Below are 288,358 nucleotides of genomic sequence, written 5' to 3'. Positions count from 1 at the left end.
ATAAACAAAGGCAAGCTTGCAGCGAATTATATAGAGCCTTGTAAATTTATACATGTGAGTGCTGGCGTATATAAGTAACCGAGGTCCACCTCGCTAAGTGATTGGATCGGTCCATTATCTTGTATCAGCTGATTTCTTCAGAGCACTCCAACTCTTTTGATTCACTCTAAGCAATGAATGTAAATGTGGCGGTATTTATCTATTTTATCTATAGGAAGAGTATAAAGGCTATCGCACAATATAGTCAGCAGTTATAATGAAATTGTTCTCTTATCTGTTGTTGGTATGGGTATATTGAAGACGATGGTATGCCCTCGTTGGATTATATTAAGTTGTTCTTCAATAACATCTTGTAGTTTATGTAGAGATCTTTTAATGTTTTCTTCGTTGAAGGCAAGAGAATATATTTATATCGTGGTTTTAGTAGACATTGTCAAGTCACTACTTACTATATGTAGTTACCTATGCGAGATGAGGACAGGAGGAATTTAACCTGACATTTCCTTTTGCGCAAGTGGTGTAATTTTCTGCATTGCACTCATAAAAACAATAAAAGCCATGAAACTCCTTTATTTACCTCCACATTAACTGCTTAGGATGCTTAAATAATCAATAAATCGACTGCCAATATCAGTAAACAAAGATTTCTAGCGAACACAAATATCGTGTTCTTAGTTCAATAGTTAATTTATGTGCATACATATTTATTGGTTACGTAAGTACCTAGAAATATTGTAAGGAGAAGCGAGAGAGTTACGAGGTAGACTTATGGCTTCCATTCAGTGGAGGAGAGATAATGCTTGCAGGCAATCACATAAGTGGATCAAATAGCTGTAGTCCATTTGGATAATGAACTAGCGACTGTGTTGCCTCGCTCACTTCTTTTTATTATGCACTCCTTCATATAACTAATATTAAGTATTTATTCTTTATGTTAAGATCGGGTTCAATGTTTGTAAATTATTGATTAAACTTATTTATGGTAGCTTGCTAATTTTATTTCGGGCTATTTATGAAATTGAGCGGATTAAATAAACCAATACTGATCACATTGAAAGGACGTGTTATGTGTTGTTACAATAAGAAGCACTTTAAAAGTGGCTATAAAAATATTTTCCCAAGATACGTAAATCAGTTGTTATTTTTATTTAAAATTCCATAAAAAATTCTTGTTATGCACAACCACAGCAGGATGTAATTTAAATCTGGTTTACAATTTCTCGTTTAAATAATAAGGCCATTAAATAATATGAAATGTATTAAATCTGTTCGCAACAATATACACGTGTAAGAGCCTTGCCATTTATAGCATTTTATGTTGTCATGAGCGACATAATTAAAATTACCCAAAAGTTTTTTTTTTATTGTCCTTAATAAGTGGTTAAGGTTATTTAAGGTATCCGTAACATACACGGTTTCGTTTAAGTAGATTGTTTTTATCCAATTATCCATTAAAGTGCATTTATATAGGTAGTAAAAGGGTGATTAAAGCACAGTAAATAAGGGCAAGAAAATATGTTTACGTTCGGATGAAGGATAATAATTTACTTAATTGATTGCAAAATTGATACGTAATTGCAACTAGTATTTTAAGAGCTCGTGAAGGTCTATTTTAATGAATCATTTATGAATCATTGACTATATTTTCGTTATGAACCAATTCTCCAAATAGTTAAGAAAGGGTGCAACCTAGGTTTAACTTACAATTACACAGCAAAAAATTCTAAACTTCAAAACAACAACGTACCATTCAGTCCTGTAGCTACTGAGACTAAACAAATACCTAAACAAAATAACTCTACATATATAGTGTATTGAAAGTGGTATCTGATCAATCCATTATCGTGGCTGGTATTCTGTCCAGGGGCTGTTAGGCCCAAGTTGGTAACACACATTTTCCATTTCCCCCTTGTCCCTGCAACGGCCCAGTTCTGCGTCTTCCATAATTCAATCCATACTGAATCCATTGTGAGAATTTGTGCGACGATACTACTCGATAACGTACCTTGCGACGTTTTATGTGATGATTTACGGAAAATGTTTGCTTAACCATGGCTTGAACCAATACTGTGAAGAAGTCTGTAGGTTTGTATGTTATCATATCAAAATAAGTAGATGCTACATATTATGTAGGTAAGTATGTGAGACTCTTAAGTGTATTCAATATAGGTACTTAGCCAGTGTCTTCGGTAGAAGTTTTGCACAAAGTCAATTAAACTTTTTGACATTATAAATTAATTGACACGCAAGTATTATCCAAGCCAACAGACAGAGTGTTTTTAATATAATATTAACGAAGTATTTTTAAAGATTCGCCTTATTACGATGAGTCTAGAGATAGTACAATTCGTTGTTTAATTAATTAACTTTATATACCTTAGCTTTAATAAACGTAAAACTGTAGGCGTAAGAATTAATTAATTATCTCATTTACCGTCCAAAAAGTATATTAAAAATAACTCGCCAGGTTTGGCTTTGCGTTAATTATAACAAACTAACGAACATCGTGTTAATTGTTTAAATAAAAGACTTTTATTGAGAATGTTGTTCTTTAATTATTTTGAAATGTTAAAAAGAGGCATCATTATAATAAACGGTCATTGATATCGATGTCTACGGAGATCTGATCTATGGAGAAAAAAATGTGGTGCAACAGGTTAATAGGAGCCCTGTGCCATTTTATTTTTACTGACCTTTCTATGACCAGATGTTGACTTTCACCTATATGAAGCTGAATAGCTCTCTTATATAGATAAATCAATTTTCTTAAAATAGGTACTTCAGCGTTAGTCACTTGCTAACTGAGTTTTTGTAATGTAAGCAGTTAATTGTATTAATACAAGAACTCTAAAATTATCATACTTAAATAAATTCAAACATGTTTCACAATTTACCTATACAATTTGAAAGTCGAGTACTTATCGTGACTGGATTATTTAGACACTAAACTTATCCCAGCCATTTATTAAATTAATATTTCGTTAGTCTTATGCAAATATTTTACTAAGAATATTCAACAGCGTCCAGTAATCTATTTTAAGATCGAATGTCCACTCGCTACATAGATATGCACTTTGCTTTGAGTGCTGTTCCACGGTGACATTTCTACGCCCGTGTCTGCGCTGAAACGGAAGGTAGAATAGATACGCCGTACTCCTCATAGGTACGTTAAATTGTTAAATTCGAATTCAGCACTGAAATAGAGTAAAAGCATGTATTTTAGATTATTAAATTCAGCATTGTTCAAATAACTCTTCAAATAACTACTTTGAAGAGTTTTATTTATTAAAACTGAATGTTTCAGTATTTAGGCATGTGTTGTCACTAAAAACTTGGATATTTCATGTGTCGTGCTTTTGTTGATTTTACTCATCGACTGTTTATTTAGTTTCCCGCATCCATCAGATTGTTATTGCAGCAGCGAGGTCGCAGCGTGCACTAACGCACTAGCAGTGTTTCCTTGATCCAGTCTATTTCGGCGGGATCCATTACCTCGAGAGTAGCGGCAAGAAGCAATCTCATTGAATGACCGTCTTTACCCCCCACCCCCACGTACCCACACCCACTGATCCACGCCAATCGGTAAATATGCGTGTTAAATATGTATGCGCTGTAAGACGCTCGTAAGTGTATTAGATTTTGCTTGCTTTTTCATTCTGTCAAGTTACTAAGTACACACACACTAGTCAATGCGCACATAAACATATCCGCTCAATTTGCTTACGCATTCAACGCACGCACCGATTTATTTCCACGCGAAAACTTGGGTTACCTAAAAGTATTAGTAGCCATTTCTAATGTATCATTTCTCCTCAAGAGCCTCGAAAGGTTGATTTCCATCGTGGACGTGGGTAAAAGATGTTTGTTTACCTTGGAAAAAATTTAAGAGAGTCCTTTTTAATATTGCAGGATTATGTGAAATCCATTAGTCATTGAGAGTACCCATTTGTCAGTCTATTTATCTATAGCAACACACTTATTTGAATCTATAAGCCGTTGGCTGCACAAGACTAAGTAATAATGTCTATCTGACAAAAGCGAAAACTTGGAATGCACTTCGCACGAAGTGACTAGACTTTTCCATTAGGGGCAATTATCAGGCACAACAGAGGATCCCGTGCTTTCACCAGCGAGGCAACCCCATCCCGGCGACGGAACCTGTTAGAGATAACGTCATAAAGTCGCCGATGCAGAGCCGGACTAACGTCTTTGCTGTTGCGACGCCCTCACCTCGGGATAATGGACCGCACTCCCTGTGTACCACCCTGCCTCCTATTTTGAAACGCGAATTTGCAATATTTATGACTCAAGATGTTGAGTGAACATTAGTGTTGACAAATATTTTCAAATAAATCTTTTCTTTTCCTGGACGTTGGATTTTTCTGTTTTATTGAGTTTATGAATTTAATTACTCATATCGACGTATTAAATTACACTTTAACGAATCTTTTCATGCCGATATTCGCAGATATTCACTGTTATACTGATTTCCCGAGAGAACCTTAAATTTTCCCACGCTATTACAAGCAGTTTAATTTTTCCGAATGGTTCTAGGTAATATTTTTTATATTTTAGGTACAAAATTTGTTTTTTATTTTTTATCTCTAAACATTAGACCAGAAAATTGGGACTAAACAAAATAACACGAAAATGTCTGACTATAACTCAAGACGTTAGCAACGCTCTTAAAAACAGGTCCATCTTGTAATATTGATGTACAACATGATATTTTGCTCGGCACTTACGTAAATAATAATTAGCACTGACATTATCCATTAGCTTTTAGAGATGTCCATGTATAGTGATGTTAAATAATCGGTTGATGACAAGCGTAGGTCTGGTAATGAACTAATGGCGTATCAAACATGGCATGGTCCCCCGGCTCTCGGCCGCTCTCGGGTAATGGAGCAATGATGGTCCGTCACTCTACATTTGACTAGGCGGCTCTCACAGCGCCGCTCGCCACTTATCTAATGCTAGCGGACTTGCACACTGTACTAACGTGTCGCTACGATATGTACATTATTTTACAGCCATTAAATGGCGTTGTTTATCACTCTTTAGCTCGAATTATCCTGGCATAGTTGGTTGAACTTGAGTTTAAATCTTGTACCCTTTACTGTTTTTTTTTCATGCGAGTTTTTTCATTACATTTTGGGTTAGCTACGCATGTTGGTATCTTGAACATTTATTTTATTATAATATCATAATTTCCAAAAATGTAGCTAAAATTACTACATTCACGTATGTCAAGTTCAGTTCAGCTAGTTTATTTTTGCAAAAATATTTCCAAACAGACAAAACGTAATAACATTTTCTTATTGCCGAACATTTCTTTTCGTACATCCGAAAGAATCTCAAATAGTAAAATCTTTTTAGGCTTATGTCCAGCGTTGAGTGGGTCCACAAATGTCGCTAAAAGGCTGGACGTCATTGTTTATCCGGGCAACATTAGGCGGGTAACCGGACACGCGCGCCCTGAGTGCGCTACAAGTATCCGCTTTCAACTCATTACGGCTCGGACGTGGTGCGTGGGCTGCCAACCCCTCCCCTCACACCCCCCGCCCATCTTTGTCCTTCAATCCCTCTTACAATCTTCGATCCAATTTCGAATACCCATACATCCGTCTAATGTTGGATTCCACGTTTGATTAGATGACGTTGGATGGAGCAGGGTTTCACTGCAAATATTAGAACACTAAATAAAATTCACATTGACAGTATTGTTTTATGCACATGTGTTTAGTGTTCTTGTGTCGTTTATTTGTGGTTTTGAGTTCTATTGTTTTTACTTATCGTACAAAGATGTTTAGTATGTTTACTCGCAATTACAGAATTTAATAATGTTGCAAGTAGATAGGTACAAAGACAAAAACATTTCTATTAAAGTAACACTAAAACAAAACTTAATCAAGCAGATTTATTCCAAATTAACAATAAAGAAGATTGCGACCTCATGTCAGATGTAATCGCAGAATAAAGTGACACAAGTATCTTAATCAAGTGTCCATTCCCGGGAGTTAGGGCCGCTGGAGCTGTCCGTTATGGGCGATTCCATATAAAACTGGACTGGCGCGGGTTCTACGTCCGCGCAATAACAGTTTCGACAAATTGAGTCCGCTGACATTGAAGCCGGCTACGACATTGTAAGCGCCCATTAATATACTTACACGTGAGCTCAATTAGCTGCATGCAAATCTTTACATTGTTTACAGAGAAATCTTATAATTAACATTGATTTGATAACTGTTTAATTGACTTATAAAACCTCAGTCTTTATAAAATCTCACTAAAAGTAAATAGAATTAACTAAACATTTTATGTAAGTTATTTCACGGTAAAAATCATGTAGCGAGTTGCGGTCGCAGCGAGCTTACCGACCGCAATAACATAACCGTTTGGACAAATTGTGGCCCGCTCGGGCCCGGATTAGCGGCTTTATGGTACAATTCGCGTATACAATACCATCTCTAGCTTCCTGATAATTGATATCAATGCGCAACGTCCAGCAGAGAAAGGAATTAAGCGCTCATTTATCTGTGTTTCTTTTTATTACATCGCCGCTTGACTCCACAAGGCTAATTGAAGGAGGAATTGGACAGATTGCGCGAATGACTAATCAAATGAAAGGTCGCAAACTGTTTACTTTTATTACGGTAGAGTTTTCGTCGAGGCGATTGTGAGGTTAAAAATACCTACATTGTTTTAAGATTATTTTCACGCGCACAGTTTTAATTGAATATTGATATTTTAAATTTTCAATGCATCTTTATATAGTTACTAATTAGGAACATTGATTGCTTAAACCGCAATCAAACTAATGTTATTTTATGTTTAGTAAACTTTCGCCGTTTTGTAATCAGCTAATTACATTTAAATCTCAAATCAGATAATACGTACACCCAAACAGCGGGCTAAATTAGTTTTTTTCTTAACACAAGCCATTCTGAATAGTAAACAAAATGAATGGCCCACCCTAAGCAAAGTTTAATCCGTTTTTATTACGAAGAAAAGAAGTAATTACTCTACCCTTAACGCTATAGAGGGTTGGAACCCGAGGTAAAAATTTCCATAGATTTATCATAAGCAAATTAAGTTTATAATTAAAAACAGGAGTTTTGTATAGAAGTAATTTGAATATGTAAATAATATTCAGCATGTTGCTTATTACAAAAATCTGTCGGCGTCGTCGTCTTAGACAATGGCAGCGCGGGTCGAGATGGAAACTCTATGCGTCTATAATTCAGTAAAGCGTTATTAATTAGTACTATGACTAAGTAATTAGCCATTATGATCAGAAATGTATCGATTTATAGGAAATGTATTGGAGGACGCGTGGACCTGTGGAGGCTGCGGAGGAGGCACGCGCCGCCCTCGCAATTATCCCCACACCCAGCGCCCTAATTATTCCATTAGCTGAGCAAATAATGATAAATCAACTGATTAATAGTTTGCTCAATCAATAATACACCCAGCAAACTCGCGAATTCCATTCAAATGTGTTGTTTCGTGTAGATACGACGCTAAATACTGACGTTTTAAAAACATTATTGAAATGCGGTACTTCGGAAAATTCCCATAAAATAAATGTGATTTTGTTTATCTAAGCAATTCGGGCGTCACCACATTCACGAGTTTTTCAATTAGATTGTTAAAAGAATTCAATTGCTGTTTTAGGGCTGTCCGTAGCAAGTATTTAATAGGAGAAAAAGTTTCATTGTAGTCGTTTTGATGTGTCACCGACGACGTTCAGCAGTTACAAGTGGTCAGATGTGAGATCTGGAACTGCATAGAGTCATTCGGTAGGCTCATTCGTCGATTGTCAACATTCTTACCCGAAGTGACGGTTTTATCACTTCATCAAGATACCGACGAAATCAATTTAAAGCCCGTAAGGCCGAGCGGACTCACCTAAGAGTCCCTAAAAGTCCCGAAGGCGGGCGTCCCTGCCGCCCGTCTCGTTCGCTCGTGCCCGTTTATAAACGGTTTTATTGCTTTCGGAGCAACCGAACATTATTAAACTTTTCCAATTTCGATTTATCACGTAGCTGTCGGAATTTAATACCGCCCTACCTTCGGCGGAGGCGATCGCCCGCCGCGTGATTACAATACACGTCGTTAATAATACGAGTTGAGTGCGGCGCGACTCAGCTGACTGCCGGAGTGCCGCTATGACGTGCCGCGACCGCGCGACCACCCTCCCAACGTACCCCTACCGCTCATTCTCATCTGATACTATAGAGTTCACTTCAAGTTTCAAACATTCTATTGGCTCAGTTCCATTCATTTCAAATTAAGAGCCATTTTTTAACTGAGGATAATCAGCCCTGCAATTCTGTAGTCAGGAATTGGTTGTTATCTACAAGGGCCGGTTGCTGGTGTACATCATATTCCTTTAAGTCTTTTCTCCCGATTCTATCTTTCGCTATTCTTTGGGCATATCTATTTGTTACAAACCACATTTGTGTCAGCGAATGGGCAACTTGATATGTTTTCTTCGTAGCATTGTTTAAGACATTTCTGGACTTCAAATGCCCAACACCAAAACTGGTGCAAGCGATTCCATAATGTGATTTAATTCCACCGCACTTGAATGACCTTATGGGGTCCTTCCATAATAGGCTATGGCTATAAAATAATACAAAACGAAAAGCATATGAAAAGCTACAAGATTATTTAATCATGTAAACCGTACCTGCTTTCCATATCTGCAAATATCATAACAAAATAAAGTCTCTTATATCGGCCGGGGTTAAAATTATGAAGCTAAAACTGTAGGTTATTGAAAACGTGACTTACATTTACATGGGTTTGCATAGCATCTACAAGATTTCGTACAAAGATATACAAAGGTGTATGCTTGTATCTTAAAATATTAAATTAGCTGGTGATTTTATAAGTTTCTTAGTGATAATATTTTTATTATTGGTTCAATTTACTTAAATAAAATTGCATATAGGAATGTATGAATTGTATCTCAGGTAAATAACAAGAATGAATGAATGGAAAAAAATAAATGACGAATAAAAAACTAATTTTCAGAGCTAAAATTGAGCTTATATATCAGTAACAAACTGACTAGGAAATAAAAAAAAGTGTGAAATAAATAAAATAATATAAAATAGGGAGTGTGGTGGCGAGAGGAAGCATCGGCGATCGCGGACGGCCGCGGTGCAATCTACTCACATTCATAGGGCCAATCAAGCACCGACCCACTGCCATCCGCACCCCTTACCGACACCCCGGAGAGGTGCGTATTCTGACTTGCTTTTATTTTATTTTCACTATCACAATATCAACAATATCCTTTTTTCCCAGAAGACCGTTAATAATCAAGTTTTTTTTTACTGAACAATAAGGAAAGTCCAAGCCTTGAGAAGAGATTTATAAGGCCAGCTTATTGTGTTGACTGGTTTAATTAATGCACTGGACGAGATTGTGATGATTAAAAAGAAGGTAAGTAGGTGCAAAATAATTCTATGAATTTTTAGTAATTGCTTTTAGAGTTGCGAATAATAAGGATACATTATTTAAATTTTGAAAGGTGACTTTAAGACACTAATGGTGGAATTAACTCGGTTTATATGAATTGCATATTTCAATACCTAGTCACTGGCTCATGCAGGTCCCGTAGAGAGGAATTAACTACGCATGCAGCGTAGCAACTTATTTCATTTGCACGTAGCTACAATAAAATTAGTAAAACTTCGTAGCTAATGTGCGTAGCATGGACGTGCTACGCAGCATAGAATGACGCTTTTACTCGGCCTCAGTAATTGAAGCTCCAGCTACTGTAATCAATGTGTTTTGATTTAAAGACTAACAAGTAACAAGCAAAGTTGAAGGCGTCTCGTTAGATCCGACCGATGTTAATGAGGCTGTCACTCCTATTAAAACTCCTTAGACTCATTTTATGTAGTTAACTGTTCTCAAGAATAAAGTTCCTTATACGCAAGTGATATTGTAAATTGACGGGAGCTCTTGGTTTTATACTACATTAATGAGATATTTTTAGATGTTGTCGTTGTTTATGTACTGATTATGAGTATATAATTTTTATGTTTAATTTACGTCCATTAAAAACAATTATTTTCTTTTCACTATATTTTAATGGGAACAAATATAATGACCACCATAAAATGCTTTGATACCCTAACTTTTGTAACCAGAAATATCTACTGAACACCAGAAAAATAAAGTCTAAAAATGTAATAGTACCAGCTATTTTAGTCACGACTTCACTTTAAATTGTATTCGACCACCAAATTTAGTAAATGATCACCAACTCTTGACGACCAAATTAATGTATTATTTTTGCCTAAATAAGTCACTGTAATTGTCATAAAATGTAGACTTATTACCAAATAAAGTATTATGATGCCATATTAAGTTATGTGTCCGGCTTGCAATGCATGCGTGAGTGTCAGTATGACGAGTGACAGGGGAAAATGGAAGAAAATGACATATTGCGCCGACCCCAAGTAAAATTGGGAACAGGGCAGGAGAAAGAAGAAGAAGAATGTGTTTCTCAATACGTTACAATACGTACTCCCTCGAAAACACACTCTTATCGCACTGTTTAGAGGCATGCAATAGACAATTTTCCACCCTAGTGCAGGAAAAGGGTCCCCATAATGTTATTACATTTATTGTATCAGGCCGAACTTATTTTTTTGGAGTCAGTTTACTTAAACAGGGTAGCAAGATGTAAAAACTTTGATTATCATTTTATATTAAAACGCTGGTATAATTTTGATAACAACTAAAGCTAGGAAAGACAAAACGCTTATCCACTACCTGCTTGCAGCGAATAGTACGGTATTTCGGCCACGTTGCTCGCAGAGACACTAACAACTTGGAACGCCTGATGGTAACAGGAAAAATTGAAGGCAAAAGACCTAGAGGTAGAAGTCCCAAACGGTGGTCAGACCAGATATCGGAGGAACTGGAGATATCTGTCAGCACTGCACTACACCAAGCAACGGAACGTAACCGATGGAGACAACTGGTTGACGAAATAAAAAGGAGTCACGATCCTCAGCATTGAGGGAACGATCGAGGAGGAGGATAATTTTGATGATCATTTACTACTTTTGGTGATCATTTACTACTTTTGGGATAACAATGATTTATTTGGACTCATTTTGCTTAAATAGGATAGCAGAATTTAAAAACTTTGGTTGTAATCGTTCTTTAAAATGGTGGTTTAATTTTGGTGATCGTTTACTATTTTTGGCTTACGCATGATTTATTTTGGAGTAATTTCACTTAAATAGGATAGCAAAGTGTTAAAACTTTGGTGATAGTTTTACATTAAAATGCGAGTTTCATTTTGGTGATCATTTACTATTTTTGTCTGCTATTTGTTACTATATCTGGTGATCAGTTAAACATAAGCCTATTTTAATTTGGATGAGCAAACCTGAATTAGGAAGTAGATCAGTCAGCCATCTCATTGAACAGATTGTGGAGTTCATCATCACGGTTGATACATTCTATCTCAGCAATACAATCGGATTCTCTCTGTACACTTCTCTTTGGACAAAACCAAAACTATATAACAAGTAACGTTCTAGTTTCAGTATACCGAATACGGCCCTGTGTACAGAGCTCACGTACGACCGCTCGTAAGTTCAATGGAGGTGTTGATTAAAAATATTTCCCATGTGCGGCGTATAAGGCCCAATTGGGCAAGCAATCAAGCGCCCCCGCCTCCGCCGCTAATCATGCGCGCTACTTGCCCGGCTTATTGCAAGCCTTTCCTACGTACATGTGTACTTTTTATGTCTTCATACACATTACAGGTGTAGACAAAGGAACGTGAAATTGATTGGACAAGGGATTAGGTTCGTTTTGTTCAGGCGTAGTATTGTTGGGTAGATGTTATGGTGAGTCAGAAGAGGAATCAATTTTTTTAAGTAGTTTTTAAAAGTAATTTTTCATTTGTAGACCCTCTGCGGTCATGAAGCACTGCAAAACAGAGTCAGATCAAACAACAATAACGTTATTAGGGCTCAAAATACTTTAAAACAAAAATGTATCTAATCAATGGCCGTGTTCAAAGCAGCCGAATGTTTGCCATTGCCAGAAACGTTCGGCATCGACAAAGCGCGTCTGGCCCGGCAAAAACAACCACTTTCCATTCTTGGAGTGCGTTTAATTGGTGCGCTATCTCGAGTGCGTTAGTCTGCCAGCCCATTAAAAGTATATAGACAGAATAATAAATAGCCACCTGATTTATATTAGAACATCTTCCATTTCTTCAGATTAGATTAGTTGGTTCATCTCTAACAACAGGTCAGGCAGTTTAAAGAGTGGTCAGCTTTTGGATAGATGAGTCAACCTTTTTTGCTTTCGTACACTTTTCTATCAGTGTTACTAAGAGTATTATTTTGCTTAACGATACATAACAAACGTCACAAAGTAATATCATGAAAGGCTTGGATGCCTGAAGCTTCTTGGAACATGAAATAGATTGCATTTTTTACCTGATCTGCTTACTCAGTTACTTATAAGAAACCGAGACCAGCAGTGTGAAGAAACGATTGATTTAATTACATCTAAATGATTTTTTACCAAGTCATTCCTTTGCGCGAGTAATCTGGAACTGCAATTCCCAATGCCATATCCAGATCGCCTAACTACCAACAATAGTTTCTTACAAGAATGATGACAGCGTCGTCTGAGACTAAGCAGGATGGCTTTCTTCGTTTTTTCCCATTGATCTAAATTCAAGAGAGCGCGCGCGCACGTTCGCGGCGGACGCATGCGCACCAATGTCGCGCGCGGTGCGGATTCCGAGCTTTTTGCGCGCCATACTGTCTAACAAGATTGAAATAACTGCTTGCCTTTGAACAGGGGATTTGATTACTTCAAAGAATGAAACAAGATCAAGAATAAAAGATGAATTGCGTTAATTGCTAGTTATTTTTGTAGACCTTGTTTGTGAGTCTACGTCAGGCGCTTCAGAAAGCTTTATTGTTTGCTTCTTTGATTTAATGAGCCATTAAATTAATAATCGCTTTTTCAAAGTATGTCATTGTAATTTTAAAACAAAATATAGGTATAATCTCATCGTTTATACGCCAGCTATTGGTCGAGGCATGATTGGATAAAAAATACTTTTAGCCGATAAAAGTAAAAGTAATTTAAGTTTTAGGATCTTAACTAACTCTATATAGTAGGTACCTACCTGAAATCCTTTTAAAAACATTATATAATTGGTAAAAAAGTCAGTTGTAAAGATGAGATAAAAAGTTTACAGACTTATCATTACGGCCAACATTTTTTGCCCATTTAACTAAAACTATATTATGTACCTAAGTAGCTCGTTTAGTCTCAGTTCTTTCCTACTTTAATAAATCAAACATATGGCGAAAATAAGAACTAACGCAAAACAAATAATTATTAATTTGACTGACCATACCTTATTTCATTATTACATTATTTATCAAAAGTCAACCTTGATGACTTTTGATTTTTGTAATCACAATAAATGTTAATAAAGAAATCGACTCCATAGTTTTCTTGCACAGCCGGTAGCAGCCGTTATGAGATCGGTAGGTAGGTATACCTGTTGCGGGCACAGTTGTCGCAGCCCTACGTGATTAGGAACCGTTTATTTTATTGAAGCACCCACTTATTGTTGATGCCGACGGTTTTTGCCTCTCCATTCCCATCTCGAGTGCGTTTGCGCAGTGCCACGTTTTATCACGGCATTCAGAGCACTAACGTCGGATTTAATTAGAAACTCCTGCATTTTGACTCCAATGCAGTTTTTATAGGTTGCGTTGTTTAAGTGGAAACTGAACTTTAGAGTTCCACATATCTCGTTTAGAGTGATTCATTTCTTCTCGTTTGATTTCATTTACAGAATACGTTAGGGTTTATTATCGAGAGCAGTCCTCCTATTACACTCAAGGAGGAATTCACTAATGAACTTTAGGAAACGACGTTACTGTTACAGCATAGTCAGATTAATAAACTAACGCTGGATGTCATGAAGTTGCGAGTCAACACACAGACTTGTGTTAACAGGGAAATTACAGCCGGCATTAATATGCGGTCCACGTTCATAAACTTAAAAGCGACCATGGTATGTGTGTCTACTTTGCAATGTTATTAGAGAGAATATATGTTATCTTATTCCGGCTGCATTATGAGCTCGTGTGGATTCCTGGGGGCTCTCATAAGGCTGCCTACACGCCGTGGCGCCAATAAGCGCGGTGCAATACTGCAGCGGTCAGCATCGCGCTAATTAAATCCGATTAGGTATTAAACTTAATATAGAACTCTCTGCAAATGTGATTCTCATGTAAGGTTGCACTTTAAGTGCTATATAATAAGCGTGATTTAAATTCCTGTAGGATTACGATTTCAATGTTACCTAAGTGGAGAACATCGTGTTTTTACTGTTGGGATAAGTATAAGGTCCTTTGAAAGATACTATCGGAAATAATACATAGTACCTTTCATTATTTCATAATGCTTTAGGCATTATTTAAATTAAGAAATTTTATAGAACTTACTTTCACTAGGTATTCGTAGATGCCTACATGTACGTGAATTAATTTAATGGCCTTCAAGTTAATTTACGCAGTGTTTACAAATGTAGCTCGAACTGTTAAAAAATTTGTATGCATGCAGTCAAACGAAGGTTGCGTCCACTTTATTCGCCACCCACGTAGATGTCAAGTGAAAACGTATTTTCGGAATATATCCAACAAAACCGCGAAACGGCTTCGCAAAGATAAAATAAAACTAGTATATTTACTTAATACGTCCGAGTACGGTGATTCTAAAATGAGTCCAATCATACCATTAAAAATACATATAAAGCAAGGATATTTATTTTTACGACTAATAAATTTTGGCATAAAATAAAAAGATATGGAGGACATTTTCTGAGCTCGTTCTTTCGTTTTATCGATTTCACTTCTGGATCCATAATGCGAGTGATTTAATTAACAATAAAAGCAAAAATAATGGAATGTTTTATGAGGAAAAAAGTAATGCAGTGTAATGAAAAATTCATAATTGGAAATTAGATATTCATGTGTTTGAGTTACGTTAAGTGAGTGGGGTCAAATCTTGGCTGGGTGAAGAGTGTCGGTCAACGCGCTCACTCGGTTCCTTTATAGCGCTCACTCTCTTACGGAAGTGCTTTGAGACGATAGAATAGAAAGGATCTGGCAAAAACAAGATTTCATAACAATAATATTACGCTGTTGTCTTGCTAGAAATGGGATTAAATTCAAGTGGTTAAAGTTTTAGCATTAGTCCTATTTGGAAATAGAACGAACTCAGATGTTATCTTTTTATAATAAAACTTGTTAAAAAAACTGTGTTGTGACTTGTGACATTGTAGCTGGATGTATCCAAAATAAAAAGCAAAACTCGACTTTACTTATCTAAGTAAATATTCAAAATGAAATCGTTCCAAAAAGAGTTTTAGCGTCTTTAAGTTATTAATCATGCATTCTTAATATCGTAAAAAATACATAGTTGCAGAAGGCGTATCCATACAATTCCAAATTATCGCAGCAATACTTTTAATGGATCTTGTGAGTTTTTGCCTTTATTTATACGTTACGATGTGCGCATAATGGATCAGCAGACGAACACTTAGTAGATATGTGATACTTGTATATATTATTGGCATTCTACTCGATTCCCGACATAAAAACGTAATCGATACATCGTTTCAGGGGCTACGCATGGTGTAAAGCTAAAGCGTTTTAGCAATTTAAAGTGGAATGGCCAACTCGTCATGATACGGTAAGGTTACTTCTAAGTATTCCATCGCACACAATACCGGCGCTGTAAAAACAATTAAACTTGCACAATGAAAGCGCTACACATAGTGCTAAGCGCCAACCCATTGTGTTGCTACGAGTATTAATCGAATAAGTCGGCCGGCTTAGGGTGAACTGTGCAAATGCTGTGCCACTCAGTACGTTCATTTCTCAACGGTTTATGACCGCTATTTTCTGATTAATCGAATGAAAATGTAGAACTTTTACGTTCATAAATGAACTACTATTTAAGTAGCTTTCTGAAACTGCTTCGACTTTCGTTTAATTAACAAGAAAAAACGGATTACTTTGAGTTTGTGTTTTTACAGTTTAGGTCGTTTGCAGGCTTACTTAGTGCATTTTGCCAAAAATGCATGTAGAGGACGAGAATAAACACATAACGTTAGTAGTGTTGGGTGTAGTGTCGGATACACAGCGCGCCGCTAGTCGGATAGGTCGGCCCAAGTGAGTTAATTAACTGGGAGCGTGTAAGGCGACGCTCACGGCCGCTCTAATTGCGCGATTATTCCTCCGCGACGCCTAACTGCTGGATGAAATTTAATTAAAGTTTGTTGTTCAAATAGATTTAATTAAAGTAATGTTGTAGCGAGCGGCGCGCCGACGCCGTCGCCGAGCCGCGCGGCTCAATCGGCGTGAGTGCTGCGCAACTTTTCTAATTCATTACTTCTGAAAGCGTTCCCGTGATGCCGAGCACTCTTAATAATTTGTATTGTGTAGTTATAGTCGGTCCGCTCTCAGGACCGGCGAGCCGCGGCGCTCCGCCGGACGACACTTTGATATCTCGACCGTCTCATGAGTAGCCGCCCAATTACACTAATGGATATGTTCGATCCCGACATTACCCAAATTAAATCAAACTCCGTGATCTAACCATTGTGCCAGTGAAACAGAGCGCACGTATCGATTGAATTATTCATTAATTTTAAAATTAAACAACTAGTCGATATTTATCCATTAGCGAGGCGGTAGTGCCGTTGAAATTACACCGAAATGGTCTCTGGAATACAAATGTATCGTTAAAAGCCACATTAAGATAAAAGCTGTACGCCATAACTCTTATTAATTATTAATAGTATTGTCAATTAAGATGGAATAGCGTTCGGAAGACCTGAAAATAGGGAATGTTTATCTATCCAAAAATAACAATCGTTGCGACGATTCGCGGCCGTAAGCGAGGAACGATGTTCGCGTCAATTACGGCTAATGGAAAACTTAAATTATGATAAAAGCTAAAGAGCTCGCGGCGGATGCTGCGTGTCCGTCCGCATCTCTTCGACCCGTTAATGATGAGCCTGTCTCTTCCTTCTTAGCAGCCTTATTCACCTCCACGTTATTATATAAGTTAGTGTACACGCAAGCCTAATTGACGACATCGTTCCATAAAGTTAAGACGCATATCTTGATAATGATCTGAATTAATTATACTTTTTCGAAAAGCCATCACGTTTGCAATTAACTTTGCATGATACGATAATAACTCAGCTTTGGGAATATTAATTCACGTTTGAACTTAAACTTCTTCCGCTAGCAAGTTGTTTGGAGTGTTGCCAGAGTTTGCTTCGCTTAATAAAATGCTCGTGGTCATTTAGAAACGCGTGACCAGTTTCGTTAGCGATTTTTCTTGGTATAACTGTAACATTCCAGTGTATGCTATAGCCAATTATGAATCATTATGGAACACCCACAAAGAAAATAAGCCTCAGTTTTATCGACAAACATCTTGGAATCTGGTTGCACCAAAAATTATTTTCTTGAGCTTTCTTTTAATTTATTTTCTTCGCAAACAATTTAGCCTCAGAGCAACAAAAAGTTAAATTCGAAGCGAGTCGAGGGTATTTTGTGCGCTAGTAGGAGCGCAAGTGCAGGTCTACGGTCGGCGCTGTCCCGGCCGGGCGACCCACAAAAGCTCTGTCGGGCAGCTTTCAGCCGATTACCCGCGACGCGGACCCTAATTTGATTGCCACCCGCCATCAATTACCTCACGACCGCCACAGCTTTTTATTTACCGACCCGTTTTCGCGTCATCTCCTACGACTTTTTGATTACTTATACAACAAACACATAGATTTATTAGTTTGTTGTTATTGCATACTTTGTTGGCGTGTATCGTTCGTGATTGATCTCTGAAGCTTTGAAAAGGCGAAGGTTAAAAATAGCTGGCTTGGATATTGGATAGTTTTGTTAGAATTTTAGGAAGCGAATGCTGACTCTAAAGCTTTTAAAGGTTGCAAAATTTTGCTTCAATCAGTTGTTAGTAATTTGCTCCTACTTATTCCTTGAGCAATAAATAATTAATTAATTGGGTACTTAGTATGCAAAAAGATTACGTCGATGTACCTATTTATTTCTGACATAAATCTTAGTGACGATGAATTTCAATGCAGTTTTAGTTACGAAGCAAATGGTAAACTTATAAAATCAATCGACACTTTCTAATTTAATTCACACTTTTTAAAGCAGCCAATCTATTATGTTGCAGCGATTTATTAAAATATTCAATAAAACTTGTTTTGCGTCGGACGTGATGTTGTCACTCGTTTTGGAGCACGCGAAGCAATCGTTGTACGGCGAGCGTGATGTAAATAAAGAGTGGATTGCGTTCGTTGTCTGCCAGTCAATTTCCTTGATGAACTCACAATTACGGAAATTGGAAGCGCCGCCGCCGTCCGACGCCGCCGAACTCCCCGACATGTCCATACCGCCAAACTTTCATTTCAGATTTACCTACATGAAATTATTTTAAGCCCCCATGGCTCAAGCAACAAAAAAACCCATGAAGCATGTAGCATGTATGCCTAAAAATTAATTAAACGCCACAGCCAAAACAGTCGGTTGACTCGATGTCAATTAAATTCTTACGACAAGGAGTCCATTTCAAAAGCTTTACTAATGAGAAGCATATGGGCTCACGTCTCGGAACCAGTATTTGTCGTGCACTTTTTGTGGTGGCATAGTCGCGCACAGTCGCGACTGGCACCTATCCTCATTGAAATCTTTCCTGGCCTCATTGTTCTATTCTCAATTTGGGCGTCCTTGCAAGTTTACGCATCTCTTTCACGAGTAAATTGCTCTGCTCCGTCGGAGGAGTCATAAAGAAAATTGCTATACAGTTGATAAATAATTTATTTGAAAGCCCGCCCCAGTCACCGAAACGCGCCCGGGGTAGCACTGCGTCTACTTCTACCTAATATTACTTTCCTTTTGTACAATTTTGCAACAGGGCCGTTCGCACGTTCCCTTGCTTTTATGGGCAATAAGTGGAACGCAATTATATTTATGGAGGAAGAATGGTTAGAAAACTAATTTTACCGAGTATTATTTTATGTAACCTATGTTAATCTACTAAATGAGCCGATGTTTATTAACTTTAGATCCATTAACATTATTGAACGAAAAAGTTTAAAATTACTTTTCGTGAGAAATTTTATCTAACAAGTTAATAACGTAATTCAATGAGACTTTACCGAACCGTACCTAATATTAATCAAGCTTAAGGATTTTTCCATTGTAATTGGAATTAACGCGATGACGTAGTTGCTAATTGGGAAAGTTAGGTATTCAGTTTCTGGAGCAGTAGTGCCTAATTAGTGTGCGCAGCGGCCTCTCATTACGTCGCTCGGTTTTAATTACCCGCACGAACAAACTTAATATGGCGTTTGATTCACAGTATCGTCAGTTCTCTGAGAGTGTTTTCATGTTGTCTATAAACGGATTTTACACTGTTAAAACTAGCGGAAAACAAAACATTGTGAAGCTTGAGTTTGCGTAGAATTGTTGGGAACTTTGCAAGTCCAGTAGCAAAACATTACCTTATAATTTGCAAAGATATTAAAGGTAAATAATAATAGTTTGTGATACTGTACTGCTATATGCTATAGCAATTGAGAATAAATAGGCTAAACCATCCTAAACTTTAAAAATGTCATGGCAACTTCAAAACCATGATACCACACAACTAGTTAACACGAACGCAATACGGCAACATAATAAAGGTCTATTACACGGAATTGTTAATCCCCATCCCGCGTGCTGGCGGTTGTTTATTCAGCTGTATTAATTAACAGTCAGGTGGATTACAGGGCAGACGAAACGTGGCCTAATTAGAGAGATGCCTGTCTCGCTCGGCGGACATGGCCCCACTACCGGATACAACCGCCGGTTCATATGAAACGACCTTTATATGGCTATGTATTATTAAATTATCTAATCTGTTCGTACTAGTTGGTGGGATATCTTTGGAGCTATAAATGCTTGATTGGCACTCGTGGTTTTTACGGAAATAGACGATACAGTTTTGAAACTTAGAGAGATCTATGAATTAGAATATCTTTCGACTATTGAAATAGATCTGGTAAAATTATGGGTTGCTCAAGCAAAACAGCAAGTTGTTCTTAATAATTCGGAAACTATCAATCTTGAAAACTAAACTTTATAATGAACGCCTGGATTGATAGTTTCCTAAAGTAATTATTTTAACAGTTTACCTATTAATGTGAATAAATGAATCTGAAATTTAATCTAAATTCCAATGAATATGCAAATCACTTTAATTTATAAATACAGTTTATTTATTGATGTCGCTTCTGAAAGTAAAACTATCAATAGTCCATTTACTTTGTTAAATGTAGATAAGTAAGTAGTTTTAAATATTCCAAATGAATTAACATAATATCTTTATTCAGTGCTTGCATTGTTACTTGAATTGAATCGATTCCACTAAATATCAAAGCACCAAAGATCAATTAATACAGTTTTAAATAGACGACCTGATTGTTGATTAAATAATTAATTGTGCCTATTGTTAGAAAATTCTGATTTAATCACAAACAAGACCATATTTAAATAATTGTTAGAACATTTTGCTGTGTCATGTAGCTAACAGAGTTTCATTCTAATCTGATATTTGCTGTTTAAAATGTGTATACCTACGTAGTGAGGAGTTGTTCCCCGGTACCATGTGGACGTATCCGTAGCCGAGTGCATTAATAGTCAATAAACAGCAGTCTCCGGTGTCGAGTCTATAACATGTCAGCTGACGTCGGCGCAGCGAAATCAATTAGGTTCGTTTGCGAACTGCTCCAATAAATACTGCTATCGTTAATTAGAATCAATCGTGGGATTGCGTTGGGGACTATTCTGAAATCAGTTTGCGTCGCGTGGGCGGACCGCTCCACGGTGACAGCAATTGGCTTATTAAGAAGCTAACAAAACGCAATAGCCTCCAGCTTGCTGGGATTAATTTATTTTGCTTGTATCTCTTTGTATTTGTAAATGATCGATCTTCACGTTTCGCAAACTGTTTAATCAGCTATATATGTTTGTTATTGATTGTCTGGACTTTCTATGGATTAAATCGTGGGCGCTTTAGATAGTTGCTGTTATGTAGGGCCTCGTCTTTTTCATTTGTTTTGAAATTATGAATCGAAACAATAAAACCGTATCCGCATGCCAATAGTTTATCTTTATAGATTTATAGTTCGTCTTCATAGTACCGATACGTCCACTTTATAGAGGTACTTTTTGTATCTCTTAAGATACCTATTGAATTATACTTCACGCGTTTTCTTGTCAAGAAATCAAGAGAGCTGCAAGTGGCAAGAAAACATAGATGCAATTATAAATAATGTATTGAGTTTTGATAGAGTGCTATTACATCCTGCACTTGATGCAATTATTTCACATAAGTACTGCTTTTATTTCCGCGGCAATAAAATGCTAACACAATGTACATACAAATGGATTCCGAACCAAAACCGAATGATAATAGAACTGAATCATTAATCAGGCAATTTCATAACATCACATTGTTCACAAGGGTTAGGTAAAGGCTAACCTGTAGAGTGTAGAGCGACCACTTTTTGGGGTTGTGTGTCCAAAGCTTCAAGTCCGAAAAAAGAAAGTCCGTCCGTTGCCTTCAATCCGACATTTTTTTACGAATGAATGCCAATTTAAATCACAAAATATGATCAGATCTAGGACCTCGTAGATAAGAAATAGGATAATCCGTAGCTATAACTCAAAAACATTTAAGAAAACCCACAAAAAGTGAGATTATACTAACAAATATCATGTAATTACTACCTTACCCGCGGTCGACGCGGCGGTGGTGCAAACGACGATTAATCTTTCCATTTGCATCGATTTGAATACTGATTGGAATTATACGAGTAGTACAGTCGAGTGCAATCGGCTAGTCACGCCCGCGGCGTGTTTACTACAACACGTTCGACCCGACAGCTTTACAACTTCACCGTCCCGATTTAATATTTAATTTACTAATTAATACGACTGTTATAAAATACTAATAAACATTCCTTAATTATAAATTAGATGTTGGATATTTGTACCTGTTATCGAAATTGCATCAACGTCATTTGAATATTATCTCGTTAAGCTTTGTGGGACATCTGATACGTTGTTTTTTTAACTAAAAATAGTGTTAATTAGATAGATTGGGACATCTGTATAAAAAGATATAAACATCGATATCAAAATGTGATGTTGAAATTCTTGAATCAATTATAGCCTTTATCTACATATGTATAAATTATATTTTTATTAGCTATATTTACAAAGCCTTTTGTTTTTAATAACAAGCACTTTATAGCGATTACCCTCTTCACTTATTCCTATTCACGCAGACCTCGATTGTTTTTACGACGATTAGATGAATATTGCATGGCAAACTCAAAACAAACAACATATTCATACGTTATTAAAGTACGTAGAATGTTTTATAACCTTGGCGCACACAGGAACATGGTACGTTGGAGCGAGCAATCGCCGACAAGTAAACGAGATGAGACGGGATGGTAAAGCCTTCAGCGTTATCTGTAATTAGGATCGAGTGCCGGAAGTGTTCGCCGAGACACTGGGAATATCCGGCCCGTTGGCGAACGGAGCCTGATACCTAATTACTCATATATACACGAGGTAGATGGAGATAACTGCGTCATTATTAATTAGATTGATTGGGTATTATCTTGTCTAACGTTGAACGGATATTTCGGTCAATGTTATACGGGTATTTATGAGTAACTTTTTAACCACGTTTACCACCATGTGAAGAACATATAGATAAAGTACTCTAAAAAATCACATTTTTAATACCATAGAAGATTATTTTGAAAGCCGTAAGCCCAATTAGCTTTAAGGTTGAGCACGGACGTCAACTGTTACAAGAAATTCAACCAGAATATGCTAATATTGATTGCCACATAATAAAATTACGGTATTGTAGGTACATTATAAATATTATAATATCTCCATATCAAATTGTGTTTGAATCATGTATATCTTACTTTGTATTAATCAGGAAACTAATAATTAAGAACATGTAGATGATAATGTCGTTAGAATCTATACGGTTATAAAACTAGTTTCAAGCTTAGTGCAGGATGTGATTAGACCTTTAAAGACATTTTCTGGGATTAAGATGGGTAAATGTCTTTAGATCAAGTAAAGTAGTCTAGTACACTTAATGATATCCACAATTTTTCCACTGCAGTTCCTGCTAAATCTAATGAAACTAACAGAAAAACTGGCACGGCTCGTAATGAGAGCGGGTTTTTTTCTCGTCCATCACGTGACAGGTTGTACAATGATTGGTGTGCGTAAATCTGAGACAGATGCTCGTGCACATGTCATTATTAAGAGCGACCGAGCCGATCCGCGCTTAATCCGGACTTGACCGACAACTTTGTAAATTAAATTGGCTCCGCGCTACGTCGACTCCGTGAATTGCACTTCTTATGGCCCCCGTAATCACCAGCTCTGTATAAATGCTCCATTAAAAGTGGCGTCAATTACATTAATTCCTTATATGTATCAAGTTAAATATATAATGTAACTGGAAACGTTCTCTAATTAAATGTCATGTGCATAGCATTTTCCGTATAAACAATCTTGTAGAATGCGAGCAACAGTTACGCGAAGGTAAAGACGATAGAGAAACAGAAAAACTGTACCTACCGAGGTACCTAATGGTCGTTGACATGGAAATGTAGCAGTCTGTAATGAGGTGTGCAGCACCTCGCCTGCTTGTGGCTAAAATATGCCAGATTTTTTCTTTCTTTCAAAGCTTGTCTATCGTCTCAAAGTAATGGTATGCAAGGTTGCTGTGACGTTATGTTTAAGGAGGAGTCGTTATTTAACTAGATTAGTAACATCCTTTTATCCACAGGCCCTAATAGGGCAGTGAACATACCTAAGCTCTTATTAATGGTAATCGGTAACAATATAAAATCTAATGGCATCGTTAGAGACTGCCTGTAGCATAACGGGTAAAAATTATAATTGCGATAGCACATAACTGATAAAATATAAATAAAGTTGTCCGATAAAATTTGCCTTAATTAAGGGAATACTAAATTCTATCTTCCTGCTATTATGAAGAAGGCCCACGGACTTCATCGTCTACAAGGAATGTTTCTAAGAAAATGCGTCTTTACTACAAGCAAGAAGTTCATTAAGTAAAACATGAATCTTGATGAAAATTGCTTAATGGTAAGTTGTAAGATTGGCGCCAACGGCGGAACGTAGTAGCGGGCGTGGAGGGTTCGCTCGGGAGCCGGCCCCGCGCCGCGTCCGTCTCGTCCGCTCAAAGAGCCCCCAAGTGGCAAAACGTGCCCAGTAATAAGGACCAAGTTATTCATTAGTGTTTTGAGAAAAAGTTATTAGTGCCGACAAGTCATGCGAGGCGGCGGTGCGCATGCGTTTGCATTTTTCTCCGCAATTTTCTGGATCAAAATGCAGATGCAATGAATTTGCATTTAGTTCACAAGGCCCTCGTTACTGACCAATACAAAATGATGATTGAAACGTGATGACCAAATTAATTCGTATTAAATTAAACGAACTTGTTTAACCTGTAGGCTGGTAAAGAATGTCTATTGTTTAATTCTGGTTGAAATTTTTACATTGTAAATTAAAATGAGATGTTTCTTGAAGGTATTATAATGAAGAATAGCCTTTTAAAAATGTAAAGAAACAATTTTTAACGAAGAACTTGACCGTTTCATTAATTGACAACATGGTTGTGCAGCGTTAATTAACGAGAGAAATTGCTCGTTCTGTAATGAGAGTTTTATGGCCAGCGGGATACTGGCGGGGAAGCTGCAAGACTCATAGCGCAATTTGCCGTCCGTGTTGAGCTAGCTCCTAATTAATTAATACCTACATCCTACATACAAATAATTACACGGGCCTTTTGTTCTTTTTAATGGAATTATTCAAGCTTTATATTCACGCCTCCTTCCTTGGAAATTAAGCATGATTTGTTTTTGTTCTCGACTTAATTTGCTTTGTATTTTTTTAAATTTTTAGACGTATTTTTTTTTTTAATTTTTAGACGTGTTTGGTTCTATTCTTTCTTAAGTTATACAACATTTTTGCTAAATTACTAAGGTTTCGTAGTAATTATCAAAAAAATAATTCAAATATTGTATTAAAATTAGTCTCTATGGAAGAAAAACGACATTAAGTAAGAAGTAATAACAATATTATGGGCATTAGCTATTTAGGTAATGACATACCAAAGTCATTAAGTATACCAATTGAAAGGGGAAATACTTCAAACGCGGAAAACAAACCTTGGCAATTAAATTAATTAATAAAATAGGTTTATTCGTTTATAAATGAAAGCAATCATTCAGTTAAATATAGAGTATTCCCGTAGTGCGTTTAATTGCCTACGGTTAGAATTAGTCGACTATACACAGGCTCGAATAAAGCAATAACCATTAAATCAAAGTGGATAACAATAATTGTAGAGTTTATTTAGTTACAATAAATTAAAACAAAAATGAGCACGGAGACACGAGCCGAACAAGTCGCCTTACGCAATCAGAGAGGAATATTTAATGTTCGATTAGTGAACTGACAAAATAAATGGCCACTTCACACCTGTAGCTGTAGATAATTAACACGCAGGCACATTCGCCGCGAAATCAGTCACAAATACATGGCGACACGGGAGCCGCCGGAGCCACCCGATCCTATTATTCGGCTAACGAAGCCAAGGGTATCCCTTGATTATTAAAACGAACTTGGAGCCACCCACGGCGGCGCCTCCCGAGTGTTAATTGGGCCCCCGTAGACAATACTAATAAGGCCCGTCCGCGCCTCTATCTGTCTAATTAAACGCGAAACTTGAGAGTAGCACCCTCGGCGACGAGGGCCTGTTTGCCGAGCCTCCTGAATACACTGTAATAATACCGGCTAAGCGTGTTTGAGTGGCTCTTTTTCGGATCTCTGTAAACCCCCGTTTAATTAGCAGTATTATGCGTCTGAGTGTCGACTACCGGCTTGTTTAATTAAGCTAAGTCAGTAACAACAATCCATTCTTGTTACTGATGTTTTATATGCCGTTGGTCTAGCTGTCGCAAGTGCGGCTGCTGAGCACGAGGTCTCGGGTTCGATTCCCGGGTCGGGCCGAAATCGCTTTGTGGGTTTTAGAAGACTTTCACAAAGCAGCCCGGAGCCTGGAAATTGGTGATTGATACACCCGTGCATCGGAGAGCACGTAAATGTCGGTCCTGCGCCTGATCTCTCTCCGGTCGTGTCGGATTGCCGTCCCATCGGGTTATGAGAGTGAAGGAATAGGGAGTGCACCTGTGTCTGCGCAAATGCTTGTGCACTATAATATGTCCTGCGCAATTGGCTGATCTCCTTAAATGAGAACAGCCGCCGTAGCCGATAATCGGCTAGGAGGACATCATCATCATCATCATATGCCGTTCATGCAATTGTTTATTAAGTTTTTATGTAATGCCCCAGTTACAGTGTATTGCAAACCCGCGTTTATATTGATAAAATGTTTTAACTTCAAAGAAATTACTTTTTTAGTGTAGCGGTATACTTATAAGATTTTCAGTAAAATATAATTGATGCAGACCATAAAAGAGTGCTGATATGAAGCATCTACATAAAATGGAAGGAGTGCGTGAGCGCATTACACATTTAACGACAAGCAAAAAGCCGTAATCCGATTAAGGAGAACGTTTTTAATGTAATGTTTTGAACATTTATTAAGTCTGTCGTCTTTAATGGGTATTATTATCTCGTTGAACATAATAAAAATACTTATTTTTGTAAGAACAATCTCCGTGCGATGTTAAACTAAAGTCATACTGAGGTTTTGAATTCTGTGGTAGCAGCGATTGTTTAAAAAATCAAGAGGAATGTCACCTTTTTTTTGTTGCTGCTGTGTCATTAAGTTTTACCTCAAAAAATAATCAGTGTTTGTAACCATTAGCACCGCTAACCCTAAACTCAAAATATCTCTCACTAATTGGGTCACAGACGGTTGTTGTTGCGGATAAAATGACAGATTGACGCAAAGCCACATTTTTTTAAACATTGAAATAGATATTTTAATGTCAATGTACCTAACGGACCAGAATAAAAAATATTGAAAAGGATAGCTTTTGAATTTAGATTTTTATAAATAAGTAATTTTGAATTTGAATACATTCTCTTGAATCGATAAATAATCGTTTCACCAACTCAAAAGTCATACAAAAATAAACCAAAAAATAACGTAGAAGTCGACTAATATTTTTAAAATTTTAAATATGGAATCATGCCATTCCGACTATTTATTTCACACCAGTATCAAACAGTGTGCAAGAAACTACAGAGTATTGTTCATGTAGGTACGTATATGTGGTAAAACATGGTACTGACAGCAAAAGTATGCATGAAACTGCTAGGTAAGTTAATAACATAAGTTGGAGGCGTATATAAATTCTGGCCGACACTGTCACCAGCCTTGTAATTACACCAGATAGTGTTATGCGCTTAAAACTACGCAATAATACAGACACTACTTAAGTTTTCCAATAAACGCGAATGGGATATTTAATAGAATTCCTTTTACTGGATTGTTGTAAAATGGACCTATGTGGAATAATTTTACATGTAATGTTTTGAAGAGATACTTAAGGAAAACGTTGAGCAAACCCTGTTTTGATAGTACGCTTAACAAACTCAATTTTTTATAATAGCCCCATACATACTTACGCCTTGTAAATAGTCTTGATTAGAATAGGTAACAACTGTTATCAAATAAAAAGATTTTCTGATAACTTAAAATAAGTAAATATGTTTACACGTCTCTTCTTTATATTCCTTAAATAACCATCAGTTATTATTGTGCTACGTAAGTTTCTTTTGGCCATTTTTCATATTTAAGTATTTGATTAATTTATAACGAATAAAACAGAATATATAAAGAACTACGAAATTTATCAACTGATATACTCCAATATTTGATACAAGGAACCATAAACAGCTAAGAACTTAACACTAAGCACCGCTTAATCCTGAAAACAGCATTTGGCTGAACTTATGAAATCTTGCTAATGGATCAGACGAGGCGCGATGGTTTAAAAATATCCATCTAATCCGCGAGTCGATTTAACTAAAACATTTTGGTTCAGTGTCCGACTCCCAGTGCTCACAGGAAATGGATGTGCCGCCCTGTTATGACTACCCTACATTTGCTAATAACGTTGCATTGTCGTTCGACGAAAGAGCGTTTTGAATTAACAACAGACTGACATGTATATTGTTTATTAACATGTTCCACCGTAAACATGTTCATTTCCAGAATGCTTAATCGGTTTTGCATGTCGGCTCTTAATCTATACCTACAAGCAGTGAGGTTAATTACGTTTCAACATTGAAAACAAGTCTTTAAGACCCGTAAGTTAAATAAAAGTGTCCATGTGTGGCATTCAGACTTTTGCAATTATAACGGTATTCTTGTAAACAAAACTCTTGAATACATTTTCGCTAAAAGTTCGTAAGATACAGGAGAAAAATAAGGAACGTTTTAAACACTCAAGCTCACACTAATATAGACACAATATCAAACTATTCGAAGAAACTGAGCTTAAGTGCTCCAAAAAGACCACTTACTCGAAGCTTTGTTGTGTGAATCTTTGGCTGTGTTGACGGCTCTGAATGGGGAGGTGGATGGTATTTATTCAGCATTAGAAAGCATCCACTCTCCGTTGATGCGTCACTGACATATCCGTTAATGCTTTTTCCATTTCCCCGTCACCACCTCCCACCCTCTCACATTTCGTATAATAGTTTGACCGAAAGCTTCATATGATTTCAGCATGACATGTTGAAATTGAGTTCCTAAATATAAATGAAGTTTATTCATATTTTTGTTTTTGCACCGTTTAGCACCTGGCGGCACTCGGGTGGTAATAACGCAAATGAAAAGTAGTAGTTGTGTAGCAAAGCAATCAAAACTGTAATTCGCAAAAAGAGACAAAGGGAATGAAGGGGCGAGGGGTGTACCTCCCTGGTTGCATAGCCCTCCAGTGGTTGCCCGCTGCCCTTTTGATTGCGCATTATTCGCGTGTTTATACAGTTAGATCGCTTTCTAGATTGTTGCTATTGTGATACCGTTTTTTGTTGGCGCGGTTTTGAAGGGGGTTTTAATTAAAAATGTTTGTCGAGAGAGCCTCAATGGTTTCTTTCGTTTGTGGTTGTTTATGTACAATTAGACGTATTTTACTATCGTATTATTATATTGTGTACAAAAGCTAGCAAGCTGCGCTAACGAGTTCCAAGTAATCATTTATGATACAGTTAAGCCCCAATTAAGGAAAGTGTTTTCAGCGCCATAAATGCTTATTAGAATGTTTGCTGGTTTTAAAATATGTTCTAAGAAAGTTGCAAATTGTAACGTCTTGTTGCGAATTATTGTATAAAAGTTGGTTAATCCAAAAATTGAGGAGGCCCGCCTATCTCGTCCGGGCCACCCACGGCGGCGTCCATTCATCTCCCCAGCGCATTTATACATTACTCTCGGCTCAAGTATCCGATTATATAACACGCAAAATTTCAATTACAACTTGTAATTAGTTTTTCGAGAGTTTTTCTTTCAGGAAGGGGGATGTGGAGGCGCGTGCGAGCGGGACGCGTGCATGTCTGCATCCCTGTCTGGCGAGGTGCAACGCTTTGAGTAATGTCCATGCCACTTATTTGATTATTTTTATGCAATCTGCGCGGGAAAATGAAGGATTTATTTCCCGCATGCGTTCGCTGCTAATTAATTTTACAAAGTCTGGAATGTTTTGTACCCAGTTTATTAGCTTCTACAGTTTTTTTCATGAAGTTGCTATTCGTTATAAAAGTACCTACCAACAACTTTAATAATTTACATATAATTAAAAATAGTGGACCGGAATAAAGTTACATAATTATTATAAAGTATACGCGACTTGCTTAAAAAATCTTGTTGCATGTATCTAAAAAAACATCCATTATAATACAAATTCAAAAACAAATAGACACTTAAAACAAAACTACAGCTCAAGTGAAGAAATCCAAGTGAAGTTGTTTTCAGGAACGAAGTTGCACAACAGAACGCGTTGACGTTGTACTGAAATGACCCTTTTCGTGGATTGGCAGCGTCGTCGCTGGCCGCTAATGCACGGAAGCCGGGCCATGCGAATTAATGGCAAGAATAATGGCGATCCCATTATGGATTGCCGCCAACATACTTTAGCCATGAAAAGAACCGAAAGTTACATTTGCGATACTCTGAATACTGAGCGCTCTTGGACGCCCCCCTCCGCCTCGCTCCACCCCCGGGTGGCACAACGATTCAAGTGGAGTGGTATTAATAAACCCAGATATTGTTTGGATTATTGTACAAATTAAATAAACGTTCCTTATAGCTTTGTGTACTTTAGCAATGCCTTACCATTTGGCTTAGGTCAGTATCTTTTGTTGTAAATTGTTATAATAGAGAAACAAAGCATCAAGGAAATATATTCATTCAAGCCTTTTATCGTTCATGACTATAAAACTCTATAGAAACATGACTATTTCTTTAATATTGCTATGCATTCGATAGTTTGATATTCATCGTCTCTATCTACATCATTGTTCTTTTGTCATCGTCTTTCATGTGAAAGTTTTAGAACGGAAAAGTCTTTTAAAACTGCTTTCAAGGAAATTAAAGCATTAATGGTCGTTATATTTAAGAGCTATCGTAGTGCGATGTGAACAGAGTGACGTGATTCGTGCACGCAACGAGAACGGAGCGACAACCAAGTACGAAGGAACGTAATACAATAACTACATTTTTTCAAATCACATTATATTGTTTTTCTACATATCCGTAGCACGTAGTAGCCTCGTAGCAGTTTCGTAACCAGCTCGTAGCCGCGTCGTAGGCGTTACGTACAAACACGTAGCGCTGTTTCGAGCGGTCGCCGCGGTGCCGCTGCGATCACGTGTCGCCGTCGTCGCCGCCTCGTCCCGCGCCTCGAGGCCCGCACCAGCGCGCCACGGCGCCACTAATTGGCAATTTGTTCGATCCTTAGATCTGACATAATGATGCGAGTTCGTTTATTTAAATGATTCGACGGAAACTTCTTGCGCCTCACAATACACTTGTACCTAGTTGTTTCTTAAATAAATCAAGGGTTAATGGCCCATTCACGACTCATGTATAGAGGTTGAAAGTCGAATAGTGTTACTTGTTAATTTAATTTTTGTAATTGATTTTACTTCAAAGTAGTTTCTGTATTTGAGGCCAAGACATTTTAATTAATATAGTCGAACGGATATTGAGAGATCATAAAAAGAGTAAAATAAACATCATTCTCAATTTACTCCACAAGTGTACCAATTAATTGGTTGCTGGAACGTTCTGCTTGCACATATTTATTATTGATCGATCGTACACATCACACCGTGTAAAAGCAATGCATCCATAAATAGAATCAATTTATCAAGCGTCGACTCGACTATCTTATATGTTTTAGATCTCCAAGTGTTAAGTGCACATTCAACGTACTTTTTGCCGGTATGATAAGTGACATTTATAGCTCAAAACTTGTTTCAGTGTCATAATTAACCCAGTGAATAAATAAATAGGCGTGGATCTCAAAATTAATTCTTGGTTAGTAAAGAAGTGAACATAAGGACACCATTTATAAAACATGGAAGATTGTACCTTCACGTTCTTAATTAGTCTGACATTTTCAGTACGAAATCTAATCTTTTATGGATTACCTATTTATTATGTTGGAAATGCCATACAGTTAGCTAGAGCAATAAATATTCTCACAGGATCTATGTTTAAGTTTGTAGCTATCACGATCCTTTATTTAATATGTGTTTAAGGAAATGTTTTAATGACTTGGCTAATGTTTAGTTAATTATATGGGGGCAGGCAACGTTCGTGGCATGAACTTTATAATAATCCATCGGTCGGCTTAATGACCAGCCGTGGCGCGGCGTTTTCGTTAATTAAACGCAAACAAAGACGGCTGACTTCACTTAGTTATGATCAAACACATTAGCGGGGATTTGCTCGCACTTATAGCTACTATATTTCCTCGAACCAGATCTTGCTTGAATTCATTGCTTTTATAATGTATTTACTCAGACGGGACCTAGTTTTAATCCATTATGTGGAGTTCTCAAAGCTTTTTCTTGCAACATACGTACTTGTGTTGACCCAAATTGTGCCCAGCGTGTGTAAATACATATACAAAGTAAACTCACGTTCATTGAACACATTAGAGTTTGGGATCGTCGCTGTCACCGCGTCACAGTGCACCGCTCCGTAAAAGTCGATTACGATGGTCATTAGTCTTCAGTGCGCGGACTAATTAATACAACGTTTTGAGTAAAGCTTCGGGATAAGATTCCTTACGGCGTCGACGAGAAAAATCCAAAATTTAATTAAAAAAGTTTAAGTGAGTTTTCACGAGCGAGCGTTCGCCCGCAGCTCTCAATAATTTAGGCAAATTCTATTCTTTCTGCACCCAAATTCTTTTGGGGTTGCCTATGAACTGTAATTAACCTTTTATCCCCCCTAATACGGTGCTTGTGACAATATCCTAATTGAAATACTTTACCATTTAAGAACCAGGATGTGTAAAAAAGATATTATGTGTCGGCTTATACAGCGCAACACAACGCTGACATTAAATCCTTAAAACTTCTTGGAGATGCGTGCATAAAGATACTTAAAATATTTTTTCAATAAACTATACGTGTAATAAAGTATGATAATCCTCTTAAATGTTGAGATAAGCGTGTGCGACAAGACGAGCGCGGCGTCAGTCATTACTGCGCCTGCGCCGGTGCGACGTCCGTGAATACTCGGACCCCGCACACATTTTTGTGAGCTCATTAAAATTACATTACAGCTCTTATTTAAACAGCAAACAACTAAACGACGCTCGTTAATGCGTCTCGTCGTTGAGAATTTTATGGACAATCCCACCCCGCGCAAACACTAAAACATTCAGCTTGTTATACACTCGATTAATAATTGTCGGGAGAAAGTTTATTATGAACTTAATGGGTGCCCATAATTTGTTATTGCAATTATTTTTTTAAACAAAAAAATAATGTAAAGAAATAATTGATTGTTATTTGAAGTAAATATTTTTTCTGTAATGACTAAGTACATTTCTTTTGCTACAGTTAAGTTAATTTAGGCCTAGAAGTACCTACCTATTTAGCTTTTATCGGCATTTATGACCACTTTTAGATAGTTAGTTATAATGCTTTGGTAAACTGAATTCTCTTGAATTGAGTAATTAGCGTGGTAAACAACATGTGTGTTCAGTAACCACGAAGTATATAATTTACCATTCAACAGTAGACTCAGCTTTGACTAAAAGAAACAGAGTCATTATCCAGAGCTCAATAAAAACTTTTTACAGTAATTACTGTACATTGATGTCTAGAATACACAACAAGACTTTGTAATAATCGCTTCGTCAAAGAGAATTAAAATGGCGTGTCCATACGTTTCCACGGAACGCGTTTATTGTTAGTTTTTATTTGACAGCGTAATGTATTTTTAAACGAATTTAAAAAGATGTTTGTTTCGGTGTAAAGGCCTCTGGCCAATTAGCACAGAGTAGCACCCTCGGAGTACCTGTGGAGTGGTCGAACGCCTCAGCACTGCGCATGAGAATCGTTTTAAGTGCTTTTCACGAACGGGGCTGTAATATTTGATCGGCAATCAACTTAAAAGCTTTTGTAATATAATAATGTACACTGACTTTTTTCGAAGTCAGCATACATGTGGGGTTTGTGTAATATTTGTTGTGATTATTGACTCATTAAAATTGGGAAAGCTTTCGCAGAAAATAAATATCTTCTTAATCTTTTACAGCTTTATGCTCCAACATTGATTACTTGATGGAAGAATAGTATGTGGTTTTTAGTATTTGCCGATTTTGCAAATACGAATAAGTGTAACCAAGAACATACACATTTGCGAGAGTTAAACAAAACTAAATATCCGGGAACCTTATATAATTGACCTGAGTATACAGGAAGTTAGTAAAACAACAATTTTAATCATTAAATAAATATATTTATTTACACGTTAACGGCAAATTGAAATAATATTCTGTCGATGTTTATGAAGTTGAAAATATTATTAAATCGGTTTTATGGTAAGTAGTATTAAAAATTCATGGAACATTTTACATTAGCCAATAGTAGGTACTAAGTAACGACAGTTCAATTTTTTTACATAAATACATATTTATCGTAGAAATCTTTATTTTACATTAGGTATTCTATCTTAGAAAATTTTAGCATTTATCTACATAGAGGTTTCAACTTGTTTTATTATTAAACAAAATAAAGTTTTAGCATAATCATCTGTATTTCAAGATTGTTACAATTTAATGCGCGATCAACATTCACTGAAGCTCTGTGGCGGAAAGGAAAACATACCATCTTATTGATAAACGTACTCGCTCAATAACTGCTCGCGGAGAGCGCAGGCTGTCTCTCAAAAATAAGTGACTCTTATTACAAACAATCACCTCAAGAATCGCTTATAAATAAGATGGCTGCTCACAAAAATGTTAAACAGTTAAACGTTAATATTCATACAGAGGTACCTAACTAACCATTGCACCACTTCAGAGTACCAAATATATCACTATACATCTACAATCTTAGCTCATTTTTGTAGACTCTCTTATTTAGAAAACCCTTCTACGGAAACTTATCTTTGGTAAAAAATAACATTAATATACATAACCAATCAAAAGTAAATAAAAGTAAGAAATTACGATCAATAAAACTTCATACCTTGTATGATAACAATATTTATGTTTAGTACATGTACATACATACAATCCATAACAATGAGATCGATTTTATCAATTAATATTTTAGTGTCTGGACCTGAATCGTTGTATCACGATAAAAAGTACAATCGATAAACAATCCGCTCGTTCCGCAGCGAGGGTGAACCAGCCGCTACATCGAACGGAATATATTACTGATAATACTCTATTCCCTAAGTTAAATTCAAAATAATGTATTCAAATAAAGACCTAAGGTTGTGGGCACGTAATGAGCATTTTTTCCACTGTCTTATTTATTGGTACGGGGCATGTCTAAATTGGCTAAGCGCAAGATGTGGTACAGAAGGTACAATAAAGTAGAAGCGAGAGCGCGCGCCCTACCCACGCGACGCTGCTATCTTAACATGTAAACAAGTGCTCAAATCGTATACATAATGGAAATATCGTGTTCTAACAACGTTATCGCGACTCATCCCGGACACTTTGTAAAGTGGCCACATATCCACGAGCCGAGTCGTCGGCCGCCGCCCGCGCCTCGCGCCCTCCAGTCTAATGTACTCGCGCGCACCGCTCACTAATATATTCCCGACATCTGCCTGTAGATCTGCACTTAGTCGGCTTACAACATTGAATACCTGGCCACCTCACTGTTTATTATTACCTTAATATCAAGAACAATTCGAGATTTCATTACAGATTTCAGGTTCACAAGACTTCATTATGAACTAAATATAAAAATAAAGCATTACAGACTACTCTATTTTCTATGTAAGGTAGTTTTGTAGGGTGATGGCTAGTTTGTATGTGGGGTGAAGGAACGGAACGTCACGCTAGTGTCTATAACTGTGTGGTTAGAAAGACGTTCGTCAATGCCGAAGATGCTCGCCCTAACGCCCAGGGCTCGCAGGCAGCCTGCGCGCCTCGCCAACACTCAATGAGGCTTTACCTGCACAAATAACAATATTTTAGCTTCAAGAAAACATACAACAAAAGCGAGAGGCCTACTACTTGTCTACAATCGAAATAATAAAGTGTTGTTGAGATCAGTGGGTGTATCTTAGTGTGTTGGGAGTAACATTGGTTTTATATTAAGCTTATAAGTAGATTGCAAATATCACTGATTCCATACCTGGCTGTACAAGAGTACATAAACCAAGTAATCGGAATGTTGAATACATATTTATTTGATGTCATGCGAAGTTTATTTTTACTGGACTAAATCAGACACACATCAGAAATATAAGCAGCTTACCGAGGCGAGATGTCGGCGCTGCAGGGTCGGTCATCGCGCGGCGTCACACACGTCGGGGTCGGGCGGGCTGCCGTAGCCGCTGGACGCGTCATCCGCGCCCGCGCAGCCACCGCCGTCCTTGTCGACCATCGCTCCACCGGCCGCGGCACCGCCGCCGCAACCCGCCACTCCGGCCACGTATCCACCACTTGTGGGTGACTGCACAAAAAATACAATTCATTAATATCATAAAAGATAATCCTACTAAGTTGTCCCCCATGTGGGTTACAGGTTAGAAATCTATCAAGTATGCTATCACAAAGAACCTATTAATTATAAGTCCGAGCAAATTAAAATGCCCCAAGGAAGACTCAAATACTACATTGCCATCCTCAGAAACACATTCAAGGCCTAAATGTTCAGTAATCGCCCTTGCAGTTGCTCGATTTGTAACCCAGGTGCAAGTCAGAGATCGTAATACTTGGTAATACTCATAGCCAGAGCAGTAAAATAACCAATAGTGGAACCATGATTACTTACAAAGTGACGCACAAACTTAAATATCGTAAGACTGGTTATAATCAGTTTTATAATTCACTTACACTTCCAACAGTAGACTGTGCACGCAATCAAAAAGTCGATTAGAAATGTCGCGCGGCTGAATGGGTTCCTCCACTCGCGCGACTCATAAAATGAAATAGATTCCCCCACATTCGCATTCCGACAAGCGTTCGTACGAGAAAGATTAATGATCACAAAAGAAACATAATAAAGTGGAGATAGAATCTCCCACTAACAGTGTCCTTGTGGGAGTTATTTACTCCGCCGAGTCGACTTTTTCACGTGCCCTTTATTCCGAATGGAGACGTTTGAAAAAAATATTCGTTTGGCTAAAGTACAATGCAAACATTTGTTATGCTCACTACAATCAGGGTTTAAAGGTCTGTATTAAATATCTTGTCAAGCATTATGTATGATGGGATTTTATGCAAGTTCTTACATAGGCACGTACAGCACGGATAGTGATAAATATTTATCACTTTATAACTCTGCGATAAAACTGCATCTAATGACGATTTACGTGCTAGTTTGTGGCCATTAAGTGAGTAATATTTTAATAGTTGAGAAGCAAGTGGCGGTTCAGGCGTGTGGTCCCACACTCCGCATTGGTCCACGTCAGCTGTCCCGGCCCGACGTGCAACGTAGCGAACTCGAGCTGAGCCACGTAAACCACCTCCGGTGGGAACTGACAATGCGGCCGATTTAGATAATTATACACTCGGAACATGACATGCCTGTCCAGTTTATTTGAGACACGAGAACGACTACACTTGGAATACGTGAGTGCCGTACTCACAAACAGCTAAATGGAGCTATTGACTTCAATGAATGGGGTCAATCAATAAGCATACGTTGTTGTAGATAAATCCGTTCATAATGAAAGCAGTCTAGACGTTGCTGAAATAGTCGTTCCGTAAATATTCACCTGTAGTCCGCTGACTTGGCGGCGAATGTGTGCTAGCCCGCTGGGATTGGCGGCCATGCTGGCGAACACCAGCCTCTCTTCGTAGTCGTACTCGCACAGAATCTTGTTGTCGCACAAGTAGAATCTGTCGCCAACGCAAAACCTGCAACAAACGGTCATCTAAAGACTTTGTACACTTTTTGTCTATTAACAGTTTCAAAATATTCTTCCTATCACAGATTCTTAATTTTCTTGATATTTGCAATCTTTTAGAATTTTGTCTAATTTTTAAATCAATTGTTCGCCGATTTTATTCTTACCTGTGATTGCACTGTTGACAAGCAAAGCATTCTAAGTGGTAAACGAAACTCTTTGCTCGCATGACCATTTCGAAGGCGGGAATGACTTTGTTGCAGGCCACACAGTTGCCTGTGGCACCAAATAACCTGTTAAAAATAATCAAGCCATAAATATAAAGTAATTACCGCTAATAAAATACTGAAAGCTCTCCACATTAAAATCATTTATGTGCAATAATTTTATGTCGATATAAGTTATGTAAGGTCAATTACCTAAGGTAGTCTCTTTTGCAGAGCATAAGGTCTGCCTTGTAGTATAGTTTGGAGCCAACTTCTCCTAGACGGCAGTCACAGCAGCCGCACTTGAGGCAGTCTTCGTGCCAAAACCTCTCCATCGCTTTGAGGAGGAACCTCTCGGTAATGACTTTCCCGCACTGAGCGCATAGTCTCGCGCCGCCCGTGCTGCCGGTGACCGTGCTGTTAACTGTGAGCCCGTATTTATTGTCATCCTGTTGACCTGTTAACAAAGCATAAGAACTATCATTAAACATGCTACACGGAAAGTCAATACCTATGTTATGCAGGTATGCATATTAGACAGAAATGGAAAAAGTAATGGTTTGATTTAATGATTCGCTACGGTGCTGGTACACGCCAGTAATTGCTCGTAATACGCCTCGTTATGGCATTAAGCTAGCTCGATTGTTTTCTACTTTGTAATTGCGTCAATTAATTCGAGCAAAGGCGCGCCGCGTGACATGCAGTCGTTGCTCGCTGACGTCATTAAGATGCGCATACGCATTTTTCTCACACCATAAAAAAATGCAACATTGTAACATGCGGACTCATTATGTGCATTAACAGCACCCAATAAAACTTTATGAAGCATTCGAGCTATACAAGGCTAAGCTACAATTTTTATTTCCTTTTAAACCAATAAGTAGTTACGTGAACATATTTTACGCACTTTATCGCATTTTATAATTGTCATCATATTACAAATAAATAAAGGTTTAGACATTTAGCAGACAATCAATTCCAATTTATCGGCATACGGTCCACATAATAATAGTGCGTACGTCAAACCAATCAAGGATCCAATTGAAGGGGTAACTAGGTGGACATAACTCATCGCAATCGATCACTTGCGCATCGTCGCCGTTGCCGCCGATACGTCTCGTTTATTGGAGCCGACGTCGCGACAATAAACTTAATTGGGGTATATTAATGACGGCTCTTTACTAATAAAATAATAAAGATGACGTGCGGCCTCCGGGCGTCGTTATTCACAATTAACTGTACGGTATGACGCCGCAAGGGGTAGTCGTAGAGCAACGCAGGCGCCCGAAGGGGCGAGATGTTGTCTAATTACTCTACAAGTAAATAGGTTGAGCTCATTATACCCTGGTAAAAAAATATTAAAAGTCCTTTTCAAAAGGCGACTTTGTGGTAATGGGCGGTAAAAGGATTATAGGTGATTTCCACTACCATTACCGAAACGCGCTCACGCGAAACGTTAAAAGCTAATCAATTCAATGTGGTTCCTTTAATATTCTCAGAAGGTATGTACGAGTGCGGTTAGTTTTCTTCACGGTAAAAACATTTAGCATGTAATGTTGGTTTTACCGGGAGCGATTCAAAAATCTCGGTATTTTTCTTTGGAATGGTGCGTGGAGGCGACAGCCGGGCGTGCGGTTACTGGCGTGTTTTGACCATTCCAGGTTGTATGCATGTTGTTAGTGCCGTAATTACGTGCACCGCACATCGTTCTAATAGCTGGATCGATTTATACCATTTACTTTGGTAATGGTATGTCCATCTGTAGCACATGGTTTTTACCTCGTTTATCATACCTCAATTACTTATGGTTAGTGTTGTACTTATAAATTAATCGGATTTCAATTAGAGTGATTTAAAAAAGCTGTATCTGCATTATAGAAAAAAAAAATGGAAAACATGTAATATCAATAATAAAAAATCGTGGGGCTGTACCAAGTCATGTCTATTAGCTTACAAATACAGTGGTGTCGAAGTTACTACCATCAAGAAACAATAAAAGGCGCGTTAGTAACATGGACTGTACATAAATATCCGCTGGTGGGAAGGCGTTTCGTATTATTTTCGTTTTATTACCTTCGGCTCGAGAATTTGATAGAGACTTGGCTACCGTACTGGGCCGGCAGTATAATTTCGCCGACACAGCCGGTTGGCCGCCGCCAACGTATTAAGGCGCCGAAATGAAAAGAAACCCGGAAATGGATGAAAAGTAATTTATTTTAGCGCGAGTAGGGTGACAATGGTGCACAAGCTGATACTAAGATTAATAGGGTACGGAGTAATCTTCAAATTAAGTTTTGTGTACCTGCGCCTACCAGGTTGATTTGAGACTTTTCAAAAGAACAAAAACATAATAAAAGACCTGATATTTACAATGCTTCTTTTTAGTTCTGGCTCCTCACTAGTAAGACTAGGTCCACAAGTTCCGTCTGCCGACCCAGCCCCTGTGTCAGTCGCGCCTTCCTCCGGTACCACAATATTAATTTTGTAATTTCACCACGAAATTACATCTAAACATGGGATCTAATTGGAATCCGTGATGGACTTTCGTTCAGAAAATCCTTTCTTAGCGACGAAACTCATTTCCGTTTGTTTTGGAAGCGCGAGCAGAATCCGAACAGTAAGTTATTACCTGTTTGTACTTAACATGAATTTCAGTTATTATACATGTCACTATATGTATGTATTGCCAACTGAATTGCAGACAAAGAAAACGGGGACATAACTTTTAACTCCAGTTCTTTATTGGTTAGATCGAGCTCTATTGAAGCATACAACTAGTTTAAGCACTGCTTGCGTATCGGAAAAACTACCTTCTACACTTTTAAATCGATAATGTAATGTTAGCTTTAAACTAAAATCTTGTTAAAAACTTCGATTCTAATCAAAAGCAAATCTAACTTTTCAGTCTGCAGACTAGTTTTTTAGTGGAACAAAAATGCAAGTCTACAAAATTGTTATTTACAGCCATATTTTCAAAATGCTTGTTCTTAGCAATGCTCCATAAAACACATTCCTCGGAATTAATTAATGCCAGGTTATTATTGTAATTAGTAAGAATCACGAGCACACCGACATTCCGCGTAATTTACAATCGTTCATTACATTTTGCAATTAGTTGGCCATCCCTATATGCTAACGTAACATGCCTACATTGACTATGCATCATTCTTGGAACAAGATTTCTACAAGGTTTTGTGGTAAATGATCGGAATACGTTTCTACTTCAATAAAGTGGTTTCTGCATGAAATCATAAAATGTTGCTAATGTATCACAACAGCTTACTGTTACAATTAACTTCGATGCCAGTAATAGGCACGTATAGCCGCAATAAAGTTCCGGCTTTAGCATTTTCTAAGAAATAAACCATCGAAATTGTATGCAATCTACATTTAGGAATATACTGTCGGACTTATTAGCATGTTGACATTGCACAGAAGAGTTGCACTCGCGTTGTTAACTATGGTAGTACTATAAGATGCCAAATTGCATCGTTACGAAGGCTTTGTGCGATGTGTTTTGTGCATACTGACACATTAGGACATTATAACAAAATATACGAGAGCTGAAGACTTGCTATAGTGCTGAAAGAGCTACAGCTTTTCTCAATTAAACTTTCTTTAAATATTTAATAGAAAGTTTTAAACTCAGGTAGCTGACCTACTGTGTTTACTAATAGGCGCACGACACACGAAAACTTTTTTTCCTTAGTGACTTGGCAACGTTCCGTAAAACCGAAAAAAACAAAACGAACTTTGAAGACACTAACAATTACCGACCATAATGTATTCAATTAATAAAATAAACAAACATAATTAATTAAAATTTCATCTAACACAAAGGATAGCTTTAGCAGAAACCGCTTATTCAATTTAATTACGAAAACAAATACATAATCATATGGTATAATCTAAAGTACGATACTAATGGATTTGTATAATGATTGTGGTTGCAGCTATTCTAAATGGTCGTTCAGTTTATTTAGTTTTAGTCGCCGGTCACTCATTAAACAATGGAGTTGATTGCGTTGTTGCGATATCCATTATGCGGGCTGTAATTAGATTTAACCAAATGCGGGTTTTGCATTAATAGCGATTAAAATGTAAAAAATAACTAGCAGGATGTTCGCCCTGAATAACGTTACACACGTAACGGCGATAGCATCTATTGCATTAGGTTTTTACAGTAATTTACTTGTATATTCGATCGTCTTACATGAGTATTGCGACACTTTTTAATAGATATGCATTAGAATCGAGTGATAAACCTAGTTTATTCAGACTATGGTCCTATGGTCCTATTGTCTACACTAACTCCTAAGGTATGAAAATAGCAAACGACCAAGCTAAATATCAAATCTAATCTCCAAGCAATATATTAAACACCCCGAACTTTATCATAACCTTAATCGTAATCGAACTCGTTATGGAAATTAGCCGAGAATAATGTTCCAAGTAAATCTCCCGAGTTGCCCGTAAAGCGGCAAATAACGAGGTGCAAAGGTGAAGGTGCAGGCGCCTTATTAAAATTCCAACTGACCTATGGCAACGCACCCTGCAACACGCCCCACCCTCCCCTATTGCCGCCATCGTTAACATTTCCGTTATTAAAAAAGTACGAGACTTTGTCATCACAGAAGTTAGTTTTTTTTTTAATTAAAATTATGAAATTGATATTGCTTTTACGCCGGTGCTCGCTTCCCAGCTCAACCTTGTGAAAGTTTAAATTAATTTTTGAATTAAGCCTAATGGCAGTGGTAAACGATTTCTAAGGAAAGAGTTTTCAGCAATTAAAATTTCAATTATTTGATGGCAGAAAACCGTATCTTAATTGCTTTTCATTACTGGTATAAAAAGAGACCGGCTTAACAATTTGCAAAGATTAATCAGCTTCAATTTGAACAGGAAATTGTTGTCTAAACAAATATATTTAATTATGGAAATAAATGAATATGAGGGTGCATAGTTTCCATTAATGATTTATGCATCCGACCACAAAGAGTGCGTATTTGTTATCTAACATAAAAACACGGTAACGCATGAGGAATTGTGTTTTCTTTTCTAATAATTTCCCCTTGTTAACAGATCTTCAATCTACATTTTAAATGAACGAGTAATAATGTTTTAATCTCGTACCCACGGCAGAAGTGGCAAGGGACACCTCCTCAGATTTCGATTAGTTTCAAGAAAACTAAAGAAAGAATTCCCTTAACATCGAAAGCGATATGAAGAGGCATTTAATTATTGTTGCGTAATAACATACAGTTATAATAACTTCTTGTTTATATTCAGCACTCATTCTCTACTTCTGCTACCACTCGTAGTGTTGGGTGGGCCTAAGGAAAGACATCGATAAGGGAATAAAATAAATACTTTGTGCTAGTAATTTTGCTAGTAATCGTTCGCTATATTGTCTAAATATTAGCATCTACATACTTAATATGCAGTTTGATAAGTATAAATATAAGATAAGCTATGAAGTTTTTTTATGGGCTATTTATTACAACTCAGCTACATCTGTGTGTGTTTGGGTTTTTCAAAAACATTATGTGCACATTTATTTAATTTTCAGCAACTTTTTTGCAATTTACTTGATTTAAAATCCTAAAGTATGTCGGCATGAAAAAGAAAGTTTGTGATGCACATCACTAGATGATACATCGTATCCCAAAACGACAATCAAACGTATACAAAGTCGAGACAATCTACGTCATAAATTATTTTCTCAGAGAAAGGCTCCGGGCGAAACTTAAGCCTGACATAAGTGGGCAATAAACTTCAGCCAATTTGGAGATTCGCATCTGGAGGCTCTTATTAAAGCCCGAAAGTTAGTCCTTTTCATCCATCACTCGTAATACGTGTGTGAGTTATTGTATGAAAAATTGAAGAATAAATTGAGTCGCTGCAGCAGCGGCGAGACATAAATCCCAACTGAGCCCTCAATATTGTTTTAAAGGGGAAGTGGCCATAAATTTTATCAGGGCCGCCCAGAGCAGCCGCGGGCGCCGCTGCCGCCACGCTACGCCACGCTGCCGCGCCGCCTCGCACCCGCACTGTCTCCGCAATTTTCCGCCCGTGCTCGTGCTGCATTTGATGCTCATGTGAATTTGTTTTGTTCTCTCTGAAGAAATTGAAATCTTCCTCATGGATAACTACGTTATCGTGAAATATGAGGTAATAACCAAGTGTACGAAATTGGCCAATGCGCCAGTCTCCTCTCCAGCACAGGCGCTAGTAAATCGACGAGCCGTGACTACGTTCACACTATTTAGGTAGAATTACATTTAATACTGGGGCTTGAAACAAGTGGAAACTTTAAGTGTTTACTATCTGATAAAATTTTAAGTAACCTTCTTAGCTTTAATAAAAGCTGAACGTCTAATATCTCTTTAAAATTAGTTTTCTCTTTGAACTTCTCTATCGCGTCTACTGAATAATTTTCAATCTGAAATATTTTCTGTAAATCTTACAGCTCCATTTGCCTACGGATACAAGATTTCGTTTACGGACGTCATATCAAAAAATCTTTACCATTTTATATCAGCCATCAGCCGTTCAAGAATACAGACTACAATCAGCAATACCGTAGAAAAACATACTCCGTACAAGTTTGTGGGGCACAATAAAAAATCGCTTATTTTTATCAATACGATCTGGGTGTCGGACATTTCGCATAAATGTGATATTGCAATATCGTTCGTCCCCTTTTTAATATCGCGACGGACGGTACTGGGCGGTTTATGGCACAACCCTTCCCGCGTTTTATTCGCGACCTGTTTGTCCTAATATTATGAAAAAATTGACGTCGGCAAAACGAAAACGTCCCTGCTTATATTTTTTGTTCCTTGATTTACTTTCTGTTTGCTTACTAGTGCATATTGTTTATTTAACGTATCTACCTAAGTATAATTCCATTCCGCCTTAAATATTCATATCGTGTGTTCAATGTTTACAAGACCGTCAACAGCTCGTAAACACTCGTCTTTAAATTAAAAATCGTATTGTATGTTAATAAATATATACTCGATAATTACAACGCTATTTATGCATGCATTGTTTTAACAAATGAATCCTTTACGTAAACATGACAGGTTATCAAGTTTGCATCGGTCGCAAATTGTATTAAAATAGGTTTTAATTACGAAAGAGATCTTAGCTCTTGACCTTTCCAGTGTACGTTCACCTTAAAGGTGGGCGAATATAAATTATCAAGAACATTGTAAGGGTTTGTTTACACGGAATTAAGGCCATCCGGCTACATGTTTTTTTGTCACGGACATACATATATTACACCTCTCTTGAGTTAGCTGTATTAATAGTTTAGCATCCAGTATTATAAAAAATAGCTTCCCGGATAAAAAGTAGCCTACACGTTATTTTGATATTTAAGCTATATTTCTGCAATTTTTCATCAAAATCCATTCAGTAGTTTTTGCATTAAATAGGAACAAACAACAATGCATACAAACTTTCGCGTTTATGATCTGTAGGATTTCTAGTTGGTCAATAGTACTCACTGTTGGCACTGTCGGGCTTATGCATGGCCGGGGGATCTCGAATCATGGCGAGGTCGTTACTCGCGCATCACACAACAAATCTTCGATCCTGAAACAATAGTAAGTTATTGTCAATAACACATGAAATATTTGACAAACTAAATGCTCTTCATCATACATAATGTTCCAGTTTTGAGCTTGTTTAAAATAACTGGGGTATCTTTAGGAAGTATTTACTAAGAAACATTTTATGCAGTATCATATTAATAGTTTAAAACATTATGTTCTTCAGTATTTTCGAATATTTAAGATATTCGAAAATACTGAAGAACACATTAACTATTCGTATATAAAAAAATATATTGATGATTTTAGTAGGTACGCATATTTATTGTAATGTAGAGTTACTTCTAACAATAATTATACTTATTGCGCTGTTTTGAGAATTAGATAACGCTTTGGGCTCCTTATTTTAAAGGCCAATAAAAATAATACAGCTACTTTTTTATCATCAAAGACGAATATAAAATTCACAACGCCATCAGAGACCGAAAATCAAATTCACAAAGTCAGAATGCAAAGCACTTAAATCCAAATTGTATACGTATACCTCTACATCGATGTTGTATGCGAAAGATGTCCTTATTTACAAAGAATTCCACCCAGTGCTGGAAGGAAGGTAATACGCTGAGAGCGAACCCCAGCAGCACGCGTCTAGCTACGAAACCTCATTAGAATAAACGATATCCTCTCCTTGCGTCCACTCCGCGAGACCTTATTACTCCGACAAACTGCCGTCAAACGGTACCAGCCAGGGCGATCATCCTACATGAAATGTACTTTATAAACTACACACTACGGTCTCCTTTTCAATATCCAAACACAACTGGAGCTTCACATAATTTTCTGTCTTAGAAATACGCTTTAGAGTCCAATTTCAAATGTAACATGAATAACAAACGCACTATCTGGTAGTATTATTCCGTGAAGGTTGAGACGTCCAAGCAAAGCTGTAAATTGAAACTTGGGGAGGCACTAATATCTCTTGCGGCTTGTCTCGTGTGCATATTGGATGTCATCAATTTTCTTACGCCATAAATGGTTGGGACACGATATTTTTTTTCATATATTACACTTGCATTGAGATAATTGATTGTCTACTCAATGATAAAAATAACAAAGCTGTCTTGCGTTGAGAGTGTTTCAATTTGAAATTGAGCAAGATAGTAAATCGATTCAAAGGTTCATTTCAAACTCATATCTAAAATAACATTGACCAGAAGTACCACGATTTTAGAGATATTACAAAAAATGAAACCATGAATAACTTCTCCGTGTTTGCGACCATAGACTTCTATTTGAATCATCCTGCCTAGAGACTACAAAGCGCCCACCAAAGGAGAATCATCTCGTAAATAAACTAAATGAACTAAGAATGCTCTCAACGTCGGAAGACCCTTCTTTATCATCTGGGCCACTGGTTGCAATGAAGCGATCCATCTTTGGAATAGTTTGAAACGATTTATAGGCTTCCGGCGCCGGCGCGGGCGCAACTTACGACTATCTTTGGTCTATTTAATGTACGATACTGATCTATCTACTATAAACATACGTAGCAGATATTTTACGCCATGTTCGTAATCCAGAAACAAGCCAGATAGAGTAGAGTTTGAAATGTACTCAAATTAAAAAAAAATGCACACTTCGATGATTTCAACGACATACTTATATGGAATTTTATAGTAGTGTACCTTCTTCTTGAGCTACACAGTATTATATTTGTTTTTATCTCTGATTTAATAACATTACTCTGACAGTTCAAAAATTGGTTTGTTTGTGATTTGTAAAATACATTCAGAAACAATTGGGAGGCACTGCACATAAATTTTACAAATTGTAGTAAATTGAAACAAGTTAAATAAGGGCTTTTAAAATACCGAAACACTGTAAATAAAATCATATGTGAAGAATAACATCAAGTACAAGTATAAAATAAAACAGAATATGCTATCAAACTTGAGTGGAATGAAAAAATTTTATAACCGCATCGAAATTCCCATCAGCACCTGTTACAAAGGCGGCTATCAAATTACCCGCGACATATCCGCGGAGCGCGCCGGAGCGAGCACGCCTCCATCCATAAATACGGTATTCGTTATGCATTTCTCATATTCATGAATCCGTTTTATTGGCCCCAATAAAATATGAACATCTCAGAATGGATATGAGAGAGCGGGCAAATCTAATATGGATTGCTGTGCGCCGGATTCGGTCCGATCGGCGGGTGGGGACGGACAGCTGCGCCGCGCTCGGGCCTCGCCAATCAGTAATGCTCCGTATATCTTTTTAACAATACCTTGAGTTTAAGCACCCACGTAAAAGCCCTTCTTTATTACATCGCAAACAATCGCGTCTTGTCGACTTACGTGACAACAATCACACAAAGAATGTAGCGTCCCCCGCGGTAATCTGTCGCTACTTGTAGTGTGAGACTGACAAACGATCTTCGCAGCGGAGCCGCACACATAATGCGAATTTAAAGGACTTTGCCCCACTAAACCACCTGAAGAAAAGGGCAGTACTCCGTCGACGTGTCAAAAATTCAACAGAGTGCCGGGATAAGTGGAATGGATGACGGGCGTCGCAGTACCGGATAAAATATTCTACGTCAAATCGTACGTCACTGGCTCTCGACTTGTTCTCGCCGAGAGTACTTCGCGGAAGTCGATTATTTATTCGCTTTTACGTCAGCTATAATACGGCTCTTTTGTGCCCTTTCCGATTTATATGCGCCAATCGGAGTGTTTTATAATACGAGAGAAAGCTACACCACACCTTAAAGTAGCTAACTTTATTCGGCCATTTGTCAGATCAACGACAGGCGGATGTTGAAAAATGTACGCCATTATACAATAAATAACAATGCTTATTGCACTTTTGTCATTAAATCATCACAAAAAAAATGAGAGAGTTTCAAGATATACTGAAGGAGGATAAAAGTTATTACTGAAGGGGTAACCTATAAAACGAACTCCTGATGTGCATTATACAAAGTAAAATGGCGCCAAGCAAGTACTTGACTACAATCTGGTAGGTCCATTATGATTATGTTATCAACACGATCAATTAAGCAGCATTACGTTAAAATTCACCCCTGCCATCAATTACGTGGCAGCCGGCCGGCGCGTCGTCAAACACCGCGCGAGGCGCAACGTGGACCTACCCGCCGCTGCATTTAGTAGGCTGTACTACATTCTAATACTGCTCTAGAAGTATACAACAAATAAGCTATCAAAGGAAAGAAAATCGTTTTGATACATTAGCATCAATGTAATCTGTTTGACACTCCCTCTGACTCCGCTGATCGAATTCATTATTCACCGGAGGAGAGCAATTAAAGCTCCACTAATCAATCTCAAACTTCAGGCTGAGCTGAACTCTAATCAAGAAAACTCCTATTCTGTGAAAGCTTTTCGAACAAAATTTAACTTAATTAAAAATGTAAATTAAATTCCTAGTCGCTTCCACAAGCATGACGTCGCCGGGCCGCCGCGCGCCCCGCACACAGCGCTCGGGGCTTTTGATTGCAGCTAAAAGGTTTGGGATTAGTGCGCGAAAGAGCTTTCAGTGCATTTGTAGAGCTTTTAAGTGGGAAGCTTTCGCTTAAGACACTTACATACAATGTAAATTTTATGTAGATAGCTACCTTGTGTGAGTATCTTAAGCAACTTTAAAAAAAGTACTTTTGTTTAATGTTCTAATACGGAGTGAAATTTCAATCAGGACTTAGACAAAGTGGTGCTATCGCTAATTTTGTTTGTTTTAGAAGTGTGTATCTGCAGACAAACAGCGCTAAGCGAAGGGGTTGTGGGGTGTCTGGGGAGGCGGCCGGAGGGAGCGGCTCTGACCAAGGAAGTTCGGTGTCCGGAAATAAACCGCCCGTAAAATTGTCAATTCCGAGGGAGCGCCGGCGCCTGGGCTCGACAATTTTGAAGCGTGCGGTTCAACCGGCCCGCTGAGCTCCGGCCCGTTTCAATGTTTAAAAGGCATCTCATGTCAGCATTTTATTTTGACTCCATTACATCTTTATTATTTAAGTAGCTAGTTTACAAACGGGCAAGTAGCCCATCCATCTCTTCTTTTGAGATTGGAATTAAAAAGATTCAAGTAAATAAATGTAGAGTACGTACGAGTATTGCAGCTCACGCTCTACACGTCAGCAAAATGCGCATTGCCATCTGGGTGTGCGCCAAAACAATCACTGTTATTCAGTGTACTTAGCTGTACGATACAGTAAATTACACAACATTGTTTCACAGTCATTAATTCAGCGATTTCGCGATTAAAATTTAATTACATCCAACTGTCGGTACACAGAGCCATCAGATAGAACGTAGATTGAAAAATGGTTAAAAGCGTTAGGGAGTGATGTAAAAGAAAATTGGGCGAGATATATCATGAGTAGCACACGCAGATAACACACGCATAACCCATCCAATCACAAGGAGCAGCGAGCAGAAAGCTTATTATCGAGACGCGGCGTTGCGTCACCCGGGTAATGAGGAGAGCGAGACGCGCTCCTCCCGGGCGGACACGGGACGCCCGGCCGGCCAGCGGACTGCACGCGTGCACCCATCCAGCGCCGCTACCCTCGCGCTTTTTGAACTGAGATCATCGCGACGCTCATCCGTGAAATTGATTCTCGAGAAAAGGAAAGACTAAAAGATAAATAAAAAGGAAATAGGAAAACACAAGCTAAGATTTGGCGTGAAATTGTTTTTCAGCACCCGGCCGCCCGCGCCGACGCGGCTACGGCGGCGACCCGGCTCGGGAATTTCCCAATTACTGGGTGTGAATGTATCTACTTGATTACGTAATGGATACTTTAAACACCTAACTTGGAACTCTCAAGTATTATAGTGTTGTACCAACTTGTTAATTGCACAATGTTCTTGACGACTGACTATATGCTCTATAACTAATTTGAAACGAACCCACCAAAGTAAGCAGAGTGACTTGGAGTGACTTGAAAACATGTACCTATCTATTTCGTTGAAATCAAGTTAAGCTATTAGATCTACCTAGCGTATCCTATTATGGAGATTTTGTCAAAGCAGATTGTTAGCGTTATACATATAAGTAGGGGGTATAACTATCCAACAGATCGGTCGAATTGGGATCTTAAAACACTGTGACATCTCATCCACTACGTGATCCATTTGCCGAAGTAAGAAGCAATCTCATTCAATACCCGGCCGCCCCACCCCCGGCCCCTGTGCGCCTAGGGTTGCTAACAATGCGATACTTTGTGCGCGCCCGCGCCCGTATCACGGAACGCAATAAAACTTTACATTCCTCTTTAACTACTTTCCTGTAGTTATCAGCGTGTGATACGAAATGGGGCATAAATACAGAATTGTTTGTTGTTTGAATTTGTTCTAGCCAACTTAATAGGGGCTGAACGTAATTCGATTAACTTAAACAAGCCATTACATAGTTTGTTTCTCTTTCCATTATTACTTAACTATCCCTTTATAAAGCCAAACGGGATACGTTTTATCGACCCGCTTGAGATTATGTAGATAAACATACAAAGAAATCTCACAACGAAAACTTTTTCAATAACCTTTCAGAATATTCGGAATAATATACAATATGATTCTCAGAAACGGCGAACATCGTCAACCCTAACATAGTAGCGAGTATCGCTTTCCCCGATTGTATTAGATTCAGCTGCCCTTTTCATCTACATGTCGTTCTCTCTTTACCTCTCAAGAGGGTCGCGCGAATAGTGGATATGCCGCGGACAGACCAACATTTCTTACAAAGTTCGCTATTTCTTTATATCAACATTATATTTTTAGAACATTAATAAATAAAAAAATAAGACTTGGTTTTACAAAATTGGTATGTACCTTGTTATCAAGTAAAACTATACTGGTAATAAAAAATTTAGTTATTATATCCAACTAGCAAAATTCTCCTATAGCAATTGACTAATAAGATTACACGCCTTATAGAAATCTAGTAGACGCATTAACTTAGGCCACTGATCCTGCTAAAGCATCTTTTAAGATGATTTGCACTACAAGTACTTTCGACCGTATAGTTTAGTTTTATAAATGTCAATAGGATTATTTTACACGACTCTTACTAGAGCAGTCAGTCAGGATCAGTCTTATAAATGCAAGTTATAAAAGTTATTAGCAAAGTGTGACTTTTGATCCGATAATCGCATTTAGTAAGATTGTTTTATCTTGTTAACGTCTTGTTTCATTCTTCTATAAGACATGCACTTCCTATAAATGCCACAGATAAAGCTGCTAGAGGTAAAGATATTATAGAACAATTTTATCTTAGTCGTGACCCTTAACGGATTCTTAGCAGCAAGCTAGCATAGCCTCTGATTTTTATAAGTAAGGAACCTTGAAACTTAAATATGGTGGCGTAGGTATGTCATGTAAGCGTCTTAACTTAGATTAAAAAGTCATATAAAGGTTCTGATAAATGCAATGTAATGGCGCCCTATGTAGGACAGGTATTTATTAATTTATTACTGAATTAACAAATAATGAAAATGTAAAATTTTGAAGGCGTATGAAGATATGTTTATTATCGTCTAACATTTAATCAATAAAATTATTTTCGCAAGTTGTGTAGGCACTCTTTACGAAACAGGCACACGACAAATGTTACATAATGACAAACCTTATTATAATGTGACTTTACTTATATTTTGAAAATAAAAGAGGATTCAATGTCATGCACAAGCACAGTACAATGAATTAACGAAAAAAGAACGAATGATCGACTGAATGAATCTACTAATGATATTACGCTGATCACTGTAGGACCAATTACTCTAGTAGCGGCACGCGCCAGATCATAAAGGACCAATCGCTCTTTTTGGATGCATTTACCGGATTTTTATAGGTCAAATATGTTTTGTTAAAGCACTTGATAAGGTAATTATAAAATCAAATAGCACTTTACCGGATTATAACAAAGCGACTATAGGGCGAAATAGTCCAATAAACTGCGCCCAAATGCGGCTATATTATCGTTTACAGGATTTCTATAGGATTAAAAAATACGTGCTCCTAGGATAATTACAGGGCTACATTTTGCTACTTGGGTGCATAATGCGGACGTTAACTTCCTCACTGAAGCTCTAATAGCCAGGTATTGATTGTCGATTTTATTATAAATGATTTGTCTGCAAATTCGATCAGGAATCGCGTTTGTACGGCATAGCTGTCGCCTGTAGGCCCGTGATGGAATTTAGATCACTATCGGGGGTCACCATCGGCGCACAAAAACTATTTTCATCTAAAAACTCATCTATATTTTGTCGAAAAACTATGAATATGATTATCCACACCATTCCAAAGGCTATCATCCAATAAACCTGGTAGGTACCAAAGGTATCAAATCTTTTTCGTCCGTAGTGAAATTGAATATTTATCCGGGTAGTATCTCTATTCCGGAACAATTTTTATGTAGGGGGAATACAATCTCAAGATATTTGGGAGGGCCACTCCACGAGGATATTGGCAAATACCTTGCCTACATTACCTTTATTGCCTCGCGACGTTGCGTGCCCGATTTGATCGTATCTACGATTATTTGCGTATTATTCAATGTTTCTAAATGTTATTCGACTTGAACTCTAATTCGTTATTCATGAAGCCGATAGCAAAGAGTAAGGTTTTAATGCAATATTCATCATTGTCTGTTGTGCACTGTTCATGTTTATTGTGCCTTATTTACATCGTCTATGTCTAATTAAAAGTGCTTCAATGAAAAAAATATGAACAGACATTTCTAGTTGACCTAGTTACTTATTTGCTATTGTTATTTTTATGCGCATTTATTAGGTCGTTCTTGGCATTATTCGTAATGTGTATGTCCATAATGAAAACAGTTTTGATTGTTCAACGAAATATTAAAATGCAACATTTCAACGTTTCTATTTTACTTATTTAGACCCTGCAATATTGTAAGCGATTTCTTGTACACCACATCGTTCATGAGCTTCAATTAGTATAAATAGCTACACAGAGGTGTATCAAATCGAAGCTCCTTTAATCTACCCACGAGGCGGGCGAGGCGCGAAACCGCCGGTTGAAATGTAATTTGCGCAAATTAAGCCAGACAGTCTGCATAATTTAGCACATAAAACTCGCCGCCATAAGCCGTGCTCTTATAATTAAGTGTACCGGACGTTATGTATGGTGTTTCACGCCATCAATTCACTCATGACATGACACACAACTTGTGTAGATGTCGCCATTGATGCCTTTGAAATTCGTGTTTTTGTATAATTTTAGAATGTTTTATTTTCTTAACCCTTTACGAATTTAGTTTTTGTTATATTTTTTCCTCGCTTGTGCGCCGCAAAAAATTGGTAATATAGGTATTGTAAATAGTTGTGAAGGGAGTTGCAATATTTTTCCGCTTCCGCGATGCTAACTCGTACACTTTTCGTCGAAATACTTTTGCAACTTTTTTACTTCAACACTTTTCTACATGGAATACCTACCTTGCGTCAACTAGACATCACGCTTAGCGATTGTGACCACTAGTATTAAAAAAGAACGACTCACGTAAAGGGTGTTCAGTTACGCTGTCAATAAGTACAGGGGACAGGATCCAGTTGCTTACTAATTAACCTGCATGAATAACTAAATACATACGTATCGTTTCCAATAATTTCTGACTGGAACTACGCGCATATCTTACAAAAACTCTGATATTTAAAAAAAATATAACTGCATTATTGATAATTAAATTAATTGGTTGATTTCCTAGAACTTGTTTAATGAATATATTGTTGTTTAAGTAGATATGTAGGCAGGGCACTGTTGAAGCAAACTTGATTATTCATGTAATTATTTAAAATGACTCAGGCATTGAGAAACCATTCAATCAAAAGTAATGTAATTATGTCCGTAATAATGGACACATTTTAAAAGGGTAGTGCTTAATTAATGTTGCTTGTATCCGTAATCTTTACATATCAACAGCACATGTCTGAAGTGGCTGTCAACTTAATGTTCATTACTATAGCAAGCAATATAAGCATGATTGTCTGATATTTCTGTTAAAAGCTCTAACCAAGTCAATTAAACGCTTACACTGGATATGCAACCAATAGCAAAGTAAAAATGTTACACAGGTATTAGGTGCTACGGCCCTCACTCTCTTCCCATTTAAACACTACACAATAGGCAAGTTACGAGTAGTGAATACACACACAGCTAAGCGTAGCTATATATCGATTGCGGTACAGTTCCCCCACATAATTGTCATTGTAACACGTCGCTGTAGATTCAGCGATAATGTAGCTAATTAACGCTCAGACGAGCGAGGCTGATTGTGGCGCTGCAGCGCTGTTACGTTGACTTAAGCTACAATAACTTAGCTCGAGTGCAGTAAATAAGTGTTCGTGATCGTCGTCCACTAGGTATTTTAATGAGATTTAATAGCGGCGGTCTGTCAGCCGCCAGCAAGCCCGCCAGCGGCTAAGCCAGCTCACAAGCAACGCACTCGGCTTTTAAGGCCTTAATTGGTTCCGTACATGTTTAATCCGCTTAATGGTTGTTTTGTCGGACAACACACAATAACAAAAATCCGGTTTCTACGCAGATAATTCTGATTGATGTGAAACTTTATACACTTGTCACTAGACATTCCAGTCATTAGGCAAATAGGCTATTAAACGGAACGAGAGACTGACATTTTACCTTCACCGAGCATTGAGCGATGCGAAGCAGTATCATTTACATCACGGCGTTAGCGCTAAATACAAGCTACCTTCACTGAAATCTCTGAAATAACTGAATAATTTAATGGCTTCATTAGAGGGGCGGCGTTGGATGCTAATCGTTATTTATAGACAATAAATTGTTATATTCATAGTGGTCGGAGCGGAAGGCGCATAAATTCGACGAGCGAGTGTCGGGTTGACACCTGTGATTGCATTTACAATGCTAATTCACGGCACAATATCACGTCATCTGCCGCCGCGCTTCACGTTTCACAATCGCGCTGACACACACCCAGCGCCGTAGCATGCGCCGCCGAGCCGCCGCTGCCGCACCCAGATATCCAACTAATGTCACCACGACATTTTACTATCCACTACTTTTTTGCAATATCCAACTTAATTACATTAATGGCAAAGCACCAAGCGCGTGCAAATGGCCCGCAACGACGCCCAACAACATAATATCCGATATTGACACAACCCGTGGAAATGATTGATGATTTAAATTCATTATTAAAAAGATAAAACGGGGAGTGGGTCGTTACACGTCGAGATAAGCCGGCGGATAAGCGGCCGCAATCCATTATCGAGCAGTTAATTGATAATTACTTTCTTCCATTACGCCGAACGAAAAACGTGGTGATTAACTCAGAATCGCTTTAACGAGCACAATGGGTCGACGTTCAATTAAAAACCCTTGTCGAATGTCGACGGCTTCGCAGAAAAGAGGAATCGACGCTGACTCAATCTCGTATACATGGAATAAGGAATTACTCGCGTGCGGAAAGTTTTTAATTAAATATTCACCCGTTTTGTAATTAAGACGCGATTCAATTGAGTACAATGGAGTTTCGTGCGGCGCTTTCCAAAGAAATCGGAGACAGCTTTAACGTTTTAATTTAATGCTTGCTCACAAACTGATACATATATGAATGTTTTACTTACCGCTTTCGTGTTGGCCAATTAATACTTACTTACTTTAAAAAATCTTAAAATTGTTGAACAGAAATAAATGTCTCATCGCTACATTCAGTTGGTTCTCCAAGGAGCTTAGAGGCTCTGAATTCATAATTGTTTAATGAATGTTTCAGTCGTTCGTGTAAGTGATCTGGTCTTAGTCGTACAAAATCTTTTCACGTGTCAGTGTAACTCCTGTGCGCCATCTCATATGCCGCATTTGAGCGTAATTTAAATGCATGCACATTACTCGCGAACGACGCTCTACACAATACCTTAATTTATTATAAATAGCTTTATTACATGACCGAACTCGTCAGGGGTTTTTTGAGGGAATTCGTGTTTTGTAACGAGCGTGTTAATTTAGGTTTCTAACACAGGCCACCTTTATAAAACAGGGCTAATTTAAGTTTTTTTTTTCAGTTACTGCACTTATATTTTATACCATTTATGAGTATACTACTTACTTCAACCAGACTGAAGCAAATAATACAGAATTTCCAGTTAGATTATTAAACTAAATCCCAACTTCAGCAAACTCCCAACTGCCTTTCGAAACGATTGTAAATTATATTTCCTATTAAATGATCTGAGAGAACTGATAAGATATAAATTTAATAAAAGTTTCTCAAAGTAGTTCAATAAACGTCTTAGTTATCTCTGTGTAATCCCCAAACGACCCAACTGGTAATCTCCTAGACGTTTAATTTCGCCATTTTAAATGAATCGCAGATCTCATATCCCGAAATCCTTACTGCGATTGGTTCGTCCGACCGCGCGTATAAATTCTTAAGGAAAATCATCTGCAGAATTCCAATAGCTGGTTGCTGATGTCCAAAATCGTGATATATCGTGGCTCAGGCCGTTTCCGAGCGCCTGTTTATGAGATATTTCATAACGTGCACACTTCTTCGATCATTTATCATCACTGATTTTATATTGAGGGCTCTACTCCTTGAGGGAAGACTGCATAGTAAGTAAGATTTTCGCAAACTAAGGGGCTAATAGTGTAGTGCCGTAGAGAATTATGTTTTTAGAAAGAACGAACCGCACAAGAATTACGCGTAATATAAACGTAACCACGCACGTCTGTATAAGTTTCTCAAAATATCACCTGACGCTATTAACACGGACAAGAAAATATTTCCTAACCATGTGCTAATGGTCCATACAAAGCGTTGTGATGTCGCTAATGAAACAGTTTCGGCAAAAAGTATGAACACGCCGCGCCACCGGCTTTTGACAGCCATGTGAAAATTGTTAGAGTGCTACCAACAGCACACAAACAGCTGTTATTAAGTAAATAATTGGTTGATTGTCTGGTCCCACAGAGAGCGATATGCCGCTCCAGGGTTCGATATAATTGCAAATGTAGTGTGTGTCGCCACGTGATCGGTCGCCAGTCGGAGCCTCGCACGGGAGCTCACTTGCTCCATAAACAGGTTTCCGTATTTTTCAATCAGAGAGCTGTCAAAGCGTTCTGACACCCTCATCCCGTCGGCTCGCACTCGCCGAGCACCGAAATTGGTTTTCTACATTCAATCCATACAAAGTTTAATGTTATTCGTTCGCGATATCACCGGGATGCTGCCGATGTTTACCGACGCGCCAAATCATATTGGATTTGCAAACTTTTGTTTGCGGACTTTATTTCATTTTACTGTTAGTTCAGGCCGAGAGAATGTAATTTTAGATATTGTCCTCGTCTATGTTTTGAATAAGTCTCTTGTATATTTGTTTTCTACGAAGTTGAAGATTTTATTAAAAATGCCCAAGTCGACTTCGATTTTGAATAAACGCAGTACTCTTTGCAAAAAGTACTAGTTACAAATTAACCGATCCGGATATATCCGCTAGAAAAGAGTAGAGCGCCAATAGAGGCGGCTAAAGGCTGGAGTGTGCCCGCAAGCGTTTATAAATTGAAGGGCTGGTACCTGCGGCTTAATACACCGCCGTTTCCGGTTCATTTCCGGGCGGCGCGCGCGGTGCCGGATATTGCTTTTAAGGTTGCGCCGCACGCCATCGCTCGCATTCACACGCGCGCATTATACGCCACGCTCTCCGCTCCGCTACGCGCTACCCACCGCTGCCGCCCAGCATCACACCAACGCTTTAATTAAACCATGACTAACTTTGTGACTAAATTCTGTATGTCATCTGTAAGACCTCTATTTTTGGAACAAAGTTTCCCCAAAATTAATATCAAAAAGCTGTTGTAAGCCGCCATGAAATTGGAATTTATTTAATACGTACAAATGAACGATCGGAAGCTTTACAAGAGCTGCATTAAGAGCGTCGGCATCATTACAAATAAAAATACGAGAAACATAATCCCTTGGAGCCGCTCCGGAAATTAAATTTTCCCTTAAGCTTAAAGTTTAATTAAGCAATATCACGCGAGTGCATAGTGGCCAGTTCAGTTGCGGAAAGCGTAGGGCGAGTGCTTCGGATCCCATTCCCGACAGCCGCGTCCCGGAGGATATGCGATTTGATGGACAGTCAATTTAAGAGCGATGCCGAACCGGCGACCGTGTGCGCTTTCATTTACACGAGAACCGACCGAGAGCGTATAAACACGCGTGTTACCGTTGCAATGGGAAAATACGTGGTAATTATTGAAATGCAGTGTTTAAAGCCAATTTATTTTTTATACAACTCTTAAATATTTACGAATATTACATCTTTTACGTAAATGGCATTCATTAATTTAACCTCAATGTCGTTCTTAAACTTCACGTGTAAATACTTAAATGTCAACAGAAACGACAATGACATTTTAAACATAACATTAGCACAATCGAAAAGTAGGAATTGTATTAGAAGCTGAGCTATAATCCTAACTAATTGGAACTGTGCGAGGTGCTGGCCACATTTGTTCAATAACGGAAACTACTATTTTTATTTATTTATTTATTTATTATTGCTTACAAGGTACATAATATATTTTGAAAGGTACAAAATGTCCAACAAAACTGTATACAACAGTTTGTCTGTTGGATCAGACTTTTAAAACTATTGACTTAGGTACATTGGTATTTACTATAGCTATTAAGTTTAAAATTAATTACATGTAGTATTAGTTCTATGTTGATAATTTTATTTATTATTTCTAAATATAATATATTTGTAGGTATTATATAATGTTATGTATATAAGTAGTATTAGAAGGTTATAATATTAAGTACGTAAGTATGAAAGTCGAAAATTATATAGTAAAATTAGTATAGATATAGCTTAAGTAAGAAAAGTAGTCGGTAGGTGCAGTAGTAGTAGTAGTTAGTAGGATATTTAATACAATAAAACGTTAAGGCAGTGTACTCAGTAGGTATTTTTTTAGATTATGCTTAAATTTATTTTTCTTTTTTTCGTCCCTGATGTCGTCTGGTAAGCTATTGAGTACGTATGGGACACGCTTTTCTAGCGTTCGGTCACCATAAACGTTATTGACTCTGAGTACTACATATGGGTCATAAACAAAACAGGCAAAAAAAATGTGCGTTTGATAAAAAATGGTTAAAACATACTTTGTACATTAATATTTTTATTTAATAAATTAACGATTTCAATGTTGTACCAATGTACGTTAAAATATTTTAATTTTATTTGATATTTTTTATAACATTAAAAAAAAAGTTACGCTTATGTACCCTTCCGTGGACCGTGTAAACCTAGGTTTGAAAGTTTGCTTAAAGAAAAAAAATACTTCAAATTAAAAGTTTCAATGTTTTTTTCTTTTTATTAGTTACTAACATCTTATAGTTGACATTTTACATTATTATGAAAAATCAGCACGCAATATAAATAAATTATTACACATAAACATGATGTTACCAATTTTGCAACCCCTTCCGTGGTCAACCTAAATTTTATATTCAATATTTGCTACGTGGAACGCGGCACTAGTTTATTTATTTTGGTTGGCAACATTGTCGACCTGTCAGTTGAGTAAAGCTATTTGGTAGAACACACTTGCGCTCCGTTAAAAAATTGTTGAAATATTCTTAAATAAGTGTTTGTTTTACTTTTGTGTTAAAGATCGTTGCAACTTTTCAGTTCCATCTATATTTTGGTAAGTACAGGCGTAAAAAATACATGTTTTGATTATCTTGGTGCAATATGAGAGGCCATTGGCAAAAACCAGATGCGCCATATTGTAACCTCAAAATTTCATGTTTTGAATGGCTATTTTAGTTTTTTTATCCCTTCCGTGGACAAACTTCTCGGTGGACACAATGTCCACGGAATAGATCAGGTCCACGGAAGTGATCTTTTTTCTAACCTATATTTTTTATGACACAATTAACATTAGAAAGCATGTATTTCTAGGTTTGTTTTGGCACTTGGCATCGCCCGCACTCCTGACATAACGCCTAATAGTACCTCCAATTAGTTTGACAATTTTTTTTTTGGCATTTTGGTTTCTAAATGTAATATGTAGTTAATGCTCGTTTTTGCTTGAAGTGGTGTGTACATGTGGGTTATGGTTTCTATTTCAGCTAATAATGCCAAGAGCCAGTAATCTTAAGCATCTCACTGATGAAGAAAAGAAGATTCGACGTCGTGAACAAAAAAAAATAAGCATGCGGCGAGCACGTACAAAACTGAACGATGCTGCTATTGAAGAGATACGCAAGAAAGACAGAGAGAGGTATCATAAGAAGAAAGAGACAGGTAAAATCAAGACTATTGAACAATATACTCCTAGACAACAGCGTCAAATTAGGAAAATGTGGAGAGAAAAATAAAAAAAACGACGTGAATTAATAAAAATGCGGAAAGCCACCGCTGTTTTATTAGAAGAAAATACTCCGCCATCAAGTCCTTCTTCGTCACATTCGCGCGCTGAAGTTGGAAGGGCAGTAGCTGCTCGTAATAAAAGAAAATTAAAATTAGAAAATGAGGCTTTACATTTAAGGGTCTTAGCAATGGGCAAACAAATAAAAAAATATAAGATGCGTATAAAAAGACTAAAAGAAAAGAAACAAAGCAATGGGAGCATGGTAGGTTCTAAAAAAAAAGTATTAAGGAAGGATATGAGACAAATTGTGCATGATTTTTTATTACAAGATGAGTGCAGTAGATTAACTGCTGGTAAAAATGAGACCATCACTCGAAATAAGATCAAACGTCAAATTCGTTTACTAAATGACACTCTTTTAAATTTACATGTATCTTTTCAAAACAAAACAGGAATTAAAATTTCTTATCAGACCTTTAGAAGATACCGTCCATTTTGGGTGTTGTTTCCGAAAGCTTCTGCAAGAGATACATGTTTGTGTTCGTTACACGAAAACAGTGATCATATAGTCCGATCACTTCATAAGGCAAAAATTATATCGTATGGATCTGCATCACATGTGGCTAAAGTACTTTGCTGTAATGACACACTTAATCCGAAATGCCTAGAGCGAACGTGTGAGGGATGCCATAATAAAAAACTCACCTTTCATGAATATGATCACAACGATCATATAACTTACGAGAGATGGACTGTTAAAAATGTTGAAGTAGTTATTAAGGGTAAGCCAAAAATATGTAAAAAATGTGTAAAAGAAACAGTGAAAACTACAAAGGGTGTCTCGTAAAATTATTAAATACTAACCTACCAATATACATGCAGCACATTAGCAATATGATTCATCAAATAAGGTCAATACAAACCATTAAGCAACAGCTATCTTCTTCTCAAGGTTTGTTACATATCGATTTTTCTGAGAACTACAACTGTAAATATAGTTCTGAAGTCCAGTCTGCCCATTTTGGTGGTTCCAAGCCACAGTTGTCACTTCACACATGTGTTTACTACAGCAGTGGACCAGCAACTCAAGACAAGACTTTTTTATCAACATCGATGTGCTCTATATCGGAAAACTTACGACATGACCCTGTGATGATATGTGCTCATCTTAGACCTGTCTTACAAAGAATCAACGAAATTAGTCCAAACTTATCAGATTTACACATATTAAGCGACGGACCGACAACACAGTACCGCAATAAATTAATGTTTTATTTTATTTCGAATTTCATAGCCAGAGAATTAAATAACGTTGATAATATTACTTGGCACTACAGCGAAAAAGGTCATGGAAAAGGAGCTCCTGATGGAGTAGGTGGATGTGTAAAAAGACTATGTGATAATTCGGTTGCAATGGGCAAAGACGTATCGGATTATGATTCTCTTATGTCTTGTTTAAAAGAAACCTGCAAAGGAATAGAGATTTATGGAATTGGTGACCCGTATATTCAGGACATTCAAAGCATTGCTGATAAGAGTAGAACGAAAGCTTTTAAGGGTACTTTAAAGATTCACCAACTTACTTGGAGTCGAAGTACACCAAATATTTTACATGCAAGAAGACTAAGTTGTCTGTCTTGCGCAGCTACGACAATATGTCCACATTTCGAAATCGGACAAATAAATGTTCAACCTGGAAGTACAAGGTCAAGCACTCCCAATAGTTTCGTCTCTGATGCCTTAAACTTATCTCCGAGAAATGTAGCCACACCTGATGCTTCTACAGTGTCATATAGGTCAATTCAAGTCACACCAGAAGAAGAAGTACTTCAAAGTGTCCCTACTCGTCCTAAGAAACGACTGAGGCTGGTTTCAGATTCCAATGATTCAAATGATTCAGATGATACTCGTATATTTCACTCGCGATTTGTAAGACAGCCATTTATTAATAACATAACAGACACGGAAGACGAAGAAGATTTGATTCTCCTTCCGCAACAAACTAAAAAACCATTCATTAATCCTTACACAGACAGTGAAGATGATGAATCTATATTTTAAATTGGTACATGAGCACCACCGTTTATTTTTCTAACTTTATTTAAATATCATAAACATCAGTGCAGGGCTTTGTAAAAGCAGAAACGCTTTCTTTTTTTTGCAAAAATATACTAATAATAATATATAAGTATATAATTTAAGTTATAAAATTTAAATTATTAAATCTTTAGACTCCAAAAAATATGTTGACGTTTTCTGTGAAAAAAACGTTTTTGCATTTTTACAATATCCTGCAGTGACGACGACGTAATTCTGTCAACAGAAAATATGTCATTTCTGTGGACATAAAGTTTTTATTTTTTTTTGTTTAACAGTGTTGAATGATTCATTGTATTGTTAATATGAAGATGTAAAGTGCAGCATGATTGTTATTTTTCTTATGTTTTCGAAGTTTTGGAATTACTTTTTTTTTATTAAAAGCTCTATTTTATACTTTTCTGTGGATTATCTGGTATTTTCGGTGGACACATAAAAATAAAAATGTCACATATTTTCATGAAAATAAGGTTTTGATCTCTGATTGTGTGGACAGTATAATTATTTTACTATTTGGCATAATACACACTGATTTTTTATAATAAAGAACACTTTTTTATTTTTTTATTTTTTTTATTCCTGTTTTGTTTATGACCCATATTTACCAGACGACATCGTTCGGGTGTTGTATTTGTTAGATACATTTATTAATAATGATGAATTATGCTCCTGATTACCATGGTTATTAGTTGCGAGTAGGTACTTATGTTTAATGCTTACCGGTAATACCTTGCAAAGTTTATATAGTTTATAATAATCTGTTTTATATTTATTTTTAGTTTTTTTATCCACCAAGAGTTTTAGGAACCTTACTTGTATATTTTCTATTTTTTCTATGTAAGATTTGAATGTAAGTCCATAGCAATCAAGAGCATAGTCTATTATAGATTCTACCATACATGAGTACAGTATTTTTAGAGTACTAGTAGGAACTCGATAACTTAGGTGGTAAAATTTACTTAGTATGGTTTTAAGTTTATTGCACAAGAAATCTATATGCTCTTTCCAAGTGAAATGCTCGTCGACTTTAACTCCTAGATAAGTTACGCAATTAACTCTCTGGATAGGTTTACAGCTACAATTGACAAGGTTACCATGAATGCAATCAAAAGTATGAGTGTATAGTGGCAGAGGATTTTCCTTTAGTGGTAAGTATGGTGAATGAATGATGATATATTGCGTTTTATCCGTATTTAATACTATGCCATTATCATGAGACCATTTAACTACGGCGTCCACGTCTTGCTGTACTAGGCGACACGTTTCAGCGAGGTCCGTGCCGGCTCGCAAGGCGCAGAGGTCGTCCGCGAACATATGCGCCGAGCAGTGCTTTAGCACATTACATAGACTGTTTACATGCATTAAGTAGCATACGGGACCACTTCCTGAGCCCTGCGGTACCCCGCAACGGACCATTTTTTCATCGCTCAACGTGTCGCCTATCTTGACCCGGTAAGAGCGTGATGTGAGGTAGTCTCTGAACCATTCCTTCAGAGGCTTCTCCACACCACACTCTTCTAAAGATGTTATTAAAGTGTTTGTTTCTAAGGTGTCAAACGCTTTTTTGTAATCAAAAAATATTGCGACTATAAACTTTTTGTCATTTAAGTAGTTGTTAATTTCGTTGGTAAAGTTAGACAGTAGTGTATTAGTACTCTTTGCTTTTTGGAAACCGTGTTGTGATTTATTTATTATGTTATGTGTGCGTAAGTAGGTGCTAAGTTGATTTATTATGCATTTTTCTATAATTTTGTCAATACTGGATAAAATTGCTATCGGTCTGTAGTTAGAGTATGTCTTGCGGTTGCCTTTTTTATATATAGGACGTATTATTGCTTCTTTCAATTTTTTTGGAAATGTGTGTTTTTCTACGGATAAATTAATTAACTTCGCTATGACAGGACTTATTTCGTTAACTATTATTTTTAAATCTGACATACGTATGAGGTCGCTTCCAGGTGATTTGTTAGCGTCCATGTTTTTGATAATTTTGGCAACGTTATTTTGAGTCACTGGTTGCCACCTCATATTTTTGTCAGGTTTTTGTACGTAACTCTGTCTACTTAACCATTTGTCGTCACATATATGTTTAATTTGTTGGATTTCCTCATCAAATGTAGTTGCAAACCCATCCGCTATATCTTTCGTATTTCCCTGCGCTTGCATATTAGATAATATCACAGTATCTAGAGATTGCCTGCTATTTCCTAATAATATATTTATTCTATCCCATATCTTTTTAATATTTTTGTTACAATTAATAATACTTTGTTTATCGTATTCGTTGCTACATTTAGTTATGGTTTTAAAACATTTGTTTCTATATTTGGTATATTCTAATCTTTTTATCATATTCTTTGGGTCATTGCACCAAACCTTGAACAGTCTATCTCTCTCCTTTATTAAATCTTTTAAATAATCCGTAACCCAACTTTTATTTCTAGAGCTTACACTAACGTTTACAGTTTTATAGCAATCATTGTAGATCTCAATAAATAGCTGCTTAAGCGAGTTATACAATTCAATTGGACATTCGATAGACAGCAATGCTTTAAAGTCAGTACTCAATAATCGCTCTCGAACCAACTTATTATCAAGAACACGGCGACAACTCGCGGTAGGCATATTTCTCCCGCTCCGATCGTCAGCTGATGGCCCGCGTCCGCGCGATGCGCTGTTGCCAGCTCGCACGCTATTTTGTGTGGCGCGGTTCCACTGCACTGCGGCAGACACGAGAAAGTGATCCGATATTTTTTGACGTATGACCGCGGAATTAATTTGTGCTGAAGGTGCTCTAATATATATATGGTCTAGGCATGATTCGACTACATTTCCTTTCATAATTTCTTTACGTGTTATTTTATTTATGCATTTAATTAAACCAAATTCGGCTAACAATGTTTCATATTCCATTACCCGGCAGTCTTGACTTTTTAATAAGTTTATATTTATATCTCCACATATAATTAAATTATTCTTTATTGGTAAATTTTCTAATACTTTACGTAACTCTTCGAGAAATTGTCTAGTTTTATCTTGTTTGTTAATTTTTGGTGGTCGGTAAATACATAGCAAATAAATCGGATCACTCTCGCTGTCGAGTGCAATGGAAACACACTCTGCCGATTTCATATTTTGTATACACATTCGATATCATTTAATCGTGCTTTCAAAGTTTCGCGCGAATAAACTAGTACGCCGCCCCCGGTTCGCCCCGTTCTTGTAACACTATGGATATTAAATCCTTTAATTTTATATAAGTTTATCATAGAATAATTAATGTTTGGTTCGGTAACTATTATTATGTCGATATATTTTAAATTATCATGTAAAGTAACAGTTAGTTCGTGAAAATTCTTTTTTAAAGATCTAATATTTAAGTGTAAAATACAAAGGTCATTTTTATATTTAACAGATGATATCCACGTTTTTAAATTTTCTACTTCGGATGTTGTAATTGTATTATCACTAATTATATCAATATTGTCTAGGATAGTGAATTTTGATACGGTTTTAAACACTTACTACGTGAATATTATGAATATAGGTACCTGTTAAGAATAAGGACATTAGACTTGTACCTTTGATTTCGTTTTGAGCAGATCGTTGATGTCGTTATCACATCTCACCCAGATCGAATTTTCATCTTCATTTTTCTTGACTAAAATTTTACCTTTAGAAATCCATATATACTTGTAATTGTTGTGCAGTTCTTTCTTTGTTTTCCATAGTAGTGTTCTAGTAGCCTTTGTCAGATCTTCGTTTATATATATTTTACTATTGTTGGTTCCACCGGTTATTTTGTCACTCGTGATGTCCGAGAGTTTTCGACGTTGAGTCAGCCAAGCGTCGCGGGATTCGGTTCCCGAGGTCTTAAATCCGACGATAATTGAAGCAGCTTTTACTCCTTGTTTTCTTGGCTGGTTTCTCCTCACCCAATCTATATCATCGCTGCTGACATCAATTATCTTTCCGATCTTGCTGACTATTTCCTTTACGTTTTCATCCGGCATCTGTTCAATACCTACAATTTCGATGTTATGTTTGCGTGTATTTTGCTCAAAATCGTGCACACGCTGTTCTAACGCGACGTTGCATTTTTCCAGGTATGTGCACTTGTTGTTGATGTGTTCTACTGTCTTCTCTAGTTTATGTATTTTATCTTTCGATTTTTCATGTTCAGTTAGTAGGGTATCGTACTTATCGGAGAGTAATGACATACTATGTTTTATGGACTCCAGCTGTTTAATGAGTCCAGGAATTGCACGTACATTTTTTTGTATATCCTTTAGGATTTTATCTGGCTCTCGGCCGTCTTCCTCCTGGTCCTCACTATCCGACTCATCTTCTTCACAATTATTGCAATATATTCGGTTTTTACCCGCTTTTAAATCGGCAGCCAAGCCTTTCACGCAGCTTCTATGATAGGTACCCTGGCACTGTCCTTGACATATAAAATGAGATCCTTTCCTAGAAAGTACTTTTCTACACTTAAGACACTCCATTATTATTTTATTCAATAACGTACGAACTTAATATTTATTCGCTTCGCGAGCGCGATACGAGCGGAGCGGCAACGTCACAATTTGCACGTGCTATTCCTACGATGCGCTGCGAACTATCTAGAATTTTAAGAGCAAAAACATTAATCTGGTTGATATTGAGCAGCTGGCGACGACGCAATCTCTTCCTGGCACCTTCACGACGGCGGGCGTCACATGTGCTTTATTAATTATGTTCTATACTCACCTTTATGCCGACACGCTTATGAATATTGGATAACGTAACAGTACCATTAGTTTGAAATTTTGTTTGTATTTCACGCAGAATACATTGATCTTTCTCATATTCAGACCTTTGGGAAAAGGGCAATAAAGTAGGTACCTTATAAGTATATCGAGATTCTCTGTAACAGATTAATGTAACCACGACATTCAATATTTTCGTAGCAAGATAAGATTCTACGAAACTTAAGTTCTTAGAATTATTTTAATATCTCAATTTTCGCAATATTAGCAAAAAAACTGTTTTATGAGTTGAATCATAACGAGGAAACATGTAACTTTGGAGTTAATTAATAGAGCGCTAATTATCTTTGTCATGTTTTTACCTAACATCCTAACTAATGAATCTACAAGTTTATGCTTTATAATCTGACTAAAAGAATAATTACATAATACATGTATCTTTTTTTTCAAACAAAATCAGTTCACCTTTTATTATATCTATGATTACATTAATTAATGATAAAATAATAAAGGGGGAAATATTAAAACTAAGTATCAAAATATTCATCCGCATCGCTGTCAGCGGGGATCGTGCCCAAAAGGCTTGCTGCATTGCCACGCTGGATGGCAATGCATATCCTTTGGCCGAAGTATAGACCAGCCCGTAAGTATCTTTAAATATATTTTTTACATTCCTTCACAAGTTAGAAGAGACTACCTTATTCAAGTAATAAATACCTATGTACCGCAATATTTACTAGAAACAACAAACTGATTGACCTATGTTACACAATACGAGATTCTAAAATCAACGATTCCACTTAAAATTGTGACACAAACATTGACAGATTTGCCTCTTATTAACTCATCCATTAAGCATTAATATTAAACATGATTGCCCAAACTAAGTAGTAGGTAATCAAACATCTTCGTATAATCTTACATCATTTAACATTCAAAATGACCACAGGGCATTATTAATTCACAGTAATTTGTTGATTTGTCGTACGAAAAACTAAATTAAATTTTATGACGTGTGAATATATTAAAATGTCTAATGTACGTTTCGTGTTATAATTTTTTTCCCACCATTAACGATTACCATATGGTACGAGTACATTAAAGCGTCGAGTTAATAGACAAAAACTTTGGAACATTGTATTGTGTACTAGATAAAATGTATAGGTACTTACGGATAAGCATGCGGTTTCAATTAGAGCCGGGTATTACGAAACTTTATAAAGCAATTACATTTTATTGCGAACATTAAATATCTACAGTGTGTTGGTTTAAAGCTAGTATATTTAATGTCACCAACTTTGCAAACATAGAACGCATTCATAGCATTTTTGTAAACTCGAGCACAAAATGAACTTGAAAAATAAAAATTTCCATTAAGCTTTTTATTTCCCATATTAAGTTAAACATACTCAGATAAGGTGAACAATTTGAAAATCAATATCTATTTGTGAACATTAGTAAGGAAACTGGTCTTATCGCTCGCCCTGATTCGGCTGCATTAAATCGTTTCCATTACTTTAAGTAGAATTCGATGTTTATGTCAAACGCGGCAACGATAATATCGCAATTTATTTTATTAACACATTCACTCTAATGGGGAGCAGGTCGGATACTCGCACGGATTAAATTATAATAGATGACATATTAATTATTATTAATGCATTTCTGACGGCTGCACAATTTTATGTGGGTAAAGTATGTAAGCAAAAGAATTAACATAACACAGAAGGTGTCCACGCTTTTTTTATCCCTACTTATGCTTATAGTTTAAATCGTTGTTCGGTGTCAAATAAAAAAAATGGATTATAACTATAAATTAATTTATGGCAGTTCTTTAATGGAGTATTCAATACCAATTAAATTTCAATGCCCACGTAATTATTCTCATACATAATTATGCAAATTTTAATATCTCATCACAAATAAGCTGCGTAAAAGCGTTTCTGCCTAATCTCGAGTCTATTTAGCAATATATTACAACAGACTCTCAAAAGTTTCTCCGCATCCATATTTTATAATACATTATTTACGGAATCGCTGCCCACACCCGCTGCAGACCGGATTTAAACAATAAATATATCGCTTTAAATTTCTACGTCCATTCTCACGATTAAATCGGGGCTATACGTATCGAGTGTCAAGTAAGTAAGAGATTATATCATGTCGATATAGTTTGTTAGCAAAAGCACTGCAGTTTATCCGCCGTTAAATCAAAGCTGTAATATCGGAGTAGTGCAAGTGCTGTAATTTACATAAATGTGGCTCATGCAGACTTGTTTCACTTAATGTTAACCGTGGCGCCGCCGATGTGGGGTTAACTTGGATCTCTAGCTATAAATTCTTAACTTGTGAACTCTTACTCCCCAACAATAATGTATGGAATTAATTACCCGTCTTAACAAATGTGATTAGCAAATACTTAACCAAAGTTTAAATACACACATGTCTACTAAGTTACAAAGGAAATCATCAAATATAAAGCATTAACCCTTTACATAAATGTATTAAACTAACACTAAACCAGACGATGGAGACGCAATTTAAATTTCCATGTGTAAGAAGATTAAAACACTTTCTTTCCGACCAAATATACCCTCACGATCCTTTTTAATACGATAATATGCCTCTATCTTTCGTCTGCAGTCACACACGACCCTTGTGTGCTAATTGAATTTAAGGAATAAAATCCAATCGCCCCGATTCTTTATTATTCAAGATCCAATTTGGATAAGGTCTGATCGGTCCGAGGGGCGGCCCGCCTGAGAGGGGCAGTCGAGAATAAAATTGGTTTGTCACTCAAAACATAAGGTTATCAGTTTTGATATGAATGTATCGGTTTATTTGAACCTTGGCGTATACTGGTATGTATAAAAATAACTTATCAATTTTAACCCTTTAACTGGGTGACAGTTGAGAAGATAGATGTATAGGTACATCCGTCAATTTCGTATCGTTGTTTATAATTATTTCAATACGATGATAAATAGATAAACGGTGGGATATAATTTATGAAAATCTCATATGTTTTAAAGCGTGTAAAATAACGATTACAAGGGTGTTACAACGTAGACTGTAATCACTAATCGGTCCGTCAGCGTAGACGTTATTTACGGCGGCGCGGGCGCGTGCGGTGGCGGATACCTCTCGATCCAAGATAACAGTGATGACAGTGCGCTATCGCCGACACACAGCCATGCCGAGCCCCACAGACACCCCCCTCTATACTAGTGCAAAATAAATATTGCAACCACACCATGTGTTCCGAGGGTATTAAAAATATTTGTTTCTATTCAGTTCCCAACAAAACAAATGAGATTTGTTTTTAAACTCAACATAGGTATTATTTGGATTCTTAATATAAAAAAATACTCGTAAAAATAAGTTATTCCATAACGAGTTTACTTCATAATAAGACACAAACAAAATTCATGAATACGATAATAATATCTTGTTTACATTTAATTAATGTTCTTTTTCTGTATCTATCGTTGCAAGCGTGTCAACAAGCCGCTACGTGGCTGGAGTCACGAAATTAATGGCAAACAAACATACAGTGGCTTCTATTAGTGTGTGACGCACTGATTGCTATCGCACAAGATGGATTGGGCCGTATGTATACACCCCTTGATATGCACTTCTTTGCCTGACTTGCTTTTATTACTTACTAGTAAGTAAATTGTACGTGAACAAATGAGTCCAGAACTCTTAATTAAATTGGAATAAAAACTTTTACACAGCGAAAACGGACCTTAATCTTCATGAAAGATGAGCAGTTAGTTATGCTTATTACATTTGTTTCACAAAACGAACCTTAATTGAAGCATTCGTTTCGATATGTTTCCGGAACATGCACGCTTTCCACGTAAAGATAATTAAGATTCATAACCGTAATCTTATAATAAATAGTTTTGCGTCAGAAAGAAAAAGACAAAAAACATTTAGAAAAATAAATTATCATATTAAATTCAATATACAAACTTTAATAAGCTTCTCTGATTTTGAAGAAATGTTAAGCTGAATGAGACATAAGCAGTCTTTCTTCACTGACTGATCAACCACCGTTATAAGAGCCGAGACAATGTAATCTGCGTGAACAATCAGAAATAATGCAGGCTCAGTAACAATCTCCAGACGTTACGAATGCATATAATTGCCTAAACTGAGTGGATCACTGAAAGGCGCTGGAAATTACTCTGACGAGGGAACAATAGTGGTGAACTCATGAAGTTAAACTGCAATATGTATACATACTCGTATATGTCTTTATTTATGTTCTTCATAAGTCTTTTATGTTTTGTATTTTAAGAAAATAACATTCTGTCATTGTGTCATTAATCTTAGAATTCGTTTTCAATTTTCGAATCCCTTAAAAAATCCTCTCAGAGCGTAACACTTATACCTCGTTCCACGCTGAAGTTGATATAGAACACCGCAGTTCCTTTAGCATCAATCCATCATATAAGCACATGAAGCTTCAAAGTACGTTCAGGTGCAAAGCTGGCAACTGACAAGAGTTATATAGTTGAATGTGAAACGATCATTGAAAGCGCGGAAATTAAATAGCCGCTCATATCCGGGCGTTGAAGTGTCGTGTCGGGCCCGTGTTCAGACAGCCACCATGCACCCACTTGCTCCGATACTCACGGTGAGCACAAAGGATCAACTCTATATGATCCTTCTATTTTTACACTGGGTAATTATTCGCTGTAACAGCGTTTTCACATTGGCGGATTTTTCGCTCAGGTTTTTACGAGCGACAACGTTCGGTTTTGACGGGCCTTGTCGCGCGATTTTTAAGGCCACATTTGTACCGGCATTTGGCAATTGTTTGCAATTGTTCGGATTTTCCACTCTAAAACTCCGCCAGTGTGAAAAGGCTATTAAAGTCATTGCGTTTGTTTCATAGCGTTTAAGGCGAATGAACTTCATTCGCTACAAGATCTTCAATGTCTGCCTTTAAATTGAAAACTGATCAATTGTGATCAGCCAGCAATCGAAATGCGATCGTGAGTCATTCAGAATGATTTTTATTAAAATCTTTATTCGACGACTGCAATTTTCCCCTTTTCGCCTCTATCCTCGATTAACGGTTGATATGCCTGTTTGAGACTTGATTTGAAAACTAAACGTAGGCTTATAGTGAAGGAGGATATATTAAATAGCTACATCAATTCTAGAAGAAGAAAGGGATATAACCTATAACGTTTCAACATATGAATACAAATACTTATCATAAATATCTAAAGAAACAAAGAAAAAAACTATCCTAGTAGACCAATATATGAGAGAGACAAAGATATGCTTTCCTTTTTGAACATTTGTTAACAGTGCTGTTAAATTATTTTTACAATTAGCATTGGCAAAATAAAGGGTAAAAAATAACTTTAAAGGCAAAACAGACGATTGTCGACTAACCCTAAGCTGGCAGGCACTCGTAAAATATTAATTAGGGATTGTTATCATAATATGCGGTTAGTCCGCTATCGCTTGTGCCGCATGGTCGCGCGGCTCACAACACACGCATGCGCTTCACCCGTGAGCTGCCAATCACCCGTACACCACAATCAATTCAAACCAATACTAATATAAACGCTATTCTTTCTTAATTGGACTAATTATGCACACCCAGTTATTAGTTTCGTGAGCAAAAATATAAACAATGATAAAACTTTAATTATTGAGCCCAGATAAACTTATTAATTAAGCATAAGCGTTATCATTCAATGCATAACAAGTTTTTTATTGGTTTTCTATGGCAAAAATAACCTTTGTGTTTTTTCCATAACGTTGAATCGAGATAACATGTTTTTCTAATAACATTCATGAAGTAAGTACATATGTAAGTAAGTAAGCATAGCACGAACAGACTAGTTATTATAATCAGATAGATGTAGACAGCAGTGTTCTACGTTTGACACTGATAACCTCTGTAATTAATTTCGATAAATAAATTATGAAACAGTATACTGGCTCGCTGAGATTTGGGGGAGACATGCATGTCACGACGGACTATGTAACAGGTCCATATCCGGGTTTCACTATGTAGTCATAATGTATCGATTTTTAAATATTTGTAGGAACAGTAAAATGAAAATGATTGGTTATTAGCCTATAGAATCCTCGAGTTATTTATTAGCTTTCATCACTTTACATATATTTCTGAAGTATGAAAGAATCATTAGAACAATATATTCTCTGAAAACCAGGGAAGCAATTCCGCGACACATGACTCTGAAGAAATTGGATCTTAGCAACAAAATATTGTCACTTATTAAAGTAAAGAAATTGGCAAAGCGTCAGGTGTTCCTGTGGAGTCGAAGCCTATTACACGTAATGACGATGAGTATACATTTTAGAGGAACGCTCCTGTTAGTGTAGGCGAGCCAATTAGAAGTGTTAGGAGGTGCCCCGCGCCCCTCGGCTGTTCAATTAAACTCACTCTCGTTGCTGACGACGGCGCACCCGCCGACGCCGCCGGAGCCGAGTACCACCTCGTAATTGCGTAAGCCACTTCAAAAACAAACCTCCGCTTTTTTGCACCGACGCTAACAATGGAATCATGTCAGACACCACAAGAACACCCCTCCATTCTATTCTTCTACTGTGTAACTATTGAGTTGTTAATTAAATTCGCACAACATAATGGCCACTCGCAATCCGACATGAGCGGGTCGCTATCGCGCCCGCATAGAGGTGATTTCAGCACAAGCCGCGCTTAGCGATCCGTACTGATGCAGCTTCTTGTTTAATTACAACAATAGTGGTCCCTAATGAGAGTTTGCGCTAATAAGCACTGCAGAATGTAATCAACATGCTTCGCCGGCCTAATGAGTCGAGTTCCTGGCAAAAACAAGCACCCTCGACATTTTACTGAAGATTAATTAGGCGTTGTACCTATACGGCAAGATTGGTATCCTCAGTTGCGCCGGAAGGCCCCTGTTTCTAACGTGTTAGCTGCTTAAGCGATTTTCCTGGAAAGTGATGTTGAGAAGCCATTGCCTATTGGTATCGTATCACGTACGAGGACACCGGACCGCAGAGTCGTACCGCGAATCAGAGTTGTTTGTGAGCCGTATGGCGATCGTGCCAAGAGCGCCTTTAAATAACTGCTATTGACAACAAAGTATACATCCCTGGTAAACGTCGTTAACTTAAATAAGTACGTTTGATTACGTCGTAGCTAGCTACCCCATTAAAACTTAACGAGGGGCAACCCCGGGGAAAATAACTAACCCAATTTCCCTTTGCCGGGAAATCATTAAAAGTCTTAAAAGGGTCTTTTCATATATTTTTTACCCTGAAGCGTACGTGCAAATAAACACATTTTTACATACTCGAACAAACAATTCTCCTAACGAGGCGGGAGCGTAACGAGCGCGCGGCGGGCGCGGGGCGGTGACCAGCGGGCCAGCAGAGCCCGCACCGCGCTAATTGGAAGGATACGTCCGGAAATGTGTCTCGTTACACACGGCGCCTACCTGCCGTCCGCGACTAGCGCCTCAGCGACACGACACCTCTGATTTATCTCAGCCAATACATTCAAATTGACAGCCGAAACTTCAGTGAAACCCGACAACTATGGCACCGCATCCCGCCACACATTCCCACCGCACTTACCTTTCGGCATCATACCAGGTGGTGCTATCTAATTGCTTCAATCTCCGATAGGTCGTTAAGGTTGTATTCACTAAAATTGCCTTGCACTAATTTGAAAGACATTTAAATGTTACGACCAGTTTACCGCATGCTAATTGTTGTGACATTTGCGTCTCGCCCTGTGGCGGATGTGGGTGATACTTTCTCGGTTTTCACATAAAAGGTTAAGAAACATCACCTACCTAAGATAAATTTAACTTCTTTTGTTAAGTTTACGTACATAAATGTCATAAAAACATAAATCTGTGTGCAGTGGTTGAAAGCTAATTGGCTGTGTTTAGTTCTGACGACAATTAATATCAATTGAACGCGTAATACCATTAGTTCATTTAGCATTCTCAGGGATTTCGTGATGCACTAATAGGTAATTTAATTAATAGATTTCCCAATTAGTGTTCGCTGTATAATTAATGGATGTGTGCTGTATTAGCGTCGGATACAATCTGATTCGAGACTCGTCGGCAATTACGGACGACTACAAAATACGTCGAATTCCGCGTAATTGCTGAGAATATTACGGCAGTGAACTTAATTGTTCTCGACTTAATTAATTAAGCTTTTGTTTGAAACTAACAGCAAAGTGTAGACTTGGCAATTCTAAATTGGATCTTGTAATTACCTTACCCTCCCTTTTGCTGAAACTGTATACCTAATTTCAATTATGGGCCAAGCTTTGTTAATGAAATCAATTATAATTGGGACACAATGAAATGAATTCTATTTGAGCTGAAGGAACAATCGATTTCATTAACTAATTTACTGTGTTTTCATACAAACAATAATGGAGGAATAAATAAGAATGTTTCACAATACTGTAGGGGTTCGGGATAATGATAAACAAACGAATAACGTCGGGTGTTCATTTCATGCGTCGGTTGAGTACATATTGTTGTCTTCATTATGTAGAGTTCGGCATTACGTAGGCCGTCAGCGAATCATTACGGATGCCTCTAATGAGTATCTCTTGTGCGCCTAATAATAATCCTAATCGACATTTCCTAGGCTGCTCTGGAGGCGGTTAATGAACTAATTAATGGTGCTACTATACCGACCAAGTTACTGTTTAATTCCAATTGTAATAACAATGCATTTGCGTAAACAGATTTAATTGAATGTTAATTTGTGAACGCTATTAATAATATTGCATTGCATGCTATTAATAATAGGTGCTTGCTCAGTGATATTAAGCATAGTGCTAAGATATTTATTATTTTTTTAAGTCTATATTCCATATTTTATCTAAGACCTTTAAATTTCTTTGTATCAAATGGGATTGGCTACGATTTCCACAACCCTCTTTTCATGACTCCTGAAAAGAATTAGAACAAAATATATGGTAATATCATCCCAGTATTCCTACAAAATATACAGAAACAACTCTCAATCTACAACGTTACTTAGAAAGTTTTTGAGACTAATCATCGCAACAGGCTAATGAATTTGCAATTAAGATATGATCGTGATGTTATTAATAAAAACAAGCAGTAGGTAATGTTCCAAAGTAAAAATAAAATACGGGTACCTAATTAATATAAAATATAGGCATTCCATTTAATCTAAAGTTTAAAATTAAAATAACGTAATTTATATTCGGTCAGCATCATAAATATCTTAACATTTAAATCTTGTTAAGTAACTTATCTATTGAATTAGGTTACCACTTTACATATTTATGATGTTAGAAATTAAATTCTACGATAAAAGCTGAGATAACACTAAGTAGTGTAATGACCTCTGCATCTTCGATGTTGCATCTGTGACATTTGGACAATATATTTTATTGTCTAGTTAACAAGGTATACTATTAATTAAATCAGTTTTAATACACGTGCAGAGAAAGGAAACTTTTCTTCATAATTTCAGCGTGAAAACTTGCAAGTAAGGTAGGTAGAGGTACATATTGTATCATGTTATACTGAGTCGAGGAGCCAGGGGGGTGGGCAAGGGTTGGGGGCTCCACCAACTTTAATTAAGACACAATAATTAAAATAACAAGCGGCGGGCGTGGTGGCGCATCAGTATGCGAACTCGTGGGCCCGTGGGCTCGTGGGGCCGCATACGACACGACACTAATCCACCGGACACACACTCGCTCCTGCCAGCTATTGTGTGGAGCTGTGGACCCCCCCGGCTTGACGCTGACGCTTCAATCATGTTCGCGCTGATATTGCTACAGTTCGCACCGAAGGTCACGTGATCGTGTTATGAAAACAAATCATTGCATAAACATAGTTTATTAATTCAAACATCTGTATTTAATTTGTTCATATATTTAGCAAGCCTTACTCCTTGTAACATAATATCGTATAATGTGTCATAAAATATAGATAACGTGCAAAATATGTGCGAAATCACACGAAACAATGGAAACAGCCACTTAAAGTTTTTATAACATTATCTGCTTCAACTCAATTGGCTTTACGCAATTCTTCTTAAACGTCGCACTTTTACAAAAACGTAATTAAGCAATTATCTGAAGCACCGGATCTTCCAATTATACTGAATGGACACGCACACATGCCCAAATTATATCACAACGTGTGTTATCGTATCGCACACATGTAAACATTAACGTGAATGAGTTAACTTTCTCATTTGAAAGCGCACTCTACCTAATTGGTCGCTGAATTAGATAATAACTGTCAGAATAATATGAGCAATTTATAATGTCTGCAAAACGAATTTAATTACGGTTTAGATAGTTTAATTAATATTTACATCATACCTTCCTATTGCGAAAAATACTTAATTTAACATAATAAAAGAAAATAAAAACATTTTAAACCCAAAGATAAAAAACAAGTTGTTTTTGTAAAAAATGTGCCTATCAAGCAGTGTAAATTATATTAAAGCCAGAAAAAATGCCATAAGTAGCTTACCTTTAAACTGTATTTTCCGATGAAAACAGCAAACAAAACATGTATTTTCCAACAAATCTTAACAGGAACCACGAAAAACAAATCCACAGTCAAAATATAGAGCACCAAAATAAATTGATACAATACTTGTCCACAAACAATTATTGTCACTTCAGATAGGTTTACGGAAAATTCGCTTTTCTAAGTTAATGTCCAACACCTGCAAGTCGCCGGTAACGCAGTCGACCGAGAGATATTATCCTTAGAGTAGCGCTGGCCAATTAAAATGATTTATTAAACTTGTAATTAAACGACAAGGAACGTTCGTACGAGGTGGTCGGCAGCTCGTGTAAAGTTTGAAACTGTGGGAGGCAAGCCGGCACGTAGTGTGTCGAGGAGGACTCGCGGCGAAGTGAGGCGAGCGCGACTGTGTCGGGCGGCATCGGCAGGCTCCGGCCCGGGGTGGCATGGAACAACACTCTAATATAATGACAGGGTCGGAACACTTTAATACTCTAATTGAAAAAGTATACTCCGACAGCTTTTAAGTGTAATTAAGGTTACGCTTCCACATTGCGACTTTACTGACTAGAAAATGCTGATTCTTTGTCGATTCTCTTTGTTTAGATCGTCTGTGCTTATTGCTTTTCTTTTTGCTTAGAGACGAATTTTCATAAGAGAGATAGATTTGCCGGAAAATAAAATTATATTGTGTTTGTATTTATTTATCTTAAGGCCATAGTATGACGTTTAATACTTTTTCAAAATTTTCAGAATTGAACTGACGTAAAAAGTAAGAGGTAGGTAAAGAAAGAGGACTCAAATTGTGGGTAACGCATTACTTAGGTACAGTTATCAATCAAGATGCAATGATCTATTTGGATGACGCGGAAGATTTTTTTTCCTGAAAGAAAATGTGCCATGTATAGTCCTGAAATTCCTGAAAGTCCTTAAAATGTTTAATTTATCTCCTGCAATGAAGATTTTCAAAAACTTAAAAGAATATATAGAAGGTTGAAACCTAATTACATGTGATTATATTGCCATCCTATCCACACCTAATACACATGGGTACATAATATCGTACGCTGATATCATATAAATGTTCGTGGAAATCGATACCTAATAAAATGTAATCGGCAAGTGCGTCACGTCCCACTACTGCTACATAGGTAAGAAATATCACAAACACAACCTCGCTAGTGAATTCCGGCCTAAATTCAATTCCACCCCTTTTCTCCGCGCCCGTTCGACTAGGAAACCAATCTTCTTTACATTCCCTCGCCGACAAATTTATACACCTCCATACATCGTGGGTAATGGGTGGCGGCGGCGGTGCGCTGGCGGCGTCGGCGACGGTGCTGGCCGCGCCGTACATTATTAAGCAGCGCCGGCCGAGGTGACCCGCAAAGAAACGGCAAGTGTATGTCCAGCGGCCGCGCCGTCGCTGAGAATTTAATTTCCACGGCCCGCCCGCCCTCGTCGCCATTGTCCGCCCAGTATTTCATTACGGCTCGAGCTTTTCTATTAATAAATCACTCTTCGCCTCCGCCGTTTAATTACGTCCCGGATCCGGCCAACGTCTGATTACACTTTCATCGAACATCTAATTAGGAGTGCAGTCGAGCCGTGCCGGGGTGGGAACGTGTGTATTCTTTGTTCCACAGATATTACACTCGGCCTATATTACACCGCGAAGCACTGCCTCCCCAGCTAAGTTCGAAATGAACGAACTTTGATTAAAATCGACCGCTTGCACTGCCGCTAAAGTAACAATTTAAATGTAGGTAATGTCTTAACATTCCGGTCATACCTATATGGTGCTCAGACATGTTGTCGATACAGCCTTGTGTTTAATATTAAGTTAAACTCAATAAAGCTTTATAAGAAGCTGATATTGGTTGTCTATCCTATCTTGTTGAAATCGGATATTATTAAAAAACTGATGTTATTAAATCGCATCTTGCTTGGTATTAGTATTTATCATTTATAATCGGTGAATTGAACTAAAAGTACCAGAGACTCAACGTGGAACTGAAGAATGTTTAACAGGTGCTTGGTTAAAGATTGTCAACTAAAAGAAAGCGTAAGTCGTTTGTGAGTGTCATTGCATAATAATGAGTGAAAACATCGAAGTGGCAAATATGACGTGGTGGGCCAAGAGTTTTTTTAATTTCCTGTAGCGGGCGCGGGTGCGGGCGCGGCGGCCGGCGCGGGCTGCCCGCCCGTTTAACTTATTGCCACGGTTAACGAGAATACGCCGTTGTGTGCCGGCGAAATTGAAGGATTTACTCCGCGTCCCTCCTTTATTAAACGTATTGCACACTCGCCCAGTGGCCATGTGTGCGTGCGACTCTACACGCAGTATGCCGAAATTACATTTCACATGAGTCGTAATAACAAGGGCGGGCGTAAATCACTAGCATTATTAGTTTCTCTTGTTATTCGTGCCATTTGTCACTTTATATTGATGCGGGAATACCGTTTTCGAAAAAAGTTCATAAAACATTAAAGCTGTACGCCGATAACTGTAAATCAAAGTTGATAATGTTCTCACTTAAGCTGGGATAATCGATCAGTGTAAGCGATCGTCTGAAAAGGAGTGGAAGTGTGTGGGTGGGCCTGTCCATACACGGCCGCTTATTAGTAACACGCAAGGCAACAACATGTATCTGGAGTTATTAAAGCAGGAATGAGGGTATCAGGCGGGCGGCGATTGATCTCGCTACAAACAATGGCTCGGTGAGCTGAGCAGTGCTGGCGCTGCGGGTGATGGACGCGGCGGGCGCAAGATAGCTGCGAGGATATCGCCGGACTTCCTGTAAGCTCAGCGTATCGCATCGCTTAAAGTTTCGCAATATACGCGCACCGAGCCCGTCCTTTATTAAAAACTATTCTCACATTTTTAATTAAAACTTGTGTTCCCCCACTAAAACTTTATTTAAGCAATAAAGGCGGCGCAATTAGCGGCGCTGTCCCCGCCGCCCGCCGGCGACTTCACCTACTTTTCCTTTGCTTTAATGAGTGTTTTTTAATAAAGCTGGAAACTGGTGCAAGTTTATTAATTTAGTTTAACTCGTGTCACGGCACCGGCCCACGGAATGCCCGCCCTAGCGCTGGCCCGCACGCTATAACCATACTTTTTAATTTAACGCTCAACTACTACATACTATATTGTTTTATAAGTCTCTTTTAGAACTTCAACATATTATATCAGCGTTAACTGGCGTAATAACGCTTTTGTATACATAATAAAGAATGATTCGCCTCAGAAAAGTATCGCTTGAACAGATTAGAGTTAGAGTTAATAGAGCGCTTGCTGTCGTCAAAGTTATGTTGTAAATATGTTATCTTTGAAACCCATATTAGTCATGATAATACGCTACATATTAATCATAGGCTGGACTAAATATAGGAAAATCTGGTGTTTTCCGAAACGTACATTACGAATCCAAAGTAACGATCGTTGTCGAGCAACGAACTAAAAGCTTGAATGACGTGAAGCCCTCACTGCAGCCCCTCCCCCCGCCAAGTGTTCCGGCCATAATTACATTCCCGTGTCTAACAAATGGAGAATCGGTGTTGATTTGTGTTTAGCCGAGCACGCGTCCGTGATCCGCGCGGCCCACGCCCCGTCGCGTCGCCGTCCCGCGGCCGTCACGCCGCCGTGCCGTGCCCACGTGTCAACATACTCTACCAATTCCGCTATTGAGAGCCTTGTCAAATTAACGTCAGCATTGCGAAGGTTTCTTTGGAGCTTAACTTCGGTTAATACTATTGTTGTGTCAACGTATTTTTGGACTTCAAACAAGCAATGTATGATTTAAAAGATCATTACAGGCATGTCCAAAGGTTACGAATACAATTTGTACCATATAAGGAAAATTTAGGATAACTTTGTAATTTACAAGTGACAACCGGACATTTCCTAATAATCATGTAACTTTATGGTATTAAGTAATTAAGTATAGGTAGCATTTAGAATTTGTTTTCATTTCGTGCGAAGCGAGTAATTGCGCGCACATCGACTAAGTGAAAAACGAAGCTCGCCAGCCAGCCTAAAAGCTTCGCGGTAGATTGCATCAGCACACGGATTTTCCATTACGCGCTAGTTCTTTATTACGAGCCTCGAGAACCAAGTTAAGGTCGATGCTTTAACAGGCTATTTTAATTAAATTGAGACCGTAAAGTTTACCCATTAAACTGTAGGTACCCAGTCAACAAAATATTATGGCTATATCGAATGGTTCTAAACTAGCCCACGCTTACAATCAATTGCAATACATTATAATATAAAATGTTCACAAAGTACATAATGGTCGGGCATCGGCTAGTGGCGTTTCGCGGACTCGGGACGGGGTCGTTTGTGCAATGGTTCGCACGAACCGAGCAAGGAGTCGTTAGGGCGGTCGTATATCCTCGGATAACCGCGAATATTGGCCGCACTAACAATGTGCGTCTTTATAAGTTTTTAACGAGCTCGGACGATATAAATTATGTGTGGTGCGGGCAGTGGGTCTCGTTATCTCGCTAACGGCGCACTAGCGGAAGCTTAATGTACCGAGAGCTTTATTGTAGCCACTTACGGCCAGCGCACTGCAACTCCAACTAGTTGTACTACACTATTGTCGTCTCGTTATTACTTTTAATGCAAAAAGTAACACCCTTCCATACTATGTTCCAGATTTGATCGAATAAATAACTTTTAATTGAATAAGCATCACCACTCCACTATAGGTACCTACATATTACAGTTGAAATAAAATTTAAATATTTAGTTTGCAATATATCCCACGGAGTCTTTAATTTACGATCGAAATTCCGTAATTACTATTTATTAAATTTCTTAGTATAAGCATAAGCTATAAAATATAATTCATATTAATTAAAACAGACGAATTTCTGAATCAACAATTCACTCTAGCTGTAAGTAATACGGAAACCATTACGGGTGGTTGAAAGTTAATAAGTAATAGGTGCTGTAATTGCTTGCCAGGGACGGATTCACGCTACCCCATGCGTTTATTTTAAGTTCAAAACTATAAAGATTTCATTGGCTTGATTAGTTTATAATTATTATTTAGCATTAAGTACATTTAAATATAAAAGGATTTATTGGCCATACAGTTTTGAATGTAAACTTTACTGTACTTATTACTAACCTAACCTAACACAATCGGGCAGTATCAAATAGGTACTTACTATGTTCCAACTTTATTCAAATAAATGGTCTATTAACAAACGATACTGACTTTAAAACTGTTGTCTACCCGTAAATAAATTCAGACACTTGGCTACCACCCCTAATACCAGCACATAAATGGCTAACAGGTCAATTTCGTAATATTGCTAAAAATATCGACACCAGAATACGTCACTAGGTTGTCCCCCGAGCAGGCTTCACGGCGAAATTAAGGTTGCCTACCGTGCAATTAGTGCTTTACGGTATTAATAAAGAAATCCCTTAATTCTTCCTTAACACGTTCGCGTGAGCAATCTCATTTTTAAATGTTGGTACTGTGGCGCACCTTTTTCGCACACAAAATTAAACCAAGTCTTAAGACGTCCCGCCGTTATACGTAGTCTTATAATCTGTGTTATGTGGCGCAACGTTATTTCACGTCCGACGTCTATAAACGTTGTCGCCACCACATAGGTCTGACATGGTCCGTCAAAATAAATATGACAATCTAGAGGCCGTCGTACGACGTTGGGCCTTTTCATACTTATATCAATACGACGTTGTAAGACGTTGCTTACGCGAACGTGTTAATAAAAGAAATTCTTAACGTATTTGATGCCGGGAAAATTCATTAGCATAACTCAGTTTTCCTTGCCTGGCGTTATTAATACGCTTATATAAGGTATCTTTATTTATTTTACAAAGATGTTAGATAAATGATAAATTAAAATAGGTACTTACTTAATGGTATTTTTAGTTATGTATAAGGTATTACAGAAGAGCTCGTCTAAATACCTTTGCAGGAGATTCCCTCCGACGCTCAGAGAGCTTTGATTAAAAATACCAATTAAGATTACGAGCTTTTTATTCCACTTGTAATCAAGCAGTTAATTAGGATTTAGCGCGGGCGGCGGCGCCCGGTCCGGCCCTGCGCGCTACTTACCGACATTTTCATAATGATCAAATTAACGTTCTACAAAATAAATTACAATATTACACTCCATGTACCGGTAATCTTTTAGTTTTAGATAAATTAATTCCATATTTATTAGTTGTTTGTTAACTGTGCTGTTTCTAATTATATTCTCGGATCAAGCAAAATATGGAATCATAAGTAGGTCAAGTTGGATCTAAGTTACAGTTATTTCCTAAGAGACAATAACTTCTACTTGTTTTAAATATAGGAACGAACATGAAAGCCAAGACATATCTCTCCCATTTTAGGAGCGGCGAAGTAACAAATCAATATTTGGAGTGAGTGCTTTTTCGTGCTATGGAGAAGCTTTTATCTGGACAACGGTCGGGTGGCAGCACAAACAGTCACACGACAGAGACATTCACTTAAACATAAAACGTTCATCTGTCCCGCTCGGGGAGGACACTTCGGACTTTCATTCAACTTTAATTATGTTTTCAAATTACATCATTGTATCATCGCTGGTGGTTAAGATGACCTATAAGCCAATATTATCACTGTTTAAAAATAAAACATAATTACTATCACGTAACGAGGAAATAAATGCAAAAATATTGTTAATAGCTATGTTTTGCTAATTTAGTCCTATTTAAAAAAAATGATTTGCATTTTTTCGCAAAATAAAGAGCATTCCACCTAATTAAAGTAATAAAATGCAGTAATTAAGTAGGTACCACTGTATACAATACTTAATGTTTACGTATAGGTGGGTCAAAGTTTCTGGTAGTTAAGCTAACATCGTCCGCTTATGCAGATCCGTGTTAATTTACAACAAAACAAACTCGTGAATTTTGACTGATATCAGTAAAACATTTAATAAACGTTTCACACAAACAATTAGTGAAGATAAGAAAAAACTCTTTGACTTTTAATACTTGCCTTATCAGCTCAACGTTCAATCTTATTTAAACAAATTAAAAGGGCCGGAAAAACATTTAATTAACGTTGCCAATGGTATAGTGAGGTTTAACCAATACAGACTAAGTGGAACTTTACCGCAAGCGTTAATTATTATCTGCGAGGAGTGCTCTTTGTTTAGTTGCTAACTCTAAATTAGTTTTCGAAATGGATCATTCACACCCCGGCAATCTCCCCCTGCGCACCCCTCCCCGCTCTAGTAATTGGAACGTTCTGAGATGACACCACTCGGCTGCCTCTAATCAGTTAACAAGAAACTCAGTGTACACCATTGTGATCTGTAATCACATGCCACACGTCACGACGAACTTGAACCTCTTGATTGTGTTCCCGCACGAGGGCCTACAACCTCACGCTACTTACAAATAAATGAGAACAGACTTCCATGTCCTGACCGAAATTGGGTAAACGCAACACAATGTACCAAATCTCAAATTGTTTGTTTGCTATAGCAGTCCATAATGGACCCGGATGAGTTGCTGCTTACCTGCCAACACCTACCAAATTAAGATGTTACTTAGGCACAAAACGTAGTCGTTTTGTTTCAGACACTTAGCGAGGGCCGTAAGTAAGCACTTATCTTTACAGTTCCTGCATTAAGTCGTCAACAATTAAGCCTCATTAAATTTCATTAGTGGAACGGTCCCGCGAGTGGTGGCGCGGGGCGGGCGGCCGACTGCCGGTCCGACGCCGCTTAGACGGATAATCTCCAGCTGTCAGCCGCTAATGCGTTTTAGAGTACGTAATTTGAACCGTCGAGATCGGTGGTAATTAACGGCCGCAATTAAGCTAAGTGATTATTAGTAACTATGAGCGCAAAACGATGGATGCAGTCGTCATAACCACTCATTGAGCCATCTTCGTTGGAATCTGTACATCTGATAGTGAAATGTTTGCCCAACGTCTTCACAATGCGCAATTCATTCTAATGTAATTCTAGTCCAAGCTTTCAACATTACTTACGATTGAGAATATATATTCCAAGTTTTGATTTTTTTACCACTACGAGTGGGATGCTTTCCAATAAAATGTAATTTAAGTGAAGATACACATGAGAGCAGAGTGAAGGCTTTACGTCACTTCAATTTTGTGTTAAAAGTAAGTGTGCGCGCCTCAAGTAACCCGGAGGCAGGGGTAATGTATTCCCATATATACATAAGTGAAAACATTTTAAGAAGCTCCACGGACCCACTGCATCACCCCCGGGGTTAGGGCCTAAAAGCACTATCTCGGAGCCAAAGCCTTACAACTCTTCTCAAATTCAACTTACTTTGCTCTGTGTGGAGGTGCTCGTATGGATGTTTTGTACTGTACAAACAATCTTGATACTTACAGAATAAAATAAATGTGAACGAAACTTTATTTATATTTAAATGGTTTGAATTATTCTTATTGACATAATCACAGATTGAATACAGTTTGCTTTATGGAAAAATATTTTTACTTAATGTTAAAATCGTTTTTCTGTTATTTCTTATGAGGATAAATACAGATACTTATAAATTAAATAAAGAATATTTTAATACCTCGTACTTATTTGAATTAAATAATAATCATAGCACCGTTTTCGAATCGGAAACGGATCGTAACCGTGTCGCCCGCATCATCCTGATATTGTCCTGAGGCGACGTTAAGGCGGTAAGACGATTCCGATTAGTGATCGTTTGTTTTAACTGATCAGCCTGCTCGCGCTAATATTTTCATTGTGGAAAATATGTCATGTATATGGCAACATCTGATAATAAAAAAACCCCTACAAGAATGCATGCAGCTGTAATTTACTGTTAATTTACCAAATATTTAGTGTAATTTAAAAACCGTATATCCGCTACCTTGGTTTTATGGCCACAATATTCAATCTCGATTTACTCGATGAGGTAAAATATCAATCATGTTTAGTCATAGTATACGGACACAACACACGTAACGAATTCAAGTTTAGTGTCGCACAGGGCTGAGACCGTAGAGCCGTGGTTGCAATTGACCGGCGGACAAACCGCAGTATCGCCACGCTTACGCGGGTTGCTTCGGGTTAAATCTTCTACCCTCAGACTCGCATTGCCCCACAAACATCCAACATTAACCCTCTCTTTCTTTTAAAAGCCACAAATCGAACGACACCAAGTTGCTTTCTTCAGGTCACGAATACGCGGCTATGCTCGATTTCATATAAAATAAATTGAAAAGTTTTCGAGTTTAATTCCGTTCCTCAAGCCGCCATCAGTTCGCGCTCGCGGCGGCGGGCGTGGCGGAAGCGAATCTCGATGTTTTGTAATGGAGCTTTTTAAAATGGAAGTCGAACTTTTGTCAGACACTTTTAGCCGCGCCGGAGATACATTTAAGCTTTTTAACTTTTCCACTCCGGTAATGTATCCCACACTTTCCTACGTCTGTAGTGGAGATGTCGTATAAGTTTTTTTTACTAAGTAGGTAGATAGATGAAGTAAGCAACTTTTTTATTTATGCGACTCAGCTCGTCCCCGTTGCTTGCAATAATCCTGCCAAAGAGCTTCTCTCTATCCGACTTCGGCCCACTTGTTTTTTTCGTGTTCGACGACAGTGTAAACATTTTGCCTACGATCCATTAAGTAAATGCACTCTGGCCGCCACTCGGCACTGCATTAATATTGCATTTCTAACTCCTCCCTGCTGCCCCAAACCCCCACGATTGCAAGCCCTCGATGGACATTTACTTGGGCAGGTTTTCAGGAACAAAGCTAATGGACAGCGTTTTACATATCGCACGAATATTAATTTACAAATGTATCGTACCTAAGTGACAAGCTTTTTGGGTTTTTATGGCTGATTGCTCAATGAATGAGTATGTTTGGAGATGTAACATCATCTTGGTTATTTTATAAGCAACCATTTAGAAACATCAGGTGGCTGTTTATCACGGCACGCTCTAAAATCAAAAGCACTAAATATAACGGCACAACACATGAAGGCCCATCGCAAGGTTCTCGTGTTTCATCCATACATGGCAAAATATACAGCACGGTGTCACTCCTTTAAAAGACGTAGCGTACATTTCTTACAAATTATATCAATCTCTCAAAATCAATAAGTGTTTGTAGCTAATGTAAGCGCTTAACGAGCCGCGAGCGGGACTCCTGAGCGGATCAGCAAATGGAGTGCTTCATGCATAATGTAGCGCAGGCTGAGTGTTGTTTTGAAAAGCGTTCTGAATTTGTTATTTTCGTCACACCAGGTGATGCCCAGGCACCTCATGAAACATTTAACGACATATCGATGTACATAATGTCGTTTGTTTGACACCCTTTATGAAGATTCCGCTCCATGGTGCACTATCTGGCACCATCACCAATTTTGAATGTGGGTGTCATTTTGAATTGTAATCACTAAAGGTTGTTTGAGCGAGTTATTGCAGGACAAATATAATTTCTCGGTCACCTATGCAATTAAGTAGATGTTAACCTATTTTAGGAGTGGAACAAAATGTTTTAGCTGCAAAAATACCTACCTGTAGCTTCATTGAATAAGTCCTGTGCCGCATAGACCTTACTTAAATACAAGATATAATATGTCCACAAATTTATCTTACATACACGTTGCATACCTCACTAACAATCTCTGAACCACTATACTTACTAGCTGCGCGTTCTGCTCATATGCTTTTTGTGCCTATATACTCTTAATTCGCGACACTTTTGCAATCCTAAGGACACCACCTGACACCACCGTGTTGTTCAGTAACGTTAGTACCTAATCAGAAAATATTTTACAGTAAACGAGCCTTTATTCTTCAAATTAGGGCATTAAACATCTGCATTGTGCAGTGAACACAAAAAGATAAGTCATAATAGGATTTACAGGATTGAAACGGGTCGAGCTGGAAGCAGGAATCATCTCTTTGCCGTAAAGCGAAATTTCTATATCCTTACGTAACTTTATTAAATGATAACAGGAGATAACCGGCACCTCAGAATTAATTAATCCACTCAGAGATTGCATCTAAAAGCCCGCTGCCCCCGCGCACCCCGTCTCCACCCGGGGTCGATCCGTTTCCAGCCACTTAAACTTCACGCGGCGCGCTCCTAGCTTCCGTTTTAATTACAAAATTAATTCAAAATGTAATTAAAGTTAACAATAAGGCAGCAAACAATTGAAGTTATTTATGTTAGTTTATGCTTTATGGCGAGTACTGCTACGTTGGAAATGCGATTTACTCAAGAGCTGAGTTGAATATGCTGACTTCCATTGTTACGTCTTTAGCTTTAGATACGTATGTATATCGCCACTTGATGATATGGGAGTTTATAATATTTATAATGAGAAAACATTGCGTCTTTCCACGACTGTGTACATCAATATTTTTGATGAAAAAACTACTTATGCCTGCCAAGCTCATTATAGTTCCTTACTCTTAGTTAAATCCCAAATTATATATGACGATGTGAGAGAGAACCAAGTGGTAGACAATCAAACTCCACAAGTTATCATCATCTCCCGAGCCTTTTCCCAACTACGTTGGGGTCGGCTCCCAGTCTAACCGTATCCAGCTGAGTACGAGTGGACTGCCTATCTGACCTCTTCAACCCAGTTAGTTACCCGGGCAACCAAATAGCCCTTGGTAAGACTGGTGTCAGACTTACTGGCTTCTGACTACCCGTTACGACCGCCAAGGATTTTAAATGACAGCCGCGACCTAAAGTTAAACGTGCCCTCCGAAGCTCAGTCATTGCGTGTCCAATATATAGGTACGTGCTTAGAAAGTACATAGGTAGATACAAACTTAAAAAAGTTACATTGGGAATTGCCTGACCTGGAATCGAACCCGCACACTCATAGTTGAGAGGTTGGTTCTTTACCCATTAGGCCACCACGACTTTTCAAACTCCACAAGTGATGAAGCTAAACCTTTATTTCAGTAAAGTATTAGGAGATGAGCCGCGTCGAGGACTGATCCATTCGACGTCGCTATACAGGCAATAAAGCTCTGTTGAAAAGCACTTAACAGGATTGATTCAGACCATTTACCATTCTATAAACAAACACAACCTTTCCATTATGGTAAATTATAAAACCTTTTAGCAAATCGAAATCGAAGAAAAAGGAGCGGTCTGCTTTGACGCTATTGGATATTATTATTTAAATAGGTTTGGTATCTAGCGGTGAATTCATTTCGTAAGTTTGAATTCGGTAAGTATTCACTTTATATTTTGCGGTTTTAAAACATATTGTAACGAAGAAATATAATAAGACTAGCTAGATTAGGTACCCATATTGTAGTGATGTATATGTTACTAACAGGCCAGCATAACCAGAAAACGGCTGCAGTTAACAGATATACTGTGGAACAGCCAGCAGCGTGCAATCACAACAATTTTCATCACCTCTCTCCGATCTTGATTATAACTTTTAAATGCGTTATACGACCAACTGTCCTTAGAAACTGAAAACAGAAAATAACATTTGACTAAATAAAAATACCTATCTGCAATAGGTTGTGGAGAATGCAAAATTCCGATGACCTTTTTCATAAATTCTTGTTTATTAAGCCAAATCGTATTGAAGATAATTTTGTAAATATGAAGATTTTTATTTGTAATAACTATAATGAATAGGTATGTATTTGAACCTACGCCTGAAGATAATTATTAATATTGATAAAGGTAAATAAAACCGACCATGTTCAAAAGCTTTTGAATCGCAATATGTTTATATACAATAAACATCATCATGAATAAAATCAATCCGCTGATTTCTTCAGCCATCGAACCACAACTTCTGAAACCACGAATATTCTTATTTAAAACTAAACACGAAAGCGCGCGAATATTTTTTTTTATAGTAATACAGTGCTAGGTGTCACTGGCACTGTCAGTGTCAGTGTCAAAGATCATGTCAGTTGTCAGATTCACATGGATTATTTTTTGTACCGCTTGCTTACCTTCAAAATAAAATAACGCAGTTTTTAAATAGGATCCATTGGAATGTTTCAAGGCTAAATTAAATAAAAGTGAAACCGAAATGCCGACTACAAGAAAGAAAGTGATTAAAACAGTATACAAAGATGAAGAAAGCGAAGCTGAGGGTGGTGATTTCAGTGATTCGGGATCAGACGCGAAGATTTCTGCAGATGGTGAATCTAGCTCCGACGAAGATGCTGAAGACGACGAATTCGATAAAAAGAACAAAAAATCTAAGGCTAAAAAAACTAAGATCATTGTTGTGAAACCCAAGTTTACGAAAAGCTTATTGAGACAAATAAAAAAACAAGAACGTCGATCGACGAACGCCGGCAAGGAAGAAGACGCCGACATTCCCTCTTCACATTTTTGTGTAAAAGATCTGAAAGATGCAGAGAAATTGCTACCAATTCTTAATTTGTCAGAAAGTGGTAAGTTCATGCATGTTTTTTTATTCATGGACTTTTGGCGCTATGTACAATTTTGTTCAAATCAGGTTATCAACAAGTTTGGACCTGTCTTGGCTCACATAAACATTGTGCAATAGCCAAAAATGCTTCACAAGGTCACTGGGTTATGTGTTAGAAGTGGAACTTTATTGCGATATCTTGACAATAGGAATCCCATACAACCTTCAGGTTGTGTTAGATAATTACAATCCCTTGTCTTAATTATGTTATAAGGAACAATAATAAAGTGTGCTATTTTTTCTGTCCTTTTTGTTCCCTGAAACTGGCATAGGTACTTAGTGTAAATTTTTCTGTTCTTTCTGTCTTTATGATTATTTTTCTTTTATTTAATTTTTGTGTTTCATAGATTAATTAAGCGTGCAATAAAGAATAATCATATTATTATAAAATATGATATTCTGTAACTCTTGTTGTCTCCAAATGGGAGTGTATTCCTTTAATTATTCTGAAAAATATTATAATAATATGTAGAGTAGGTAACTGTAATAAATATGCCCTTGTTATTGTAAACATGAGTCACAGGTTTAAGCTGTGAACCTTAATTAACAGCCAGTTTTTCATCAAAAGTAAAAGCCAAAGTAATGTCATAAAGTAACGGTCAAATTCGTGTTTTCAAGGCTAAAGTAACAGCAAAACTAATTGATAAAATCGTGGAAACCGAATTTGACCGTTACTTTTACTTTATGACATTACTTTTGATGAAGAAACTGGCTGTAAATCAGTAATGTGATGAAACTACTGATCAAGTAAATAATCCAAGAATGTACGGTTTGCAGTGACACCTCACATTGGCTCATACTAAATACTGGAGATAATAAATGTTTATTTTCTTATTTTCAATACAAATATGCAATATGTTACAAAAGTTTAAAAATGCAATGAATTATCATAGTCAAACACATCGCCAGCCTCTTCAAAATATAAATCTATTATTTTTCCTGCTTCAGATTCCAGTGACAATGAATCTCCTAACGCTTCTAATAGAACCACTAGTACCTCAGAACCATCTGCAGAGGTTAGCCAAGATTCAAGCAATGACAATGAAGGCATGCAGTGTCAATATGTGAGTATACACCAAATGCTTCTGTTTCTATTATTGAATGAGATGATTGTTGACAGAAAAATACATATTATACAATAATAGAATAGTATAGAATATTTTTAATTAGAATGTATGTTAGTCCCAGGTGTATTCTACCGTTTGGCAGGCTTGGTTTAAGAAAGTCAGATTTCTGGATAAATTGTTTTCAAAATCTTTTGGGACGTTCAGACATTCATTAATAATCTGACTGACTTTTCTCCCTTCTCTTTAGTCAATTTTTATTCCCTGTTTTCTATTTTTTTATTGTTGATGGCAAGTACATTTCGTCGTTATTCAACCTCAAAATTAAATGACGTTGATAAGATGTGACGCTCCATTCCTTCCAGTTACGTACCAAGATCAGCACTATCTAGGCATCAGCTAGGAAAGAAAATCCCTCATTGCCATAAAACCTAGGGCTGAAACAAGTAAACCATGATAAGCCACTATTAGAGTTTCAATATTTACTTTTTTTGACAGATTACGAAGTAAGCTGAGGTTCCTAAAATTTTACAAACCTCTGCTGCTTGTGGCTTCAATGTCAGTTGGCTGTCTATAAGGATTCCTAAAAATTTGGTTATATGTGTTTCTTCTATAATTTCCTCATTGTGATTTTTTTCTTTGGTAAAAGTGCATAACTATGGTATATTTTTGTACATTTATTAATAAAATGTTGTTGTTGAACAAGTTAATTATATTTTTGAAAGCATTACAACTATTTCGTATTCTTGTTTGACATTTTACTAATGCTGTGTTGTCATCAGCAAATAGTACCATGGGATTGGGAATCTGAATCTGTAAATCGTTTATGTAGAGTAGAAATAACAGCAGTCCCAGGACGCTGCCCTGTGGAACCCCATATTTAGTATTTTTATTGGAAGCAACTTATAGTTTCTTTTTTGGAAATTAAACATACTCTCCAGATATGATTTAAGTAAATCTAGTGCATTACCCCATATCCCATACAAGTTTGTTTAGTATTGTGTCATGATCGACATAATTAAAGGCTTTAGACTTATCGGCGAAATTAGCACATACTGGTGTTTTGGTGTGTACAGTTTTCATTATTTTACTAGATCGAAACCAGTCATATTGATATTTTTATTATTTCTGAATTTTTGTTCATCAGGCAAAACATTAAATTTTGTTAAAAAGTTATAAATTAGTTAATAGTTAGTCAAGCCATCTTTACTGTTCTTTTTAAAATAAATTTCACTACAATAATTTAATCTTATAACTTAGGGGGCTGGCTGTATCATTCACTACGTACTTTATAATTTTTGTTGAGATACCATACTTAAATCATTGGGTTCATGAACAGGTATGGTCAAATAACATCCAAGAAAACAGTGAAGAAATTGCACAGAAAGCTTTTTTGGAGCTTGAAAAGCACAAGGCAAAAATTGAAGAGACTAAAGCTTCACTTGAGAAGTATACCTTGAAGGTAAACTCAGAAAAGGAATCTGACGTGAAGGACCTTCTTGCAATGGGAGAAGAAGTTTTACCTGAGGAACCTGAAGAAAAAATTGTAACAAAGAAACCAAAGGTTAGAAAACGTAAAGATGACAGCGATTCTGAAATAGAGGATTGGGAAGAAGTTAAAGGTAACATTTTTTGAAGATTTTATCTCAATTATGTATTTTCAAATAATCAAATAAAAATGTTGGAACAAATTTTGTATATTAATAAAATTATGGCAAGTCTACATATAAATATAATTGAACTACAATATTGCTATTTCATTTATTTCAGAATCAAAAGAAATACCTCAGCAAGGCATACAACTTTTTGTCGAGTTCCCTGATGCTGCGAGCAGGAAAGAGCGAAAAAAAATGGACGTTGAAATGATGATGAAAAGGAAAATAAATCGCGTTAAAAAAGAATATCAAGTTTACATGCATAAGGTACATGTTTTATGTTGGTTAGGCCACGGAAATTATGTGAGCGGTGTTTTAAATGACCAGGAGCTCATGGCAGCAGTATTAACTTTAGTCCCATCGAAAGAGTGCTATCCTGGAGAGAGAGTCGATATGAAATATGTTGAACAAATCACAACTTGGTACAAAGACAAACTATCACTTAAACAAGACAAACATGAAGATAAATTCAAACCAAAAGCCCCACCTCTCAAAACTTTATTATTAGAACAAATTAAAAGTAGAGTTGTATCGGCAAAAAAATATTTAGTTTTCATATTTGTTATCATGCTACGAGCATTGGGACTACAATGTCGTGTAATGTTTAATTTTGTTGTACTGCCCCTAAAACCACCGAGTTCTGAACTGTGTTCTCTTGCTACAAAGCCAAAAAAAGAAAAGGCTGATAAGCCCAATAGCACTGAGCAGCCTAAGTCTCCATCCGTAAAAAATGAGGATAAGAAAGATGAAAAAGATAAGGAAAAAGCTGGTCCATCAAAGCCCAAAGCCAAAAAGCAAAAAATTGCTCAAGTAGATGGAAATGACGACAGCTTTCTTTATAGTGATGATGAAAATATAATGCAAGTTGACGGTAGTGATGATACCGTGAATGCTAGAAAAGCTAGAGCTAACAAACGAGCAAAAGCAGCTAACCCGAATACAGAAAAGTCTGACAATGAAGATGTATCACCAGCAAAAGTAGCTAAAACTCGAGCAGGTCGCGTTGCACCTTCAAAACAGGATACAAAAAAAGTTGAAGAAAAAGTTACTTCAAAAAAATTATCACTGAAAGGGAAAAATACTAAAGAAGCGATTGTAGAGAAAGGTAATGCGGTTGATAAACCACCTATTGAAAGCAAGCCTCAGAAAGTAAATACTAAAACAGCTTTAGTAGTAAAACCTGTTAAAAAACAGGCAATAAAGAATACTGGAGAAGCAATCGTTGAAAAAGATAATGCAAAAGTTAAAACACCTGTCAAAAGCGTAACTCGCGGACAAAAACTAAAAGCTGAAAATATTGTCAATTCATTAGAAAACAAAGAAAAAAGTCCTGGAAAGAAATCAACTAACACCAGAAGTAGGTTGCAAAGAAATAACAAAACTACAAATGCTAACACTGATAAAGACATTATTGTTCCTAAAATATCTGTAACTAATGAGAATGCAGAGGATGTGGCAAGTAAATACTTTGAAGAGACAAAACCGGCAGCAAAAACTAGTCGTTTATCAAGAAAACGTTCACAAACCACTAATCCTGATCCTTCCAAAACTGCAAGTAAAGTTGATGATAAAAGTAAGGGAAAAGTTGCAGCTAAAGGCCGAACAAAGAGCGCTCCTGGTGCAGCTACGGAAAAAAGCAAATATTTCGAAGGACAAACGTCTAAAGAAAGTACTCCTAAAAGAGCTTCAAGACAAATAAAAAAAGAAATTAAAGAAGAAGATAGCCAAAGAGTCAGCCATAGGGATCTTGTAAAACCTTCGAAAGGAAAAGGTGATGTTACTAAGGATTTGGTAAATATCATCAAAGGCCGGGTCAAAGATGCAAAATTGGAATCAAAGAAAGGATTGGTTAAAGGTATGTTATCATATTCATCATCATCAGGTTATGTTAGTTCACAGCTATATAGAATATTCTTTTCTAAAAAAGCTTATTTCATATGTTACTGCTTTTAACAAGCCAATCTTGTGAGTAATAATAATGACGAAAATCATAAATTATCTTCAGGTAAAATCAAGAAAGAATCTGATGAAGACAGTGATTATTTACCAGTAGAAGAACCCATACGACGTAACTCTGAAAGTGATGATGATTTCAAGCCCACCAAAATTAGTCCCAAGCCGAGCACAAGTCGCCGCATAGACCGTCGTGTCCTATCATCAGTCTCCAGCGAAGATACCAAGAAGAACCGAACTGACGTGTGGTGCGAAATATTTGTTGAAGAACTAGAACAGTGGATCTCTGTTGATGTCATCAAAGGGAAAGTTCACTCTTCTGGTGACCTATATGTAAGTATAAAAACGAGCTTATTAGCCTTAATTCACTGCTGGAAACTCAGTAGTCAATCATCTGGCTAAATGTATACAGCACATATAATTATTTTCCACAGAGTCATGCCACACATCCTGTGTGCTACATAGTTGGCTGGGACAACAACAACTACTTAAAGGATTTGACACGTAGATACGTACCCCATTGGAACACAGTAACTCGTAAGGTTCGCGCTGAAACTCCTTGGTGGAACAAGGCGATCACACCCTGGCTTGGACCAAAGACAGCAAGAGATAAGGAAGAGGATGAATACCTGGATAGAATGCAGTTAGAAGCGCCGTTGCCAAAGAGTATTGCTGAGTAAGCACACTTAATATTTTATACCACATTTTGTTTACATAAAATCCATAAAAAAAGAAACCTAGTTGTGTAATAATAATTTACTTATTAATTTCAGATACAAAAACCATCCGTTATACGTGTTAAAGCGGCACTTACTTAAGTTCGAAGCTCTGTACCCGCCTGATGCTGCTGTGCTCGGGTTTGTTCGCAACGAACCAGTGTATGCGCGGGAGTGCGTATACACGCTCCACTCCAGAGACATATGGCTCAAGGAAGCTAAAGTTGTGAAACTGGGAGAAAAACCGTATAAAATCGTTAAAGCACGTCCTAAATGGGATAGGGTAAGTTTCTCACCATTAGCATTTTACATCTTGCCCATCAAATTCATGTTACAATATTTTCCATTACAATTTGCATGCTGACTCCATCAGCTCTGAAGGCAACTGTATTAATTATTCCGTTACATCCTTTCCAGCTTTCAAATAAACTGATAACTGATAAACCTCTGGAAATATTTGGACCATGGCAAGTACAAGATTACGAACCACCAACTGCAGAAAACGGCATAGTACCTCGCAACGCTTATGGCAATGTTGAACTGTTCAAAGAATGCATGCTGCCTAAGAAGACTGTTCATATAAAGTGTAAGTAGTGGACATTGATATTAATAATTGCTTAATAATTTATTTCTGATACAATTTCATTTATAGCAGTTATAAATCAGGCCTTTAGTAAAATTGTGCGACGTGATTTTTTAAATCATAAAACTTGAGGCAAATTCAATTCAATATCATCCTTATTTTCAATCTACAGTGCCTGGCTTGAACAGAGTAGCCAAGAAACTGAACATAGATTGTGCGCCCGCGATGACCGGGTTCGATTTCAACGGTGGATGGACCCACCCTGTATACGACGGATTCGTAGTTTGCGAAGAATTTGAGGAAATCATTACTGAGGCGTGGGTAAAGGTAAGATAAAATATCTTTTTTTTTTTAATTTAATTTTAATTTTCTTGAAGTAATATACTAAAGTGACCTAACCTGTCTTGTTTAGGATCAAGAAGAACAAGAACGCAAAGAATTAGAAAAAATCGAAACAAGGGTTTATGGTAACTGGAAGAGATTGATTAAGGGCTTGTTGATTCGTGAACGTCTAAAGAATAAATACGGGTTTGAGGACCCAAGCACGTCAGAAACTACAAAAAAATCTAAAGGACCAAGATTGGTTGTGAAGAAAAAATCATGATAAAATTAATTACACTCTTTTATTAATTTTAAAATTACAACTAAATGCATGATAGTTCATAACATAAGAAAATGCCCAATGTTAACTGCCTGTAATGTAATTACTTGTTACATTGGAAATGAGGTTTGTGTATCATGTTGTGCATGATAGATAATGTTAGTTATTATTATTTTACCTGAGAATAAGATTGTTAAATTTAATTTAATAAGTTCTTATTGCATTTTGTTTTTATTTTTAAGTTGTTATATTATTTAGTATAATTATTAATTTTAAAATTAATTGTCCCCCTCTACCTCATTTTATTAAGCATCACAAAATATTGAAGTGATACCGATTAAAAAAGAATTACACATGTGATAAATCTAGCAGCCTAAGTTAATTATCAAGTCTAATGAAAATCTCCGTCTATTATGTACCTTTAACTGTCTTTATTATAGCTATAATTTAATTTTAGACTAACGTAATAATTTAAGATTTTTAATACAATGTGTGTTTGTATCTTGAAACTCCGAACAATTAAATTTATCTTTTTTTATGTTGTATGTTTTATTTTTGGATACTTAAAGAAAACACTAGATGTCGTATATTTATTTAATAAAAATTATAACTTATACAAATTTTGTTTAATATAATAATATGCAAAAAGCTGCTTTAATCTTTACATTATCCTCATAATATGTGTTCGTTAGATATATATAGCAAAAGCTCCAAAAGCGTAATACACGTAAGTGGTTAGAATTTACCGTAGCACAGAAAATGTGCATTTAGTAAATTACTAAATTATGTACAAAAATCTTTGGTGTATAAAAATATGTATAGACACTTCAGATCTTATAGATCAAGATCTGGTCGGTCGAAACGATTACAATTATTTGCAATCTAGTCCGCGTTTACAGGATAGTTTTTGTTTTGCACATACCGTCATATCACAATGTGATAATTATAAGGTATGTGTAATCACAATGCCGTTAATTTTTTTTAGGATTTTTTAAGTTTTTTTTTTCTTGCTGTATAACAAATTATTTATACATCTTACATACCTACATTAAGTCTATTACCTTATTTACTACAATATTTTATAACGAATATGTAAACTAAGGGCACAGACACATTCATCCCAATTTGTACAATATCATATGAAAGGAATGTAACCTTTAATTTATACTTTCGTAACAAAATATGTGTCCTCAAAGGTTCTATTACCATTTACTTTATTAGTCTCATAGAAATAAGTTATCAACCATTATTAAAACCAGTTTAATACATGGTATGATAGTCCGTCAAGCTAGGTAGCAATTCACAGTAGATTAGATTCCTTTCATGCTACCACTTTAATAACTAAATGGTTCCTATAAAGACCAGCTTCATAGTCTATTATGCCATGGTCAATGTGCCTGCGCCCATACCAAATCCTACACCCTTAGGCCCGAAGTTCCTGCCATAACAACTTCGGCAGTAAATTTCTCCATTTGGTCCGTCGTTTAAGTTGGTAGAATCCTGAAACAAATAACAAATAAATATTTAAAACAAGAAGGCAGAATATGGCTGCTATCTTATTGTTGTTGTGTATTCTTTGCCTAACGTTATTGTTTCGTTCTTAAAAGCCACTTAACCAAGAATTTAAAAAAATAAGGATGCGTTCCATTCCACCATTTTGTGATTCGTTGCATGTTACGCCTCGGTATCTCTATTTCTTTCGGATATAGGGTGCAAGACAAGGTTAACAGTAGACAATTCTTCATAAATGTCAACGTCACAGTTTTTCATAATCTGACGTTAGTGTCTGATATTGACATTGTCATTGTCAAAGCCCGGTTCGTTTGTCACACGTCAGTGTTTGTATGAACTATTTTTCGGGAAATAATTAACTTTTTTCCCTTTTGTTAAACTATTCTATGAGATGATAACGTTAAAATCAAGAATGTTATCAACTGCGCTACTTGTTTGCATTGCAACATTTTTAGTTCAAATTAGCAATGCCGAGTTTACAACAGAAGATTGTGCTTCCCTTGGATTCATCAAAGCTAACCTGTTATGCTCTTCTTGTGACCAATTGAAAGATTTTGGTTTAGAACAACTTATGTCTCATTGTAAAGAATGCTGTCATCAAGATGAAACTGCGCCGAAAGAGAAGAAATACGCTAGAGCCATATTAGAAGTGTGCACATGTAAGTTCCCCGCTTATCCGCAGATACAAGCGTTTGTGAAGAGTGACAGGCCTGCCAAATTCCCTAATCTACAAATCAAGTATGTCCGAGGCCTAGACCCGATCATCAAGTTGTTGGATAAAGATGGTATAGTTAAAGATACTGTGGCCATAGAAAAGTGGAATACTGACTCAGTGGAGGAATTCTTAAAGGCTCATCTCGAAAATGAAGAGGATGATGAACCCGACTATTTGAAAACCAATAGAATATAAATACTTTTCCTATTTAATAAATTTAGTTCTTAAGCTATTTTGTGTTTCCTTTCTATCCTAACATTAATGTATTGCAATAACTTGTAATAGGTACTCACAAGAGATCTATGGCATTCCGCACATGAGAAGCACCGTTTGTGCCATGTGCCATTCTTGGAGTGCATCTGTTCAGCTGCGTAGACGGGGAATCCGCAACGAGGGCAGCCCTGGCCTTTGGCTGCTTTCTGGCCAGTGAAAGGTAGCTGCTCCATGCTGTGAAATTATATTTTCATTAGTACCTGTCTTTAAGATGAAATCAAATCACTTATCAATGGAACAATAAGTCTTGATAACTATGTGGTTCCAAGGTTTTCATGAACTTTAATAGATAGACATGGTGCAAATATTCTGATTCCAAATCGCCAATATCTACTAATTTACAATTGCAATGGTATTGTTAAATATTGGCCATTAATACTCACTATGTGATAGCGGGCTCAGTGTCGCACGAGACGAGGGTGGGGGCGTGGCCGTAACCGAATCCTCTGGGTCCGAAGAGCTTGGCGTAGCAGGCGCGGCAATGGATCTCCTTGTCAGGGCCGTCGCATGCCAGCATCGAGTCCAGAGGCCGGTGGCACTCCGCGCAGTTGAAACATTTCTTGTGCCACATCTGTAAGCAATAAGTAGATGTGTTATGATCCTTTTGTTGGTTTTCAAATTAATAATCTGGATGCATTTTAATACATGGAACCATTGCCCTACTAAGCTCTTCAAATCAGGAACAGGCAAAAGAAATCTCTCTTTCTATCATCTATCATAGCAGCATAGTATTTATGAATATTATCTACCTACTCAAACGATTGCTATCTCATGACGGTATAAAAACATCAAAACTTACCGTGCCCTTCGCCAGTTGTTGTTCAGCGGCGAATACCATGCCACCGCAACGCGGGCAGCCCTGGCCCTTGGGCGCTTTGATGGACGTAGTATCAGGGTTGTAATAAGGACGACTGGCGGAAATCTCCTCCTCGCTACAAAAGAACATTGTAATGTTATAGTTCAGAGTTCATGGCAGCGTTATCAATCTCCAAAATCTAGTCTCGGCCTTCATAACTTACGTCAAGCCATCTGTCTGCAGGAAACCGGAGCCGCAAGCGAATCCGTAGCCGTGAGGGCCCCATTTTTTGCCGTAGCAGGTCTTGCAGTAAACCTCAGATTCAGGTCCGTCGCAAGCGATGATCGAGTCCAAAGTTTTGGAGCAGTCACGGCACTTGAAACATTTGCGATGCCATTCGCGGCCCTTGGCCAGCACTTGTTCGGCAGCAAATACCACGCCTCCACATCGGGGGCAACCCTTGCCAGGTGGCGCCTGAATGGAAGCGGTATCAATCACCGTAGTCTTTGGTGCTTGCTCACTGCAAAACAAATGAAATGCTGGGTAAGTCATCATACTTTCAAATAAATAGCTGTTAACATTGTTTCTACATTATGTATAGGTAATTGACTGAATTGAACGAGGAAATAATAATATGTCTAGATTAGCACATGGTTTTAAATCGCTAAATGATATTTTCCTTGACTTTGTTAGTTGTTGTGATTATGAAATGTGCGGAATGAAGTCCTGAAGACTAGCATAAGACCTACGTTTAACAATGGTTGCATTACCCGCCTATAAGTTTCTACTGTTTGTGATGCGCAGCAACTAATTTATGTTTTACGTTTAAACATAAATTTAAACAGACAGATCACCTAGGTATACTTACCTACCATACGTAATTAAAATGTCAGGTAGAGGAACCTAATGTTACTTGACATGGCTTCAGATTAATACCGTAGCTATACGTTAACCTTTTGCATTTTCTAGACACATATCTAACTTAATACGGCATAGGCATAGGGCAGCAATTCTCCTCAGCAGATACCTAGGTACTTACTACTTAAAGCTAACTGAATACCTATGTGATGCAAGTTATAAATTCTAATATGAAGGTATTTAATTCAAAAGAAAGCCGTGTGTAATAAATCTTCGATGTTCAAATCTTGAATGCTTACATAAGCACTGCAAGGTAGTTAATTAAAACCAGAGATTAAAACCAATTGCGCTTGTGCCTCTAATCATGAACTCTGCTAAATTACCACTAGGCCTACGACCTACTCATATTAATGAAGATGTTTAGCCAATCTGCCACAGATTACACGTTGTAAGCTTAAAACTTGCGGCTAGTCTCGCCGATATTAAAATTAGTCCGATCGAGAGCGGAGAGCGCGTTCTATTTTAACACTGGCACGTTGCCATCTCTTGTTTGTATTATAAGCTGTTTTTATGAAAGTGACTATGCGATGGAAATAACCTAAACCTGTCATGTAACCTGAGAAGTATACGTAATGTTACCGAAGCTTCTGGCGAAAATAGATTGCGTGAAGTGAAACATGTGGTGTTAAGCAATGAAAGTTATGAACGATGATTATTCCAACACTTGGGACTTAAAAACAATAAAAACCAGTTTGCTAAAGCAGTCTATAAGCAAATAGCTTGTTAGATGACTTGGTTAATCATGAACAATTAGGACTTTATATGTCCTATGGACTGTCCTTCGGGATACATCAGGGTCTTGGTGACAATGTAATGTTATACCTTTGCCATTCCAGGTCCTTAATATCACACATAAGGCCCAGGCTTGACATTCCTCCATGTCCTATACCTCTTGGACCAAATCTTTGTGCGTAGCATCCTACAGCAAAAGCAAATAAGCGTTATTATTGCATCTGATGAGCACACAGCCATCCACGCTCCAATATTAATTTGTATTTTTGGATGATTTGTAGAAATTTTGCATAAGTAGTGTCAAAAGCTGTGCCCTCGCCAGATAAGTCACACGTCCGATCCACAAGCGGTTCTTACCCATTGGCGTAAGGGTCACTCTGCAAGACACCGGCTCCTTTTCCGTAACCATATCCCTTAGGACCAAACTTCTTCCCATAACATACTATAGAGAAAAACATTTAATTAAAACCACAAAAAGGGAAAATGAACATGCAATAACGTTAATAGATTGAATCGTCACTCACAATATTATTGGAATTCTTATGTAGGTATGTAGGGACTTGGAAACTTGTTGTTATGAATATTTTTATTATTAATTTAGAATATGTCACTTGAATTCAAATTGTAAGGAAATGTGGAGAATAAACAAACCTTTGCAGTAAATGTCTTTGTCTGGGCCCTCGCAACAGTTAGTAGAGTCCAGCCGTTTTAAGCAGTCTCCGCATTTGAAGCACTCCTTGTGCCACGCCTGGACATACAGTGAACAATGAGGATACATCAGGGCATGCTGGGACCATTCTACCATATAGGATCACGCGCGTTATTACAATGATACATGATGTTATGGCACATACATAATTATGGGTGGGACATTTAATTGACATGTGGCACATAAATTAATCGATCAGATACCTCTACAGTAAATGTCACCATCTGGCCCATCACAATGCATCATTGAATCAAGGGTCCTGTTGCAATTTAAGCATTTGAAGCATCGCCTGTGATAGCCCTACGGCACAACATTTTATTATATTTATATTTTCTTACAGCAAATAGACAATTAATTCGTCATAAATGTTCATAATGTTGAATAAGCATCTAAAAGCAGGGGGAAAGCTTTTTCCGTACAGGTTATTAAATTTGAATGTAACTGTAATTTTACATGGTTATTATCAAAGAAGTGTATCGTATAAATCGGCATCTTACCCGTCCTCTAGCTAACATCTGTTCGGCGGCGTACACGTAGCCACCGCATCGGGGACAACCTTCCCCGGGGGGCGCCTTGGCGATAACACGTGGTTCCAGACAAGCTCCGTTAGTCCTTACGCCCCTGTATACATGCCGCAAATCAATCAATGTTCGATAATGGTCAGACCAAGCAACAGGTGACAGAAGAGTAGTTAAAAGCCTCTCAGGCAACGGTAGAATCCGTCTGCCCCTACATTCTAGTATCGGCCACACGGATTGCGGCTAAGCAGTTGATGCCGGCGGCGCACCTCCGCCGTAATGGGAGAAGGTAAGGGCTCCCGGCCGCCCGCTCCGCATCGGCCTCGCTACAGCACTACATTATATATCGACATAGAGGGCGCTTTCCTTATCCCATCACATTATTGACTATCAGTTAAAGCTAAGACGGAAGCGTTAGCTGAGGGTTAGACAGAGTGTGAGTAGCGAGGAAAGTTATTCAACATAAGATTGTCTCGGTGCATGCCATCTAGGTGCGTCTGGAGCGTTGCTAAGCCAAGGCTACATATTGGTTTCTCACCGTGGCTCCTTCGTGTTGGGGTACGCCCCGTTGGGGAGGAAGGGATCGACAGGGCAGGAGCGCGCTCGAGCCGGCGCGCGCCCGCTGCGGCAACGACGCGGGCGCGCGCGCGCCTCGACCGCGCTCACGTAAACATTACTAACTCAGGGTTGGTAGTCGACTGTTTTATTTATTTGTGTTTTTTATAAATAATAAATAATACCGATGAACAAATTAAATTAAGCGATAGCGAATAAATAATCCTAACTAGAGTAATTTAAAGTACAGTATGGCGTGCGTTCGCGAGGCGTCGCTGGTGGGCCGAGATGTGTGTCGGCGACCCGCTAGTTCTGCTGGAGGGCTGCTCGCTCAATTCCTGTTGCGACATAAACGGAGACTGGTCATGCACGTGTCAGGCGGCGCGTAATGTACAGCCAGCGCGCGCTTTCTACTGTATAGTATGAGTATATATACACGCGGTTAATGTGGTTACGCACGGGCCCGGAGGCCGGCCGTCGTTGCGACCTTAGATAAGGAAAGGCCCTCAGTGGCGCGGGCGGCGGGAGTGCTAAGAAAATTTGAAACTTACGCATTCTCAGCCTTCAGGTGGTCACCAGTGTCCATGGACAGGCAGCCAGCACCACCGCCGAAGCCGTAGCCTTTTGGTCCGAATTTACGTGCATGGCACACTTTGCAGTACAGTTCACCTTCGTGTTCTGAGCAGTTGGTGGAGTCCAGCAACTTCTGGCACAGGCCTGGACAACATAAATAGTGAATATGATGACGTCATCCGACTTACACGTACAAGAATGTTTTATTTTAGTAGGTACCTAGTGATAAGTAAATATTGGGCTTTACAGTGAATGAACACCAACATTCTGATAGAACATAAATTGAGAAAAGATGAGAACTATGTATATTGAAACCCTTCCAAGATTTTAATCTGTTGCCGAATCAAATTGCATCATAACCAGCTCAGCGGTTTTTACATGAGACAGTAGCAGACAGAGTGTGAAAAGGTGTCCCGACATTCTAATTATTAAAAAAAAAATCTATGGCTTCATGAAACATCAAATATTGTGAAGTCATAGGCGAAAACTCAGAAATCCCAACAACAGTGGTCGGTCACGCGTAAATAAACATTCAAGGAAAGATTACAGGTCGTCGTCGCAGCCTATTAAACGACCACAGCTAATACTGCTGCAAGCTAAGGGGAGGTTTATAATAACACATGCTATATTCAATATTCTTAATTGAGGGTCCAGTTATTCACGGTCCCCTTTTAATGATAAGTTATGAAAGTTTAAAACTTTAAACATTTTGCAGCATGAACTGTTAGCCTTGATTTCAAAATCTTAAAAACATTACTAAGTTGTTCTGTTCACTATTCTAATATGTCCTAATTGTTAAATTCATTGAATATTAATTCGGAACTTACCGCACTTGAAGCACATTTTGTGCCATTTGAGTCCTCCGGCGACTCTCTCCTCAGCTGCGTATACTGATTTGCCGCATTTAGGGCACTTAGGGTTATCTGCTGGTTTGAAAGGCATTGTGCTCGCTTAACTTATCCTGAAACAAAATATATCTAGTTCAAACAACAGTTCACAAAGAGTGTCTTTTACAGGATCGAGACCAAATGTGTGGCGACTTGAAAGTTGGCTTCACAACTGTGCAGATGAAATCCCAATTACACTTTGAAATCCAGCACAAAGTCCTCGTTTCATTAAGATCCACTTGTCACTGTTTAAGTAGTATCACATCTAGTTAACACATTAAAACATTTTTTGAATACGTTAACCAATTTTATTCTTAATGCAACAGTCGTTGGCCGAAATCCAAGTCGCCTGCACCACTTCGATCTCATCTGAACTGACACTTTATTGCTCAACAAGCACGTATATTGGGCGAAGTATTAGCCGCGCGGGCTTCCTGCGGTCGCTCGGTTTAAAGAATGTAGCGAAATATGGAACGTAGGGCGGGCGGCGCGTGGGCCGATGCGCCTGCGCTCCTAATTTGGGGCGTTCAGGTAAAGTTACGTCGCTGGAGCGTGCCGATGCAACTCTAATAATAGTTCACATAGGAAGGGCTATTACTATGTTTCACTCGCGGTTATGTTAGGTTATGCAACAAAGAAAAGGTTATATGTCACTTTCACTGGAATAAGGACCTGTTCGTCGAAGTCGCTGCGGGATGATCTCCCGGACGCGTATACAGTTCAGGGCGTAGATGCCGAGACTGCGGTGCGCGATGTTCGAATGATGCGCGAGGGCAGCGGGCGACCGTAGTCTATGCGCGAGTTGCACACGGCCCCAGTGGGGGGGGCAGCACCGCCCTCGCCACCACCTGCGCGAGGTACACCCTCGGCTACCTTACGCACAACCCCCTCACATACCTTTCCACTTTCTAGACTTCAGTTATCATTGTATAGATTTCTTTATTTAGCTCTATAATTTAAATCCAATATTATTTTTATTTATAATATTGGCACTTAGTGGGACCCTAAGAGTGAGAGAAAATTGCGGTTTGAATCCAATTAGGTTTGAGCTAAATTAATCAAAAAAATATCGATTTTACCTTATCTAATCTCGCATTAGTTAATTTTCTGCTATAGAAAGAGGTCTACTTTCAATACGTTACTGACCTATACCCAACTTAAACAGATACATTATATAACACCACATAAAAGTTTGTTTGTTTTGAATTGATTATATTCTTTATTACATTAGTTAGACCCACTAATCCTGCGATAATAGGTATGATTTTTAGGTATCATTCGTTAATGACCATGTACCTCATAAGTGATTTTTTTAGGATGACAAATAAAATTATAATGGACATACTTTTTTTTACTTTTTACGTAGGCAGATGATGGATAAACAAATAAATCTTAATAAATAAATAGATCTTGGCAACCCATATACGGCAGAAAGTTTAAAATAAGCAGAAGGAATCATTCATTTGTCACTCATATTATTTCATCATCGCGAAAGAAAGTCTGGCTATGCTCGTTACTCATACACGAAGACAAAACATAAAGGGCAACAGCCCAACAGCATTAGTTGCGTTGGTGGAAAACATTGAAACACGTGTAAAGAGATCATTTAAGATATGTACTAGGACTCATAATTTCATGGTGAGAGTTATTAGTAGGAAGTAGCTCCACATAGGTACCTACCATGTTTAATTGGTCAGTTTACCTTATTCATTCATTCTTTTAAGCATACCATTTTCGTTTTTGCCACAAAAAAATCCTGCTCATTTTTTAATTAAGCAGAAGGTAATCTAGACTCTGCAAGATAGGATTCTGAGATTACGGCTCGCAAATACAAAACTTGTTTCGGAATCCATTTGGCTGTTGTCCTATTCCTACGTAGATATTAGAGAAAACTCCGTGATTTACCATTAGTTTTCCAAGTGACAAGAAAATAATGTTGTCGAGAACCAGTGTAGCGATTAATCTTTAAGCTTCTGACGTACCATGAAGCATGTTCAACCAAGTAATTAAAATAAGTTCATATGCTACGGAAATATCATCTGCCAATTAATGTGTTCAATTTATGTCATATTTTATAATAAATAATGCGTAATTGCGATATTTAAGTGTGGTTTACGAACTTCTTCTGCCCACGACCTGCGCAAGGTTCAATAAAGGAAATATATTAGGTTAGTGTATTACTGCATCGCTGCAAATTTAGCAAATATATATTGATTATGCTGTTGTATATAGATTTGTTTTCATGTTAGTCACTGCACATACTCGTATATATAAATTATTGTCGGTCTAGCGTACATTGCAAATATACATTGAGAACAGTTTCGAGAAGAGATTACCTCTACGTCCTATTTGCCCTCGTGACGTAAGCATTGTAATATGAGAAGTAAACTGATTTAAAACATCAGTTTGGCATAAGTAAATGTGATGAGTTAATAGTTGATTAATTGTACCAAGTTATGACAAGGTGCCAACCGGTTGCCTAACCCTCGGCACCTGTACCTATTAACCTCGGTATTTAGCAAGAGATACCAGAGATTCAGAGGCAGAACGAAGTACTCATTTATAAAAAAAACTTTATAAGTAAGGATGCTTATAATAATCTCTCTACATAATATTTCGTCAATTAAGAATTAAGAATTCTTCCCCTGATATTTTTGTTTAAACCGATGACGATTGAAGAAATTTCAAGTGAAATGGATATCTGAGTAGGTACAGATCCGATATTATTTATGCTCATCGTGATTTAATATAAAAACAATACAGTGTGGGCAGCATCATCCTCTATTTTTGGATCAGCTTTCATTCTTAAACCAGACTCTGCTGGAAATTTTGTTTATAGCAGTATTTCGAATGATTACAAACTCCCCACCCATGTTTTCATTCGTCTACAACTTCAGCCGCTTTTCAGTTAACTGTATGTTCTCGAAACGTATTTTTTGCTTTTTAAAAGCATACATTGTAGGGATTAAACACCTGTCTAGAATAATAAAGATCTAGTCGGAAATAGCTGGTACTATGTCAATGATATATGAACTCGCAGGAACATTCCGAATCGGGCATCATTGGACATAAATATAAGAATGTGAATCATGAATTTGGCAAGCAACATCTGTCCATAACAACGTCGGCAATGAGTGAGGGCCGCGCGGACGAACAAAGTGCTAATATTGAAGTGTAAACAGATGGCCAGAACATAGTACTGAGAGTCTCGGACACCGTGGCCACAGGGAGCCCTCTCCGCGGTCTCCTAGCGACAGAAATAACAACAAATGTACCTACTGTTTATTATGTTTACAATTAGTCCAGTACCGTGTCACATTGTGGCATAATATTGCTCTTGCCAACTTGCACTCGCACCTGCCCATCTATTAATATTTTTTAATAAAAATAACTTTGGTCAAATTTAAACTCCTGTGCAATGATTTAATCCTCACGTGTTAATGAATAATGTGTATTGTTTATAGATTATGATGTCATTGGGGGACATCTATCAAACATTGCTAAGTGCGAGATCATTGACGTATTTGGACGAGCATCAAAATGAATTTCTAATCAAACATAAACAAAACCCTTTCTAGGGGTTTCTTGTAAACATTGTATGAGTAATAGGAAAGGTAGCTAACATGACGGTGTCGAAGCATCAAGCTTTGACTTCAGTATTTTCATGATAGAAAGTAATTTTCCTTATATCATCAGTACAGCCAGATGCACAAAATATATACTATAACACCTACGAAGACTTACTCGTAGGTATAAGGTGTTACAAAGAAAACTTTATAAATTTTTTTTTTTTTTTTTGGAATTTTATGACAAAACTTTATAAAGAACGCTTAACATTCATCAAGTATTCACCGAACCATAGACAGCATGGAACTCAGTGTTACAAAGCCATTAATTACGTCAATGCAATTCTCCTTCATATAATACATTTGCCGTTTACGACCGAGGTGAAAATCTAAATGGAGTTGAAGGATACCATTTAGTCAAGTACTGTAACTTGGCACATTGTTATGAGTACCTAGACAAGAAGATTTACCATGTGGTAACTACCGATATATTCTAAACTAAATGTAATTTACTGTTTAGCTTTTCGTCGAGCTTATATTATCCCTTTTAATGACGCTAATGTAGGATTTGTTGATGCTCAATTGTCAAACTACGTATGGTTTGTATTTTGTTTTTGTGCTGTGTTGATATATGTAGTTAAGTATATACTTTCTGCTGAAGTGGTTGACAATGAATGGGCATGGTCGTATCCATATGTGGAGAATGGGTCATTCCATTGCAAGCGACCATATGTTGAGCGATGCTTAAAACACATCGGTGCTGTTATTACACAGACCTTGCCATACAGGTAATGATTTTTATTAATTTGGTAGAATTTTTGTAACGTGTCATGTATCGGTGCTCTTGACGCAGGTATCAAGTTCTCTAATATTTCAAAAGTAAGTCTGAGAACAGAGCTATTTTCGCGCAGTTTTATCGCATGCGACATATATTTTATGGCCGTGAAATGGTCTCCAAAAAATCTGTTACGTGAAATTCTATGTTGGCACGTCTTCAAACCTGTCTATATCTCGATCGCACCCCCTTTGTGACTTGTCATGGTTTATCGACTGAGGTAAACACCTGTCAAACGTAATTAACTAATAATATTTACGACAGATCTTAATTGCTTCACAAATACCTTGAGTTAATGAATAGGTGACACCCTACATAAAGTACCACTGTTAGGTACTAAATTAGTGAAGGAATTCAGAAAATTCTACAGAATTAAAATTCTGTTCATGTCAAGAAAATCTATTTAAGCACCTGCATATCCGATAAAAATGTTTCTTCGAAACAAAGAAAGCTTCAACTATGGATTTATCATTATCTGGCAAAGCATTAGACTCGTCTCGCAGATGAGATGCTTCACTATTACAGTTACAGCCTTTTTATCGTCCCACTAATGGGCACAGGCCTCCTCTCACACGGAGAAGGATTGAGCATTAATGCTTCACTATTGTTCAATACAATTGTGTATTTATGTAATAGGAATGTTTTTGTAAGTTGGAATGTTACGAGTATGAATTCGGGATTGTATAACGTTCAGGTGCCTATGAGTCAATCGGCGGTGGCAGGTGTGGTGGCTCTCCATGGAGCGCGTGTGGGCCGACGCGAAAATAAAATGGAAGCAGCAAGCACCTCGCGTTACTCACGCTACAGAAGTCATCGCTGGCCCGAGCATTACTCATGCTGCTGTGGGCAGGCGCACTCCCACGCCATATCAAAATTTCATAGGTACGAACAGTTTTAGACGTTACTTCTACTGAAACACAATCTTAACAACCAGTCTGCCTTTGCACCAGAGTTCGCGTTTAAGACCAGTTCTAATTTGCGTGCTCTCTGCATACGTATATTGCTCATTTCTAATTAATTCTCGTTTTAATTGTTCCATAAAACAAATTGACACTATCCATTGAGGGTTGAGTCTGTAAACATTTTTGTCAAAGTAATAATAAATAATAGCTGAAACAATTAAACATCTGACTGAACTTTGTCAATGGGCGGTGTTAAATTGTAAACAACAAATTAATTATGTTGTCAAGTAAGTATGTTTACTTTCATTCGGAGTTTACGTCTGTTTATTTTTTCTTGAACATGCAACTGATTTGATGTTTCGTGGCTCATTAGTTTCTAGAGCTGGAGTTATTTTATATTTAGGTAACTATTTCTGAAGATTCGCTAACCGTGATGCTAAATTTAAATGAGCCATTAGTTGTTACTGAGTATGAACGCATGTAAAAGCACCTACAGACAGATTGGTGCGGAGTTTTGTAAATAACTTCAAAGAAGCTGCTTGAGTTCAAGCAAGCTGGTGCATGTTGCAAAATTCTGTGTTTTTTTTTTGTTTGTTATAAAGAGAGCTTTTGGTGATAGATATGAAGCAAATGAGTTCATGGACCTAGGCATACATACAATGTGCATGTATTACAGTAGGAACGTGAACCATTTGCGATCTGGCCAGAAACTAATCGTGGCATCCTAGTCTTGAGTGCCTTCGTCCAGTCAGAATATACCGCGACCGCATAGTTTTGAAACATAGTTGTACTAATCAAAATAGTTTAATCAATTTCATTGACCATTAAAATCATTGTAGGAAACAAATCAAAAAATGTCTGCACTGTTGAGGTAAAATAATAAATAAGGATAAATATTATTTATTATTTTTTCTGCATGAAAACTAACATTTTTATCCAATTTGTTTTGAAAAGATAATTAACGTTGTATTATGATTTGGCGTCAGTCTAATAACAAATAATAACGAAGCCACAAATTTTCTAACAAATATATTTTGTGCATCTTTTTTCTAATGTTGAAACTACAATTTATTATGAGTCGACGCATAAATTACTCTTAGTGAACTAGAATAATAACCTACTTGGCAGATGCAATGTTACAAACGAAAAAGCATTACAGCATTCACTATTTTCAAGATCAAACATAAGATTCATCAAATCTAAAAAAAAAACGCATAAACCTAGGTACATCTACCCACCATATAGAACAAGACTGTCGTATGTAGTTGGCACGCGAAAATGTCGCACAATCTCTTAAATTACTTTTTTTATTTTTACACCGCATTTTATGATAAGACGTCTTATGAATTCGGTACGTAAGATCATCTTAGTTATACCTCAAGGTGAAACTAGCAATTTATAAAAACAACGTGCCACTATAAAAACTAGGACTAGCTTACGCGTGTCACTGAAAGCTATCATAATATAGCATTTACCAAGATAGTGGATTGCATTCCCATTATAAACAAACACATACATAGCTCAATTCCATATCTCATAGTCATCTCCTCCGTCCCTTTGGTTATCACTCTTGGACCAGCCTGCTGAAAGTATGAGGCTTTTGACACCCAGTAATCCATTTATAATCTTCAAATGGCAGCCGGTAACAACAGATAACTTTCCGTTAACAAAACTGAGAATTGTAAAATTAAATTGACGTTACTATTGACAACATCAATTAAATCGAAATATATTTATAGAATTCGTTTGATACTAAATTGCTTTAATTTATCGGTTTGAAGAACACACAAATTCGCAATATAAACTATAGAATGAACATCAGTAAAAACCTCGTTGTGTAGTTAGAATGGACGTTGCCATGGGTAACTAACGAAAACAACAAATAAAACAGTTATTTCTGTCTTCTCGTCAATTAGAATTGAATATCAAGCCACAAACTTTTCCTGTATGTTGCAATGCCTATACTATAACCAGTCTCTTCAAATGTCCATTTAGGATTACCATTGAGTTATTTATGATTTTAATTAATACAGAGTCGAAAATTTACTTTATTTTATTCTGCGAGAATGCGGTAACATAATAGGGGAACATTAGCCGACTTTCAAAATCCTCTGTTGGAATTGGAATAGGAAAAGAAAATAAAAAAGCGTGTTTCCTGCATCGTCCGAAAAGCTCGGCGCTCGCACCATGGACGTGCCTGCCGACTAACTCTATTTCGGTCGACAGAATGCGCGGGCGGCGGCCTGCCACTGGAGTCCGATCGTTTCTCGGAAAATCCAGATTATAGAACATCGCGTAATTTGGTAAGAGTGCCGAATAATATAATTGAAACTTGTAAAAACATTAACCCAGTTTTTTTAAGCCGACTATTCTTTGTTCTTCTACATTTTATAGAGGAAGTCCTCTGAAATATACGTTCTATTGATAATTCTCAGACATCAAAAATATTTCAGTAAGTATATCCACAGCATTTGCAAACGATGAGTGCTCAAATTAACTTCACTCACCGAGTCGCCGCAGTTTCCAAATCAGGATTACGATACCGAACGTGTTATTCTCCCGTTTTGGTCGACCGCTCTATTTCAGTCGAAATAGACCGCGCAATAAAACGGAATGGCTCTCAATCCAGCAGGAATTTTCCTATGTTGTAATCATAACATAATATTAGAAATGTGTAGATTTTGACAGGGTGCCGTCATGGAAAGTTCACAGGTTCAGCGGAACCCAGACGGGTTCGTTGACAGCACCTGGATGACGCAGCTGGATGCCTGCCGAGTGCGTCATCGCCAAAATTTGACTTAACCATTAGACGAATAGCAAAACTATTTGCGTTGGAAACCGAGCCAACAATAAGTTACCTACCTACTCATACCGATGATTTCATTGTGGTTTGTATGTGCTTCACATGTACCAAAATGCAAGATGTGCGATCAATCTGGCTATCCACATGTTGATGATCCGATTTAACTGTTACTAAACAGTATTACCAAAATAGTTTTATCGCATTATAAACCTAGCTTAATGTTGTTCATAGGCAAAGAAAAAAATCTTTAAGCAAAGTAACAACTTCAAAATGTAAATAATGTCGCAATCAAATAAATATAAATAAGAAGTATATAATACATCTGCAAAATGTTTTGTATCAGAGAGTTAAGGATATTTCGATGATAATTTGTAAATTCGTTGCACTTTTTAAACACTGTCAATACTATTATTTCTATCGTCAACTCAATGATCGTAAGTATGTAAGTACTCGATTTCGATTTTATAATCTACTACATTATTTATGTGCTTAGTGTACTGTGGTAAATTGCGTGCTGTACTTTCGTTTTCCAATAGACATCCTGTTTTAAGTCTACAAGTGATGGTTTATATATTATTCCATTCTGATATATAATGAATAAGTAAATATTGAATTTATATATTAATATTTTGATGGATATAATTATGTCTGCATGAGTAATGAGGTCAAGTAAACATCATAGATAACTGCAGCATGAACTGAAATTATCTAAAACAGGTAAATCTTCCACTCTAATGTAAACAACAATATAATATAAACAGTTGTCTACAGAACTATACCTAGTCATGTATTCTAATATTATGAAGCTGAAAGATTTGTACCTCAGAAAAAACTGAACTGATCTGAAAAAATATTTCAGTCTTAGATATCTCATTTCTTGACGAATGCTGCAGGCTCCTTTTTAGCCGACTGCAGTGAGTAGCTCTCACAGTACACAGGTACACAAGTGGAACCGCTAGCAGAATCTAGTTAAAAATAGAATTAGACTATTTCAGTGTTTAAAAGTTTATATCTAACATTGTTCAAGGTGAGATTCTAGATCCGCGAAACTGTTGAAAGCTGATTATACCGACATGATTATTTTATGTAGGTAAGTGTGTTTCGTATCGCCAGGAAAACATCTTACTCAACCGCGCCGAAAATACTTTAAGTATAGCAACCATATATAAATATTTGTTGTATCGAAGCCAGAAATAAATTACACTGAAAACAAAGGCAGTGGTGAAAAAGGCGTATACTGGCCAAAAATTACTGTAGAATGTACAGCTGTTATGTTTTTGGGGTAAACGACTGAATAGATTAAAATAATTCTTGGTATCTCCGAAAGATCTTTGAGAAAGAGGGAGAAGAAGGTTAGAAATGTTCTATCTGGGTTCCTTAAATTAGTGCTTATCTATCCATCATTACGTAATAAAGAGGAAAAACTTTTGCTTTTACCTTAAAGGCTCCGAAACTACTGATCCGATTTGAAAAATTCTTCCACAAGGCACATTCACACATAAAGCATTGGCTATATTTTCTCCGGGTACTCCGGGACGCGATGACGCGATTTACACCGAGGGAAACAGCTAGTAGGTATTGGCTAACGAAACAATGGAAAAAAAACAATATGTCGGAAAAACATCAATTGTTTTGATTTTTCTTGATGACTATAAAGGACTAGTTATAGTTATTTCAATGGGACAAAGACGAGGAAAATGGCTGAAAAATAAGTTTGTAAATACCTATAGGTACTATGGCAGGTATGTGGCATTGATGAATAAACGTTGAAAGCAGAACATTTATAACTATTCTACTAGTGAGTAATGATTTCAAAGAATATACCAATCTACAGTATTCGACGAATAGTAGAATATAGAATAAAGTTGGCAGGATCATGTAATGAAATAAACAAAGCATTCTAAGAAACATTGTGTTTTGAAACCCAATAGGGGAGATGTTCCCAAAACGGGTAAGCTAAGGGAAGATGTTAAATAAAATAACCAAGAACATTACATGCGACTTGTATTTGTACTCACATGGTTGTTTATATAATAAACTTTGGAAAACATAAGATAGTCTTAGTAATCTTCTTCAAAATTCAGAAAAAAAATCAAAAAATAAACCCCTTCCAAATACCCGCTTTGCCCTCGGGGGGGTCCTAAAACGGGTAGCGCCTTTGGGCAAAGCAGGTAATGAATGAATATATGTGATAAATGAATTAGAAAACGTATCTTAGCCTCCTGTTATCCAGCAAATCTTTATCGTTAATTAGTCTCCTTAATTATGTTAAACAGTTTTCTTATTTTGATCAGTCTCAATCACATTTTTACTTTATTAAATGTTACATTTGAAATTATAATCCTACCAGCAGATAATTTGGTTAAAAATCAGAGAAAACATATTTTAATTTCTTTTTCACGCTGTTCCTGTACTTCTTCAGCTCTCTGTGGCTTCCTTTGTCTTCGATTAGCTTTCTGTGGGATCAATTGAGGAAGTGGCCCCTTATTTCAAATCGGGTAGTCACCCGTTATGCCCCTACCCGTTTTGCCCAAAAGCACGTTTTAAATTTCAACTACCTTAACCTTAAAATAGTAAACAAGGAGACCACTAAGTATTCACAATTAATAAGCATATAACATGCAAAATGATAATACAAAACTGCGAAAACCGTATCTTGCACCATATTTGAGTAGTCAGCACTAGCATAATCCGATTTTTTTTAGTAAACTCTGCAAAAAACATTTTTTACATCTAATCTCGAAAACGCTCGTTCTAGGCGCGCGAGCCAACTGACCGTGATCGGCGGGGTGGTAGTGCACCGCTCTACACTCACAGGTTCACACTAAGACCTATAATATACGAATGGCAAAGCCTACCCGTTTTAGGAGGGGTACCCGTTTTAGGAACATCTCCCTCAGTACGGGACCTCATTTACTGATGTTTTAGTAGTAAGTAAGTATAATAGATTGTTTACATTTTAGACTGAATATCGAATTTGATTACCTAATTAATTATATCATCAATAAAAATAAATAAATTAAACCTTATTACTTGAACATATTTTTATTAAAACTCTGGACAAAGTTCTTTTTAATGATTTCTTTATTCCTATTTATCTATCTATTTTGTTGATTATATTCACATAGAAACCTATGCCTGTTATAAATTTAGGATTTACAGAAAGACCGGTGTTGAACAGGTAGGTAGCAGGTAAACTCTAAATATATCTGGACATCTCCGGTCTATTTTCACGAAGAGCTTATTTGAGGAAAGTGCTGATCTTAATATGTCTCAAAATTGCCTACATTACGTAAGTTTTCAGGAATAGTTTTGTAAGAAAAGATTGCTAAAAAGACAGAACAGGAAATGTTGTTAGCTCAGATAATTAAAGAAAGGTGAAGAGGAATCATAATACTCACGGATTAGGTCATATAAACTAAAGAATCATGCACAAAACTCACCATAAAATTATCAGTCTTTCAGTTCCACGTAGCTCTATCTATATTAAAAGGGTGTAAACTAAGCGGGTCGCCATAGCCCTACATACTACTTGCTCCATCTAGCGGAGCTTAACCGAACTAAGTATAACACAACAACGCCATCTGGTGTCGGTGCAGCGGACAGCGGTGTTTAAGGCTCCGCGCCCGCCGCCCGACTGAACCTTCGCTCTAACGAAATCGAGTACCAGTCGAGCCTATTTTCGTATTGCCTCGTTATCCGTTACGACGCTGGTTGGTCGTTATTTTCGTTGGTCGTTACGATCACGTATTTTGCACACGGCCGTTGCTGATAAACAGATGGCCAACTATTTTCGGCGTAGCGGCGTTAGTCGTTATAACGACGCAATATCTCTTTATATAGTTAGGCCGTTTAGTGGGTCGTTGTTCTAATTTTGAGTTCTGGCAATTATCAAGTTACCTGTGCATTCATTTAACGATATCATATGTGGACCTTATCTTGTTTTTTGGAGATTATTACGAGTTCATTAGTTATCTTTCTAAAAAAAAGAGTTAATTTTAATATTAAACTAATTAAATGCCTAAAAATATAATATAATATTGCATAAAATTAAAACCCACCCCACTTTTTTAAAGAACAAAGTGGTAAAAAAATTACCAGTAGGTAACTGATTATTCAGGCCCACCTATCTTTTATTAAGTGTTTAAAAAACGCAAGTTATCTTCTAAGTATATTTTTTCTATATGTGGTGTAATGTGCTACACTATAAAAAGTGCAGGTACTTACACAGCACATTACACTAACCTACTAGTAAAGGATGGTAGCAGGATAATAGATAGATTTATATCAATCCTTAAAGGAAAAAATACTTCGATAACCTACCTTAAATGCCAAATAAGTTGTCTCCCAAATTTTCTTTTACTTTCACAGCACAATAACTTGCATGAGACACCAATTAACTTAAACATGATTACTTTTCTACCCTCCGATCACTGAATTTTACACACATTTACTTCTACCGTATCTATTAACAAACGTCAACTGTGAGAGACTTAGATTAAAACAAAGCAATAGCAATAGCCAGGCCTAATGATGTCAATGACATTGCTAATAGATAGCTGACGTATTTTATTAGAAATCTGTCTCAAGCCAAATACCATTAAATTCGAATCATTTCATTGAATGGAGTTAAAAATAGATAGGTTTAGCTTATATTGTACAACAGTTTTTTAAGTTAAATCAACTAATAAATCTTAGTAATTTACCTGTTTTTAGTTCAACCTCCCGAGATGAGCTTTTCAGTAGGTACCTAACTCTAAAGTTTGCTGAACGACAAAAGTTTAGCTGCTTGACAAATATACTTAGGTGTTCTAATCAACATCATTAAGGTAAAGTTCGGTAAAAAAATCTTGAATAATTTCAAGTAGGATGTAAGCGTATTTATTTATTTGTTGATCAGAACTTTTAGCCTGAACTTTATTCCACTCATATTATTTACCAAAATTCTCAACAGATGGCAGCACCAGGCACATAAGTCTCGTATGTGTAGATGCCCTTTGATTTCATTATTATCGAAAGTTCTAAAGGCTGGAACTAGTTACTACACAGTTATATGAAACAATAAGCTACAAGTTTTCTTTTCAGTTTTTTTGTAATTTTTATTCAGAATTCTAAATCTTAGATCTGATTTGAAAATATAATGCTGATTTATCAAAACTTTCTAAATTGGTGAAAATAAAATACGCGTTTATTTTTTATAGCTTTTAGTTTAATTCTATTGACGTAGGTATTTAAAAGTTATACCAACTAAATTATTTTACTTATTGCTTGAGGATTTCGTACTACTGTCAGAAAGCTTGCAAATCTACTTTAAGTATTAAATGAAATCTATTTGTTCATACGTTGCAAATGTTCAATGTGTCTTTTTAGCAATTTATTGATTTGTATAATAATATAATAGGTATATAGGTATATACGTGAGCTATTGTCGTTTGCGCTAAGAAAAGTTTCACTCTCCAAAATGAATACATAACTGCAACAAATTGGCTTACCCCGCTTAATTAAGGTTAAAATAAATAAAATGCATGACATTAACATTGGATAAAAGTCACTGATGCAAAGTATGCAGCTGCTACATTCCTGGCGCATCTCCAATAATCAATGTATTCACGATAGTTGCTAATGATGCAACAACTTTTTTCATAACACACTGTACCTACACGTTATGAATTACTTTCTCTGTGAATACAGTCGGTTTGCCGTCAAAAACAAATGTCTGTTTGGAAGCAGTTCAAAAAGTTACCAATGTACATAATACTGAAGAATCAAAGGCTCTTAGCGTACCACCCCTCTTTTGACTTCGTATCAATTCTGTCCTTGAATGGATGACCGTTTTTTGTTCAAGTCTCTTTTCTCAGAAGTACGTAAAGTACTTGATACTGTAGTGCAATAGGTACCTATGTACAATTAACACTGATGATTATAGTAGACAATATAGGGAAGTGGAGAAGAAAGACAGAAGATATTTAGCCGGAATAGTAGATATTGACAGTAGAGAGTACGGTCTATGGTCCTACGGTCGACTACTATCATTACACTAGCTTACCGATGTTTATACGGAATCATAGAAAGAATGGACAGAAGTTAAATGCACGACTTCTAGTATCCTATCACTTATCTACGTACCGACTTTGGTTCGATTAGCAAAGGCAAAAACTAAAGAGCAAAAGCGGCCCTTGTTCCTCATACTCCTATGTATGGGAGATTACCCCGAAAAAAAAATCATGACTTTGAACGTTTCAGAAGTCACCCTGTCGTTGTTTGCAGAAGGTCGATGTCCTATTTACCATAATTTAGAGCACTCTTCTTCGATAGTTTTCCATGAAAATTAATCCTCAGCCTTGAACCGTTTTACCAGCTTTATGCTATGGCAATGGCACGGTAGTAAAATTTTGAAGTTTATGAAGTGTTTTATTAGTGTAGCAGAAAAGCTATAATTTTTGTATAGACCATGAACTATAATGTTTTGTCAATGGACAGTCAATAAAACATGTTTTGTTCGGAACATGGTAATCTACCAATTCTCCTTAAATTCTGGCATCAATATTCTAATACACTAAGAATCTCTTACCTGTTCATAATTGTATAATAAAACGTTGATGTTTCTTAGCTGTAGGTACCTAAAAGGATGAGCGAGGTAAATTGTTTAATCAATAGAATTATTTGTATTCAAATAAAATTAAAACTTTAGTTTTGTATTTTATTATAAAACCATATAATAAAATGGAAATAAATAATGTATCTTAAATACTAGGCACTTATGTACAAAATCATTTTGGCGCTACATGGAGTGTATATCATGAACCCAAGGTATGGAAAGTTTGCAAGGTACTACATTGCTACATTACAGCAGATTATATTCCACATCACGCTTGACTAGATTCATAAGGCTAACAGTCTCACATAAGCGTCCATACTTCTCAGTTTTGTACAAAAATATCTTATAAATAATATCACTGGATGGAGGCGAGGTGCTCACTTGCCGAGCAAGATCTTGCGGCCAGCGCCCATGTTTTGGCCGGCCTGGGTGGCGCCCTTGTTGGAGCCAGCCTGGAGACCGATCACGGTCTTACCGGCGTTCAGGACCTCGTCGGAGAAGTCGCGCTTGCACTCCTCAGAGGGCTTGGGTCCCAGGTAGGGGCCGCTCCATTCAGCGTGCCTGTAGGTCTGCAAACAAAACAAATGATTCATCAACAACGTGTTACACTACCATTTTATCTTCCAAGTGTTGAGTTATGGTAGAGTTAGAAACACTTGAGTAAAGAACTTGTAAACGTGTAAGATTCGAGTATTGCCCACTCGGCCTCAAATACACCGAGCGACCTTGGATATTTATGAAAACTGAGGTAATGTTGCAAGATGCTCGTAAAATTTGGTTGAACTTGGCACAGCGCCAACTCCTTAAATTCTAAACGTATCTTAAACCAAACAATCTGTGAACACATTATTTAATTCAATGGTTGGTGAATTTAAAATTTCTTACGTCGATCTCACTTGTTTATAGATTGCATGTGTGAGATGCCTTATAAAAGTGTTTAATAAAGTGATGTTAAATTGGGTGCGATAAACATCTGCATGTTTACAAGATTATAAAATCTATTGCGTAATAGTCGTAAATCTCGGAATACTTATATGTGGGGCCGGTGATATTGCTTTGGGAAGTGCAAGTGGCATGTGGAATGTAATGGACTGTTAAGTGTTGGATGCTCACCTCACGGCCGAGGGCGAACAGTGTGTTGGTGACCTGGGCGATGTCCTTCTTCTCCCACAGGTCGACGGTCTGGAACACGTCGATGTCGGGGACACCGTACGCCTTAATGGCCGCCTGGAAGCTAAAAGGAAAAATAATCATTAGCAATTTGTCTCGCATTTTTTACTACTTGCATTAAAATTCGGTGTTTCTTTTGCTCGAAATAGTGCTACTTCTAACTTTTTATATCTATTTATTTTCCAGACCTCGGATTATATACTTTTATTTTTATCGAGATAGCTTTGATTTGATTGCGTTATATTGTAATGTATCATAATTTTTGTACTTACTTGGTGATGTTCTCCATCATCTTGAATTGTCCGCCGGAGGTGTTGATCTTGGCAATGGAACCAGGCTTGATCTTGTTGATGAGCTGGCAGAGGACGGTGCCGTCCTTGATGACATCCTCGAAGAGTTCACCAGGGGGGAATTTAGCGCCAAGGATGGCTTCGATCCACTCCTGGGCTTCCTTCTCCTGCTCGGGGCTGCGCTTGGAAGCCAACTATAGAAAATAAAAGGTTCATTAGAAACGGAAAAATTGGCAAAAAAACTGAGTGTGCTGGGGCTTTTTTCTACAATTTGATGACTGTTTGTTCATAATCATATTGGTGTGAAAATAGTCAAATAATTAGAATAGATCTCTAAAATATTTGAAAATATTTGAAAATGCGACTGTTAAAACTATATTGAAAGATTCATAAAAAAATATTTTAGAGGGATAACAACGTGAATAATGAAAATGTATTATGAATATTTTTTTTTCTAACCTTAGCGCGGACTTGACGTTCCAGAGACATGTTGTGTGTTGTGTGTGTGTGGCTGCGGAGATGAGGAGTTAGTGCGCTGTAGAAAGCACCGCTAGACTGAACTCCTGAAAGCTGAGTCCGAGTATTTATAGCGCACACAAGATGCGCCCTTCTGGAAAACTCGTACGCAGCGCTCGCCACCCGATGACCAGCCGATACGAATAGGCATCTGACTCAACAGCCTTTGTCTTACTTTATTGAAAATATTTAATGAGAAAAATCATTTTCCTTCTAATTATGAACAGAATTCCAGTTACTATATTCAGTCGTTAAAAAATAGTTTGAAATAGCATTATTAAAAACTAAGCGCAAATTCTCTTCTTTTTTTTTGTTTATTAGCTACATGAACAAATAGTGTGTGAAAAAGTTATGTAAACCTTAATTTAAAATAAGTCTACGCAATTTACGATTCTTAATCACACTCGATAAATTGTAGGTGCCTATATTTTCAACGCTAGTTCATTCTAGGGACATTAACCTCAGTAGTTTATGAATTATTTTTATTTTATTTTATATTTAGATGATTTAAAATTTCTTTTTGATATTTGATGTTAACTGATGGGTGCTATTCATTTCCACGCATTGAAAATAATTTGAATCTTGATGAAAAATCTCTATTCATTTGACATAAACTATCAGCGAGCAGTTATAAATGGCTCTTTTAAATTTTAATTTAACACACAATGTACATAGTACACATTTGTGGCTACCACAAAATTCAAAATTATATTTTGCCTCGCTTACCTAAGTTTTTCTTTTATACGTGGTTGTTTTTAAGAAATAAAAAAATTGGAGAGGGAATACTAACACAGTGTTTTCACAACTTCGTGTTCTTTGTGGGCAAATCTATTTGTTTTTTCTTTAATCCTGAAAAGACAAACATACTTAAAACAAGCTTACTAAAAGAAAAACCCATTTAAAGCCTGTTTTATCATAGCAAAAAAAAAACTTTTCACAAATCTTTTCATAAAAGCTCAGCACGAAAGCTCCGTGGAAGTCCATATAAGGCACTAATGCATGTCGTGGGCGGGCGCTACGCCTGCGCGGGCGCCGCCCACTCACGCGCACGCCATCCAGATGAGAACCCGCTGAGTTATCATTGTCGCCGTAACCCACGCTACAAAAACTAAATTCTTTACGTGTGAAAATGATTTTCCTCTGAAAAAATTTCGTCTGCGTGTACTGTAATTAGCGAAAACGTCATTGACGCTTTTTTTGGTGTCAACTAATCAACCTTACATGTGAAATGATTCATTGCTTTGTTTTGTCGTACACGTCATGCGCTTTATTAACTAGAAGATACCAAACTATTATGGTAATCTGTGTAGATACGTAGGTACTTTCAGGATCCTCACTTTGAATATGCAGTTTATTTTCAATGCTCGCAATGTAGCATAAACTCGTAAAGATACGCATGTTAACATTAACGATCACTTAACCTAAGAAATAACAAATTAAAGACATTCAAATAATATATTTTTAAAGACAAATATATTACACTTATATCTCCCTCAGCAAATAAAGAAAATATTTCTCAAGAAATGACAGTTTTATATGCTGTAATGCACTTCCATCTGCATAAAACTTTCGTCAATTTATTATAGGGTAGATGATAACTGGATTTCATTGTATACCTCTATCCTATACACCTAGTACTTATATACATTTTTCAGGTGGGCAACTCTGATAGTTGTGATCTGATCACAACTTGTGATATGATAAACATGTATGTAGCCATAGGATATTGAATATGTCACCATTATAATTATCTATCCCTCACTTCTGGTACAACCAACTCTCTAAATTACGAAATAATATGAGATATTGCAAGTAATCTAACGAATATCATATATATTTCCTTCCTTTTAAGAGTGGTCTGTCTATAAACTACCTATGAGCTGTAGAACATCTGGTATATGTCATTTTAATTTCGTACAATCATATCTTTTACAGTTTTTGATACTAAGAGTCAGTTATAAATAAACCTCTACCATCGAAGACTAAAAACATTTTCATATGAGCTCATTCTACACATAGGACTCACGTGCTTCAGGTATCCACTTACCATTTTAATTTATTGAAACATCAAGCTATCAAATAAAATATCGTAAAGAAACAGTTACGATTAGATGTCATCTCGACTCTAAATCACTAAAGGCACGTGGGTAGGAATCATACGTACCTAAGTATATTATTACGTAGATTTCCATACAGTTGCTGCTAAGCATTTTTTACCTAAGTCAGAAAAGCATTTTATATATAAACGTTGCAGATTTTTCATAAGATTTTTCCTTGCCTGTGTCATTTCGTCTTCTCTTCTCGTTGCGGGACTTGAACCCTAGAGGCCCTAGGCCATTAAATTTAGTACCATAACAGGTAACATCAGCGACCACCCTTATCTCGAAACTTTGAACTCCATCCAAATACTCTGAACTGTATGATAATCGACAATTTATTACTTACCACTACTATCTACCACGTGTGTAGATTCTTCACTTTAGAGTAGGTAATTAATGTGATACCTATTTTATTTATGCGATGTCAGTTCAAGAATTAACAACATCGCCTGTGTCGTAATAAAATCTAATAACATTAAGATACAATTTTACAAGCCTTTTTTATGATCGATACTTACCTGTGTGTTTTGTTCACAGTATTTAAAAACTACGAGTACGATTATTTCTACGACTTTCCCGCATACTTCAGACTAAATAGTCGGCCGATAGTTGACTTGATAGCTCTAATTTTGGTTTAAGAATCTTGTTTACAAAGTTTACAGTCGGTCTTGTACCGGCTAAATACCTGATATCCATTATGTATGCAGGTACTAACCATTCATCTTCATACTGATTTATGAGCGCAATCAAACTATCGAACGACTAAAGTTTGCAGTGTACATGTTTTATTTTAAGACAAGATACGGTATGTACATGTCGTAAGTACTGTAAGTACCTAGGTACCTACATACTTGAACTATCACACCTACTTAATATTTCCTTATTGAAGTGGGCAACCGCTCAAAACACTTCACCAACGCATTTGAAAGGTATTGCAGTAAATTGTAGGAATGATAAGTCACACCACTAAGATTGGCATTTGGAACTACTTGTTCTCTTGTATACCTACATAAGTACTCGTATATGTTACTATCACTATACATACGTTACCTTTACGGTACAGAGAGCCTATCGCGATAATTATTTGCGATGTACCTGCATACATGTTCTGTTTTTGTAGTCATCGCCCATTGTAAACAGTTTTACAGGCATTAGTAAAAACTGCTGTTCAAAAAGATTACAAAGGTTCTCATTAAACATTTTATAGAGGTAATAGTGTTTTATATATTTGTGTTGTGTTTATAATCATTCCTTTTATGACGTATGATAACATAATCAGGTTTATCTCGTTCATCGTCAGGTCAATCTCGTTTGGTGCTGTAGCTGAAATCTGGTAGTAACACTGATGTGTCAACGAGAGAAGATATCATGATTTGGATTAGTGATAGCAGTCATGTTTTTGCTATTCATCATCATGTTTCTATATTTACCTATGTCTGGATAGCTGATTTTGTAGAGTACTTAGGTAGTAAATACTTAACTGGTTAATACCACCTTAATTAACATTCTGATTGCCGGGAAACGTTAAGCTCCCTCGACATTCTCCTTACCGTTCAACCATAATTCCTAAATGTCCTGGATTCTTGAAAAAACGGTTAAAAATATCTTTGTCTATTTTCCTCAGGTTTTTGTGGAAAATGTTTCAATAACCATTGAGCCAATGTAGAAGTCATTGAAAATTAGCTGTCACAACATTCCAACCTATAAAACAGTACTTGTAAACTGCGGAGTTAATCGAAGAAACGAGTTTATTTCAGTTTTACATTCTGCTCGCGGAATCCTAAACAACATGTACGACCACGTGAACATTGTACGCAAATAGCACATTAAACTATAAATACCGACATAAATCATTTCGTAATTACTCAAAATCTACGCAGACATCCGAAGCGGCTTTTTTTCGTGTTTACGTATTCACAGAATAATATTTTACCTAGAACTGTCTACAGACACGAAAACAATGTCATCTTCATTTTAGTGTTGAGAGTGCGTCGGCCCTTCGCGGCGAACAAGGTCGTGATGGCCTATAATCGGACTCAAGGCGCACATCACTCGTGGTTATGACACGCCAGATAAATATTTGTCCTTTTTATGTATTCTAGATCAGTGTTCTTAATTCTCGTGTTTAGAAGGTCAGCCTGAGCGCCATCGACCTCTCGTGTTTTGGAAACCAAGGGCGTTTTGTTTCTATCCGAGCTTTTTACAAATAAATAAAATTGGCAAGATAGCATAGTGTTTTTCAGTAGATATTACTTTTCTCTATTACATTATTTTTCCTTTACTTGATTCAAAGTCTTTGTTCCTTCAAGTATTCTTCTAAGCTTAGAGATTTTGTGAGCATGTAGAATTGCATCATACTGAAACGAAACTGAAAACGGAAATGATCATCATTTGAAATATGTCGGTGCTGAAATCGCATGCAATTAATACTTACAACATCTCGTGTCGTGCCCTAATTTTATATATAGAATCTGCATGCACAAATGTGCATTGTTATAATAATATTTGCAAGCAAGTTCATTTTCGCTTTCAAAATTTTGATTTTTTACTTAAGCACAGCCAAACACTCTTACACACAGTTAAACACTTAGGTCACTTTTTCACATACCTACATATTATTGGGCAAAAGGTCATAGTGAACATAAACAAAACAGACGATTTATTGTTTGCTTTATTAAAACACCCTCCACAAACTCATCAATAATTACATACACTCGGGTACACCACTATTATTGACTAGTATTTACAAATCGTTTATTTATTACATATTTACATCGCTTGTCGCCAACTCCGGTATGTTGGCTGTTATATCAAACTATTAATCTATGCACTTAATCAATAAATAATAATTTCTTTAACATAATCCTAATGTTCCGGTGACTAGAAGTACATTGACACAAAACCGTTACAGTTTGCGGAATTATTTAAAGATTCATTTGGATAAATACACTTTATATTCCATTTAGGCATCGACGAATAAAATACATCATACTTTTATAGGACAACATTTAAAATTAATTTATATTATCCGTTCACTTCAATTCGTCATTGAATAAGTATACCTTTATTAAACGTATACAATCGGAATGTTATTTACAGTCGTATCACACAAAACTTCATTATCATAAACTATCTAAAACTAAACATCCGTGTACATAATAACAGGCAACTTGTACGTTCAACTGCTTTGTTACAATAAATACATCTAAAAATTAATTAGACAGTTCATTATTGCGACAATAATACTATAATGGACACGAATTGGCACTTGGAATGTTTACGCGCAATCGAAATTAATATCGTATCTCGTCGATAAGGTTATCACTTTAGAAAGTTTTCACTTGGCACAATGTAACGTGGAATGTTATGGGAATGCAAGAGGTACGGAGGAGAGCGGGTGTGTCGCGGTGCAGGGGTGACAGAGGCGCGCTCGTCGCGGCACGGACGGTGGCTCAAGGCGACGCTGTTACGCCCATTAGAAAAGATGGTTGTTCGTTTTGGCGAGCGTGCCGAGGTGGTCGGACAGCAGATAGTTGGGGGGCGCCACGCCGAGGAGTGGGAACCCGGAGGGCTGGCGCAGCAGGCCGCAGCCGCCGGTCCACTTGCCGCCTCCGCTGCCGCTCACCGGCGGCAAGCCCACGTCGCCTCCCACGCCATTCAGCTCCTCGCACAATTTGTTCGCTGCACAACACATAAACAATATCAGTACACTATTCCAAGGTCCCCCAGACTATAATAAATAATACCATATTTTCAGGCCCATTAAACATTATGTCTTAGGGAGATTACGATAAGTACCTATATCCCACACAAGTATGTTCATGGAGATATTCTCACAACTAAGTCCAAACAAGCAAAACTTGTGCACACAAATCTGCTCGAATATGAAATCAGACTGCAGCTCGACGGGCGAATATGAAATAATCGTGGTAACACAATTAAGCGCTAATCACCTAATCCTTGCTGCGCGGCTCCGTTGTTTATTCAAGCCTGAGTGACAATCGCGCGCACAATTAGCGCAAATGAGCCGAAGTGAAAATCTGGCGCGGTGGCGGCGTGGCGGCCGTAATGTGATTAATACGACCACAAGTCCGCCATTAGCCGGTGAACCACCGGGCCTAGTTCAGCATATGTATACTAAATAGCCTTTATTTATTTTTTAAAACATCAAAAGACTTCTAGAAAGTATTCCCGTTTTCTCTCCTTTGAAATTTGACTTGTAGCTAGTAGTCTAGAATTAATTAATGCTAGCAATAGCAGAAAAATAGGTGTTTGGCCATTAAAAAAATCAAAAATAAACCTCATCATAGTGTTGTACAACTGATATAGCAAACTACGCTACAACAAAGAACCTGACTTCTTGACTAAGATAGAGGCTACATTGACGGTAGGGACCAGCATATTTTATTCCATGGTAGATGAGAAATACTAAATGAGGAACATCTAGCTTTTTTTTAAATTAACTTTACATCCCTTTTAAACACCCGTGAAAAATATTAAGAACTTTTCAGTCTGGACATATTTGATGATACTTCATTGTTACCTGCGTAGATCGAGTAATAAGGAGTTCTAATCTATTGTACCTAATCTTTCATATTGTTATCATTTTGGAACGTTACAAAAGCTACCAAAATTGTTGATTTATGCTAGTGATGAAATTGTATATTTGTAAATATCATTCACGATATTACATTAGTTCCTATTTCTGGCAGAAACGGAACAGACTTGTTTATATAAAACAGTACCAAGTTCACGGAAAATGCGTCTTGTATTGAGACTAGTCTGCGTCAGCAAGAGGAGATTCCAAGAAGACAGACAACAACTTAAACTAAATAAAATAAATCGAAGTGGTAATCATTTTAGAGGCCTGCCTTTACCAAACTGAAAGCTTTAAGTAATCCAGGCGATTATAATATTTTATTTCGATTTCTTTGTATAGAGAACCTAGTTTATTATCACGACGGTATTTTAAGCACATTAAATTACAAAAAGCTTTTTCATTAACAACGTCGTAGTTCATGAAAACTTTTGTGTAGGAGAGAAGTATCACGAATTCCTAAGGCATGCAGCATTGTATTAATATACCATACAATACAATCATGATTCTATATTTAGGATCCACTAATTCGAAGTGCTGTATATATTTTGTCGAAAGCAGCCTTGTTGTATTCGCCCACGTAAACATGTGAGCTGAAATAGTGTGTCCGGCTCTCTGATTGGTCGGTCGCCATGACTCACTCGGCTATAATTTCAGCGATCAATGTAACATTGATAAGATATGTAGCCTAAAAATATTTCGTGACATCACTATTGGAACGAAAATATCAGATTGGAACGCAGAAAAATAAGAAACTTTTCTAAAGCTTTCTGTCTCTATTATTGTGTATGTTTCTCTCCCTCTGTCTGGTTACATTTTACGTCGTAAAGTTCTGTAATTACTAAACACATTTTCTCTACAATGTTGCCTACACTCAACTGGAACTAATTAATCTTTTCAAAGTAAAACAAAGTACAGACGTCTGAAATATTTTTTATCGTTTCCCGTGACTGTTTCCCCGCTTAAATCTTAAGAATAGTATCATTAATTTCAGACCCGCCATCAATTAGTCTCCAAGTTGACACTTCTCTACTCCACGAAAATAAGTTTAATTACTGTATTAGCAAAAAAACTATTTCTCAATTTCCACCGCATACAGTTGCCAACAAAATGAAACAAAATTCTAAATATTGACTCAAAACATAACACTAGGAGAAATATTTGCGTAATTGTTAATTTAAAACCATCATATTACTCTTTACATTATGTAGATACTAAACGTCAAGCGAACATATTAAATAATAAAAAAATATATTTAATTTGCCTAGTGTCAGTTTCAATTTACTAAAATAATAAGGTTATGAATCATCTTCAACCCAAGTCATTCTTTTTCTAGTGGTTTTTGTAAAGAAAAGTCAACTACTTGCAAGCTTCATTATCAGGATCGTGACATAGTAGATACATTTCTAGATTCTAGTGTTGATTTGATGAAAGGGAACGCTAAAGCCCAAACTTGACAGATGATTAACTAACAAGGTAATCTCGATGTTGAACAACGTCAAGAAAATCCATCGTTAAAGTATTTCCGTCGCCATACCCCTACACAAATAGTTGATCAAATGTGACTTAATGTTGTAACCGGCTAAATCGGGCGATGACGTCTACAACTCCGGGAATAAGGTAAACACTGCGTTCGCATCACTACCACTGGTATGCGAATTAAAAACTAGATGTTTTTTTACAAAAAACACGGCCTGCTTATACTTCAAATTAGAAGAAACTGCAATTTACATGCAGTGCAAAGCCTTCGGAATAAGTGCTACGAGAACGTTGTGTGCTACGCGCTACGCAAAAACTACTACTTAAAAACCTTGATCATTTAAAGTTAAAATTATAAAGTACGTAGTAATATAGTGCAAGTACATTGTTGGATGCTGCATGGACATTACTTATATACTTCTTGTCTATTGCACATTTCCAATTACCAGTAATAAATAAGTATAAAAGTCCCAAACACACTTTTGTAGTGCTCCTGAACGCGGCACTAATTTCTAATTCTTGTCATCTCAAAACCAGCCTAGCATGTAGAATATTGGCAAACAAACTGTATTGTTGTTGTTTGTTAAAATTATTGTTTTGCCAATATTCTTACGATCTTCTATGAGTTCTATGACTATTCATTTTTCACATAGGTATTTTATGACCACACCTATGTGGTGTCATCACCTTGACATGACGGATGTCCAAAGCTGTCATCATTTACTTTTGCAAAGGGATTATTTCAGGTTCCTCTTAATTAATCAACCTAACATTAAGCTTCACTTACGATATCTACCTGCCGAGGTGATAGGCTTGAGGTCTGGCGGGGACAGATGAGGCAGCGCGTGGTGCGCGGGCTGCGGCGCGGGCGCAGATGGCGGGTGAGGCGAGGCAGCCGGCGACGTCGGCTTGTCTCGCTTGCCTTCCGCCTTCACGGGCGCCTCGCCTGCTTTCTGCTGAGCAAGGCGCTCCTGTTTGCGGAATTTCGCACGCCGGTTTTGGAACCACACCTGAAAATGGAAAGAAATCTCTTAGGTTCTGATTGGAATTTTCTGCCTTCGTGTCTAGCCGTAGATTAACTAAACAACTTTGAAATTCCTACAATTTAAATAAGAGAATATTCTGTACTAAACTCTCATTATGATAAACGCAATGCCCTTTAATAAAAGTATATAGTTTTTATTATAAAGTACATAAGGACATTGATTACAACACAATACATCTCAGTTTTGGAGAATAAACTCGAGGATATGCAGATGGGTTGTCGTAAGACAAACTTTGTAATAAAAAATGTACCGAAAAAATCCAATGAGTCCAAAGAAGATCTTATAGATATGCTAATGTGTCTCTCCAACAACATAGACTGTAAAATCGTTAAATATGATATCAAGGATATCTACAGAGTGCATGGGCAAAATAAAGATAATCCTAATACACCAATTGTTGTGGAGACTGGTTCTACCCTACAAAAGACAGAAATCCTGAAAATGGGAAAGGCTTTCAACTTAAAGCACAAAAGTAAACTTTGCTGCAAACACCTTGGATTCAAAACCCAAGAAGATACTCCGATTTTCATAACGGAACATCTGACCCCAAAGGCGTCCCGCTTGCACTTCCTTGCCCGGGACTTGACCAAGTCTGGAAATTACAAGTTTTGCTGGACCGCTTATGGCAAAGTTTATATTAAAAAGGATGAGCAATCACCGACAATAATTATCAGAACAGAGGATCAGGTACATCAACTCTTACTAAAAAAATGACTCACTTTAATAATCTTATTTAGCTTAAGTCGTATAGTCAACATTGTATCGCGAATTTATATCTTAAATGTAATGTCAATGGAATATTTGTTAAGATCTTTCTTACTCTATAACTACTGTATTAAAACTACAGGCAACTTGATATTCTATATAGATATATGCACACTTAAAAAACCTCAAACACACTTTTCAAGCACACACACACAATTCCACATAATACAAAAATCACACACACTACGTTATCTAAAATCATACATATTGCACAGTAATACAACTCAAACTTTGCTGAAAATCACTTGCAGTTCTACTTTTGTAGTAAATAATGATATACAACTATCTGCTCTCTGCCATTATTATACCTTTTACTGCATTGTCATACTTCCTTTAAACAAGAAAATACTAGTATTCTTCTTACAAACTATATTTTAATGGGTGACAATCTGCAAATCCTAAATGAAATAGACAATATTGAAATCGCCCGTACATTTGAATGTGACTCATCTGAACTTACTAAACACATCCAAGTAAATAAAAATGATTTGACAATTTTTTCTCAAAATATAAGGAGTATATATTGTAACTTAGACAATTTTATAACAACCCTGTCTACTTTTAGCTTCGAAACTGACGTCATAATCCTAACGGAATGTAGACTAAGTGCTTATAAACAGATACCCCAACTTAATAACTACCACTCCTATTCTACTACACAACACTTAAATCAAAATGATGGAGTAGTTGTTTATATAAAAAATAAACTTAAGGCAAAAGTCAAGGAAGTAAAGCTGGCTCAGGCGTCTTGCCTTCAACTGGACGTCCTTAATAATATAGTTTTATGTATCTACCGCTCACCATCAAACACAAATACAGACAGCTTTCTGGACTCACTAAGTACACAGCTTGATACCATAACCTCACAAAAAAGCATTATTATAGCGGGAGACATAAATATTAATATTAAGCTTAAAGACTCAGAGCCAACCTACGAACGTAATAATAGGGTTAATTACCTAAATATGCTGTCAGCATATGGCATACTTCCTGGACATAATAAACCCACGAGAGAAAGAAACTGCCTCGACCATTTCATGTTAAAAATTGATAAAAATAAGAAGTCGGCATCTATTGGAATTTTACATACTGCAATTACTGACCATTGTACAACTTTTTTGTGTTTATCTAAAATGAAAACAAAACATACTGCACCCAAAACAAAGACTATTCTAAATTTCGAACAAGCTTTAAAATATATCCAAGAAAACAATATAGCAGACCTATTATTTTGTAATGACCCATTGGAGTTAACGAACCGCTTTATCCAACTACTATCTGATTCAATAAAAATTAACACGCTGACTGTAAAAATTTCATGTAATAAACGCATAATTAAGCCGTGGATTACTCCTGGTATTCTACGATGTATAAATAATCGAAACAAAATGCAAAAAGGCGTTAAAAATGATCCACATAACAAAATTTTAAAAATCACTTTCTGTCGGTACAGGAATTATTGCAATAGACTTATTAAAAAAGTAAAACGAAAATATCAAAGGGAGTTACTTACTGAATCTGTCACAAACAATAAATTACTCTGGAAAAACATAAAAAATATAACTTATTCTAATAAATCTAAAAGTGATAACGTTGAATTACTAAACCTAAAGTCTACACCTATCGAATCGGTTAATTTTATTAATGACTATTTTGTAAATATTGGAAAGCAACTAGCACACAAAATTCAATCAAGTTTAAATTATGACCATGCAACTCGATCACATGAACAATCTCCCCAAGTAAACTCATTCGCACTTTACGACACCGATCAAACCGAAGTAGATCAAATTTTAAAAAGCCTTAACACTGATAGTGCGCCTGGCTGGGACAACATCTCGACTAGATTTCTAAAGTATATTAGAAAGGAAGCTATTCCTATTATATCTCATCTTGCAAATCTGTGTTTCAGCTCAGGAATTTTTCCAGAACCATTAAAAAAATCAATCATTACACCGATCCATAAGGGTGGGGACAGAGACGATGTCAATAACTACAGACCCATATCAGTTTTGCCATCAATATCTAAAGTAATAGAAAAGCTAATAAATAATAGACTATTAAAATATCTAAATAAATATGACTTACTTTCATCGACTCAATTTGGATTCAGGCAGGGTATTTCTACTGAGGATGCAGTAACCGCCCTAACTTCAGTAGTAACTGATGAGCTTGATAATGGAAATAAATGTGTTACAGTATTCCTAGACTTAAAAAAAGCGTTTGACACCGTCTCTGTCCCAACCCTGGTAAACAAATTGGAAAATATGGGAATTAGAGGAATGCCACTTAATCTCTTAAAAAGTTATCTTTCAAAAAGGAAACAGAAGATTAGAATAGGAGAGTTCACCAGTGAAGACGCAGAGGTATCATACGGCGTACCGCAAGGAAGCGTATTAGGCCCTACACTATTCTTAACGTATATAAATGATCTTTCTAGCTTAAAAATCAGAAATGCTAAAATTTTCTCATACGCCGATGATACCGCTGTTGTCTTCTCAGGGAAATCCTGGCAAGAAGTTGAATATGCGGCTGAGGTGGGCATGGCTAAAATAGCTAAATGGCTAATAAATAACCTACTCACATTAAACACTTCCAAAACTAATTTTATATGCTTCAGCATTAGTAATCGGACACAGCCTAGTGAGAATTTTAAAATTAAAATCCATCACTGTGACAACATAAAAAGCCGAAATTGTGACTGTCCAAATATAGCCAAAGTAACACAAGCCAAATACTTAGGTGTACTGGTAGACCAAAGACTATCTTGGTACCCCCACCTTGAACACGTAGCTTGTAGGGTTAGAAAATTGGGCTGGTTATTCAGCGTACTAAGACACGTTGTACCAAGGAAAGTGACTAGTCGCCATAACTCATTTAGAAATGTGCTAAATGAGATATATGTCTCTTTGGTGCAATCTGTCTTGGTGTACTGCATTCCTATTTGGGGCGGGTCTGCAAAAAGTAAATTCATTGAGGTGGAGCGAGCTCAACGCGCTCTTATAAAAACAATGTATTTTAAAAAACGAAGGTACCCTACAGAAAATCTCTATCAGATTAGTGATCTACTCTCGGTAAGAAAATTATATATTATACAAAGCATATTAAAAACACATAAGACCCTACCTTATGATGCATCCAAATTAAATAAAAGAAGGAAAGACATTATTGCACAAATCCCTAAAACAAACACCCGCTTTGCCAGTATTCAGCATAAAAAACGTTCGGCTAAATTATACAATAAAATAAATAAAGAATTATCTATATACTCTAAACAATATCGACAGTGTAAAAAAGATATAACTAAATGGATAAAAGAACTTACCTATGAGGAGACAGAAGCACTCTTAAAATAAGCTACATAATACACATTTATTCATAATAACATGTAAACACTCGCGCTCTCACTCATAAACACGCAAACACACACACACACACACACGCACACACACACACACACACTCACATACACATACATACACACACACACACACACACACACACGCTTCGGCAAAACTTAATGCATACTTAATTGAATGTAACAAATAGATTTTCTTTTCTTTTTTAATTATAACGATCTCTTGATATGGAAGAGTGGAGTCTACTAATACAAGCATTATTTGCTTAAAAGTAGGCTCCAATCACATACTGATTGTAAACTACTTATTGAAGAAATAAATATTTTGTATTTGTATTGTATTGTATTGATTCTGTTAATTGACCAAAGCCCAACGTAATAAGTCTCTCAAATAAACGACTGAAGATATAGCTGCTTTTACCCACGGTAACAGGTATATTTAAATCCGAATAGCAATGAAGCGGAAAGCATCGTAAACAAAAGCGAATACGTACAATAAAAAATATAATGAAAACGCCAGAAACGGACGTGGACCCGAATGAGCAAACAAAGTTAGCGCTCGACCGGACTAATGGGAACGCATCCCATGCATCGAGCGCCAAATTTTAATGCAAACCGTTTTATATTCGTTCGGATGCGCGCAAATCCGAATTGATCATAATTCGATTTGGTGCGAAAGATAATTGCAACTGCCACTGGCGCTGATTGAGCACAGAGTAAAAAATGCTCGGTCGACATACGCGGCCGCGCTCCGCCTCCCTACTCTGTGACCTGCACAATCACACGCACCATTGTTTGAACATCGCAGTTCGCTGATGATGTTTGCTCACCTTTATACATATTTCTTCATTTCGCTGCCATCACTGAGATCCACGTGGAATTCGTAATTATCTGCTAATATGTTAACGCTCTTAATTAGTTACTTTACCGTCAACAGAATCATACAATTACACGAAATGTAAGCGATTTAGAGTGAGCATAGAACGTCAACGTAATGAGTCTCTTATGTAAGTTTATAATATAGTCGTTATTGCTAAGTAGAGTTGAGTGATTTGAGCAGATTTTCAGCGACTTCGACTAAAGCGACATTACAAGCCGACATAAACTTGGTACTTGCTAATTGGTTTATTATGATGAACACAAACAAATATTAATTATTACTCGCCGCCTACATATTTCTACGTAAATTCTCCTTGGCAGTGATCATGACAAACGTTAATGACCTGCTTGTGTTCTAGAACATGTCGAATGCTTTATTACTATTCCACATGAACAGTTGTCGGAAGATTCCCAAAGCTGGTCTGGTGGTCTATAAATATTTAGGAGTATAATGTGACAGTTTTCATATGAGTATGGAATTATGTGGAGATGCACATGTGCTGTGACTAAACGTTAAACGTGTAGCTGACATTGAAACATAAGATATATTGATGCTAGTTTGGTGTTGTGTAGGCAGTTAGTCGTATGTCAGTGCGTGCGCAGGTGCTGGCTGGAGCTGCATCCGCATACGTGTCAGCGCGCCTGACGGCCGCGTCACGTCAGATATGACATATTGATGGCCCTTGATCTCGTTATAGCACGCTAATGCAATGATGCGGCCCACTCGACGAACGTGACTTACTTCCATACACATCACCGTGATTTACAAGATGTTCGCGCCAACACTACGCTCGACAAGGTTCACCGCGTTCCCTAAAGTTAACAACTAATGATAATCCACTGACAAACCGGTGGGTATTAATGGTTAATTATTTTCATAACACCGTTCCAAATATAATTTGTTGCATTGCACCTACTTCTGTTACAAATCGTTTCGAATTCAGGTCATTGTTAGACTTCGCGGTATTGTCGATTACTCATACTAAAGACCTCGACGCTCGCCGTCGATGCAGAAACGCTTGTTGTAAACTCGTTTAAAATGCAGCGTACCAAAGTATTTATTTTGTCATTTACTATTTATTAACCACGAACTAATTGTATGGTAATCTAACCCTGGAATTACCGAAAACATGCTGATATAAAAAGTGCACTGAGTACTTCTTATGTGTGAAGAAACTCTGTCTTGTCTGTGTGATTCGTTCTTTTGGTTACAATTCAAAAAGCAAGATACCTGTGACTATGCGTTATAGCATGCCCTTAGTATTATCATATCGTTAATGTGCATTTATTCACATCAATTCTATGTATGATAAAAAAATACGACCTTTAAATAGCAGGTTATTAAATACAAAAATTGAGAAGACAAATATTGAAGCTACGAAGTCGAAACTAAAATCAAAAGTGTATATAGTATTTCGCGGTAGATTTGTTGAACAAATGAAGTCGAAGATTGCTGAAGTTCATCATTTCGTTGGATCTAAGAGAAAATCAGTGCTGCCGAGTGGAAAGGTCCCACGTAGATACGTGCCCGGCTTAGCCAAGCGGCAAGCTCGCCGGCGCCGGCGACTAACGAACACACGCGCTCGCCTGATTGGAGCCGGAGTCACGGCGAGCCCGATCGCCCCCAGCACCACGCCTTCCGCATTATTTCCGAATTGGAAAAAATCAAAGCTCCCACAACGTATGCGGCATCCGCAAACAAACAAATAATACAAAAGCCACCGCCAATACAAATGAGTACCGATACGACGGCGAGCGGAATGCGAAGTCGAAGTGAAGCCGAGCGTATGCCCGAGGCAAATAAACGTCCGCCGATGTGTTTGTAGGAATTCGTTGCGATGTTTATCGAATGTGATGCGTGCCCCTAATGTAAATACTTTGCTGAATTTTCCTACCGATATGGGCCATAAAATCATTTTGTGAAGATGATCCCTCGAAGCGAATTAACGAGTGGAAGTTTGTAGTCGTAAATCAAATGGCTTTCGATCTATAGTGGCACATAAATGTACAAACAAACGGCAATAATAAATATCGGGTGGGCAATTAAGAGCAGGGTTGTTGGGACAATCGAGCGCAGCATCGAAATGTACTTTGCAAATGAACCGAATTGGGCGGCGAGGGCGGCGCGAGGTGACGACCCGGCAAATGTAATTAAACACAAGTGCTCACGCGCTGCAGATGCTCGACCCATAAGATACGTACTATTCAATTGTAATTATCGTGAAATCAATACAATGACTGTTCTACACTGAATGTGTGTATTCGTAGCATAGTGAACACGCAAATGAAAAGAAACGCTTGTGAAGTCAAACCTAATATTTATGTATGGTATGTATTATATAAATATTATTTTCAGGCGATGATGTTATCTAAAATGATAGCAAATGTATGTATAAGATTATTAATCCAGGGTGAATAAGTCGGCGACTATCCAGGGACAGGTCCCTATGACAGGTCATATGCCATCAGTTCGTCTCCGAGTGCGATTGATAAACTATATAGACACTTACAGTCTTGAGTGATGCCAAAGCAATTAGCTTTATTGCCCTTTAATTTTACGCATCCATAATTTTCTAGCGAACATCAATATAAATCAACAATCACTACATCCTAGTAACCTTGAGTATAACATTGCACAAGTCTCGAGTTTACTTCTTCTTGGCAATAAGTCAGTCTTTTAACACATCGTTAATTTAATTACTCTTTAACGTCAGCAGAACAGATAAAATGATTCTGAAAACAAACGGGGTAAAGTAAATGAAATATATTATACCTATGACTTAAAGCGCTGCTTACTATAAACTAATAACTCTAAACTTAATTCTCCTTTCTCTTATCTATTAAAAATTAATAAGTTCTCTTAAAAAATCGAGAAAGCTACGAAGATAAAAAATCTTGGTAAGATTTAAGTAAATTCTCGCATATAGCAGCTCGCCTCATTCAAATCCGTAAGGGGTAGTTTAATACAGTTCCCTCGGCAAACAGTGGCAAGCAACAATGGTTGAGTATTAAAATAAACAGAGCGGCGCGTCGCCATGTGGCTCGGTCGTGGCGAGCAAACACAACACAGACTAATGTATTCACAGGCTGCACATACAGCGCCCGCGCCCGGCGCCGCCTCCTCGCCTACAACTTCACTTTGATTTACTAATTAACCTATGACTTGCATAACTCCACTTGCAACAACATCACAATCAAATACTTGCGCTTATAATATGTAGATGGTACATCATTTTTCATCAAATAAGCTAGGGGAAGCCGGGAGTCATCTGTTCAGCCCATTATTTGGCGCTTCAATGTAAAAAATATGAGCGCGCTAAACGTAGTGGAAACTAAAACGATTAAGTGCTACTTCATAGATCCTGCTTATAAACAAATGCATTTATCAAAATGTGAATAAAACTTAGTTGTCAAGTGCATAGATCACTATTTTTACTGAACATAAAAGCTTTCCTAGAGCAAATAGTTCTGCAAACAACCTTTCCAAATTACATTGACCGTGTATGTAGGTAACGGATCGGAACCCTTAATAAATAAATAACACATATTTATTTACTGAAACGCTATAAACCTACGAATAGAAATGGCTAGGAGCGTCACTAATTGGCAAGTTAAAGCTATGAGTAATAAATAAAGGCTCGCCATGTGTCGGTGTTTGCGCATTCAACTAGCGTTATGTGCAAAGGTTGGAGTCGACACGGCCGTCTTTATTTGACACGTTGTCAGAGAGGGCACGAGCCCTCGAGGCGTATGAAAAACGTGAGGCCGCGCGGAATGATCTAATTGTATTCATTAGCCGGGCCAGGCCGCGCAAATATTGACACGAGCGGGACGCGGCCTCGGACCGGGGGCTCGGGCCCGGGAACCCCAGCAACGCTTTGATCATAACCGATAGTTAGAGAGGTGATATGTAGAGAACTTGTTACATGGATCTCGCAGTTCACGTGAAATAAAATGAATTAGAGCTGTAAAGTAAAATTACATCGTTTTGGGGTTGAAGCAGGGATAAATACTGGTAATTCGTTGTATTTTCTGGTGATGCTCTTTTTTCTGATTTCTGATGACTACCTAAACTTGTAAAATATAAAGGTACTTAAAAAAAAGACTTTACTTATGCGCTGGTAGTATTGCTGGCAATACACAAGTAGTACGAGAACAAAGAGGTAATTTATTCCCAACACAATGTATCCTCAAATAATGGTACTTAATCTAAACACCGTGAGCTAAAAATAATTAGCTACCAATCTCACTGAAAACAAAGTGGGTCTGCGTAAAGTTAATACAAAATAAATCAATCGTCAGGCCGACGCGGTCGAGCGGCCAAACATCGCGAACACACCCCACTGTTTATACTTAGCGGATGAAAAGGCAACACCGAACGCCCCGGAATAATATTAGCTACCCTCAATAAGCCATTGAAATCTATCAACTGGGAGCTCGCACCACGAAAGGCAACCCTATGCTGCGAACATTACAGTTCAATTTTAAATGTAGGGATGATATTCCTACGACGTTTTGGCGAGGTATTATTTTTTTACTAACTGGTAACATGTGTTAACATTTGATGATAATCCAGGATTAACACATCATAATAAAGAGATGAATGCATCGTTTATTCAGGCCGTATGTCGGCACCATTCGACAGCGTTTAGTGAATGACAGGTGTGCTGACGCAACTCATCTTATTTGATTGGATTGGATTTAACTGGGTCGCTAAAGATTTTGCATTAATTATATTGGTGTGATGCGTGTTTAATAGTTGTTGTTGGGATGACTCCGGATTTGGTTATATTAAGTAGCTTAACAGACAATTAAATAAACAAAAAAAAATTTAAACAGCTATTACTTACGTCCTAAAATGAGTTCAACTGAACTCTTAGAGCAAAAATTAGGTTCTTTCATCAGATTTATAACAAGGAGACAGACCTTATTGTCTGTTGTATTTAACTGAAAAGCTAGTGCCAGTAACACACCGCATAATGGCTTGTAGTCAAAATTATCTCGTTTCAGTCGAAACCAGAAGATTCATACTTTGTTAAATGTGCATTCATATTAATAAAAATGATCTTAAATACATAGCTATATATTTAGAAATATGTATGTATGTATCAGCATCCTTGTCCATCGTAAACATTTTTCAAATATTCTAGTGTTTAATATACTCCTACATGATCATAAAATAAGATGGCTATATAATGGTCATAGTGACGTCACAGTTCGCGACAGATGTGAGCGAAGCGCACGGTCCATTACTTGTCACCCCTATTATCCAGTGCTTAGTAAATAAACATTGGATTAACTATTAACTAGAAATGTATGACGTTTTGATATACTTTTGTGTCCAAAGTTCATAAATAATATTCATAGGAGTAAACTTAACCTGCAGTGGGATTTCTTTTAATGACGAACTGAATAACAGGAGTAGGTAATTGCAAACTCTTTCACTTAAGCAAAATTTAAAGATCTACTTTTTACAAAAAAGAGATATTTTTTCTAAAACAATATATTAAACTGAGTAAGTATAAAAATTTTCCAGCTAACAATATCGAAATTACAACTCGAGATAACAGCAAAACAATTAATCATTCGTAACTAATCGATATCTGACTTCCCTAAACCATTCGATCGCCTCCCTCTGGGTTTTTCAATTAAAAATGTAACAGATTTGAATCGATTTTGACGAATCACCGTGATTGGTCCGAGTTGCTTCCGCGAGACAATGCTGTAATCAGTTTGATCATGGCACGCGACACGACAAATAGCCGATACTGATCGGCAGATGTTTAGTTAGGACTGTCTCCCGAATTTACTTTGTTGATTGAACTTTGAATTTATCATCTACAACAAACCATACAATTCAATATTGCACAGTCAAATATAAACGAACATAAAGTTAAGGACATTATTGACATATTCGTATATGACTATGAAACCAATACGTTTGATTGACCCCACTGGTGTTTATAATATTTTTCCGTTTATAGCCAGTATTTTGAAGACCCAATAAACATCATACCTTAGCCGTAAACTGATGTCATATTCGCGAGGTATAAAATGTTATGAATATTTGTAATAGGTAGAAATAAATTGTATCATTGTGTAACAGCTAAAGGCAAGCACTTTAGCTGTAATTGAGTGTTTTAATTATTGTGTGTAAATATTTAAAATGGCATTGCCGAAATCTAAGAATTATAAAAATAATCAAAATAAAATGTAGACGCTAAAAAAGGTTCAGTTGCTCTGTTGCCATTTGGCATTTTTATGAATAAAAATAAGATTTCGAAAATATGACACAAAATGGCCAGTCAATAAAAGCTTTTATATTTTTCCTTTTTTTAAGGACAAAGAGGCTGCATCAGTTTTTTAACCTATTTTAAAATACAATAACGCTAATGCATTTTTGTGATTTAAATTCCGATCAAATAAAAACAAACTTGCAAAAGTAGCTGAAAATCTCAATAATTCGTCATCTTTGTGATTTAAATTCCGAACAAATAAAAAACAAAACAGGCTGAAAACTAAAAAAAGTATCCTTTTTTTATCAGATGCTTAACCTCAACATACCATGTGCGTTAAAATTACAATGATGTGCAAGATACCAGTAACACTCTATAAAATAAATAGGGTAAATGAGTTGCGATTTTTATAATGATAAATGTTATGAGGAAGGGGCAAGAAAAAATGAATAAACTAGAGTTAATGCAGGGACAATAGAGTCACTTGTCCCTCTGTCGTTGTTAAATGGTTCGTGAGCTTAACTTTTGTGATTGCCACCGCCAAATGTGGGGCGGTGAGGACCAAATGTATCATTGAATTCATTGATCCTACTATTCTGACATTAGTTGAAACTAATGTAGATCGTAGTTTTATAGGCACCATGATGTAGGAATGCTTTAAACCACAGATTTCCTCTTTATTGTTCAGTGTAATCATTTTAATATTATATTTTAAATACGAACGAATATTTTTTTTAGGAAATGATATACCTAGACAGCAAAATCACTTTACATAGAATAGTCTATGTAAAGTGATTTTGAAAATTATTTAACTAATGCAAGGCCACATCATCCCGAAGAACTACGTGCTACATAATAAGATGCACTCAATACGCTCGGTATTATGCACAATTAACCATATAATTAAAACAAAAAACGTCTTTCCCAAAAACGATCTGAGTCCACCCAAAACTACATACACATATGAATGAATAGTTCCCTCTATGGTCATATTCCTCGGCGCATCGGTTATGACGCCCATATATTCCCGACGTACGATACTTTGTGACAGCCGCCTATGTCCCCTGCCGAACTTGCGACACAATCGTAGAACAATGAACTTGCTGTTTAGAATTGCAATGACTTATAACTTTTACGAAGATATATCATAAATGTGATTCGGAATGTTTCTGGAATGAGAGTGAATGAAAAAAAAATGGTAGAGGCGGTTTGTGCTTTATAATGCTCAGAAATCGAATCGTTCACATGTCGTTCAGTTATATCGAATTAATTGGTTTAATGTTAAAGTTACTCAGCTAGTTATAGTTGTCGTTGCAGGTAAACATTTCCATTACCTAAACCGAAATTAACCGTAACAACAATTTTTACAACCGTAGCTTCATAAACAATATCACCATATCGTGGGAAATAAACATACAAAAAACCAATAAACACTAAATGGCCTATCACCCTGTTCTCCTGTCATCCACACCATGGGAAAACCAAATTACAATACCCAAGACATTTCCATACGTGGGGTTTCACAGAGCAATTTTCTGCTATTCGAATTGTATTACTATCCCATAGAGACGTGATAGTTGCACTTGATCCCACGAATCCCTTAGGACATTACAACAAGTCGCGATCTAAATGAAAAATAATTGCGCGAACCGGCTAAAGGGTGACATAGACAGACAGAGATAGAAAATTGACAAGCAAGCAAGTTAGAAAGGGATGAAAATATATTTGTAAGCTAGTTAGAGTTGTATAATCTGAACTTGGTATAAACGCTTCGGTAATTGTTAGTGGGCAAACTTCGATACCTTTGGGACGTCTGATGTGAGAACTACGGAAAGAATTACTTTCACACGTTTGCGTGTTCGTGGGATGTACATTAATGATACACAGATTTTTGGCAATGACATTAATAGGATCATAAATATTTTTTATATGAATTATATTTTGATTAGTTCCCATTCGATTGATATCTGTTAATACTTTCTCATCTAGTTTATAATTCCCATGTTAAACTTGCCAAAATATGGTATACTTGGACTGTAATAAAAAGCTTTCCATGTTCAAAATAATTACGTCTGTTTTTGAAAACAAATCATTATTATAGCTTATGACGTATTTCGTAGCATTTTCCGTAGCCCGTAGCACACCCTCCGTAGCTCCTCTCATACCTACGACCTCGAGGCACTTTTTAATCGCTTTAAGTGCTTGCTAGGATTTCCAACACTTATTTATCGTGAATAGCTAAAGAAGAAGAATGGTGTTTTATGTGGGAATAATACTATTGTTCGCTCGGAGGTAGAAAGCCAATTTAATCTGGAGTCATATTTTAGAAAGTCGTAAAACATTGCCTGTCCCTCAAATATCATCATCCTCCGAGCCTTTTTCCCAAACTATGTTGGGGTCGGCTTCCAGTCTAACCGGATTCAGCTGAGTACCAGTGCTTTACAAGAAGCGACTGCCTGCCCCTCAAATATAATCTCTTATAAACATTCCTGTTTTAAAGATTTTCGAAAAGTGAAAAGGGTATCATTAAATTTTAGATGGACAAAGAAATAGGTAGTATTCGTTGTAACAGATTCAAAGTCCATGTTCCGAAAATAATAAACATATCCTATTTTGCAAATCGTGTGAAAATACGAGAGATGTTAATCAATTAAGCAAGGCCGATTATCGCCACATCACAGCCATGGGAGTGAGTGGACACGGTGCGCCGGAGCAATCGGCCGAACATCTCCGATCTTCCCACGGAAACTGCCGAGTACTCTCATCAGCCCTCGTTGGTACCGTGTCAAACAAATGTCACGGCTCGTATGCAGTTTAATGGAGACAATACCTTTGATGATCGTAATCTGATACGCTTGTTCAGCGCTTTATAAAGTTGTTGTGTTGTAATGACTTAATTTGACTGTTCATTTAATGGGGTAATTTTATTGATCCTTCAGAACTGACACGCTGAAGTATTTCAACTATTTCATTATTCCCAAAAACTATAAAACCATTAATTAATATTTTTAATATTGTCATAAAACGTCGTTTAAAAAAAATATCTGTGATAAAAGATATGATTATAAGTAATCGTTATGAAACAAACTAAATCCTCGAAACTTGTTCTCGAGATAATACAATAGTGATATGGGATCAAGCCCCATAAGTTTATGCGCTACCCTACTGACAAAAGCAAGAATCACTAGACAAGAGCGTCCCGCCACTAAGTGATTACTTAATCCGCTTTTATCGTTAGCCGAACCGACGGCAATCAACGCGATTAACTAAGGGTTAACACTAAACCGTACCATTACTTAACGCTGTTGTTTCATTTAGATTCTAACCACTTAATATATGATATTGTGTACTCGGATTTGGGATGAAAACTATTGTAAACATGTAGCAGGTAAACGTTTTTCTGAAAAAGATTTTTCTGTAATTACACAATGAATGTACCTGACTATCGAAAGAAAATGGTACACGGAAAGAAATGTGTTTCAATCAGGTAATGAATTTTGATTATACAGCTATAAACAACGCCCAACCTAACGCGTACTTTCAACACTAGATAATAATTTTCCTTCCGTACCCGATAATAATATTATTATGGTTCTGTCGGCCCATAAAACTCAATTTTAGTAGACAATGGCAGTTTTATTCCCCATTTGAAGTGCAGCGAGCGACAAACATTTGTGGCAAGTGTATCTAATCAGGCGAGCGGCGGCCGAGAGGCGGCGCGTGCGGGCCACGTGACGCGCGCGTGTCGCACCTGCGCGCACGCAGGGTCACAATCTGCCCGAAACCGATCCCAATGCGAATCTGTGTTGAAATAACAACTACTGATTTTAGACGCCCTTGGACAAACTCAAAGTCTTTGAGGACAGTATCGGATGATTTAAAACAATATTCTGAGAAGGTCTTTTTTTACTACACATAAATAATGACTGCAATAAATATAATGCAATGCCAAGATTTAGTAGAAAGTCAAAATATAATTATGCGGGGGACATTAGAACGTTCTAACATTAAAATGATCAAAACAAAGTTTGCATCACTGTATAACTTTCATTCTTAAATTGAACGTCTCTCTGCAAGTCTCCACAAGGGCGTAAAACCAATTACGAGAAAGCTATGGCAGACGGTGCATCAGCCCCGGCGGTCCCGGTGGACTGCAGGCGCAAGATCTTAGATCGAGAGCTGGATTGACATTTTGTTGGCGGATCCCGGCGGGTTGCATGTCAATCTTTATTGCTGCCTCACGGGCCAGGGAGAGCCCCTGTCACGTGTCAGGTGACCACGGCCACCAGGCTTGTAATAACAATGATGCTTGCATCCTCACTGAAGATGAATTAAATAAACGGTATCTTGTTCTTCATTAGTGGCTCGTATTTCTATTATTCATGGGCATTTATATCATGATGATATAATTTCATAAGTTTAATTATCAGACAGTATAGTCAAGTATTGGAAACTGCTGAAAAATAATAACTTTACGAGGTTTTGCACTTTTATATGTGATATTTTTTGCTATAGGTAATCGAAACGTATCGGGTGTAGGATAAAAACAGAGGGTGATAGCCAATGTGTTCATTAATGAAACATGAACAGTAAACACAATCCCTTGTCTCAACTCGAACTAATCTCTCGCGCCGCACGGGGATAACAATAAAACCAAAATCGTCTGTGATAATATAGAATTTATTGACTCGGACGCCACCGTGCAACACCGCTTGATGGATTAAATTGCCCTATCCCTATGACAACGTTGGCACAGAAAAAATACGCTGTGTATTAAAAAGCAGCTGGTCATTTTTCAAGTGATTCCTTTTGCTCTAACTGAACAGTTGGCCGACTTTTTGTTTCCACCGGACGGGGCTTATGGCAAATTGTGCGTTTGCTTAACGCTTTCGCCCACGAGCACTGTTTGCCAACAGCCTCTGATGAATTTGGGTAGGAGCCGCGTGTTGAATTAGGACACGCCGCTCTTGACGTGCATATTTTTTTTATGTAAATTCATTGCTGACCACGGTTTCCGTGATTGTTTGGACACCTAATTACATTAAGCCAGCATAATTCAAATCTTTTGTTTCGAATTAAACTTCAAACAAAACTATAAATACCGTTAATACTGTTACCAAACAAAATTAATTAATATTCATAATTTAAAACACGCCGCTGCTTAATTATAGATATAAAATACGGTGCAGCATTAAATTGATATTTGTTTATTTACCGAAAAACAACCCGCTCGTTGCAGTTATCCGGTTTTAATTGTAATATGTGAATTCGTATTTTCCAGGCGAGTTTTAATTATCAGGAGTCGCGCGCGCTTGAGTTACGCGACCGCCCGCAATATTTATGGCGGCACCCCACCATTCCAATACACTTTTTAACGTAATGAGCGCTCGTTGCCGCGGGAGGGTGCCACCCGCTTATGTATACAACAACGCGATTGTTTATCCATTACACAGAGCCTATATACTGAAATATATCTACTGTGTTATGTCGTTAGTACACTGGTAACCGAATCGAAAATACAAAAACAAGTTTCATGAAAATAAATGAAACAGAATGTAGGTTTGTGTCGTTGGGCACAATAAGAGTGTCGGTTGCGCCGAGGGCGTCATATCCCGGAATACGTGATCAGGTCGCGAGTCACCGCGCGTCATACGTGATCAGATAACTATAAGACGGCGCAGCACTCTCCCGATTCTGAATTGCATTAAACATTCAGGAGCAGCACACGTCGCCCATCTGACTCACATAAAAATGAGCGCTTATTATGAAATTAACTAGAGCAACCGCACGATGTCTGCTCGCTTTTTTTCGTAGGCACCGCCCGTCAGCCGCACTCGAATTACTGGACGCTAATTGGACTGTGGAAATGTGACGGACGGCGCGGGAAACCATTTATTTTTTTCAAGCCTACCGTGCCTTTAGCAATAATCTCCCTAAATCCGTATTTTTTGTATTATCTTCATTTTTGGTTTCACCGCATGCGGAATCAAAGAATAATTTGTTCAAAATATGAAATATGTCGGCGAAAACCAATTAATAATTCGAGCTCAATGAATTAATGAAATTAGTTTGAAATTAAATAATGCTCAATGCATAACACGTTTCATTTATTTCCTTGAAAGCATGGAGCGTTATGTCCAAAAAGAGTAAACATTACATAAACGCTGAACACTTTCTTTCATCCATATTTTTCGTGCTTTTTAGTTTTTTAAACAATTTTTTTACCTAGAGGGCTCTATTATCCAAGAGCAATACCAGCTGAAATAGTTGAATCAACAGTAAGTATAAACTAGTTGAATATGTCATGAGTTCACGAACCTGCACCCTAGCTTCAGTCAGGTCTATCTTCATGGCGATCTCCTCTCGCGTGTAGATGTCAGGATAGTGCGTCTCCTGGAAGGCTCGCTCCAGCTCCTTGAGCTGAGCTGACGTGAATGTGGTCCTTATTCTCCGTTGTTTGCGCTTCTCCGTCAGCGAGCCCTCGTGTCCGCCGTACACTTTGTACGGGAGGCCGGCTGTGGAAGATAATATGGATTGTAATTTGGATAGAAAATTACTGGTATGAAATATAGATTTAATAAAGATGCGATATTGAATTTAAGTAATGGACATAAGGTTTTAAAGATTAATTTGTTGCCAGGTTTGTGATTAAGTAGTTCTGAAAAAAAAACTTGTAAAAACGTATTTTCAAGTAGCTATTACAACAAATATAATGGGTAACACGTTGAACGACAATTTTAGTCTAGATACCATATCCGTAGGTAGGTATGCTTTTTTTAAGTTTGATCCTAAATATTCATTTGTATAGGTGTTGTGTGTATGAAAAGATCTTAAACCATTTACATCTAAACTATAGGCATAATTTACTTTCATTAACTAAACCAACCAAGGAAACAATTTTACTCATTTTACATTTAATTATACAGGGTTACTGGTAAGTAGACCGCATCCTTTCAGGAGGTGATAGTATAGGTCAATACGGACAAATTTGACCATGGGATACACTGGCCAAAAGTTAACCCGTTTCAAGATAATCGAATTTCAAGATCAGTCGTCTAGATACACGTATACATTTTCATTATTAGTCAAAAGTCTCGTTTTTGTGGATTTTTGTGTGTTTTTGGATAGAAGATGAATCACTTCATAATAACAAACCATAAAACTGTACAAATCACAGAGGAAATTATAGCGCACAGCAATTACTTTTTTAATAGCTATTTTCTCAAAAATATTACTCTTCATTTTTTTGTGCAAAATACTTAAAAAACATCTACATTTATCTAGCTATCCAAAAAGGCACAAAATACACAAAAATCCGCAAAAACGAGACTTTTAACTAATAATAAAAATTCATACGTGTACCTAGACGACTTGTAAAGAAAAGATCTTGAAATTCGATTATCTTCAAACGGGTTAACTTTTGCCCAGTGTATCCCATGGTCAAATTTGTCCGTATTGACCTATACTATCACCTCATAAAAGGATGCGGTCTACTTACCAGTAACCCTGTATATTTACTAACATTCAACAAATCCTGACAAATTAAAATTTCTTAAATGCAATGAGGCTCCATATAGCATGTAATTTAATGAGTGTTACAAGTAGGTAAGAGCAAGGTGCACGGCTGGCGGCCATTTTTGTGTCCCCCTCGGAGACGCTCCCTCTCCTCTCAATACCTACGAACAGTTATAGCTAGTACTGTTCCCGGGACTTTGTTCGCCATATTATTGTGGTTTTTACCTATTAGGATACTTTTGATTAAAGTAAGATGAATAAACTTGTTACAAGTCAAAGGATTTTTTTCGTCCTTTTACCGGTAAGTATTACAGACATATAATTACATTTGATACATATACAATTTAAAAAAGTAAATAATTATTTCTTTGCGTTTACATGAACGAAGATTATGTTAAACTCTTACTGCTTTCATACATTTTACCGCCGCCTTTTTGTCTTACTTTTATTTTATTTCAAGGTTGGTAATTTTATCAATAAGCGAAATTACGTTGAATTAAATTAGATGAAAGTTAAATCATATTCTTATGGTAACTGAATGATAAATAATATATTATCTTTCGAAAAAAGCCTGCTCCAAATTTTCAACCACAGTAAATGCTACGAAAACGTAGAAAAACTCGTAGCGTTAGGTTGTCGCGTGGCATAAGTATCGATCGTTGTAGCGCTACGCCGTAGCCCGGTGCTACGTGAGGCAATGGACTCCTTTTTATTTAGCGTCGCGTGCAACTTTGTGCAACTTAAATTAAAGTAAATTCATGGAATTCAATGTTAATATTTTGCAAGTACGTTTGTATTATTTACCTACTAGTCGAAAGTTACGTCTATAGTCTGATTACAATAAAATGTGACGTAAACGACTTCATTCCGTGAAATGTAGGTACAAATCTTATATTTGTTTCTTCATAGCTTTTTTATTTGTGCGGTCCTACACGCAGACAATTATGCTGTAACTAATCTCCTTTTCAGTATCTCTTAAGGGACCATTTCGCAATAGGCCGAATATCATCCTCCATCGTTTTATTTACCAAACAATGGAATAGGCTGTGACCATAAAATATGATCCTATGAAAGCATAACCCTAACCGGCTTAGACATTAGCTGCGGCAGGCTCAGCAGACCACAGACCGCACGCGCGCAGCGACAATTACCTCAAATGAACCGGAATTAATCGAGACTCGCTTCTTGGCCGAGCTGCGGTCTCATTTGCATTATTAATAGAGGCTGCGGGGCGGAGCACGGGCGGGGGACCTCGTGTCACTGCCCCCGCAACCCGCACCCCCCGCGCAATTTGCGGGATCTAATGAAGAGGATCTTTGCAAGATGTTTCTGTTCATAAGATGTTTAATTTGAGTTTGCAGTTCGTGGGTCAGGCAGGGCCGCTCATTGTTATTGCGAACGTTATGTTTTACTGGAGCCTGAACAGCGAGCTTTTACTGCTCCAGTATTTTTGTACCTTTCCACTCTTTAATATTCATGGTTCGAACGTGGACTTACATCTTTGGGAACTTTAAAAATCTCTGCTCATTTACTTATAATCCTCACAGCACCATTAGCCTAAAATATTAAGGCTTTCATTAGACAATATCCATAAATTATTGAAGGTTAATGTCGGCAATTAGCAGGCGAGTCACGTGGTGTGACGAGGCTTAGGTGCGTGCGAGCACGTGGCGCTAATGAATCGTCACGCGGCGATTAATTCACAGGTGATATGATCCGTGGCCTCCCCCCCCCTCTCTCCCCGACACTCCGCCAGTTAATTACAAGACGGCGAGACTGCTTGAAGGGCGCTAAGGACTTTATCAGAACCATATTTGCACTTGGGAATCTTACGTTTTGGAATATTCTTACAAGTTCCTGGTTAACCTCTATGTTTGGATCGAAACCAGTATGATTGCTTCCTTTCAGTCTTCATAGTAACCGATGATGTGGTCAAGATTTTGCTAATTTATTTGAATTGATAAAATGGATGCCTATGGCTATTTCTATGCCCCATGAACAACAAGCCATAGTAACTAACACAATTAATGTGGAAATACGTTTGAATACTTTTCTATGAAGGCTATAATCCCTCGAGTTGGGATTTACCGAGTGAATTATATCGCGATCCATCTCTATGTGAGCCGTGGTTCATTTTTCTCGCGTCACGCGAAAAGTTCGCCAACATCCATAATGCAGGCGATGTCGGCGCGTCATCGCGGCATATTGCGCCACCGCCCCCCGCGCGCCGCGCACCCCCGCGCACCCCGCTCGGCAAGGGTTACAGCTTAGATTAATGAATACTGCCCCGCGACCGTGTTACACGGCTTCCTCACGCCTCCATATATCACCCACTTTTCATTCTGTTACATAAGTCTAAAAATCTTCAAACCTGTTTCGAGACTATAATAAAAAGGAATAAGAGTAATGTGTACTGTGTAATATGTAAAGCAATATATTTTATATTACAAATAAACATGTGGGTAAATTTGCGTAATGGCAGCAGTAAAACGGAACACTTTTCGTGGAGCTAAATAAAATTGCGCGGGGTGGGAGACGCGCCGCCTATCGTTACCATTTACATAGAATTATAATAGATTTCTACATGTCTGTACATATTTTTATATTAAAATTTTTAGTGTTTTGCAGTGTTGATGAAAGGCACAGAATATACATATATATAAGAAAACGAAAATGGATCCTGTACTTTTAGTGCCATGCGCCTTATGTAACTTAAAAAAAAAGTCTCTCATGTGCGAAAAGAAAAACAACTCCCAAGGCAGTTCAACGACTTGGCAATATTCAACCAAGACCGCGTGATGTGCTGACAAAAGCCTGTAGGTAGGTATAGCTTTAACATATTCACATTTGCAAGAAAACAATAATTTCTTTTCTAAAAATAAAAGTCAGCGTCCCTCGTCGAGTGCGGCGCAGTAACATTGTAGAAGTTACGATCGCGGCTCCGGCTCAGCTCAACTGTGAGATATTGCCTTTTTTATGACCCACTCTACTATACTATACTATACTGGGACAGAATAGATCACATGATACGATAAAATATTGCCCTCGGTCCTCGCACCAAATCGAATTAACCCGTCCACTTGCATACAAAGGCGACATGAGAATAGAAATGGCGATATCGAGTTAGGATAGCGACCTGTTTTCCCTCCGCAATGCTCAGTTTTGTGGACGTGGGACGAACACATAAAATGTTTGCTTTACGCGAAAATATTCTGAATCGAGATTTTGAAAAGACATCGCTTAGTTCCTTAACTTACTGCAGCGAGTTGTATTTATGTAAGTTAAGTTGTATTAATTGAGTGTATGGTGTTTAATGCATTCATATTTTTATCTTTCTTAGGAAAACGAATTGGAAAATAAAACTTATCAAAATAACTCCTGTAAGAAAATGGATTCAACTCCGCTTATACCTAAAAGATTCCATTTAAAAACTGTTATTTCTTATCTATGAAACACAAAATGAAAATCTTTGTTTAGTGTTACTAACACAGATTTAAGTTTTTTTATAAATACTAACAATGTTTTGTATAATATAATATGTATGTTAGTCTTTAAGGATGATGATGATGTCCTCCTAGCCGATTATCGGCTACGGCGGCTGTTCTCATTTAAGGAGATCAGCCAATTGCGCAGGACATATTATAGTGCACAAGCATTTGCGCAGACGCAGGTGCACTCCCTATTCCTTCACTCTCATAATCCGATGGGACGGCAATCCGACACGACCGGAGAGAGATCAGGCGCAGGACCGACATTTACGTGCTCTCCGATGCACGGGTGTATCAATCACCAACTTCCAGGCTCCGGGCTGCTTTGTGAAAGTCTTCTAAAACCCACAAAGCGATTTCGGCCCGACTCGGGAATCGAACCCGAGACCTCGTGCTCAGCAGCCGCACTTGCGACAGCTAGACCAACGAGGCAGTTAGTCTTTAAGGTATATGTATATGAATGGGCCTATGCAGCCTGAAAATAAAGAGATTTGATTTGATTTGTGTTTAACTAAAATTCATTGTAATAAAACATTTCTTTTACATTCCCCAATCTATTCCCAGCTGTAGGTGAACTGTTAATACCAAATCTAAAAAGGAACTCTAACTCTAAAGTTTTTGAAAAGACTATTCCGAATGTTGTCATATAATAAGTCTACACAGAATGCAAATGGAATCAGCGTAATCTTAACCCCGTAATTCTTGTAATTGTACTACAATTAATACACAAACTTGTAATTAATTTCAGAGTGATTAACGGGCATAATCCGGAGTTACTCGAGATTACGTGAGAGTTGCCGCGCGAGGTAAGTTATTGTGTTGCGTGGGCGTCGCAGGGGCGCGGCGGGGCGGGGAGGGGAGATAGGTCCACGCAGAGCCTCGAGCCGCAAGATGCAGAGAAGACTCGCTCCAGCTTCGCTGTCCTCCCCTTAAGATTCTCGCGGACGCCGTTGCCAATTAGGGACGCAATCGCTCACGCGGCGAGGAGCCTCCCCGCCCGGGCCCGCCCCACCCTGTGCACTAGTCTTTGTTTCGTGACCGACGTCGGCGTCGTCGCAACCTCCCGTCCCGCCACTTGTTCACCAAATGAAAACGGTTTCACTTTGGTATTACTAAGAGTAAAAGCAATAAAAATAAAGTTTAAGAAAGGTTTTCCACCTTTTTCCGCTTTGGTTTCCAAAGTTTATTTCGCCTTTTACCGTGACATTTTATAAATGATAGTAATAGGAAGTTTCTCTTTGAAACAATACGAGGTTTTCAGGTTGAAATAGTCTCTGATTTTAATATTGACTGATCCACCATGTACCTATCAAAAATAGAGTATGTACCTAGCCAAAATTTTATTTTACATTTTGTGTTTCGGCTTATTGTTAAGAAATTGAGAAATATCGAATCATTGTATTGATGCGTGCAAAAAAAGGTGTTAATCAAACGATAAGATATCCATCTAATTTCTATAAACGAGCAATTCTTGTTTCGACTTTAATGATGTTTTGTATGCTGCTGATGGTATCAGGAGCAAAATCGATGGTACTGGATTTTAAGAAAGAATGCCGGTTCATGCTCGGTCATTCGCATATTTAGTCGAAAATATTATCAGACTTTAAAACGAAGTCATTTCAAAATCGCATCTTATAAAGAAAATGTCAGTGTCCGAAGGTATTAGATTTAGGACTACATTTACCATTAAATGTGTAACAACGTAGGTACTATATTAATTTATGTTTTTGCGAAGAAAGTGACATTAAAACATATTCTAATTATTTTTAGAAGTTTTCAGAATAGATAAATATTTAATTGAAAAACCACTTCTAATAAGCCAAAAGATCATAATTCTGTTTTACTGATTGAGAACCATTTTAACAATGGAGTCAAATAGTAATTAATTAAATTACTATATCGCTGACAGGCGCCTAACACCTTGTTCTATTAATTATTCAAAATAATATAAATCGACCAATCGAGTTATAATTATGTTTTATCCGTAAGATATGGGTAATGAACCATAAACTTCTCAATTAACTTGAACTTGAGAAAGTCCCCTGATGATTTGTAAAACAAATTGGTGATCTATAGTGCCGTGACGTTTAGCATGTGAGAGCATTAAATGGACAAAATAAAGCTTGCTTCTCTTGCTTTCCTCCGGTAAAAAATATCATCATATATATCACTCAAACATAACATTCGTTTAAATCACAAAAATTTTATGAATTCATACCAAAGTTATTTTGTTCGTTCCAATCATGAAAGTAAAAGTAAGAGTTGCTTAGATTTTGGTCATAATGCTCCATTTAAATAATGTCAACTGAATTGTACAATACTTTCTTTCTATTTATCTTGAAAAAGAATTGCATTTTAATAACTATCCACATAAGCTGTAAAAATCCGATATGTATTTACCAAAGTCCATACCACTAATTTTATAAGCGACTCTTATAAAATGAACCTATGAAAACTCAATAAGTCTAACCAGCATATTATTGCACAGCCTAACAAGATTCATAACCGGGTTTCGCATCTCATATTCCACAACATTCTTCAATTAATTATGAATTTAATTGTATTTCGGAAAGCATCCTTACGTATTACGGAATGCAAGTTCTCTGGGCCCGCCTGTCCGTTGTTGCACTTACAACGTGAGAACCACTGATTCCATTTCCATGCATTTTTCATTTGTAATTCATTTGCTCATAGTCTGGATGTTGGATGCTAGACTTTATTAAACTGTGCCAAGGCTTAATGTCTATTGCAAAAGCTTGAGTTCAGTATCAATTATTCTTGAATGGATTTGCAAGAACAAAGCAAAATAACTTAATTTTTAAATTACTTTATGAACGAACTTATATTCACTGAAAGTCGGCTGACTGTTTAGTCTGCAGTTTGCGGGTACCATTAGCCATAGTGTACCTATTAAGTTATTATTCAAATCAGAATAGAAAAACGTATTTTATTCTTTAGACTTTACTCAGATTAATATTAGTTTGTCACATATGAAGGTTTGACCAGACTTTTTTTACCTTGCGGGTGAATATATATATCACAATTTAAACCGTATCTACTTTTCGTATTTTAAAGTTAAACAGTTACTGTATTGCAGTTTTATGATGGATTTTACATTTTATGTCCCATTTTCATCAGCTAAGTAAATATTGATTTATATACCTACCTTCACTTTCTATGGTGATCAAGTTATAATGAACTAAAAAAGTAAATCTGCACAACTCAAGAATAAACCGAAGAGTGAATTTTGAACAAACATTAATTCTAGATAATATTTCAAAACCGGAAAAATATTGCATTCATGTCGTAGACCCTGAAGACCTGAGAATTTTGGTACTCTTTGGTCTTTATAAAGGTCTGCAATTACGGTTGCGATAAACGCATTTCTAAAGGCAGATATTTTCAGTTGAAGTTCTATTTACAACCTTTAAGAAGTAAAACTCGAGTTCTAACCTTTTTCTAAGGTGTCCTGAAACCTCAGTCACTTCTGTGTATTGACAACAAAGGAAAAACTTTTAAAGTCTCTTAATCCGAACAATGATCTTGAGATATTATATTGTTCAGTAAGCGTTTGTGAATCAGGATACAAGTCCAGTAACTTATCCCATAACTTAGAATAATGTAGGTATTACTGCAAAAGTGTAATTTTACAATAGGAACTAATATGCTCCTTGGGTTTATTTATTCTAGAAAAAGAAGTATGTACCTACTTCGCAAAAACTATAACGAAATGCTTTTTACTTTTTTCTCGGTCTTTCCGAAGAGACAAAAAAGCTTATACGAGTAATTTAACAGCAGAATACTCCCTTATATGAGTATTTGTGTTAGTACTGAAACATACGTAATAAATAATCAACTATTTGATATCTACTAGTTTGCCATCAAAGCCAAGAGTCCGAACTGAACTTCCCATCGTCATCATCCAAGGCTAATGCGTTAGCTACCAAGTCATAAGCCTAGCCTTTTCCTAGTGGGTTGGGATTGGCTTCCAGCCCAACTGGATGCAACTGGGTCCAGTTATCCGGGTAATAAATTCGGTATGACTCGGTATGACTTGACAGATTTTCTGGCTTCCTACTAACCCTAACAACTGCCAGATACATTCAAATGACAGTCAGGACCTATCATTAAAATAACCCATCCTAAACCGATGTGCCCAGCGTTGCTTAACCTGTGAACAATTGTCCTGTGGGATTTGTACATAGCCATGAGCCATCGTGGGAAATTAGTGACTATAATAATTCCATAATTTGCAATAGTCAGCGTGGAAATCAAAGAAAGTTGATTACCTAAGGAAAACACGACATTATTACATTTTCAGTGTGCTTTTATATGATTTGTATTTGTTTTCCTTCGATAGACATTGGACCTTTGTTGCTCGTCGACAGTTTTCTAAGACTTAATCATTATATGCTCATTTAGCCAATTTATTCTCAACATCTTTATTTGTAAATAACGTCATAGAATACATACTATTCTTCAACAACGTCTATTGCACTTTATTTTTGACATTTCAATCTCGTTCATATGTACCTAGATATATTCTAAATGTAAACAACGTAAAACTCTGCTTACGCTCTCTTCATTTATTTATTAATTAAGTAAAAAACAATATCCTATTCTCTTTTTAGTTTTATAAAACTAAACATGTAACACATACACTACAAAATGAGTCATAATCAGTGAATGACTCGAAAAGTATAAATTTTCATAATAGTCTTTTTTATTTTCTTCATTTCTTTTATCAGTATTTGATAAGAAAATATTTACAAAATATTAGTTTGTACAAATCAGTTTAAGAAAACATAAAAACAGCTTAAAGCATATATTTGTATTAATCTTAAGATTGAGAACAACCTCTACATTGAGCGCTACGCCCGCCGTGTCGTAGCCGTAACCGCTACGTAAGTTTTACGGAGTCGTAACCTCGTAGCGCTACGAAAATATGTTCGCACAGATTTATTCATGTTTGTTGAACGGTTAAGTATGTAAGTACCGTTTAAAACTCAAATGTGACCTAAATATACAGGATTTTATGAATATGATAGCTATTATATCAAAATCTCAAGTAAACGAAGAAAGTATGATGCCGTCGGTCAAACTTTTTTGAGTACTTACGTTGCAAATTCATGGATGGCGGGAAGATGTGATGGTTTCTCATGGCAGCGTCCTGCGGGCGCGCACACTGTGGTGGTGGTGGCTGGTAGCGCATGCCTTGGTATCGGTAGGCCGCCTGAGACATCTGGCCGCACGAAGCCAGCTCGCCCCAGGACAGCTCGCCGCCGCCCGAGCCCAAACATCCTCCTTCGAAGCCGCCGCCGGCGCCGCTCAGGTATCCGTACTCCATGGCGTTCAGCAACAACACCGGCTATCTACCCAAACACCCTGACATGTGCTCCAACAAGACCCGGAATTAAAATTTTGCGTAAAATAACAATATAGTGGTGCGAAAGCGCCGCGCCGCGCGGGGCGCGTGCGTCTTGTGTCGGAGGGAGCCACGCGAAGGCTCACAGCCGCATAATTGGATGAGCCGCGACTATATCGAATTATGCCGATTACAGATGGTATCGGATCCCAACGATAGTTTTTGCCGGCGCGGAGGACCGCGCGCTCGCCCCACTTGAAATCGAATGATAAGCCTAATTCAATAAGGACGATCCTCGAGGACGGGGCGGGGCGCGCACCCCCGGCGGCCGGCCAATGGTCGGTGCCAGCGGCGCAGAGCAGCCACGCGATTGGTCGGCGCCGCACCCCCTCTCCGCGCCGTGACTCGGGGGTGCGTGTCACGACACTTGTCTACTTTTCTTTTCGCCGACAGTTCCTTTGTCATTGAGGAAAATAAAAAAGTTGTAATTAACGATCCAGGTAGGTACCTACTTAACGAATGACTATAGGTATTTAATCTGCAACTTTGTTACATAGAATAATATTTAGTTAATTAATAAAAAAAGTAACAAAGCCTATAATTCATTAATTAAGTATCTTTACAAAAAATTACAACATTTGAAACAAATGTTATTCACCACACTTATTTTTTAGAAAGTCTTTTCACGCATATTTTAAGCATGTTTTGTTTTTCGCATCTTACATATTAAACTTTTATGCTGTCGTAATATTTTTTTACAATTATTATGTAGTACGTATGATATAATCAGAATAATGATCACAATAATCGGAAATTAAATTAATTTGCAAATATTTTTGTTTATTAAGTACACAATGCGTAAACAATCCCTTAAAAACACCAACATATTTCCCTTCAAAAACATTCTAAAAACCAAACACACCAATTATATAAATCTGGAACCGGCGTAATAAAACGGAATCATTTCATTTAGTTTCGGTTCCTTTGGGATAACTCGATAACTGATAAAGTTCTTCAAGGGAACTCCCCGCGTGGTAAGACCCGAGACTACGACTGCGCGCTGAATAAGTAAAGACAAGAAATGCTAATGTGACCTTTCTACCTTTTACGTTTTTAATTTTAATTTAGTTTTATAGGCAAAATATTTGAAAGAGAAAGTTTTGAAACTGGCACTAGGTCTATTAATTAAACTTTGTTTAATTTTAAATTGGACTGCTCCTAAGTAAGTTTAGTTTGGTGAAAAGATGCTATAATTGATCACCGTTACTCATTATGATTATCTACGATTTATATTTAAAATTGCCGATGCCTTGAAAAAATATCCTGTTCTGTGTTAGGTAAGTATAGGATGTAAGTATACTTATCGATAAATAAGCATTGGCAGAATTCTAGGTGCTACAATGCTATGTTATTGCTATCAACGAGACATCGATGCAGTTTTGATTTAAGTTTAATTTCTTGTGCTACACTAAAATTACTATAATGTTTAAAAAATTGTCTTAATTAATTATTAAAGTAAATCTCCCGTACTTTAAAATAATAAGTCTTTTATTGTCACAATCAAGCAAACATAAGAAAAAACCTGGATCAATTCCAGACTTTTTTGCTCATATCAGCACAATTTGCCCATATCTACATAACACAATTCTAAACTAAAACAGCTATTGGAGAGGTTGCAGTTTTTACCATCAATGGTAAAACACATCTAACAAGAAATCACCGCAATTTCTAAAACTTAAAAACTATTTATGACATTATACAGTTTTTAGATAAATAAACTGTCCCATATATCCTGCACCTACACGTTCCTACATACCCACCAAGGACAGCGGGTGGGCTCACAAGCAGGGGATCGTGTGAGAAAATGACGCGTATAATATTCACAATATTGAAATTACTGCGAGTCAAGTCCTAAGGGACGGCGCACGCGGCCGCGCTTGCGACACTCAGCCCGCTGACTTATTTATTATTTATATTAATTACACTGTTGCTGCTGGCTTTTTTTTACATTTCTTTTTTTTTTGTTTTGGTGTGGTATGTGGTGATTATTGTTTGCGATGGTACCTATTTGTACTGATGATTTGTTGGGTACCGGATTTTATTTTTTACAGCAAAACAGAGCATATTATCCTATTTTCTAAATTATGATGGTTTTTCTCTTTAATTAGGTACACATAAATATCTTCTATCTAAACCAATGAAACCTGTCTACACAACCCTTAAGAAAAAATGTTCCCTTAAGAAAGATATATTGTTGAAAGGAATTTTAAATAAGGGTTAAGTTGAAACTAGGATTTGTTTTTTACATTAATGAGAAGTCAGTGAAGTTAACATAGACCTAATTAATCCATTCATAATTACTGTCCCTAACTAATATAATTTGACTTAAATCTTGTTGAGACATACCCGTACTAACTCTATAAGCGACATATCCCAACAATAGGTCCACGACCTCTATGAACAGCACAATTGCATGCATTTTCCAGGCAATAAATGAACCACCTATCACCACAACTTTTTGTTTGTTCAATTCCCACGTTAAAGAAAGCCACACTCCAGGAACACTTTATCATTACGGCAAGCAAAGTGCGTAGACAGGGGTAACGCAAATGGCGGGCATTCTGCGCTTGTCGCGTCTCGCGGGATGAAAAACAACAAGACTCCGCGGTAATATATGTGATCACTTAGCAACCTGCAATCAAACAACGACTGCCGCTTAGTTTTTCTCCTTTGCTGTCGACGAATGCCTTTTTCGTTTGTTTGTGTCTTTTTGCTCGTAGATTTTCTCAAAAATGTGCTTAGCGTAATTTCTCAGAACTTGTGACATAAAGTACATAGGTACTTTGAATTTACGTTTCATTACATGATTCTTCTAGAAAAGCTTTGGAACGAACTAAGACCACGTTATAAATAAGCGTCGCCTAAATCTTGGTACCCCAGAGTAAAATCAGAGATCCAATCTCTTTGGATCGAAAAACTTTAACCATGCTGCGATACAGCTAACACCTAGATCGTGAAAAATAGCATCATCTAAACAGCTTCAATATTTCATCTCAACCCAATTAAATCCAAAATCATAATCCCAAAACCAAAACTAAACAATACAAATACAATTTCGACCTTGACACACCAAATCAGTTTAAGACAAACTGCCTTAGCAAAACATTGCATGTATTTGCGGACTTGTCGTGGCTCGCAGTCTGAGGCCGCGGCATCTAATCTGATAATGCGTCGGCTATGGGCGGTGTGCGTGCGTCACTCTCCACTTACCCTCGGCTAATTCGATTTGCGCCCTCCCGGCCACATGCCGAGCTGCATCGCGACTGTCCCAGTACACACGCGTACATATTTTTAATTAACATTTTCGTTGCTGAAATATGGATGGTTTGGCAAGCTACAGGTATGCTTTCGGTTTTTTGAAACAGATTTTATTCATCTTACGCCTCATCTGAACTCAGAGATTCTGAAGCGAGAGGATGACATACCTGCTCAGGAATCCCTATGTAGTGGTGAATTGTAACTAAAATAACATTCAGTAGTTTTCAAACTTAACATAAACAGAAAGATAGTCGGAGAATTTGGTTTATAATGAGTAGTGATGTAGATAGACTGTAAAACTGTGTGGGACCACAAAATGTAAACAATATAACAACCGAACCGTCGCATCAAAAACTATTTCAACTACAAAATGCTGTAACTAATATTAATGATCAAAACTTTAGAAATTTTAAGATAACGACCCAAATTACATTAGTTTTATTTGGGAAATATCATTGAGTTTATTTTCAGAAAACAAGAACTATTCTGTATTTTTTTTCAGTCTGTTCCTAAATAAAGTTTACCAAGCTTAGTTTAAAGTTTAGCACAGCGAAAAATAATTAAACATAAGAAGGTACCTTATCAGGTTTTGTTCAATCAGGCATCAATTCCGGTCATCTCATTCCATTTATGAGAAGGCTCGATAGTTTACGTTATTGAGGCAGGTCTGAAAATAAACGATGCTTATAACTGCTCTTCCGAAGAAAATATGCGGTTATTTTATCCGTATGAAGATTTTCTATACAAGACCCTTCAACGTTGCAACTTATGGGACAAACTTTAACCACACATAAGGTAATTCTGTATTCACGACAGCTATAATTGAAGACTCTGAGCAAGGCCTTTGACTGCAGTGCAGACGAGGGCAGGGTCCGGAGAGGCGGTGAGGCGCGCGGGGGACGGGGTGTAGTGCACCTGAGCCCGTGATTGATGAGCCTCACCCATCGCCATGATTGCGAGCTGACGCCGCCATTAACAAAGATCACGTGACGAATGTACTTGGGTACTACCTTAAGACATGGTGTGACAATGTGACAATCACTGGTAATTACGTTTTACCAGAAAATTATGTTTTTTTGGATTTTTATCTAAACTTGCTTACATAGATGTAGTGATAACCAATCTTTGGTTGTCGATCTATGATCAACATAGTTGGGAAAAGGCTCGGGATGAGGAGTGATAAGCAAAGATATGAATCTAATAGTTATGTACATCAAAAGATCTCCACATGAAACAGTTTGTTAATTCTAGCAGATTTACGTAAACGCCAATGCAAAGATCCGTCGTTTGTCTAATAAAACAAACCGCGTGTTTACTATCTGCAGTCCCGATAGCTCTTTATAGTTAGCGTTAGATCAGTGAAGGGGAAGATCGGTCCTTGCCGGGACGGAGCAGGTCCTGCCGCGCTGCTTGTCAAAGTGGCCGCCGGCGTGTTTGAACAACTAATGAGCGGCTCCCGGGAGACGGCGTGTTTGCACCGAAACGCCCCAAGCGCTCGCCTGGGTTTTTCGTACAAACGCCTGGGTTTGCCGAGGTCTCTCCCCCCACTGCCCTCACGGCACACTCGTTGTTTGCTCGCCACTCGTTGTCGTATCGGACTTTCGAGTGTAAATTGGAAATTTGTAGATAAACCTACGTACATAAGGGATCAAGTATCAGGTAAATCGTCGCACCTTTGTATCTACAAACAACGATGTGCGAAATACTGTGTATAAACACTGATATTGTTACCTAATTGTAAATATGGTATGTATGGTGGTATTGTAATAATGTTATTTCGCGAACTCAGAAATCTGGACATCTTTAGAAATCTATTTATTAAGCTTCAAGTTTCAATTCAGATGTCTATTACCTAATTACCAACTATCTGTTATCATCACTTCAATATAAAAATAATATTTCCTACAGATCGTGGTATTCACAAAACGTTATAGAACAATTCAAATTTTCGCCTATCCGTGACAGTAAATCGTCATCAAAATAAATTAAGAACACAACTTTTGTTCTATTTGAAAGCTCTATCGTCAGTTACCATAACTGATTACCTAATTAAACAGAAACAATAATTATCGTCATACTGGAATAATGATTTATCTAATACGTAGCTTCTCCCCAATAAGAATTCCTAATTTTACAATATCCCCTGGGTATCAAGTTACACCTTAACATTTCATCGATATCAACATAAAATCTATTTTCCTAGACATCGACTATCGCGCGGTAAAAATAAACGCAGACGAATTCACATTCACTATTTATGTTTGTTGAACATTATCACAAACAAACATAGTCTGCGAGTGTTAAAAATAAACAAATTCTTCACTGCTGCCCTCTATAGGCGGCACGCTAAACTAAAATCTTAGATAGGAACACTACGAACGAGCCAAACTGTATCAAAAGCATAAACCATCCCTCGGGAACTCGAGAGCTTTAATACTTTTCGTGTTCCCGTATAGAGGGCGCCACTGCCACGTTTTTATGAACTTTCAAAGCTTTTTCAATATGCATGTGGTAGCTTTTAATGCATTTGTTAATGTAGATAGGTAATGCTATTTGGAATAAAGCTTCAGCGAGGAGTATAGAATAGAATAGAATTTTATTTTGCAAATTAGGTACCTATAGTTCCAACTAACACGTTGTTTTCAGAATACAAAGTCATACTTTGCAATATAACGCGTAAAGCTCTGTTTGAAGTTTGATAAAGAACTGCGGAAATAGTAGCCACCGAAAAAAAGCTTTGCTCGTCACTTCTACCTGAAAGACACATACTTTCAAAGCAGGTAGCCAACTCGATCTGGCCCTGTTAAAGACGTAGGCATTTGAAATTGTGTACTTTTAATTCGTTATTTGAATTACATACTTTTAAATTCAATGATGGCCGTTATTGTTTGCCTATTTTAAACGTTTTTCTGCTTTTTCTTCAATTTTTTACAGTAAATATATTACGAGTACTGAAATCGACACTGAAATATTTATAAATAAATAAATACTATAGGTATCAAGATGAAACAGCGTTTCTATCGTGATGGACTTTTCAGTAAATAAAGCCTATTTATCCAGACACGCGGTACAGCATTTTCAGCTAGAAGTTATGAAATCTGATTACCGATATAATGACAAAGATACCCAGAATATACCTAGGTTTTCCTCATTTGGAAAATTAAAACGCAGAAATGTTTTTGGGGTTTGTTTTTATTTTAAAACTATACATTATTATATATGGCCAACCTATTAATTAAGCTGCACCATACACATCTATACAATAGGCATAATAATCATACGTACCTAACACAATCAATGTTTAAAACGAAACCTTAGCTACAAATGAACAATAGCTATACAAGCGACTGTATATCAAAACTTTCTCACAATTAAAACGTTTTAAGGTAGAAATTATAATAAAATTGATTAATCTGTTGAACATGTTCATGATGAAACGATAACATGCCAAGCATGAATACAATTTTGTGTATCTATAGTCCGTCGTTTCTTCACAGGCTCCCGGCCTTTTTAAGTAGTAATGTAGGTATGTTGTGTTTAGGTGCATATTCATACACTGATTAAATGCTATTATAACCAAGTAAAATATAAACAATAAATTAATTTAAATAACAATGACAAAAGACGTATCCACAAATATTGAAATAGTAAACGTGACATGTATGTAAATCATACTTCACAATTTTACAAGTGCATTTCTTTCAAACATTCGTAAGCTGCTTGCCTAATTTCAATTCACAGTGATCTTAATGTTAATGGTTGCATGAACACTCATTTTTTAACTTATATGTGAAAGTTACATTGAGCCGACACGGAATAAATAGAGAAACTTGAAAGCTCGCCCATTAATTTATTACAATTAGTAAAATTAACATTGCGTAACGTAACGCTCCGGTCGTCGAGAGCGCGCCGTATACCCGCGCTCCATCTTACTGTGTGCTGGAGGTGCAAGTCTCTCCCTTACTCCCGCCGCCACCCAATAAATACAGTTACATACTAATTACAAGCGAGGAAATTTAATTGTCTATACATTAACTAACTGTGGAACTTCTCCCGCTCCAGTGATGAGTATTCTAACGCCTTTTGTAACAATTTGCCAAACAAACTAAAACATACTAATTACCTTAACAATAATACTTACGTATACAAATTAAATCTATACATCTAAATACATATTAAGTTTGGTCGAAAACAGGAATGTGTAAAACGTTTGACTAGAATTTACTAAAACTTAACATCGACCTAAATAAATATTACAACATTTAACATTTTCACTCAATATCAGCAAATACTAAACACACCTCCCTCCGCGAAGAGGGACTAAATCAAATTGATTACAAAATGAGATCTTACTAGTTAGTACACAGTGACACACAAAATTATAAATACAAAATAATATATACATCGAATATCTATTCTTCTTCGATTAGATCTTGCTTGATTAAGTTCTAACATTTCACACAATTTGCTAATGGAGTTCGTTTGTTTATTGTAAAAAAGTGATTTCAATATTTTCAGTCTTTCACAAACATTTGGAATCAACGGAGATCAAAAAGCAAAATATTTCTATTATAACGTTCGGCCGAACGAAAAAAACCTTAAGCAACTCGCATAAATGAATCTATTTTACAATAAATAACATTAATCTACTCTAATGTTAATATTTTACATAAATAATTTGAGATCAATGAACAATAATTTCTTCTACATAAGTTTTCATCGATATTGTATAAGAATTGACATCGCTTCTTTTGGATGAAGGCTCTTTTTTGCTTATCGACGGGATCTTCTTTTGTGAATCCAGGTGCACGAAGTAAAAAATGTTCGTAACAATGCAATCCATACTTTCATAAACACTGCTCTGAGATCGTTTGGTTTTGGTTGTTGATTTTTGTACTATTTTCTTCACAGGTTATAGTGATCCTTAGATGCAGAATAAACTGTTGGCAAAAAATACAAAGTAATGTATTTTGTTGTTAGAAATGTACGTCTTGCACGTCTGTGGGTGTGTTCGGTAGTTGCGTCTGCTCGGGAGTGGTCTGCTTGTAGGGGTGCGGGTGCCTGGCGCGGGGCTCCTGCGGCTGCGTCTCGCGCGCCAGCACGCGCTCCACGTGGCGCGCCACCAGCTCGGCGGCGGCGGACGGCGTGCGCGTCAGCGCGCACAGCTCGCTCACAGACATGCGCACACGCAGCCCCCGCGCCGCCGCCGTGATGCACGCAGCAGCTATCAACGATGGCGGCACGAGCAGAAACTCCGTCTCTGTTGACAAATAATACAGACTTTATTTTCAATCCAGTCACAGGCTCTCAATAATATTGAGTGTTGTTCGAATGCAAACTTAACAACATACACGCAAGCAGACTTTTAATAAGGTTGATTTTCAAACGGGTTTCTTGTTTACAACTTTTTATATCGAAATTAAGCTTCTAGTGAGGACGCAGGCGCAGGTAGAACGTGCACATCTGTTGCGAGATAATTGCCGCGGAGTGCGGACAGGTGGCTCGGACACCTTGCATCTCAGTCCGACCATCCGCTATATGGCGTACATTATTAGCATCTTATAACTAACCTACAAATCGACCAATATCAAGCATACCTATCTAAAAATAAAACTAGTGAAGTCAAACAAGATAACTTATAAGTAACAATATAAGCAAAAAAAAGTTTCGACCTTCGTCGTCGAAGTAAAAAAAAAGTCGTGTTACATTTTGCACAATACCAGAACTCTTTTGTTATAGTTGAGAATAAGGAAGGAGAACAGCTGCCCGATTTGTGCATTGCGTCCCCGTCTGCATCTTTGTGTGTACCTACTCCGGGACAATAGCTCGGGAATAATGGTAATTTACATCTTAAGTCGTCTAGCTAAGGGCGCAGCTGCATTTCGCTACGAAGGAGGGACTCTATTGTGCGATTTGAAAATGTAACTTCGATCACAAGGCGACTAATCAATATTATTTGCTGCCGATTACGCCCTTTCATTTTGCACAAACGGTAGGAATTGCTCAATCAATCGCAATGTAAATTATTTAACATTTGTATAATGATTAACATATTCCTAACGGTGTTAGTCATTGGAGCGTCACAAGTCAATACAGTATAAACTTGAAGTTGCTTTAGGTGTACGTACGACGTCAGCCAAGACGGCAGATGTGAGGACACCTGGCGCGACCCTTCCGCTCGCACCTCCGCGAACCACGCCGCCACCGCCGGGTCACTGCCCACCTACTACATGCACCCTTCTTTACTCTATCGTGCCCTTATACACTATACGTCGTGACCATTCCTTAAGAAAAACAATATCGCTACACGCGAGCGCGTCATAATTTTAATCAGAAAAAGTGCCCACACTTTATTAATGTAACTCAAGCTCACTAGCTTATTACTAGCAGGTCAATGAATCCAGGCTAGAAATGAACTTTAGGTCTGTTGCAGACGTTACACTTCCTGAGCACCGTGCATGTCACCTAGCGCTTGTTAATCACTATAATACATGAACACGCAACGGTGCACGTTGCATACGTGTGTAAACAGAAAGGTCGTTGTTTAATGTACATTTCTATGGACCAGTAGCTTATTAAAAATCAAAATGGTTCGCGAGTCGGGTATCAGGTCTGATCTGGTCAGCGTGAGCAGCGGTGCGTCACGATCCGTTGCGCGACAGGTTGCCTGTCAGTTGGCGCGCCGACATCTGCTGAGCAGCCCACGCGACTGCCAGCGACCCGAAGACTTTACACCCCCGCGTCTTACCCTTCTAATTACCACAACTGCATTGACATAGACCGTACTCAACAGACATCGAGGACCGTTAAGTTCCGTTTGAGAAACCCGTCAGTCCCACCCTAATAGTGAATCCTGCCAAACCTAACACAAATAGAATGCAAAAATGCAGGGGTTGCAAATAGTTTTGTCTAATTGTGCGTTAAACTGGTTTATATGGTAAGTTATCATTTTGCAAATGCATGACAGATTTTATGGCTTATTTAAATATGTATCAGGTTTAATCAAATATCAATGATTTTTAACATCTAATCTGAATTCATAATGTTTTTACTAACAGTACAGGCACTTAATTTATTATATCCGTTTTGTTGACAATGGGAATCAGGCTATTATAAGGCATTTGGATCGGATGTTGAAAACGGAAGCCCAAATCTCGCAAGGTAAACGTTGAAATTGTGTTGGAAGGAGATGTACGGCTTATCGGGTTAGATAGGGTGGTATACCGCCAGGTGCGCGCCGAGACGGCTCTTTGTCGCGAAGCTTTTGTCGAGACTTTGGGACAGGGATTCGGGCGCGGAACAATGGCCGCGGGACGTCTTCGTGTATTGTCCCCGAGTCAGCTGGCGCGGTCGCCGGGCGCTCCCCTGCGTACGCGCCGACTAGTCTCATAAGTCACCGTAACCGTGACACTACGCCAAGAAATTAGTCCGGTCAAACTGCACATACTGCTCTTTACAAATCGTTTTGCGTGAACTAATAATACCATGTAGCCGTAAAAAGTTTTACGGTTATGAGATTGGATCCAATTTCGAATATTGCTTTCTTAGCAATTATGATCGTACTAATTAAAATGCCTTGTAAAAGAAGATGAAGGAAGTTTAGGGGTCAAGTAATGTTATTAACCCTTTCACACCTCGGGTAATGCACGATCAGTTACCGGCAATTATGCTACTTCCGGCGACACCGACAAAACTTGACGCCCCGCTACACGAAACGTTTCTGTTTACAATACTACTTAATAGATGCAACTGATAGTTGACCTGGTGTCACTTTCACGCAAATAATATTCATGAATGAGTAATAGTACTTCCCATTACAAACTTTCAACAAAACTCGTAACGATCAGAAACGACTTGGGTTTCTCAACTCGGATTAAAAAAGCCTACATATCACCACATGTACCTACTCATTGCATCCTAAAAATCACGCGGTTTTGGCATACCTAATTGACCATAGATAGTAGATTGAGTGTGATACGTCAACGAATAAGCTATGAAAAAGTAAAACAAAGCTGGACCAATGAAAGGTGACAGACGGTGAACGAATGGTGGCCATAAATAACTGTTATCAGGATTCGATGGACCATAGGGGCGGACGGGGTTAAGTATCGTGATATCCTTTTACACACTTTGGTTAACTACGAATTTAAAGAATAATTAAAACAATAACGGCACATGTGTCAACTTTTATGTTTACATAAAATGGAATAGCTAGATTTCTGTGCTACAGATTTAATAATAGTTCTCAGCAATAGAGAGATTCAAAAGGACAATTTATAATTAGGTATGTTGTTTCATGTACTATAATGGCATTTACTAATGTGAAGTGAGAAGATTACTAGTAACATTATATGTAATTTAATTATGTATCTAATTATTTACCTGCAAGACTTCAATTTTTATTTTTTATTTTTTTAGGAATATGTATTCAATCATGAAACTGACTCGTTATTATTATAACTGAAAATAGAAAGGAAATGGTTATACTTATCATTTCATTTTTTTATAAATAAAAAACTGCTAAGGTGCTAAATAAAGGTCAGGTGTTTAGCCAAGCAAAAAGCTTAATATGAATTTGTAAGTAATTTCCACTAGTTTTTTATTGTGTTCAGTGATCGGAAAAGCGCAACCCTCGCTTGGAGGTAATGTCAGAGGGCATTGGTAGTTAACGTGAGTGGAGGGCGCAAACAACATTTGTACATAGTATGTATTACATAGCCAGGTACCTACGTATTAAGTTTAGTTACTGTAAGTGTGTCCTACGGTGTACGAGTGAAGCTGATAGTTAAAATTAAAACTCTGAACTCGTTTTAAATCAAGTTTGAAGTGAGGCCGTTATCCTTTGTTATTTTACGACTTTACAAGTACCTAATAAATAAAGGTATGAGTACATACTACAAATATACATAATTCTCCAGCCACGTGTCCTCCCTCTTTATGGATTTTTTACGATTCTAAGGTTTAATACTCTAACAGGTTTTACCATTTGTTGTTGCGTAGGTACCTATTGAAATGTAATGGCATAATTTGAAATTTTAAAATGTAGTGAGGTCATTCGTGTATAATGGGAGTGCGAGAGGGTCAGTGGCTGAGGGGTGCGCGAGCGCAAGGTGTGCGCGTTATCACGGCGCAAACGGCATGTGCGCGTTCCGATACACGCGTCCACTCCCGGCACCCCACATTACATTGCTACCCCGGCTAACACCCGACAATCACATTCCAAAACAAAGGGAACGTCCCACATAATCATTAAGCTAAAACCTGAACAAATTAGTGAAAAAAATGCCAAACGACATTTATCGATTAAAGTTAATTACTATCACCGTAGGAAGACTGTTCGACCCGCATGAAACCAAGTTTCGCAAGAGATTTATCGGTGCTGAAAAATAAGGTACGCGCTAGCAGCTACATACTTGTAAGTAAGTAATAAAGATTGTGTACATACCGGTATAACAGACGGAGGTAAGCGTGAGCGCGTGCGTCCTCACCAGCGGGTTGGCGCGACCCCACGGCACTCGCGCCAAGAACGGCTCCACGAAGTCGAACGCCGTTGCAATAGACAACTGCCAGTTCAATCGTTGGAGAAGCATCACTTCCCATTGCTATAACAAAAAGAATGCAATTTAAACGACGGTCGTTTCGCTTTTGAATTTAATTATTCCCAAAGGGCACGACCCCGTGTGAATAACAGTATACTTTCGTACATTTGAAACTAATTCCCTGTTCTTATAGTTAAAGGAAGGGATGTGCGACCTATTCTTATATTCTTAACAGTTGATACGTAACCGTCATACTTGATGGGTTAGGCGGAAACCGCAAAAAGTAGCGAATCACGTTACAATTACTGTAGAAATGTCATAAGAAAACACAAGGGACAATGGAACCCTTCGCTGCTGATATTTTCACATGGCCACTGATATAATAAGGGTCAAGTGATGCCTTGTTTACATTCATAACAAATGTTCTAATTTAGGTAAAGGCAGGGTAAACGCTATCCAAACTTCAGTCATCTTGAGTGAGTTTTGAGTTCAATAAACCGTAGCACCAATGAGATAACTATGATTTATGAGGGCATTCATAGTTAAGATGCTACAACAATGATGTCTTATTAAAAAACGCTCTAAGAAACACAACATCAAAACGATCAATTGAATTTTATAAAAAGTACTTAAATATCGTATAATTATGCGGTAACATAACATTATAATGAAATTGGTGAATATTTAAGTAATAGTCCTTTAGTATGGGAAAGTGGGATCGCCCGCACCATATGACAGCATTAAGTATGCGCGTTGCAGGCATATCGCGATCATCGCACGAATTAATAGCAAGGAAATACGAAGCATTCCACGGTGTCATACGCTCTGAAGGAGTGACGAAACGTTCTCACGGTATCCAAATTATATTTAACTAGAACATATGGTGTATGTGCGTATTGCTTAGTTAGTATAACAGGGAAGAAGTCTACCCTTAGCAGAAGTTTTTTTATGTTCACAACAGCAAGCAAAACTATTGCAGCTTGAATGTTGTTTGGCCATTGAACTAGTAGCGTGTGAATGCGGTGACAAAGTCAAAATTGATTACAAAGGGCAAGCTCATGAGCGACCAACAATCGCACCTGTCCGTGCGGGTGTGAACGATTATGACAATTTTGTCATTACGCTTAGCTGTGGGAATTTATTCAATAACATATTTAGAGTGAGAACTTCAGTGTGACAATTTTTGAACCCTTCTCCCTTTAACTTCATAAACGAAAAATAGAGTGCAATAACCTTAGCTCATTAAAGAAGTGAAATGACGGCTACTTAAATTAGTTCTAATTTAACTGGCCATGTATCGTATTCTTTTGGCCCACATTTCCGTCGGAAACAAGTGAACGACCAATTCGGTGCCTTACTTCGTCACAGGCTGTGGCTTCGGAAGGGTGACAGTCTTATAAGCACTCTTGACTTTCTCGAGGAAGGTGTAATTGCCGGAAACTGGCGTGGTGTAAGGAAATGTCGCTTTGGGGTGAAGGAGTGACATTTGACTTGGCTAATCGAAGTTCCTTCACTATGGAATCAAAACAACAATTAAGTTGTATCACAGGATGTGCCGTGCCGGACGTAGAAAGCGATAGAGCTACTTAGATTTTTTATTTAAGATTTTGTAAAAGGAAGTGGTGACACACTACCCTGAAATGATAAAATCGTGTTTCTTAAAATCATTGTAGTTTCATAACATGTCTATAGAATCATATTTTTTGAGATACGTCAATTTTTTATCGCCCCATTAGTCATACATATTTGAAATAGCCGCCACGTGCCAAGCTTCAAGCCAGCTTGAAGTTTCTTGTGTAAGTCCCTAAATAATTAAGTAATATGTATAGTATTCGGAGTACTTACCCTGACTTCATGAGGATACACGGTGTTATCAGTGTAAGCGCAGAGCAGGTCGACAGACAGGGGATGGCACTGGCGGAACTTGGAGGCGAGCAACATGGCGGTGACGGCCAGGAGTTGCAGCTGCTGCCGTGAAATGGCTCGCTGCGCCAGGAACCGGTCCATGTAGCTCACTGCCAGGGGAAACACCTGCTCCTCGCATTGTTGTTCCTCGCAAACCTGGAGAACACATTATATTACCATCATGACAACATTAAATTGGCTTTCTCTAAAATAAGACAGTAATTTTGTTTTTCTTGTACGATAGATTAGGCTCCCTCAGTTACGTCACAGTGCATCGGAGTGACGGGACGGGGTCATTGTCATCGGTGCGTAAATTAGAAGACGCCCGAGGAACTCCAGAAACGAGACAACATTATGTCGATACCACATTAAGTTTTGAATATTTAAATATTAGTTTAGTTTTTACAATAAAATGTATCTACGATATACCTATGTGTATTTGTATTTTATGCCCTAGCAGTCTAAAATAAAGAAATAAAAAAAATATAATGTTTTAATAATAGTAGGTATATTTATGAAGTGCGCAATCATATATTTTTATTGAACATCTCAAAAAAACAATTACAAATCAATTAAAAACTTTACGCGCAATATTGTTTTCTATCTACCCTCAGCACATATCCTAATTAACATTTTTATTACTGATAGAACTAGATCTCGAACTGTATATTATGTCCATAAGTTAGAAACAGATAGTTCACTTCAATATCAGCCATTTAACCACACAACACATCATTAAAGCGACCAAGTACACATATTCTCAATACTCAAATATTCAGGTCATTCACTTCAATCAGCTGTTAGTCGCGACCCTATAGTTACGATATGTATCATTGGTCATCAATCTCTTTTGATTTGTTTAATAACTCTGTTAATGTAAGAACATTGAATAGTTCTAGTTAATTGTGCTTGACTTACCTCCAACATCCAGGTGGTGACAACTTTTCTCATGAACGGCTGGATATCAATTTGTACATTTTGGAAATAGTCCGTGTGAAGAGCGTGAGCCCTCTCCAGAGCCAGCAGGTTGAGAAGCAGCCGAGGATCGCGATCTAAGGCCCGATCTGGACCAGCGACGCACATGTCGACCATCCTTCCACTTCCACTGTTGTTTCCAGAATTCTGCATGTTCTCGCCACAGGACAAATCCATTGTGTACACAAATTATTCAACACTCAAGTCTTCACAAATTGTTTATAATATTTATCGGTAGTTAAAGCGAATATTTTTTCGAAAGTCGCACTGCGGTACCAAGTTTGTTTACAAAATGGGTTCGTAACGCAAGGGAAGTGAACGCACGCGCACCGTACACAGCCGCTCTTGGAGCGGCCTACAGACAAAGTAAATAGGGCTGTGTCGGAACGCGGCTCCACACCGCACCTCACCCCACTTTTGATCTCCCTATTGTGGCCCTTGGTCCTTGACGCGTCTGGGTCTTATTCATAGTACAAACCATTCCAGTTTACAAAAAAAATACAGTACTGCCGTAGCAGATACAGTGCAGTCATTACTGTATAAGCAGAAACTTGCATTTCATCTATACTAATATTATAAAGTTGAAGAGTTTGTTTGTTTGAACGCGCTAATCTCAGGAACTACTGGTCCTATTTGAAATTTTTTTTCAATATTAGCCCATTTATCGAGGAAGGCTATAGGCTTTTTATCCCGGTACGGGAAGTAGTTCCCACGGGATGCGGGTGAAACCGCTGGCAGAAGCTAGTTAAGTTATAAGCCGTCAAAACACCTGAATTCAGGGCATTTTTCAACATTCATTCATTTTATTCAATTAATCCAATTTTACACAATTTATACATGGGTATTCTTGTAAACCGAAGTATGTATTGGAAATAGTTGCACTGTTTTATTTTGAAAAACATAATTGCCAACAAATGTTAATGAAAGTTTAGACTAACGTTAGGCATAGGTACAGTCAGCGCCAAAAGTCGATGAACAGAATCAACATGACAAAACACCTGTTCACAATAAAATGCCATAAGTTATAGTCGCAACTAGGAAACAAAATGGACTGTACACCAGAAACTTACAAAAGTCGTTAAACACGAGTATTTCAAAAGTATCTGTGCACTAGTATTCCTAAAGTCGCTGTACACCATCAATCCAAATGTCGCTGAACATCATTGTATCAAAAGTCACTAAACAGCAGTAAATACAAAATTAGGTTAACAAAGTGTATTTTTAATGTTGCCGTGTGTTAATCTACTTTTGACGCTTATGTTGTTCAGCTACTTTTGGGACAGTACTTGCTTGACCTTACTAATGTATGGTAACTCGTTAGCATCTATTTCAATAATTTTAATAATTATTTTGGAAATACACTCTTTTGCAAAAAAAGCGGGCACGTTTGCGAAATCTTAGTTTTAAGGACTTTACGTGTATTTCAAAGGGTTTTAATGATTGTAGTATGTTTCTAGCATCAAAAGGGTTAGCCAAGCATGCGTGAGAGTGTATTCTAAATTTGAATTTTGTACAATTGCTAAGAAATTGGTTAAACCTTGTTTTGGACTAATTGCTGGCAGAAAGTTCGTCGGTGTTTTGAAAAGTTTTTGAAGTGATTTTCAGAAAACTGATAATGCAGTTTTAATTAATGATTAATGCACCTTTTTGTTAGATAAAACATTTTTGAAAAGCTATGCGCATTTGATAAAATTTTCACCTGCTCTAAATGGGCTATACTGATGATTGATGGCAATGTTAAGAGTTTCGGTATTTTAGTGTAAAGCGTTCTTCTGTTTAGATATTACACCTACGTGTTTTAAAATATCGCTTTTTCATAATTGAACACTATTTAGAGGAGTATCAGTACATTGGGCTGCGACAAAACCAATTTAAAGTAAGCAGTGCCGATCACAACTCGTCTCCTTTCAGACTTTAACATTTTTAAAAATCTTGAAACGATCAAATTGGTTTCGTCATCAATCATCAGTATAGCCCATTTAGAGCAGGTGAAAATTTTATCAAATACGCATAGCTTTTCAAAAATGTTTTATCTAACAAAAAGGTACATTAATCATTAGTTAAAACTGCATTATCAGTTTTCTGAAAATCACTTCAAAAACTTTACAAAACACCGACGAACTTTCTGCCAGCAATTAGTCCAAAACAAGGTTTAACCAATTTCTTAGCAATTGTACAAAATTCAAATTTAGAATACACTCTCACGCATGCTTGGCTAACCCTTTTGATGCTAGAAACATACTAAAATAATCATTAAAACCCTTTGAAATACACGTAAAGTCCTTAAAACTAAGATTTCGCATACGTGCCCGCTTTTTTTGCAAAAGAGTGTATTTCCAAAATAATTATTAAAATTATTGAAATAGATGCTAACGAGTTACCATACATTAGTAAGGTCAAGCAAGTACTGTCCCAAAAGTAGCTGAACAACATAAGCGTCAAAAGTAGATTAACACACGGCAACATTAAAAATACACTTTGTTAACCTAATTTTGTATTTACTGCTGTTTAGTGACTTTTGATACAATGATGTTCAGCGACATTTGGATTGATGGTGTACAGCGACTTTAGGAATACTAGTGCACAGATACTTTTGAAATACTCGTGTTTAACGACTTTTGTAAGTTTCTGGTGTACAGTCCATTTTGTTTCCTAGTTGCGACTATAACTTATGGCATTTTATTGTGAACAGGTGTTTTGTCATGTTGATTCTGTTCATCGACTTTCGGCGCTGACTGTACGGGCTAAATTAGGAAGCAGTTTTCTACTTTTCGGGAATAACAATGTAGATAACTGAAAATTATCAGTTACATTTTGCCATCCGTGCAGTAGATTATAAATGTATAAAACATGTAATGAAAGATGAGCCCCTATTAAATAAGGATGTAAAACAGAAAACCTAATAATGGTCTGCCTGACCCGGGAATCAATTGATCTTAGCAAAAGCGTTTGCAAGCATTAAACTAGTGAAGAAATTAATATAAACAAAAATGGTAACCACGTAGGTACAGTGGGTCTACTTAATTCTTGGGTCAATTTTGGAAAACTGATGAAGGTTCGTTTTGAATACACCGCGACTACGACTTAGTCATATGATAGCAACATTCGAAGTTTTCCGTGATCCTGAACACAATGATTAATTTTGAAAAATTACAGATGCATTTCGAAAGAAGTATTAATTTAGTGGCCTTTATAATATGTATAGCTGCTACACAGATTTATTGCACATAGTTAAGTTTTTAACTTTTTGACTTGCTTATGTACCACGTTGGGCATGAGTGGTTGGGCTGGTGAGCGCAAGTTTTAACTTCGAAGATGCCGCTGGTCATCTCCGAGCAATAAAAAATAATTCAATATCTTAAAATAAAATAATAATACCTGAATTTGTAATAACTTTTTATTGTAATCTATGAATTATTATTAGTAAAATACAATGAAAAAATTACAATACACTACAAAGGAGGTAATGTTTATTCGGAGGGCAATGGGCACACCTCAGTGGAGGCACGGAGGAGGGCCGACAGCTGCGCGTGCGCCACCGCCGGCTGCGCACGATCCGGTTGACATTTTATTACAAATCCGAGCACACCTGATGCCAACACCACTCATTATTATAATTCCAATCTTTTTCAAGATTACTATTGTATTATTTTGAGCGCGTGCTCTTATTTTGCCCTCTCTTAATTTGAATAACTAGCTTTAAAAACATTAAATACATTTTCACCACCTGCCATGTATTGACTGTTGTGTATCTTGAGTATGTTCTTTACTCGTCGTTCTTTTTGGGACCTTGGAATTTCTCTTGCATGTTAAAGAACGGGATATATTGACAAACAGCCTTCCATTCCGTGAGGTATATCGTTGATATTATTGTACCCAGGGTATATGCTGCTATCGTCTGAGAAAATCCTGAGAGCTGCTCCATTTGCTTTTTCCCTAAACCCATTTCGAACTATATTTTACTATATTGGACAGCGATTTAGTAGTAATCACAGCTATTCTATTCTATTCTTGGTTAATGAGTAATCACAGTATATTCGTTTAAAAAAACACCTCTGTCAAATTTAAGTGTCATTAATGCCATTTTTTCACATTTTTTCCAGCTAACCTTATTATGATTAAAAAAAGTTTAGTAGTAAAAATAAGGTAGTATGCCCACGCTTTTGCATTTTCTCTCCTATCTTTTTGCATCGATTATTCATTGTTATTTCATTTTACCTACACCTAATCAGTGCATTAATTAGTATACCTAAGTAGTAACAATGTACATGTTCCCAGATACCTAACATATATTTTTTAATTCACGTTCTGTTATTTTTGATAACAAATACTTAATGTCCGTGTGCACAGCCGGAACTGTATGAACATTTGGTGTCCGTCTGGGATTCTCCAAGTGGACAGTTCCCGCGGTGTTACTCGCTCATCGCACCACATGCTATAGTCAAATTAGACCGCACTCTGACCACTAATTAAAATGTTATCAATTTGTTTGACAACTCGTTCCCATCTCGTCTACAAGGAAGGCCCTGCTCTTTTTTTCACGAAATGTTGGCACATAATTTTGTGGTTAGCTTGACTGACTGAATGGGTAGGCAGTATCTTAGAATTGTATAGGTATGGGTACTATTGATTTTTATATTCTCATGAAAATACATAGGATTAGGAATACTTACTTACTATACTTAGTACAATAATTATCACAGAGAAAATATCAAAATGCCAAATGTCCAAAATATGAAAGATACCTATTATTGCGAAGGCTTTTCAACGAAACAAATGGTCCATCTAGTGGTTATTCGAATTTGCAGTTAATAAAAACTTTGATGCCATGGAATTTCGACGATTTGGATGTTGGATGATATGCAACTGTTCGTTTAAAGTCTAAATTAATTGACATCTGTGCATCTTGTGCAGAATAAGGATTTGCATACTAAGCATAGACCCCTTATTGTTTACTTGCCCCAGAAATCTATTGTTACAAAATACAAAGGTACCCTTTAAACCGCTTGGAAGCTCAGTTCATGTAAACGAGAATAACTACCTACTTATACAAGGCTCCTCACATTCAAATTACTCGTTTATCAACAATCTATATTATATTCAATGAGGTTTTATATATATAATATCATTGATTATATTAGGGTCAATTATTTTGATATTATCAATTATCTGTTGACCAGAGTGGGAAACTACGAGACTTGGTATGACTTCATTTCATACCAGCCGTTTTCCCACGATTTCACCCGCGTCCATTGGGAACTACGTACCTACTGCCCGAACCAGGATAAAATTTAGCATATGTTACTCAGGAAGATTACAGCTTTCTAACAGTGAGTTTTCAAATCGGTTCAGTACTTTTGGGAACTTAAAGGTAAAAACAAACAAACAAAAAACGTTTCCTCTTTATTATAATAGTTTAGAAAGTACAGACAGATTTGCAAAAGACTGTTACTCACAATTAAAAAAAAAATTTACAAACGACAACTGATTTGAGCTGAGTTGACACTTGACAGCATCTGTCAACAAATGTCTTCTACTTCCTACTTCTCGTTTCTGACGGTTTTTTGTTAATGTGTAAATAAATAAGTGGATTCTAGAGAGATATCGAAGACCTAACGTCCAAGAAAAATCTACACCACGATAACGTTGTTCTAACAATAAGTAAAAACGAAATTATTATCAAGTAGGTTCATAAAACTTGAATATTTTGTTTACAAAACATGGCTTCAGAAAAGGATCCTCTTGTTAGCGAGCGATCAGGAACGGTTCGCGAAGTTGGAAATCATGCAATATGGAGCTTATCATCTTGCAAGCCAGGTCAGTAACATTTCTAATACATCCTAAGCTAACTATGGTTCATAAACCTACAGCTAAATAATCAGTATTGGCCATAAAGTATGTCTCTTATTTCATATAAGATTTGTTTACTAGTATTTAAAATTTCTGTCCAGGATTTGGTATCGATCAGTTAAGAGATGACTGCATGGACACATACTGGCAGTCTGATGGACAACTGCCACACTTGGTCAACATTCAATTTCAAAGGAAAACAATGGTTTCCCACATCTACATTTACACAGACTATAAACTGGATGAAAGCTACACACCAAGTAGGATATCTATTCGAGCTGGCACACATTTCAATGATTTGCAAGAAATAGAAGTTATTGAATTGATTGAACCTAGTGGTATGTACTTTTTGTGCTACTATACTACTTGTTTTACATACTTATTTCTATAATCATGTTAATTTACATTTTGAATTGTGTTTTAGGGTGGGAAATGATCCCAATCAAAGACATCCATGACAGGCCTATCAGGACATACATGATACAAATAGCAGTACTCAGCAATCATCAGAATGGACGAGATACACATATGCGCCAAATAAAAATACATTCTCCTTGTGAACCAACATCATTTGATATCAATAAATTTAGGAATTTTTCCACTGTACAATTTCAGCAATATGCTACTATTCGTTAAATTCGATTATGATTGGAGATGCTGCAAAATGAACAGAGCAGTATTAAAAAATATTAAAACTATGATTAGGAATAAGGTTTGCATGTTGACCATTATCAAAAGTAACAAAAAAATGTGTCTGATGCTTATTTTAATATTCTTGCTGTAGTATATGAATGTAAAAGGAAAAATAATGCCAAATAAAAATATATGAGAAAAATTGTTTAATTTACAAATTAGTCTGATTCACTTTCTTCACTAGCTTCTTCAAGCCAGTCGAAAAACTTGACAAGTGAAGGCTGGTTTGCAATAGGACTCTCATTTTCTTCCAAGTTTTGGTGCCACTCCAGTAATGAATCCTCGTCAACAACATCAGCTTCATACAGTAAATGTAAGATTTGGCCACACTTGCCATCTAGCCACTCACATTTTAAACAACTGTCCTGAAAACAAAATAATGGGGTAAAATACAAAATAAAATAAAAAGTTTCCAGACATCTGACTAATTTAAAAAATTATTAAACTTACCTCTACAGCCCTCAAACAGTCCATAATTGAAGATTTTGTCTTAATATAGTTTGACAACACAGGTCTGAAATATTTCAATATATCCTTGACAGTACTGAGTACATTCTTATTTTCAGCCAGAACAGGAATACTGAGCAGAGCTCTAACAACAAAGAAGTTAACTTCATTTAATTGGATGTTGTATGCATATCTAGATGAATTAATTTCCAAAATGAGGTAATCATTCTTCAGTTTTTCTTCATACCCTCTTGCCAAGCTGTCAATAACTTCTTGCAAGAATACTGGAAAGAAAACAATTTCATTTAAAAAACAAGGTAGTAAAAACACATTGAAAATCAAAATTAGATGTTAGATAAACAAAACGTACTGTTGGTATCATCAGGAATAGGAGAATCTGGTAATGAAGAATCATCACTGCCGTCAGATGAGTAACAAGACTCACTGTCACTCCATGCTTTCTCAAAGCCAATGAAATCATCACCACCAGATCCTGACGACTCATTTTCCCATTCTGTACTTTCTGATGTTGATTTCATCAAAGTTTTTTCTGAAATATAAATGTTTCAAATTATCATCAAACAAAATACTGACTAAATAAATTAACTTCTATAAATATTCATTTGTCCATACCATTCTCAACATCAGTGCTCTCCAGTATATTTCCCTTCAATTGACTGCCAGCTTTGACAACAACGTTTGCTGCTATAATAGTACCATTTTCAACAACAGAGTTTTCTTCTATGGTACAATTATCATCAATAAAACTGTTTACAACAGTACAATTATCTTTTATAACAACGTTGTTCATTATATGACTCCCTTTGATTGTTACATTATTGCCAATCACACAGTTCTTTCCAATCATTGATTTTGATAAAACTGTATTATCATTAATATTGGTTCGTTCACCAATTAGGACATCTTCAATCAATGAACAGGACCTGAAAAATATTCACCAAAACAAATGTGAACGTAAACTTTTTTTAAATTTTACAAATTGAAAGGAGATTGGGCAAGAATGTATGAAGTCTGGTCCAAATGTCCACCACGAACGAGACCTATATAATTAAATAGTCCACTTAATTTAGAGTAACTTTTACTAAGAAAGTAAAAAAAAAAACAATGCCAAAAAAAAGTTATAGCCAAAAATGTATTCTTAATTTTCGGTAGTTTTTGTATGTTATCATTATAATTTTTTATTTTATTCCACTTCCATTTCCGCACTTTATATAAAACTAAGATGAGTAAGACACATTTGCATATAAACAGATGGGCTGTTTTTTTATTTTTGCCCGATGGATGTACGAATCACTAACCAATTGAGGCGCCAGAAGTGCTTGAATATACTCAGTGGTTCCTGGTTCCAGCGTTAACTGGTGGTGTCTTCTCTCTAATAATGAACAATTCTATTTTGTCAGAAGTTACAGAAAGTACGAAAATCGAACATCGCGAAAAGTAATTGAAAAAATGAAATTGAAAAAATCTGTAAAATATTGTATTTGATTTTGCTATAACTTTTTTCTGGCATTATATTTTTTTTTACTTTCATAACAAAAAATGTTCTACATTTAACGGGCTATCTAGCCATATAGGTCTCGTTCGTGGTGGACATTTGGACCGGAATCGCCCATTGTGCTTTGAAAAGATATTCTCTTACCTGCTGAGTGTTGATGACTTTTCTTTAAAGATATGATTACCCATAATGATAAAATTGTTCTGGTAAAATGAACCAGTTTCAATGGTTAATGGGTGCGTCCAATTGTGTAACACATCCCGACTGCAATGTAAACAATAAAAATGTATCAGTATAAAATCATAAAAATTTATAGTATTTGTTTTATACAAAAGCTGAACATACCAGACTGTCTGATAAGTTTTCCAATTGGTAACAGCTGCACCATATTGATTTCCTTTCAAAAGTGTGTAGTATAAGGAGCTGGCCATAATCTCTTCATTTATTAAAATACCATGTATGAAATCATCTCTCGTTTGAAAGTCAAAGTTATCAGAGAAAAGTGGTGGCACAGACGCGGAACAGAGTGCTATGCCTACATCAGCCAAATTATGGTGCAATTTTACCTCTGAATGGTTTAATACTATTTCCTGAAACAAATACAGTGTCTGTAGTTTTATCTAAAATCACAATTTATTTACACTAGGTACATATTTACATATTACAGAAGACATATTTAAATAAACAATGTTCTTACCAATGGAAGGCTTATGGTCTTCTCAGCTGATTTAGGTTTGTACTTTTGGTGCATCAATACTTTGTTTGTATTGGCATCAGCTGCTAAGAAAATTGGCTTATCTGAGCTGATTAATGGATGTTCCCAAGACACCTTTTTGTATACAAGTGTCATTGCCGCGCCTTTATCCTTCTTACATAGTTGTCTGAAAGACAACATTATTGTCAAGAGGATTTTATTGAAGGCAATATTTATTATAACTTTATAAAAACCATATAACAAAGATGACTTACTTGTGTTGTTCCAATAAAGATGCAAAATGAATGTTTGTCACACTGTTGACTCCCATTAACACAAAATTACCCTTAACAAGAGCAGCAGCATCAATTTCCCTCATCACATCACCCATAGTCTGGCATGTGTCAGACATCATTACTTGAACATCCATTGAAACATTCCATATCGCCTTATTTTCAATACAGCTCCTGAAAAACATAAATATTTTCTTTAATTAATGTTTCACACTTTTCTATTTAGCTAATAAAAGAAATAGGCAATCACTTCGTTTAATAATTATTGTAATTTAATAAAGTTACCTAATGTGATCCTTGATTTTTTGGCCATCTTGACTGCAAAATAAAATTACTTCTCCTACTCCACCACGCGAAAGAGATTCAAGTACGTAATCAATAAGAGGTACTCCTGCAACTGTTAGTAAGCCCTGTAATACAAAATCGTCATTTAATTTCCACCAATGCATTAACAATTTATTGCGAAATAAATATAAAAATTAGCTCACCATTGGTTTGTTATCACAAATTGGATTAAAATGTTTATTAAATGTATCCATTATAACCACCGCCTGGACAATGTTTTCCTTATCTATCTCCATTTTAATTTAGTAATGTAATCCTATAGAATTCTTATTATTTTCCACAATAATAATTGCGTACGGCTTACTTGCCTTGCACCTGAACACGAACCCACTTTTACGACAATTTGACGTTGTCAATTTTTGACACTGACAAACTGAAGCGGTGTGCTAGATTACTTTTTTTTATTTTTGTAGCAAGTATAAAGATAAGGCTCATGATAAATCCTTCTTCATTGGTCCTATAATCACATCATCGATGCGATGCGATGGTTAGCGATTCATTCAACATTGCAGAGCTACTGTCCTAGGTTGTCGTAGGTTCGACTCCGTAGGAAATACAACTGGAATAAGACTTAGGTATATCATCGGAACTAGATCTAAGCATGTAGTTCAGTAATTCATCCTTTTTTCTTAAAATTACATCTTTAGTCTAAAGTATCTTTACCTTACAATGAATTTTAGCTAAACTAAAAAATTGTCTAGAAGATAAAAAAATCCTGAACATTTGTTGGTATCGCGTAACCTAGGAAATATCGACTGAATCTAGTATAATATTTAAATGTTGTCTCGTAGAATATCCTTAATTGCAGAGCATTGAAGCAATAATTCTACGCGAAGAATAGATATAACATGGATTATGACTTATCACGAATAGATTACACGATATGTGGCATCACATATCCGGACACACTGAAAATATTACCTCCTTCTGGACAAAAACTTGAACAAAAGGTACGTTTGTTACCAGTTTTTCAAGGTCGCAAAGAATACGACGTTCTAATTTTGTTGAAGAGTACAGATGATCATCTTTATCAGTAAAGTTCGAATGTCTTGAAAACAAAACCTATAGAACATACCAACCAAGTCCATAGTCGCTTCTACTGCGTCCTCCATTGAAAGCTCACTTGATACTACAGGTGAAATTAGAATAGTTCTTAATTAGTTTGCAGTTGGTGATAAAAATGGAGTCTTGCAATGTTTGAGCATAAAAGATGAAGAGCCTGTAGTTCAATTCAAAACATTACCGGGCAAACCAATAACGTCTGTCCAACTAGCAAGTAGTTTGGGTAAGTCAAATTCTTCAGTAGAGATCGAGAAAGTCTACTTTATATCCGAATTCACGGAGTAGTTCTCACGCGGGTGAAGCTGCTGAAAGAATCTAGTAAAATAAATATAATGATATGGACTATAAGCACATGACGATTACCTAATCATATAAATAGGTGTTTAACGGTTTTTTTCTTGTTTGTATACCTACATCTCTGGTCTTTTATAATACTAGCCTGGTATTTGTATAAAACCTATGTCTTTATTGTAGGAACACAAGCAGATAAGATATTCACAGCTTCAGGTAATGAAGTCAAAGGATATACAAGAAAAGGAAAGGTGTTCCTCAGCATCGAAACTTCTCTCACGGAAACAATCACTTCAATGCAAGTTATTTTCTTATCAATTATTCAAATCTGTTAAATGCTACCACGTAGATACCTTTCTGGAGGTAATAAATATCTACTTTTTTAGTTCTTCTATCACATCTACTTTTCAGGTGCATTATTGGAAGTGATTTGATATTATGCAGCGGTCGAACGGTTACTTACTATAGAGATCTTCGGGAGTATCATTCATATATTTGTGACGACAGAGTTCTCGACATTGCAGCATTTGCGGTACCTAATGTCAGAATTATTTATTTGATTGCTTATCGTAATAAAAGTCTCACCGGCTGAATTTTGCATAACTGTGATTACAGAACACGAGAATTCGACTGTTGGTTTTAATCGCTAACAAAGGAGCAATTCTCCTAGAAAATGGAAAACTTATATCTCGAACGGTAATTTCATCGGGTCCATCCCGATTAGCTGTTCCGCCTTCAACACATGCAACAGACATAGTTGCTTTCTACGGAGCTGGAGATGGGTCTATAGGCCTCATTTCTTATGAAGAGCAAGTGTCATTTATAACTATTGCTTACTTTGCCTTTGATGTAGATAAATACATGCCACTTATAATATGTACCAAGATATTTTTTTTTACAGATTTACACTATCAAGTAAATGTTTAGTGGAAGGAAGAGGATTGGGCTCGGTAGTATGTCTCGGCTGGTACTTCAATAATGGTAACTTCCATTTAAGTGTTGGTCGTCACGATGGCTCCATCCAGTTGTATCTCGTCGACATGGAGAATTTTGGTGAAAAACCACGTCTGAAGTACACTTATGTTTGTATTGGTTCATAGAACTTCAGTACCTAATATTTCAGTTTTATATTCTCAGAAAATCACCTCAGTCAAGCCATACATTTTCTTTTAGTTTTGCGGAGAACCTGTGACTTCGGTTACTGGCGGGTGCGTGGGCATCGATGAACCTGAATTACTCGTAGCAACTTTTTCGGGAAGAGTTTTTGCGCTAAGGTCCAGCCACTTAGTGACTGGGGCTAAGGTTCCACAAGACAACTTAGCAGCAAGACGAGGAAAACTTGAGTACGTTAATTAAAGGTCTTTTTAATGACCACTTCACGTTACAGCGCTGCGCCTAGTTAGTCACAAATTCTTCACATGTCATCGATTTTCCTATTTTTTACTCAAATAGGTAAATAATTGAATTCATTTTATATCTATCAGGGTAGAAGTTGCACGTTTAGAGAAGCAAACCGCAAATGAGAGGGAAAAATATCAAAGAAACACTCGGTCTCTGCACGCTGGGTTGTCCACACCACCGCTGCTGGATATTCAATATGAGGTCCATCCACAACTTTATAACTTATATTTGATGATTATTTATATTTTTTTGTCCCCTTATTTGGGATCTTTCCCAAAAATAATTATTTATGTATAAACTTAACAGTTGTTAGGAGCAACAAGCGATGGGTGGCAAGAGGTGAGAATTACATCTGCAGTTCCGTTGGATATGCTTTTTATTTATTGTAACACGAAGCTGGAAATGCAAACGGACACAGCAGCCGTTTTGAGTATCTGTTCGTCAAAGGTAATTTATTTGGTATCTTATTTAGTAGTCTGGCAGTTACATTCATTCATCTTTTATATTGTTTCTTAGGATAACGGATCCGATTTACTTGCTTCTGTAAGATGTCAAGCTGGAACGCGAAGAGTTTGGGTAAAAATGAGAGATATGCTAGATTGTTCTACGGAATCAAGATTTCAGGGAAAACGTGTCCTTATTTACGCGCTACCCGCAGGCGCACCGAGAGTAGCTCGGCTAGTTACCCTTAAATTACCAGCTCTACCTTATTATTCTGGCCATGAAGCATCTGACAAGGATCACGAAAAGGAAAGGTAAGGAAGTCATTATGTACGTTGTAAATTTTAAATAATGATGCCTACAAAATGCGATCCTGATCAAGAATCCTAAGACGACCCACTGACCAGATTTCTAGAAGATCAGTGTCCAGTATTTATTGTAGGTAGATGACCCCCTAAACATTTACAGAATTTGGTGTCAACTAGAAGTCTCAGGAAGCTTTTCTGTTGCTGAAATTACTTCTTGGCTTACGGAAGCTTTGCCTGGTGAACTCCCTAGGCCAGCGGCGAATGTAACATTTACCAGATCACACACTCTTCTAGAAACTGTTTTAATTTGTCAATATCAGTAAGTTAACTTTGAATAGTATCTAGGTATAGCTCAATATCTTAATCATATTTTGGGATTAATTCTTATTTGTTTCGGCTTTCGGCAGACGAGGGCTGGCAATTTTCAAATCTGACAATGTATCTACTATAGCAACAATTCGAAATATAATGTCGAACTGTTCGGTGGAGAAGAGCATTCGCGTGGAAATATCTTGCGGTAGGTACCTAAGCATGATAGAGAGAAGAAATAATATTTTAGACCCGATATCGGTACTATATAGGCTCTAATCATTTTAATTTCACATTTACAGACATTCCAGATTATTGTTGTATAAGGGCATTTAAAAATTTGGAAAATAAATTTAAGCAAGAGTATCAAAAGAACAAAGATCTTATTCTGAAAAATGCTATCAGGTGAGTTCCATTTGGTAGTTTCCCCGCAAAATTCTTCGGAGACACCACCTAACAAAGGTTGTGGTGGGCACACCTTTACCTACTCATTAAATTCATGAGGGAAGGAAAATGTTTAGTAGTAGGTAGTTACCATAGAAATCTAAAAAGTAGAAGTGCCAAGGAGGCATGTTTGTGTCCGAGCAATTAGCGCCCGGAACGCGCGTTCTAACAAATGTCTAGCGCTAGCTGATGAACGCTATGTGGAATAATTTTAATTTCGAATATGCTACTGGTCTCCGAGTAAAAAACCTACTTGTGGTATTGGTTATACCGTCAAGGGTTAGTCGCCCGAGTCTATGTAATGTAGGTAGGTACCTATGTAATGTTTCAAACGCGACTCCAATTCGACTGTTAGACTACAAAGTACATTAACTATTACGGCTACTTATGAATACTTAATAAAGATAAAAATAATGGCATTGGACTAGCAAGCGCAGCGCAGGACGTCCACCAACAAGGTGGACTGACGACCTTATAAAGGTCGCCGGAAGACGCTGGATGCAGGTCGCCTCCAACAGGTATCTGTGGACATCTAAGGGGGAGGCCTACGTTCAGCAGTGGACGTCCTATGGCTGAGATGATGATGATGATGAATGACATTGACTGATAACATTATAATTATGCATTACAGTATGTTGGATTTGGACAGTTCAATGAATGAGGAAGGCCCTATAATGTGTCAAGAATATGCTCGAGTATGGGATTCCAGGGAGAGTATCAATGAAAACCAATTCAATGAGCTCGTAGGTAAGACCTGTAAGAAATAGGACACAGCTCTTGTAAAAGCACATTTACCGTATAGAAATATTCGCTCGGTTTTAAACGCAATAACCGCGAACCTAAACAACTATCGATTTGTGCCTGGACTTCGTCAGTTTTTGATGCTGTTCAAATACGTAGGCTGAACGGCACATACTTAATTGTTTATGTCTTCACAGAGGCGGTTTTGCAGTGGTACTCGGATTTACGGGTATTAAGTCTACATGAGAACAACAGTAATGAAACTTCTAAATTACGAGCTGCTCTAACTGAATACCGACTGGATGACGTATACAAAATACTTTCTAGCAATTCTTCATCTTTACAAGAGTTCTAAATGTTGCATGGTGCCTTAAAATAGTCTTGTAAATTATCAAAGAAGTATATTTGTTTTGACATAAATATATTTAAGGTGTTTCATTTAACTACTGCCTTGTCTGTGTATGTATTCTTTCAAGTTCTAAATCATAATGGTAAAGGGCATGGGTATTATCGCCAATTGCCATTAGTTTTGTTATGTGGGTAGCCATTTCATTAATAGATTTTACTTGATCCGTCAAAAATTGAGATGTGACGAAATCTGCATAGTGAAAATCTTTGAGTTCCTCAGCTAGTTTAACTCCATTTTCTAAAAGCTGGAAAGAAACCCACTGACTAAGCCTTTCAATACTATAAATTGATATAAGAATAAACACCGAAAAAAAATCTTACCACAGTAATTTCTTTCTCCATACAAAGTCCTTGTTTAAATGCGTCAAGAAGTGTTAGATCCTTGTGCGGGGTTGGTGGTTCCAATCCAGATATCAAAGGTGTTCCCCCTCGCAATATCTGATAATTTATGAATTTCTGCATGTGATCTAATTCTTCTTTATACATTTTCATAAAAAATGCACCAGCACCAAACTGTGATTTCGAAGGATGAAGAAATGTCACAGCTATGTTTAGATAATCCTGCCCAGCTTGCTGCTCCGCCTTAATTTGTTTGTTCACTGATTCCTCAATTTTTGAGCTGTAGTTACTTTTGTAGTATGTGTTTTTTCTATTTAATAAAATTATAGGAAACTGTTTTCTACAAACATAAAATTCAAAAAGGAACACATTTTTTTTCGAAAACATCTGTTGAATTTCGATAGTTTATTAAACACTAGGGATTTTGGTCTGATACCTAGTAAATAAAAATACAAGACATTGACATTTCGCCCTACTCTAGTAGGCATTTACGCCCGGTTCAAAACGACGTACAAAACGCAAACGTAACGACTCGTCCAGCTAAAGCTTGGGACGCACTGCGATTAAACGCGCGTGGTTTATGAACAGCTAAAAACGCAACAACGCGCATCAATATGTACGCACTGCGACTAGCGTTTTGCCTACATTTGTTTAAATTTACCTCAGATCAAATTGAATAAAAACGGAATGCGATTAAGCGCCGTACATGCGTCTCCTGGGACACAAACACACCGCGGTAAAAACGTAACAAGTTGCAATTTATTTATCAGTCACTGAAAAAAATCAGTAATGAGTGCACAGTTTTGCTGGTTCAGACCTGTGGTTAAACGCGGGCGTTTAATCGCTGTGCGTGCTAAGCCTAACGGACGGAAGTTTTTGACATAAGCCTTGATTTTTTTATAAATTCATTCAGTAGGAGGGAGTGTCAGATTTTTTGTGACTAAAGCCAACCAATGATCCTTCCAGAGCCCTTTGCATGTTTTACAAATTTTTCACATGCCAATAACCTTCAAACAATGCTCTAACTAGAATTGACACAATCTCAACGATTTAGTGTCCCGATAATTAATTTGACATTGCTGGTGAGATGGATTGAGAAATGCCCATCTGCCTATTTCGATCAAATAGGTTTCCTCCGTCCCCAAATACCAAATCACGTTAAGGTCTATGCTATTCTGATATGGGCAGATGTCCAGTGTCCAGGATATCTGCAGTGTAGTGTTGGTTCAACATTACTCATTGGATATTTGACTGGACTGGGTTTTGAAGTATTAGACAAAGTGATTTTTAAAGAGACATAGTTTTGGCTTTGAATTTAAAAGAAATCAATTAATTTAACACACATTTATTGAAACTAATTATCACTAAAGTAGGTCCTAAAATATTATACACTATTCACACTTCTTAACGGTTGCATTATAATTAAACTTAATGTTTTTCTTACTGAAAAGGTTTTACTTTTGGAAAGGATAGTAATCAAGGCCAGAATTGTATTTGAATTTATGTGTGAATCGATTTACTTGTGTTTTTCCAACTTCAATCATTTTCTGGACTTCTTCTCTGTATGCCGGTGGCAGAAGTTCTTCTTCTAAAGTGCAATTGTTGTCACAAGTTTCTTCACTCTTAAAAATTCGTCGCCTTATCACATCCACGTCTCTGCTGTATTCTTCTTTCAAATCCCAGACTGCTTTGGTCGCAGTATCAATTTTGAAAACAAAATAATTGGCTTCCTTGTGAACTATACCATGAGCAGTAGTTTTGTAAGGCATAGGTCTGAAGCCCAGGTTATCTATATTCCTTATGATACCTCCTCGATCGAAAATTGCTTGAGAAATTCTTTTGAGAGTAGTTTTAAGTTCCGGTTTAGGCATCGCACGTAACATAAGAGCTAGCTCGTAGGTAGGCATGATAAATATATATTTTGGAATTCAGGAAATAAGAAGAAGCAGAGGTTATGTTGATGGAATTACAATGTTACAGTTACAGGTGACATTTGACAATTTCATTTGAGTTTGACATAAGGTGATGGGTGTTGAGTCTATGTGGTCTATGCCTCTAAACGGGAAAATGCTCTTTCTCAAGAAATTAAAAACTGCTTGAATTAATCTTGCACATTTTATTAGACCCTGAGTATTTATATTATCGTCTGCATCTCCATTCAGTCTTCGGTTTCATGAAAAATATCAAGAACTCGAAACGTTTTGAGCATACTGTAAATGACGCGAACGCAAACGCAAGAATTAAAAAAAAAATCGCACTAGGCAAATCAATCATGGCGACAGCGTGTGCTATGCTTTGGTGAATGAAATAGTAAATTGACAATATCGGAAGGAAATCTTTTCGCCTGATTCTAACCATGGGATCACATGCGAAATTTGTTTCCGATTACTGTAAAACTTGGGACAAATCCGGAAAGGAGCAATTGTAAGTTTAAAATTTCTATGTTATGAACCACGGTAGTGGTTTGTATTCTGCCTCTAGTCAGCCAGCCAGTTATGATGTGAATATTATCAACTCCTACCTATGTATTTAATTACATGCAATGGATTATGAATAGATCAGTAATAATACTATTGAATTCATACTGTACAAACATACACAACTTTTGTATTTCTTACTTATCTACAACATAACATTGAAAAATATGTGTTTGGCTTATTTCTCATCACTTGGTGATCTCTAATAGATGAATATCATATTACCGCTTAGTAAACTACTTGGATCTCATATTGAAAATCAATTGAATTGATTAAGTGTCACATGATCAAGAAGGCTATGGTAATTACACAGCTTTGTTAAAAACATGTCTGAAGTTGTGGTTATGGGTAACATTTATTGATTCTTGGTACATCTTCATAACAATGTATGGGTCGCTATTAAATGCAATTTAAGCAGGCAGCTAAAAAAATAAATTAATTTCAGTTAAACTCTTCACAATCAAATCACTATCGATTAAAATTATGGTACCTGTTGAATTTAGAGAAACATATCAGTTATTATGTTAAACTTGTTCTTCAGTATTTATTAATTATTACTGTCTTAGTTTAGTTGTAATAACAATTAAATGAAAAAGATGGGTCATGTTGATTAAATATTTACTTTCAGTGTGAAACATGTGACTCAATTTATCAAAGATGACGAAAGAAGTCCACTATTTACAAAGTCAGGTAAAGTTTCTGGATTATCTCAGACAATATATGACTTATTGCTCAGCGGTCTTCGAGGGAATCTTAAGAAAGAAGCTGTTCTCTCTGCCCTTAAGGAGATATCTGTAAGTTTAAAGGTTTTACCTCTATACCTATCGTGTGGTTTAAGTTTATGTTTTAATTAATGTTATTTAAGCATCTATTTTTGTAATACATGCTCACACAATGTAAAGTATACAAAAAATTGCTCAAATATAAGGTGAAATATTTTGCAGGTATTGCATGCAGATATCCCATCAATAATACTAGATGTAGTCAGTGTGCTGGATGCAGAGACCTGCACAGATGTGCAAAGTGAAGAGCGCGCTAATTTCTGCCACATTATTAGGGAATTAGAGCCATTCATATCAGATAAACTCCTAAAAGAGAGGTTGGAAATTGACACCCTACAAGATGCTGGCACTCTGAAAAATAAACTCTTTTATACTAAGTTTATAAAAATCAAGACTAAGTTGTAGTGAGTATTCTTGGTATATTTATGTATTTTCAATTTTGCTCAACCATTATTGTTACTTTCTAACATGTTATTGGATTTTCAGTTATAAACAACGTAAGTTTAATTTATTTAGGGAAGAAAGTGAAGGATACGCTAAGTTAATTGTTGAATTAAATCAGGAAATAATTGAGAAGACAGAATGGAAGAATTTATTAGAAATCATTCAGTCACTAATAGGTAAGCACAAGTGTTATTAAATTGTAGCATCATCATTATCATTAAATTAAACATATACCAATAACATTTCAATAATAATTTCAGGTTGTTTCAACTTGGACCCCAACAGGGCACTAGATATAATTTTAGAATCTTTTGAGGCAAGAACACATTCAGATCAATTATTTATACCACTAATAAAGAACTACATGGGTGACCCCCAAGTCATTTCTGAGGTTTTGGGCTTTAAGCTTGGAAACATGGAAGTACTTGAAAATTATAAAGAACCACCACCACTGATGACTGTAATAGCTTTGCTTTTGCAACATCAGGTCATATCTCTTGATGACATATATCCATGGGTACGTATACATATATACATATTTGAGTACATAACATTTCTAATTTTTATTAGGAACATCTGTAATGATAATGTTTTCTCTCTGTATAGTTACGTCCTGATGACTCCATAATGGCCAAAGAAGCAGAAAAAGAATTGAAAACTGTACAGGACTACATTCGTAAATTAAGCATTGTGTCAACTAAGGGACCTCAACCCAATGGGCCAACAGAATATGTTGAAGCCACAGCTGATCCTCAGGTATGTTATGCTAAATAAATAAGTTGGCTGTTTATGCTAGAGAAGTGATGTTTATGTTTTTTTTCCTGTATTTACTAGGAATATTGGGGTAATCAGAAGTTGGTGCTATGTGAAGCTTTGCTAAAGGTGACTGCTTGGCGTGAATTCGCGGCCCTATCCGCTCGCTTGCCGACCAACATCATGCCTCAGCGTCCTGCCGTGGCCTTATGTAACATGCTTCACGCTCTCGTTGAGCCTATATACAGATCGTAAGTATCAATTTATCACCGTTTATAATAAGGTTTCTTTTTATGTAACATATTTTTCTTTGTTTTGTATTGAAATATTTACACAACTGTACAAATAGGTACTGAATTTCTGACTCGAGACTAAATAATTTATCCTACACAATGCGTGAACAAACAAGGAAAATTTTGCGCCTTATCAATAGCATTAAAATTTTAACCAGCATTATTTTGTCTATGTAATGTAGGTCAGAATTAGATGAATTTATATTATCTATTTCTCTTTCAGTAATTGTCGAGTTGCTCCAAAAATAATAGGCAAACCTATCCCACCTCTTAAGTCAAGCCTGGCACCCCCAGCTTGCAAGACATTCGAAGACATGAAAGAGACTGTCATTCCAGCTTTGATCCTGCTAGGACCATCTCTTCATTATGATCCTATTTTAATGTACAAAGTAAGTAAATTATATTTTGAAGTCATGTGAACATGATATATATTGAAAAGATAAGTATAATCGCCATTTTTCTTATTGTAGATAATTCGTATCCTAAGAACTGCGCGGTCTATGAAAGAGGATCCATTACATCATGAAGCGCTTACAGTTTTGGATGCCGCCATATTGCCAGCTTTGACTTTGATGGATGGTAACTGTTGTATGGCTGAAGAAGTCTATACCTTGTTGAAGTTATACCCGTATCAATGCAGGTAAGCTGTCTAACATGCGGATTCTCAATAATGTTTATTGGAACATTTATTAACTCTAAATTCACATTTCAAAAGGTATTGCCTATACTCACGCTGGAAAAACGAAGCTGCCGAAAGAATACCCTCTCTGATGCGTGTGCGGGGTAACTCCTTGCAGAGAATAAAGCACATAATGAAACGTGTTTCCAAAGAAAATATAAAACCTCAGGGTCGTCTGATTGGAAAACTGTCGCATGCTGCTCCTACTTTAATTTTTGACTATATGCTGCTACAGGTAAACAACAGTTTTATTTTGTACTTTTGCATTCCATTAAGTTGAAATATGAGCATTATTATATAGCGCTCATCAAATGCAGTTAGTATTTTTTTCTCCTACTTTAGAGGGTCAAAGGAGATTGGGCAAGAATGTATGAAGTCTGGTCCAAATGTCCACCACGAACGAGACCTATATAATTAAATAGTCCACTTAAATTAGAGTAACTTTTACTAAGAAAGTAAAAAAAAAAGCAATGCCAAAAAAAAGTTATAGCCAAAAATGTGTTCTTAATTTTCGGTCGTTTTTGTATGTTATCATTATAATTTTTTATTTTATTCCGCTTCCATTTCCGCATTTTATCTAAAACTAAGATGTGTAAGACATATTTGCATATAAACAGCCCATAATTTTGCCCGATGGATGTACGAATCACTAACCAATTGAGGCGCCAGAAGTGCTTAAATATACTCAGCGGTTCCTGGTTCCAGCGGTAACTGGTGGTGTCTTCTCTCTAATAATGAACAATTCTATTTTGTCAGAAGTTACAGAAAGTACGAAAATCGAACATCACGAAAAGTAATTGAAAAAATTAAATTGAAAAAATCGGTAAAATGTTGTATTTGATTTTGCTATAACTTTTTTCTGGCATTATATTTTTTTTTACTTTCATAACAAAAAATGTTCTACATTTAACGGGCTATCTAGCCATATAGGTCTCGTTCGTGGTGGACATTTGGACCGGAATCGCCCATTGTCCTTTATTTGACACAAGCTGTACTTACGAAACAGTATCCATATTTTTTCCCATTTGTGTGTATCAGATCCAAACATACGACAACCTGATCGGGCCGGTGGTGGAGTCGCTGAAGTACCTGACGTCGCTGTCGCTGGACGTGCTGGGCTACTGCCTGCTGGAGGCGCTGTGCGGGGGCCGCGCGGGCGGCGGCGCGGCGCACCCCGCGTGGCTGCAGGCGCTGGCGGCCTTCGCCGGCGCCGCCTTCAAGAAGCACAACATCGAGCTCACGGCCTTGCTGCAGTTCGTTGCTAACAGGCTTAAGGCGCAGCAGAGGTTTGTATTCTTGCAGGCTTTTATTTTTCTAATAAAAAAAAAATAGATAGCACAGAAAGTTGGAATATTCTTATATAAAGGTATAAGTAATAAAATAGAAGTAAATTCTTATATACCTTGTCGTCCAGTGAACGCGACGAAGAAAAAAATGCTTTTAATACAGTTCTCCAATTCTAGAAATATTGTAAGATTCGAAGCATTTGTTAGTTTGAAATAAGGATTGCATGTATATGAATTGTTTCAGTCAAGACCTGCTGATCCTCAAAGAGATTGTTCAGAAGATGGCCGGTATAGAGGCCGCTGAAGAAATGACACCCGAACAGTTGGAGGCAATGGCTGGAGGCGAACTCTTGAAAGGCGAGGTAATTAATTTAAAAAACAGTATCAAAATAATGCAGCTCAGTTTGGAACAAAAATATTATTATACACTTTTTTTCAGGCTGGATACTTTTCTCAAGTGAGGAACACGAAACGATCGTCAGCCAGATTAAAAGAAGCTATCGTCGGGAATAATTTGGACATTTCGTTGTGTATACTAGCTGCACAACAGCGTCATTGTTGTGTTTGGAAAGGTTTGTTCAAAAACCCTTGAGATTATGCATGACATATGTATAGAATTGTGAGTGCTAAATACTGTACTTTTCTTTTAACAGAATACGACGAAGACCTTTCCTCAAGTGGTGAGCCACCAGGGTCACAGCTAAAAGTTGTCGGCAGATTAGCCGATCAATGTCAAGATGCTTTAGTACAACTTGGTACCTTTTTGGCATCATCTCATGCCCCTGATGAATATGCCGCGAGATTACCGCCCCTGCAGGTACAACCTTTTTTTGCAAAAGCTTTTTTGTTACTTTTCATTTTGTGGCATTTGAATACTGTGTCATTTTATTATTCAAAATGTATTAACAATAACATTATTGTTCAGGAATTACTTCGAGATTATCATGTGGATGCAGATGTAGCATTTTTCCTGCACCGTCCTGTATTGGCTCAAAAAATTGCCGCCAGAGTTGAAGCTCTACGGAAACAATCAGATAGCAAGACGGAGTCTTCAGAGAAAAGTATTGAAAGATACACTCAGGCTGCACAGGAGGCACTAGAACCTATTGTTCTGTCCGTAACTCCTATATTACCCAATAAGGTTTGGGAGGATATTTCTCCCGAATTTTATGTGACATTTTGGTGAGTGACACAACTAGTCAGATTCAAGGCACGAGATTCAAGGAATCAGGATCGATAAACCTAAAATATGAAATAATTTTGTAGGTCACTGTCAATGTATGACCTTCGGGTTCCGGAGGAAAGTTACGATAGAGAAATCGGTCGTCTCAAAATTGCGGCGGCCAATGCAACCAAGGACTCGTCCCAAGGTACAAAGGGAAAGAAGGAACAGGAGCGATTCAACGCGCTTATTGACAAACTCCAGGTGCGGTTTTAATCCATTCCCTTTCACTTTGTATTTCTATTTGTGTGTTATGGTTTAACCATCAATGAGGGTCTTCTCAATTTTTTCTGCCACAGGGTGGCGCCACGTATGCGTCTGGTCCAAACAGCTGTCAAATAGTATGGAATTGTAGGGTCCGAACTTATTGTTTATTGAAATTCTGTTATATTGGAAGTGTTATTGATTTTATTATGGACTACGGTCAGAATAAGGTTTCCGAACTAAAAATTGAGAGAGAGGGTGCAAAAGTCACTGGTACTAAGGAAAAGCTTGTTGAAAAATTTGTTAACACAATATGATTTAGTTTTTTTTATTTACTCAACCGCAATAGTAAAACAATAATGCAGTGCTTTAATTATAAAATAAAAAAAAAAAAAACACTAAAATCGTTCACTATTCATAGTAAAGATAAGCACTTTGACAGTTACCTGGACCTGACGACTCGGTGCTGCCACCTCGTGGACGCCATTTTAGAAAACCCTCATTGAAACAGACGTCGTCAATAGTCTACTTCTTGTCGACCTTTTTGTTCACGGAATGTCGTTTGAATCGCTGTTCAGAAACCAATTCTGGGTATCAGTGTGTTGCGAGCGGAGCCTATGGGTGCTACGTATACTTGTGCTCGGAATTTACTTTCGGAAAGACATCGAGTATTACCAGAAATTATGTCAATGATGGAAAGAGTAAATAAAGAAAGTATGTATAGTGTGCTGATAGCAGACGAGTATATTGCCTCGCATCGCTTGTCCGCAGGAGGAGCGTCGGCGGCAGCAGGAGCACGTGCGGCGCGTGGTGGCGCGGCTGGCGCGGGAGTGCGGCGGCTGGTTCCCCGCGCGCGCCGCCAAGTCCGCCAAGAACGAGACCGTCACGCGCCTCATGCAGCTGTGCCTGTTCCCGCGCTGCGTGTTCACGGCGGCCGACGCGCTCTACTGCGCCGAGTTCGTGCACACCGTGCACTCGCTGCGGACGCCCAACTTCTCCACGCTGCTGTGCTACGATAGAGTGAGTGTACTTCGCGACGATTTCTTTAACGTCACAGGGGATTGCGCGAGTGGCTGAAACGAAACCGAGTCAAAGATCAAAGAAAGTTACCTACGGAACGATATCGACTTTTACGTCAGAAAAAAAAACATCATAAACATACCTACTTACATGTTGAAAATAAATTGACGATCTTTTTGTGTTTGTGCACCTTCATATCAACTTTACGTTTTATATGTATGGTCACTTTTGGCTAATATTGAACATTTGAGATTTAAGTTTTAAATAGTTCTAATGCCATCTTTGCATAAAAAGAAACCAACAAGGGAACAAAGAAACTATATATTATATTGAGCTTATGTTGCAGCTATTCTGCGATATCACATACTCGGTGATGTCATGCACGGAAGGCGAGGCGGCGCGGTACGGCACGTTCCTCTGCAAGGTATAGTAATATTAATACATATATCCCTCTACCCAGTCCATTAGCATCCCATCACAATAGCCCAAGTAGATTTATTCCATAGCAAGCAATAGTTTAGCGCAGATTGTCCTGGGGTACATTTCTGTAGTGTATACAGGGACAATCCTCGGGTTTTGTGTCACCATTTCAATAAAACATGTCTCAAAAGGGCTTCAGCGTCAGCGTGTTGGCTTCGGACCCACGTTCGCCTTCCAAAAATCCGGTACTCTCTGGTCCCATGGTCTGGTCGAGATATACAAAAATACTTTAAAAATGTTGTTATAAGTTCAATTAATTGATATGAAGTATTTATAATAGTAATGTGGTACATATATAACAAGGTGCTGGGCACGGCGATGCGCTGGCACGGCGACAAGGATACGTTCCACCGCGAGTGTGCTCACTACCCCGGCTTCGTCACCAAGTACCGCGTCTCCAACCAGTTCACTGAGGCCAATGATCACGTCGGATACGAGAATTATAGGTATGACTGTTTTTTTGGAAATTACATATAAATAATTGTAAGGTTTGATAGATTTTTGAGACTTTTTTCACAGTTAAATGAGACAACACAAGTTTAAGATATCTAGGTTTCTTTTTACGTATGTATGTATTAAAAAACTTCTAAAGACGTACACAATAATTGAAAATTGTATAAAAATATCACAAGTTTTAATTTTGCAGCCTGTTGGCTACCTACCAAATATTTAACTATGCAAAATAAAAAATGACAGGTTAAGGAAGTCAGATAGGCAGTCGCTCCTTGTAAAACACTACACAGCAGCATCTGGGTAGACTGGGTGCCGACCCTAACATAGTTGGAAAAACTCTAGGCAGATGATGATAATGACGAAATAAAAATGTCATTGTAATTTTTCACTTCTCTTGAAGTAATGATGTGTCATAATTGATTTTCAGACACGTTTGCCACAAGTGGCATTACAAGATCACTAAAGCCATGGTTGTATGTCTGGACTCGGGTGATTACGTGCAGATACGAAACGCACTTATTGTGCTTATAAGAGTCTTACCGCACTTCCCCGTGCTGGCCAAACTGGCTCAAATCATCGAACGAAAAATCGACAAAGTGAGTAATAACAGAAAATATTAATTTTTATATAACTTCCCTATGTGTGAATAAATAATATTGTATTTTATATTTACTTTCAGGTCAAAGAAGAGGAAAAGACGCAGCGGCAAGATCTATATGTGCTAGCAACGGGTTACAGTGGCCAGTTGCGGCATAAAGGACCTAACATGATGCGGGAAAGTGATTTTCATCAGGTAAGAATCACTTATGTTTGATTTAAAAGCTTCGAAGCGAATTGATCACAGCTATCTCTTTGTCTGACCAACGCCATTCAGTCATGTCTAGCTTAAATTTTCTGATATTGTTACGAGTCGAGCGGTATCGATTTATTAACTTTAAGGTTCAACAGATCAACCTTTTCTTTAAATTATCAAACCCCATAAGAAAGCTCGATAAATAATCTGTTACGTTAGAGAAGCAATCGTTACAATTTCATTTAGAAGCCATTATGAGTGTGTAGGTATTTTGTCACTTTGACTGAGTTGGACTTTTGTTGCTGACTTTTTTTTAACAATATTTACGTTGGGAAGAAAGGGTAACACTAGTGGTATGTCTGCGCCTTTCTCCTGACTGGTTTTGGGTTGGGGAAGTATTGTGGAAGGGTTTGAGGTGTTGTAGGTTTTTTGCTGACTATACCATAAGTAATCATCTGTAACTTTAGACTAGCAATAGTTGTTACAATTCTACTAAGAAGGCGTTATGTGTGTGTAGGTAGGTAGTTTGTTACTTTAACTGAGTTGGACTTTTGGTGCCTTTTTTGTGGTGGTCGCGTTGTGAATTAGGCAGGCAGTATATAATACAGAGCTAAGTGCGTGGTGCCGCAGGTGGGCGACAAGCACAAGCTGCCGAGCGCCGCGCCGCCCGCCGCCAAGGACGAGCCCGTCGCCGCCAAGCCCGACCAGGACACTGCCGCCTCGCCGCCGCAGCCACTCGGTAACTTATCTATATTATTAGTTGTTGTAAAAATACAGTCTGTGTTACTCGGGGATAGTCAAGCGACCCAAACAAAAGTGGAAGAATTTTTCCGTAGTTTCGGAGCCTACTCGTGTAAAACAATCAAACCTTTCCTCTTTATAATATTATTAATATTCGCTATCTGAAGCTCGTTAACGTATCATAAATGGAAAGTGACACAGGTGGGACTTTTTTTAATTAAAAAGTTTTTCTAAAATGGAATAGGATAATGTTTATATCGAAATTTATTAATAAAATATTCAGCAAAATTATGTTTTGTACTTTAGATGCTGAAAAAAAAGAGTCTAGGTCCAGTGACAGACGTCGAGAAGACCCTGAGCGGGAAAAGGAGTCAAAACGGGAGTCACGATCGTATGTATTGTTCTACTGTTAATTACGAATGAGAAAACAGTCAATAAAATTAAGTAAATTCAATTTAATAACTAATACATCATTTAATATTCTAGATCTCTTAAGGAAAGGGGCAAAGAAGAAATCAGAAGCAAAGATAGATCTCCACGGGAACGCTCTCATAGGGTAAGTTAATAACTGATCTGTATTGTCTCCCTGTAGGCTGCAAGCTATAGTGGATACGATAAAATGATGATCATTTTTTTGTATTAATAAAATACAATTTATTCAGGAGGAACGTTATCTGGAAACAATATCACCGCCACATGATCATCGCAGTGCTCCCGATGATATAGAACGAGGTAAACAAATAAATAAATTCAAGCACCTTACGTCACGATCACTTTGTATGACATAAATAAATGAACTGATCTTTTTTCAGATGTGAAACGTCGTAAAGTAGAGAACAGCGGCAATGGCAAGGTGAGTATTGTTGTAATAAACCGACCTTGCATCGCGCTCGCACCGGACTGAGGATTGGGCTGGACCGACCACGATGTGCCGCACGATCTACTAAAATCAAAAATAAAATCAGTGTTCATCAAGATCATCGGGACTATGTGAAATCCAGTGCAATATAGACTATAGACTTTTAAAGTGCCTATAAAATAATAATAATACATAAAAATCAATAATCTAAACAAATAAAAATAGAACCTGTGAAAAATTTACTTCGAATATAGTCATCTAAAATTTAAATCGCTGCATGAATAAGAAGAGGATTTTAGCGTCGTGTGAACTAGAGAAGACTGAATATTTTTTTGCAACTAAACAAGGAGTCTGCAACATAACAGAAGAAATACTTATCACTTATGGAATGCAAATTGTTAAGTTAACGGATTTACAATCAAAGTAATATAGTAACAACCTTACCTTCGTCTATGAAACTGGCGATCCTGCCAAGAAGAGGACCATTAATATCTATGAAAATTATGCGAGGAACAAAGGAGGGGAGTGCAAGATCCAAATCTTATAATTCATCAAGTGGAAGATAAAATTATAATAATAAAAATCTCAGTAAAAGTTCAAGATTTAGTGCTCTAAAATACAAAGTAAAATGCAAGATACAAATTAAAACCGAAGGAAAAAACATCGTGTGTATCGTAAGTCCACTCAGCCCAGTCCGATGAAATACGGTAAGGAATTATGTTCTAGAATTTCAGTCTAAAGGTCCTGTGAATAAAGAATATATTTTGAAACTGATAAAATTCTATAAAGAATGTTAATCAAAAATATCTCAAAACAAGGAAACTCTTGAAGACATTGCTGGTAGTTACCAAACAAGAAATTTGAATATGGAAGATATGCACAAAAACATCATGAAACAAGTAAAGAAATCATCGTAAACACTAAAAACTTTAAGGACTGTACATCACCTTTCCAAGTACAAGTTGAAACCAAGACAACAGTTCAATGGATAACATCTAATAAATGGATCATGATTACGCAGAACAATGAAGAATCTCACCAATTTAAAGATTTGAAGCAAAGAAGTTATAAACTTCTGTTGCTGCCAAACTGGACATAAATAAATAAAACGGAACATATTGAAAAGGATTAAGATCACGCTGGAGTCGCAGTGAAAGAGAGTGGAAGATTTCTTTATTCATAGTCCCTTTTGACTGACAATATTATTTTAGAAATTAATCATTATAATAAAGCTTTGTAAAGTAAATCGAAGTGCAGATTGTATTTTAGTACTCATTTTTGTCTACTGTGTCAAAAGTTAATATTAATTTTCTGCAAAAGCAGGGTAGCAAAGAGATAGAAGAACGTTCTCCAGAGAAGGAAAAACGAAAGGCCAAATTAAGGGGTGATGAACGCAAAGAACGTAAGATGAATCGCAAAAGGGTAAGTAACGCAAAAACTGCAATATAAAAATATACCTTTTCTAATTATTAAAGTTTGATCACATAGATATGCTCACCGACTATTACTTAATTTTTGTGCTGCTTGCAGATGAATCAAGTACCTATTTTTTACTGTTTTAGTCCACTCTGCTACGAATGCAAATTTTTTTTTCGAGACTTATATTCTTATATTATTATATTATTCTGCTAGCTTCTACTAAAATATTGATTATCTGACTCATTGAACTCACTGAGAAGACATTCAGAATTTATCAGAGGAACTATTACTAATGTTAATTTTGGGGAAGTGGGTGAAACTGCGGGCGAAAGCTAGTTTGTAATATTTTATTTAGCTAGATTTATTTACATTCCGTCTGCGGTTTCAGCCACTTGTTGAGGTAACTTCTTCTCGCAGCAAAAATAGCCTATATGTTATTCTGATGTATGTATTAGGCTCAATATACACAAACGTATAAGATAAAAATTTGAAATCTATCTATCTCTAAAAAGCTTTACGAAACGGTTCTACTTACTGACATATCAGATAAAAATGGTTTAAAAGATATGATATTATCTTGCAGGATAGAGCAGAGGAATCCGTGATTTTGGAGCAAAAACGGCGGCGTGATGAACAGAAAGGTACGTTGCTTTATAGACTTTTTTCATATTTAACACACCATTTTATGGGCAATATCGCATATCGATAGCTTAGTCAATATTGTCGTGATACAACTAGATACTAATAAACTGATGTTATTTTAGCAGTCATCAAAATGGGAAGCCATCAAAATGGTTCTCAAGAAGATCATCACTACGAGAAATACCATAAAAGGGTAAGACGTGTTTGTGTTGTGCATGGCAATTTTAAATTTAATCTTTGTTACGTATTAATGCAACAACACTACTAATCAGAATTCAAAACAACTTTTCAACATTCCTTCTAACTTATATTTTCATTAGTTTCACCACAATACCGCAACAGCTCATCAGGAGAAGGCACTAGTGTTAAGTTTCAGGCAACTGTTTTGCTAAGTGGAACTTACGAGAATAAAAAATCTTTTTTGGGAAAGTCGTTTGTAATCATGAGGGTTGTGGGCATGTCCTCAGTGCCCACTACAGTAGATCCGCCACTGGTGATCCATTACTATATGTGTCAATGTCATTTGTCTGTAAAGTCTCTATCATCACTGCAAACCCATTTTGGAGCTACGATAATACAGACAGATGCAGAGAGCTCCATGCATGTAATAACATTTAGTTATCAACTATCAACCCACTTCCAATAAAGTCTTGCACACCGTACGTATTTGGCCTAGAAGAAGGTGACTGACCCACCTTCGTTCATCTTTCCTTGCTCCGCGGTCGGTACAGACATGTGTAAAGATAGACCCAAAAGCGTGCGAGTGAAAAGTAAATAGATCAGGCGATTCTCTAATCCCATTCTTCATCTGTACGGGTAGTATCTGGATATAAATAATTGTGTATTCTGTATCCACAGGAGAAATCACCCTTCCGAGATCGTTCACACGAAGAACCAAGAGATAATAAACAATATCCTTTTTAAGTTTTAAAACACTTTTTGCTACAAATTTCATTTTACTAAGTACCTACTTAAGGTAAGTTTTTAAACCTAACTGCCGACTGGACATGCAGCAACTTCATGTATATTTAGTTGGCTGTAGAATCAACAAAAACTGATTTATGTTCCTTGAGGTAAGAACAGTAACTTTATTTTAAAATGAAGGACATAATGTGCATATAACTGTATTCAAATCTAATTATGAACACTAACTTCCGCCAGCGATATTTTTTTTTATCGTAAATTATTTTTTCTATAATTTTTGTCGTATTCTTTTCCGTTTGCAAAGGGTTTCATCCTTTTTTTATTATAATATTATACATTATTACATAAATTGGATTGCCTTAACACATGTTTACTAGACGATCGAATGAATCAAAAATAAGAAGATAAATACCGACGCAAACAAAAGGATTGAAGATGAGAATAAAATTGTGGTACGATTTCATTAAGAATAAAATGTTAAACAACTCCTTAGTTTTATTTAGACACAAAAAACTGTACATTATTATTTAAGCAAGGATCAACGCGTTTATATAAATATACAATGCGCTTAAACTAAAATTATTCATATCGGGGACATCTCAAGTCTGTAAAAAGTGAAGAAAAACTTTATTGAATCCAAAATTCAAGGTGCCCCTGGGGCAAGATTGATATCCAACTAAAATTCAATTACGATTGAAGCTTATGGGGCATCCCGCTAATATGAACTACTATTTTGTTTTTAAAGAACGTTTTTATCCTTTTCTGTGATTCAATAATGAATCCTATTATCTGCAAATGATTTACGACTACCTTATAGATAGACCAATGGCAAAGCAATGGAATTTCATTGGTCTTATATTAGGACCAGAATTGCCGCAAATGTTAAAACTGCTATTGAGAATCAAATTGTTATCCAAGTGTCACATTACATACGCAGAATCAAGCCCCTGTTATTGAGGAACCCTGATTCATGACTCCACTTAGGTAAGATGTCTACGTCAACGATATATCCGGATGGAATCAATCTACAGAATTTGTACTGGTAACTATAAGTTAACCTGCCACGAGTTATAGCTTCGTTGAATGAAAATGAATCTGAACAATACCTAGACAGGTACTAATGCTTATGAAGGGGACAGGTTCGTAGGAGACTAGTAACGTAAGAATGTACCTACCTGATACAGAACCTTAATTCGTTTTAAAGGTAAACGACGCGTCATACGTGAATAGGGCGCATGATATCAAGGCTGCAGTACAACATCCGAGATTTAGACACGGTTACTACCAAATAAGATGAAGAGACAACAGCCCTGTCAAAAAAAATTGCAAGCGGATCGTACGTTTATGGCGCGATAATAAACAATTGACAACTACTAGTTCAAACGACGACACAAGAAACCGCGCGATAGGCTTCTGTTTTTTTGGATGTATCGTGAGCGGTTTGAAAGCGCTCTAACGTTCAAGAACGGAATTAACTAAGCTGACGGATGACCGCTTCTAAGAAGATAAATATTTAAAAAACTAGTAAGTAGATAAGTACCTACCTGCACTTAGTGTGGTTCTCAAGTTAGTCAGTAGGTAAAATGTTTGGTAAGTACCTACTATTTCCATGTAGAAAACAAATCAATACACTCTCGGCCGTATCTTGATTTCTCATGCAAAAGCAATCATCATATGCCTAGCCTTTTCTCAAGTATGTTGGGGTCGGCTTCTAGTCTAACCAGATACCTGAGTACCAGTGTCTTACTTGGAGCGAATACCTATGTGACCCAGTTACCTGGGCAGCCCGATACCCTTGGGTAAGATTGGTTGTCAGACTTTCTAGCTTCTGACTACCCGTAACGAGTGCCAAAGATGTTCAAATGACAGCTTATCATGCCTTCCGAAATTAAGTTTACCTACATATTTTACTTGCACAAACCTATCCATTGAGCGAATATTAATCAGAGCCTCAATGAATTCGAAAATTCGTCACATATACCTGACTACCTTCTCCATCACTTCAGGTACAAAATTTCGTCATTGTAGAAAAAGTTTTAGCAAGTCCGAGTCTGCAAGAGGTTAAGTATACAAATGACAGATTCGGAACGCAGGTGTTTCACATGTAGGTATTACCTACCTATTATTTATTTGGAGCAAATTTTTTTTTTTAATATTTTCGATACTTAAGTAATCAAAAATATAGTAATTTAAAATAATAAATATGTCTGTGCAAATAACGTACCTAATCATTTCAATCTTTGTTGTATTTGTAATGGTAGCTGAACGATTTGAGGTTAGGTTGATTTAGAATTTTAAAGAAATTAAACTTGTAAAGTGGAAGAAAAGCTGAAAAACCTGTATCCTTACTATAAAAGAACGTTACAAGCTATTCATCACTTATGGGTGAAGGTTACCACTTACCTACTAATACCTATTTATTCAATTGTTTCATGCGTTAAAATAATATCACAGCAGAAATGCAAAATAACAATGCTCTTAATATGTTACAATTACTAGTATTTATTTGAAAATAAAAAGTTGGATCACTTAACTTATCAGCATATTTCTGAACGTTGCACAAACTGTTTTTCTTAATAATCTGTGGTCAATTTGTGCGAGTGACTCCTGATAACATAACCTAAAATGAGACAAATTTATATTAAAATATTAGTTTTTTCATAAAATTGAATCAAGTAAGAGCAAAAAGAACACCAAAACAATATACCGACTCCTGAGATTCCGATGATTTTAACAAGTTAGTATTTTCTTATATACAAGGTGCAACGGCGGCCATCTTGTTTAAGTGCGTGTCTACGGACTCCATTTAGAGGTATGTTATTATTATTTTATACATACCATTTAAAACCCCTACCACATAGTAAATCTCTACTCCTCTACTGTTAAGAATTATACATAGGTACAAAAATGTAAACTGCCTTATCTTTTTATCGCAAGTGATAAATCTTGTGTGTGAAGTTCTAAGAAAATGGCTTAAGGCGAGGTACTAGGCATCTACGGGTAGCCAAGTGGGATGTACCTATTCTGATGAGTTAAATCTCTTGTGTAGATTTGCCATAGAATGATCCTTGTTACGTTAATGAGGTAGGTACCTGAATGTGTAGTTAATATTGTTTGCACTCTGTAGTCGCATGGCTATGGAATTCAATAAATATTTAAAATTGACTCTCTAAATTCTTAGCACAAACACTACGCTCGTGTGAAGTGCGCGCGGGCGGGAGCACGTGGCAGGTTGCATTAGAAGGCACCTGTGTGCATCGATTAAGGATCTAGGTACTTGTTGTTTAACACGTGTTACCAGCTAGCAGTTGTTAGAAAATAACATTAAGAATGAATGCAAAAACGTAGGTAGCCAATGAATTCCTACAAAAAAAGCCTTAACTATTGAGGCCTAGCCAATTAATATCTTTTAATAATTTAAAATAGTAATTTTTTCCAACTTTCAAATGTCAAACAAGATACATACTAAGAACTAGTTAAGTTAAATTATATACAGAGTAGGTACAGTTAAATTATGAACTTAAGTATTGAATCATCATCCACCTTATCTTTTTCCGAATATCCGAGTATTTTTCAGTGTATACAGGATACAATCCAAATGGGCACAGTGTTTGTCATATTTTGGCTCTATAATCTGACTATCCGTAAAGATATTCAAACACGGTACCGGGCACCGCTGCGGTCGGTAAAGTCAATCTTATGTTAGAAAATATGAGATGCTTTAACACCAACCGCGATGAAACCTATAACGCAAACTCCAGCTGACAGCGCGGAAAACCGCCACGTAATTCGCTTGCCGTCGTGGTATTCGCAAGAGTCGATGAGTAAAACCAATCCACGGACCAACCTAACGTAACCTTATGATCGATCGATCCGCAGCGGCTTTGACGAGATAGACTACGGCCATACAAAGTTACAGTACAATAAAGTACCTACAAATATTTTTACATAATCAGCACCATGAGCGATGTAATACAAAGATACCTTTTCCTTTATCCGACATTGGGGCTGAACTACACCGCAACACTGTTACAGCCTTTTTATCGTCCCACTGCTGGGCTGCGGCCTCCTGTCACAAGGAGAAGGACCGCAACACATCCCGATGAAATCCCGATAAGTACCTACCTATCTATATTTGCACAAGTTGAGGAAGTTTAGTTAAAAACCTTTAGTTGATGCAAAGCTCAGATTTTTTACCCTTGCGTTAAGGGAACTTCTAACTAGGATAGAAAATAATGTATAATCGTTTACAGGATATCACCTATACGCATTATCTTCATAAGCTTTACCTTTAATGCTGGTAACTATACATATAATGCCAATGTTTTAAAACTTTCGCGATTTGTACACATACACATTTATAAACAATCGGGACTTTAACGCAATTTGATACGAAGAAACACTATTGAAATAAATACCAAATCCCCAATTCCCTGAAAACCGAGAAAATCAGGTGTCGGAAACTCTTAACACCGCGATGCAGGTTTATTAAAGAAGACTGTGCTGATTTCGTCAAGGTGGAGAAAAGGAAGAATAAAAAACCTCGTCGTATTTAGCGCAACGCTGGCAGGGCCCAATATTCTGCTGCCGACGCTGCTGTACGTGTCCAGGGGCCCGATTCTCTTAATTTTACTTAAGCGACATACGATTCACATTCGAGTGCGATCCAAACACAACTCGATTACGATTAAAGCGTATATGGCATTCCGCTATTTTTTCATTAAAATAAACGTTTTTATCCTTTTCTGTCATTCAATAATAAATAATTTTGTCTGCAAATGATTTACGATTGAAATATGATTGTAGGTACAGTTATCGGCACGGATATTGAGCCCTGACCTTCACCTGCGCAGAAGCGGTTTACTGCCTTATACGTAAGGGTGCGCAAAGCGATCCCCACTCTTCCGCCGAGAGCTCAATATCCGTGCCGGTAACTGTAGAGCAAACTACCGTATATACCAAAATCACCAAAATAGCAGGCCAATCTCAAACCAATCGAATGTCGTTGGAATATGATTGGTCTTATATTAGTAGCAGAATGCCCGATATGGTTAAAACTGCTATTGCGATCATATTGCGATTCGATTTCTATCCAATTTTGACATTATTAACTTAGGAGAATCGGACCCCAGATTGCACCATTCCACGAAGGTTGATGAGGTCGTGGAATATCTCCGCGTCAAGACCGGCTGGAACTTGAGAGTCGAGAGGTGGTAACTGCACCGCAACACTAATTTTAAGACTTTCGTGGTGTATGTGCCGAGACAAGTCTTGAAATTGAAAGGGTCCTCAACATGGGCGTAGCCACACTGGGGCAAGCTGGGGCACTTGCCCCACCCTGGGCCCTGGCTCTGACTTCTATGGTGTCTGATTAAACAATGTTTTTTTTTTACTAACTCAAGCGAGGGGGTTTTCGTATGGACGTAAATTGGGTGTGTCGTACCTAGTCTCCCCATTCATGAAAATGTGTATTTGGGCGACATTTTACGTAGTTTTTGGTTTAAGTCCGATAAAAATTTCGCGCTCGCTTCGCTCGCGTATTCAGAAACTATATGCCCTTACTTTTGGCTTTTGTCCTGTGTGTGATTGTTTATTTTCTGTACCTGAAAATATAAGTCTTAAAAAATAATTAAAATTTCGCGCTCGCTTCGCTCGCATTTTCAGAAACTGTGTTATTTTTGTATTTGTCAAGAAAAAAAAAGTTAAGTACGTTTGGGCTAAATTTTACGTAATATATTATTTAAGTCCGATAAAAATTTCGCGCTCGCTTAGCTCGCGTATTCAGAAACTATATGCCCTTATTTTTGCATTTGCCAACAAACAAAAAGTTAAGTACGTTTGGGCTAAACTTTACGTAATATTTGGTTTAAGTCCGATAAAAATTTCGCGCTCGCTTCGCTCGCGTATTCAAAAACTATGTCCTTATTTTTGCATTTTTCAACAAACAAACAGTTAAGTACCTTTGGGCTAAATTTTACGTAATATTTGGTTTAAGTCCGATAAAAATTTCGCGCTCGCTTCGCTCGCGTATTCAGAAACTACATGCCCTTAGGTACTTTTGGCTTTTGTCCTGTGTGTGATTGTTTATTTTCTGTACCTGAAAATATAAACCTCTCAGATTAAGAGATTAACGGCTCAAGATACAAAAAATCGGAGGGCCCCGCCCTCCCCCGGGGATAGGTTGACTGCTGCCCCACCCTGAGCCCAAAGCTGGCTACGCCCATGGTCCTCAAGGAAGATTTCTGGCCTAAAGGTGTTGTGTTAGTGTACCGCCAATTTTGTGGCCGGCTACGTGACACTAGTCAGCGAAACACAACGCCGACACTTCGTGTGCATTAACTGTAAGAATATTTAGGTTTTATATTTATTCTATGTTTAAGTTTTTTATAGGTAAATAGTATTGTAAGTATATCGGGTGTATCGTACCTAATCGCATTAAATCCTATCTTGTACTCTATGATACATATACCTCCTCTATGATATTCTATGGCGAATTATAAAAAGTTAACCTAATCCATTCAGTGGTTTAGCCACAGGAGTCATTTTTCGTTTTCATAATTTACAACATCGTAAATGTAAAGCAGAGATATAGATAGGAGGGGTGTACTACGCCCAATCGAATAACAAATAATCGAATGCCAATTGATCGACCACTATTAATCGAAATTCTAAATACTCGAACATTCATAATATCGAATGGTTATTAAATCGAACATTCAATACATCGCGCAGTCAATACATCGAGTGTTCAAAATATCGAATGTTTGTTTGATCGAGCGTTAAATGCATCGCATACTCATCCTATCGAAAAATCTGTAGTTTTTATGAATACAAGAAAAACTCAAAATTTTATAATAAAACACATTTTAACATAGTTTTTATTATTATTTAATATTTTTTCAATCGCATTATCATCCCTTTTGCCTCTTCTTTGTAAAGTAGGTCTTCCCAATCCCGCGTTTGCCTTTTCAATTCATACAAAAATTTAAAATGTACCTTTAAAAGATAAGAATTAAAGATTAAAATGTGTTTTATTATAAAATTTTATATTATATCAGTATTCAATGTTTTGACTAGTTGACAGATCAGTTTTCAAGGGAGAATTTCAGTTGTTTGTAATGACTAACCATATCATAAAGTATATGCGATAGGATTTAATGTGATTGTGAACGACACACCGTGTATAGTGTTCTAATTCTCGCATATTTTTATTATATTTACTTTGTTTAATTTTTTTTTTTGTTTTTACGTATTTTTTTCTTTGTGCTAATCGACATTATACATATTAAACAGTATATTAACGTATTTTTTTCATGTGATTAGGTACCTACGCCACTCCCGATATATTGATATCTACATTGATGCCTGAATTAAATAAAGATTTATATCTTATATTATCTTATAATAAAGATTTTTATGTTTGTTTGGTTGTAATGGATAAACTCAAAAACTACTGTACCGATTTTAAATATTCTTTCACCATTAGAAAGCTATATTAACTGCGAGTAACATAGGCTATACTTTATCGCGGTGCGGGCAGTAGTAGTCCCACGGGACGCGGGAAAACGGCTAGTAAACAATAAAAATGTTACAAAATTGCAGGTGCAGTCCATCTATGATGCAAATGTCGAATTGAATGATGTACCTATCTCCCATATTTAAATTAGATTAAATATGCCGCTAACAAAATATTACTTATTTAATAACAATATAGGTACCGCATTTAAACTTTTACTAGCAATCCGCCTCGGCTTCGCACGGGTCTAAGCCGATACTAAATCCTCACTAATATATATGGCGTCCACGGCTGATTTCAGCCACGGCGGCTGTTCTCATTTAAGGAGATCAGCCAGCTGCGCAGGACATATTATAGTGCACAAGCATTTGCGCAGACACAGGTGCACTCTCTATTCCCTTCACTCTCATAACCCGATGGGACGGCAATCCGACACGACCGGAAAGAGATCAGGCGCAGGACCGACATTTATGTGCTCTCCGATGCACGGGTGAATAAATCACCAAACTTTGGCTGCTTTGTGAAAGTTTAAGAAAACCCACAAAGCGATTTCGGCCCGACCCGGGAATCGAACCCGAGACCTCGAGCACAGCAGCCGCGCTTGCGACCACTAGACCAACGAGGCATCACTAATATTATAAATGTGAAAGTAACTCTGTCTGTCTGTCTGTCTTTTCTTCACGCCTAAACTACTGAACCGATTTGTGTGAAATTTGGTACAGACATAGTTTGGAACTTGAGAAAGGACATAGGATAGTTTTTATTTCAAAAAAAAAATATATAAAAATAAAAAATAAAATTTATTCCGGACATATAGCGCCATCTATTGGTCAAACCAAAAATATGCCGGAAGTCACTATTCCATGCGAACGAAGTCGCGGGCAAAAGCTAGTACATTATAAACCTTCCTCTGCAATAACTCTATATCTATTAAAAAACTGCATCAAAAACCGTTGCGTATTTTTAAAGATACATACGGATAGGGGGACAGAGAAAGGGACTTTGTCTAAGGGTCTACATAGTGCATGTGACCACCGCGCTCCCACCAGATGATGCCCGCTTTTGAAATGCATGTAACCTGTGCATATGCCTCAACATGCGCATTGCGCAAGCTACTTGGACCGTGTAGACGCACCCTACTACTATAGGTTTACCTATCAACTATGTAGTGATGATGATTTAATTTTCAATTCTAAAGTTATTTCAAAAAAGGAGAACACCTACCGTGAAATAAGCCAACATTATCCACATTTTTTGGATGAAACAAGATACTTCAAGATTTTTGTATGTAAATTGGGACATATTTTTTATCTGTGGCAACGCTAAGATTAAACGCATGCGTTGGTTAGCCAATATTCGATTTAAAATTTGACATAGCTTTCTTGATCATATAAACAATTTTTAAGGCGGGCAATGTTATCTGGACTTTTAGCCAACTTTACCCACCATGATTTTAGTGGAATTATAACCTTTATTTCAATGCCATAAAAACTAGCTTAAGCTTTCTGGCAATGTAAACAAGCGATAGCTAAAAAAAGTTACGCCATATCATGAATATTGTCCTATTAACGTGGATGGGCAATCTTATCCTGATATTTTTCCGTTCTCTTCCCTTCTCCATACAATCGTTGTATAACGATGTAAAAGTGCCAAGGTTGCCTCATTAGATACATTTCTAAAGTCAGGAAATAAAACATTTTTAGGTACAAAGTGGATTATTAAGTCAAATCAATCGTTAGTACTCGTAATTGTGTTTGAGATTTTTAAATCAACTAAAGAAATCTGATAACTAAACAAAATAAAATTAAATATTCATAAGTAACTAAAAAAAAACATATAATAATTAGTCTTTATCTCAGAAGCTCAAAGTCTCATCAAGAAATCTATTTCACAAAAAGTATACCTAGGTACCTATTGCAGATAGTTACCTACACTTTTTATGAAATAGATCGCACGGAAATGAACCGAATAGGGTAAGCATCGAAATATTTAATATGCAAAAAAAAATATCGAATGAAAAATCGAGGCATTATTTTGCCGTGGCGTCAGCACCGTCAAACTTCGAGCGAGAAAAGGATAGCGATATCCCCTCGAATTTTAGAAGCTAATAACTCTGGCATTATGAGAAGATTTTAATTATTTTTTTCATTCCAGAATTATTAAAATTATTTTTAACGCTTCTTTACATAAACATTAAGATTAAACTTTTTAAAAATAGTCGACATTCCTATTAACAATTTTATTATTAATTATAAAATGTAAACCTAACCTACCTCTCTACCTAACCTCTCAAGTATGAGGGCGCGGGTTCGATCCCAGGTCAGGCAAGTACCAATGCAACTTTTAGGGGTCATTGGATGATTTTTGGCGTCGATAAAAAAAGTATCTTTACTTACGTATTACTTAATATTTAGTATTACGTATTTTATCCGTGCCTATACTTCATTTGAGTAAGCACCTATATGTAAAGAAAATAATCATGATATAACTTTTTGTTTATAAAAAATATATCTTAAAATAAGCGTAACTTAAATAATTAATTATAAGAAGCAACCCTTCCCTACGCACGGTCACGGCACGGTCGCGGTCACTTGTGCGTTATTGCATTGCTTTCGCATTGGAACACTAATCGAGCTCTCGAGCTTTTTAGGTTCAGGTTTTTAACGTAGCTATCCTATACATATAACTTGCGGAATTTGTAGTTGCTTATAACATTAGGTAGGTATGTATTTTTTTTGTATGGAGTGGTTTATCTGTGTAAAGCCGGAGCCCCACATTGGATTCAACTTTGCGTCCAATATTAGCTATGATTTGAAATAATGCAAACTACTGCACAGTACATTGGCTTCAATGAAAAACTTTGTAACCAAACAACAGAAACGGACGAGCTCATTGGGCCAGCCCCAGCTGCAGAGGAGCGATAACGTCATTAACGACTGCTTATTCAGCGATTATTTAGTGACGTCGTATAGGTGGGTAAGCTAAAAACATTTCTGTAGAGTCCCACATCCACATCACATAAAATCTCAAGAAGACAAATGACAGACACCATTGTGTGGCTGTGGTGCGAGCGCAGCGTTGTGTCCAAGATGTCCCCGCGCACTCCCCTTTAATTCCTCTCTCCTTTGAACTTGTATCAAAAACTGACACTGAGCGCGTCAGTATTGGGCATTGGACAGTGATTGGCATTGCATCCATCACATCCGTTTACATTGTGTCAAAGTACCGATACACACATTGGTGGGCGCAAAACGTTACGTTGGCGTTAGTGCAAAACCAACGTGTGGTGGTTGGTGGTGGTTACTTTGGTTGGTGGTTGTTTGGGTATCTTCAATGTGTGGCCCAGTCATAATACTATTAAGTTATCTGTGCTAATAGTTAAATATATCTGATCCGATAGATGTCCAACGTCCAACCCAATGAAAAATATTCTAATTTTGTTGCAGATATTTAAAGATGGACAGCAGCACTACTGTTTTTACCTCCAAGATAACGAGGGTTGGGAATCACCATAAAAATAATTTATACGACCTTTTGAACATTGTTCCCGCTAAACCTCTTAAAGTTAATGAAACAAAGAAGTACACTTGCGATTTCATCCCAAAAACTGGTAAATATTATACACCGAAAAGAAAATCGCGACTGAAAGTGAAAACTGTTCGAGATATCAGAAAATTGTTTGAACAAGATACATTTTCTTATTTATTAAATGAACTGGAAACGCAGCAAAACACTTTATTAAAAAAAATACGACATGGTTCTTCAAGTGATGAGATAACAAAAAATTTGGCTACAAAGTTGTTAAGAGGTGACTCTCCTATTACTAGGTCAACTTGGCAGATGTTAATTAATCTGAATCCAGAACATCACAAAAATCCACGCCAATTTGTTAAATGGAATGGGAAATATATTCAAGTGAACGGAAGTTTAGGTGGTAGGAAGCAAATAATAAATAACTATGATTTATCATTTAAGTCACCACCACAACAAAATACAAAGAAACACATATTAAAGAACAATTTTGGAATAAGAAAAAAAGGACTATTAAGAAATTCGTTAGTCGTTCAATTTAAACCAGGCCCTCTTTGTAAGAAACAATTTCTTGATGATTCGCCTCAAAAATACCACATAGGTAATACCGAACTCATACATCTTCCAAAACCAGGACTGGACATCAAACCTACTTATGGTACTGCTTCAGAGCCTATGATAACACAGTATCTTAATAATCTCCGTCCTGGGGATGGCACTATAACCGGAAAATGGGCTGAATTTGCAGTTTCTGTTTTAGGTACTATCAAAAAATCTAATGCAGTACAAATAAACAAAGATTGCATTACATTTGATTTAGCTTACAAATATAATCAAAATAAATTACTAATGCGCCGTGGTGCTGATAATCTTTTGAACACCTCCGAATATTCTGGATTGAGAGTTACAGAGAGAGACAGGCGAACAGCAAGAACAGGATTAAAAACTGAAATACTAGATATTATAAATAAAATGATAGATTCTGTAGAAATAAACTTAACTCAAGATACATTATTTACTCAAGAAAAAGAGACGGAACCATCAACTGATTTGAACTCCATGGATGTAACAAACGCAAAAGACAAGCTCAAAAGAAAATTTGGCGAACTAGACAGACTTGCTGTTAGGGTGATAACACTTAATGAAATTGAAGAACCTCAAATAACAAAAAGCTGCAACAATAAGCACTGTTCTTTGGGTTGTATTTGCGCTTCATTGCAAGGCAAATACAATTTGAGGCAGCATTGTGGCCGTATCGAATGCATTTTTGATTGCAAATGTGGCTATGACATGTACAAAGATGATCCATTACATGCAGAATGCTCAGATCTGCTTCCTGGACTCATAAACATAAATAATGATGATTTACATTTAGCGAAAGAAGAGCAAAAATTTCATCAAACTGTTATAGTAGCTGGAAAAAAAAGAATTTTATTAAAGACAGAAAAAAGGAATAGCAAACCATCCAAAAAATATGCCGATTTTTACAGCAATGTGACCTCAAAACAAGAACAGCACAAAAGACTAGATGCTTCGGTTGTAGCAATAAAATTTGATTGTAATAATATAGAACCATGGTGTATGGTTCATAACCTATATAAGTGTTTTTGTAAAGGCAAATTTACCGAAACTTGTGCAAATATAAGTGAGGAAATCGGTAAAGAATCACTGTCCAAAGAAACGACTAATGATGCTGAGGATTTAGAAAACCTTAAAGGAGCGAATGATGATACTGGAATCGAGGAATGTCCTTCAGCACGAATGAAAGAGCAACAAAAATCTACAGAATGGACAAATTCAGTTTCAGTCAGAAAATCGAAAATTTTTGAAAGTATACCAAAGAAAGTAAACAAATCAAGAAGTTTTGATAAACTTAAATATAACAGTAATACTGAAGAAAATAATTACGACTCTGAGAATGAAATTAAAAGTCATAGTAATGCAGGGACAACGGGTATACAAAGGAATAAGAACTCAAGATATACTCTAAGACAATTAAAAATGACAAATTTCAATAGAGATACGGACAAAAGCAGTGAAAAATCATTTTATTCTGATGATAGCAATTCTTTGGATTATATGGATGAAGAAACAAATACATGTTCAAGGACGAGTGCGTACGTTGGAAGAAAATACACTAATGGATATTATAAAAATACAAATAGTAAAATATTGGAAATGGAAAAGCACGATAAAAAACTTCAAGAGAGATTGGATTCAATTAATTTAAAAATTGATAGTGAAAAGACTAAAACAACTGATAAAACTGCCAATGACTCAGAAAATCTGTCAGAAATTGATAAAAAAAGCAGAAAGCGTTTACTAAGTGAAACCAAACTCGTGTCGTGGTTAGAATCGAACTACAAAATATATAAACAGCGAAACGATCGAGGTTTTTTAAAAAATGCCTTAGAACCGCCACAATTAGGTAAAGTAGCGTTACACTCCTGGGAATTTATTCTAACCAGATATCGAGAACGCAAAAACCTATTTTTAGTATCTCGTCAAAAGCCTTTCCGAATTTTTATGGCAGTAAATACCAACAATTCTTTTTTTACAAATTGCATTAATATTAATGATATCCGATTTGCAGAGTTACACAAATATCCCCAAACCGTAAAAAACTTACTTATAAATGCAACTGATCTAAAAGACAATTTTTGTATTTTACGAGGTTTGTCTTTTTGCTGGGAATTAATAGGCTCTGTGACTAAAGTAAGCGAGAGTGATGGATCAGGTGCGGAACATGATGCTTCCCCAAAAATAAATATGAATCCGCAAGATGAAAGCGACACGGACATGTCAGCTGATTTTAATCAAAACAATGCAGTGTCTGAGGAATCGTTGACAGAAAATACGGAACAAACCGAAATACAAACTTCGCCTTTGCAAAAAAAAGATTCTGAAAGTAAAAGCTGTGTGGACTATGTTGGGTCATCAAAATGGTTTGTTATGACAATAGAAAATGATTTTAGTGAAATAAGATTTTTTAGAAAAGGATTTTTTGTTAAATATGAAAGCATTATAAATGCCATTAGCGTTGCACGTCTATCCGGTAAAACTGTTCGACTATCTTCTAAGAAATGTATGGAACAACCTGAAGTTCCCCAGTTCGGCATATATGCAATTCCTAACAACAACGAATATTGTGTTTTTGTTGGACCGTATGAAATGGAAGATACTTTGGGGATAGAAACGATTAAGACTATTTTAGACGTAAGAAACGTAAGGGTGAAAAGAACAAGAGGGTTTTGGATTACAACAAACAAGATCGATAATCTGAAAGTTGTAGAAAATCCTTTATCATTTGTTCCTTCAACAAATACCCAAAATAACAGTGAAATTCCTCTAGAAGCGCATCTTTGTACCAATCTCGAAACTAATTTAAACCAACAAGACAATACAAAATTACCAGAAAGTGTAGTCACAAATCAAAATGAAGAATCAAAAGAGTGTTCTCCTAGCAAAAGAGATATAAAAGTTGTTAAACCAATAAAAATACGCAAAACGAATGGCTTCTACCACCTGGCATCCGACGGCGTTTTAAAAAAAATATCTTTAAAATACCCTAAAATCGCACCAAAACCTGTTATTACACGTATAAATGTGGGAGATTGTGTTATGGATAGTACCAGATCATTACTACAAATATGTAAAACAGGCATTGATAATAATGTTAATGGAGTGACTTCATTATTGACAACTTCACAAGAGCCGGTTACTGAAGCAGTATCTCAAATAAAAATAGCCTCCGTATATTCAACACAAAATGAACCTTCTGTTTCTAATCCCAGTAAACCACCAGTCACCAGTAAAGATAGAGGAATGTTTATTTTAAAACCTGAAGAAATAAATAGAAAAGTTATACAAAATGAATTGATGGCTGAAGTGACATCGGCTTCTAGGAATAAGTATGAATTCAATAATAAGTCTAAAAGTATGTTCTTGGATTCGAATAATTATAAGATAATGCCCGAGTCAACAGATTGGAATGCCGATGATGTTAATGTATACGTCTTATCAGATGAAGAAAATGAAAGAACTAGTGAAACTATAGATCAGGGTGAAATTGAAGATAACGGACAACTATGGACGGACGTTTGCATAGAATGTACAAATGTTCCAAGCCTAGGCTGGATACCAGGAATAAAGAATTTTCATAATTTACTCAGCTTTAAATTACCTGGATCAGAATATTCAGAATTTTATCCGGAAGAAAAAGCTTTTGCCGAAATAAACTTGTAAGTACATTCCATATTTTCACTTTGGGACATTATACATAACCTACGTGACACGAATTTCATGATATTTGCCCCTATTTATCACAGCTGATGACATTTGAAGGACTCCCATGTCCCTACTCGGACGCAACTTATTTTTCAATCTTATCATCCAGAAATTATTTTGGCTATTGAAATAATAATTCGATCTTTTTTTCCAATAAATAGTCAACCATTAAATCAAAAATTTGAAATCACAAGAATCTATTAATAAAGATACAAACTTACCTCATCATGTCGAGTCGTGAAATATTCGAATATAATTAGATAGGTACTAACTATTTTGTTTATTCTAATTTTATTTCAGAGAATTGTCTAAAAGGATAAATACTTCAATGAATATAACATTGCAATGGAAAGTTAATGAGTCAAGTGACAAATTTGAAGGAACCGAAATTAACCCTGAGCATTTGTATCCAGATTATGTAAGTAGAGATTATGCACCTTAAACAAAATTATGGGTAGTCTTATTTCAACTTTATGATCATTGAAGTGTGCGACTCAAGCAAGAAAGTGGGAAGTAGAGTGATAAGTGATGACGCGCACATCATTTTATGTCTATGTGATCACTTGCCTTGCCCAGCTTCGTATATTACTATATACACACTATATACACTGGTCTACAAATTATTATATCTTTTTCGTTACAAAGGTTTTGTAAATTTTTTTGTAGAATATTTGATACGTAATCGAAGTCCAGAACATAAAATTGCACTAGCACGTCGGGATTTAAAGATATACCTACTCCTATTCATAAGTGCTAAAAAGCGATCTTCTTTAAAATATTTTTGAGGACAGCACAACTATCTGATATTAAACCCATTTTGTGTTGCCATACACGGGCCACACGCGACAGCTACAAAAGCCGCCACAAGAGGCAAGAAACGGCCACAGAAGCAGCTGAAGCGCGCGACAGCCACTTGTTTAGTGTTTACAGCCGTATAGTGGTCGGTGCGGGCGGGTAGAAGCAAGCTGCGGCGATTTGTAGCGCGTGGCTGCCACCGGCGCCGACCGTGTGCGGCGAGTCCATATAAGATGTATAAAAATTACAGGAAATATGCCAGTGGCGGCGTTTTGTGCTTGTAGCCCGTGTGCGGAGTCCTAAAATTTATATTTTTGCTAGTTTTCTTTCTGAAGATACGTTTACACCATTCTACAGTTAAATGGAGTTTGTTCATACTAACAGGTCAAATAAAATATAGGGAAGATCGAACTACCGCAGCAGTACCTAAACATATTTCATGAAAATGAAAACTCATAGCGTGAGAAATTGATCCCGACGAATTGAGAACCTCCTCTTTTTTGGGAAGTCGGTTAAAAATGCATTCGAATCGGAAAGAGGAGTAGTACTATGTAATCCTCAGAAATTACCAAAAAAAAAAGTCCTTAAAAAAATTAGCAAATAGCGTTAAAAATCGCGTTTTTAGTATGTTAGTATGCTTTAGTATGCTAGCGCAACTTTATGTTCTAGACTGCGATTGTCTATCTAATATTCTACAAGAAACTGTATATTTCACTTGTAAACAAAAATGCTGTTGGCCAGTGTTATTATAACTCCCCAAATAAACTAATGGACAAACAACGACTGTCAGAGATCCCCATTTGACTGCCAAGACGTCAGGTTTTATGGCATACTTAACACAACGGTTATGTTAAAGATCCTTTCATGGTCTGATTTTATATTGAAATACCTATTATATAGGAACACCACAGTTCCACTCACAGCCATTTTCTACATAAGAACTGTGTTGTACAGCCACACAACTCCACTGTAATAAAATTGATGGCTATTTTATTAACGAATCACATTTTCTTCAGATACTTACACAAGAAGGGCTGTTGCACACCAGTGATATAATAAAAAGTAATAAGGACAATCTTAAAACCTATTCCAAAACAAATTTGAAGGGCAACGCTCGTGGTTCCGCATCCCCGAGTGAAATCGGCAAGGTATTACATATCAACAATCATCCCGTCTCAAGCTTTCAGCTTCGAACGATAATAATCGAATTTAACTAGGTACTAATCTAGTTCATAAGTCGTGCACGTGACTAACAATCGATATCGATAAATTTACAAAATTGAAAGCTCTACTAACCGTTTTGCGCTCATCTAAACTAACTTTTGGCGCGTTACTAGCTATTTATTGGTGATGGTTGGTGGATGTGCTTATTGGTGATATGTGGTATTGGGATGCCTCGGTTTGCGGTTTTATTTCTCTTATTACTAAATGATAATTATTATTTTTAGATTAACTTGCTGAAACAAATCGAAGAACCCAGGAATACAGGCGATGTTCATCATTAACTTAACACCCGAAGCGATTTGACATTCCTGCTCGAGCTAAAATAATTGAAGGTTGTTTGAATAAAACATTTTATTTTGTAACTAAGTACCTTGTTAGGTACCAACACACAAATTGAAACATGACTGATTTCTGTAAGTAGTTTTATTTAGATTATCTATCATAACGATAACTTGTATTTTTTATACTTACCTACCCTACCTAGGTACTGACTTACTTCGTTTCAGTTAAGAAAATATTGTTAAAATTTCGTGATTTAAATGTAAGTTGCAGATTATCTGCTGCCTATTTGCTCAGTACCTACCTACCTACCTACCTATAGTTTCACTAAATTCTACTATTGTAGAAATTGTCATTTTGTAATTTATTATCTTTTTTGTGGGTACCAAACGCAAATACACCAACTTATCAGAGCCTTGTGCTCACAGCGTATTTTTTTCTTGTTACTATAGTTAGGTAAATGTTAACCTATCCGTTTTAGTTATACATGCTTACCTAAATGTTTAGATTCTAAGTAAATAGCTAGACTAGTTTAGTTACAAATGTTTTATGATAAGACTTATTAAAGTATCGGTAGGTGTGCTTGAAATATGGTTATTCGTCATCTCGCCACACTAGACTCTTCACGAATGTGTGACACAAAAAATGAATGTGCTCGACTGTACTTTTATTTTGAATTCTATTTTGAATTCGGGTAAAATGCTAAAATGAGTCCGGTTGGCGAAATGATAAATGTACCTACAAATTTTAAGTTTCACCAACTGGACACATTCGTGGTAAGTCTAGTGTGGCGACTTGACGAATAACTCGAAATTATGGTTATTGTCCTTTATCGTTCAGTGCTAGTTTATGTCGTCATGTGCGCTAAAGATAAGGTTGTACATAATGGTATTAAGAAAAGGACCTTTTATCGATATGGGTCAAAGGATAGGTACCTAAAGAATAAATTCAACAGTTTTAACTATTCGTGACCAAATAATTGTCATACTAGAATAAGGTCGTAGTTAAATGTCTTATTTTGTTATTGCTAAGAATACTAATTATTTATCTGTGATAATACAAAATTAACAACTTGGAGCGAAGGAGTTGCTTTTATTTCCTGAAAGTCTGAAGCGATTTTGTACCTTATTAAATCATTGATACCTATCTGCTAATTAGGTAAATGTCGATAATGATTGTACCTTAAAGTATCTAGTGTTAAATGCAGAATACAAAACTACACTCGCTGTTAATCGCAGTTTCATTTACTTATCCGTTCCTTTTTGATTACTTATACGGAATATACCTACAGCTGTTTTTGCGGCATCAATTATTTCTGACATTCATAAATCAGAAGCTTGTAAAGGCTTAAGCGAAGCAAAACTTAACAATTCTGTTTTTTTTTTTCTAAGAAGGCTCTACGGTTCGAAGCCTTCCATATTTACAAAGAAGCATGTGACTACATCGTTAATTAATCCACATTATTATAGGGAAAAGAAACAAAGTTTGCCGTGCATAATTAAATTTATTTTAATTTTATATATCTGTATCGAGTAACAATGACTCAATGTTTTAGTAACAATATATAGATATGGTTATCATTCATATCAGGACAGCTTTAATAAGCGGCATTACAACGCAATATAATAATAACTTTGTACATCTCACAGCACTTTCCCGCCAATTACTCTTTTCTTTATTAGGACTTTTGGTTTTGCGGGTTACCCAAAAACGGTTAATATTTACAAATCCTGAGAAATACAAATTATTGCTTCGTGTCGGGTTTTAATACATATATTTTTCAAGCTCTACCAGTTTACATAATGTCACTGACGTAGTACAACAGCGGGCTATACACGAAATGCTACTGGCTAGTTCGAAACAGGGAAGGATGGGTTTTTAGCACGGATACACTTCTAAGGACAAAACACCGGGATCCTCTGATGTAGTTAACTTTTATCAGTGGTAGAGGAGCGTCGCACGTTGTTCCGCTGCGGTATCACGAACTCGGCGTGGCGCGGGGAAGTGAAAGGGTTCGTCGACGCGAAAGGTGCCGTCACTGAGCCCTGTCTCTGTGGCGGGGCTCGCCGCGTCCCGCCGCCGCCGCCGCCCGCCCCTCCAGCCCCGCCGCCCGCCCCGCTGCTCATTCCCGCCGGCTCGCTCCCACGCGCTGCGCCTCTGCGACAAGCGTGATCAGCGCTTTAAGGTCCGCACGAATCCTTTCTAGTACTAAAAGATAATATCGCTGAACGGCAGACGAGTACAGGTCTCCGTACGTAACTGAAGGAGCGAGGACGCTCACCTTGGCGCAGAACCAACGTCTGCTGCTGCAGACAGCTGTCGCGGCGGCAGAGCCGGCGGCGGGCCCACAGGCCGCGTACCCGTTGTTCCAACACGAGGTGGAATCTGTAAACAAACAGTAAAAGTGAGTAAATTTTGTATCATTATTGAGCTAAATCTAAGAATGGTGGCATTGAAATTTATTGCCGAGACTATCAACTATTCTTGCATGTAGGTATTGTTTATTATTTTATATTTGTTATTTTTACACTTGGCAAGGCAATTCATCCAAATTAATTTAAACTTTTTGCCACGTTCCGCGCTGCGATCTTCGTCTATCACCCATCACACGCTAACACGCTTGATCACGCTTCGCACATAACTAATATGGAATGGCTTTAGGAAAAATAGTCCCAAATCTCAGTTAACTCTCGAAATCTTTTTTTAGTTTTCATTTTCTTTACACAGGGAACTGATGACCACAGAGCTAGAGCAATGTGCAAATTCCAAAATGGTAATGGTAAATTTAAATATTGTAGGTACTTCCATTTTTTAACATGCTTATATCTATTAGGTAAGAAAATCTTGGATTCTTAATTTTACCTACTTCCCGGTCTTCGATTAGGATAAAATTTTGCACACGCTCTGTGTTCTGATGACAATACATGACTAGCTAAGAAATGTCACTACAAATCAAATATGGCGGCCTCCCCAAGATGGCGGACTGGCTGTGTGAAATGCACCCGCATGATGTGGGTATCACAAGACCTTTCTTTTGATACCCACATCATTACTTGGTTGGTTTGCTTGCTTGTTGGATTACTTGGTTTACTCTCAGGAATACGAAAAAAATAGCCAAGTGACTTAAATCTACAAAAGTATTAAACAAAAATAATAGTTTAAAAAACTAAATAACACGTAAACAGAATACGCTCCACGCTTTCTATCATCAAGCTAAATGTCCGAATTATTTTGTAATTTTTAAAGCGTATTTTTTAGTTTTTAAACAATTTTATCGTTTAACATACGGAAAGGTCTCGGCATGAAATAGTTGTAAAGTTATAATGCTACTGACTAGGGGCGGGTCAGGCGGTCGCGCCGGCGCCGCGTGCGAGTGCGCGCGGGCGAGGCGCGGCGGCGGCGCGGCCGGCAGCGCGGGCGGCGCGGGCAGCGCGGGCGGCGGCGGCCGGCGGCGCGGGCGACGAGTCGGCGCGGGTGGGCCGCGCGTCAGCCCCGCGGTCACCCCCGGCGCGCTCTCCTGGGCCCTTCTCCGTTCCCACGCGATCAGTGGAATGAGGCACAGCACCTCCACTTCGAGCCTGCTGCCGCTCTGCCATTTCTCTAAAATCGGTAGGCTCGGCCTTACCCGGAGACCTGGCCTCACCAGCTCGTCTCACTGGAGAACGTTTCTCCGCCTGAAAGAGTCATATAGATGTATGAGTACTTACATAATAATATAAACTGTAACTAGATATGTATTAGTAAAACATTGGTGCATGATAAAATAAGGCTTTTAAAAAGTAACCTGTGGGCTGGTTTTCCTCCGAGCGTCGGCGTCATGCTTGGTGGCGGCGGCGGCGGGCGCGAGGCCCTCGTGCGCGGCGGGCGGCACGCGGGCCGCTTGCTCTAATATCGCTTTCTTTTGTTCCTGACCCGCCGCGAAGTACGAGAATACACAAAGCACCGCGTAACATATTTGATCCGCCTGTAATTATATAGCAAACAATTTATTATACTTGTCACACTGAAAAAAAAACTTGATAAATTGATAATATGCCCGGATAAATCGGAGTTGCATATCCTACGAGCAGCTTTGTAATCTATGGGCATTGAGTGGTCAGCACTTGTCATTGCAGAAAACCCTTGAGCCAAAGGGTGTCATTTGGGGTGTTTCGTCATCTCGACACACTTAACTCACCACGCATCTGGCTTCAATGCACTTATGATTTCCTAGTACTTGTAGTAAGTAGTTTGGGAGTCGCGTTTCAAGCGTTTACTAAGCTCAGTGGCTGATGATGTTTGTGACACAGAAAATGAATACATTCCTTTGTTGACCGTACTTTTTGCTTGAAATCGGGTTAAATTATAAAACGACTTGGTGAAAACATAAAAAGTGAATAATTTAAGTTTCACCAACTGGACACGCATCAAAATCTTGACGTGTCGAGTTGACGACATGATAAATGTTAAAATTTTGAGTTTCACCAACTGAACACATTCGTGGTGAATTAAGTGTGTCGAGATGACGAAACACCCGTCATTTGTAGCGGAGACATTGTGGCGGTATTGGCAAGGCAAGTTAAGGTATAGCTTAAGTAAGTACTTACAACAGGCCCTGAAATAGAATTAAGTTATAATTTGCATGCATAGCCTTAACGATATAGCGTGCGAGGTTAAAACAATGATGTGCAAAATAACATAGATCCAAATAAAATAAAAAAACAAACACGTGTCGTTGGTACGTACATCGGTGATTGTGAACGGTAGGTATGAGCTATGAGACGCAAGGTGTAACATGTAATTCATATCCACTGCTCTCAACAAAGTAACGGGAAAGCCACAAGGAGAAGAAACGATGAAGATCAAGCACTACTTTTTCAGCCTAAAACATAACATCAACAGAAACATAATCAATGAATAAAAACAAACGGAAAGTGGATTTAAGAACAATAACTACTTAATAAATACATAATACTGAAACGTGCTTACCATTACTGATTTATATTTCCTTTGTATAATTTGCCTTGTTTTGGGATCTGAAACGTAAAGAGTATATCTTCAGCATAAATAAAAAAAACTTATTGACATTGGTATAAATAACCAGTATTACTGAAAGCAACTTTGATTTTAAGTAGGTAACTAAGAGGAAAGTTATTTAATAACTCGTTACTTATAGTATATAGGTACAATTCAATACTGAAAGTGGTAAATATACCGAATAGCAAAAATGTATGTAACATCCTTCAGCACAAGTACCTACTGCCAATTCTATTTCTTAAGATGTTATTCATGTATGAGATTAGAACATAAATAATTTTGAGGAATGCTTATTAAGTATATTATAAGTTACTATAAACTTACTAAATTCTTCTAAAACGAAGATACCGCCATTCTGCGTGAAGCACTTGCGAATGTGATCCAGCCGCACGAAAAACTGCAACACAGATATTCCCAGTGTTATAAAACCTTTTTGCAATTACCTATGTGAATATCAAACGTTGGAACAGTCGTGCACATCTACGTGGCGTAAGGCTTAAGGAAAGCGATATAGTGATGAGCAATAGTTTTATACAATTTTAGTTGGCACAGTTCTTCCTTTACACACTTTATTCATTGCTTCATGGCATTTCACTTAACACCACGGCCATTGAACTTACCAAGGGAGTTTATTATAAGGTCGTCTACGTAAGGTGATCATTGTTAAGATTTTTTCTTGATGTATTAGTAGGTAATATCTATATTTTTATCGAACTACCCTTGATATGCGCTTGAAAAAAACGATCGAGTCAATTCTGCTTAGGTAAGGCGAGTGTTATGAAAATCACGATGCATAAGCTATGTGTCATTTTTAAGATGAGTAAGTACCCTAAATAAACACAACTTTAAGGTACATTCTAAATATTTGTTTTCCTTTTATTTCGGTTTAAAACCTACACTATCTCCAAACAAACTTCTATTAATTACATAACTATCATATACACAATCAATGCAAATTTACACAATAGTAAAATAAACTTAAACATGCATTGGGTTACATATCATACATTGCTTACAAGCATCATCTACATCTCGATAAAATAAAGAAGCATATGCTTTTCCTTTGGATTTGTAGGATACATTGTTTAATCGTTCAAGAAACATCTTCAAAGGAAAAACAAAACATGCGCGCATCCATGCAATACGCGGATTGGAGACCAATACACTAACGTCGATAATTAAACCTGACTTCGTCTACCAAACGGTTAGTGTATCGTATACATATATTGGTCGTAAAATACTAACGCATGCATCTTCATCGATTCCTTATTACTAAATTGTCCCGCAGCTAATCTGGAGCACAAACATGGCGTGACAATCTAGTAATGCGGAATGGAAGTGGCTTGAGTAAGTTCCTGCAGGTAGAGACATCGAGCAGAGCGAGGGTCGGGAGGCGGCGGGAGTGCGGTGCGAGGTCAGGTGCGGTGAGGGCGGGTGCGGGTGCGGGCGGGTGCGGGCGGGTGCGGCGGGTGCGGCGGGTGCGGGCGGGTGCGGGTGCAGGCAGCCCGGGCCGCACCGGAACTTGTGAGATGGCGAATGCTCTACGACTGACCTCGTGACTCGCGTCCGTTAAGCTTTAGCGCTGACGGGACGCTCGCTATGGTTCCGGGTGATAGGGGACGAACGAACTAAATCTCGACACAATGTGCGAGAGCGAAAGATCGAGACCGCTCGCCGGACGATCCACGATACGAATGCAAGCTGTCGGGTGCGTTAATATAAACAGATAATAAACAAAGGGCGTCTATGTGCATGCACGACAGCGCTTCGGCGCTCGCCGCACTCGGGAGAACTAATACAACGCTAACAACGGCTAAAAACAATCTGTAAGCCTCAAAACTACAAGTAAAGCCCTACGACCTCGAACGATCATCGCTAGATGCGATTCTCACGTGACCGTGACTAAATGTTTAAGGTCATAAAGGTCGTGTCGATCATCGTAAGAGCCAGCCATTACTATGAATGAACCACTGTGTACCTCGAAATCCTTTTGCGCAGCGGCGCGTGTTCGGTGTCCGGAGAGAGTAGAACAGACAAAAACATGAGATTAGTTGAGGCCGAGCGCGTGTCAAGGACCATCTCAAAAGTTCCTAGCGGAGCGACGCCGGCCCACACTCCAGCGATGTACGGGTGTTGCAGACAAATAGCACATGCACAAGTCGTATGGACGTATAGAACGTATATCAGATGGACAACGGGAACTCTTAAATGTAAAAAAATAATCTAAACTATTACATCGAATAGTAGATAAGGATATTTAAGGGCAAAAATACTGGGTCTTAATTAGACCTAAGCTTTGTCGACAATAATACGGAATTAGTAAATGCAAAATCACCTGAATTTCAAATAAAATAGAGATATTATATAAATATATTATGAGAAAAAATATTCAGAGAAAAAAACGAAGTGAAATTCAAATAGGAAAGTTTGAGTGGTCCTTGCGTTCGGATAAGTTTTATGAGGATGAGAACTTTAAAACTAGGCATAATTATGTGGGACATCGACTGAAAAATGATGGATTAAGTTCTTTTACGATACTTTTAGTAAATATTAATTCTACTATTAACTCGTTCTGTGCCTGTATAATACTAGAAGGTAAACTTGTCTTGTTGGATAGAGAAGCTTCATAATAAGGTACGATAAACAACGCGCTAACGGCACCGATACAATATTGATACAATGAAGCATTGGCGCACGCTGATGTACTATAGACTGTCGTACAGCGGCTTGTACAACACTCTATGTCGTAATCACTCAGTTGTATCGACACTTCCCAATTCAAGCATACACACTGACAAATATCTTACCTGGTCGAACGAACATGATAATACCAAAACTAGTTGCAAATACTCCGACTCGGAGGTTTTGGTACATTATCATTGACTTATTGTATGAATAACATAAATAAGCTGACAAAAAGAGACGGACACACAAAAAGCGTAGATACGTACCTTGCTGTGGTGGAACAGAAGCCCGACGCCTTCCATGCACACCTTGTAATCAAAAATTATTATAAAAATACAGATTTTTAATATATTGAAGAGTTTTACTTCGTCCCCTTATACTTAAGAAGTTGGTTGACATTGGCTGTTATTTGGCGTTGATTTCATTTAAACGTATCAACAACAGAATATCCTCTTAATTAATGTGATCAAAACCGTCGGTCGTTAACTTGTTAAGGGTACTGACTAAGCACCTTTTTGTAAAGGAGCTAGAATTTTTACAAAGAAACAATAAAATCTCTATTTTATTGACTAGGTATATATTATGTACATATTTCTTGATTAAAAACGTGTGTTATCATCTATATAGTGACGTCACCTGTATAAGTCCGCCCTCCCCGGTGGCGCAGTCCTGTATGGGGAACTCGCCGCCTAACTCGGCCGCGTCCTGTCGCCGACCGCTCTTCTCCATCGCTTCTTTGATGCAGTAGTACAACGCTTTGCACTGCAAATATAACGTTCGTTCTATGTTAGAACATGTAAAATAATGGGTCCTTGCTTTAGACACATATATGTATTTCATAATGTTTACTGGTAGAGTTATTTAATATAGTGTACCACCCACCGAAAAAATGGGCGATTTCTTTATAGGTATCTACATTTCATAATGTATGATGGCCATCATACTTCATTGATGCTGAGATTGATGATGTTGAGAAGCGATGAAGTTTAACTCTATAATACTTTGTAATAAATCTCTTCAAATTACATATATACCTATGTAGGTATAGATTCACATACCTTCTTGGTGTAGTACTTATGTAGCTGCGTCTGACCGCCGTTCTTCCTCCAAAGGCACAAGACTCGTATCTTCGGACTGTAGGTCATGTTGACCAGCCTCTCATACCACCATCTCTCCACGATGGTACCTGAAAACGAAGTATTTATCTGTTGGCATATGTATTCTTAATAATGATATTCAAATGCAGCTAGTTTTAAAAAGAAAAAATATTATTACAGAACCTTGAATAGGCAGGGTTTTTTTTTAAACGAAGGCATCATTTAGATATGAAGTAGGCTGTATTGTATATTCGGTACTTCTGAGGTCACCTCACAATAACGAGCAGTTGAGAGTTACGACAACTGTTCCTGAACCGCACTGCTACCGTAAAGACTTACAGTTCACGTCAAATAATTTTACCCCATGTGACTTCTGACCATCTTGTTCCTTCGTAGGCCTTTTATGTACTAGGGCCGCAGTAACTCTTTCGAACTATCCCACAGCCCCAACAGGCCATTTCGGGGGGACTTGAATGTGAACTGTTCCCACGACGGTAGTTACCTTGCGTGGAGCGCAGTATGAGTCCGTCGTCCCGCACCTCCATGAAGCGCAGCTCGCCGGCGGCGTCGCCCTCGTGCACCGTGAACGACGCGCGCCGCAGCAGCCGCGACCCCAGCGGCTTCAGTTCGATGTCGTTGCCGTGCTATAGCATTGTAAAAAAACATCTACAATGTGTGCGTTCCTATTTCAAATTTTGGTGAATCGATATGTTTATTGCCAGTACTCGGTAACTGACAGAATATGGTTGTTATTGAAAATTGAAAATGAATATCTATGCACTCAGGCTGAGCAATAACTGAGAGCAATTTTCAAAATTGTTTATGCCATACCTATTTGCCTTAAAATCCTAAAGAATAACAGTAAAACATACTCACCAGTGTATGCACGACGTCGAGCAGATGATTAACCTCCTGGCTGTATACGAGTCCAATGTGACTCTTTGCGAGTAGACGGCGCACTTTCCCGCGCACGGTATCAGGCACCACGCCTAACAATACCATTGCTGCCGTAAGATTATAAAGTGCGGTTGACAGAAGTCGATCTTCCTCATGTTCGAGTCTCTTGCGTTCCGTTTCACTCAAACATTTGTAGCGTTCCATCATCTCGTTAGCGCCCTGGTCCATGCCGATCATGTCGCGTTCTTGGCTGACCGCGTCTAAGAACGCGTCCTCCCAGAATTGCATTTGGTCCCAGAGATTTGATCTTTCTTTGCCTTGAATGAAGAAGATCATTATAAGAACTAATATTTTCATATACTAACTTATTTTCGAGAAACAATTTGAAGAATTTAGGTCTATTTAAAATTTATATTTAACGATAACGAGATTCAAGTTAAATTGGGGGACTGTGCGAGGAAGTCACATTTAGCTGATAATTCAGTTTCGATATGAAGACATAAAATTTATTCCATCATATTTATTCTTACTTATCGGTAAAATTAATAGATAATGTGGATTTACCAATAAGTCCCTGGTAGAGGTATGTGCGGGTAGTATCGGGCGACGTGATGGGCGAGGTGACGGGCACCCCGACGGGCGGCCGGTAGCCGCTCACGGATGACTTGGACGAGAACACGCTAGCCGCGCGGGGCTTGCCTGACGCCTGCCCACTCGTGCCACGGTTCACCTATATCACACCACAATCTTATAGCTTTCGATAAAACTCCTACTTAATATATTCGTAAAAAAATGCATGCATTGATTTAAAACATGTCCGTCAAATCTCTATTCGATGGGGATAATTATGAATGTCGTATTATAGAACGTTTGTCGTTTAGCCGCATTTTTCTAACGTTGGCACTCTCAACATTCCGCAGCGTAGAAACACTAAAGTTTCTGAATGGTCTATAAATTTTCATCTGATACCCTTTTTAGGAGCCTACTGCAAGAAATTCAGCTGTAAATTTCTGTATCTAAAATCCAAATATCAGAAAATGAAATCTACTAATTGCTAAGTAAACTGACTAGAAGTCTGAGTTAGGGTTCGAGAAATACGAAATGTCTACCAACTTATTATACTTTTAATAGACACGTATCATGCAAATCTAAATACTGCAGCTTTGATAGCCGTTTTATTAAATTTCGAGTAAAATGTTCCAATATTTCGGCTATTTGTTAGCTGTATTGAAGCTCAGTAAGCGTGTAAGACGGGTCACTACAAATCGCTCTAGGACTTACATTGAGGAACATGACGTCAGTGTCAGAGAGGTTGGACTTAAAAGAGGCGCGATGGTCGTAGATATTGGCTCGGTTGGTGGTGATCGAGCCGCTCTCGTCGGCCGAGCAGTCCGACGAGGGAGGGGCCTGCCACGCACACAAACAACCCGCCTGTACCATGTCGCATGTCACACGCACACTAATCAACAGCTGCCGACTAACTCGAGCAAGAAGGACTCGATAATTGAATTGACTTCGATTACTCGCAAAAATATCGTGCGGAAAGAATAATTTGGGCCAATTCTGCTGTTTGATTAGAAGTGAGGTGACGAGAAACATGTTACGTTTTACTTACAACTCCAACAGACTAGCTTAATATTTACTAACAATTTGTATTTACATTATTCTACGACATAAATATAGTATTTTAGTATACATATGACAATCATGCTGGAAGTAACATACCTTGCTCATTTAAGTCAGTTAAAGACCAGTTTGGTACAAGAAAATAATATTGAGATAATCGTGTAAGTGTATCAAATATTTAGATAATAAATAAATGTATATTCTGTATGAAGTAACACTGGAGCTGAAAATAGAAGTATAGCAACACACCATCGCTCTAAGTATAAACAATGTTAAGTTTATAATTTTAAATTAAACATAAGTACCAAAGGGATTTTATATAACACCATTGACTGCTGACATGCTGAAGAGTTGTTATTTCCTCTTTTTATGCAAATAGATAGATATAGTTGTCACATAGTTAAGTTGAGAGCGACAAGAACATGCAACAGTTTAGCAACACTTATTAAGACACCAACATCGATTCAACACTTACATCTGAGTCAAACGACGTCAATTTACTGAAAAGTAAATTCCTCTTTTGGTTCAGCATATCTTTAAACATTTCTGTAGTACTCTGCGCTTCAGAAGAATCCATTTCAGGATAGTTTACCACCGGGACATCTAATAACAACAAGACACGAAATTACTTTGGGGATAAAAGGACCAGAGATAATATAACAGGTTTAGTGACGGAAGTATAAAATCTGATAATTTTGGAACGAACCCGACTGTGAGCTTTTCCTTGATGATGGCGAGGAAGATGGGGTTTCCAGGTCTTGTCGTCCATAGTGGTCCATAAGAGCGGAGCCAGCCATGCCCCCATGTTCTAGGCCTGCGATCTCCTTGCTCCAATAGTGTGTGTGTGCCATCTCAGCTAGTTGGAACACTGAGGCCATGCCGCCGAGGCCGAAGTTCGAGTATGTGTGCTCGAGACCGTGGACAACTGCCTGTAGCACTTTTAGCATGCCTTTCCAGACTGGCTTGCTCACGAACTAAGGAAAATTGGTGTATATTAAGACTCTTTGGTCGCAAAACCTTCGGCTTTGCTTTGGAGGTTTGTAACACATATTATTCGAAGAAGAAGCTTAAAAAGAAATTTTATTTTTTTTGCAGTTATGATAAACTTACCACATCATCGACTTTGTCGTTGGGAGTAGCCTTCCTATTAAAGTTCCTGTTCAGTTTGCTGAGCACCATGTTCCTGTAAGACTCGTCCTCCATCAACTTCTTGAGGCGGTTTAACTTCAGCCACCCTACGCCCTCGCCTTCAAGGACGTGTTGAACCAACTGTAATACCCCATTGTTCATTGAAGTAAGGTAAGCAGTATTCTGTCTTCAAAAATAAGCAATAGGATTAGAAGTACTGCTAAGTTAGATCTTAGGAGATTCCGCTATGGGATTAGTGATCTTGACTAATGAGTCTATTTGATTCTTCGTATAGGATTCTTCCAGGATATGAAGTCCAATTAGTAGATTCCTATAAGACATTGCGTCCTATAAGTCGTTTACTGTACGATAATTGTTACTTGGAAAATTATGTGTTACCGACATAATTGTGTTTACATAAAAACAGTAAGTTCTCGTAAAGTAACTTTAATACGTAAGTAAAAAGTTGTTCTATGAAAAATATACGTCGTAATATTAATGCTGTCGGTGAAGTTGGGCCTGAAAGACGGTGATTATGCAATACGTACATCATTAAGGAAGGCCTGGTTCTCAGTGTTGGCGGAAGGCCTAGAGTGCGGCGGTGCCGGGGGAGGCGCAGGCGGCGCGTGGCGGATGAGCGGCGACCGCGCCACCAAACCTCGGGCTCCTTGCGAGAACGGACCGAACGACGCCCCTAGTGCTGCGCCCCCAGTCGCCCCGCTCGCCCCACCCGCCCCACCTGTTCCGACGGGACCACGACCCTGTTCCCCTGGTTTTGGTTGCTTGGTGCCTGGTGAATGGGATCATTTATGTAGCGGAGTAGAATGATCTTCTTGACAATGGAGATTGTAGGTATACAAATAGGGAGTGAACGTTAATGTAGCCGTCTCATTGGGCCATGCGAGTGAAGGAATAGTGAGTGCACCTGTGTTGCGCAAATGCTTGTGCACTATAATATGTCCTGCGCTTATATTAGAACAGCCGCCATGGCTGAAAATTGGCTTGGACGCCGTTAATTAAACAAAATATAAGCAGAATTTTAAGAACTGTATATTACTCATTATCATTTAGGTAATAATTCTTGATTTTCTTACCTTTATTCCCAAAGAAGTCGCTAAACATGCTAGAAGTGGAAGCAGCCAAGCCGTTGAGATCAGAACTAATGTTAGAGAAGAAGTCTCGATGCGTAGCGGTCAGCAAGTTGGTAGTCTGTAGTGCTGTGGAGTCACGGCGAGCACTCGCGCTACCGTTCGAGTCTTGACTTTCGCCCTGTTGAAAAAACATAAAAAGTTTATTCAAACAAACCATTTGTGGTGTTCCATAGCTTGATAATAAAACGTGATTCAGAAAAGGCTTAAAAGTTTACAACCTTTTTAGCACATAATTTAAGTTGTAAAAAAATGGAGTTCCAACCTTCATCAACAATCCTTTTTTAGCGGCAGCCTCCTTCGCACTCTTAGTAAGGTCTCCCAACGTAGACTTGCCGACATACGTGAGGTCTTCGAAAGTGTTCTTACTGACGGCCGTGGCCGTCTTACTCGCTTCTAACGCAGATTTTGAAGCCTCATGCATACTCTTCGAAGCTTCCTCTGCCGCCTTTTTCGCGTGCAATGTTAGCTGTGGAAAATCAAAATTAAATTTAAGAAATGTTCCTTTACTATAAGGGTGTAACTTGTTGTCAAATAAGGTAAGAAATTCAGCTATAAATAAAAATTTGTAGTTGAATCAGAAGTATCAATGATAGAATGAGCAAGCAGTTTTTCTTGTACTGTAAGTAAATAGTGTGTTCGATAACTTGTCACACTATGCTATAAAATAGATTCGGTTAGCGACTTCTAGCTCAAATCAAGCTCAGGTTTTTAGTTTATGAATAAGGGAGTATTCTAGGCAATGGATTTAATAAATGACGTGACTTATTCTCACTAGCGTTCTGCAATTTTGAGTACAGTTTTAATGGCCGGCTAAGCTACTAGATATTACTGACTACAAAGTGTGTATGCTATGCAGCTTCTACAAGTTGTTGTATGTTTATCTCCTCACGGTGATCTGTACCTGACCGAATGGCGCAAATATTTTCTTATCCTCTCCATCTGCTACTTTTCCTTTCTTCTTTATTGGTTTGAGTAAGTAACACATATATTCATAAATAAATTATAAACGTTAATAAACACAGAAATTAATAAACAAAAAGGTACATTAAATAGTGAATGTTTTCTATGTTTTTGCGTTACCTTATCCATGTGTGCGAGAAGTCCTTCCTGGCTGCTTTGCCGTGTGGTCTCTCTCACCAACTCTTTCGCTTGTGCGGCAAATTGCTCCAAGAGGGATGATTGTGACGCTTGTCGCGATACACCGCTACTTACGCTCTAAAATGTGAAAATATTGTTTGTTTCCTAAAGGTCATAATGGTCCACTTCATTTACAAAGTCAAAGAAAAACCTGTAAGTAGTTTTATTTTTAAAGAATATGTTAATTGTTCGGGGGCAGATCCGGCCCTCGAGCTAAGTATTGGTACTGGTACTTGTGAAGTGAATGTAGGTGCGGCGAAAGATATCTTCTGTTACAAAGCAAAAACTCAAATAAAGTGGTTACGAATTTATCCTGTAATACATTTTCTTAGATTTAAATTTAAGATGTCTTATTTTTTCATGGTATACCAACTGAATTGAGTGTGTCTTTTTGGAGCTTGTGTGAAATATTTTAATTTGTGCGTATGAAGCTAGTTATAGTTATTGGCACGGATAATGAGCTCTCGGCGGAAGAGTGGGGATCGCTTTGCGCACTGTACACTTAAGGCAATAAACCGATAAATCACTTCTGCGCAGGTGAAGGTCAGGGCTCAATATCCTGGCCGATGATTATACTATCGTAAAGGATCATCAAGTACAGTGTAGCTAGGTGCGTACTTTAGCGTGCGGAGGCGGCAGGTCGCGGTGCGAGTGGTGCGAGGGCGTGAGGGCTCGCTCGGAGTCGCTGGTGGACGCGCTGTCGGCGGCTCGCTGCCGGCTCACCACCGTCTTCGTCGTCGTCGAATTCGAGTCCGACTCGCGACCGAAGCTGCCGCTGTCCGTGTCCTAATAAGGGGCGGTGTTAGCTACGGTGATTTCTAGCTTCTAATTTAGTTTACTTTTCCTAATGAAAGTTTCTAATCTAGGTGCTAACGACCGTACTGAAGCTTCTAACGATTGTAGTTTTTATGATTATTTTTTTGATCTAACATAATTCCTTTTTGGATTTGAATCGAAGCTGCCGTTGTCGGTGTTTCAGTGGACGTGCTATTTTAACTAGGGTGATTTCTAACATCAGTGATGTGATATCGAAGAATAGTTCCTAATTTAGCTTAGGTACTATTGATATCTATTTACTATAAACTATAAACTATTCTATTAATATCCTACAGATACCTTCACTACTGAAGTCAACTGCTAGCGCACATGTAAGGGAACGTAAAGAAGAGCATTTTTCTCCATCAGCACTGTCCTTATAAAAATTATCTCTTCTGATATCCGCCATTTTGCAATTATTTCTTTGTGACTTTAAGCACTATATTGTAAATACTAAATTGAGTTACAAGTGACGGTGCTCATTTCAAAGACTCCACAATTTAACTAAACGAAACCGACACTATTCCAAATTCAAAACTCACGCTCTTTTTAACAGGCGGCGCATGCGCGGCGTCAGGCTCCGCGATGACGTCACCGGCGGGCTCGTCGTCCGACAAGTCGGAGTGGTCGGAGCTGGACGCGGATGGTGACGTGGACGCACGACCCGGCTCCCGGTCCGGGGCTTCGTCCACGTTACCGAACATTAGCGATGATGGGGGGCTGTATACCTGATGTCGGTAAAAAGGGGTAAATGAATGTATTTAGACGTGGGTATGAGAAGTGGCAGAATTACTATGGTAGTTCTTAGGGAATAGTAGTCCTTAGGCGGGCCCTAGGCCTACAATAATATAGAGTGTCGCTAAGAATCTTTGCATTATTTTCAATATTCAACCCTATTCGGTCAAGCACAACTTTATTGATCGAAAAGGGAGCTCTTTAAATCCGTCTTCTGACAAACAAAAAGAGACTTTTCCCGTCAATCATTCATTTATATTCCTCATTCTCCTCTATATCATTTATAACCTGCAAACGAAGTTTTTGTAATAGTACTTGAATTTTTTACCGTTTTGGGATCTAAAGACGATGAAAGAGTCATCGGAACTTGCACCACAGCGCTGTAAGTCTCTCCAATGACGTGCTGCTGATGCGGGTTTCCACCTACAATACATAGCGAAAATATATAAAATACATGTTAAGATTGAAATAAATAAATCGCTACTGAAAGTGGTTTACCTGGTGACAAGTCAGATGAAGCCATTTCTGACACGAAGTCACTCAATGATGAGTATGACGAACTCGTACTTTCCGCAGCCTCAGAGTCCGATCCACTCTCGTCTAAAAATAAAGATTGGAAATTAAACATTTTAACTATTTGGCAACTGGCTGCTCGATGGAGAACTTAAGGGTGTGTTTTAATGTCATGTAATTTCAAAAGGCAGGTGTCACCAACCTGTGGGTTGATTTTCCTGTCGCTGTAATTGTCGAAGTGCACCATTCAGGGAGCTACCGTCATCCCACACTGGAAAGCGGATGGGCTGCAGTTGTTCCGCAAACCACTTGGGTTTGTCACCGACTTGCCGCGGGTCGAACAACCCTGTTTGAACCCGAAGGAATGCCACGTTGCCCGGAGTTAGCGACCACTCCGCTAAGAATTCTACTGCCTAGAGAAATACGAGAAAAAAATTAAAGTAATTTTTTATGAATCTATGTATTAGTATATTTCAAGTAACTTTGTGGTCAACTTACCTGTGTTCTAGCAAATTTATTCAAAAAGGATGTGGTTCTAGGTCGCGAACGAAGAAAGCTGTTGATCTGGAAGGCCACGACTGGCCTCGGGTATAGACGTAACGTCCGAGTATGCTCCATAAAGTTCGCCAGGATGTTTTGAGAATTGAAAAATCGGACCTGTAAAGACATTTTATCTTTAAAATAGCCCTCTTAATTTAAGATCTTATGTATATCTAATGAAAATTGAGTGTTTTTGTGTTATGTCCGCCTATGTAGGCCTACTTCCGAGACGTCAAGGTTATAATGGGGTTACATGTCAACTTTGTTAACGCAATTACAAACATTTTGGACACGAAAAAAAAATTACTACTTATTACAGATGGGTTAACATCGTCACCCAGTCGTTACCACAAGATGGCCACCGCAGGCGATGTAGGCCCTGAAAGAGATGGCGGGAAGACCTGGAAGCCTACAACCCTGATTTATGAAGATCGAGAGGTGTGAAGACAAAATGGGGAGGCCTTTGCCCAGCAGTGGGACAAATTAAAGCTTACCATAGCGACTCTAGTAGCGACATCAACAGAGTCGACATCATGTCCGTATATGAGCGGGTAAGGGCTGGAGGCGAGGGAGTGTATCCGGCGTGCTGTGCGGCGCTGACTGAGCACCGTCGCCGTAACGGTACGAGGCGGGTTGGACCCTGGACAAGTCATATTAGAATGAAGAATTTTTAGACTTTATATGGGTAAACAACTAGCCAAGACCTCAACAATAGAAAGGTATTTCAAACTCCTTAGACCAACTGCAGATTTCCATAACCTAGCCATGCATTGTGTTGTAATTAGAGTAGGTACATAATTTATATGGAGGTTATGTCAGACGCAGACAATTTATTTTAATTGCATTTGGTAAGCAACCTTAGCTAGTCTAGTAACGTTTTAACATGACAGTGATGGAGACAGATGACGTAAAATAAATTGATCAAAGGGTATTCATAATATTCTAAAATAACGAAGAAAGAGGGTAAGTACTTAAATATAACTTACTTGAGTGTGGCCCCGCCCACGCTGTCTCGTCTTGAAGGTAAGAGGGGGGCGGCTGCCTGTTCAGCCGTACTACTAGTCAAGCTGTTGAGGGCCTGTCGAGAAATATATCCGTCAGATCAACTGCGAATAACTTTACCATATCAAACAAAATCACTCATATTCTGTACAATAGTTAAAATAAATTAAAAAGCAAATGCCGCCTCAAAAACTTGTGGGCTGTAATAAATAGCAGATTAGTTCAAAATTGTTAGTGTTCGAAATCTAAGCATAATCTCGTTTGTTAAGTAGCACAAACCAAAAATCATGTTCATTAATTTGCAGTTCATCTACTCGTATTTCAAATTGTATCATACCTACAATTTAGCTTTTTTGTTTTATCATTCAAACACTACGTTATAGATAGATAAAGATAATGTGTATTTATTAGAAGCTGCATTGTTTCACAATCGGCGTTAGCACAATCACAACAAGTCAGACAAAACATGCCGCACACGAACACAACACACGCTGAAACAGTGTTACAGTCTAAAAAACCGGACAAGTGCGAGTCGGTGCTACATAGACTATTATCTGGTCGGGAAAAATAGATAAAGTATAATCTGTAGCGTGTTAAAACAACCAGCCCATTCTAGGTGATGTTAGATTTGAAACAGAAATGAATTTTGAATTTCGAACTTTTGTGAGCAGTGTTTATTATAGACAGTAACACGTATTTCAGTCGAATATTTATGTGTGCCTCTATTTTCAGCAGCTTTTCTTATCTATTTATTTTTCAATTGTAACCGTTTGATATTTTGTTGGGTTTCATTCAAAAATGAACTCTTGAATAAAGAGAAGAACTGTGGAAATGCAGTGGGTGATTATTGTAGATTTCAGCCTGTACTAGTGGAAATTCTGATCTAATGAAAAAGATAAGAAAAACTGATCCTTAACTTAATTAGATAACTTAATATTTCATAAATTATATAACAAATACATACTAACTTCTGTGTCATGTGCAAGTTAGCTGTAAAATACTGTATCGGCACATACATAAATATTATATAGTAAATATGTTGTGAATAAGTCAAAGTGTGCAATGTAAAAAGAGTATAGATATTTACACCACTCCCGGCACTGGACATGAGTTGCACGGCCTAATGTGAAGAAGAAGTGAGTGCGTGTTAGTGATAGATCGAACGACACAAGTGTCACAAACATACTGAAACACAAATTAGTACAATATTGCATATCGTTTCAATTTTATTTTTATTATATGCCAAAAAATATTTTGATGTTTTAGAACACAAACATGCTCTGAAATAAGTGATGTTTTTTTATTTATGTTGAAATTGAGTCATTTCCATTCCGATTTTTTTTTCTAAATTAGAGACGAAGACCTTGTAATATTGAGACGTATTAAAGAATAGTGTATTACATTTAGAGACATCATCATAAAACAATAACAATGAATAGTCACAACAGCTTAGCGACATCGATAGAAATGCGCTCACAAGTGCAAAGTATTAGAAAAGTTTAGGTGATAGGAGAAAATGTACTATGTAGACATTGAAGAAAACATTCATAGAAAAACGTGTAAATAAAATTAGATTATATAATTCATAAATACCTGTTTTAGATGGTTCTTAAGGACTGACCCTTCTGGCTCGGGTAATGGCGGTAAATCTTGATCAGTCCCCGATGGGCAGATCAATTTAGTGGCATCGAGATCCACAAGCCATATGTCATCGGGCATTCTAGGAAAAATATTACATAAATATAACTGTCAACTTCACTAACGATTGAGTACACGGATGTTTGTCAATCAATCAGGCCTTAACTGCTAAGCGGATATCGATATTCCATACACGGGTCAGCCTTGACCCGGATTACCAAACAACAGTATTATAGAAACGCGGAACAAAACACTAATGGTCAGTTTCACCGGTTACTGATAGTCTGACAGATAAACTGTAACTTTTGGTTACTCAGGTCTCGAATAGCAATCTCATCATCTGCCTAGCTTTTTCCCATTTATGTTGGGGTCGGCTTCCAGTCTAATTGGATGCATCTGAGTACCAGTGTTTTACAAGGAGCGACTGCCTATCTGACCTCCGCAGCCTACCTGGGTCCTATCACCTGCCTGCCTATCTGCCTATAGGCGGCATCTATATATGTCTATCTATCTATGATCTATATATCTATATCTATATATCTGTATATGCGGTGCCTATCTGGGTTGTCCGGGTAAATACCCGGACAACCCAATACCCCTAGATAAGACTGGTTGTCAGACTTACTGGCTTCTGACTACCCGTAACGACTGCCAAAGATGTTCAAATGACAGTCTCAGATAGCTATATCTGGAAGAAATTATTAGCAGTGACACCGGGACTAAGGGTAAAACTTACCTAAAATTCTTCTTATAAGTGAGGAAAGTCGCTGGTATTCCAATCAGGAAAGGTGTTGGAGCTAGGAGCAGTTGTTCGGCACAGCTCATACAACTGGGCAGCAGAGGAATCGCGGGGAACATGTACTCGAGAGGGTACAACATGGCGACCAAAGCCATTACGGACATGGACAGCGCGTTGTAGTCACGTGACTGTACTACCACTTTGTTCTCGAGAAGGATCAGCGTCAGTACTTTGAGGCAGGTGTCCACGCCTGTAGGGAAATAGTTGAACTTAGACACATTGCAATAGGTATACACGATACGGATATATTTACTCGCATGTCCGTAACATGCAAAACCTGAGGAACTATTAAAAATGGAGATCCATTTCTGGAGACCTCTAGGTAGCTAAGCGTTTTTATACCGTGTCTCTGCAAATAAAGAGCCTTATTCTCAGAGCAATGGGCTTAGATTTTATTTTCATACCCCTTTAAGGATAATCTGTCGTGGCTATTAAAGTCGTATCGGCGCTAATTGGTTTTGTATTGAAGTCCTGTTGCCTGTTGCCTCCATAGATAAAATATATTCTCCAAACTTATCAAACTAAAGGTGTACTTTTTTATATCATATATCAAATCCATTATTATTTATTTACCTAATTAAAAAAGATACTTACCTAAAAGTTCCAAAGGCAGATGCAGAGGAAAATCAACGAGCGTGAATCTCGTATGATCGGGCAACGCGAACAGCAGCGGCGAGTGCGCTGTCGGCGACAGTACTTCTAGCTCGAGCCTCGTCTTGCCGGGGACCGGTACAGGCGCGGACAGAAGTCGCAGTATCCACGTCTCGATCTCTTTGACGTCGTGCAATACGATCGTAGGGGTGTTGTCGTAAGCTTGCCCGGTTAACACTGACCATACCGTATCTCTGCGATGTCAATAAAGAAAATATATATAAAAAAAGTAAATAAAAAAATCGAGTTTACATAACATTGTGTATATTTAAGGTATACCTATGGGCCATAGTTGCCTAATAGTAAAGGTTAAAGAAATATTTAAATGGTATGCGGCTTATTATGAAGCTTGTAAAGGTCGCTTGTTCTGAATACAGTACCTACACAATTAAGTTCAAGAATTATAATAATGCTAAAGGCAATGTTTGGATCAAAGGAAAATTATAATTTAATTTCTATTTATATTATCAGGTAAAATTATTTCATTAATGGTTTACTTTGCTTTAAATATTTAGGTAGCCAAGGGCACACAATATATAATATGGATCTTAGAAATAGAATACATTCTTTGTTGGAAATGTAAACCCTTGTATTCTAGTTACAGAATTATCAATAAGCTATTGGAATAAGTAGTACTTACCTAAGGATTTGTCTTGAAGCGCCTACGCGCCGTGGACTGGAAGACTCGTTGCATGCATCTATCAATTTCTTTAGGATAAATAGGCACTCTCGGAATGTGGAGAAGAATGGGTGATGCGAAAGCAGGCAGAGAGAGGTTAGGGAATGATTCCGAACTCTCTGTAACAAAAGAAAATAAAATAAGTCGTGAATGTGTTCTAAAGGAGTGATAATGAAAAATATTACTTTCAATTAAAATTATCATACCACCTGAAAAGCATAACAACACACGTGCTTTATTTAAACAGTACCTACTTAACGTTTTTAGTAAGTCTAACTAACGGTTGTGCCGCTTAGGACATTTTTTTTTTATGAGGAACAGTAACATCATCCTCCTACCCTTATCCCAATTTTATTTGGGGTCTGCACAGCATGTTTTCTCCTTCCATACTCCTCTATCTGCTGTCATCTCGCAAGTAACATTCTTTTCAAAACATATCCAGTCTCACACAATCCATCCATCGTTTCTTCGGTGGTCCTCTTCCCCTATATGAGGGACAGTAACACTAACTGATGATAACCCCTTGTACGCCTTGGATGCCGACCCCTTGTGCGCAGATATGCGAGAAACAATGTATTTTCTATTGTTCTCTAATTAGCTGCATTCAAGAGGATAAAGCTAAGCTTTGGTTCATACCTGCCGCTTCCTGGTAGCCCTAGGGCTGGGTGAATGGGAATGCGAGCCGCCGCTCTCGGAGTCCGGCGCGGGCGCAAGTCGCGGCGCCAGCGTCGCGCTGCAGTCGCGCTCCGAGTCGCTCGGGGCCACGTTGCTGCTCCTATAGTCACTGGAACATTCGCTACGTCTTAGTCTAAGTACTGGAGCTAATTAAATACTATGTATTAGTAAAAAAAATGCAGAATTTTGAAAATAAATAATAATTTGAAAAACTAAAAATCACGCGTTTGGCCGAAACATTGGATTTGTAATAACGTTTCTTAGATAGTTATGTATTGTCATCATAACTCAGAGCGTGTGCAAAATTTCATCATAATCAAAGACCGGGAAGTGAGATTAATTAAGAATTAAGATTACAAGATTTTCTTACATACATAGTTCCAAGTGAAGCTACTTAATATAAGCGTGTTAATAATAAAAATATTAATATCAATTACAGTTTAAAATTTTCAAAGGAAAAGATGTCAGCCACTTTTTAGCATCGTTCTTGGATTTTGTATTTACACGAACAGAAGTAGTTTATGTTCACCTGGAGAATGCGGAATCAGAGCTTTTCTCCATGGACTTGCGCCATGACTCGCGGCGTAGCATGCTTCGTTCCCGAGGGCCCGGCACTTGAGCACGCTCCACCGCTCTGTAGAAGTTGACGCAGATGCCGAAACGAGTCTTGCCTGAGAACAACGTTAAGATTAATAGTCATTGATAACCATGATTGAAATACACGTAAGCAACGATAAATGATCAAAATAAAAAGTTTATAGTATAGTTTTATATTTACTTACCTGAGTCTTTATCGGTGAGTTGAAAGACAAAAGAAGTGGTATCCCTGGAGGCGAGGTGCCCAGGGGCCCGGCGAGGCCCCACGGACACGCACCCCTCCGGCTGGCAGAAATACACCATGTCCAACGGCAGGGGGAAATCATCGTGATTGGTCAACGGATAGCGTCGGAGCAACTCAGGAGCCTAAACAAAATAAAAACATACGAAATATACTTCCTAACACAATCGTTTCATATAATAGATCCCTTATTAAGTTAATAAAGGACGCCTCAAGGCTATCAAAATCTTCGCCCTTCGTAAATCCCTTGAGTCATCCATTATGTCCACAAACACGGGTAAATCCGTTTTTGGGAAAGATATCTGGAGGTCGGAATAATATTAAGAAGAATGATTGCTTTCTTTTTGGTCAAATAGAAGGAGGATGCTTTTCTTGTGGCGAATAATTATTTGTTAAGAATAAAATAAATACATGACTAATAATAGAAAAAGTTTCATACCTGTACGGGAGCGAGGCCTTTTCCCGAAGTGTACGGTTTTGCTCCGACGATAGTCAAATAATCCACCAGTCGCGGACACAAATGTTGCTTCTGAATGTCCATATTGGTAGGGGGCTCAATTGATTTCTTTTATAAGAGAGCCTTTTCGAACCCATTATAATTAAAAAATATATTGCTTGTCATAATTATCACTTTTTTATTAATATGTCTGAAACAAAATGGAATAACGTCTTAATATCAACAAAGTACTAAAAAACCTCAATTTCTTGTAAACGTTATGTTTATCCCTGTTTATCCCTTTTCTCACGAAGGTACTTAAAATTAAGCCGAAAGATATCAACAGGTAAAACCTTCGAGGGTCCGATTACAAAGAGTAAGATTTTCAGTTTGGAGGAAAGAAAATAATTTCTCAATTTTCAGCCACTTACAAATTCTATTTTTACTTATCGATTACAAAAGACATACTTATTTCAACTCCATCTATTGTTCTGAAAATGATTAGGTACCTACCCTAGATACTACCTAAACGCAAAAAAGTACTTATCCAACGAAGAACCTAATATTTCACACGACTATTATCTACAATCTCAGATTGAATTCAATCCCCTTAAAACACAATCCGATTCAACGTACATTTATTGATTTAAGATAGCCTGTATGAAGCGGCGTTGTGAGCCCAGGCCCCCTTGACCCATTTATTGCCTTGACACGCTTCCGAGGGACGCTCGCTCGCAGCCTGATGGCAGGTAGCAAAACTTTACAATCCCAGTTGCCTATAAACCAACATCACTTAAGAGCCTTCATAAAGTTTGTTCATCAAAAGACTTAATGAACAGGAAGATTAATATAAGAGGGAGCGAGGTTACACGCATGAAAGTACCCGGTACAAATGTTCATACATGACTGTTATTATATCTAGGTTCCGAAATAAAATACGATTGTTGCCAAATTGCTCTCGATATGCTATTATTATGTGTCATCTTTGTACCCAAGTGTGGTACCTTATTGAATTCCTTAGTAGATTTTAGGTAAGTATAAGCTAAATAAATTAAAGCGAGTTTATCCAGCAGTTAAAAAAACAAAGCTCGTTTCGGTTGCTACGTAATATCGTAGCCTTTATAACCACAATTTTGTTTATCCCATAAAAATGCAGATACTGCAAGTGCAAATAACCGCCATAAAATATAACACAAGCGGTAAAATGTTATTGCTCTATGAAATCCTAAGTTTATTAGTAACAATATGCAGTTCATAATATACAAACACAATGCTATATAGTGCACAGTATGATAGTTAAATCAAGGACGCGGAGTACTCTAACGTGTGGGTAGATGAAGCCTTGAAAGCATCGCGGTATAATGCAGTATCTCTTAACGTATTGGAATATTTTTCGAGCTCCATTTACTTTATGTAACACCGAGCTTCCCTGTTGTTATATGTCAGGTATTTGATGTTATTCAGGGCACATACTTTATGATCAAACACGCTAAACATGTTGTTACGCTTCAGAAATTTATTTGCATGTATTTGAGGATAATCGTTCGAGGGATGAGCTGGAAAGGTCATGTCCTAACTTTATTTTACTAATTTTTGTAAAGGTTATTTCTATTCCGTTTTTGCTCTTAAATATCGCTTTCCCAAATGTAAAGTGTAGATTTTGGCCTAACCAATTTTAATGTAAATTATATCTATTCTGAGTTTAAAATGTGAATGGTCAGCGTTTAGAGAAGTTGTGTAAATATACGCTATACGCGTTATAACTTTTACACAAAACAAGTTATAACGCGTTATAACTTTTACACAACTTCTCTAAACGCTCCGGAAACCTACTACATATTGATTTAGTTACGTCAGCCCAATTAAATGTGCAGTTAAATCATTCAAGTAACTTGTACTCCGGGAATCCATTAAATGCATTGACATAACGAGCTCGGATAATTGCGGCTACGTCTGCGTATCATGTTACGTCATCGGCGGCAGTCGTAGGTGGCAATCACGATAAATATACGTATCACAATATGTATAAACCTACGCATAAAGATAATAATGTCACTCGGACTTTATTTTGGAAGGGTCACAACAGCTAAGCCGCCAAACTACTACAAATAATCAACAACGTTAAAAGTAAACAACCCAACTTAAATTCTTTTTGATTAAACGTAACTTAAGGGATAAACTAACGAAAGTTTGTGTTTGCTACAAGTAAAATAGCTTAACGAGATTTAAAGGGCACGAAAACTTTGGCAAAAGACAATTAAATAAAATGCTCATGAAACAAATTGGATACAAGAAGGACGAACTTTGTTGTTTGCACTACGGGGTTAACACCCTGTGGCCTTTTGATATTAAACAACAAGTAATAAAATACGCTTAGATACATTTACTGCTTATAATAAAATGGACTATAAATACGAAATAGTCGCTGTTTCATGACCACAAATGTATCTTAAGAACATAATAATTTCTGTGCGTCGTGTAACATCGATATTTTCAGTCGTAATAGTAAGTAAGACATAACAAATTAGAAGCAATATTATTTAGATGAGTAGAATAAGAATGGATGAAGAAATTAATGTTGAAAATCCTAAATTTTGTGATTACCTATAACTTATCGCAAACTGCAAACAACTTGCTAACTCATCAATCTAAAATACGGACGGATAAAAAAACTTTTTGTCCCAAATATGACCAACCTTTAAGAAAAGTAATGATTGCCCTAAACAAGAACCAGCTATTAATTAAAGATACGTAAGCCCAGAAAATCCGATTTCATTTCGCAACTTCAACAAATCTATGGTTCCCGCGCTTTGCTTAGACTAAAGCACTCCTCCAAACAGCCTATTTATATGTATTTTTTTCTTGTATAAACATTTTCGAACATTTTAACCGTCAAATCCGTAGCGGACCCCAATCGGGGTCTGAACATCAATGTCACCGTAAGCTCGGTTTAGACCCCAATTGGGGTCTGCGAATCAGTCATATGCTTTCCTAATTATTTACGCTCATATTTATTTTCTTTCCAATCAAACCACATTTGTGAGTACTAAATAAAATAACTAAATAAATTTAAATTATTTTTACGCATTCAAACCTTTCATATTTAGCATCCCGTTAGAAATATACCTTTTTAAAATCCAATCGTAATTACCGGGAATTCTGATCGAACTCGCCATGTTTGTTTACATTAGTTGTTTTTTTTTAAATTTGAAGACGCATAGACAAGATGGCGACGGTGATAGAAGTTTTGCATCGAATGATCCGATTCGTTAAAATAAAGAATCGATTTAATAATTTTATATTATTTGATATTATAATATTACTAAATTGCACTTTTGTATACTTACCATAATCTGAAAATAAATTAGGAAAAGTAAATTTATTTTGAAAAAATGCTAGAAAATCAGTGGTAGAAAATACGTTGTAGCCGGAATAAAATAATCTTCGGTTTTAGGGTTTCTGAAGACGGCAAATGAAGACTTATTTATTTCTTCGGTGTTTTATGTGCAGGATTCCTGTAGACCTGCCAAACTTAAGGCGATTCGTTACTTCCAACTTTTAACTGAGCGGCAAAGCAATTTGACGAGAGCCGTAGTTAGGTGTAGTTATCGCAAAATTTTATGACGATTTTATTGTTTGAAAGGGCAAATAGTTCGCTGTTCATCGAAAGCTGGTCCAAGAAGGAAAGATGGCCGCCGCCGACTTATTTTTAACCGACTTCCCAAAAAGCGGAGGTTCTCAATTTGACCATTTTTTCGTATGTTTGTTACGCGATTACTCAGCCATTTATTTATCGATTTTGATGATTCTTTTTTTGTTTGATAGCGTATACTTCCGAGGTGGTCCCATTATCATCAGGTCAGGATCTGATGATGGAACCTTGAGAAATCGAGGGCGACTTTCGAAAGTTGCAGAAATACATAGGTTGAAATCTTATCACTCAGGTGTTTGCCTGGTAGCACTATTCAACAGTGAAGGCTTTGAGCTGACCTGATGATGGAGACCAGTGAAGGTCGAGGGAACTCGACAACTGAATATTTAAACTTTCTCGTGTTTGTGCTTATATTATTCGTATTTACGAGGCCTCTGCAACAGTGAAGGAGATGTAGACGAGAGAAGTTCGGTTGTCGAGTTCCCTCGACCTTCTCTGGTCTCCATCATCAGGTCAGCTCCAAACCTTTACTGTTTCATAGTGTTATCAGACATACATCTGAGTGTCAAGTTATAACCTTATCTATGCTTACAATTTTCGAGAGTTGCCCTCGATTTCTCAAGGTTTCCATCATCAGATCCTAGACCTAATAACAAATATGGGGAATATACCCTTTCGACCAAAAACAAACATCCAAATTGAGATCCACCTCCTTTTTGGGATTCGGTTAAAAATATTTGGTGACTTTAAAATCAATCAATTATTATTATTGTTTCTCATCATCAAATAAGTACATTACTTTGGTAGTTACAAATTGCATTATATTTCAGAACACCAGGCTTACCCTCCGCCGAAACAAAAATCTTAGAAATGTTGAGAAATAATATAAGAATAAATTAAAATTCCGTAATAGGTAATAAAAATTCAATTAAAGTTAAAAATTATTACAAATGACGCAACACCAAAATAAATAATACATATAAAAATTTAATGCTAAAACTTTCATAAAACTTAAATATCTTTTTCTTAACAACAAAACAAATTGAACCTATAATTTAAAATTAATAAATAAAATTGAAATAAGTTGCTATTAAAAAATAGGTATGTATATATAAAATTGGTATTCGATTATTTATAATAAATATCCGATTAAGGTATCGAATGCACACCGCTGATTGAAAAAAAAAATACATACTCCATTCCAAAGTCTACTTCTCTTTGATCTTGTAAATTGTTCATTTTTATTGTGTATTTTATGTGCTGATTTTTTAGTTATTGAACATAAATAAGTGCACGAAATGTATTGCAACGGATTGAAAATGTTATAAATATGACGTTTGTGTTGTGTTTGAGAAAGTGATGCGATTATTTATTGGTAAGTTTTCACCAAATTTGAAATGCCTAACTTTTCGATAGACTTAAAAACACCGTAATTATTATCTTTTTCTGAATTAACTGACCCCATTTGACCTTTGCACATTGTTGTCAAATAAGTGAGCTCTAAAGTTATAGTTAAAATACTTCTGATCAGGCATTACGGACTTAGAATTCATGTGTTGAAAGTTAGTACAAATTTTTGACTTCCATGTCGCGATTCAAAATATCCCGCCGAATCAACGGTAAAGTCATATGTCAAAATCTTGTCGAGCAGAGGGGAACGAAACGTTGAGCGCTCCTTAATACTGGCCAATGAGACATTGAGTATTTCGTATCTACATTTTTTTTTTTATTTTCCTGTTAATAAGAAGAATGGTATTTCCAAGTACATAAGTGTACATACTGAAATATAAGAAGTAGGCTCCCATCGAGCAGATATAAAACCTAATTGGGGTTGTGCCAATATAATATCTATAAGCGCTGTACCGACGAGCGGAATATTTCAGCATCTAGATTAATTTTCGGGGAACTCGTCCAACTGGGCTAGTAACATCGATTAAGGTTTCTTATTGCTCAATATTAAGTAATGAAATGAAAATAATGTTGTTACTTTGAACGTTTTTAGTAAGAAAGTGACATGTATTAAAGGCAATATTAAAAGTTTTACTTAAAACCTAAACTTAATAAGTAGGTACTGGCCCCATCTGTGGTCGTTCACAAAGAATTCTTAAATCGCCCACAATCCTAAAAATCCATCAAGATTTCATATTAACGCAACTGCAAAAACAACATGGGATTGGACACATTAATCATCTGTCATATTATTATGACCATCACGTGCGCCCTTGATCCCTAAATTAAAGCGAGGTTACAATACAGCCACAGTTTGCGACAAGGGTCGTCTCTACGACAGGCGAGTCTCTCGGGACCACACTCGAAACATATTTTCATCGAAATAAGGCTACATTGGCTTTAATGAATTAAAAGTTCCCTTCAAAGATCATTCATTAATGTGACATTTTTATGATGCCTTAACACTTTGACTAACATTAACGTTTTTTAATCAACCTCATTACAGCCAAAAGGCCGTAATTAAAACCTAAGCCTTAAATTTCATTTTGGCACCTTTTCATCATCCTCCTGCCCTGATAATAATAATTTGCGGAAAAAATAATATTATCAGGTCATTATAACTTTTAGGGAATACCTATTATAGGTGCGTACGTACAACGCAAAATATAATTTCCTACATTTGAAAAGGAAGGGCTCAGGCTATTGTGAAAGGGTATTGCACGATAAATGAGAGTAGGACGGAGGACTTTCATTGAATGGAACTAATCAAGAGACCTATTCTGGAAATATTTTTCTAAGCCGCCCGAGTCCGTAATTGGAATTGCGAGTGACGCAACCTTGCGATTGATCATTTAAAACCTTTTAAATTATTGTAGTAGTAAGCTGCAAGCCAGCCTATTCATAAAAAAATCTATTCAAATTGCATTACCAGTGATACTAACTAATTTAAAATTAATTCTTTTAGAGGTAGTGATACATCACACTTATTTCCCACCCCGCCTGTGTAAATAAGTATCTACACGGCAGCAGGTTTAAAAGACTTAAAAGCATTCATAATTAAATTATTCCTTCCTTTGAAACGAGCCCAACTGTGCAAATGAATTTAATTTTCTCCTACCATGGCATACCAAATTAAGCCACGCGTGCAAACGGCAGAGGACTACGAAAATACTACGCCAACAAAAATGCTACGTAAACTAGATAATTGCTACGTCATAGAGTTGCTACGGCGTAGGCGTCGTAACCGGCATATTTGTGCATTGATTCGATAAGATAGGCAATATCTTGTCCCTTATTGTGCCAAATCGTCTTTAAGTGATCGATAGTCAGTTGAATTTGAGAAATTAGTTTGTCATCCCTATTAGAGTCAATTTATTAGATTAATTATTAATCGTCTACTACGAGGCCAATAAATGTATTACTACGTATTATGATTCTGTTGCCATTTCAGTGTTACTTAATCAAGATAACATTAAAATTTATCGTCTTTTATTATTCTAGGACGCCTGCCACGAGCGTAATTGAGTAGGGTCGGATCGCACCGATCAATAAGTTAAAAGATTTAAGCAATAAATACATGTATACCTATTATTTTATTCCTGTTTCCGTCAACATTTTAAGATTTGTTTTTAAATGAACTACGCCAAACTCCAATACATTCTTCCAACCAATTTCTTCTCAGCTTAATAGTAAGACGTTATAAATAGGTTAAAGTAATATCAAATCCCACCCAAAACAAAAATGTGAAAGACTGCCAAGTTCGATAATATGGGAATGCTTCGCCTATAAAAGAAGTGAGATCTGAATACGTACCAAGTTCCATACACATACCTCAATTAAAAATAGTCACTTTTTAATGATGTTACTTGGCAAGTTTACATACACCTTGTTATAAACCTACTAAACGTAACGAATCAAGTATTTAATTTTCTATTAAAACTTGCCAAGTAACATCATTAAAAAATAACTATTTTTAATTGAGGTATGTGTATGGAACTTGGTACGTATTCAGATCTCACTTCTTTTATAGGCGAAGCATTCCCATATTATCGAACTTGGCAGTCTTTCACATTTTTGTTTTGGGTGGGATTTCATTTATTTTTGTAAGGTTGTTTATTTTATTTTTTTCTTATGATGAAGTTAGTTAAAGAAATGTCTCATTTATACTATCTTTTAGATTTTTTTACATGCACTATGTTTCTTACAAAGAAACGAACTAGCTTAACTAAATGGACTAGATTTACCAACTGACTGACATGACATGTTATCATATATTATGTTCGTGGATCAAAGTTACACATTCGTTATCTTCGAAAGTGATTCACACTTGGCCGTTTTCAGATTTTTACTTTACTTTGACTAAATACAAACCTTTGTACCATGCGAAGATATATTATATAAATATAGATAATTTTAGTTCGTTTTAGTTCCTTAGGGGTATAAATTTACACCGGGTATAAAACCCCTTAATTATTTTGAAACCGACTCACACTTGGCCATTTTCAGATTTTTCCCTTTACCTTGACATAAAGACCTACCTCCATGCCAAATTTCAAGTCAATACGACCATTGGAAGTGGTCTAGGTTTTTGATGAGTGAGTCAGTGAATCAGTCAGTCAGTGAGTGTATAGTAAAAATAGCGATTTTCTGACGTCAATATCTCAAGACCTACAATAGGTATATTAATGAAATTTTGTATTTTAGATAAGTGAGGGGGTCTCAACAGATACTAGAAATTTGAATTGCGTAAATAAAATAGATTTTGAGTTACAGGGGGGTCGAATTTGGCCCGAAATGGTTCGTGTAATATAACCCACGGCCGGTGTGTCGCTTTTTTTGCTCGAACTTGGCGGACACACTGCCGTGTGTCTAGAACACGAGATACAGAAGATTTTAACGTTAGAAACATGCATACCCATTAAATTTGAACCTTGAAAGCTCTTAACAAAGCAGTTAAGCGTGGCTTTTACTTTACATTACCAAGTTAACTGTAAAAGCTACTAGCTTCAGAATATACACAGAAGTGCACCAAACCTAATTCTCTTTGAGAGGGGTGCATTTCGCAGATTCATTGTGGCTTGGCTTCCATGAAACAATGCGATGCCGACGTTTCATTAGAAATAACTGGTATTCAATGAATAAATACTTGACAAGCTAGCTGGGAACACGCTAAATCAACATTTACTCATGTATTTATCGTAACTGCAGTAGTTTTATGCCCGGTTCATATTAAAACAAATTATTAGTTTCGCTAACTTTTGGAATTTATTCCACGAGGCTTTTGCCAAAGAACTACCAAATAAGTAAAACGAATCGTTCTTGGAACCGGGCATTAAATATGTAGTTAATGGTTTTACCCGTATCGCATTACATGATTGTGAAATACGACGTTTTTAAAACAATCGATGGTGTGTAACGTATGTTCTATAGAGTACTCATAGATATGCAAATCGCGTTCCATTTAAGTAATCGCACCAGCATTTCGGTTTTCAAGCGAATGCTGTTACAGCTGATAACGCGAGATAAGCTCCAGTGGCTCGCGACGCAAACAATAATATAGTTGTGGGATGTTGTATTTTAGTTTTTGTTACTACTGTAGTAGTTACTTGTTTTGTATGTTTTGACATTGAAAGGTATTAATAAAATATACAGAGGTTTTACTGTTACTCTTATTTTATTCTTTTTGAAATAAGTCAAGGAGGAAATACTTAATAGGTATATAAATCTTCTGTATGATTGTTGTACAGATATAGTTCAAAGCTTTAATTATACATTTCTATAAATACTCAATAGTGGTCAAAAACTTAATCACATTTTATGAAGTGGTAACATTTCATGCTTCGATCAGAAATGAAATAACTAAGAATCCGGACGTTCAAACTGAAAAGGCTTATCTAAAGATCCAATTTATTAGTATGTCTCCAATTCAAATACGAGTTAACGAGATATGATTATATCCTCGATTCACTAGCAGTTGTATATCTAAAGCAAACCTAAGTAAAGTATTGTAGGTACCATCTAAACCTATACACACCATTGTTATGTATGAAAGACCGCTCCTTCAGATCGAAATTGACAGTACCTATACGTACTTATATAAACATTGAATATACCTACTACACTGGCAAAGGACACTATACTACTACAAGTTACCAAGAATCTCATGAAGAATTTAAAGATATATAATAGCAACATCAAGGAATATAGCGAACATACATAAGCAGTGTACGGTGGTACGTTACTCAAGGTGACCAGTAACTTCACCTACCCATTAAATGTAAAAGTGATGAGTGCAGTAAAATCACAATATAGATCTATTTTTTCAGTAGTTATTTCAGTGGGTTACGTCAGACACACGTCAACATGACGCACTTGAACCACTTTCCACCGGTCAGTGGTAATGAACATCGTTAAGCAAACCAGAAAATCTCAGGGTTGTAAAGGGGAACACAAAAGTATGGAGCTAGTAGTGAAACTAGGGCTTACCTTAAGTTTACGTGAGGTTGTATAGTTTCTACATGGTAAGCACGTCGCGCGCAATAACGTGATATCGTGCGTGTCGGTTTTGAGTACGAGATGTAACCGCGTAGTAGTGCATATCGCGGGATGGCGGAGGCGAGTGGAGTGCCATGCGCGGCCGCCCACGCTCGATACGCGCCGCGCCGTCGCCCGCCGCGCCGTCGCCCGCCGCGCCGACTTGCGCGGTCCTGCCCACCCGTCTACTCGCCACCTCATACTACTTTCACAATAACTTAACAATCCATTGCGCCACCACTTTGAACATCAACGGCCATTTTTCACGGGTAGTGTGTCGGAAAATTCAATGTAATTTAATCTATTTAGAAAATGTCCTTTCAGGTTTAGCTATGTGTACGGGTATGTAATGTCGAAGGGATTGGTTACGGTTGGTCGACTATTGCAGCTGATGACATTTATCGTATTTTATGAGACACTTGTAGATTTCAGGAGTTTAAACTTTGGCTAATTGAATGATTTAATTTTAGGGTCTTAATTATTAGTATTTTTTAATGAAACACGTTTCTTAATAAATATTAAAAATTTATTAAATAGAAAATGGTTGATAATTTCATTACATTTAAAAGTATTTATTTTCCTGTATCTTCTTTGAGAGAAACGGTTCTGTTGAACACCATCTGTAAAAAACAAGAAACAATGATTGATGTTGAATTTGTTCACAAAAATATGGAAGTTCAACAAAAAAAAAACGATCTACCTACAATGAAATGTATCTTACATAAATGGTACCGAAATATGTACTTACTAGTACACTGGCGAGTTTCTTGTTGGTGATGTAACTATTAATTGGCAAATAAAATTGATCAATACTGTCGTCCCTGGCTATAAGTGGGGTGAGGGTATTTAGTGTTAATCGACAGTCCCAACTTCATTATTTTGTTTGAGGGCAACATCAATCAAATTAAGACAGCTTATTACGTTTCTTGTTTGTTGAATAGGGGAAACAATTATCACACAAACATTTATTATAAACGAGAAAGTTTGTTTGGATGGATGGATATTTGATGATTCACGGTAAAACGGGTGGACCGATTGAGACGAATTTTGGTATACAGCTAGGTAGTAACCTGGAATCTATTTTTGTCCGAGAGCGGGGAGTACTTCTCTTGGGGACCGGGTGAAACGGCGGTGAACAACTAAATACAATATAATGACGTAATAAAAAATACGAACTTAAAATCTCAAAATGATGAACATAGTAATATGTATAAAGACTCACATGGTTGGCAGTGCTATCAGGGTCTACGGAGAAGAAGCCGATTCTCTCAAACTGGAACTTGTCGTAGACCTTGGCTCCCTTGAGAGAAGCATCGGCATAAGCGTTGACGATCTTCAGCGTGTCTTCGCGGCAATCTGACAGGAACCCGCCAGGCACCTCGCTTGGATCCTCCGGGTTTTTATGTTTAAATCTAGATACAAAATATTTGGATTTATTTCTGGAAAATTCTTTTATCATTTGTTGTATAAGGCGTCGAAATTGTGACTGTTAAGTATGAGGTTTTGGTTTCAATAGATAATTTCAACTGTCCATTCGTCAACATTCTAGCTATTGGGTACTGCATGCCCCGTGTGATGAATATGGGCAGATCCCGAAATCCCCTAGCTCGGGGATGCCTTTGTTCAGCATTGGCCGTTTTTAGGCTGTGACGACAATGTCAACGGATGGATATCAGAGAAAATATGCCTGTCTTTTTTATAATTACCTTAATTTACCTGCAATGCTTCAAGAACGAAGCATTGCAGGTAAATTAAATTAATTAAACTGATAACATAAAAACACATATAATATACTTACAGAGGTTCATATAATCTGACTTCGACAGTGACTGGTTCGGACACCCAGTGAATGAAAGCCTTCGGTTTCTCAGCGGATTCAGACGTTTCCGCGGTACATTCTACTTCGGTAACTTTTCCGTCTGCGCTCTTGATTACTTTAGACACCTAAATAAAGAAAAAAAAACTTGAAACTCGTGGAAATGTTTGAGCGCTATTTAGGGCATTTAATTTAATACTTTTAATAAGAACAAGTTTTCGCTTTAGTAGGACTTCTGTTGCGTAAATTTTTCCGAAACGTAAATAGAATCTACCTACTTTTGATTACGTCAGCAGAACATTTTGCGTACTTTAAAAAGTAACATTTTGCGTAACATCTTATACTAAAGTTAAAACATTTACTAAAATATAAATGTAGGTATTTTTTTAATTTTACCTATTTAGCACAGTTGAAAAAAATACTAAAACCTAAATGTAGATACTAGAAAATGTTGTTTATTTTACCTTAATAACATAGCCAGCATGTCGCAAGCCCACGGTTTGTTTCGGCGTCAGCCGCCGGTACCCCTTCTCGGGTTCTTCCTTAAAGTCCGTGGCTTCAATATAAAGGACTTTACTAAGTGTGACTGTGTGAGTGCCTTTGTCAGGCTCATTGGGGAAGTCTGGTACTGTAACTTGTATGGGTTTGTCGCTAGGGAAGTTCGTTATTGTTATTTTCAACGGCTCCAGTGCTACCATGACTCTGAAACAAAATCACCATTTAAATTGTTTAGCTTTTTACCTTTTTTATTTTTTCTTAGTGAAGGCCTATGTCCAGCAGTGGACTGCTATAGGCTGATGATGATGATGATGATGATGAAGGCTTACATACTAATAACATATTCTTATTTAAACTTAAACTAGATAATCAGATTGCTAATTACAAGCCTTCACAGATAAATTATACCTAACTTTTGTTATATTAGAGTAATAAAAAAAAGAAAATCTAATATGGTAAGTAAGAATAATTATCTCAAGGCTTGTAAAGATAAGTCTTCCGAGGTCCACCCCATAATTTGAAAAAAAAAAAACAATACCTATTCGCTTTCCCCGAAGCAAATATAAGTAATACCTTGTCGAGCAATTGCCATGACACACTTATGGACAACTAATTGCTAGGAACAAAGAATAACTAACATTGTAAGTGAACAAACTTTGTTACTTACTGTTACAATACTTTGTTATCTCAATAAAAGTATATAGCACAAAGATGTCACGTGTATTGCAAGCTTTTAATGTCATCCATCCTAAATATTCTAAACCTTCGTACAACTAAAGTTCTGCAACATTTTATCAGCTACCCTTGAAATTAAATGACATGTAAAACTGTTCGCGTGTTCGCGATAACATTGCAAGGATAATGGAATATTTATGTCGGTCCTTTTAAAATGACTTTGTGTTACGTAAATGTCAATGCACATGAGTCTTCTGCGGTACGTGGGCGTGTCCGGCTATATTCATAAAAACTACAAAATAGCATCGATGACCTGAATAGATAGATGAAATCATTTGTTCATAGTCAGCTGGTTTACTTAGGATTAATAAGGAAAAAGATTCAAATAATTATCATCGTAATTTCTCCAGCCTTTTTGAAACCTTATCAAAATATGTTGCCACCTCCTCAAGTCCTCAATCAAGGTCCATAGGCACCTTGGTAAGAAAGCTTGTAAGACTTTCTGGCTTTATAATCCCCGTAAGAACTACCAAAGACATGTCTATTTCGTCGAAACTTCTACTAGGGCTTCCTGTAGTGCCACTTTGCTGCTCATTATAAATACATGATACCTAAATATTATAAACAACATACCTAGGCGCCGTATTATTGAGTACATCTCGAATGCTGGCGTCCAGCATGGCGGGGTCCACCGCGCCCACCGCGCCCGTCACGCCCAGCGCCGCGCAGAACGAGTTGATGGCCGACGCCGGCACGCCGCGGCGCCGCAGCGCCGTCAGAGTGTACAGTCTTGGGTCGTCCCAGTCTACACAAGAAAAGCAGGAAAAAAAGATTTAAAATCTTGAGCTCTCTGAATCTCAAACGCACACAAAACTGATCACCTAAAAATACATAGCAAAATATAAAAAAATATGTGCAAAACAGGTGAGAGAACTACATATATAAGTTGTATTATAGATTTATGCATCTTGTATTGTGGTGTAGTCACCATAGCTGTACAATGCATGCTGTCGAAATGTATTGCGGATCTATTTGCACGAGCAAAAACTCCGAAAATACTACTGGTCAAATTAGTAACTTCAAGGTACTGAGCATGAGCATAAATAATTTTATTGCAGGTGCCTTAACGACTAGAGTATCACTGGTCTAGGACACCAATCATGTCATGATTTGAAGAATGTCAAAAACAGCATAATTAAAAATAGAATGTTAATAAATACAATTACCGTTAACAATCTTTTCATCAATAAGTTTGGCAATTTTCCTCTTAGACACCACAGTGTAGTTTACGTTGAGACGACCATACTCCCATTGCACAGGACAATAGATGCCCAGAGCATTACACAACCAGTAATAGGATGATCTGTAAAAAGAGGTTTAGAAATAAGTCATGTGTTAAACTTTTCGGTTTAATTATTGTCAAAAACTTGACATTAAAAATGTTTAACAAGTCATTTATTTGATGCATGTATAAAAAGGCAGAAAAATCTAAAAGAATCTGAAACCCGCAAACTATAGCTGAAATGACGCTCCCCACTGCCTACCATATTTATAGAGACGCACTTAAAAGGTGCTAGTGGGATGCGTCATTTCAGCTTACACAACTTATGTACACCTTTCTTTGAATACCATTGTTGTAGATTAATAGGCTCAAAACGTTTTTTTTTTTTTTTTAAATTAGGAAAGTATAAATAATTGTATAGCATACTAACCTCCTTGATTGGAACTCCTTGGTACACAATGAATGGGTGATGTGCTCTATACTGTCACATAAACAGTGAGTGTAATCATAGGTAGGGTAGATACACCACTTGTGCCCAGTTCGGTGGTGAGGCTTGAACCTTATCCTGTAAGCCACAGGGTCCTGTTTACCTTCTTCAAGGGTAATCTTCATTCGTAAGGTGGCATCTCCTTCATCAATTTTCCCATTTTTCATGTCCTAGAGTAGGGTAATGTTTACCATTTAGTATTAGTGATACTTGTAAATGTCATACATTTGGGACGCCTTATATCTGCAAGCTTACTTTTATGTTTAAACATTATATTGAAATCAATGTTTTTCATAGAAAAGTGTTCTGTATTGCATCGAGAAATTATGATTCAGATGTTTAAATATATAAATAATATATGTATGTATAGCATACCTCAAATAGTTGCAAGCTTTCTTCAACAGGCCTATTCCTCCAAGGTGAAGGTGGTGGATTGAAACCCTTGATCTCCTCGGACTTCTGATGGCACACATAGGCAAGATCCTTGGTAATCAACTGAACCGCCCATTCATATAGCTGGTCAAAGTAATCTGATGAGTGGGTGATTTTGTATGGGGTGTAACCTGGAAACCACATTTTAAAGTTAAAGTTTAGCCGTTAATGGTCATTTAACTTAAAAAATTAGTTAGTTACAGCCTATTTATCGTCCCACTGCTGGGCACAGGCCTCCTCTCACACGGAGAAGGATTAGGAAAAATTAGTAAACATAAAAAAAAATATAAGAAAGTTTATATATTTTATGGTTAGTAAGTAAAGACTGCAATACTTTATCACTCACCTAACCACTCCACCATGTCTTTGATACCCACAAAGAACTTTTCCTCCTCTTTCTCAGGGTTGGTATCATCATACCTTAGGAAGCAGATACCATCATGAGCAGCCGCATAACCAAAATTAATATTAATGGCTTTTGCATGTCCAATATGTAAAATACCGTTTGGTTCAGGAGGGAACCTGGTCCTCACTTTTCCACCAGTAATTTTAAGGTGCTCCTCAAGTAATCGTTTAGTATCATTTGTAACGACATAACCATCAGACTTGAAGTTCTCGCCAGGAGCATGGAATGGCAACTTTTTCATCAACTCTGAGATAGATGTAGCACCGCCAATGTCATCTGATGATTCAGGTTTTTCCGCTGATTTTGTTGCTGGAATTAGAGGGAGGTAACCATTAATATTTAATTCTAGAATATTTTAAGCTTAGATTACACTAAGCACCTTTCTAATAGGTAGGAAGGTAGGTTTATTTGTCACAGATGCAGCTACCTTATTCATCACAAGAAAATACATGACAAAATCTTATTTCATCATGAATTACTTAAAGATTCGGTTTATATACCATTTCAAATAATAATATACAAAATAAGCATACCTTTATCATCTGTTTTCTTGGCGGCTTTCTTGGCGTCTCCCTTCGGTTTCTTTTCTGCTTTTGGTGGAGGAGCTAGATCTGCTTCCGTTTTAGGGCCCAACAGATCTAAAATCTAATAAGCACAATTAATTTAAAATAACACTACAGTTTATTTAATAATTAAGAACATACTTTGAATTTATTAATCTCACCTGAACATCAACTTCATTCTTTATGGCTTTTCCGTCAGCCCATGGTAGGTCTGCTCGCACGGCTTGCATTACAATACCAGCATTAAACCTGTACCTTTTCTCCAACAACTCTGCTTTGTACTGCGCCATGTGTTTCTCCACAGCCTGCTCGACTTGCTCCGGCGTGACCACGACACCAACGCCGCAGGCTTGTTCAAACGCACTGACGTCTACATTGCCCTCGTTCACATGACTGATAAGGTACTCTAAGGCTGCATCAACTCTCAGAGTCGAGTCAAGCTTGCCTTTAGCGATGAAATCGCAAACAAATGCTAGTTTATCGGCAATCTGCGGCTTGATCTTTGTTGCCAGATGGTATATCAACATTCCGGCGCCAGCTGGCAATTTCGCTACGTCCACCTAAGAAATCAATTAACATAGTTTCACTTTAATGTTAACTGTTTATAGACGAGAATTAACTTAATTATCATTGATCGTTAAAAGTAAAAGTATTGTAATTGTAAAGAATTTGAAAGTTCTAACCTCATTTAATGCGGCAAGTAAATACTTGGTTACGTTGGCGTTTTTCAATGTTTCTTTTGCCTTTTGTTCGTTAAGGCCTAAAAGCTTAAATCTCTCTATAGTTTCCTCCGGCGTCATCTTAATTTTACAACCAATTTCTATTTATTTATACTCTAAACGTGAACGTTAACTCTCATCAATGTTCACAAAAAAATCGCAGCTGAGCTGTGCTGTCCTGTGACTGTCACAGTGTCAATGTCAGAGTGGCAGTCACTGCTGTCACTGTCATTACTGACGTGAAATTATAATACGTTCCATTATAGCAAGAGTTAAGTGAGGACTAAAGGCTAAACAGATAATAGTGGTTTACGGTTTAATATAAGCCCAGTCAGCCGTGGCAACAAAATGACTGTACCTACCTATGCTTTTCTATCATAATTGTGTATGGAAAATGTAACCTAAAAGACATTAAAATATAAATAATAGCGATTATACCCACATTATGTATTATTAAGCAATGTAAATGTAATGTACTGCCTATTCTTCTTCTCATCGCGTGATCTGCAGGTTTTAATCGACTTAGGCCCAAGTTCACCGATAACATGAACATCAGTTATCTTATGACAACTGTTTAGTGTGAATTTTCAAGTTCAAATGCCTGATGGCCTCTGACCTGGAATTTTTACATAAGAACAACGACTGCTACTGAAGAGGTCGCGTAGGAAATCTACGACGCCGGCTATACGTGCCTTCCCGGGAATGAAGATGTAACACCGCCGACTTTAAGACTCCGGTCTGCTTTGTGTAAGTTTCTAAAAAAGCAAGAAAAATAAAGCTTTGTAGAGGTAGCTGACCGTCTGCTTACTACAAGATAGGTACCTACTATTTATTACGAGATATAATTTTGAATGAGGGTTTTCTAAAATGGCAATCCACGAGGTGGCAGCACCGAGTCGTCAGGTCCAATACTGTCAAAGTGCTTATCTTTACTATGAATAGTGAACGATTTTAGTGTTTTTTTTATTTTATAATTAAAGCACTGCATTATTGTTTTACTATTGCGGTTGAGTAAATAAAAAAAACTAAATCATATTGTGTTAACAAATTTTTCAACAAGCTTTTCCTTAGTCCCAGTGACTTTTGCACCTTCTCTCTTAGCTCAATTTTTAGTTCGGAAACCTTATTCTGACCGTAGTCCATAATAAAATCAATAACACTTCCAATATAACAGAATTTCAATAAACAATAAGTTCGGCACCTACAATTCCATACTATTTGACAGCTGTTTGGACCAGACGCATACGTGGCGCCACCCGGTGGCAGAAAAAATTTCAAAAACCCTCATTGACCTACCTGTATCTATTACCTAATCTAGAGATGATTAATACCGATATTAGGAAGCCCTACACCCACATTTAAACAATAGCTAATTGAATATTTTCGTTAAGTAAATATCAACAATTTCTATTCAGAATTTATCTTAATTATGATGACATAACAAAATAACATAATTTTGTTTGTAAACCATGCTAACCTACGTAGCTTTATCAAATCGAATGTGATGGTTCATTGATCCGTGAATATAATTGTGCGACACTTGTCTCATCTTATTAATACCAAGAAGTGTACAAAGGCGTCAGGAACGGGCTTAAACACCTACTGCTTTCTCGGAAACAAAGATCAAGAGATCACTTTTAAATATAGGAAGACACCCACTAACAATTGCGGTCAAATTTTTATTTATAGTTATCTGTTCTTCTAATCTCAAATTGAAGGCATTGAGCACACAGTTTTATGTTAGGTAGGTACTTTCTGGTCAAACTACAGTCCAAAGTTGTCAATGAGTTAGCAAGAAAATGACTTTAGTAGATAAATAGCTGGAGAGGTTTTCGAGGTGAAACGATTAAAAACGGGTATGATTTAAGCTGTCACCAATTTAATTCATTTTGTGTTTCTTAAATAATAGGGTTTGCCCTCAAAATAGTAGATTTGTCACCAAAATGTATCACCAAACAATATAAAATCAATTCCACAATAAATTACCGAAAATCATGGAGATATGGGGTCAAGTACCAAATAAATGGTTTTGTATGTATTATAATAGGTTTGTCCTAATAGTATTTAGGCAAACTAATTTAAAGAGATCACCAATAAATCATATATTATATCACTAGAAAATTTCATGAATTGTATTAAAATGTAGGGTGGTCGTCATCATCCTTTCAACCAAAAGAGTCTTCTACTTCACTGGCCATGTGCCTCCCCCAAGGGTCTTAATTTCCACAGGTAGTATAAATATATTTAAATTAAATTTCTAGCTGAATAGTAAATAAAACACTTAATTAAAATCAAAATAAGCATCGTATGATCGTACCTACAACCAAACTACAACCCATTCGTTGAGGCCCGAAAGCGCGCCAATTTGTCTCCCTTCCCTTCCTCTTCCCTTTGAACATATTTTCATTAAAAATAAACTGATGTATTAAATTGGTAACGAATACATTATTTTAATAACTGAACATAATAAAATGTAACTACTGTATTGGTGACAATATAACAAATAAAAAGCAGTCGCAGTCAGGGATCGATTAATCGATTTATTTGGTGACAGATCTACCATTTTGAGCACCAAGCTATTATTTAAGTAATAAAACTATTATTATAAGAACGAAGTTTATATTCATGTAATGCACTACAATTTTATTGGTGATTCATCTCATATTTTATACATTAGGGGAGATGTTCCCAAAACGGGTAAGCTAAGGGAAGATGTTAAATAAAATAACCAAGAACATTACATGCGACTTGTATTTTTACTCATAGGGTTGTTTATATAATAAACTTTGGAAAACATAAGATAGTCTTTGTAATCTTCTTCAAAATTCAGAAAAAAATAAAAAAAAATAAACCCCTTCGAAATACCCGCTTTGCCCTCGGGGGGGTCCTAAAACGGGTAGCGCCTTTGGGCAAAGCAGGTAATGAATGAATATATGTGATAAATTAATTAGAAAACGTATCTTAGCCTCCTGTTATCCAGGAAATCTTTATCGTTAATTAGTCTCCTTAATTATGTTAGACAGTATTCTTATTTTGATCAGTCTAGATCACTTTTTTACTTTATTAAATGTTACCTTTGAAATTATAATCGTACCAGCAGATAATTTTGTTAAAAATCAGAGAAAACATATTTTAATTCCTTTTTCACGCTGTTCCTGTACTTCTTCAGCTCTCTGTGGCTTCCTTTGTCTTCGATTAGCTTTCTGTGGGATCAATTGAGGAAGTGGTCCCTTATTTCAAATCGGGTAGTCACCCGTTATGCCCCTACCCGTTTTGCCCAAAAGCACGTTTTAAATTTCAACTACCTTAACCTTAAAATAGTAAACAAGGAGACCACTAAGTATTCACAATTAATAAGCATATAACATGCAAAATGATAATACAAAACTGCGAAAACCGTATCTTGCACCATATTTGAGTAGTCAGCACTAGCATAATCCGATTTTTTTTAATAAACTCTGCAAAAAACTTTTTTTACGTCTAATCTCGAAAACGCTCGTTCTAGGCGCCCGAGCCAACTGACCGTGATCGGCGGGGTGGTAGTGCACCGCTCTACACTCACAGGTTCACACTAAGACCTATAATATACGAATGGCAAAGCCTACCCGTTTTAGGAAGGGTACCCGTTTTAGGAACATCTCCCCTATATTGACAATAATTTGGTAATTCATACATGGGAACACTCTTTGTTTATCTGAGAACGAAAATATTTCGTGGCGATAAATCTATTTATTAGGTGATACAACTTGATGACAAAAATAAATTTTGGTGACAAAAAATATAGTTCCCATTAAAAACTACTCTCTTCTTTAGGGGTTGTTTCTCGTTCTTCGTCTTCCTAAAAAAATAGCCTTCCTTAAATTAGCTCTTCCAGAATAGCTATTTAATTTTAGACCTAAGACTTGATATTTGAGGCTTCGGTACCTAAGTACCTATTTCTACGAGCCATAGCAAGACTGGTAACAAAAGACTCCCCTATGTTTTTCAGAAGGACCAGTTAATTTTGCCTGAGTTCAGCGCCTACTTCCGGCCGTTGTTAGATCGTCCGTATTGGATCATATAAATGACAGTAAGTACATACTATAATAGTTGGCTTTAAGCCGAAGGTCATTCTGAGGTAACCGATAGCCAGGTATGCGAGTACAGATTACATGCACTTATTACCGTTATACTTAAGTACCTAATTATGATCTTGCGGTTATATCATAACTTGACAGGTTAGAGTTGCCTATGTACTTACCTGTTAACTAAGAGCCAAAATAAGACTAATTAGGCGACTATAAGGAATATATGAACTCCTGCCCTACCTTTTTATAATCATAAGTCAACGATACCTCCCCAATACAATTTAATATTTGTAATATACTTGAGTAGATTAACAGATAATCTCCGTATAGCTTTTAATATTTCATCACATAAAATACCGAATCTCTCGTTCAAGGTAAATAGCTGTAATAAAATACCTATCCATTTAAAAGAGAGACCGATAAGCCCATAAGCAGATAATAAATTGATGAGGGCAAAGATCGATCGATCGACCTGTTGCTATTGGATATTATTACCTGTGCAACATTAATGAAAATTTTCGTTATTACATGTTTTGTCTACGTTCGATAACAAAGTACCATGGGAAGAAACAGCTGACGATAGGGTGGCATTCATATAAAGCTTTACGTATTGGGAACAATGTTAGAAAACCATAATGTAGGTGCCTATTTATTAAACCTCTGTTACTCTGCAGACCATACTGCTTTTAAAATTATAAAATCTTTATTTGTAAGAACCTTTTCCTGATGTTTATTGATAAAAGATGTTACACGTAGACACAGGAAATGGGAAACATCTTTTATAACTAGTGAAAGTTAATTTTGAGTATTTTAGAGGAACCGGAGGCTGAGGCAAAATAATCTTTTAATTTCGAACCAAAAGCTTTTGTAACTTAATCTTTCTTAATGACCTATTTATGTAATACTTACGAACAAACAAATGTGTCATGAATGTGTTTCTATCAAAAATCAATTACTTAATGTAATTGAATTAGAGCGATAGTAATGTTTGCCTGCCTTGCAATTTGCATAGGCAAGTTAATCCATGTACACTCTATTATCAGATTAATTAATTAATTTTGAGGAAATACTCGCATGAATTTCTGTCTGTCCCTATAAAATGACCTAAGCATAACTTCTATTTACTATTCTACAGTAGATCCGAAATATTTTACCACACCGAGTCGCAAACGGTACTATTGTAGATCTCTGGGTGGGTCTTGGGTTAAATTCCAGGGTCGCCCCAGAATCGCCCCGGCTTTAAGGGTTTGTAAAACTTTCACAAAGTAACCCTGAGTTTGGAAGTTGGAAGCGATACACGCATGTCTCGAAGGCTACATTAAGCCGTTGATCCTGCAGTTGTATCGGATTGCCTTGCCAACCGAGGGAATAGATTGCAAGTCTGCTTGCGCTTACTATTTTATACTACCTATGTATCATATTTTGCGTAGCTGGCTGATCTCCTTCGAAAACCAACGCCACCATAGCCGAATCTGGACCCAAAACCAAGTCTCGGTAGATTTTTTGGCGTGACGATAGAAAGCTTTATAAGTCGGTACCTACAGCACATAGTCCTTATAGAAAACAGTGTGTTTCAATTATAGACCGTTACTTACATGTTGTTCAAACTGCCTTTCTATTAATTACTTTATCGTCCATTTCTCATTATTTCCACTCTTCGAATTGCTTTATTTTTCCAATATCGTTAAAGCTTATCATTGGAACTAAATGAATAAATATGACTACCTAGTTTATAAGATTATCTGAAGACCGAATGTATTTTCATGACCTACTATTTAATATTTCAGCACGTATCAAAATATTTTTATATGAATGGATGTTGTAGTCGTATATTTGTTGTTATGTGTATTTGCATCGTAACTCATACGCTATAAATCGTGCCACGTTTACATTCTAAATCGATGGTTTATTTAAAGGTAAAGCTTTTATTATCTACAAGTTCAGGAAATGATGCGAGTTAATTCATAAGAATTATCTAATTGTATGACAAAATTTTATAAATTGTTTTCTTCTGTAAGAATAATAAAAGCTACTTAATATTATTTAAATTCACGCAATTATTTAGTGATCAGATAGGTACCAGGTATTTGTGCAGACATAACCGCTTATAAAATATCTATATAATTGCACATAAGTCACATTTATTAAGTCGGAAGATACATAAAAATATCATCACATTTCAAGCTCCCCAAGGGCAGGTATAAAAAGTATTAACAGGTCAGGAGTTTTATCATAATTCTTGGCAGCACGTTTGATTCACCCACAAACTTTCTGCTCAGCAACAGCGTCACGGCAATGATGCATTTTATCACGTACTTGGGGAACTATGAACATGAATGACAAGAAAGCAACTGGCTTTTATTGCAGCTGCAATTTAATAACAACAACTGAAATACATGACCTAACAGTAACTGAAAATCTTAAATTGAATAACGAAAGACGTTAGTAATAAGTTTCTGCATAAACGTTTACTTTCCCTCTACCAACTACGACGGTTATTTCAGCGTATCTTAGTACAATATCAAAACAAAAATACGAGCTATCCTCGTACGTGTGCCGCAGAGTTCACGCAGCAGCCCTCGAGGCGAGGGAGGCATCGACAACAATAGTCATTCGAGTTGGGCCCGCGCGCGATCTCGCCCGCATTCTCAGTACTTACACGTTATCAAATAAAATTTCTTCTATAAACATTTGAAAACAAATTCAACTTTTATCTGAAAATATTTTTTAATTTGTCGTTTAGTAACAAATAAAAAGTCTTCTTCAGTCTTTTACATTCACTTTGAAGTGTATTTTTAACTTTTGTTCAAGTGTTTTCAGCGTAACTGTGCAGAATTTTCAACATTAATTTAAACAAACTTGTATCGTAAGTAATTTTTGCAATATTTATTTTTACTTAAACTTTGTTTTAAGGATTAAAAAAACGAATAATTAAAGACTGTCAAATTATATCCAATTAATTTTCCCGCCAAGCTAGTTTTCCCGATCCAAATAATAATTATGAATATATTACATTGGCACAAACGACGATCCAACGCTGTTTAAAGTGGTTAACCGCTTTTGTTTTGGTTGTATGTACTAGCTTAATTAATGTCAGACAGGTTTTATTACCGTTTCCGCAAAATGGCTTTTCAATGGAAATGACATCTAATTCCATTGAAAAACCATTCAGTGGGTACTTAAACCTTCAAAAAGTGTGTTCTAAAAAAGCAATTTTACCAGCTTTTAATTTGCGTTTTCGTGCTCGATTTCCTCAATTTTTCTACGTCCTTGATTACCTCCTGTATTTATGTCGTATTTTTTAATTTCGATCTTCATAACAATTTTTGTTTAGCTAGATATTATTTTCAGATGCAAGCCCTTAAAAAAACATAAACATAGATATATCAAAGATCACCATCTTACGTAACCAGATTCTTATATATTGAATATCGTATGTTTAATTAAGAATAGTAGGAGATAATGTATAGATTGATAGCGTCATTTACCTGGATTAGTTTACATCAGTAACATTATCGGGGCGTGTAAAGGCCGGCGCTTACCGAGGCATGGCAAGGAATTCATTTTTTACGAATCGACATTCAATCGTTTCGATATAGAAATACTACATAAATTAATCCTAATTAATTTGAATGAAATCCTTTTCGATAATAAAGCGCTACGCGGGCTCCTGATCGGCCACGGAGTACATTATACGAGGGTCGGCTTTCAGTCAAACCGAATGTTCCTAGCCGATGACAAAAGTAACATGTTGCAACTGCCTATCTGAACTTCCCAACCGGATTTTTTTAATGAAAGTTTATTTCTAAATATTCCTACCAATGCCGCATTTTTTTACCGACTTAAATTTTCTTTATATACTTAACTTGTTTTTGTTTAAGATAACAAAAAAAATAAGATTTTTTACATGCCACGATAAGAATAGAATCACACAAATTGGACAAGATAAACAAACAAACAAAGCCGTAGTGATTTTCACGGGTTTTCCTTAAGTTTTAGAGAGATAAAAAACGTCTGTGATTACTTTTTCTTTTCGTTTCGTTTTAATTGCTGTGAGATGTGAATGCTTTAAAAGTATTTATGCTATTTATGATGCCCGAAACTTCGTTGAGATATAAGGCTATAAGTACGAATCTATTTTAAAAGTTACTCACCTACCTAAAAGGTAAAACAGGAGCTTACTCTAAGACTTCGTCGTCCATCTGTCCGTCTATCCATTTATCACCAGGCTGTATCTCAGGAATCGTGATAGATAGTTGACTTTTTACAAATTATGTGACCACATACATATACACACTACGTATACCTACTAACTAAGTACTAACAAGAATTTTGCAAACTAGAGTTACATAGAGCTACATAGAGTATTGATTGAACATGAAAGGCATTTAAAAGCAATAATTAAGCGCTTGAAATATTAATAGAATATCGAGTAAGTAATTCTGTTGGGCCAATCATTCAGTCACTCACTTTTTAGGGTTCCGTACCTCAAAAGGAAAAAACGGAACCCTTATAGGATCACTTTGTTGTCCGTCTGTCTGTCTGTCTGTCTGTCAAGACCCTTTATCTCAAGAACGCGTGGACGTATCAAGCTGAAATTCACATGAAGTACTCAGGTCTATTGTCCCTTTAAGTTGTGAAAATATCAAACTTCTAAGCCAAGCCAATCAAAAGATACAGCCGATTATGTCGCTATTTTCAACAAATTTTCGACACTCGCAAAGGAATCAAAACCTACAGGATACTTCCCGTAAACTCAGAATCTTGAAATTTGGCATGAAGCATTGTCATATAATGCAAATATAGGAAAAATTGCGAAAATCACATTTTTTTAGTTACGTAATATAATAAAAATATTTTAATAAAATGAAACTTACTACCTTATTTCTCACGAACGAATAAAGGTATCAAATTGAAATTTATACCAAATACTTAAGTCTATTGTCCCTTTAAGCAGTGAAATAATCAAACTTCTAAGTTAACGCGATCAAAAGATACAGGAGTTTATACCGACACCTTGACGAATTTCCGTCACACGCTAGGGAATCAAAACCTACAAGGTACTTCCCGTGAACTCAGAATCTTGAAATTCGGCAAGAAGCAACATTATATAGTACAGATAAAGGAAAAATTGCGAAAATGATAAATTTGAAGTTACAAAAAATATTAAAATATTATTTTTGCTTACATGACATAAAATATTTTTTTAATATTTATAAACTTACTACCTACCATTTTTCACATGAACGCGTAGAGATATTAAAGTTGAAATTCATATCAAACACTTCTTAAATCTAATTGCCTCTAAACTGTGAACAATTCTAAATCATTCAAAGGTCATTGGGCACCTTAGTATGGAAACCATACCCATGGCGGACACGAACGAAGTATAGCACAGTATAATGATATAAGGCTCTGATTTACTATGGCATTAGTCGCATCAATGTGAACCATGAGAATCTAGAGAAAATCAGGTTTAAAACTACGCTTTTGTCAAGGCTCTAGAAATGTAAAGCCAGCAGCCTCTTTCTTATCTAATCTCTAATGTTGTAAATAATCTCTAATGTTGTATCTTTAATAAAAGATCTTTTACAAGGTACTGGCCTACTATTATGGTTACATTATAAAATATTAACTATTTTGACTCTCACGAAATTACCATAACTATGATTGTTCTAAACTAAACAGTTTGCGCGAGAGTCACTTTTTATCTATACAGGATTTGTACGGAACCCTCGGTGCGCGAGCCCGACTCGCACTTGGCCGGTTTTTTCAAATATAAGTGGCAAAAAATCGCCCCTTTAGTAAACCACCGAAATACCCGTAAGAATTAATTTTCCTCGATTTAATAAAAGGTTAATTACCTACGCCTGTGTGCAGTTCAAGGTAAAATTAAATGTAGAAAGTTTATCATTTCCATATTTATCACGTGGCTTGCAAAAGTGAATCGGTGCCAAAAAAAAATGATAAAAAAACTCTACGTTCACATTCACATTCATTGTTGTAGTAAATTCATTCATCATTTACGCATCCCGGTCGACAGGCACACAGACGCGCGTCAGAGCTGTTGCATTTTATGTATCTGTGATTGAAGTGGAATGCCAATCTACAGACTAGAGAGCTTTTAATTCATTTTTATTATCTCTCTTCATTCATTTATCTTCGTTTGAAAAGATTCCGATTACGTTCTGTTGAAATACTTTTTCAATTTGCTCGTTGTGAATGTGCATGGATTAGGTAGGTATATCTACTTATAGATGTGTACATTTTTTAGACTGGTGTTAAACCACCTATTTATTCGATATCCGACTGATACCGCACCGACCTTGAACTGAAATTAGACTCATCACTGTTTCGAATAAGATCGTCTGATCAACATTTCTCTCAATCTTTTGAAAGCCGGCTATTTAGTAGATTAACGCCTTAGAGAGCTTCGCGTGAAAACAACATTGTTTCAAAAGCATACATGTATTGATATGAAATATCATCTTCACGTGATTAATCATAAAAAATGTAATTAGATGTCGGAAACGTCGCTAACATTTGCATTGTATGTACGTGCTGTAGTTAGAGCACATAAATTATTTCCACTTGACAGCGCTATATAAATACGCTAGAATAAGACATCCTTCGTAGCCCGAAAATCGTAGACATTTGTTTTCATGCCAGCCCTTGAAAAACAGTCACTTGTTTCTATTACACCCGTGCCCGAGAGATTTGGAGGTGGAATAGATGAATACTGAAGCAGTTTTGGTCAAGTCCGATATGCGTGATAAATATGGTGACCTCAAGAGACTTTGGGAAATACAAAACATATAATTATATAATACGTATTAAAAGTATTTGCTAACCGATCCGTAAATAAATGCTTATTGTATAATCATCATCACCAGTCTGGTTTTCCAGAATCTAGACTAAACATCTATTGTAGGTAATAAGAAATAGTTTTCGTGTTCTTAATATACTTACGATAAATGTAAAATCAATGCGTGCTGTTTGGGGTGGTAAATTAATTAATAGATGTACAGAGGTGACACATCACTGGTAATAAAATAAACCAGATACGGCGAACATAAAAACACATGAACACCATGGCGGACGAGGTCGTTAACTTTTTACGCAATGGCAGTTTGTGGTCGCTGCTACTATCGATATACCATGACGCTGAAAACATGTAGGTTATTCGTACTTCACTAGGCCGATGTGATTTTGAAATGGGGTTGGACGCATCCTCCGTGTGAGAGGAGACATGTGCCCAACAGTGGGACTATAAAAGGCTGTGACGACGACGAAGACGACGACGGATCCTACCCAACTCATACTACTAACTCACTCCTGTGTAGACTGCAGCTACCACCTTCTTAATAACTTATGCAAGAATCAACAACTTTAGAAAAGCTTTTGTCTGATACAGGTCAACATCCAGAATACATCGATGCACTTATGCAATCTGAAGTGGTCACATTATAATGACTGCTGTAGTGGCGATGAGCACCACGACGTCACCAAAGACTTCGCTTGCCAAGCTTGTTCTCTATCCTAAGCCGAAACCGTTCAAGATCATGGTTTTAGGCCAGTCCGGAGTTGGCAAATCTGGTAAGACTAAAATACTTCTGCCATGTCATTTCGAGTTATAAATATAATCAATTTTAGAATTTCAGTCTGTGCTTTAATTACAAGGAAAAAATCCAGCGTTATTTGGACACTATTTAGGTAAACATTTTGACAAGCCGTTATATAACTTTCAGCTCTCGTAGTAAGATTCATTACACGAAGATTCATCGGCGAATACGACCCCAATTTAGAGAAGATCTACGCATTCCAAACCGTCATTGATAACGAGATGGTTTATTTTGAAATATTAGACTCTGCTGGAGATTCACATGTAAGTTTTTCAGTCTGAAATAATAAAATGTGTATTTTATATCTTTCACATTTACATGCGAATTTCATGAATTTCTAAAACATTTAATAAAAGTGTACTACATACGAAATGCATCACTTATCACTCAATTGGACGCTAAACACACTGATATTGGTTTTGTTACAGTATGAAAATAAACACGATGATTCATGAATGTATTTGTATTGCACTCAGGAAAGTGAATACGCGAACCTGGAGAGCAACATACGATGGGCGGAGGCGTTCATTCTAATGTATTCGGTCACGGACAAGTGTTCCTTCGACGAGTGCCACCGGCTCAAATTCCTCATCAACTACAACAAGAGGAGACGCAGACTCGCTTCCTCTATGAGGGTTAGTCACGCAACTAACTCAAAATTAACTCGTCGTTTGTGTTATATCGTCCAGGAAAATAAAGGGAACCATTCATTAATTGAGGAACTTATCTTCATTACGGCTGTTTGGCGTGGTAAACAAAGGATACACGCCAAATCTTTATATGTCCTTATCAATTAAATTATGGGTTTACGGTAAAGGCAAACTTCTTCAATCAAAAGTAATGACACAAGATATTTATATTAATGGGACCGCGCTTTGTCAATCAATTTTACAGACCTCATCAATTGCTTTACGAGAAAGAGTTCTCCAATCTACAATAAAATTATAAATAAGTGCGTCTTTACTTTACTTTAAAAACATCGTAAATGGTGCAACGCAATACCTTCTCAATAATTTCTTTCATAATAATCCAATTTTAGAACTCCATTTTAAGCTATCGATTTCGTCTTTAATAAGTCTTCACTTCATTTCAAAAGAGGTCGAGGGAGTTTTTGAGATGCCAAATGATGGCGAACATGGATACCTACTAATACATAAAAAATATACGACGTCGAATTGAACCTCCTCTTTTTCGGGAAGTCGCTTAAAGGGGAGTTTGTTTATAGGTTAAGTATTCGAATGAATTATGTTTTTTAGTTTGTATAGGTTTGAGCATGAGTCCCTGAAAATTGGAAGACAGGATACATTCTTTAAATAATTTATCCCTTTACCTAATGGCTGCCACTAGATAGCAATTTTATTTTCTATAGCTGCGGAAGGCACCCAATAAACATGGTTATCGACATCTATTATATAGTTCGTTCAAAAACATTGTTTGTGTGCTTAACAATTGAGTTTAATTCCGAAACCTATCTTCAAAAGCATTTAACATAATTACAACTTTTGGGTCACTTCCAAAGATTCAGCTTAGCCACTTTAACATTTATCGATTTGGGTTCTTGGGTACTCATCCAAATACGCTGTGCAAAATATATGAATACTTTCAGCAGGTAGGTAGTGAACTACATATGTAAACAAACAAAAAGTAAACACATCCAGAAGGTACTTCTAGAAACCAACTAAATCAAAGAAAAGACATTGTTTATGTAATGAATTTATTATGAAGACGAGGTAAACATTGGACATAACCCATTATTGTCCTGACCCGTTACTCAATACTCTTTTCACTTTCCATATTGATTTTCACGTTCCATTAAGGTTTTATCTTACTTCATACGTTTCACTATTTTTTCACTACGTCTACAGTTAGGTTTCTTTTGTTATTAGGACAGTGCAATAGAGACGCCAGTTGTTATGGTGGGCAACAAGATAGACCAAATTGGTGACCGCATGGTGACCACTGAAGAAGGCCAGCGACGCAGCAAGGAGATCGGCTGCGTCTGCTTCCACGAGATCTCAGTCAGAGAAAGTATTGATCAGGTAACCTAACGCTCTATCTTTATCCTGAATGTTGTAATCAAAGTCTAATCCGCTTTCCTAGATGTATTATTCCTTCTCGAATATTTTGCACAATATTCGACATATTTTCGTCTTTGTTATGATCTGATATAAGTAAATACCTACGATATAAACTGTCAGTGTTTACCTATATTGTTTGGGGAAAATGTTTACCTCGGAAAATTCCATATTTTATTCTTACGTCTTGTGTCTCTTGAATATCAGGGAAAGGTTGAGCGAATTTCTGATGCACGTAATACCGCAGAATCGCGACTACGTGAATGACTTACATAGTAACAAAATAGTCTTGTTGCGGAACAGATGAATTTGATGTTATTGCGCTAAAATACCATCTGAGCTAAAGCAATATTTTGAGTTTTCCATTTCAATAGCTATTCAAAACATGTTTCAAACGCTACAGAGCGCATTTGTCAACAAGGGAATAGTTATTTGTTATACAAGAGTGCAAAGTTGATTTTTAACCGCGGGCTCAATTTTGATGACCGAGCAAGCGAAGGATTCTAAAATTGAAACACGAACGTAGCGAGTGTTTCAATAATTAGAATCCTGAGCGATAGCGAGGGAATCAAAAGAGCACAAGGTGATAAATCTTTGCACTCGAGTGCAACACGTAACTTTTCATCCCACCTCATCGAGGAAATTACTAAAACAAAATGGCGCGCACATATGAGTGTCAAATTAAAAAGATGTACCTATTAAAGTTCATTTATTTGAAAACTCAGTTTAAAAATGAAACGAGGTTAAAAATCTATGTAAAAACAATAATAAAAAATTACTTAATTAATTGAATAATTATTTTAGGCAGTATTTTATTTGTTTAATATGTATTTGTATGAATAGTCTTATCAAGATTGTCACAAATGGAGTATTGCACACGATGTTCTAAATTCAAATCACTTTGCCGCTCTAGAGGATAAAAACGGCTTTTGCGCTCAGATATCAAAGGGTAAAACTACTCTTTCCGAGATGGTGGGATGAAAAATATTTTGAATCAACTGAATGATCGCAATATTTTAGAATATATTTTCATTGAAAATGTGGAAAGTTTTTCTAGTGAACTAAGTGTAATTACGGTATATGCAGTGCCGGTTTTAACTCTACCAGCGCCCTAGGTACGACCCAATAATTATTAGGTATGGGCTATACTCAGGAAACTACGGAAGCCTACACTGAGCGTGGCCCGACACGCTCTTGGCCGTTTTTTTTTTTTTGCATGGGCTTAAATTGCAGTTAGAAGGCGCCGTGCCCAGGGCGCTGGTAGAGTTGAAATCGGCACTTATATGTACTGTAAAGATTTCTATTTTCTTGGTATTGAAAATTCCATCGCTTTTCAATAAAGCTGAAGTACTAAGCGTACCTAGGTACTACAAATCGACTGATGAAACAAACTCTTAGGTTAGAAATAAAACTTTTGTGAATTAATGTAAAATAGCTGACAACATTTTTAAGCTTCTTACACCTACTTCGATAGAATAACAAAAGACAAATTTACATTTAAACGTACAATGTGATCTCGCGACTTGAAATATATTTTCCTCCATATAATGTATTTTCCTTTGTCGGGATAAATCGGAAGTTCTTGGAATGTCCGCTCGGTAAACGGTTCCGCATAAATAAAATTCCTTGCTTTCACGCCGACGCGACGCCCGAATTCGCAAATCCTTTTAGGATGTATATTCAAATTTAAAAATCGCGAAACAAGGGGAAAACTGACAAGTAACTTTCTTTACAATAAATATAATAATAATCAGCACCACATATTAAATAAATCATTAATTAATAAATATATAAATATAAACCATACATCTATTAAACCTTAATCGATCAACTCCAATGGCAAGAGCATCCTTTCTACTTTTTGTTTAAAACACGAAACTAAGGACCAAATGATCTTTGATAGTAGATATACAAAGATCCCAACAAAAAAGTATATAAATAAGTACGCGATTACGTTTCGTCCACAAGGGTCGAATCTTTTTTAACGTGAGCATTAAATATTGGTACAAAGTAACTTGATTCTTAGGGAGATAAGTAGGTAGCGCTATTGTACACAAAGGATTTTCTTTTACGAGTGGTTTGTAAGTACGTAGAAGTTTTGAAAGAAGTTGAAGTGTATTCGGATCACGATACCTCAACTAAACGCGCCTTATCTTCCTTTCATAACGCTGAGACTTGAGACAAATATTCAGCTGAACAAAAGTCGAGTATGCTTACCTGAATGTTAGGAGCAACTTGAACACCGAATAGGGTTACCAAAACAAATTAAACGTATTAGGTAGTATGATTTTATCGGATACCATAACAATTTGTTATTATAAATTTTACTAACAACCTGCCATCATTTCGTATAAATTTATTGCTCTTCAGGGAGGTAGTTACGATGTTGCCAACATTTCCGGGTTCCATGCTAAACCAACACCCCGCGTTTAGTGTAACCCGAAAGCCGGAGTATTTAAGAGTATTGGAGCCTCAGGCATTACATGACCTAATGGTCCGTGTCACGGACTCCGTGATGATGCAAAAGGGTAAATCCCAGCAAAATGGACCAATGAAAAAAATGCAGAGAAACGTAAAGTCATCGTCTTTTGATTTATAAAGAGACTTCACACGATTCTAAACAAATAAGTAAATAGGTAAAGGAAGCGTTCATGATTGCATACATTTAATTACATGGACAACATTTTGAGACCCAAACCCTAGTAAACGAATTGGTGAAGATGAGGCGGCTTTGTAGCTTATTTACATACGGTATCTACTTACGTTTACTTAGTTACTTACTTGCCTGCTCAACGGCCGTGTAGACTAATTTAACTTTGCAATCCCATCCAATTTATACGCTAGTCTGTTACTGACATATTCGATTTATTGTGAGCTGAGCCAATAATTATGTGTGTCCTTTAAGATACAGAGCGTGGGATTGTTTGAACCATCATCAAATCTTGTTCACGATAAAGTGTAGGTAGGTATTACGTTCCAGAATAAACATTAGTAATAGAGATGATTCTTTTATTATTTACTGGAAAAAGATTTGCAGTTTCCTGTAAACATGCATACTGGCTACTTTACTCAGATATTTATTTTTATCCAACTACTGTAGGTGTCAGTTTAAACGGAACCGTGGGACAGAGACATATGATTAATTTGCAGTCGACCACCTAATAACAAGTGTCTATAAATACATATGTTAGTTTCAGCTCTGAAATAAAATATATCCTACTACAAAAACCTGATCCTCAGTTTCTAAAATCAGATTTTTTGCAGGATATATCATTTGAATTTTTTAGTAGATAATTCAATGTAATAGACAGTAGGTGTAGTGATAGTATAAAGTACTTATAGGTAGTAATCAAGATTAGTTTTATCTGGTTTTAGCTCAGAAACATATTAAGCGCAGTATTTAAAGTTAGCCAGTCAGCTTGACATCAAATCAGTACTCTTGTAATAAATGCATGAGTTTGTAATCCGCAGTGTGACGAACTCCAAACACAGTCCGGGCTTATGCATAGTTGATGCAATGAACCAGTCCCCTGGACAATATCTACATACAACCTAATCACTATCACATATCATTACATTACATATCATACATATCATTACATAGGTAGATAGTATAAAACAAAGTCGCTTTTTCTGTTCCTATATCCCGGTATCCCTTTGTACGCTTAAATCTTCAAAACTGTCCAAACGATTTTCATGCGGTTTTTTATTAGATAGAGTGTTTCAAGGGAAGGTTTATAAGTATAATAACATCCATTAAATAGTGAGAAAATACTGTTTTGCCGTGCGAAGCCGGGGCGGGTCGCTAGTAATATCTATAAGCATGTCGCAATCAGTAAAATAATAAGTATGTATTTTCTTTGGTATTTTCCCAGGTATGGGGCGTGTTCCGTGATGCTCGACGTTTCTGGCGCGTCAGCAGCAAATGGTCCCGGCGTGACGGCGACCGACACCCGGCGGCACTGGGGCGGCCCTTGGCACGAGCATCGTCCGACACCACGCCCGACACCAATGCGGCACCACCTTTCTGTTAGTATACAAGTACCTATATGGCATATGTTAATTTAATCTTGCTACGGAACCTATATTACAGAAACAGACAGAAAAAAATATTGGCTTCTCTTTTTTGGCCTAAGTACACGTATAAAGTTCATTTCTCTTTTGAGCTAAGTACCATTGAGTAACTCAAAAGCTTGACCCACTTACCGAATAATTAATATAATTGCTTCAGAAAATATGCTGTAGATACCTAGAGATTCAGGAAAACCCATTTGTTATTCGAATTTTCAAGTCCCTCGTGACTTCCTGGACGAATAAAATACACAGATAAACAAGCTCACTACAACACGGAATGTGTTCTAGGGACTTATTATCTCGGTTATAATAATGTAGCCGATTTTAGGGCGGCCAATATGAGGGTTCTATTGGACCCTTGGGAACATAATGTACCTATTTTCCGCACTGGACGAATGAACATACCTGATGAAAATACAGTGGTGTTCTTAATGACGTTGGGTTTGGCAAGTGTAGATTAGATTGTCTATTATTGTCTATGTTCTATGTCTGTAAAATAAAATATTATCATTTTAAAAGATATAATAATAAAATCTAGCAGCTAGATTTATTTTAAATCTTTTCAGCTGCGAATAACGTAACAGTATTTATTGAAAAACTATGGCCGGCAGCTGTGATATATTTCCGTACATATTTTACTGGCCATTCAACCATCTGTTGCATCTAAATATACATTTTGCATGGATCACGAGTGCCCATACAGAATAGGTTGTATTTCTAACGAGATTCTAATGTCAGATGCACAAAGAATTCACAAAGAGAGATCTAACGAAACGTAAACTCAGAAGTAGATTATTACCCTTCCGTTCAAGATAATTGTGATGGGTACATACCTATATTCTCAACTTTTTATTACTCACTTCCTTAATAAACGATAAGTAGATACTTAAAATGAATAATTATAATCGTATTTTTCCATTATATTAAATTGTTTACTGGTGTATAAAGTACAGCACCTAAGTACATCTTGATTGAGTGGATGTAATTTTTCTTGTAAGGATGCGCGCTATACGTTATTACCTGCCAATCCTATATCCTATTAAAACAAGTAATTTAAACATAAAGATTAAGTTAGAGCCGTATTAGATTGATGGATACTTTTGTAACTGCATTTTCAAGATTCTAATATAAGTGTCTACCCATTTGTGGCCAAAATATGCATTTATTGAATCCTAAGGGCCAGGCCACAACAGTGCGTTGCGGCGTCGCATCGCAAAAACAACATTGCACAGCTATGCGATTAATATGATATGCGTCGTTGATTTTTGCGATGCGACGCCGCAACGCACTGTTGTGGCCTGGCCCTAAAATGTTCAACTGCAGTTCCTAACATTTACATATATATTGTATACTTTCCAGGTCGGCGATGGACAGAGATGGAGCTGGATGAAGAAGACGAGGTGTGCGTGGGGCGCAGCGACTCCACCTCGTCATCAGGTCGGTCGGAGTGCGGGGACGAGTTCCGAGCCCGCGCCAGCACGGACTCGCGCCTGCCGCCGCGGCCCGCGCGGCCCCGACACCCGCTCCCAACCCGGCCCTTCCCGACCCCCGTCAGGAGAATGAGCGTCGCTATGAGAGGAAACAACGCCAGCACATATTGAACCATTCATACATTGTAACACGGCCAAACTTTAACATGAGTTACGAACTACCAAGTACGCGAGTGGTATTTGTGTAAACTTAAACTTGTCTGATGCCGAAATACATCAAGGTTTTGGAAGATAAACTGACCTACTTAGATACAATGTGCAAGTTTCATATTAAGCTTCACCATATTTGAGCTGCTTTATGAAGTCTGGTTTAAGTAGGTTAAATGTATGTACACAGAAACTTTGTTTAGCATAATGCATACGGAAAAAGGGTAAACTTCGTTAATTTTTAATTTCTTCACAACTTTTTTGAAATTCTAATAGGATTACAATAACGGGCTGTGAAATAACCGAGAAATTACTGATCAATTACCAAACCCTTTTGTTCTCCGTTTCAATCTCGATTCCCGTTTTCGTCGATCTACGAGACTTTCCATCCCATCCCATTAAATATGTTCTTCGCCAACAAAATGCCCCAACAATACTTTACATAATTACAACAAACAAGTATGTGGAGTGGATCCCGTATTAATAAAGTTATAAAGTTTAGATGTTATACAACGGATACGAGAGATATTTCATAAGCGTAGGCATTTTTTTTTTCAGGACCTTTTAATGAAAAAGTTTCAATGCGACATTCCCGCCATTTTTTTTCCTTTCAGTGGCAAAGTGTCAAACGTTGTCCCTCTTATTATAAAACGCGGTATCAAATAAGTATCGGCTTTTGTACTACCTTTAATCCACCTTTAAGTACGACCTTGAAAAAACGTTATTACAAAACGCAGTTTATCGCAAGTCCTATTACTATCTGTAGTACAAAAGATAAACCATCGAGCCCCCTAGTTTAACTGCAGTACTTAGTCGACAAACGTCAAATTCCGACATTATTTACTTTTGAGGTTACTTGTTTTGTGATGAAAAAAACGAAAGTGGATATAAATATGTGTGATTTGGAATACTTGGATGTGTTAGAATACTATTAAGAGTGTCCGGGGACCCAACAGAATGCGTCATCGACAAAATCTCTTCAAATTACCTGACGACAATTTTCGATATAAATATCGATTTACGTTTTTCGAAATAATAGTCAATTGAATGCATTATGATAATCCAGGATGATCCTATGATGCTCAACTGGGCTCGCCATAAAGTAAGTAGCCTTTACAGTGCAAGTAGGTTGCCAAAACATCCTAATTAATTGTATAAGAGACAAAGTTTTTATTATGGATGTTTGTTTATGTTCCACGCATAAACTACCACATAGATTTTGATGAAACTCCGAAAATATATCAGATTATCATACAGTCTATTGTTTATTTACAGATTCAAGACTATTTTGGCGTTTTGCACGCCGTATCTCTGCCAGTAATATGCAATGTTTTTAAAAGACTGGAAGCTTGCTAAAATGTACAAAAATGCCTAGATGAGAAAGGGAACAAGATTGTGTGATGAAGAACAGTGTCCAACATGTATCAGTGCATTTGACTGTATAAATAGACATCGGAATAAAATATAATTTTCTACTTTTATGTTGTTTCAAATGTTTCATTTTCTTTTGGTAATTTAATGCACACGATATTCTGTGTGTAAGTTATTGTGCACTTAATTTTGAAGAGGTTCTAATTAGATGCACAACGTCTTATTTAATCATTTAAATCGGGATGAAAATAATCCAAATTATTTCTAACCTAAAGGCAAAACAACTCGGATACGCGCGCTGACGTTCCGTTATACGCGCAAACTCGATAGTTGTTTAAAAGAGAATAATTGGATCATGTATATCGTTAAAAGATACTAGAAATATAAAATTACCTTTAAATAATAAAAAGTAATATTTTCAACTGCAGAGATATTTTTTTTATTATCATAGTTATTTATTTTTCATCAAAATAGACTTAACAAAATAATGTAAAAAGGAACGGCGCATAGAAATCGGAACGATTGAAAGAATGATTTAAATATTTGTTGCTTATAATCTGTGGATATTATTTGAACCATAGACAAATCGAAGTACTAAACAGTCTTCTCTTAGTCTACGTTTTGTAATAAGGATGTAAAGACTATCGTAAGTACCGTAACAAACCAAGACGTCTTCAGTCGGGTTTAAACCACTACTTGCGGCAGTTTTTATAATAAGAGGGTGTGCGTTTTACGCAGGAAATTAAATACGAGTCAAAAACAAAGATATTAAGTAGAACTGCTTTATTATAAACTTTTCACTTTACCTTGTTAAATTACTTACTTCCTGTTTTGTTTTCGTGAGAGAGTAAAACTTTTACCCTCTTATTATAAAACGCGGTATCAAATAAGTATCGGCTTTTGTACTACCTTTAATCCACCTTTAAGTACGACCTTGAAAAAACGTTATTACAAAACGCAGTTTATCGCAAGTCCTATTACTATCTGTAGTACAAAAGATAAACCATCGAGCCCCCTAGTTTAACTGCAGTACTTAGTCGACAAACGTCAAATTCCGACATTATTTACTTTTGAGGTTATTTGTTTTGTGATGAAAAAAACGAAAGTGGATAAAATATGTGTGATTTGGAATACTTGGATGTGTTAGAATACTATTGAGAGTGTCCGGGGACCCAACAGAATGCGTCATCGACAAAATCTCTTCAAATTACCTGACGACAATTTTCGATATAAATATCGATTTACGTTTTTCGAAATAATAGTCAATTGAATGCATGATGATAATCCAGGATGATCCTATGATGCTCAACTGGGCTCGCCATAAAGTAAGTAGCCTTTACAGTGCAAGTAGGTTGCCAAAACATCCTAATTAATTGTATACGAGTCAAAGTTTTATTATGGATGTTTGTTTATGTTCCACACATAAACTACCACATAGATTTTGATGAAACTCCGAAAATATATCAGATTATCATACAGTCTATTGTTTATTTACAGATTCAAGACTATTTTGGCGTTTTGCACGCCGTATCTCTGCCAGTAATATGCAATGTTTGTAAAAGACTGGAAGCTTGCTAAAATGTACAAAAATGCCTAGATGAGAAAGGGAACAAGATTGTGTGATGAAGAACAGTGTCCAACATGTAGCAGTGCATTTGACTGTATAAATAGACACCGGAATAAAATATAATTTTCTACTTTTATGTTGTTTCAAATGTTTCATTTTCTTTTGGTAATTTAATGCACACGATATTCTGTGTGTAGGTAAGTTATTGTGCACTTAATTTTGAAGAGGTTCTAATTAGATGCACAACGTCTTATTTAATCATTTAAATCGGGATGAAAATAATCCAAATTATTTCTAACCTAAAAACAAAACAACTCGGATACGCGCGCTGACGTTCCGTTATACGCGCAAACTCGATAGTTGTTTAAAAGAGAATAATTGGATCATGTATATCGTTAAAAGATACTAGAAATA

At 37.1% G+C, this 288,358-nt stretch overlaps 17 protein-coding genes and 1 long non-coding RNA gene across 32 annotated transcripts; 7 read left to right on the top strand and 11 right to left on the bottom strand.

Annotated features, from left to right (window-relative positions):
* Window positions 1-34,188: 34,188 nt before the first annotated feature.
* LOC110372315 (LIM domain only protein 3) lies at window positions 34,189-78,744 on the bottom strand. Its single transcript, XM_021328931.3, has 7 exons — window positions 78,314-78,744; window positions 45,491-45,578; window positions 38,190-38,433; window positions 37,938-38,063; window positions 37,639-37,780; window positions 36,174-36,371; window positions 34,189-35,867 (listed from the first exon to the last, which is right to left on the bottom strand). Exons 2-6 carry the CDS (start codon window positions 45,534-45,536, stop codon window positions 36,204-36,206), a joined length of 726 nt encoding a protein of 241 aa, XP_021184606.1. The 5' UTR covers window positions 45,537-45,578; window positions 78,314-78,744; the 3' UTR covers window positions 34,189-35,867; window positions 36,174-36,203.
* A 12,483-nt stretch (window positions 78,745-91,227) lies between these two features.
* Window positions 91,228-98,880, top strand: LOC110372319 (DNA repair protein complementing XP-C cells homolog). The gene is made up of 10 exons (XM_021328934.3): window positions 91,228-91,732; window positions 92,719-92,834; window positions 94,174-94,456; window positions 94,605-96,344; window positions 96,495-96,775; window positions 96,877-97,118; window positions 97,216-97,441; window positions 97,576-97,744; window positions 97,914-98,068; window positions 98,154-98,880. Exons 1-10 carry the CDS (start codon window positions 91,363-91,365, stop codon window positions 98,343-98,345), a joined length of 3,774 nt encoding a protein of 1,257 aa, XP_021184609.3. The 5' UTR covers window positions 91,228-91,362; the 3' UTR covers window positions 98,346-98,880.
* A 42-nt stretch (window positions 98,881-98,922) lies between these two features.
* LOC110372320 (muscle LIM protein 1) lies at window positions 98,923-118,220 on the bottom strand. Of its 7 annotated transcripts, XM_021328942.3 has the most exons (12): window positions 107,203-107,362; window positions 106,471-106,604; window positions 105,622-105,787; window positions 104,495-104,618; window positions 103,940-104,036; window positions 103,646-103,730; window positions 103,379-103,447; window positions 101,862-102,158; window positions 101,642-101,774; window positions 101,226-101,413; window positions 100,863-101,016; window positions 98,923-99,842 (listed from the first exon to the last, which is right to left on the bottom strand). In XM_021328942.3, the coding sequence occupies exons 2-12, from the start codon at window positions 106,583-106,585 to the stop codon at window positions 99,720-99,722; spliced, it is 1,551 nt and encodes a 516-aa protein (XP_021184617.1). In that variant the 5' UTR covers window positions 106,586-106,604; window positions 107,203-107,362; the 3' UTR covers window positions 98,923-99,719. The 7 variants fall into 7 exon arrangements, with proteins under 7 accessions (XP_021184617.1, XP_063892755.1, XP_021184612.1 ...); XM_064036685.1 differs by lacking the exons at window positions 103,646-103,730; window positions 103,940-104,036; window positions 107,203-107,362 and adding exons at window positions 104,201-104,297; window positions 118,080-118,220 and having other exon boundaries at window positions 103,379-103,475; XM_021328937.3 differs by lacking the exons at window positions 103,646-103,730; window positions 103,940-104,036 and adding an exon at window positions 104,201-104,297 and having other exon boundaries at window positions 103,379-103,475.
* LOC110372321 (selenoprotein F) lies at window positions 100,127-100,801 on the top strand. The gene has a single exon (XM_021328943.3). It carries the CDS (start codon window positions 100,246-100,248, stop codon window positions 100,762-100,764), a length of 519 nt encoding a protein of 172 aa, XP_021184618.3. The 5' UTR covers window positions 100,127-100,245; the 3' UTR covers window positions 100,765-100,801.
* Window positions 118,221-121,322: 3,102 nt separating the features above from the next.
* On the bottom strand, window positions 121,323-123,313 carry LOC110372354 (muscle-specific protein 20). Its single transcript, XM_021328983.3, has 4 exons — window positions 123,154-123,313; window positions 122,677-122,888; window positions 122,348-122,468; window positions 121,323-121,803 (listed from the first exon to the last, which is right to left on the bottom strand). Exons 1-4 carry the CDS (start codon window positions 123,181-123,183, stop codon window positions 121,612-121,614), a joined length of 555 nt encoding a protein of 184 aa, XP_021184658.2. The 5' UTR covers window positions 123,184-123,313; the 3' UTR covers window positions 121,323-121,611.
* A 4,655-nt stretch (window positions 123,314-127,968) lies between these two features.
* On the bottom strand, window positions 127,969-160,286 carry LOC110372341 (paired mesoderm homeobox protein 2A). Of its 2 annotated transcripts, none has more exons than XM_064036645.1 (4): window positions 159,791-160,286; window positions 149,988-150,184; window positions 132,173-132,395; window positions 127,969-128,990 (listed from the first exon to the last, which is right to left on the bottom strand). In XM_064036645.1, exons 1-4 carry the CDS (start codon window positions 160,017-160,019, stop codon window positions 128,785-128,787), a joined length of 855 nt encoding a protein of 284 aa, XP_063892715.1. In that variant the 5' UTR covers window positions 160,020-160,286; the 3' UTR covers window positions 127,969-128,784. The 2 variants fall into 2 exon arrangements, with proteins under 2 accessions (XP_063892715.1, XP_063892716.1); XM_064036646.1 differs by having other exon boundaries at window positions 132,182-132,395.
* A 6,243-nt stretch (window positions 160,287-166,529) lies between these two features.
* On the bottom strand, window positions 166,530-176,194 carry LOC110372374 (G1/S-specific cyclin-D2). Its single transcript, XM_021329011.3, has 4 exons — window positions 175,718-176,194; window positions 174,740-174,955; window positions 172,801-172,957; window positions 166,530-168,615 (listed from the first exon to the last, which is right to left on the bottom strand). The coding sequence occupies exons 1-4, from the start codon at window positions 175,949-175,951 to the stop codon at window positions 168,332-168,334; spliced, it is 891 nt and encodes a 296-aa protein (XP_021184686.1). The 5' UTR covers window positions 175,952-176,194; the 3' UTR covers window positions 166,530-168,331.
* A 2,963-nt stretch (window positions 176,195-179,157) lies between these two features.
* LOC135117432 (uncharacterized) lies at window positions 179,158-179,837 on the bottom strand. The gene is made up of 2 exons (XR_010276908.1): window positions 179,502-179,837; window positions 179,158-179,363 (listed from the first exon to the last, which is right to left on the bottom strand). It is a non-coding gene; the product is annotated as an uncharacterized LOC135117432 (long non-coding RNA).
* Window positions 179,838-181,289: 1,452 nt separating this feature from the next.
* On the top strand, window positions 181,290-182,459 carry LOC110372313 (anaphase-promoting complex subunit 10). The gene is made up of 3 exons (XM_021328929.3): window positions 181,290-181,591; window positions 181,726-181,962; window positions 182,049-182,459. The coding sequence occupies exons 1-3, from the start codon at window positions 181,495-181,497 to the stop codon at window positions 182,258-182,260; spliced, it is 546 nt and encodes a 181-aa protein (XP_021184604.1). The 5' UTR covers window positions 181,290-181,494; the 3' UTR covers window positions 182,261-182,459.
* On the bottom strand, window positions 182,449-185,969 carry LOC110372312 (translation initiation factor eIF2B subunit epsilon). The gene is made up of 10 exons (XM_064036665.1): window positions 185,756-185,969; window positions 185,553-185,677; window positions 185,250-185,441; window positions 184,978-185,161; window positions 184,626-184,870; window positions 184,425-184,544; window positions 183,398-183,708; window positions 183,135-183,314; window positions 182,768-183,048; window positions 182,449-182,682 (listed from the first exon to the last, which is right to left on the bottom strand). The coding sequence occupies exons 1-10, from the start codon at window positions 185,846-185,848 to the stop codon at window positions 182,476-182,478; spliced, it is 1,938 nt and encodes a 645-aa protein (XP_063892735.1). The 5' UTR covers window positions 185,849-185,969; the 3' UTR covers window positions 182,449-182,475.
* Window positions 185,970-186,050: 81 nt separating this feature from the next.
* LOC110372376 (Bardet-Biedl syndrome 7 protein homolog) lies at window positions 186,051-191,033 on the top strand. 2 transcript variants are annotated; one of them, XM_021329015.3, is made up of 15 exons: window positions 186,051-186,562; window positions 186,774-186,897; window positions 187,149-187,263; window positions 187,377-187,497; window positions 187,581-187,774; window positions 187,867-188,047; window positions 188,139-188,308; window positions 188,450-188,567; window positions 188,673-188,813; window positions 188,883-189,121; window positions 189,276-189,434; window positions 189,523-189,632; window positions 189,727-189,829; window positions 190,500-190,615; window positions 190,807-191,033. In XM_021329015.3, the coding sequence occupies exons 1-15, from the start codon at window positions 186,461-186,463 to the stop codon at window positions 190,962-190,964; spliced, it is 2,151 nt and encodes a 716-aa protein (XP_021184690.3). In that variant the 5' UTR covers window positions 186,051-186,460; the 3' UTR covers window positions 190,965-191,033. The 2 variants fall into 2 exon arrangements, with proteins under 2 accessions (XP_021184690.3, XP_021184689.3); XM_021329014.3 differs by having other exon boundaries at window positions 187,377-187,506.
* A 19-nt stretch (window positions 191,034-191,052) lies between these two features.
* Window positions 191,053-192,547, bottom strand: LOC110372377 (ferritin heavy chain). The gene is made up of 2 exons (XM_021329016.3): window positions 191,339-192,547; window positions 191,053-191,262 (listed from the first exon to the last, which is right to left on the bottom strand). Exons 1-2 carry the CDS (start codon window positions 191,741-191,743, stop codon window positions 191,053-191,055), a joined length of 615 nt encoding a protein of 204 aa, XP_021184691.3. The 5' UTR covers window positions 191,744-192,547.
* A 138-nt stretch (window positions 192,548-192,685) lies between these two features.
* On the bottom strand, window positions 192,686-193,352 carry LOC110372379 (small ribosomal subunit protein bS6m). The gene has a single exon (XM_021329017.3). It carries the CDS (start codon window positions 193,261-193,263, stop codon window positions 192,811-192,813), a length of 453 nt encoding a protein of 150 aa, XP_021184692.1. The 5' UTR covers window positions 193,264-193,352; the 3' UTR covers window positions 192,686-192,810.
* A 172-nt stretch (window positions 193,353-193,524) lies between these two features.
* Window positions 193,525-207,313, top strand: LOC110372380 (THO complex subunit 2). 4 transcript variants are annotated; one of them, XM_064036663.1, is made up of 31 exons: window positions 193,525-193,780; window positions 194,462-194,627; window positions 194,778-195,019; window positions 195,102-195,235; window positions 195,320-195,576; window positions 195,666-195,815; window positions 195,894-196,063; window positions 196,329-196,494; window positions 196,576-196,745; window positions 196,821-197,019; window positions 197,823-198,070; window positions 198,315-198,432; window positions 198,510-198,642; window positions 198,724-198,887; window positions 198,996-199,252; window positions 199,337-199,496; window positions 200,268-200,516; window positions 200,863-200,940; window positions 201,300-201,442; window positions 201,877-202,045; window positions 202,129-202,242; window positions 202,858-202,981; window positions 203,290-203,374; window positions 203,470-203,539; window positions 203,646-203,715; window positions 203,796-203,836; window positions 205,163-205,264; window positions 205,845-205,902; window positions 206,029-206,096; window positions 206,762-206,814; window positions 207,202-207,313. In XM_064036663.1, exons 1-31 carry the CDS (start codon window positions 193,713-193,715, stop codon window positions 207,233-207,235), a joined length of 4,260 nt encoding a protein of 1,419 aa, XP_063892733.1. In that variant the 5' UTR covers window positions 193,525-193,712; the 3' UTR covers window positions 207,236-207,313. The 4 variants fall into 4 exon arrangements, with proteins under 4 accessions (XP_063892733.1, XP_063892734.1, XP_063892730.1 ...); XM_064036664.1 differs by having other exon boundaries at window positions 193,526-193,780; window positions 202,873-202,981; window positions 206,026-206,096; XM_064036660.1 differs by having other exon boundaries at window positions 193,527-193,780; window positions 206,026-206,096.
* A 2,095-nt stretch (window positions 207,314-209,408) lies between these two features.
* Ocm (over compensating males) lies at window positions 209,409-225,691 on the top strand. 3 transcript variants are annotated; one of them, XM_021328897.3, is made up of 5 exons: window positions 209,409-209,564; window positions 217,790-222,115; window positions 222,462-222,579; window positions 223,973-224,104; window positions 224,405-225,691. In XM_021328897.3, the coding sequence occupies exons 2-5, from the start codon at window positions 217,800-217,802 to the stop codon at window positions 224,459-224,461; spliced, it is 4,623 nt and encodes a 1,540-aa protein (XP_021184572.3). In that variant the 5' UTR covers window positions 209,409-209,564; window positions 217,790-217,799; the 3' UTR covers window positions 224,462-225,691. The 3 variants fall into 3 exon arrangements, with proteins under 3 accessions (XP_021184572.3, XP_021184570.3, XP_021184574.3); XM_021328895.3 differs by having other exon boundaries at window positions 209,409-209,639; XM_021328899.3 differs by lacking the exon at window positions 223,973-224,104 and having other exon boundaries at window positions 209,409-209,639.
* Window positions 225,692-226,740: 1,049 nt separating this feature from the next.
* Window positions 226,741-258,797, bottom strand: LOC110372271 (MAP kinase-activating death domain protein). Its single transcript, XM_064036467.1, is given in 38 exon segments — window positions 226,741-226,844; window positions 227,794-228,133; window positions 228,244-228,423; window positions 229,428-229,474; window positions 229,800-229,872; window positions 232,427-232,468; window positions 232,797-232,922; window positions 233,219-233,346; window positions 233,760-233,901; window positions 234,134-234,471; window positions 234,719-234,884; window positions 235,436-235,561; window positions 236,256-236,383; window positions 236,487-236,754; window positions 236,891-237,049; window positions 237,457-237,698; window positions 238,003-238,177; window positions 238,322-238,525; window positions 238,961-239,017; window positions 239,140-239,274; window positions 239,815-239,982; window positions 240,555-240,740; window positions 241,076-241,170; window positions 241,246-241,347; window positions 241,463-241,673; window positions 241,759-241,917; window positions 242,295-242,385; window positions 242,387-242,440; window positions 242,787-242,878; window positions 244,396-244,522; window positions 245,177-245,429; window positions 245,834-246,084; window positions 246,531-246,688; window positions 247,206-247,353; window positions 247,774-247,915; window positions 248,027-248,207; window positions 248,522-248,729; window positions 258,606-258,797. Coding segments are annotated over 36 exon segments (5,586 nt in total). The 5' UTR covers window positions 248,624-248,729; window positions 258,606-258,797; the 3' UTR covers window positions 226,741-226,844; window positions 227,794-227,803.
* Window positions 258,798-259,155: 358 nt separating this feature from the next.
* LOC110372340 (probable glutamine--tRNA ligase) lies at window positions 259,156-265,661 on the bottom strand. Its single transcript, XM_021328967.3, has 12 exons — window positions 265,496-265,661; window positions 264,974-265,372; window positions 264,783-264,894; window positions 264,190-264,558; window positions 263,787-263,974; window positions 263,355-263,581; window positions 262,869-263,005; window positions 262,276-262,447; window positions 260,934-261,171; window positions 260,452-260,597; window positions 259,876-260,065; window positions 259,156-259,273 (listed from the first exon to the last, which is right to left on the bottom strand). Exons 1-12 carry the CDS (start codon window positions 265,610-265,612, stop codon window positions 259,226-259,228), a joined length of 2,343 nt encoding a protein of 780 aa, XP_021184642.3. The 5' UTR covers window positions 265,613-265,661; the 3' UTR covers window positions 259,156-259,225.
* Window positions 265,662-272,186: 6,525 nt separating this feature from the next.
* On the top strand, window positions 272,187-288,080 carry LOC110372371 (ras-related and estrogen-regulated growth inhibitor). 2 transcript variants are annotated; one of them, XM_064036583.1, is made up of 9 exons: window positions 272,187-272,464; window positions 277,013-277,194; window positions 277,347-277,483; window positions 277,697-277,855; window positions 279,107-279,259; window positions 283,171-283,324; window positions 284,729-285,636; window positions 287,098-287,702; window positions 287,875-288,080. In XM_064036583.1, exons 2-7 carry the CDS (start codon window positions 277,068-277,070, stop codon window positions 284,968-284,970), a joined length of 972 nt encoding a protein of 323 aa, XP_063892653.1. In that variant the 5' UTR covers window positions 272,187-272,464; window positions 277,013-277,067; the 3' UTR covers window positions 284,971-285,636; window positions 287,098-287,702; window positions 287,875-288,080. The 2 variants fall into 2 exon arrangements, with proteins under 2 accessions (XP_063892653.1, XP_063892654.1); XM_064036584.1 differs by lacking the exons at window positions 287,098-287,702; window positions 287,875-288,080 and adding an exon at window positions 286,282-286,494 and having other exon boundaries at window positions 284,729-286,108.
* Window positions 288,081-288,358: the final 278 nt, after the last annotated feature.

The sequence above is a fragment of the Helicoverpa armigera genome, chromosome 10, assembly GCF_030705265.1.
Source record: "Helicoverpa armigera isolate CAAS_96S chromosome 10, ASM3070526v1, whole genome shotgun sequence".
NCBI classification, from domain to species: domain Eukaryota; kingdom Metazoa; phylum Arthropoda; class Insecta; order Lepidoptera; family Noctuidae; genus Helicoverpa; species Helicoverpa armigera.
The sequence above is the reverse complement of the archived record's forward strand: the minus strand, read 5'-3'. Positions and strand labels throughout refer to the sequence as shown.

Excerpts from the sequence above, each read along its gene's own strand:
- Ocm (XM_021328897.3), top strand. The coding sequence starts at position 217,800 with ATGGACAGCAGCACTACTGTTTTTACCTCCAAGATAACGAGGGTTGGG. Across the intron at positions 222,580-223,972 it reads AGCATTTGTATCCAGATTAT|ATACTTACACAAGAAGGGCT; the intron begins GTAAGTAGAGAT and ends CATTTTCTTCAG. Across the intron at positions 224,105-224,404 it reads CCCCGAGTGAAATCGGCAAG|ATTAACTTGCTGAAACAAAT; the intron begins GTATTACATATC and ends TATTATTTTTAG.
- LOC110372340 (XM_021328967.3), bottom strand. The coding sequence starts at position 265,612 with ATGACGCCGGAGGAAACTATAGAGAGATTTAAGCTTTTAGGCCTTAAC. Across the intron at positions 263,582-263,786 it reads AAAGCTTGCAACTATTTGAG|GACATGAAAAATGGGAAAAT; the intron begins GTATGCTATACA and ends ACCCTACTCTAG. Across the intron at positions 261,172-262,275 it reads CTCAATAATACGGCGCCTAG|AGTCATGGTAGCACTGGAGC; the intron begins GTATGTTGTTTA and ends ATTTTGTTTCAG.
- LOC110372374 (XM_021329011.3), bottom strand. The coding sequence starts at position 175,951 with ATGGATTTGTCCTGTGGCGAGAACATGCAGAATTCTGGAAACAACAGT. Across the intron at positions 174,956-175,717 it reads TCACCACCTGGATGTTGGAG|GTTTGCGAGGAACAACAATG; the intron begins GTAAGTCAAGCA and ends TGTGTTCTCCAG. Across the intron at positions 168,616-172,800 it reads TACCTCCGTCTGTTATACCG|AGACGGAGTTTCTGCTCGTG; the intron begins GTATGTACACAA and ends ATTTGTCAACAG.
- LOC110372319 (XM_021328934.3), top strand. The coding sequence starts at position 91,363 with ATGCCGACTACAAGAAAGAAAGTGATTAAAACAGTATACAAAGATGAA. Across the intron at positions 96,776-96,876 it reads ACTCTTCTGGTGACCTATAT|AGTCATGCCACACATCCTGT; the intron begins GTAAGTATAAAA and ends TATTTTCCACAG. Across the intron at positions 98,069-98,153 it reads TTACTGAGGCGTGGGTAAAG|GATCAAGAAGAACAAGAACG; the intron begins GTAAGATAAAAT and ends TGTCTTGTTTAG.
- LOC110372379 (XM_021329017.3), bottom strand. The coding sequence starts at position 193,263 with ATGCCTACCTACGAGCTAGCTCTTATGTTACGTGCGATGCCTAAACCG.
- LOC110372320 (XM_021328942.3), bottom strand. The coding sequence starts at position 106,585 with ATGCCTTTCAAACCAGCAGATAACCCTAAGTGCCCTAAATGCGGCAAA. Across the intron at positions 103,731-103,939 it reads CAAAGACATTTACTGCAAAG|TATGTTATGGGAAGAAGTTT; the intron begins GTTTGTTTATTC and ends TTTTCTCTATAG. Across the intron at positions 101,017-101,225 it reads ACTGAGCCCGCTATCACATA|CATGGAGCAGCTACCTTTCA; the intron begins GTGAGTATTAAT and ends ATAATTTCACAG.
- LOC110372371 (XM_064036583.1), top strand. The coding sequence starts at position 277,068 with ATGACTGCTGTAGTGGCGATGAGCACCACGACGTCACCAAAGACTTCG. Across the intron at positions 277,195-277,346 it reads GTCCGGAGTTGGCAAATCTG|CTCTCGTAGTAAGATTCATT; the intron begins GTAAGACTAAAA and ends TATAACTTTCAG. Across the intron at positions 277,484-277,696 it reads ACTCTGCTGGAGATTCACAT|GAAAGTGAATACGCGAACCT; the intron begins GTAAGTTTTTCA and ends TATTGCACTCAG.
- LOC110372354 (XM_021328983.3), bottom strand. The coding sequence starts at position 123,183 with ATGTCTCTGGAACGTCAAGTCCGCGCTAAG. Across the intron at positions 122,889-123,153 it reads AACGTCAAGTCCGCGCTAAG|TTGGCTTCCAAGCGCAGCCC; the intron begins GTTAGAAAAAAA and ends TATTTTCTATAG. Across the intron at positions 121,804-122,347 it reads TGTTCGCCCTCGGCCGTGAG|ACCTACAGGCACGCTGAATG; the intron begins GTGAGCATCCAA and ends TTTTGTTTGCAG.
- LOC110372315 (XM_021328931.3), bottom strand. The coding sequence starts at position 45,536 with ATGATTCGAGATCCCCCGGCCATGCATAAGCCCGACAGTGCCAACA. Across the intron at positions 38,434-45,490 it reads TAAGCCCGACAGTGCCAACA|GTCAACAGGATGACAATAAA; the intron begins GTGAGTACTATT and ends CTTTGTTAACAG. Across the intron at positions 37,781-37,937 it reads TGTCAACAGTGCAATCACAG|GTTTTGCGTTGGCGACAGAT; the intron begins GTAAGAATAAAA and ends CGTTTGTTGCAG.
- LOC110372321 (XM_021328943.3), top strand. The coding sequence starts at position 100,246 with ATGATAACGTTAAAATCAAGAATGTTATCAACTGCGCTACTTGTTTGC.
- LOC110372313 (XM_021328929.3), top strand. The coding sequence starts at position 181,495 with ATGGCTTCAGAAAAGGATCCTCTTGTTAGCGAGCGATCAGGAACGGTT. Across the intron at positions 181,592-181,725 it reads CTTATCATCTTGCAAGCCAG|GATTTGGTATCGATCAGTTA; the intron begins GTCAGTAACATT and ends ATTTCTGTCCAG. Across the intron at positions 181,963-182,048 it reads TGAATTGATTGAACCTAGTG|GGTGGGAAATGATCCCAATC; the intron begins GTATGTACTTTT and ends ATTGTGTTTTAG.
- LOC110372377 (XM_021329016.3), bottom strand. The coding sequence starts at position 191,743 with ATGTTTTCGAAAAAAAATGTGTTCCTTTTTGAATTTTATGTTTGTAGA. Across the intron at positions 191,263-191,338 it reads TGGAGAAAGAAATTACTGTG|CTTTTAGAAAATGGAGTTAA; the intron begins GTAAGATTTTTT and ends GTTTCTTTCCAG.
- LOC110372380 (XM_064036660.1), top strand. The coding sequence starts at position 193,713 with ATGGGATCACATGCGAAATTTGTTTCCGATTACTGTAAAACTTGGGAC. Across the intron at positions 200,517-200,862 it reads CGCTGCTGTGCTACGATAGA|CTATTCTGCGATATCACATA; the intron begins GTGAGTGTACTT and ends CTTATGTTGCAG. Across the intron at positions 202,243-202,857 it reads GGGAAAGTGATTTTCATCAG|TGCGTGGTGCCGCAGGTGGG; the intron begins GTAAGAATCACT and ends TACAGAGCTAAG.
- LOC110372312 (XM_064036665.1), bottom strand. The coding sequence starts at position 185,848 with ATGGAGATAGATAAGGAAAACATTGTCCAGGCGGTGGTTATAATGGAT. Across the intron at positions 185,162-185,249 it reads TCTTTATTGGAACAACACAA|ACAACTATGTAAGAAGGATA; the intron begins GTAAGTCATCTT and ends GTTGTCTTTCAG. Across the intron at positions 183,315-183,397 it reads GAGCACTGATGTTGAGAATG|AAAAAACTTTGATGAAATCA; the intron begins GTATGGACAAAT and ends TTTATATTTCAG.
- LOC110372376 (XM_021329014.3), top strand. The coding sequence starts at position 186,461 with ATGGATTATGACTTATCACGAATAGATTACACGATATGTGGCATCACA. Across the intron at positions 188,048-188,138 it reads CACGTCTGAAGTACACTTAT|TTTTGCGGAGAACCTGTGAC; the intron begins GTTTGTATTGGT and ends ATTTTCTTTTAG. Across the intron at positions 188,568-188,672 it reads TGCTGGATATTCAATATGAG|TTGTTAGGAGCAACAAGCGA; the intron begins GTCCATCCACAA and ends TAAACTTAACAG.
- LOC110372341 (XM_064036645.1), bottom strand. The coding sequence starts at position 160,019 with ATGGAGTACGGATACCTGAGCGGCGCCGGCGGCGGCTTCGAAGGAGGA. Across the intron at positions 132,396-149,987 it reads TGACTGAAGCTAGGGTGCAG|GTGTGGTTCCAAAACCGGCG; the intron begins GTTCGTGAACTC and ends TTCCATTTTCAG. Across the intron at positions 128,991-132,172 it reads CACCTCGGCAGGTAGATATC|CGAACAAATTGTGCGAGGAG; the intron begins GTAAGTGAAGCT and ends TGTGTTGTGCAG.